This window comes from Lutjanus erythropterus, chromosome 13, assembly GCF_056507025.1.
Source record: "Lutjanus erythropterus isolate fLutEry1 chromosome 13, fLutEry1.hap2, whole genome shotgun sequence".
In the NCBI taxonomy this organism is placed as follows: domain Eukaryota; kingdom Metazoa; phylum Chordata; class Actinopteri; order Lutjaniformes; family Lutjanidae; genus Lutjanus; species Lutjanus erythropterus.
In genome coordinates, this window is record NC_139329.1 from 23,518,529 (window position 1) to 23,734,563 (window position 216,035).

The 216,035-nt window shown below is 39.5% G+C and overlaps 17 protein-coding genes across 29 annotated transcripts; 11 read left to right on the forward strand and 6 right to left on the reverse strand.

Moving 5' to 3' along the window:
- The first annotated feature begins 4,012 nt into the window (after positions 1-4,012).
- On the forward strand, positions 4,013-18,524 carry LOC146316589 (mucin-2-like). The gene is made up of 29 exons (XM_084734093.1): positions 4,013-4,593; positions 4,694-4,946; positions 5,061-5,175; positions 5,316-5,406; positions 5,500-5,633; positions 5,740-5,956; positions 6,250-6,375; positions 6,462-6,576; positions 6,671-6,821; positions 6,923-7,036; positions 7,132-7,201; positions 7,321-7,458; positions 8,799-8,960; positions 9,115-9,209; positions 9,294-9,420; positions 9,542-9,797; positions 9,933-9,985; positions 10,072-10,172; positions 10,732-10,883; positions 11,014-11,152; positions 11,920-12,030; positions 12,142-12,321; positions 12,708-12,947; positions 13,049-13,205; positions 13,735-13,863; positions 14,078-14,146; positions 14,864-15,539; positions 17,580-18,180; positions 18,447-18,524. The coding sequence occupies exons 1-29, from the start codon at positions 4,518-4,520 to the stop codon at positions 18,522-18,524; spliced, it is 4,926 nt and encodes a 1,641-aa protein (XP_084590219.1). The 5' UTR covers positions 4,013-4,517.
- A 998-nt stretch (positions 18,525-19,522) lies between these two features.
- On the forward strand, positions 19,523-21,656 carry LOC146316590 (uncharacterized). The gene is made up of 3 exons (XM_084734096.1): positions 19,523-19,533; positions 20,052-20,787; positions 21,570-21,656. Exons 1-3 carry the CDS (start codon positions 19,523-19,525, stop codon positions 21,654-21,656), a joined length of 834 nt encoding a protein of 277 aa, XP_084590222.1.
- A 436-nt stretch (positions 21,657-22,092) lies between these two features.
- LOC146316591 (intestinal mucin-like protein) lies at positions 22,093-27,973 on the forward strand. The gene is made up of 17 exons (XM_084734043.1): positions 22,093-22,258; positions 22,366-22,613; positions 22,792-22,975; positions 23,108-23,309; positions 23,501-23,676; positions 23,845-23,914; positions 24,839-24,939; positions 25,946-25,977; positions 26,075-26,252; positions 26,373-26,477; positions 26,581-26,621; positions 26,736-26,858; positions 26,952-27,054; positions 27,148-27,272; positions 27,397-27,436; positions 27,521-27,638; positions 27,766-27,973. The coding sequence occupies exons 1-17, from the start codon at positions 22,102-22,104 to the stop codon at positions 27,971-27,973; spliced, it is 2,211 nt and encodes a 736-aa protein (XP_084590169.1). The 5' UTR covers positions 22,093-22,101.
- Positions 27,974-33,231: 5,258 nt separating this feature from the next.
- Positions 33,232-48,804, forward strand: LOC146316592 (mucin-2-like). Its single transcript, XM_084734097.1, has 29 exons — positions 33,232-33,295; positions 33,632-33,893; positions 33,993-34,107; positions 34,943-35,033; positions 35,114-35,226; positions 35,311-35,521; positions 35,634-35,759; positions 36,518-36,635; positions 36,729-36,867; positions 37,015-37,119; positions 37,228-37,297; positions 37,403-37,540; positions 37,630-37,791; positions 38,349-38,443; positions 38,569-38,695; positions 38,786-39,041; positions 39,759-39,808; positions 39,916-40,016; positions 40,108-40,259; positions 40,655-40,793; positions 40,871-40,978; positions 41,174-41,353; positions 41,438-41,677; positions 41,812-41,968; positions 42,104-42,232; positions 42,428-42,578; positions 44,585-44,628; positions 47,034-48,102; positions 48,483-48,804. The coding sequence occupies exons 1-29, from the start codon at positions 33,232-33,234 to the stop codon at positions 48,802-48,804; spliced, it is 5,034 nt and encodes a 1,677-aa protein (XP_084590223.1).
- A 2,728-nt stretch (positions 48,805-51,532) lies between these two features.
- LOC146316593 (uncharacterized) lies at positions 51,533-57,753 on the forward strand. The gene is made up of 2 exons (XM_084734098.1): positions 51,533-52,953; positions 57,276-57,753. Exons 1-2 carry the CDS (start codon positions 51,545-51,547, stop codon positions 57,751-57,753), a joined length of 1,887 nt encoding a protein of 628 aa, XP_084590224.1. The 5' UTR covers positions 51,533-51,544.
- Positions 57,754-59,848: 2,095 nt separating this feature from the next.
- On the forward strand, positions 59,849-65,734 carry LOC146316594 (intestinal mucin-like protein). Its single transcript, XM_084734042.1, has 10 exons — positions 59,849-59,978; positions 61,393-61,634; positions 62,972-63,143; positions 63,277-63,521; positions 63,617-63,800; positions 63,984-64,185; positions 64,285-64,463; positions 64,561-64,630; positions 65,327-65,466; positions 65,558-65,734. The coding sequence occupies exons 2-10, from the start codon at positions 61,401-61,403 to the stop codon at positions 65,611-65,613; spliced, it is 1,482 nt and encodes a 493-aa protein (XP_084590168.1). The 5' UTR covers positions 59,849-59,978; positions 61,393-61,400; the 3' UTR covers positions 65,614-65,734.
- Positions 65,735-71,166: 5,432 nt separating this feature from the next.
- Positions 71,167-79,111, forward strand: gtf2h1 (general transcription factor IIH, polypeptide 1). Of its 2 annotated transcripts, none has more exons than XM_084733489.1 (15): positions 71,167-71,491; positions 71,768-71,936; positions 72,032-72,224; positions 73,773-73,938; positions 74,067-74,160; positions 74,465-74,614; positions 74,777-74,856; positions 74,983-75,116; positions 75,189-75,276; positions 75,376-75,464; positions 76,162-76,279; positions 77,367-77,457; positions 77,632-77,747; positions 78,180-78,272; positions 78,357-79,111. In XM_084733489.1, exons 2-15 carry the CDS (start codon positions 71,783-71,785, stop codon positions 78,441-78,443), a joined length of 1,653 nt encoding a protein of 550 aa, XP_084589615.1. In that variant the 5' UTR covers positions 71,167-71,491; positions 71,768-71,782; the 3' UTR covers positions 78,444-79,111. The 2 variants fall into 2 exon arrangements, with proteins under 2 accessions (XP_084589615.1, XP_084589614.1); XM_084733488.1 differs by having other exon boundaries at positions 71,167-71,330.
- Positions 79,112-79,954: 843 nt separating this feature from the next.
- On the forward strand, positions 79,955-96,598 carry hps5 (HPS5 biogenesis of lysosomal organelles complex 2 subunit 2). Its single transcript, XM_084733491.1, has 23 exons — positions 79,955-80,117; positions 82,762-82,891; positions 83,277-83,387; positions 83,953-84,017; positions 84,188-84,380; positions 85,549-85,679; positions 86,528-86,746; positions 86,843-86,914; positions 87,048-87,136; positions 87,331-87,509; positions 88,531-88,689; positions 89,200-89,359; positions 90,606-90,723; positions 91,205-91,342; positions 92,521-92,589; positions 92,723-93,309; positions 93,576-93,696; positions 93,829-93,978; positions 94,058-94,177; positions 94,344-94,457; positions 94,594-94,700; positions 95,188-95,479; positions 96,124-96,598. Exons 2-23 carry the CDS (start codon positions 82,784-82,786, stop codon positions 96,182-96,184), a joined length of 3,363 nt encoding a protein of 1,120 aa, XP_084589617.1. The 5' UTR covers positions 79,955-80,117; positions 82,762-82,783; the 3' UTR covers positions 96,185-96,598.
- Positions 96,599-97,376: 778 nt separating this feature from the next.
- On the forward strand, positions 97,377-108,860 carry epx (eosinophil peroxidase). Its single transcript, XM_084734993.1, has 17 exons — positions 97,377-98,378; positions 98,480-98,567; positions 98,646-98,742; positions 99,453-99,628; positions 99,927-100,059; positions 100,157-100,286; positions 101,032-101,238; positions 102,665-103,031; positions 103,108-103,268; positions 103,340-103,598; positions 103,674-103,844; positions 105,819-106,056; positions 106,135-106,346; positions 106,439-106,603; positions 107,125-107,208; positions 107,327-107,423; positions 107,627-108,860. Exons 1-17 carry the CDS (start codon positions 98,361-98,363, stop codon positions 107,682-107,684), a joined length of 2,661 nt encoding a protein of 886 aa, XP_084591119.1. The 5' UTR covers positions 97,377-98,360; the 3' UTR covers positions 107,685-108,860.
- On the reverse strand, positions 108,490-120,951 carry rab3il1 (RAB3A interacting protein (rabin3)-like 1). Of its 4 annotated transcripts, XM_084734994.1 has the most exons (12): positions 120,634-120,951; positions 115,057-115,240; positions 114,838-114,933; positions 114,036-114,113; positions 113,568-113,804; positions 113,226-113,345; positions 111,576-111,704; positions 111,379-111,491; positions 111,121-111,144; positions 110,651-110,750; positions 110,496-110,562; positions 108,490-110,334 (listed from the first exon to the last, which is right to left on the reverse strand). In XM_084734994.1, the coding sequence occupies exons 1-12, from the start codon at positions 120,840-120,842 to the stop codon at positions 110,249-110,251; spliced, it is 1,443 nt and encodes a 480-aa protein (XP_084591120.1). In that variant the 5' UTR covers positions 120,843-120,951; the 3' UTR covers positions 108,490-110,248. The 4 variants fall into 4 exon arrangements, with proteins under 4 accessions (XP_084591120.1, XP_084591121.1, XP_084591122.1 ...); XM_084734995.1 differs by lacking the exon at positions 111,121-111,144; XM_084734996.1 differs by lacking the exon at positions 113,226-113,345 and having other exon boundaries at positions 120,634-120,944.
- A 1,186-nt stretch (positions 120,952-122,137) lies between these two features.
- best1 (bestrophin 1) lies at positions 122,138-129,125 on the forward strand. 2 transcript variants are annotated; one of them, XM_084734998.1, is made up of 9 exons: positions 122,138-122,411; positions 124,208-124,302; positions 124,418-124,651; positions 125,453-125,607; positions 125,731-125,808; positions 126,096-126,248; positions 126,360-126,440; positions 127,013-127,164; positions 127,664-129,125. In XM_084734998.1, exons 1-9 carry the CDS (start codon positions 122,260-122,262, stop codon positions 128,730-128,732), a joined length of 2,169 nt encoding a protein of 722 aa, XP_084591124.1. In that variant the 5' UTR covers positions 122,138-122,259; the 3' UTR covers positions 128,733-129,125. The 2 variants fall into 2 exon arrangements, with proteins under 2 accessions (XP_084591124.1, XP_084591126.1); XM_084735000.1 differs by lacking the exon at positions 125,731-125,808.
- Positions 129,126-130,212: 1,087 nt separating this feature from the next.
- Positions 130,213-133,928, reverse strand: fth1b (ferritin, heavy polypeptide 1b). 3 transcript variants are annotated; one of them, XM_084734614.1, is made up of 5 exons: positions 133,701-133,928; positions 131,857-131,960; positions 131,602-131,748; positions 131,196-131,321; positions 130,213-130,775 (listed from the first exon to the last, which is right to left on the reverse strand). In XM_084734614.1, exons 2-5 carry the CDS (start codon positions 131,956-131,958, stop codon positions 130,605-130,607), a joined length of 546 nt encoding a protein of 181 aa, XP_084590740.1. In that variant the 5' UTR covers positions 131,959-131,960; positions 133,701-133,928; the 3' UTR covers positions 130,213-130,604. The 3 variants fall into 3 exon arrangements, with proteins under 3 accessions (XP_084590740.1, XP_084590741.1, XP_084590742.1); XM_084734615.1 differs by lacking the exon at positions 133,701-133,928 and adding an exon at positions 133,547-133,600; XM_084734616.1 differs by lacking the exon at positions 133,701-133,928 and adding an exon at positions 133,048-133,283.
- A 1,488-nt stretch (positions 133,929-135,416) lies between these two features.
- incenp (inner centromere protein) lies at positions 135,417-147,549 on the reverse strand. The gene is made up of 21 exons (XM_084734508.1): positions 147,385-147,549; positions 145,733-145,881; positions 145,497-145,607; positions 144,777-145,381; positions 144,621-144,663; positions 143,754-143,823; positions 143,519-143,642; positions 143,380-143,413; positions 143,129-143,216; positions 142,875-143,015; positions 142,178-142,195; positions 140,428-140,537; positions 140,219-140,339; positions 140,019-140,129; positions 139,427-139,590; positions 139,185-139,320; positions 138,182-138,247; positions 137,809-137,844; positions 137,610-137,672; positions 137,351-137,501; positions 135,417-135,986 (listed from the first exon to the last, which is right to left on the reverse strand). Exons 2-21 carry the CDS (start codon positions 145,870-145,872, stop codon positions 135,811-135,813), a joined length of 2,508 nt encoding a protein of 835 aa, XP_084590634.1. The 5' UTR covers positions 145,873-145,881; positions 147,385-147,549; the 3' UTR covers positions 135,417-135,810.
- Positions 147,550-149,284: 1,735 nt separating this feature from the next.
- Positions 149,285-156,434, reverse strand: pgghg (protein-glucosylgalactosylhydroxylysine glucosidase). Of its 2 annotated transcripts, XM_084734753.1 has the most exons (14): positions 156,196-156,434; positions 154,786-155,107; positions 154,473-154,683; positions 153,880-154,315; positions 153,676-153,795; positions 152,387-152,518; positions 152,211-152,322; positions 151,983-152,055; positions 151,767-151,903; positions 151,551-151,684; positions 150,346-150,441; positions 150,160-150,257; positions 149,860-150,077; positions 149,285-149,569 (listed from the first exon to the last, which is right to left on the reverse strand). In XM_084734753.1, the coding sequence occupies exons 2-14, from the start codon at positions 155,027-155,029 to the stop codon at positions 149,493-149,495; spliced, it is 2,088 nt and encodes a 695-aa protein (XP_084590879.1). In that variant the 5' UTR covers positions 155,030-155,107; positions 156,196-156,434; the 3' UTR covers positions 149,285-149,492. The 2 variants fall into 2 exon arrangements, with proteins under 2 accessions (XP_084590879.1, XP_084590880.1); XM_084734754.1 differs by lacking the exons at positions 149,285-149,569; positions 150,160-150,257; positions 156,196-156,434 and having other exon boundaries at positions 149,885-150,077; positions 154,786-155,234.
- Positions 156,435-163,126: 6,692 nt separating this feature from the next.
- Positions 163,127-187,317, reverse strand: LOC146316603 (protein phosphatase 1 regulatory subunit 12A). Of its 5 annotated transcripts, none has more exons than XM_084733511.1 (25): positions 186,831-187,316; positions 178,938-179,068; positions 178,614-178,732; positions 177,197-177,353; positions 176,911-177,055; positions 176,741-176,815; positions 176,551-176,630; positions 174,648-174,853; positions 174,431-174,537; positions 171,996-172,190; positions 170,979-171,061; positions 170,791-170,880; positions 170,517-170,615; positions 170,328-170,429; positions 169,213-169,303; positions 168,974-169,102; positions 168,779-168,881; positions 168,574-168,677; positions 168,383-168,442; positions 168,270-168,292; positions 168,113-168,176; positions 167,807-167,911; positions 165,899-165,949; positions 165,644-165,694; positions 163,127-163,471 (listed from the first exon to the last, which is right to left on the reverse strand). In XM_084733511.1, exons 1-25 carry the CDS (start codon positions 187,107-187,109, stop codon positions 163,385-163,387), a joined length of 2,736 nt encoding a protein of 911 aa, XP_084589637.1. In that variant the 5' UTR covers positions 187,110-187,316; the 3' UTR covers positions 163,127-163,384. The 5 variants fall into 5 exon arrangements, with proteins under 5 accessions (XP_084589637.1, XP_084589638.1, XP_084589636.1 ...); XM_084733512.1 differs by having other exon boundaries at positions 171,996-172,193; positions 174,648-174,829; positions 186,831-187,315; XM_084733510.1 differs by having other exon boundaries at positions 171,996-172,193; positions 186,831-187,314.
- Positions 187,318-190,812: 3,495 nt separating this feature from the next.
- Positions 190,813-200,461, reverse strand: pnpla2 (patatin-like phospholipase domain containing 2). Its single transcript, XM_084734168.1, has 9 exons — positions 199,957-200,461; positions 198,266-198,498; positions 197,122-197,187; positions 195,355-195,564; positions 195,145-195,205; positions 194,441-194,662; positions 192,860-192,992; positions 192,509-192,631; positions 190,813-191,829 (listed from the first exon to the last, which is right to left on the reverse strand). The coding sequence occupies exons 1-9, from the start codon at positions 200,141-200,143 to the stop codon at positions 191,523-191,525; spliced, it is 1,542 nt and encodes a 513-aa protein (XP_084590294.1). The 5' UTR covers positions 200,144-200,461; the 3' UTR covers positions 190,813-191,522.
- A 3,250-nt stretch (positions 200,462-203,711) lies between these two features.
- On the forward strand, positions 203,712-213,817 carry pidd1 (p53-induced death domain protein 1). The gene is given in 16 exon segments (XM_084734961.1): positions 203,712-204,637; positions 205,566-205,979; positions 206,129-206,281; positions 206,379-206,430; positions 206,533-206,734; positions 206,823-206,972; positions 207,095-207,268; positions 207,357-207,504; positions 208,054-208,189; positions 208,700-208,850; positions 208,932-209,055; positions 209,218-209,333; positions 210,845-210,952; positions 211,250-211,446; positions 212,954-213,179; positions 213,182-213,817. Coding segments are annotated over 16 exon segments (3,009 nt in total). The 5' UTR covers positions 203,712-204,015; the 3' UTR covers positions 213,218-213,817.
- The last annotated feature ends 2,218 nt before the right edge of the window (positions 213,818-216,035 follow it).

Consider the following 216,035-nt stretch of genomic DNA (forward strand, 5'->3'; position numbering starts at 1 on the left):
AAATCAATGTCAGTTGCTATATAGGTGCAACAAAACTTCTCTTCTTCTTCTGTGAGTCTGAGACCTTTGAGCCCCTATATCACTCCTGTAACACAAACAGTGATTTTACCTGGCTGAAATCAATATCAGTTTAAGTGTACACAATATTTAGAATGTTTTCACAGCTTCATTTTGCTGTCAGATAGTCTTTGCCGACAGGGGACTGAAGCTGCTGTCTGTGCTTTCTTCACAGCCACAAAACTTTGCCAGGGAAAAAAAAAAACAGTAATTTTCCCCCGCAGGACCTGCTTGTCTACTGCTGCCTGCATTGACGATGTTGATTTTTTTAATTAGGTAGTCCTCTGTTTAGATAGCTGAAATATGTTCTGCTGCTGCTGCACTACAACAGGACATTACTTCTGTGTTTGGACACCTGAGGGAGCTGCCAATCAAATGTGATCTGCCAAGCCCAAACACAGAAACTGCAAAATGAGCTGTTTTTGATTTTTTTTATTTTCACTCAGATCTTTGTGGATGTTTAATGACACTAAACTTTCATATCACATGCAATTTTATTCATGAAGGTTTGTTTCCAGAGGCTTTAAAACTGAAAGTCAAATCAAATTGTTTATTTGGAGAGTCTGGACATCCCCATCCCCATCTCCCATCTCAACTCATTAAAATGCTTTTTGCCAAAGTCTGTTAACTCATTGCTTTACTTGGGATTCTTGGAAACTTAAGTGCAATATACAGTTACTTTGTCACCCACATTAACTCGTGCTTCATATGGTTAAATAGCTACTCACAAAGTAGCTCCTCCATGGGCAAACATGGCTTATAACTACAGGAGCAGGACAGCTGTATGACAAGGAAGACAGACATTCTCTGTGACAACATGCATTGTGTTGATTCAGGGAGGATATCTAACGCAACAAATTACCCTGAACCAGTTTTGATTAGAGTCGGGACTGTTCATGGTGTTGTAATAAGTATTGACATAATACTATTTAACTTAAACACTTGTTACCATTGCACAAACAAACCGAAATGTCACTGAGGTTATTTATATAAAGCAGTGTGTCAGACTACTGTACAGGCTTTAATGTAGTGCTGTCCCTGGAGTGCTTTGACCAGGCCAGTGATGGTTAGGTCCTCCAGGGCATCACTTAGTCCAGGTTGTCCTAATAGTCAAAAATATTTCTCAAACTGTTCGAGAAAACAACAGGGTTCAATGCAGATCAGCGTACTTTTGTGTAAAAAGAAACCAGTGGCTATACCGTGGAAGAGCTCAAAGAGTACAAGTCTATCTTTTATACTCTGGGACGCTCCACCTCGTGTGGAGCTTAATTTTTTATTCAAACATCAGGTATTTTCCACCATTAGCTCCTAAATCTCCCAAACTAATTTAACTCAAATGAAACTAGTAATGGATAATACTAAATCGACACTCTTAATAGGGCGTGTCCCTCACAGCGCCTGGCCTCCTCTCTTGCTGTGCTGCCTGCTCTGCAAGTCTGCAACAGACCTGACTGACATGGCACTTAGTTTACTCTGTGAACATGCACAACACAAATTAATGATTGGACTAAACAGTCTAACTGTTAAGAGTCAAAGCATTCTGTTTGATGTACCTTTCCGTTTGTATAAACACTGCATGAGTTGTTACAACATGCAAAACACACTAATTGAACATGCAACAACTCAACTACTGATTACCATACCTGGTCATTTAAGACAGTGTGACTCATGCTTGTGAGGATTGTTCCTTATATTTGCTTTTTATCTTAAAAAAGTGAATTATTTTGAATATGAATAAACCACATTCATCTAAAAGCCAGTGATCTGTCTGTTTTGCACACAGGGCACACAACTTGTGTTTGATTGTCACCCCTCAAATTTGGGCCAAACCTCTCTTAATTAGCTAACATTGAACTAAAACAGGATATGGTATAATCCAGGTTCAACAGCGATATGGACAAAACGTGTAATTTGGTTTAGACTTTAGCTGAAAAAACCTTCTGAACTGAAACAAAGGTGGGGATCTGGACACTGTAATGGACAATATTCATGAAATCCTGTCATCATGAAATAACAACTTGGTCCTCTCTCCAAATAAAATTCATTCAAGAAGTTTGAGCTAGCTAGCAGTTTTAGTTGGTCAGCCATCTGATAGTTGGTAGTTATTTGTGTTTGTTTGTTCTGTTCATGGTTTTACTTGGTTAAAGGCAACATTTGATGACAGAAAACTGTGTATCTGGAGAAAAAACTGAAAAGCTAAGGATGAGTGAGGAGGAGAGAGACATACTTTCCACAGGTGGAAGTACTATCATTACTTACAGACTGGGTGTTAACAGCTCACTGGATCAGCACAACATGGCCACCAACAAAGTACAAAAGTAATATAGTAATATAAAGAGTAATGTACTTTTGATACTGAGTAATAATTAGAATTAATTAATTAATGCTAAGAGCTCTGTGACTACTGAACTAAACTTAAACTTCAGACACTTTTCCAGCTGTAAGCCGACATATGACATGCTTGCTAAAGTAAGATTACATCTATTTAGTAGTAATTCATTTTATTTATAGGGGGCTTTTCTAAACACTCAAAAGAAGCTTTACACGACAAATTAGGTTCGTTTAAATTATTTATTTCTGTTTTTATCAACCAGCTACAAGCCATTAAGTTTGCTACTCGTAAGTTCACCCACATCACACACAAACAAATGCAGAAAAACTAGAAAACACTGGCCCTAATGAGTAAATGTTTAATTGGGTATGATCTTGGAACACAATTAACTGTTCAGTTGTACTGGAATAATAAAGTGATTTTTAAGTTTAGAGTTCGTGACTACACGGTGAATTGGCTCCTGATGATTAGACCAGCACCTTGATGAAAACACCTGCATCATTGATGTGTGGGTGTCACTGTGAACTGCTTGGTCTTACAAGTAAATAGTTGAATCGCCTGCTGTCATTATACACACAGCACAGACAATAGAGCCATTGTCATGTAATTTTCTCAGTGAGACACTGGTGGCATTTTAAGTTGACACTGTAGGCAGACGATGACAGCAATCAAGGATGTAGTCTTACATGCACATCCTGGGCTATTCATAACCCCAAATGAAACACACAACACATTCAAACCAACAGTAACCTGAAACACAACATAATATAATTTCTCATCCGTTTCTTCGATATTATGGCCATTATTATTGGTTGCATGAGATATTTGCCTTTGCCAAATGGGTCACGCTTAATACAAAACAGAACAAAATACCTTCTAAAGAAATAAGACACAACAAAATTTATCAACCAAAATTGTCCAAAATACATAACAATTTGTAGGTTTTGAAAATTTCTGACTATACTCTTAAAAAAGAGACTGCAGGCAGCATATACTGCTTGTCTATTAAGTTGTCAAAGTCTTTTTGTATAATTGATTGTACTTCAAACAAGTACTTGTAACATTATAAGATGCCCAATAGCATGGTCAATAATTAATCAACTATTAAATGAATTGCCAAGTATTTTGATAATCGAAGAATTGTTTTGAGTAATTTTTAACAAAAAATGTCCAAGTTCTTTAATTTTAGCTTCTCAAAGTTGAATATTTTGTGGTTTCTTGAGTCCTCTAAGACATTAAACTGAATATCTTTGTGTGGTGGACAAACCAAGACAATTGAGGACAGCACCTTGGAAGATTTCTGGGTGTTAACAGCTCACTGGATCAGCACAACATGGCCACCAACAAAGTACAAAAGTAATATAGTAATATAAAGAGTAATGTACTTTTGATACCGAGTAATAATTAGGGTAATGTTATTACTTTTTAAAGAAGTAAGAAGCAAATGTAACATATTACACTACCAGACTCGTTTAACTTCTGCATCTGTTTTTCTCATGGCAAAGCTTAACTGCAGTAAACTGTTGCACCGCATCAGTCTACGGTTTGTTTGCATCTGCTTCCACATGAGATCACATGAAATTGTCTCCCATGAAATCCAGCAAGATGATCTCACGAGACTGTGTTCCCCCGTTCATAATCTTAATATAAACATATAATAAGGTCTGGCTGTCACCTGGAGGAATTTGGAGAAAATTTAAAGAGTAATGAATATTTAATAGTCAGTATTTTATTATAAGAAAAGTTGCAAAAATGTTTGGGAATTCTGTTAGTTATAGTTTTTAGTTTTTTATTAGAAATTTCCTCCAAAAATTATTACTTGTCACAGAAAAAGCCTGGAACAACACAATGTCAACAAAACAGCATAAATCCCACAAATTTCTCTAGAAATGTCTCCCAGAGTTGCTTGTTTAATCAAGAGATACGGTAGACATAGAGAATACAACATCACTTACATTTCTGAAAAGCATCAAATGACCTTTCAGACCAAGTGTATCATGTCTTGGCAAAAGCATGCATTACTTCTCAAAAAGGGTGGGAGCAAAAAAAAAAAAAAAAAAAAGAGCAATGTTAATATAAAGGGCTGTCGAGCGTTGTCTGATTATTACCTGCTTTGGTGGCCGCAACAATGAAGTGGAGATTTGTGTGGTTGTGTTTTCTTGCTTTGTCTGTTGCCAGTGTCGCTGATATCCAAGCCAGACAGGGTAAGACTAAACATTTTAGATTTATATTAGATCATATTATATTTATGCTCATGTGAGGAAATTTTAATAATGCTTTTCCTTTTCTCATTTGCCTCCCCAGTTCGCAACCATGTCAACAGGATCTGCAGCACATGGGGCAGAGAGCACTTCAAGACGTTTGATGGTGATGTGTACCAGTTCCCTGGTATGTGCGAATACAACCTGGTCTCCGACTGCCACAAGTCTTACCAGGATTTCGCAGTACATTTTAAAAGGAAAAAGCATGACGGAAACCTGACAATCAGTTATGTGGCAGTCACCATCAATACAGTATTCAAACTCACCAAGGGCTTGGTCACTGTGGATGGCCGTCAGTGAGTAAAAACCTACACTGAGTAGAAGTTTATTTTGTCCCCAAAATAGAAAAGTTTGTCACTCTGCTCTGATATTTGTGCATTATAATTAATATAGCATTTTCTTTTTGCCAGCGTCAAAATGCCATACAACAAGGCAGGAGTACAAGTAGAAGAAAATGGTGCATACATTAAGCTCCAGTCCAAAATTGGCATTGTCGTCAGGTGGAATGGTGATGATGCCGTCATGGTAAATATTTTATGTAGATATTTCTTATAAAGAGATTTCTCTATAATCTTGCACACATCAGAATACTACTGCTTCATGGATATGTGGTACTCACTGCACAATTAAAAACATATTTTAACCCTTCGTATTGTCTGTTGTAGGTGGAACTTGATGAAAAATATGCTAATCGTACTTGTGGACTTTGTGGAGACTTCAATGGTGTTTCTGTCCACAATGAGTTCATTCAGAGTGGTATATATCATTCTTTACTTTATGTATTAATACTGTTCAACAACCAACCAATTTATCTTTGACATTTGACACTATAATTGCAATCACATGCAGGTCGTAAAATCAGCCCCATTGAGTTTGGCAACAAATATAAAGTCCATCGTCCAAATGATGACTGTGAGGACCCGTATGAAGAGGAAGATGAATCACCGGAGGCTGTGACTGAGTCAGATTCATGCAAGAAGTTTGTGAGTTCATTATCCATATAGTTGCAGCAGTAGAGATGTCATGATAAGTTGTAAGTGTAGCATTCTGTAACTTTGGTCTCTATCATTTGTCTCTTCTCCCTTTCAGCGACCCAAATGTAACCAGATGTTGCGTTCAAAGTCTTGGAGCTCCTGCACCAAACAGATCGACCCTAAACCTTACATCCAGGCCTGCGTGCAGGACATGTGTGGCTGCACCAACAGTACAAAAGACTTCTGTGTCTGCAGCACGCTGTCTGAGTTCTCTCGCCAGTGTTCCCATGCAGGAGGGCAGCCTCCCAACTGGAGGAGACCTGATTTCTGTGGTAATGTCCTCTTTTCTGTTTTGTCTTTTATTATATCTATATATTTTATATGATAAGGGGTGGAGAGAGCACTAAAGAACAGTGGAGTTCTGTGGCAAGGCTACAGAGGATCCACACACATTTTAACTTGATATATTCGTTATTGGTTTAAGTGTTTCAGGGGAACTGGTCCAAATAACCAAAACAAAAGTATGCCTTGGTGGGAAATAAATGAGAGCCTGTGATAATATGACACGACTCACAGTAATCCCCATGTCCATCTGTTTCTTTAAAACTGTGCCATATCTTCACAGCTAAGACGTGCCCCTTCAACATGGTTTATGAAGAGAGCGGCTCCCCTTGCATGGACACATGCAGACTCCCAGATACAAGTTCACTGTGTGAGGACCACAAAATGGATGGTTGCTTCTGTCCTCCTGGTTGGTGCTGTTTTAAATCTAACATTTCACTTTCAGATGTCATCTATCAAGTCTGTGAATGTTCATGTTGCTTGTGTCTCCTTCAGGAACTGTGTTTGATGATATTTCTGAGAGAGGATGCATTGCTCAATCTGAATGTCAGTGCAAGCACAACAACATCTACAACTCTGGTGAGGTTTACCGACAGGGCAGAGAGGAATGGTATGTCACATGCACCTTTTTTGTTGGGGGGAGTTGTTTTGTTTGTTTTTTTTTTGTTTTTTTTTGTTAACTTAAATTATTTGTATTGTTTCAGTACATGTTTTGAGGGGAGATGGGATTGTAAGAGTCTTCCAACACCAGCTACATGTGCAGTTGAGGAGGGTTCACATGTAACTACCTTTGATGGAAAAACCTACACCTTCCATGGAGACTGTTACTACACTCTAGCTAAGGTGGAACGCAAGGTGAATGAGTCAGTGCTTTTACTATTTAATTTTTAAAACCATATATGCTGAAGAAAAAAGACTGATTATTTATTTAATTGCACTCACACTATATATTTCAGATTGCTGCAAGTCCAAGTTTTACCATCCAGGCAGAGTTGGTACCATGTAAAAAGCAAGAGTTTGACACTTGTCTGAAGACTGTTAAAATCATGCTGAATAATGACAGAAACCATGTGAGTTAAAACTGGTCAGTTAAGAAGACTGTAAACATCAATAAATTCACACTGATATCTTCAACACTCGAATGATCACTTCTGTTTATATTCAGGTATTAATGTTCACTTCTGATGGCAAAGTAAAGCAGAATATGCAGACCATCAGTTTGCCGTACCACTCAGGTGAGTCACACCACAAGAAACAATAAGAAACTCTGAATGAAACTGAGATATTGTCATATTTCATTCATGCTATAACATCAGTAAATTATCTGACTTTTTGTATTTCTCCTCATTCAAAGGTGACATCAACATATTCCACGCTTCATCCTTTCACATCTTGCTTCAGACCAGTTTTGGGTTACAAATTCAGATCCAGCATGTGCCTATCATGCAAGTCTACGTCAGGCTGGACCAGAGTTACAAAGCAAAGACTCGAGGTAAGTTTTTCATTTGTCTGAAGCACTGGCATTATAACAAGTATACCAGCATACATTTACAATAAAGTATTACTCACTGTAGACATGCATACTGCAGTCTGATGGGGATGACAACAGTTATGTTGATTTATTAGTGTAATATGAAACAATGTTTGCCATAAAAAAAACTGTCAATACTGTATTTATTAATGACACCCCCACAATATATGTTGGGCAAGTAGTGCAGAACAAATGGACATAAATTTGTTTAATATATTTGGCTATAATCTCATCTAGTAGTTGTTATACATTATTTTTATATATTCCCTGAAATACTATTTTGATATCCAAGGCTGTTGCCCCCCTCTTCTTCATTCCACCCCTGAATCCTTGCAAAAACCAAAAAAATATGACAAACCAAAAAACAGTAAAGTAAATTAAGATAGATAAAGTAGTAGATAAATGCATGATTAAGTCATATAGTGGGTGGATTTTGCTTTAAATATACATTCCTTATATCTCCTACCTTCTTCTTCCCCATCTACATGAATAAATATTAGGAATCTTTCAGTTGTAGTGTAGTGTTATATTTTTTTATCATGATGTTCATCCAGCATATGTCATTCAGTACTGCTGCAGTGTTTTGTTTGGTGCTTTCCAGAGTGGTTGTAATGAAGGGCTTGACAGCAATATTTATCACCTAGGTACTTACTGGTACTTTCCCAGCATTCAGGCTAGCATTCAGCAATCAGACTAGCATTCAGATATCAGGCCGCCATCTAGGCTAGCTATCAGGTCAGCTATCTTATCTATTGAAATAATAAATCTTTTTGTCTTTTAATTAATTTTTAAAAAAATATAAGAATAAATCATATGAATCTAAGGGAAGCAGCAATTTTCTAGAATATGAATGACATTAAGGCCCGATAAGACAATATTTGATCCACGAATATGTTTGAACGTAAGCCAAAATGTTAAAAGTGGGAGGAGGCTCCTAGATCCTCCAAAATGGTATATAATAGGGTGTGATGAACCTCTTTCTTCAGTCTAAGCCCGAGTTTGACTCACGCTTCTTGATTTTTCTACACCAAGAGAGATCAATAAACTTCGTATGGCAGAACTTGTTGCTCCTCCAGTGATTCTTCCAGACTCTCCTGATTTTTCCTGAATAATGATGGCTTGAACTTTGAAAATACAAGTGATAACAGTGTTTTTTTTAATGAAGGTTGTTAAGGTGTTGTGGCTCTAAGCCCGGACCTCACTGGCCTATTTTTCTGAGACTTTTTGTCACAACAGTAGGTTATCTACATTTAAGTGCTGATGAAATTCAAATTCAATCATAAAATATTTGGTTTCCTCAGGTTTATGTGGGAACTACAACATGGCGCTGTCTGATGACATGAAGACTCCTCAGGGCATTGTGGAGGGAACAGCAGCAACTTTTTGTAACTCTTGGAAAACAAACATGTGTCAAAACAGAGAGGAAAGACCTGATGACCCCTGTGCCCTCAGTGTGGAAAATGGTAACATGCAGTGGTTGATTATTCTACTGTTTATCTTTACTGTTTTTTATTTGTGTATTTTTTTTTATTCTCAGATTGTTTGTTGTCTGCAAGTATGTCATGTTAAAGTAGACGGTTGAACAGAATTTTAGATTAATTGTTTCTCCATTCTCAGAGTGGTACGCCAAACACTGGTGCGCCTTGCTATTAAAGAAAAACAGCACCTTTGCACAGTGTCATTCAGCGGTGGATCCAGAGCTGTACCACAAGGTACAGCAAAACCTTTCTCTGTGTCTTTCATGTAATTCAGGTTGAATGGGACTGTAATTTTCTTAAAGTGTCTGTCTTTTGCAGCGATGCATTTATGCAAGCTGTAACTGTGAGAAGAGTGAGGCCTGCCTCTGTGCCGTCTTCTCCTCCTATGCACGAGCTTGTTCATCAAAGGACGTGTTCTTGACAGACTGGAGACAGAACGTGTGTGGTAAGAATTTCTTTTATTATGCTGAGGCAACGCTAAATGATGAGTTTATGATCACTGTCCCTTTCATAAGTTGGTCGTAAAACTATGCTAAGTAACCAGCATTACATTGTGCACTAAACAGATAAATACACAAGGAGCTGCCCAGAATCTCAGACCTTCTCATACAAGATTCAGAGATGCCAGTTAACTTGCAGATCACTGGGCTCAAAGCAGCAGAGCTGCACTTCTGACTTCTTGCCTGTGGATGGCTGCTCTTGTGCTGAGGGTCTCTACTTAAATGAAAATGGCATCTGTGTCCCCATGGCAAAATGTTCCTGCTACCATAATGAACACTACATTGAACCAGGAAAGTCTATCAACATCAATGACGAACACTGGTGAGTCAGTTGTTTCCAATTTGGCAACACTGGACTTCACATCACTTATCTTATAAGGATTATAATATGATTATAATACTTGCAGTGTAGGAGATTTACAGAAATGTAACTTTGTGATGCAATATATTTTTCCAGTGTCTGTTCCAATGGAACACTTCATTGCCATTCTTGGAGATCTCAATCATCAAGTGAGTTTTTTTTGTTTATTTCTCTAGCACAGCACAAACATTTGCTTGATGCATTGTATAATAATTGATTTTTACATCTATTGTAGCATGCCGCCCTCCAAAAGTATTCTTCAACTGCTCCACTGCGAGGACAGGAGAGCTTGGACTGCAGTGTGCTCAGACTTGTTTAAATCTGGACAATACTTGTGTAAGCTGTTTTTGCTGCTGTGCCTCATACAACTTAATCTAATGTATTTCCTGAATTTAATGGTGGACTCTACAGTCCCTTTTACACAGCCTGTCAGAGGTGGGAATGTGGCACCTTTATTCTGTCTCGTTGTCTGTATAAAAGTTACAGAGTTAGAATGGGGGGGGGGGGGGTGCATTTTTTGTTCTGCCTCCGACCTGCCAAGGAAGGTAGTAACAGAGCTGTAATACAGCCAGATTGACGTCTGAGGATAAGCTGGAACAGCAGGACAGGACACTGTTGAGTTCACTTACATGTGCTTGTCTTTAAATTACATATTTATTCAATATATTTTTCAGCTGTGTTTAAGCAGAGACAGGCAGGAGGAGAGAAATCCTCCCCATTATGTAAGGCAAACTTGCAGCGCTATTGTGGGATCTCTGTGTAAACAGGGCTTATGTTACATTGGAAATGTTACACACTGTGTATAGTTAGAGTAGCTTTTACAGTAATTTCTAGGGACATTTACACAGTATCAGTATTCCCTTTTTCTATCACAGTGATGTTTTTATCTTCCCAGGACTCCACAGAGTGTAAATCAGGCTGTCAGTGTCCACGTGGCCTCCTTGATGATGGCAAAGGTTCCTGTGTGAAAGAACATCAATGTCCATGTCTGCATGGTGGGCGTCATCATGCCCCTGGACAAACAATCCATCACCAGTGCAACAAATGGTATGACCTTGTTTTTAATCATACATATCCCATGAACAAATACTATCATATCATCCTGTATGTTGTACTTAATTGCAGCATTAAATATACTGCTTTTCTTTGTATTTTCAACCATTTCTGATACATCTAGTACCTGCAAAAGTGGAATTTGGGAGTGCACAGAAAAAAAATGTCCTGGAACATGCATTATTTATGGGAGTGGCCACTACAATACATTTGATAAGAAAACATATGGGTTTCAAGGAGACTGTGAATATGTTGCTGTCAAGGTAAACAAAGCATGTCAAAGTCATTCAAATAACAGGCTGTGTCTGAAATCACTCCTGTGTTCACTGATTGACTTATCCCTGTATAGTGGACACTCAATTGTTTACTTATTAGTGAGCAGTAAAATGAGAATGAACTTACTTTTGCATCATCACTAACAGCTATTGAGTTGTAGTTGTAAATCTTGATCAATAAAATGTGGAGCATTGCTGTGTACGATTGTCAGCAGAAAGTAGTATACATGCCATCAACGCTACTTTTTGTACTGTATAATAGATAAATATTTACATTCAATATTCACTCAACAGCCAAATAAAATGAGTGTAAATGAGATTAAATGTGTTACAGTGCACGATACAGTAAATAGGGATTGATTTTGGACACAGCCAACTGTTATTTTTAATATATTATGTCCACACAGGCTTCATGTCAGAAATCCATTGATATGATGTTATAATTCTACATTATTGCTTAACTTGAACACCAGGCTTCAGAGACAGTCATTATTTAATGTTTGCATCAACTATTGTATGTTCATATCCATTGACTTTAAGATGAATGCTTGTCATAATAAGAATTATAAATGAAAAATATAGATAACTAGATGATCTTGTTGGGGATGAATTACAGCTTTGTTTTATGTTCTAGCTTTTTTATCGCTCTTAAAGTAGTGTGGACTAGTGAAGGGCAAGTTGAAGTTAAATTTGATCAGTTTCTGTCTCCTGTGAAGTAAAGATACTTAATTTTAAATGGTTCTCTCTCTTTTAAGAACAAATGTGGCAATAAAACAGCACAGAACAACTTTGGAGTTATCACAGAAAATGTGGAATGTGGAACTACAGGCACCAGATGCTCCAAATCTGTCAGAATCCAACTGGGGGTAAGACCCAATACCAGAATCTGATATGTATTCTGTGCCTAAAACATGCATGAATCAGACAGCATTTTTTACATTACAAGGAATGCAACGGAAATCTCCTTAATATTACAGCGAAAGCAAGTCAAGCTGTCAAAGGGAAAATATGAAGAGGAGGACCTGGGACATGGCACTCATATTTCATACAGAATAAGGAGGGTTGGCTTGTATCTGGTGATTGAATCTGAGATTGGTCTGGCAGTCATGTGGGATCGCAAAACAGCTGTTCGCATCCTCCTGGAGCCACAGCACAACGTGAGTCACAGGAATTGTTTTAGTGATGATCACTGAAATCTCTTACATCTCTTAAGTATTTAGAACTTTATTTAGAGAAACTTTAACATGGTGTGCCATCTTTTTAAATCTGCACTTTAGCTATCTTTGCCAACTGTTTTCTTAAACCACTTAAAAAGCTTTATAGGACAACAATAGTATTGATATATTAAGATTACTGAAAAAATCCATGAGGCACTTATTACAATATTCCAAATAAATGCAGTAAAGAGGATATCCTGTTTGTCGACATGATACAAGTATATTAATTCCTGGAACGTACTTGTTCCTTGTAATGTCAGAGTACTAATTTTGCATATTGTCCTCATGTAAATGAAGTCACTTACCCCTTCTGTCTGGCTGCACAGGGGGCAGTATGTGGCCTTTGTGGAAATTTTGATGGTGATGCACAGAACGACTTCACCACTCAGAGTCAGATGGTAGTGAGCAATCTGTTAGAATTTGCAAACAGCTGGAAAGTGTCAAGCAGCTGCTCAGATGTGGAAGGGAATCCTGACCCTTGTGATGCAAAACCCAATCGACATCCCTGGGCAAAAATGATGTGCAGCATTATAACCGGAGATACTTTCAAAGAGTGTCACAGAAAGGTAATGACAGATTTGTCTCTATTTTATCATGATTTACTTCCCCATGGTTGAAAGAATGCAATACATTTTAAAGAAACCGATCATATATTTTATGATAACAGGTAGATTACCATCCATTTTATGAAAACTGTGTGAAAGACTCATGTGCCTGTGACACTGGAGGAGACTGTGAGTGTTTCTGCACAGCAGTTTCAGCTTATGCTCAAGCTTGCAATGAGGAGGGTGTCTGTGTTGCATGGAGAACTCCAGAAATCTGTCGTAAGTAAACATTTTATTCTCATATTAAGCTAAAGTTTATGAGTCTCTTCAGTCCAAAGTCCTGTTTACAGGTCCACAAATACTTATGATCCCTGAATTTAATGATCTTTTAAGATGTGTGTATGAGCATGGCTTCTTTTCTTTATAAATAGGATATAATATAAAAGACTGCTATGATATGTGTAAATAACGCCTTTAGATTAATGAATATTTGATGTAGTATAACTTAAGATACAATGTATTATTCAATTCATTTTTAATTGTCTTGAAGTTCGTTATTCAAAAATAAGCTTTGCCCTTTATCATTATCCATGGTAGTTTTCTGTCATTCTGAGTCAAAGATAGCTTCCTGAATTTATTTAAAACTAAATGGAATCTGGAAGCTCTCAAAGAAATACAATTTGAACATGTATTAGGTGGAATTTAAGTTTGAGTTCTCTTTCACTGAGTCAAGCTTTATAAGAGATTAATCCACTTATTTGAATCAATTCCCTTTATCAAAATCATAACATATATCTTTTCCTTCTAGCTGTCTTTTGTGATTACTATAACAGCCCAGGCAACTGCACGTGGCACTACAGCCCTTGTCACACACCATGCTACAAGACCTGTTTAAATCCACAAGGAGTTTGTAGCAACCCTATACCCAACCTGGAAGGTAAGAGGGGAACTCACAATGTGTCATGGTACATCTAATCAATGTGTTAAATTCCTAATGTTGAACAATTCCAATTTGTGAAACAGTAAAGAATGGATATTATAGACCATCTGGCTGCTCCAATGTCAAAGAATAAAAGATAATGTAAACACAATGATTTTACTGTCAAAAAAATAATGTATATTAATGATGTTGTATGCTGTTTTTCTTACAGGCTGTTACCCTGTATGCCCGGAAGATACTCCTATATTTGATGAGAAGAAGCAGGAGTGTGTGAAGGACTGTCTCTATTCTACTACTACAACAACTGAATCGCCAACTACCACCACAAAATCTACGACCCCACCAACTGAATCTACTACGACAACTGAATCGCCAACTACCACCACAAGATCTACGACCCCACCAACTGAATCTACTACTACAACTGAATCACCTACAACCACCACAAGATTTACAACCCCACCAACTCAATCTACTACTACAACTGAATCATCAACGACCACCACAAGATCTACAACCCCACCAACTGAATCTACTACTACAAGTGAATCACCTACAACCACCACAAGATCTACAACCCCACCAACTGAATCTACTACTACTACAACTGAATCGCCAACTACCACCACAAGATCTACGACCCCACCAACTGAATCTACTACTACAACTGAATCGCCTACAACCACCACAAGATCTACGACCCCACCAACTGAATCTACTACTACAACTGAATCACCAACTACCACCACAAGATCTACGACCCCGCCAACTGAATCTACTACTACTACAACTGAATCGCCAACTACCACCACAAGATCTACGACCCCACCAACTGAATCTACTACTACAACTGAATCGCCTACAACCACCACAAGATCTACAACCCCACCAACTGAATCTACTAGTACAAGTCGATCACCAACTACCACCACAAGATCTACAACCCCACCAACTGAATCTACTACTACAACAACTACAACTGCTGCCACTACACCAGTATGTGAATGGTCAGAGTGGTATGATAACCCAGTAGAGGACAACAGTGACTGGGAAACATATGAAAACATAACAAATAGGGGTAGACATATATGTGAAAACCCTTATAAAATCGATTGTAGATCTGCAGACAATCCTGACATGGATTTCACTAAATATGTAAGTGAGAGTAAACAAGTTGTCACTTGTGATGAGGACATAGGTTTAATATGTAGACAGCAGGACCAGACAAGCCGTCCATTTAAATGCTTTAACTATGAAATCAGAGTATGTTGTCGTACATCTGTAACAACTACCACCACAAGATCTACGACCCCCTCAACTGCATCTACCACTACGACTGAATCACCAACAACCACCACAAGATTTACGACCCCACCAACTGAATCTACTACTACAACTGAATCACCTACAACCACCACAAGATCTACAACCCCACCAACTGAATCTACTACTACAACTGAATCACCAACGATCACCACAAGGTCTACGACCCCATCAACTGCACCTACTACTACAACTGAATCGCCAACTACCACCACAAGATCTACGACCCCACCAACTGAATCTACTACTACAACTGAATCACCTACAACCACCACAAGATCTACAACCCCACCAACTGAATCTACTACTACAACAACTACAACTGCTGCCACTACACCAGTATGTGAATGGTCAGAGTGGTATGATAACCCAGTAGAGGACAACAGTGACTGGGAAACATATGAAAACATAACAAATAGGGGTAGACATATATGTGAAAACCCTTATAAAATCGATTGTAGATCTGCAGACAATCCTGACATGGAATTCACTAAATATGTAAGTGAGAGTAAACAAGTTGTCACTTGTGATGAGGACAGAGGTTTAATATGTAGACAGCAGGACCAGACAAGCCGTCCATTTAAATGCTTTAACTATGAAATCAGAGTATGTTGTCGTACATCTGTAACAACTACCATCACAAGATCTACGACCCCCTCAACTGCATCTACCACTACAACTGAATCACCAACAACCACCACAAGATTTACGACCCCACCAACTGAATCTACTACTACAACTGAATCACCTACAACCACCACAAGATCTACAACCCCACCAACTGAATCTACTACTACAAGTCGATCACCAACTACCACCACAAGATCTACAACCCTACCAACTGAATCTACTACTACAACTGAATCACCAACGATCACCACAAGGTCTACAACCCCATCAACTGCACCTACTACTACAACTGAATCGCCAACTACCACCACAAGATCTACGACCCCACCAACTGAATCTACCACTACAACTGAATCACCTACAACCACCACAAGATCTACAACCCCACCAACTGAATCTACTACTACAACAACTACAACTGCTGCCACTACACCAGAATGTGAATGGTCAGAGTGGTATGATAACCCAGTAGAGGACAACAGTGACTGGGAAACATATGAAAACATAACAAATAGGGGTAGACACATATGTGAAAACCCTTATAAAATCGATTGTAGATCTGCAGACAATCCTGACATGGATTTCACTAAATATGTAAGTGAGAGTAAACAAGTTGTCACTTGTGATGAGGACATAGGTTTAATATGTAGACAGCAGGACCAGACAAGCCGTCCATTTAAATGCTTTAACTATGAAATCAGAGTATGTTGTCGTACATCTGTAACAACTACCACCACAAGATCTACGACCCCCTCAACTGCATCTACCACTACAACTGAATCACCAACAACCACCACAAGATTTACGACCCCACCAACTGAATCTACTACTACAACTGAATCACCTACAACCACCACAAGATCTACAACCCCACCAACTGAATCTACTACTACAAGTCGATCACCAACTACCACCACAAGATCTACAACCCTACCAACTGAATCTACTACTACAACTGAATCACCAACGATCACCACAAGGTCTACGACCCCATCAACTGCACCTACTACTACAACTGAATCGCCAACTACCACCACAAGATCTACGACCCCACCAACTGAATCTACTACTACAACTGAATCACCTACAACCACCACAAGATCTACAACCCTACCAACTGAATCTACTACTACAACTGAATCACCAACGATCACCACAAGGTCTACGACCCCATCAACTGCACCTACTACTACAACTGAATCGCCAACTACCACCACAAGATCTACAACCCTACCAACTGAATCTACTACTACAACTGAATCACCAACGATCACCACAAGGTCTATGACCCCATCAACTGCACCTACTACTACAACTGAATCGCCAACTACCACCACAAGATCTACGACCCCACCAACTGAATCTACTACTACAACTGAATCACCTACAACCACCACAAGATCTACAACCCTACCAACTGAATCTACTACTACAACTGAATCACCAACGATCACCACAAGGTCTACGACCCCATCAACTGCACCTACTACTACAACTGAATCGCCAACTACCACCACAAGATCTACAACCCTACCAACTGAATCTACTACTACAACTGAATCAGCAACGATCACCACAAGGTCTACGACCCCATCAACTGCACCTACTACTACAACTGAATTGCCAACTACCACCACAAGATCTACGACCCCACCAACTGAATCTACTACTACAACTGAATCACCTACAACCACCACAAGATCTACAACCCTACCAACTGAATCTACTACTACAACTGAATCACCAACGATCACCACAAGGTCTACGACCCCATCAACTGCACCTACTACTACAACTGAATCGCCAACTACCACCACAAGATCTACAACCCTACCAACTGAATCTACTACTACAACTGAATCACCAACGATCACCACAAGGTCTACGACCCCATCAACTGCACCTACTACTACAACTGAATTGCCAACTACCACCACAAGATCTACGACCCCACCAACTGAATCTACTACTACAACTGAATCACCTACAACCACCACAAGATCTACAACCCTACCAACTGAATCTACTACTACAACTGAATCACCAACGATCACCACAAGGTCTACGACCCCATCAACTGCACCTACTACTACAACTGAATCGCCAACTACCACCACAAGATCTACAACCCTACCAACTGAATCTACTACTACAACTGAATCACCAACGATCACCACAAGGTCTACGACCCCATCAACTGCACCTACTACTACAACTGAATCGCCAACTACCACCACAAGATCTACGACTCCACCAACTGAATCTACTACTACAACTGAATCACCTACAACCACCACAAGATCTACAACCCCACCAACTGAATCTCCTACTACAACAACCACAACTGCTGCCACTACACCAGTATGTAAATGGTCAGAGTGGTATGATAACCCAGTAGAGGACAACAGTGACTGGGAAACATATGAAAACATAACAAATAGGGGTAGACACATATGTGAAAACCCTTATGAAATCGATTGTAGATCTGCAGACAATCCTGACATGGATTTCACTAAATATGTAAGTGAGAGTAAACAAGTTGTCACTTGTGATGAGGACATAGGTTTAATATGTAGACAGCAGGACCAGACAAGCCGTCCATTTAAATGCTTTAACTATGAAATCAGAGTATGTTGTCGTACATCTGTAACAACTACCACCACAAGATCTACGACCCCCTCAACTGCATCTACCACTACAACTGAATCACCAACAACCACCACAAGATTAACGACCCCACCAACTGAATCTACTACTACAACTGAATCACCTACAACCACCACAAGATCTACAACCCCACCAACTGAATCTACTACTACAAGTCGATCACCAACTACCACCACAAGATCTACAACCCTACCAACTGAATCTACTACTACAACTGAATCACCAACGATCACCACAAGGTCTACGACCCCATCAACTGCACCTACTACTACAACTGAATTGCCAACTACCACCACAAGATTTACGACCCCACCAACTGAATCTACTACTACAACTGAATCACCTACAACCACCACAAGATCTACAACCCCACCAACTGAATCTACTACTACAAGTCGATCACCAACTACCACCACAAGATCTACAACCCTACCAACTGAATCTACTACTACAACTGAATCACCAACGATCACCACAAGGTCTACGACCCCATCAACTGCACCTACTACTACAACTGAATCGCCAACTACCACCACAAGATCTACAACCCTACCAACTGAATCTACTACTACAACTGAATCACCAACGATCACCACAAGGTCTATGACCCCATCAACTGCACCTACTACTACAACTGAATCGCCAACTACCACCACAAGATCTACGACCCCACCAACTGAATCTACTACTACAACTGAATCACCTACAACCACCATAAGATCTACAACCCCACCAACTGAATCTACTACTACAACAACTACAACTGCTGCCACTACACCAGTATGTGAATGGTCAGAGTGGTATGATAACCCAGTAGAGGACAACAGTGACTGGGAAACATATGAAAACATAACAAATAGGGGTAGACATATATGTGAAAACCCTTATAAAATCGATTGTAGATCTGCAGACAATCCTGACATGGATTTCACTAAATATGTAAGTGAGAGTAAACAAGTTGTCACTTGTGATGAGGACATAGGTTTAATATGTAGACAGCAGGACCAGACAAGCCGCCCATTTAAATGCTTTAACTATGAAATCAGAGTATGTTGTCGTACATCTGTAACAACTACCACCACAAGATCTACGACCCCCTCAACTGCATCTACCACTACAACTGAATCACCAACAACCACCACAAGATTTACGACCCCACCAACTGAATCTACTACTACAACTGAATCTACTACAACCACCACAAGATCTACAACCCCACCAACTGAATCTACTACTACAAGTCGATCACCAACTACCACCACAAGATCTACAACCCTACCAACTGAATCTACTACGACAACTGAATCACCAACGATCACCACAAGGTCTACGACCCCATCAACTGCACCTACTACTACAACTGAATTACCAACTACCACCACAAGATCTACAACCCCACCAACTGAATCTACTACTACAACTGAATCACCAACAATCACCACAAGATCTACGACGCCCTCAAATGCATCTGCCACCCCACCTGAATCACTAACAATCACCACAAGATCTACAACCCTACAAACTGAATCTACTACTGCAACTGAATCACCAACTACCACCACAAGATCTACGACCCCACCAACTGAATCCACAACTACAACTGAATCGCCAACTACCACCACAAGATCTACGACCCCACCAACTTCATATACCACTACAACTGAGTTGCCAATGACCACCACAAGATCTACGACTCGGTCAACTGAATCTACTTCTACAACTGAATCACCAACAATCACCACTAGGTCTACGACCCCATCAACTGCATCTACCACTACAACTGAATCACCAATGACCACCACAAGATCTACAACCTTGCCAACTGAATCTACTACTACAACGGAATCGCCATCTCCCACCGCAAGATCTACGACCCCCTCAACGGCATCTACCACTACAGCTGAATCGCCAACGACCACCACAACATCTACAACCCTTCCAACTGAATCTACTACTACAACTGAATCACCAAAGACGACCACAAGATCTACGACCCCACCAACTTCATCTACCACTACAACTGAGTTGCCAACGACCACCACAAGATCTATGACCCTACCAACTGAATTTACTACTACAACTGAATCACCAACTACCACCACGAGATCTACAACCCTACCAACTGCATCTACTGCTACAACTGAATCACCAACGATAACCACAAGATCTACGACCCCACCAACTTCATCTACCACTACAACTGAATCACCAACGACCACCACAAGATCTACGACCCGGTCAACTGAATCTACTACTACAACTAAATCACCAACAACCACAAGGTCTACGACCCCCTCAACTGCATATACTACTACAACTGAATCACCTACAACCACCACAAGATCTACAACCTTACCAACTGAATCTACTACTACAACTGAATCACCAGCGATCACCACAAGGTCTACGACCCCATCAACTGCACCTACTACTACAACTGAATCGCCAACTACCACCACAAGATCTACAACCCTACCAACTGAATCTGCTACTACAAATGGAAAAGAAATTACTGCAAGTCCATTCTCAAAGACCACCACAAGAGGTATAACCAAACCACAAGTAAACAGTACTTCAAGTCAATCACCAATAACCACCACAAGGTCTACGACCCCATCAACTGAATCTACTACTACAACTGTATCGCCAACAACCACCACAAGGTCTACGACCCCACCCACTTCATCTACTACTACAACTGAATCATCATCTACCATCACAAGATCTACAACCCCCTCAACTGCATCTACCACTACAACTGAATCACCAACCACCACCAGAAGACCTACAACCCTACCAACTGAATCTACTGCTACAACTGAATCAGCAACGATCACCACAAGGTCTACGACCCCGCCAACTGAATCTACTACTACAACTGAATCGCCATCTACCACCACAAGATCTACGACCCCCTCAACTGCATCTACCACTACAACTGAATCACCAACGACCACCACAAGATTTACAACCCAATCAACTGAATCTACTACAACAAGTGAATCACCAACCACCACCAGAAGATCTACAACCCTACCAACTGAATCTCCTACTACAACTGAATCATCAATGATCACCACAAGATCTACAACCCCATCAACTGCATATACTACTACAACTGTATTGCCAACAAACACCACAAGGTCTACGACCCCACCAACTTCATCTAGTACTACAACTGAATCACCATCTACCACCACAAGATCTACGACCCCACCAACTAAATCTACTACTACAACTGAATCACCAACGATCACCACAAGGTCTACGACCCCATCAACTGCATCTACCACTACAACTGAATCACCAACAATCACCACAAGATTTACAACCCCGCCAACTGAATCTGCTACTACTACAACTGTATCACCAACCACCACCACAACATTTGCAACCCCACCAACTGAATCTACAACCCCCAACCCACCACCTTGCCTTAATTGGGGTGCATTGGTGAGACCATTTAACATATCTTGCACATAAAAACATCTTTTACATTGTAATGAAATTGAATACTTTGGCATTTGTACCTTGTTTTTCTTTTTTCTTTTTTTGACATATTGAATTCTGCCCCTCCCCTTTTTTTCTTCACATCAGCCAAATGAAATATTTTATATGTGCAACTGCACCATGGCCAGATGTATTGGGAATAATACAGTTGAAATATTTCCTTATGAATGTCCACCAATTAAGAACATCACATGTGCCAATAAAAAGACTCCAGTTCTTGTGGACGATGAGTACCACTGCTGCAAACATTACGCTTGTGACTGTAAGTTTTTCAGTGGTTAAAAGAACATGTTGCAATGTAAAGTCATTAACTTTTTTTAATGCAACTTTTAGATGAGAACTCACCAAATGTTTTGGGTTTTTTTTCAGGTGTATGTGAAGGCTGGGGAGATCCCCATTACATCACTTTTGATGGGCTCTACTACAGTTATCAGGGAAACTGTACTTATGTCTTGATGGAAGAGATTTCAGCAAAATATAACTTGAAGATTTACATTGACAATATTTTTTGTGATCGCACTCAACCTGTTTCCTGCCCTCGATCTATAATTGTATCCTATCTCTCACATGTTTTCAGACTAAAGAGTCATAACCTCATTGGAGCTGCAAAGTTAGAGGTATACATGATGGGGCTGTGTGACAGCCTATTTCAGTGTTTCAAAAAACTTCTTTAATAAACTACAGTAGATTATTAAGTGTGGGCCACATTTCCGTAGAATTATTGAATTTGACTATGTTGATTTACAGCATTATATTATTCTCTTGTCATATTGTATATTAATTTTTTCCCTGTAGGCACTTAAAGATGGAGCGCCTTTGAAACTACCTTATTCACAACCACGTGTTAAGATTTTAAATTCTGGCTTGAACTTGATTTTGGAGATCCCTCATCTAAATGTGGTCATTACATTTGGAATAACTGGCTATAGTGTCACCCTTCCATTTCAACACTTTGGCAAAAACACACAGGGTCATTGTGGTAAGAACATCTCTCTCTCTCTCTCTCTCTCTCTCTCTCTCTCTCTCTCTCTCTCTCTCTCATGGCAGTATTGGTAAAACATTTATTTGGGGTTAGACTATAATGTTAATCATTTTGTGACTCTGCTATCAGGAACATGCAATAACAACCAGGCTGATGACTGCATGTTGCCTGGAGGCAAGCAGGTGGAAAGTTGTGCCGTGATGGCTGACTATTGGCTGGTAGAAGACAATTACAAACCTCGATGCCAGCTAAAACCGCCCACTAATAAACTTGAACCTCCACCAAGCACTCCATGCAGACCAGACTCTGTATGTCGTCTGCTTAACAGCAGGTAGAGATTATCTATTTCACTTGAGTATTTCACATTTATTCCCATAACCCTAATATATAACAGTAAAAATACAGTAATTTCACAATTTTGTCAAAAAATGAACAGTGTTGTCTTTTAAAATCCAATTTAGATATAACTGATTTGTTCTATGTTTTTTTTGTTTTTGTTTGTTTGTTTCTTTTTGTGTTTAGTGTCTTCGCAGAGTGCCATCCTTTTGTTGATCCTGACAAATTCTACCAAGGTTGTATTTTTGATAGCTGCTATGTTCACAACCCAGAAGTGGAGTGCACAAGCTTACAGGTTTACGCTGCTGCCTGTGCACAAGCTGGGGTTTGCCTTAACTGGAGGAATCACACCACACTGTGTGGTAAGCAGGCATTCATTATTTTACATTAAATGTTGGAATCAGTAGAATTAGGAGGACACATTTTTAAGCACACTGAACAGGCTACTGTACACTTATTATATGGATTATGTAGGCAGCACGTATGTTAAATTCTAACAATTATATTGACTTTTGCTTCTTCTCTAATAGCCAGCGACTGCCAAAACAACAAAGTTTATAAGCCCTGTGGTCCTGCTGAACAACCAACCTGTGAAGACAAGTAAGTTGTAATGAAAAGGAATCATACCAATCGAAAGTTTTATTTGTGTACACAAGCATTTTCCAAGACTTATGAGAGTAATCTAATTAACATAACTTATTATGAAAAATAAAGTGTAGTGATTCTTGTAGATACAGTTTATTAGTTTGTTTGCTCTAAAAGTTCTCTTTGCTTCTCATGTGTCCCTGCTTAAGTAATAATATCTGTACAGACACTGCTAATGGGATCTGGCAACGATCTGCCAGTTTACAAAATTTAAAAAAACCTCTGTATTAGTGATAGCTTGTTTACTTTATGTTTATGTGTTTGGGTTGTCCATCCATCCATCTGTACATCTGTACGTCCATCCCATTATTGTGAAGGCAATGTCTCAAGAAAGCCTTGGTGGAATATCTTCAAAGTTAGCTCAAACGTCCACTTGGACTCGAGCATGAACTAATTGGTAGCCAAAGGTCAAGGTCACTGTCACATTTTTGGCTATAGCTCAAGAACTCATGAAGTAATTATGACAAAATTTCACACAAATGTCTACTTGGATGAAATGGTGAAATGATGACATTTTACATCCGCAAGGTCAAAGTTCAGCATCACTGTGGCATCATAATGTTCATCTCTCCACCAGTCCTCTGTACTCCTCTTTTAAAATAGTGTGAAAACATAATGTTTTTTTTTATTATCCACTGGAATTATACATGTTATTATAGTGATCACTTCTATTTTGGACAAACATGGATATAAACTGCATCTTGAGCTGTTTGTGGAGACATAGAACAACAAGTAGTTTACCTCACAGTTGGTTTTCTATGTAATTGTTTTTATGCTGTTGTTTTCATATGTGCATCAACTGCAGACTTACCTCTGAGTGCGGCCCTCTTTTCTTGATATTTTCTTGAAAATATTAATAACTGTTATTAAATATTACAGTCCTAACGAACTCACCATGAACTTCACTACTGAGGGCTGCTTTTGTCCTGATGGAATGAAACTCTTCAACAAAGAGTCTGGCATATGTGTTGAAAAATGCGGTAAGTAGAAAGCAGTGGTTGTCTGGATCTCAATGGTCAAAGCTGCCATAAAGAGACTGCCACGCATCATAGTATTTGTGGTTCCAGCCTTTGCTTCTCTCGTCTACCTGTCAAAGTGTTCTTGAGCAAGACATTCAGCTCCAAATAGCTTGTGATCCAGGTGTAGGGGGAAAAATGTGAGTCTTTGAACTCTGAACAGAAGGCTAGACAAATCTATTCCCTGTATTTTCTCACCATGCTGTCTGTCTCTATAGGGATGAACTGTTCCATCATACACATACTGCTCCCAAAATCATTGTTGTTCCAACCTTCAGCCTTTCTAATCTTAATAACAGAGCCTTCACTTGCGTGGCATTCACTATAGCCCATAACCACGGACCCTGCCCACAATCCACTTTTCACTCTACTCCTATCTGGCTGCAAATATGTGATACTTGAATGAAAAAGATCAAAAAGCATTTTTCAGTGGTGAGGTGAAGTTTTGTCCCCCATCCAGATATCAAATTAATGTAATACTTAGTCCTTCAACTATTCCATAAAGTTTTTTTTATTCATTTCCATAAAGTCTTCCATCTAAAATGTTCTCTGACAGCAAAGGAGAGACTTTCACTATTATTTCATGTGTTTCAAATTATTTATTCAGTGTGATTACAGTATAGAACATCATGGATTACAAGTTTGTTGATTTAATAACCTTCCAAAAAGTCTAAAAACTACAGTCAGCACTTTGACATCAACTCTGAGAAGGTCAGACAAAAGTTGTGTGCTAATGTTATTTTTTTGTCTGCGAGCCACAGTTATAACCAGTTTTGGTCTTGTGTCTATAGAATTAAAAACACACACACATACACACACACACACTAATCAGCTTCTAGTAATCCAAACAGGCAGTGAAACTATATAACTAGTGAGTAATGGTGGCATTTGTAGAGAGTGCAACACATTTAGCAGCCAGCAGCTTGGTCAGTATGAAGTCAGTCATAAAATAATAATTGTGTTCCAACAGGATGTCTTGATCCTGAGGGCAATTCTCGTGAGGTGAGCGAAGTCTTCTCTTCATGTTCAGTTAAAATCCTAACTTGTGTTTTTAACTTGCAAAACACAATTAAGTCCCTACTGTGGTTTATTTTTGCAGTTTAATGAGACGTTTAAGTACAAATGCCAAAACTGCATCTGTGAGGAGTCCACCAAGACTGTGACCTGCAAGCCAAAGGTGTGCCCAGCACCACCTCTAACAAACTGCACTGGTCCAGGGTTTGTCCTTGTCAACGAAACTAATCCATCGGACCCATGCTGTTCTACCCCTGTTTGCCGTAAGTCACCTAACATCAATGCACATTTGCCTTCTGGAGTTTTCAGAATTCTGTATGTTGATAACGATTGTTCAGGATGCCTGTTAACTATGTACCATCACTGTTTTATCATGTCCACAGAATGTCATAGACACGTTTGTCCAGTCACCAGTATCAACTGTTCAGTTGGATATTTGCCAGCTGTCAGTGTTCCTGACGGAAAATGCTGTCTGGAATATAAGTGTGGTGAGTTTATTTTCATTGACTGTATTCATGTGAAAAATAATGAGCGCAGTGACATTTTTTTCTTGATTTCCATCATTATGGGTCATGTCTTACTCCTTCCTAGAGCCTAAAAGAGTTTGTGTCCACAAAGACATTGAATACCAGGTAAAGAAGAGATTGGACTGTGTAGACAACTTAAACTCCTTACTTTTATGATTTCTGCTGCCCTTATGAATGGCTAAAGCATGAATAAGAACACGTCCTCTTTGCATTTACCAGCCCGGTTCTTCAGTCTCCGGGAGTGTCTGTGAGAACTGTACCTGTACCAGAGAGGTGGACCCCAGTTCTAAACTATTAAAAATAGTTTGTGGGATTCAGCAATGTGAAAAAAAATGTCAAAAGGTGAGCATTATTACACACAATACATAAAGTGCAAGCTCTTATCATCAGAATATGTCTTCTGGGCAGGTGACCTTAATTCCCCTCTTCTCTCAGGGATATGAATATGTGAAAACTGACTCAGATGAATGCTGTGGGAAGTGTGTACAGACTCACTGTGTCCTCAGTATCAATGGTACCAAGAAGCTCTTGATGGTAAGTTGGATGATCTCTTTTTCTGTTCATATGTAATAGTCTAAACTATATTAGTTTTGTGGGTGTCTGTACATTCATGTCATTTCTCTCCAGGCAGAACAATCCTGGTCACCACATGAAAATAAGTGTAAGAATTTCCAGTGTGTTAAGAGTGGTGAGACCTTCACAGTCTTCAGTTCACACATTGTCTGTCCACTATTCCAGCAGAGCAACTGCCAACCTGCAAGTATCACTTCTTAGTGAAAGAATCAGAATTGACTAAACAAATGCTGTTGAAATCATTTTTTAGCAAAATGCATAATCACTTTTGAAAGTAGTTTGAAATGTGGTACATTTTCCTTCTTAGGATACAGTTCAGACTGCAGCAAATGGCTGTTGTGAAATTTGTAAGTACATTTGACATTTTGTTTTACTTTTAGGCCAAAGGCACTTAAAAGAAAAGAAGCTCATTGTTTGTCTCTTTTGAAAAGGTGTGGAGAGGGAGAAGGCCTGCAAGAGAGTATCCATGAAAACCACTGTTCAGCACAACGGCTGTCACCAGGAGGTCGACATGCCATATTGTGAAGGATCCTGCAACACTTTCACCAAGTAAGAGAGATGTTACTAATATTTCTCAGTCCTCTGTAAAGTCACAATGTGTAAAATGAACAATGTTAAAGGTATAGTTTGTGCAGATTTTGAGTGTTTTAATGAATCACTTCTTTGCTTCCATCAGGTACTCTGAAACAGCAGCTACTATGCAGCATTCTTGCTCTTGCTGTAAGGAGGCTCGCTCCAGCAATCGCACTGTTAACTTGCACTGCTCGGATGGAAAAATGGTTCCCTACACATACATCTATGTGGAGGAGTGTAGCTGTGGTAAGACAAAGTGCACCGAAGCGTCTGCACCTGCTCGCAGGAGGCGAAGATTCACTCTGGTGTAACACTGCATCAACGGATGTGAGATGTTAAAGTTTTTTTCCTATATTTACAATCACTACTTCTCTTACAAAGCAATTGCCATTGTAGAGCAATTACTGATCAATTCATCAAATAAAAATATGCAACTCTGATAACGTCTCATCTCTTCTATTGTCTTGTTTGTGCCACTTTAATATGTATTACTGTGGTAAGGCATTTACTGTTATTGTTTTTTGCTATTATTGATAGTTATAATAATTAGTAACAAAACAAACTATATATAGCTATTAATAATTTATTTCATGAGGTTGCAGGCTTTGCCTTTTATTGTTTTACTGTATTTTGTTTAAAAGTTTTTATAAGAAATGGTTTATATTACATCAACAGTGTACAAAGCTGTCATCAAAGCAAAACTGGCTACTTTGAAGAATCTAAAATATCAAAAAGCAAAAAAGGTTTGTATACTTGTAATCAGGTGCATAGAAGACCATAGCCCGACAATAAAAAACAGCATTATTAAATCTTTGCAAGTGCAGAAGACAGTGTCTCATATTTTAGATTTTTAACATATTCCAGTAACAACATATTTCATCATGTTGATCTCGCCAGTATTAAAAACCAATAAAAATAAAGAAAAAGCACTGAGAAGAACTAAACTTTTGACTGGTACTTTATATACCACCATTAGCAAAACAATACATTTTTTTTTGTGGTTCTTCACCAGGAAAAAGTAAACTAATATTTTGTATTAAATGAGGAGTGTAGAGGGCCTGTAAAGCCGGACAGTTAATAGAATAGGATGAGTTAAGATATTACTTAATCCAATTCAGTCAGACTTTTATGTGTCTAAAATTCTCAGTATACATAGTACAGTACATGTGAATATTTACACAGTATATAGAGTATACACTACAAATTGTACATACTAACAGTAACGGTAGAAAAAATAGTTTACGGTGAGGTGCAAAGTTCAAATGATGAGATTAATGTAAATTACAAGCACAGAAATGTAGTTTTAAAAGTGTAATTTCCTCTGCAAATTGCAGATGTAATAAAAACAAGAGAGGAGATAAATGGGGAGATGAAGATGCTCCTGTGTTCATCTAGAGCGGGGGTCAGCAGCCTGTCGCTCTGGAGCCGCATGTCGCTCTGTTGCCCCTTTCCAGTGGCTCCCTGCAGCTCTAACAATAAAAAATGTCAATGTCAGTTATTTTTTAACATTTAAATTTTCATTTAGAATTTTTGTTGGCCTATTTTCTTCAACTGTAAAAATGTGTAGCCTATATGTCAAATAACAATAATAATAATAAAAGTTACAAATTATTTCGTCAACCAAAATAGCCCATACTTACCAACCTTGAGACCACAAAAACAGGGAACATTTGTAAAGCAACACAGGGTAGAAAATTTGAGTTTCATATACTTTGTTCCGGTGACTTTTTAAGAATGAAAATATCATAATTAACATATATATATTTTGAATGCAGATGCCTGCAGACTTGAATGAATGAATGACAATTATTATTTGGAATACACAATGGGACAACAGCATTTAGCTTAGTAGTCCAATTCATAATTGATTACAATAATACAATATATTAATATGTTACAAATGTTTTTCTAAGGCTGTATTAATTTTAGGTTTTCCATAAGAAAAAACATGTGAGAAAATGTGTCATAAATTGGAAGAAATACAGGAGAGTCTCCTGGGAAAAAATTGGGTTGGTTGGCAAATATGTCATAGCCAGTGGCTGCGGCTCAGCGCCTTTTCCCCTATATTTTGTCGGTGGCTAGTTTTAAGGCTCCCCAGGCTAGCTATGGATGCCAAATCCAAAATACAAGTCTCAATGGAAAACAGAGACTTTAATAGTTGCAGCTCCAGACCAATTTTCTTTTTTACTTTTTGTCCAAAAATGTCTCTTTTGATTGTAAAGGTTGCAGACCCCTGATCTAGACACATGAAGGGGGGGCATGAGGCTCTAGAGTCTGAGCAGTATCTCTCTCTTTCTGCTGCCTGTGACCCTGTTGGTGAATAAAAAATAATAAAATAGAATAGAATTCTGGCGATTACAGACTGCCCCTGACACATTTCGAGCACTGTTAATATGCAGTACTCCACTCAGTTTGTGGATTTGGCAGCTGTGTTTTAGTTAGGTGTTATGCACAGGACAAGGAAGAATTCCCTTTGCACTTGACAGCATTAGCTCATTAATCACACCCTGCAGTTACTTTCCTGGCTCAATATGAAATGCAAAGTCATCTTCAAGTGCCTCCTCCTTACTTGGAATAACATTTACTTTTTATTAGATCGGTACACAGTAGGTTTAGTATCATGTAAACCTAATCGTAAAAATGTAATAGAGTTTGGTATCTATCGTATCAGCAAGTAATTATTTTTCTCATTTAGTGTTGGTGGAAGTTTATTAACACAGGTAGTTTATTATTTTGCAACTTTTAAAAGCCTTATATGTTTGTCACATATGACGTAATAAAGCACCATGTCTCAAACATTTTTTTCAAACAAGTATTAAAACTAGGCCAACATGTAATTTGAATTTAATTTGGGGTCGTTTGCATGTACTTTGTAGGCACTGGCACACCAGTGGCTGTACTGTGGACTGCTGGTTCTCTCTTCTCTCCCGGTGCACCTGCTCTTTTGTCACTACCATGTCAACACCAAACAACTGCCTCTACAAGGACTGTTTCTACAGTATGTTTACTGTCTAAGCACCTACAGTGGTAAAGTTCTGTATCTACAAATTCTACATCTACAGTATTACCGGTTTTATTGATTGGGTTGACACACCGCATCATAGATGACTCTACAGCTTTGGTCTATGTTCTTCTCAGCTGACAATGAACTGAAATCATCCCTATATTACACAAGAGTGCGATTTTCTTTTCTATTGGTTCCTTTTAAACAGCTAAGCCTGACCTGCTTATTATCATTTAGTGAAATTAGTTCGATTGTCTCATTCGTTCTTTGTTTGTTTTTGTTTTTTTTGAAAAATGATTTATCCTGTACCTTGTTTTGTTTTTTTTTGTTACATTTTTGTTTGCTCAGTGTCCCAGTCAGAGTCAGCTCTCATCACCTTTTAGAAGCTGCAGGTGACAGATTTCCTGGTGAAACCATGAGAGCGTGCAGTACAGTATATGGAGACAGCAGGGTCCGACCAAAGTAGGCTTCTTGTGAAAGTAGTCTATTTTACATTAACACCTGCAAAAAGCAATACCATACATGAACTGGAAATGTCATGCAGACATGTAACTTGTTATGTTTTACACTGAAGCACCTTGACATTTGTGTTGTATTTTTTAATTCATTATTATCATCATCATTATCGTGCATCCACTGGCTGCACTTCAATCCAGTTGAACATCAGTCCGAGCTGGATTGAGATGCAACTTTGCAGCCAATCTGGGAAAGCTTGCAGATGCAGTTGTTTACCATCGAGCTCCTGCATCTGGAAGGAGCAAATTGAATCAGACAGCGTCTCTGGAGTATAACAGAAAAATTATGCACGGTTATCCAGCGTGTGCATCGACCAGCATCAGCCTCTGACAGAAATAAACATTACCTTTTTTTTCCACGGGTTTGGCCGGTGTCTTGGTCACATATAACCTGTTCATTTTGCACAGATCATTATTGTTTAAACTTTGTTTTTGCTGATCCCAATAAACATTACAGACTGCACCAGCTGTCATGTGACTGATTTGTTAAAGACGATTTGACAGCTGTGATCCCGTCCCATAAAAATAATTTTAGACACACACACACACACACACACACACACACACACACACACACCTCCCGCCCATGGGTGCACAGAAGAGTAAACTTGCTGTCTTGCAAAAATAGCAACTGCTCCAATGTAAAATAACAATGCACCAGTGGCACCATCTGCTTTGCACTGGGTGTAAGATAGAGATAGATCTGAGTTAATGTAAAAAACAAAGAACAAAGAACTCAATTTTTTATTCATTGAGTCAACAATTTAATTACAATCTACGCCTCCCCTGGGTTGAATTGCAACCCACGCTAACAATATATGGTAATTCAATTTATGAAAAAACTTTACTGAAAAATAAAGAACAAACAGTTCTGAGTAAAAAAGAAAAAGGAAGTTATGTGTGTGTGTTGACTGTATTCCTGAATGTGCATGTGTCATGTAAGGGTTCACACACTGTCACAGTTGACAGACAAATGACATCATGATCAAACTGACAGTGTTACAACTAAACCAGTGTCACAACAGTCCCTGGTCCTCTCTAATGCAGCACATTATATCCATATTCACAGGTTCTCTTGGTTTCTCTCTCTTCTGCTCTGCATCACACTTTTTTCATAATGCCCGTTTTTAGTGGGCGCTTTACCCTTTTATCTCAGAGGTTTAGTTGTTTTCCCTTCTCTATGCTCTGCTGTTCCTCTACTCGTCCGGAGTCACAGACTTTTAAATCAGTCGCTCTTCTTTTTTTAAGACTCTGTGCCTGTACTGTATCTCGCACTCTGATGTTTACATTTAGTTCAAATTGCTGAGCCATTGTTTTGTTGCACTTCTGCTGTGCTGTATATAGTTATATGGATAAACGATGCAAAGAATTGTTGTGATGAGGGCTGAGCAGTGGAGGATCTGTCAGCTCTCAGTCTCACTGTGTAAGCAACACACAGCTACAACACACAGCACCGGTGTAAAGGTTAATGTAAAACATGATCTAACCAGATATTTTGTGTGTCCTGGGCCCTTAGAGGTTCTGGGCTTCTGGGAAATCACCTGGTTGCCCTGATGGTTAATCCGGCCCAAGGAGACACAACCCACAAGGCACACAATTCCTTCTTAAATATATATATGCACTGATCTTCCTCTCATAAAAATAGGACCTGAATAAAGATTTCCATAAAGGGTATTGTGCAATGATTCATCAGCTGCAGCTGTATGGTAGTTTAATTTAAAATATTTTGTTTACTTATAGGATATATACTGTATGGTAATTTTTTACCAAAGATTGTCATAAAAAGCATAACAGAGTGGTTGATAGGATGTATCATGACACACAGAGATTAACTGATGTAAGAGAGCGAGAGAGATGTGTTGGTATAAGCAGCGTCTTCGTGGGTGTGATCGTAATGGAGAAAAAACCACAAGGGTTGACACCCTAAATGTATCTTTTACCCCTCCTTAACTGTAAACAACAAATGAATTATATTACATGACATTAACAGTGTGAGACCAGTTGGCTTAATCCTCCCTCTCAGGAATCAGTCAGCATGAGAACAGCCAGGATGCTACTTGAATGGGTGATACCATGGCTCACCCTCTGCCTCGGACTATCTGCAGCAAAGACCGGTATGTATACTTTATGGGATACAAAGAGAGATATTAAATCCAAGCTTACTGTCCTGCATTGTTTATGAAGTGTAAAGGACCCTGTTCTGAGAAGAAAAATTATGAAATTAACTTTTTTGATGTTTGCACTGGAATACAAATGTAACGGTCTGCTTTTCTTTGACATGATTGACAATGTGAACCTTCTTCCTGTTTTTTAGTGATGGTTCATACAATGACCAAAATGCCAGTAATCACAGGTAATTTGTCCTTATTTTTCAAAGACGAAAAGATAAACCAACAATGCAATGTACAACTTGAACTACAGTGTGATGTGTTTTTTTCTCTGCAACCTAGAAGGGAAACCCTCTCACAACCACCAGTTCTGCAGTACATGGGGAAACTATCATTTTAAGACTTTCGATGGAGATTTCTTCCAGCTTCCCTACACTTGCAACTACATCCTTGCGTCCCAGTGTAAGGGCAGCTATGAGAATTTCAATATTCAGCTCCAGCGGCAGGACATAAATGGGGTCACCACCATAAAGAAGATTACTATGAAACTGGAGGGCGTGGTTGTAGAATTAACCAACACCTCTGTCAAAGTTGATGATAAACTGTAAGTCCGTCAGGATGATGTGACATTTCATTATCAGCTCATCAGAGTACTCCTGTCAGTGCGCTTATCTTACTGGGAGGATTTTTTTGTCCCCTCTAGTGTCACTATACCATTCAGCAAGGTTGGCATTTCAATTGGAAGAACTGTCTCTTATGTGAAAATCGAGGCAAAGCTGGGTTTGGTCATCATGTGGAACGAAGAAGACTCCCTCTGGGTATGTGCATTAATTCATTATAATAATTCATTAAAAGTCATTATACTTAATTGTGCTAAATTATACTGTATGTGATATTGATTTTTATTATTTTGATAACATGCTGAAAAGCACAGCTCTGAGCATTGAAGATAAACTACATTTAGTTTTACTCCTATTCAAAAGATTAGAGAACTGACTTGAATTAAATGGAAGCGATTGTGGGGATTTAGTGTCTTCATCAGTACTTTTCAATATTTATTCTGTTAATGACTAAACTGAACTTGACATTTTGTGTTTATAAAAAAGTATATAAAGTAAGCAAATACTGCCAAAGTTAAAAGTACCAGCACTGCTGTTAAAAGTGATTTTTGCATGCATTAAAAATGTTAAGTTAATTCAGTAAATTCTTTGAAACAGTAGCTGTCAAAAATATCCACTTAAGGCCTGTTTATTTTTGATCAAATCAGACAGTCCTAATCAGAGTTGGTGTTGTTGACTTTCTGTTCTTGTCTGATATGGTTGGTAAAGACAGGCATCATATTACGCCGTAAATGTAAACATTGTCCATTAAATTGAATTGTGCCTTTAACTTAATTTATAGTAGTCTTGTAATTTTAATCGCTTACGTTGAGTTTCCAGTACTTCTGCCCATACATGTTTTATTCTTAAATCTTTACTTGTTTTTTCTGAGTAAGCTGGTGGCAGTAATTTGACACAGTTAGATTCTTTTACTTTTTTTTTTAAGTTAACTGTTAGAATTTACAGTGTAATATGCAAAAAGACTGCTAGCAGTTAAGAGATGTCCTCTTCTTTGCTACACTTTTTTCAAATCTAATTTTCACCTGATTTTAAGGTTGAGCTGGATGCAAAATTCAAGAATCAGACATGTGGCCTGTGTGGTGACTTCAACGGAGTCCAGCTTTATGATGAGTTCATCAAAAGAGGTAAATACTAAATACTAAAGCTTAAAACAAACTGCTCAAAATCAGCCTCTATGTTTGTTAAAACCTCTTTTTTCCTTTAGACACAGGGGAGTCTGTAACTCCTGAAATGTATGGGGAGGCCTGGAAAGTTGATGGTCCTACTGAAAACTGTGAAGAAATCTCCTCTACGGCCACACATGCCTGTACAAACCAGGTATGTAAAAATGGATTGTCTCCAAACAACTGTATATATAACATTTAGGTACAAATTAAATACAACATATTTTGTGACCCACAGACAGACCTCTGTAAGAACCTGCTGTCAGGACCCGCATTCCTCAGCTGTCAAGACCTGATTGATCCTGATCCCTTCATCAAAGCCTGTGTGAAAGACCTGTGTAGCTGTAACAGCAGCACTTCATGTTTGTGTTCAACCGTATCAGAGTACTCCCATCAATGCGCTCATGCGGGCGGGAAACCACAGCAATGGAAGACTAAACAACTGTGTGGTAAGACCCGCAATCAAAACATTTACTGTACATATTTGAGCTTTGACGTTTTTAATGTATTTGTATCAGAACTGCTTTTTCTAACTTGCACATTTTTTTGTGTGTTGAACAGCAAAAACATGCCCTTTCAACATGGAGTATGATGAATGTGGTAGCCCATGTACTGACACCTGCAGCAACCCCCAGAGAAGCCAAGTGTGTGATGATCACTGTGTAGATGGATGCTTCTGTCCATCTGGTAAGTCTCCAGATTTTAAAGCCAGCTCAGATGACAATTGTACGGAGAGTCCAGTAAATGTCAAAGTTTTGTTTTGTTTTTCTTTTGTTCACACAAATTAGTATTTTATGCTCTTAAATTACTTCATTTGTGCTGTTGTATTACTGTCAAGTTGTTATAACAATGGATGCTGAAGTCATAGTTTTAGCAGCATGCAAGCGCCTGTGTTTTGGTATTTAGTTGCACACAAAAATGAAAATAATTTCTTCATGTTAATTTAGCTAAGTTGTTAAATTTATTACATTTGCTCTCTTTGTTTTGCAAGTTCACTTTTGTTTGTTTGTTTTTTCATTGTTATTTGTTTTGTTTTTTATGTCTACATAATGACATTATACTAAAGGGTGTGCATTATTTATGTTTTTGTATTTATTTTATTTTGAGATGGAAAATTACTTTTGACTCAATTAAAATAATTAAAGGCTTAGAATAATTGTTCATCTAGTAGAGACAGAGTCCTGCTGTGAATGCAGACGATGTCTGACATCTAAAAGAATTCAAACAACATATAAAATAAAACTTAGGTAATATTACTTGATACTGCAACAGAACTGGGGTTACTTTGAGTTGTGCTTTTGTTTGAGATAAACTGGTGGTAAAATAATTGTTAAAAATGATTTTTCAGTACCCATACATGTATGTGTGGCTCTTACAGGATTTGTATTGTGTAGAGCAGTTTACCATTGCCCTGTCGCTGATTATGTCATTTTTTTTCTCCTAAGGGACTGTATTTGATGACATCAAACAAAGTGGATGTGTTGCTCGTGATCAGTGCTCCTGCTTACACAACGGCAAGCCATACAAACCAGGAGAATCCTACTCGAGGCCATGTAAAAAATGGTAATCACTTCAGTATCTTCAATAAAATGCTTGCATTTACAATGTGTATTTAGGGTGGTCAGTCCAGTTGAAGTGACTGAACTCTGTTCACAGCACCTGTACCAAGGGTCAGTGGATCTGCAAGGACATGGACTGTCCCGGTATCTGCTCTGTACTGGGAGGCTCCCACATCTCCACTTATGATGATAAAACATATACTTTCCATGGAGAATGCTCTTATATTCTGTCCAAGGTGAGGTATTCAAACTTAAACTAATTCATTCTTTGATTCACAAACATTATTATTATCATTGTTGTTGTTGTTGTTGTTGTTGTTGTTGTTAATTTGTAAATAAGTGAACAGTTTGGATTTAATTTCATTCTATCTTTTTGACTTTAGGAAACTAATGGGACTTTCACTGTCCTTGGTAACCTGGTCAAATGTGAAAAATCAGATAAATCAACTTGCCTGACTACAGTCACTTTACTACTGCCTAAAAAAACGGTAAAACTACAGTGTATTATGGGTTTCTCCTAATGACTTATTTGTAGGATTCTCTCTATTTCATATCAGTTGGAAAGGTATTCATATTGCCCCTTTTTCCCACTGCAGATGATTGTCGTTAAAGCCAACGGACAGGTTTTTTATGGAAAAATGGTCTCTGAATTGCCTCTCTTCATGGGTGAGTGGTTGGTTCTTTTTGGTTTTCATTTTCCAATGACAAAACAAGATTAAATAAATTAAATCTGTCCCTTTATTGAATGTGAAAATGTTTTTTTCCCTGCAGATGATATCACAGTCTTCAGCCCATCAACATTCTTCATTGTAATCCACACCACCTATGGACTTCATCTTGAGATTCAGCTCACACCAATTATGCAGGTGTACATCAAAGCCAGTGTTTCCAATAAAGGAAAACTCAAAGGTGTGTTTTACTTCGTGGCCTCTTGATAATAGTTTAAATATGCTAAGTATTTTGTTAAGTACGAGGTCAAAGTCATTCTCTTCGTCCAGGCCTTTGTGGAGACTTTAATGATGTGGAGGCTGATGACTTCAAAACAAATGGATTGATTGAGGGAACGGCTGGGACATTTGTCAACACATGGAAGACCAGAATAAGTTGCCCGGATGTGACAAACATACTGAAGGACCCCTGCACTCTGAGCATAGACAATGGTAGGCCTCAGACTTCATGCTCCATATTTTAATACCATTTTTCCAGTGGTGGATAGTCTACTAAATACTGTACTGATCTGTACTCAAGTACAGGTACTGTTACATTACTAAAATATCATTCGATTACTATTGAAAGTGCTGGCGTTAGAAAAATACTTATGTAGAAGAATAAAGTCTTCTTGTCAAAAACTACTCAGAGTATTAGTTACTTTTAAACTGTTGATTAAATATTATTTAATACATTTTTAATTGACTAAATTCTGCTGCAGCGTTTTTTCCCCCATGTATGTCATGGCTTTAATTGGTCTCTTTGTGATCAGATTTTGCCTTTTTGGCCACAAAAAATATGAAAGGTTTGAATATCAATTCAAATTGTACACAGTGCTCAATTATTATTTCTAAAGCAACTAAAACGATTAGAAAGTGTAATGCATACTTAAGTACAAATAAAAGTACTTGAGAATCTACTCATAAAAGTACAGTTAAGTATCAAAAAAACTTGCCACTACATTTTTTCACAATACTCTTCTAATAAACATGTTTATTTGTCTTTGTAGAGAAATATGCCAAACACTGGTGCTCCTTGCTGTCAGACCCAAAAGGAATTTTCTCAAAGTGTCATTCTGAAATAAACCCAGAAGACTATGAAGCTGTAAGCAGTGATTTCTTTTTGTATGCAGTCTAACTTATATGTGTGTATATTTATGTATTTGTGTACTTATTTAACAGCTGCACATTTCAACTATGAATTGAGCTTGTTGCTGTTTCTCTCTACAGTCCTGTATTTATGACACCTGCACATGTGAAAACAGTGAGGAGTGCATGTGTGCTGCCTTATCCTCCTATGTCCATGCATGTGCCGCTGAAGGTGTCTTACTGAATGGATGGAGGGACACTGCATGCAGTAAGTTAAGCCAAAACTATCATATTTGAAATAAGTCAATATCTATTTATAAATTTTAATCACTAAAATGAACCTCTTTCCTTTCAAAAGAGAAATACTCAACTGGCTGCCCTTCTACCTTTGTGTACGGCTACCAAATGACAAGCTGTGGTCGCACCTGTCGCTCCCTCAGTCAGTCGGACTCAACATGTGAGGTTAAGTTTACCCCACTTGATGGTTGCGGCTGTGCTCAAGGAACTTACCTAAATGAAAACGGCAAGTGTGTGTCAGCCTCACAATGTCCGTGTCACGTGGGAGATACGATGGTACGTCCCAGGCAGAGCGTCAAGGTCCGTGGACAAACTTGGTGAGGATTTCCATACTTACAGCAGGGCAATTTCTTAATGATTATTTTTTGGCCATTTTATGATTTTATTAGTCAGCTGACAGAGAGATAACAGAAAATGAGAGGAGAGAGACATGCAACAAGTCTCAGATTGAGTATTTATTTGTAACTGAACAAAACAATCCTCAATTAGTAGGTCCAGAGTTATAGGTCATATCCCTGGAGTGAATAGTGGGTCAACTTTGTCAACTTTTAAAGTGTAGTGTGTATCCAGCACAGTGTTTTATGTTTATTCTGAGGTACCTTGTGTACCTTACTGCAGAGTGAGAAGCAGCATTACAGGGGATAGTTCACCCAGAAATGAAAATTCAGTCATAATCTGATCACCCTCATGCCGACCAAAGGTCAGGTTAAGTTTTTTTAGTCCAGTCAATTCTGCTGGAGTTTCACAGGAAAACAGCAGAATCTCACAAACAATTTAAGTGAATGATAATCAGTTTACAAATGTAAAATGACAACCAAGAAAATGCCTTAATCTTGCTGTCCCTTGTAATGTTCAGGCATCCTGTGTGCAGCTAACATTAGATTTTCTTTTTCTTTTTATGTATTTTCTTAAGTTGTTTTTTGGCATTTGAAAACAGGTTGCCATTAAAATAAATTGTTTGGAAGATTCTGCAGCACTGTTTGCATTGCATTTCTGTTCTTTATCCTCCTTGCCTGTCTTTCTATGCATTTCAGCACCTGCCAGGGTGGAAAACTAAGATGTGTAGGAGTCCCCTTAAGTGAATGTAGGTACAAAGCACTCATTATAGATATTCTGTCTATATTAAAATACAGTATAAGCAACACCATGTGTACAGTAGTATCCTGTGTAACACACTATTACTATCATTAGCATGCACCAGTCCAATGGTTTTCTTCAACTGCTCAAGTGCAAAGCCAGGTGTCAAAGGATCAGAGTGCCAAAAAAGCTGCCGGACACTGGACGAGGACTGTGTAAGATTGGGACACTGGGTCATTGCTCTTGAATATTCTACACATGTATACTAAAGCAGCAGGATGACATGTTAAATACGTTGCTGTATAGGTCAGTACACAGTGTGTCTCAGGCTGTGTATGTCCCGCTGGCCTGCTGTCAGATGGCAAAGGAGGCTGTGTTGAGGAGAAGGACTGTCCCTGCACATACAATGGAGAATCCTATAAACCTGGACGGACTGTCACTGTAGACTGCAACACCTGGTGAGCCCTTTAATCTTTTCCACATGATGTAGTGCTGTGTTAGTTCTCTGTTGTGTTTTTTTTATTGGAGATATACAGTATCACCTGACATTACTTCAGGCACTGTTATGGTCTGCTGATTCTGTTGACTCATTTAAAAGGCAGCTAAAGACTTACCTGTTTAGACAGGTGTTTGAGTAACCTGTATCCCACAAGGTCTTAATATGCATTTGCATTGTATATTGTGTCTTCTACCTTATGTTTGTGTTTTAATCTATGCACTTTTTAGATTTGTCTTTTGTTATTTAATGTTGTGTAAAACACTTTGTGACTCAGATCTGTGAAAAGATCTATACAAATAAATTTCTTAATCTTTTCTTCTTCTTCTCCTTCTTCATCATCTATTTTAATTATAGCACTTGCAAAAGCAGAAAATGGGAATGTACAAAGAATCAGTGTTATGGAACCTGCACCATATATGGAGAAGGCCATTACATCACTTTTGATGACAAGAAATTCTCCTTTAATGGGGACTGTGGCTACGTCTTCACTCAGGTATAGCACGAACTTATGTTTAATCTTTGTGATTTGTCAAAAGTCTGTTTTGTGATACTGACATCAGTATTTTTAAGGATTACTGTGGGGATGATATGAACGGCACCTTCAGGGTCGTGACTGAGAGAATCCCATGTGGAACAACTGAAAGCATCTGCTCTACTGTTATCAAGCTCTACTTAGGGGTAAATAACATTATTGTATGCATATAAAGTCCACCTCCAGTCTATTTTAAATAATATAAAATGTTATGGCTCCTGGTATGTCTCATAACACATGAAAAACACCACATGGTTAAAAAAATTTACTGGTGGGGGTCTTTAAAATATCTTTTAAATGCTGAAATTAACTTTTAAATGAGTGTGTTCTGTTTCTTTCAGAAAAATGAAATTGTTCTTTCAGAGGAAAATATCAGACTTATCAAACAAAGCAAAGGGGAGGACATACCCTACCACGTCAACACTATGGGTATATATCTTGTCATTGAGGCAAAGAATGGTCTTGTTCTAATTTGGAATAAGAAGACCACGCTCATGATCAAACTCAGCTCCGCATTCAAGGTAGGTGAGCAGATGCACAGGTATTCGGGTAAATGTTAATAAAGTTGTCATTTTGCAAACTAACTATATCTCATTTTATTCCAGGGAAAGGTATGTGGTCTGTGTGGGAATTACGATGGGAATATCAAGAATGATTTTACCACCAGAAACAAAGAAGTTGTGGTCGAAGCCCTTAAGTTTGGAAACAGCTGGAAAGTGTTACCTACCTGTCCCAACGCAAATGCACTAAAAAATCCTTGCAGTCTGTACTCACACAGGCAGGCATGGGCACTCAAACACTGTAGCATTATCAGAAGTAAAGTATTTGCTGGTTGCCATCCAAAGGTAAGAAAACAACACAGCGATGTCACAAAGTCATTGTGTTTAGTTAACTGTCTACCTGCATCATTTGCTAGGAGAATATAATACATCCTCTTCTTAAATTTACAATGGATTTTATTTTTTTTTTTCACAAAAAGGTGGATCCACAAAACTATCATGATGCCTGTGTGAGGGACACATGTAGCTGCAATACAGGGGGAGATTGTGAGTGCTTCTGCTCTGCTGTAGCTGCCTACGCAGCAGCTTGTAACGAGGCCGGAGCATGTGTGAAATGGAGAACTCCCACAATCTGCCGTGAGTGTTGTGTTTGTGTTCCTGTGAGGAGATATATATATGGTCATTTTTTAAATAATTTTTATGAAAATTGTATACATGATTAAGTGATGTTTTCTTGTATCTTGTTAATGTTACTTTCTTTTGTTTCAATAGCTCTATTCTGTGATTTTTACAACCTTGATGGAGAGTGTGAATGGCACTATGAGGCTTGTGGAAAACCATGCATGAAGACGTGCAGGAATCCCTCAGGAAAGTGCTACAATCAAATTCCAGCATTAGAAGGTACAGATGACATGAAAGTAATATATGCATTTTTATGATTAGAATTGTTTTGGGAGAGATGATTAAGCATCCGTGCTTATTTCTAGTGAAGCCCATCTGTCATATTAATGACTTCTCATTTGTTTAGGCTAAACTTCCTGTCTGTACCTGGTCTGTGCTAATTTGGCAATTTACAGTAATATTTAACTTTTTAAGGCTGCTATCCAAGTTGCCCACCTGAACGATCTTATTTGGAAGAAGTTACCATGAAGTGTGTGCCAAAGGAGCAATGTGGCTGCTATGATGACGAAGGGAACCATTATAAAGAAGGCGAGGTCATGACACCAAAAGGAAACTGTCTCGAATGGTAGGACACTTACCATCTCATTAATGCTGCAGTTCATGCAAGAGTTCATAATAATCTTTATATTGCTTTCTATAAAAGCTGATATAATTAAATAATATCTTAAAATCCTGTTATTTAGGTATATTATAAAGAAAAAACTACTTTATTGTCGCACTGGAAATCCTTATAGAGAATATATGCTGTATATTACAGTATATGGTAAATAAATAAAGGTGACTGAAAATGATTTCAAATATCACAGTAATGTACTGCAAGGTAGTTAAGGCTCAATTTCCGTGGGCTCTAGGGCGCGTTTGCATACAGGGTAGAATTAGAAACAATATACTGTATTACTATACATTATAGGTGGACTCGTTAGAATCATATTAGTTGTTTTCATCTCCTTTAATCACAGGGCTCTCCACATCAAGTTGGCGAATGTTTTGGAAAATTTTCCTTGGGGGAAACATACTGTTATCTGGACACTGCAGACTTTCAAATATGAATACATTTTAATATACGTGACTCCATTTAAGTTAAATACATATTTCTGGACACATTGAATATCCCATCACCATATTTACCATGCATAATACTACTTAATTTTATTTGCTATATATTATGTTATGTTTTTTACATGCTTAAAAATTGCTTACAATATGGCAGAGAAAAGAGTTGCTTAAATTTCATATTGCAACATCAAAGTAATCCTCGTGATAACCCATGAATAAATTATGATATTTATGTTTTTTATCATGTTTACCATCACAGCCTCATGTCTGCCTGTTGAACTTTTTCAACAATAACCCATGCAGTTGTTTCACCGGATACCCTGTGTTTTGGTTTGGCGGACTAGTAATAATGGAGAGTCCTCTTTTAATGGCTCCCACAGGCCTGTTGATTTACATTGTGAAAACCGTGTAGGAGAATTCTTTATAGGGCAACTCTGATGTGCCGATAAGCACATAGGTTTCTGTGTTGCATCTGCCATCTGTAATTGTCTCATAAAAATGTGCAGCATCACTCCAATTAGACAGAGTAACTAGTGTGCAGCTAAAGAAAGTCTTTGATTTTACTTTCTCTCTCTCTCTCTCAACCAGGTGGCCTAATCATGTATCAGCCTGTTGAAGGATGTAGAATTAAAGTTAATATGAGCAAAACTTGGGAAAGGGGAATTTAGTTTGTATGAGGGTGCCTTCACCAAATAAAGTGACCAAAATGTTATGGAATACAAGTGTGCTGAGCCCTGAGACAGGAGGTTAATTACACAAGATGCACTCATTTTTGGTACTGAAAATCACCACACCCTATACCGTGCCTTCCCTCTTAGGTTATTATGTTGAACTAAACCTATAAACTAAAACTACATGTGAAAACAGTTTAGTTAACAAATATGAAAATAAAAACTACACTTTAAAAAAGAAAACTAACTGTAAAAGATGTTGTGTCCTCAGAGAGGTAACTAAAATAATAAATAAGTACTTTAGTTTTAGTCTTTGTCAATTTGGTGAAATTTGTGAACACAACATGCGTGAGGAATCATTGATGCATACGTTTACTGAGACTGGGATGACATGAATGTGAGCCAACTGTCCTCATAAAATGTTGTGTTTCTAATATAATATGTTTTCTGAATTTCTTGCACCTGAAAAATAACTTCCATATTATAATTAGAAAAACTAAAAGGACTATTGACACTATAAAAAACTAAACATTTCAAAACATTTTGAACAATAAACAACTCTCTACAGAAAATAAACTGACTTCAGAGAATATATAAAACTAAAATAGAAATTAAAAACTACTGAAAAATTCTTAACTGTAACTAGTCTACTGCCCTCCCATTGAGGTTCACAATATGTTACACACATACGAACCGGCACAGTAGAGGAAATGACCTCAGAGCACCCTGGAAAAATACCAGTTTCCTAGTGCAATGCTCTGTACCATGCACCAACACCACCAACAGGATAGCCTACATGTTAATAAATTACCTTTTAACTTTTCTTCCATCTTTTAACTTTTAGTAAGTGTTCTTCGACGAAGATGGACTGCAGCTATAATGTCCGAGGTGAGTATGGTTATGACTACAACTGGGAGTGACTGTTCGATTCTATCATAAAATTACACTTAATTGAAAAGTCAGTAGTATGTTTCTCTTGAAATGAACAAGAGTCATATCATTTCTTTGGCAGCATGTACTTGTTTCTATAAAGGACGTACATACAAGTATGGAGATATTATCTATGAAACACATGATGGTGATGGAACATGTTTCACTGGTGTTTGTGGAGTAAATGGAAATATTACCAGAAGTGTGGAGGTTTGCTCTACAACGGCACCCACCAAAACCACGACAACGGCCTTTGTTTTTGACACAGGTAGGAATGAGAGTATTTAACAGACACAGGATAAGTGTGGAAGATTTCTTATGGTGAATTTTATCCCTTTTAAGACTAACTTGATGATATAATCTTTAATTTATTGTTTTTTCTCTTTTAAAAAACTCAGAAAAATCCACACCAACTACAGAAATACCAACCACCACTTCAAAAACAGAAAAACAAACAACAACTACTGCCAAAACTACAGAAAAACCCACCACAACTACCACAATCACAGTAAGGCCCACCACAACAGCTGCTGATTGCTTTGTTTGTGAGTGGTCAGATTGGATCAGCAATTCGTACCCTGACCAGACCCCAGATGGTAAAGAATATGAACTGATTGAAAAAATTACTAATCCAGATCTGAGTGCTTGCACAAAGCCTCTGGAGATAGAATGCAGAGCAAAGCAACTTAAAGATGTACCTTTGAATGAAATAGGTCAAAAAGTAACATGTGATCCAGCCGTTGGACTGAAGTGTGAGAACAAAGACCAAGGTGTACCTCCAGTTTGTTATGACTATGAAATACGTGTAAAATGTTGCATTAACAACTGTAAACCTTCAACCACAACTACACCCTCGACACCACCAGCCCCAGAAAGTTCCACCACAACCTCAGCAACAACCACAGTGACTGAAAAACCCACGACAACCACAGGGACAGAGAAACCCACCACAACCACCACCATCACAGAAAAACCTACTACAATACCCACAGAAAAACCCACTACCACAGGAACAACAGAAAAACCCATCACCACAACAACCTCCAAATCAACAACAGTTACAGAAAAGCCCACGACTGCTGCCACAACTACAGAAAAGCCCACCACAACCACCACCATCACAGAAAAACCTACTACAATACCCACAGAAAAACCCACTACCACAGGAACAACAGAAAAACCCATCACCACAACAACCTCCAAATCAACAACAGTTACAGAAAAGCCTACTACTGTCATATCGACCACAATTAAATCCACAACAACAGCAGTCACAGAAAAATCCACCACAATCTCCACAGAAAAGCCCACGACTGCTGCCACAACTACAGAAAAGCCCACCACAACTACCACAATCACAGTAAGGCCCACCACAGTACCCACAGTCCCACCCAGCACTACTGCAGCCACAACCACAGAAAAACCTACTACAACAGCTGCTGATTGCTTTGTCTGTGAGTGGTCAGATTGGATCAGCAATTCGTACCCTGACCAGACCCCAGATGGTAAAGAATATGAACTGATTGAAAAAATTATTAATCCAGATCTGAGTGCTTGCACAAAGCGTCTGGAGATAGAATGCAGAGCAAAGCAACTCAAAGATGTACCTTTGAATGAAATAGGTCAAAAAGTAACATGTGATCCAGCCGTTGGACTGAAGTGTGAAAACAAAGACCAAGGCGTACCTCCAGTTTGTTATGACTATGAAATACGTGTAAAATGTTGCATTAACAATTGTAAACCTTCAACCACAACTACACCCTCGACACCACCAGCCCCAGAAAGTTCCACCACAACCTCAGCAACAACCACAGTGACTGAAAAACCCACGACAACCACAGTGACAGAGAAACCCACCACAACCACCACCATCACAGAAAAACCTACTACAATACCCACAGAAAAACCCACTACCACAGGAACAACAGAAAAACCCATCACCACAACAACCTCCAAATCAACAACAGTTACAGAAAAGCCTACTGTCATATCAACCACTTCAAAACCCACAACAACCACAGTAATGGAAAAACCCACAACAACCACAGTAACAGAAAAATCCACAACAATTACAGTCACAGAAAAACCCACCACAACAACCGCAATTACAGAAGAACACAGCACAACAACACCAGAAGTTGTTACCAATCCATTGGTTACAACAGCAAAAACAGCAAAACCTTTGGTTAGTATTGCAACAACCACCACAGAGAAACCCACTACAAAGGGCACAGAAAAGCCCACCACCAAAGCTGCCACAACCACAGAAACACCTACAGTGACAGAAAAATCAACAACCACAGTCACAGAAAAACCGACAACAACAACCAAAATCACAGAAAAATCCACCACAATCTCCACAGAGAAGCCCACGACTGCTGCCACAACTACAGAAAAGCCCACCACAACTACCACAATCACAGTAAGGCCCACCACAATACCCACAGTCCCACCCAGCACTGCTGCTGCCACAACCACAGAAAAACCCACCACAACAGCTGCTGATTGCTTTGTTTGTGAGTGGTCAGATTGGATCAGCAATTCGTACCCTGACCAGACCCCAGATGGTAAAGAATATGAACTGATTGAAAAAATTACTAATCCAGATCTGAGTGCTTGCACAAAGCCTCTGGAGATAGAATGCAGAGCAAAGCAACTTAAAGATGTACCTTTGAATGAAATAGGTCAAAAAGTAACATGTGATCCAGCCGTTGGACTGAAGTGTGAGAACAAAGACCAAGGTGTACCTCCAGTTTGTTATGACTATGAAATACGTGTAAAATGTTGCATTAACAACTGTAAACCTTCAACCACAACTACACCTGCGACACCACCAGCCCCAGAAAGTTCCACCACAACCTCAGCAACAACCACAGTGACTGAAAAACCCACGACAACCACAGTGACAGAGAAACCCACCACAACCACCACCATCACAGAAAAACCTACTACAATACCCACAGAAAAACCCACTACCACAGGAACAACAGAAAAACCCATCACCACAACAACCTCCAAATCAACAACAGTTACAGAAAAGCCCACGACTGCTGCCACAACTACAGAAAAGCCCACCACAACCACCACCATCACAGAAAAACCTACTACAATACCCACAGAAAAACCCACTACCACAGGAACAACAGAAAAACCCATCACCACAACAACCTCCAAATCAACAACAGTTACAGAAAAGCCTACTACTGTCATATCGACCACAATTAAATCCACAACAACAGCAGTCACAGAAAAATCCACCACAATCTCCACAGAAAAGCCCACGACTGCTGCCACAACTACAGAAAAGCCCACCACAACTACCACAATCACAGTAAGGCCCACCACAGTACCCACAGTCCCACCCAGCACTACTGCTGCCACAACCACAGAAAAACCCACCACAACAGCTGCTGATTGCTTTGTTTGTGAGTGGTCAGATTGGATCAGCAATTCGTACCCTGACCAGACCCCAGATGGTAAAGAATATGAACTGATTGAAAAAATTACTAATCCAGATTTGAGTGCTTGCACAAAGCCTCTGGAAATAGAATGCAGAGCAAAGCAACTCAAAGATGTACCTATGAATGAAATAGGTCAAAAAGTAACATGTGATCGAGCCATTGGACTGAAGTGTGAGAACAAAGACCAAGGTGTACCTCCAGTTTGTTATGACTATGAAATACGTGTAAAATGTTGCATTAACAATTGTAAACCTTCAACCACAACTACACCCTCGACACCACCAGCCCCAGAAAGTTCCACCACAACCTCAGCAACAACCACAGTGACTGAAAAACCCACGACAACCACAGTGACAGAGAAACCCACCACAACCACCACCATCACAGAAAAACCTACTACAATACCCACAGAAAAACCCACTACCACAGGAACAACAGAAAAACCCATCACCACAACAACCTCCAAATCAACAACAGTTACAGAAAAGCCCACGACTGCTGCCACAACTACAGAAAAGCCCACCACAACCACCACCATCACAGAAAAACCTACTACAATACCCACAGAAAAACCCACTACCACAGGAACAACAGAAAAACCCATCACCACAACAACCTCCAAATCAACAACAGTTACAGAAAAGCCTACTACTGTCATATCGACCACAATTAAATCCACAACAACAGCAGTCACAGAAAAATCCACCACAATCTCCACAGAAAAGCCCACGACTGCTGCCACAACTACAGAAAAGCCCACCACAACTACCACAATCACAGTAAGGCCCACCACAGTACCCACAGTCCCACCCAGCACTACTGCAGCCACAACCACAGAAAAACCCACCACAACAGCTGCTGATTGCTTTGTTTGTGAGTGGTCAGATTGGATCAGCAATTCGTACCCTGACCAGACCCCAGATGGTAAAGAATATGAACTGATTGAAAAAATTACTAATCCAGATTTGAGTGCTTGCACAAAGCCTCTGGAAATAGAATGCAGAGCAAAGCAACTCAAAGATGTACCTATGAATGAAATAGGTCAAAAAGTAACATGTGATCCAGCCATTGGACTGAAGTGTGAGAACAAAGACCAAGGTGTACCTCCAGTTTGTTATGACTATGAAATACGTGTAAAATGTTGCATTAACAATTGTAAACCTTCAACCACAACTACACCCTCGACACCACCAGCCCCAGAAAGTTCCACCACAACCTCAGCAACAACCACAGTGACTGAAAAACCCACGACAACCACAGTGACAGAGAAACCCACCACAACCACCACCATCACAGAAAAACCTACTACAATACCCACAGAAAAACCCACTACCACAGGAACAACAGAAAAACCCATCACCACAACAACCTCCAAATCAACAACAGTTACAGAAAAGCCTACTGTCATATCAACCACTTCAAAACCCACAACAACCACAGTAATGGAAAAACCCACAACAACCACAGTAACAGAAAAATCCACAACAATTACAGTCACAGAAAAACCCACCACAACAACCGCAATTACAGAAGAACACAGCACAACAACACCAGAAGTTGTTACCAATCCATTGGTTACAACAGCAAAAACAGCAAAACCTTTGGTTAGTATTGCAACAACCACCACAGAGAAACCCACTACAAAAGGCACAGAAAAGCCCACCACCAAAGCTGCCACAACCACAGAAACACCTACAGTGACAGAAAAATCAACAACCACAGTCACAGAAAAACCGACAACAACAACCAAAATCACAGAAAAATCCACCACAATCTCCACAGAGAAGCCCACGACTGCTGCCACAACTACAGAAAAGCCCACCACAACTACCACAATCACAGTAAGGCCCACCACAGTACCCAGAGTCCCACCCAGCACTACTGCTGCCACAACCACAGAAAAACCCACCACAACAGCTGCTGATTGCTTTGTTTGTGAGTGGTCAGATTGGATCAGCAATTCGTACCCTGACCAGACCCCAGATGGTAAAGAATATGAACTGATTGAAAAAATTACTAATCCAGATCTGAGTGCTTGCACAAAGCCTCTGGAGATAGAATGCAGAGCAAAGCAACTTAAAGATGTACCTTTGAATGAAATAGGTCAAAAAGTAACATGTGATCCAGCCGTTGGACTGAAGTGTGAGAACAAAGACCAAGGTGTACCTCCAGTTTGTTATGACTATGAAATACGTGTAAAATGTTGCATTAACAACTGTAAACCTTCAACCACAACTACACCCTCGACACCACCAGCCCCAGAAAGTTCCACCACAACCTCAGCAACAACCACAGTGACTGAAAAACCCACGACAACCACAGGGACAGAGAAACCCACCACAACCACCACCATCACAGAAAAACCTACTACAATACCCACAGAAAAACCCACTACCACAGGAACAACAGAAAAACCCATCACCACAACAACCTCCAAATCAACAACAGTTACAGAAAAGCCCACGACTGCTGCCACAACTACAGAAAAGCCCACCACAACCACCACCATCACAGAAAAACCTACTACAATACCCACAGAAAAACCCACTACCACAGGAACAACAGAAAAACCCATCACCACAACAACCTCCAAATCAACAACAGTTACAGAAAAGCCTACTACTGTCATATCGACCACAATTAAATCCACAACAACAGCAGTCACAGAAAAATCCACCACAATCTCCACAGAAAAGCCCACGACTGCTGCCACAACTACAGAAAAGCCCACCACAACTACCACAATCACAGTAAGGCCCACCACAGTACCCACAGTCCCACCCAGCACTACTGCAGCCACAACCACAGAAAAACCTACTACAACAGCTGCTGATTGCTTTGTCTGTGAGTGGTCAGATTGGATCAGCAATTCGTACCCTGACCAGACCCCAGATGGTAAAGAATATGAACTGATTGAAAAAATTATTAATCCAGATCTGAGTGCTTGCACAAAGCGTCTGGAGATAGAATGCAGAGCAAAGCAACTCAAAGATGTACCTTTGAATGAAATAGGTCAAAAAGTAACATGTGATCCAGCCGTTGGACTGAAGTGTGAGAACAAAGACCAAGGCGTACCTCCAGTTTGTTATGACTATGAAATACGTGTAAAATGTTGCATTAACAATTGTAAACCTTCAACCACAACTACACCCTCGACACCACCAGCCCCAGAAAGTTCCACCACAACCTCAGCAACAACCACAGTGACTGAAAAACCCACGACAACCACAGTGACAGAGAAACCCACCACAACCACCACCATCACAGAAAAACCTACTACAATACCCACAGAAAAACCCACTACCACAGGAACAACAGAAAAACCCATCACCACAACAACCTCCAAATCAACAACAGTTACAGAAAAGCCTACTGTCATATCAACCACTTCAAAACCCACAACAACCACAGTAATGGAAAAACCCACAACAACCACAGTAACAGAAAAATCCACAACAATTACAGTCACAGAAAAACCCACCACAACAACCGCAATTACAGAAGAACACAGCACAACAACACCAGAAGTTGTTACCAATCCATTGGTTACAACAGCAAAAACAGCAAAACCTTTGGTTAGTATTGCAACAACCACCACAGAGAAACCCACTACAAAAGGCACAGAAAAGCCCACCACCAAAGCTGCCACAACCACAGAAACACCTACAGTGACAGAAAAATCAACAACCACAGTCACAGAAAAACCGACAACAACAACCAAAATCACAGAAAAATCCACCACAATCTCCACAGAGAAGCCCACGACTGCTGCCACAACTACAGAAAAGCCCACCACAACTACCACAATCACAGTAAGGCCCACCACAGTACCCAGAGTCCCACCCAGCACTACTGCTGCCACAACCACAGAAAAACCCACCACAACAGCTGCTGATTGCTTTGTTTGTGAGTGGTCAGATTGGATCAGCAATTCGTACCCTGACCAGACCCCAGATGGTAAAGAATATGAACTGATTGAAAAAATTACTAATCCAGATCTGAGTGCTTGCACAAAGCCTCTGGAGATAGAATGCAGAGCAAAGCAACTTAAAGATGTACCTTTGAATGAAATAGGTCAAAAAGTAACATGTGATCCAGCCGTTGGACTGAAGTGTGAGAACAAAGACCAAGGTGTACCTCCAGTTTGTTATGACTATGAAATACGTGTAAAATGTTGCATTAACAACTGTAAACCTTCAACCACAACTACACCCTCGACACCACCAGCCCCAGAAAGTTCCACCACAACCTCAGCAACAACCACAGTGACTGAAAAACCCACGACAACCACAGGGACAGAGAAACCCACCACAACCACCACCATCACAGAAAAACCTACTACAATACCCACAGAAAAACCCACTACCACAGGAACAACAGAAAAACCCATCACCACAACAACCTCCAAATCAACAACAGTTACAGAAAAGCCCACGACTGCTGCCACAACTACAGAAAAGCCCACCACAACCACCACCATCACAGAAAAACCTACTACAATACCCACAGAAAAACCCACTACCACAGGAACAACAGAAAAACCCATCACCACAACAACCTCCAAATCAACAACAGTTACAGAAAAGCCTACTACTGTCATATCGACCACAATTAAATCCACAACAACAGCAGTCACAGAAAAATCCACCACAATCTCCACAGAAAAGCCCACGACTGCTGCCACAACTACAGAAAAGCCCACCACAACTACCACAATCACAGTAAGGCCCACCACAGTACCCACAGTCCCACCCAGCACTACTGCAGCCACAACCACAGAAAAACCTACTACAACAGCTGCTGATTGCTTTGTCTGTGAGTGGTCAGATTGGATCAGCAATTCGTACCCTGACCAGACCCCAGATGGTAAAGAATATGAACTGATTGAAAAAATTATTAATCCAGATCTGAGTGCTTGCACAAAGCGTCTGGAGATAGAATGCAGAGCAAAGCAACTCAAAGATGTACCTTTGAATGAAATAGGTCAAAAAGTAACATGTGATCCAGCCGTTGGACTGAAGTGTGAGAACAAAGACCAAGGCGTACCTCCAGTTTGTTATGACTATGAAATACGTGTAAAATGTTGCATTAACAATTGTAAACCTTCAACCACAACTACACCCTCGACACCACCAGCCCCAGAAAGTTCCACCACAACCTCAGCAACAACCACAGTGACTGAAAAACCCACGACAACCACAGTGACAGAGAAACCCACCACAACCACCACCATCACAGAAAAACCTACTACAATACCCACAGAAAAACCCACTACCACAGGAACAACAGAAAAACCCATCACCACAACAACCTCCAAATCAACAACAGTTACAGAAAAGCCTACTGTCATATCAACCACTTCAAAACCCACAACAACCACAGTAATGGAAAAACCCACAACAACCACAGTAACAGAAAAATCCACAACAATTACAGTCACAGAAAAACCCACCACAACAACCGCAATTACAGAAGAACACAGCACAACAACACCAGAAGTTGTTACCAATCCATTGGTTACAACAGCAAAAACAGCAAAACCTTTGGTTAGTATTGCAACAACCACCACAGAGAAACCCACTACAAAGGGCACAGAAAAGCCCACCACCAAAGCTGCCACAACCACAGAAACACCTACAGTGACAGAAAAATCAACAACCACAGTCACAGAAAAACCGACAACAACAACCAAAATCACAGAAAAATCCACCACAATCTCCACAGAGAAGCCCACGACTGCTGCCACAACTACAGAAAAGCCCACCACAACTACCACAATCACAGTAAGGCCCACCACAATACCCACAGTCCCACCCAGCACTGCTGCTGCCACAACCACAGAAAAACCCACCACAACAGCTGCTGATTGCTTTGTTTGTGAGTGGTCAGATTGGATCAGCAATTCGTACCCTGACCAGACCCCAGATGGTAAAGAATATGAACTGATTGAAAAAATTACTAATCCAGATTTGAGTGCTTGCACAAAGCCTCTGGAAATAGAATGCAGAGCAAAGCAACTCAAAGATGTACCTATGAATGAAATAGGTCAAAAAGTAACATGTGATCGAGCCATTGGACTGAAGTGTGAGAACAAAGACCAAGGTGTACCTCCAGTTTGTTATGACTATGAAATACGTGTAAAATGTTGCATTAACAATTGTAAACCTTCAACCACAACTACACCCTCGACACCACCAGCCCCAGAAAGTTCCACCACAACCTCAGCAACAACCACAGTGACTGAAAAACCCACGACAACCACAGTGACAGAGAAACCCACCACAACCACCACCATCACAGAAAAACCTACTACAATACCCACAGAAAAACCCACTACCACAGGAACAACAGAAAAACCCATCACCACAACAACCTCCAAATCAACAACAGTTACAGAAAAGCCCACGACTGCTGCCACAACTACAGAAAAGCCCACCACAACCACCACCATCACAGAAAAACCTACTACAATACCCACAGAAAAACCCACTACCACAGGAACAACAGAAAAACCCATCACCACAACAACCTCCAAATCAACAACAGTTACAGAAAAGCCTACTACTGTCATATCGACCACAATTAAATCCACAACAACAGCAGTCACAGAAAAATCCACCACAATCTCCACAGAAAAGCCCACGACTGCTGCCACAACTACAGAAAAGCCCACCACAACTACCACAATCACAGTAAGGCCCACCACAGTACCCACAGTCCCACCCAGCACTACTGCAGCCACAACCACAGAAAAACCCACCACAACAGCTGCTGATTGCTTTGTTTGTGAGTGGTCAGATTGGATCAGCAATTCGTACCCTGACCAGACCCCAGATGGTAAAGAATATGAACTGATTGAAAAAATTACTAATCCAGATTTGAGTGCTTGCACAAAGCCTCTGGAAATAGAATGCAGAGCAAAGCAACTCAAAGATGTACCTATGAATGAAATAGGTCAAAAAGTAACATGTGATCCAGCCATTGGACTGAAGTGTGAGAACAAAGACCAAGGTGTACCTCCAGTTTGTTATGACTATGAAATACGTGTAAAATGTTGCATTAACAATTGTAAACCTTCAACCACAACTACACCCTCGACACCACCAGCCCCAGAAAGTTCCACCACAACCTCAGCAACAACCACAGTGACTGAAAAACCCACGACAACCACAGTGACAGAGAAACCCACCACAACCACCACCATCACAGAAAAACCTACTACAATACCCACAGAAAAACCCACTACCACAGGAACAACAGAAAAACCCATCACCACAACAACCTCCAAATCAACAACAGTTACAGAAAAGCCTACTGTCATATCAACCACTTCAAAACCCACAACAACCACAGTAATGGAAAAACCCACAACAACCACAGTAACAGAAAAATCCACAACAATTACAGTCACAGAAAAACCCACCACAACAACCGCAATTACAGAAGAACACAGCACAACAACACCAGAAGTTGTTACCAATCCATTGGTTACAACAGCAAAAACAGCAAAACCTTTGGTTAGTATTGCAACAACCACCACAGAGAAACCCACTACAAAAGGCACAGAAAAGCCCACCACCAAAGCTGCCACAACCACAGAAACACCTACAGTGACAGAAAAATCAACAACCACAGTCACAGAAAAACCGACAACAACAACCAAAATCACAGAAAAATCCACCACAATCTCCACAGAGAAGCCCACGACTGCTGCCACAACTACAGAAAAGCCCACCACAACTACCACAATCACAGTAAGGCCCACCACAGTACCCAGAGTCCCACCCAGCACTACTGCTGCCACAACCACAGAAAAACCCACCACAACAGCTGCTGATTGCTTTGTTTGTGAGTGGTCAGATTGGATCAGCAATTCGTATCCTGACCAGACCCCAGATGGTAAAGAATATGAACTGATTGAAAAAATTACTAATCCAGATCTGAGTGCTTGCACAAAGCCTCTGGAGATAGAATGCAGAGCAAAGCAACTCAAAGATGTACCTTTGAATGAAATAGGTCAAAAAGTAACATGTGATCCAGCCGTTGGACTGAAGTGTGAGAACAAAGACCAAGGTGTACCTCCAGTTTGTTATGACTATGAAATACGTGTAAAATGTTGCATTAACAACTGTAAACCTTCAACCACAACTACACCCTCGACACCACCAGCCCCAGAAAGTTCCACCACAACCTCAGCAACAACCACAGTGACTGAAAAACCCACGACAACCACAGTGACAGAGAAACCCACCACAACCACCACCATCACAGAAAAACCTACTACAATACCCACAGAAAAACCCACTACCACAGGAACAACAGAAAAACCCATCACCACAACAACCTCCAAATCAACAACAGTTACAGAAAAGCCCACGACTGCTGCCACAACTACAGAAAAGCCCACCACAACCACCACCATCACAGAAAAACCTACTACAATACCCACAGAAAAACCCACTACCACAGGAACAACAGAAAAACCCATCACCACAACAACCTCCAAATCAACAACAGTTACAGAAAAGCCTACTACTGTCATATCGACCACAATTAAATCCACAACAACAGCAGTCACAGAAAAATCCACCACAATCTCCACAGAAAAGCCCACGACTGCTGCCACAACTACAGAAAAGCCCACCACAACTACCACAATCACAGTAAGGCCCACCACAGTACCCACAGTCCCACCCAGCACTACTGCTGCCACAACCACAGAAAAACCTACTACAACACGTGCTGATTGCTTTGTCTGTGAGTGGTCAGATTGGATCAGCAATTCGTACCCTGACCAGACCCCAGATGGTAAAGAATATGAACTGATTGAAAAAATTACTAATCCAGATCTGAGTGCTTGCACAAAGCGTCTGGAGATAGAATGCAGAGCAAAGCAACTCAAAGATGTACCTTTGAATGAAATAGGTCAAAAAGTAACATGTGATCCAGCCGTTGGACTGAAGTGTGAGAACAAAGACCAAGGTGTACCTCCAGTTTGTTATGACTATGAAATACGTGTAAAATGTTGCATTAACAACTGTAAACCTTCAACCACAACTACACCCTCGACACCACCAGCCCCAGAAAGTTCCACCACAACCTCAGCAACAACCACAGTGACTGAAAAACCCACGACAACCACAGTGACAGAGAAACCCACCACAACCACCACCATCACAGAAAAACCTACTACAATACCCACAGAAAAACCCACTACCACAGGAACAACAGAAAAACCCATCACCACAACAACCTCCAAATCAACAACAGTTACAGAAAAGCCCACGACTGCTGCCACAACTACAGAAAAGCCCACCACAACCACCACCATCACAGAAAAACCTACTACAATACCCACAGAAAAACCCACTACCACAGGAACAACAGAAAAACCCATCACCACAACAACCTCCAAATCAACAACAGTTACAGAAAAGCCCACGACTGCTGCCACAACTACAGAAAAGCCCACCACAACCACCACCATCACAGAAAAACCTACTACAATACCCACAGAAAAACCCACTACCACAGGAACAACAGAAAAACCCATCACCACAACAACCTCCAAATCAACAACAGTTACAGAAAAGCCTACTACTGTCATATCGACCACAATTAAATCCACAACAACAGCAGTCACAGAAAAATCCACCACAATCTCCACAGAAAAGCCCACGACTGCTGCCACAACTACAGAAAAGCCCACCACAACTACCACAATCACAGTAAGGCCCACCACAGTACCCACAGTCCCACCCAGCACTACTGCTGCCACAACCACAGAAAAACCTACTACAACAGCTGCTGATTGCTTTGTCTGTGAGTGGTCAGATTGGATCAGCAATTCGTACCCTGACCAGACCCCAGATGGTAAAGAATATGAACTGATTGAAAAAATTACTAATCCAGATCTGAGTGCTTGCACAAAGCGTCTGGAGATAGAATGCAGAGCAAAGCAACTCAAAGATGTACCTTTGAATGAAATAGGTCAAAAAGTAACATGTGATCCAGCCGTTGGACTGAAGTGTGAGAACAAAGACCAAGGTGTACCTCCAGTTTGTTATGACTATGAAATACGTGTAAAATGTTGCATTAACAACTGTAAACCTTCAACCACAACTACACCCTCGACACCACCAGCCCCAGAAAGTTCCACCACAACCTCAGCAACAACCACAGTGACTGAAAAACCCACGACAACCACAGTGACAGAGAAACCCACCACAACCACCACCATCACAGAAAAACCTACTACAATACCCACAGAAAAACCCACTACCACAGGAACAACAGAAAAACCCATCACCACAACAACCTCCAAATCAACAACAGTTACAGAAAAACCTACTACTGTCATATCAACCACTTCAAAACCCACAACAACCACAGTAATGGAAAAACCCACAACAACCACAGTAACAGAAAAATCCACAACAATTACAGTCACAGAAAAACCCACCACAACAACCGCAATTACAGAAGAACACAGCACAACAACACCAGAAGTTGTTACCAATCCATTGGTTACAACAGCAAAAACAGCAAAACCTTTGGTTAGTATTGCAACAACCACCACAGAGAAACCCACTACAAAAGGCACAGAAAAGCCCACCACCAAAGCTGCCACAACCACAGAAACACCTACAGTGACAGAAAAATCAACAACCACAGTCACAGAAAAACCGACAACAACAACAGCAGTCACAGAAAAATCCACCACAATCTCCACAGAGAAGCCCACGACTGCTGCCACAACTACAGAAAAGCCCACCACAACTACCACAATCACAGTAAGGCCCACCACAATACCCACAGTCCCACCCAGCACTACTGCTGCCACAACCACAGAAAAACCCACCACAACAGCTGCTGATTGCTTTGTTTGTGAGTGGTCAGATTGGATCAGCAATTCGTACCCTGACCAGACCCCAGATGGTAAAGAATATGAACTGATTGAAAAAATTACTAATCCAGATCTGAGTGCTTGCACAAAGCGTCTGGAGATAGAATGCAGAGCAAAGCAACTCAAAGATGTACCTTTGAATGAAATAGGTCAAAAAGTAACATGTGATCCAGCCGTTGGACTGAAGTGTGAGAACAAAGACCAAGGTGTACCTCCAGTTTGTTATGACTATGAAATACGTGTAAAATGTTGCATTAACAATTGTAAACCTTCAACCACAACTACACCCTCGACACCACCAGCCCCAGAAACAACAACAAAAGTGACAGAGAAATCCACACTAACCACCACCATCACAGAAAAACCTACTACAATACCCACAGAAAAACCCACTACCACAGGAACAACAGAAAAACCCATCACCACAACAACCTCCAAATCAACAACAGTTACAGAAAAGCCTACTACTGTCATATTAACCACCCCAAAAGCCACAACAACAACAGTCAGTGAGAAACCCACAACAACCACAGTCACTGAAAAACCCACAACTACAGTCACAGAAAAACCCACCACATCAACCACAATTAAAGAACACAGCACAACAACACCAGAAGTCGTTACCAATACAGTTGTTACAACTGCACAATCAACACAACCTTTGGTTACTATTACAACAACCACCACAGGAAAACCAACTACAAAAGCTGCCACAACCACAGAAAAACCCACAGCCACCAATAAGCCAACCACAGAAAAGCCAACCGAAACCACTGAATCGATTGCTACAACGACATCAGTGACAGAGAAACCTACTACACCAGCAGCATCCACAGGAACAACCCCTTCTGAAACTGTAACAACTTCACGTCTTCCATCTTCAGCACCAGGCAGAACAACATTATGTTTTTGCAAGTACAAGGATCAAATTTTCTCTCCCGGTAAGCAATGGAGTATTATCTTCAGTTATTGCTCATTTTATCATGTTTTGGTCATAATTATACCTCTCCTTACATTGAAATGTGATAAACCAGCAGGTTGGGCTGAACAATTTTTAAAAAATATCTAATTGTGATTTTTTTGTGATTGTGATTGTGCAGTATAAAAGGGAATTATTTTCTACATCATTATTCTTATTTTGAATTGAAAATATATTAAATTTATCACAATATGATTTTTGAATGAATTCCTTGTTGAACAAAGAGGATTTCTTCAGTTTCTGGAGTTTAATGTGTCAGCCAGGACATGTCTGCTGCATGACAATCTTTAATTTCAAATGGTATTTTGGCACACAATTCAACTTTAACAAATTTTGTGACTCCTGCGATTTCAAAATTGCAGTAGTCCGTGTTACAGTTTCAATAAAATTTTGATAAATTGTTCAGCCCTACTGGCAGGCCATCTAAACTGTAGGCTGTTTATGGTCTGAGGTCAAATTCAGTTTGCTTTGGAATCTATTATCAGAATCCAAATTTTGAGTTGGCCTGCATTCCCTCCATATTTTGGAAACACTTCACCAAAATGTGGTACAATTATGTGTATATTAGCCATTCATGCATTCCAAAAAAAAAACAATTGGCTTTATTCTGTTCACAAAAGATGTTTTTTTTATCTTTGTCCATGCAAGAGTGACTCCTACACATTTAGCAAGTTTGGAAACAACCACATCCCTACTGGCACCTATATCCAAAAGAAAAGTGAAAACTTGACCTATATTTATCCAGGACCTCTTGTCAGAGAAAACATTTGGAAAATAACTGGAGCCCAACTGACTACAACTGGAGATTTACTTGCTTTTAACTATGCATTCGCATACGCACCCCTAGGCCGTACATATCATGAAGGCGTCACACATGCTGCGTCTATTTGTAGCAATGTTTGTGCACGTCCTCAGAAATGCTTACATGCGCAAATGAAAACATGTTGTTAAAAAGCAAGTGTATCTCTGGCCTAAGGTGACAAAGTGGGTATCTAAATGTTGATTCAGTAAAACTGTGTCATCTTGGTCGGTTGTGCTCCAGTATGTTTAGACCTGTTTTGTAAATGTTTCCTTTGCAAGACTATCCTGCCCTTGAGAGCACTATACAGGCCTGCAGTTCCTTGTGAGTTGGTTGAAGTACATTTGAAGTCTTCCTCCTTCTTATTCAGGAACTATTTATGATACTGTAGTGTAAATTTAAATCTGACGAAAGACCCTGACATAGACTTTATATGTAAATATCAATTTAGAAAACATTAATGTGGTCATACTTGTATTCACAAAAGTTGCTTTGGCAACTTTAAACCTAGCTTTTGTCTCATCGTCTGCTCATCACTAATTGTTTTGATCTAACTCCCTTGGTTTTATTTTCATAGGTAGCATCATGTACAATAAGACGGATGGAGAGGGCTGGTGTTTTACTGCATATTGCAATTTGACATGCAGTGTTGAGAAGCTTGCTAGACCATGTCACTCTACTACTCCACCAACTCCTACCACCACTACCTCCTCAAGCTATAGCACTACAACGCAAAGTGGTTCAACAGCAGCCAGTACAATTACACTCTCCACAGTGAAGCCACCCAAAGACTGTTCATATCTCAAGCCTCCGAGAAAGGTATTTGGATGTAGTTATATAAACGTGTACATAAAAGGAACAGGTCATCTTAAAGGAGCAGTGTGGCATCTAGTTACAAGCTTGCAGATCACAAACACCTCACTTCGACCTCCCCTTCCAAACGTGTAGGAGAGCCGTAAAACAAGAGAAAAACGTGTGACCCTATTAAAAGACAGGTTTTGGTTCTTTCTTTACTCTTTGATTCCACTTTAATGAATGAACACCTGATGTTGGGACAAGGAACATGGTGTTATTGGGAATTAATTATGTTAATTTACAATTCTCTTGAACATGTACTCAAATATGCACAGGTGGATAATTTACACAGTTATCTGAGACCATGGTATGAAAAAAGGAAGGGAAAGTTCAGATGAGAACAGGAAAATGTTCTTGCATGAGGCCCAATTTAGGTGTGTCAACAGTCAAGTGCAACAACCCTCAATAAATTCAACATTCAATTACTGATTAATCTGAAATTACTTCAGTTTCTCCATATTATGCTTGTTTGATTATTTTTGCAACGTTGTACTTCCATGTAAAAGTAGGATCAAATGAAAATCTTTTATATCATCAGAATTTGTCTCTCAGGAGTTGCAAAATATTGGAATTTGGATAAAATGGTTTAATCATGTAGCTCTTATAAACTTATCAAATGCTGTTGGACTGAATGGATGAAATCCCAGTATTGAAACAGCAGGGTTGTGATGCTCAAAGGAAAAACTCTTTTTGGGCCCACTGTACATCATGTAATGTCACTACACAGTTTAGGCCACTACGTCAAATTACTTTCAAAGCCCCACACACTTCCTTGGGGTTTGGACAGGCTGCCATTATTCCCTGCTGAATGCATGAGCTAGAACCAACCACTGCTGCACATCACACCAAATCTATGTTTTTGTCAGTACTCTCTGGCTGCAAAAAAACGAGACAGTGACCCCCATAATGCCAAAGTGGCGTCAAAGCAGTATTGCACAAACCAGTGGGTGATGTCATGGTTGGTTCACACTTGATTGAACACACTGTAACACCAACTCACAACATCCAAAAAGCAGAAAAACTTTAAGATATATATCAATACATAAACAAAAAGGTTTATGTCCATAAGTCCATAAATAACGTAATTAAGAGGTAAGAAATAACATTGAAGCATTTCATCTGCCTAATACTCATTTGCTAATGTCATTTTAGCATTATATCTACATATGTTTATCTATCTAAAATCCTATCTTGTTTTCTGGATTACAGAAATCATAGATGTACTATACATTACATGTTGTGTGTGTGTTTGCTATTTTACTGGCAGTAGATTGGTAAAACTACTACTTTGACCTTTACAGGATGGCGACTCCTGGAGTTCAAACAACTGCACCACAGAAAAATGTGTCAGTGGACAAGTAATAAAAGAAAAAGTGCCATGTAAAACAGCGACCAAGCCTGTGTGTGAAAATGGGTATGAACCAGTTCAGGTGTATGATGAGGCAGGCTGTTGCTTCCACTATGAATGCAAATGTAAGTTAGAAAAATGAAAGCATTTGAAATTTCACATTAAAGCAACATCTTAAAACTACTCCACATACAGGCTAACTACAATACATGCTGTTTTTCTTTGATGTAACAGTCAGTGTAACCTTAATATTTGCAGGTATTTGCACTGGCTGGGGAGATCCTCATTATGTGACATTTGATGGCCAGTATTACAGCTTCCAGAAAAACTGCACATATGTCCTGGTCAAAGAGGTCATCCCTCGGCACAATTTTACAGTTCTTATCGACAACGAAAACTGTGATGCCTCTGGAACTGTGACCTGTGCAAAATCCTTGAGGGTGTATTACAAAAACTACGAAGTTATTCTTGACTTGCAGAGAATCCCAAAGACCATGAACCTGGTAAATTTTCCCACAACAAACTGTCTTGACTTATTGTGTTTGCTAACATATAAATGATATGCAATGATAATGATGATAAAAAATGTTTCACCTAGGTGTACGTCAATGGTAAGCGGGTATTCCCAGCCTACTCAAATGATGACTTCATCATAACAAGCACAGGAATTGAGGTGCTTTTGAGAATCCCAGCAATTGAAGCAGTTGTGATTTTCAAAGGGCTTTTATTCAGCGTTGAATTGCCCTTTAACCTTTTCCACAACAACACAGAGGGACACTGTGGTAAGATGATAATCAATTTACAGTTGGAATAAACATGTTTAATAGCAAACAGGCCTGCATGTAACGTTCATAGATGAAATTGTATAACCAGTTCTAGATTTTATATGAAAGTGCCAATGGATGTACCAAATGTGATAATATGTTGGTTGTAATATCTGTCACATTAATCTTTACTTTCACAAGGGGTCTGTGACAATAACAAGAAGAATGACTGTAGATTACCAAATGGCAAGATTCACCCCTTGTGCTCTGAGGTGGGACATCACTGGCATGTACCAGATAAGAAAAAGCCATATTGTGAGAAGCCGCCTCCTCCTCTTCCATCAAAACCGACACCTACAGGACAACCCTGCAAACCTGCCATTTGTGAAATTTTGATCAGCAAGTAAGAGTTTACTGAACAAACATAAACATATGCCAATTAATTCTGGAGGAGGCTATCACTCGGACTAATGGGCTACATTCCTTTAATTTGTTCATTTAGGGTGTTTGAGAAATGCCACAAAGTAATCCCACCACAACCCTTTTATGAGGCCTGTAAATTTGATGTTTGCCACATGGATAATTCCACCATCGGCTGCTCCAGTATGGAGACATATGCAGTGATGTGTGCTCGAGCATCTATCTGTGTAGACTGGAGAAATTCTACAAACGGACAGTGTGGTAAGAGGATTTGATTTAAGAAGAAAGCAAACAATGTTATTTTCACACGACCTTTTCTCCTCATTTTGATTTTTAAATCAACCTTCTCTTCTTATAGAATATAAATGTCCAGGAAAACAAGTCTACAAGCCTTGTGAACCAATTGTTGTACCAACCTGCAATGCAAGGTATCACTAAGTTGTGTTTAGCAGTATCATAAATGACATAATGTCAGCATCTTGTAATTTAACAAGCCATGCTAGCAGCTCTGAGAGGCTGTATTTAGGCCCAACCACATGTGATGTCAACATGCTAACATGTTAAGCAGTAATATTTACCATGACCACATCTTAGTTCAGGGGGTTAACATGCTGACGTTTGCTTATCAGCACTAAGCACAAAGTACAGTGGGGGCTTGCTGGAATGTTGTTAGTTGTACAAGTATTTTGGTACCTTAGTACAAGTATTGGACAAATGCAAATTTTGTCTTGATAACAACAGATGAAAAATCAATACCTTTATCCTGAGGGGGGCATAAATTTCTATCATAAGCTATTATGATCCATCTGATAGTTTTTTAAAGACATTTCATCTAAAACTGCAAAATGTCAACCTCATGGTGGCGTGTTAGGATTCGTTCTTTTGGGATCATGAATGCATGTACAAAACTTCATGATAATCAATCAAGTCGTTGTTAAGATATTTCATCCTGGACTAGTGGGGTGGACCAACAGACCAGCCTTGCTATCTAGAGCCTTACATGGCTACAAAAAATAAATAAAATCAACACCATACTGGTATGCAACAACATGTATAATTTATGAAATGATTAATTATAAATGATAAATGTGACTTTTTCCATGACAATTTGTCTTCATATTTAGATACAATGAGAAGTATGTACAGCCATGCCAGGGGAAAAAAGCCAAGCAGAACAAAGACTGTGATAAATTCATAGAGGGATGTTTCTGCCCAGAAGGGACGACTTTGTTCAGCACAAAGTCTGACATCTGTGTTGCTGCCTGTAAGAGCACTTTGTGTTGTGAAGAAAAATTTTTTTAAAAATTGTGAATGATTTAATGTACAATGTAAACTGATTATTTTTATTGTTTAAGGTTGCACTGGATCTAACGGGCAACCCGTGCCGGTAAATGCCACAATGCATGACTAATTCTCATTATTCACAGTGCATTCACTGCTGGTACAACTTTAACTCTGTTCCATCTGTCAAACAGATTGGTGAGCCTTGGCAGAGTGGCTGTCAGCAGTGTGTCTGTGATAAGGACAGTCTGACTGTGGAGTGTGAGCCCCTCACATGTCCCTCTTCAGTACCAATAACTTGTACCAAGGAGGGTGAAGTGTTGGTGAACCGCACAGTGGACTGCTGTGAGAGACTGACATGCGGTGAGTGATTCAAAGTACCACACTGACATCTGCTGACATAAGCTTTAACTGACACAAATCTCTTTTTCACAATGTTACACACACTTACAAATCAGTTTACTAATCAGCTTGTGAAAACAGCTGCATAATATCTTCTTTCTTCTTCTGAATAATATCTTTCTAAAGCAGGAAAAAATGTACTCAGTTGCCAGTTTATTAGGCACACCTGTAGATAAAATTAATGCAGTCTGCCCTGCAACAAATCTTACCTTCATGAAAGATCTAATGTTCAGTTTTATTGAAAACTGCTGTTGAATTGCATCACATTATACAATGAGCTGTTAACCTAGCTCTTGTGTTATAAATGTGATGGATAAAATAATAGAAACTGAGTGTGTATCATAATGCAGTTCAACAGCACCATGAACTGCAGCCTCCAAACTAATCATATTTAACAATTCATCTCCTATTTGTACTCACCATTTTTGCTGTTTTTATGTGTTACACTCATCAACCCTGGAAATGTCTTTCCTTTCAACAAACAGAATGTGATAGGAGCCGCTGTTCACCAGCACCAAAGTGCAAACTGGGATTTGAGTTGGAGACCCACTTCTCAAATGACAGTTGCTGCGATATTCACCTCTGTGGTAAGCTGTGCATTTAGGTTTCCATTGCAGGTAGTTTACTTTCATTTTATTTTGTGAAAGACTGAAAACTAAACTAAGTATAAGCCTTTAATGTGATCATATTTATTACCATTTTTTTATCTAGTACCCAAAGGTGTCTGTGTCTTCAATGATACTGAGTACAAGGTAAGGAGTAATATATTGTACATATTTGGAATATGTTATCTCAAGAGTATACTTGTTACTAAAACTCTGCAGTCTTTAAGTATAGTATGAAATAAATACAGTCTAAAGAATAATATATAAGTTAAATATAGTTCACTATTTTTATTTGTTTTGCTGACTTTTATATGAAACTAGTTCAAACTTCATGTTTTATTGTTTACAGCCTGGGAAGGAGTTTTCCAAAAGCCCATGTGAAACGTGCAACTGTACTGAAAATCTGGATCCCAACAAGTTGAACATCATTGAATGTCATGTGATGAAATGTTCCGTACTTTGCTCAGAGGTACTTTGCATACAAGTTAGAGTATTGCAGTTTTTAATCATTTGAATTTGAAGCTAGTAAAGTTATATATTGTACCATATTGTTTAACATGAAACCACACACTAAATCTAGGATTACTCGTTCATATGCTTTACAAATCTCCAAGAGGTTTTATCAATTAAATAATGACCCATAAAGTTATGAAAACAATACTTTTTTAAACAAACACTTAATTATAATTTCACAAAATATTCTGCCCCAACAGACACAAAACTTGATACAAATTTGATTTCATTTTGAATAAAACTAGTAGGAGAATAGTAGAATTTATTACTGTACATAAGCAAAAGTACATGGTATGATAGCCATTGAGTTTAATACCAAAGTATACTATGATTTTGGTATCTTAAACCTTTGCATGTCAGAATGGTGAGATACTACTTAGGGTAAGTGAGCAATTAGTTTTGTAATTTCAAAACTGTATAATAATAATGTAATTTTGAAACTATCCAAAGGGGTGAAAGTAAGTAAAAACTACAAATTTTATGTATAAAGCTGCAAACAATATTGACTTGTGCATTTTTAGGGCTATGTGTACGAAGACGTACCTGGACAATGTTGTGGAAGATGTAAAAAGACAAGCTGTGTTATTGACATCCCAGGATTCACTTCTCCGATAGTTATTCCAGTAAGTACAGTCTAATGAAGACACCTTCAGAATAAGTGTCCTGTAACCTTGAGGTCATTATGGTTTATGTTCACTAATCGACCTCCTCAACATTTCTGACAGCCCTCTCAGTCTTGGTCACCACCAAATGACAACTGCACCAAGTATGATTGCCAGAAGGTGAAGGACGACTTTATAACCTCTAAAAACCAAACAACATGTCCTGAATTTGATCCCAAGAACTGCGTTCCTGTGAGTATAATCCAGTCTTGAAAGAAGCAAATATTCTTATTTCTGGCAGCAACATATTTTTTTTATTAACATATTTATTTATATTTTATATCACAATCAATATTTTCTGTATTACAGGGAACTGAACAAACTGACATGAACGGTTGTTGCAAAACTTGTAAGTATGAATGGATAATAAAAATTCAGATTACACAATGTTGCACTATATCTTTTGAAAATGCCATTACACATAAATATAGACCTTCATAACTCTCAGTCACAAATGTATAAGTAACTTTGCTTTGTATTGATAAATATAAGCTGCTGTCTGTGGTGTTAAAGCAGTGGACAGATTTGTAATTGTGCCCTTTTCTCCCAGCCCTTCTGTCAGTTTTCGTCTTGGATCTATAATCTCTAAACCACATGTGTTAGACTCAAGGCTCAGACCAAATCCAGCTCAGCACCTAATTTTATGTGGCCTGCAACTTATGAAGAATATGCAATACAGTGTCTATAAACTACATGTCCCAGAATGCATCTCAGTTTTGTTACCAGCACACTGAAGATGTGTAGCCATTGGATATCACTAGCAACCAAGCAAATGCTTTTATTTCTATTTTAAGATAATATATATATTGAATTTGAAATCTTGCTTGCAGGCTATTCAAACTGAAACAATATTGTTATTTTAACTTAATTACTAAGACAACTTTGTACATTTCATAATAGTTGTACACTTAATTGTCTGTTTGCCATTATTTCTATATTATTTCTCTCTATATCCATTTATTTATATATATATATCAAGTCTTCTCATCACAGTCAACATGTTAAAAATTAAGAAATTGCCTACTGGTGATATAAGACACTATAACACAGCCTGACCAGCATCATTTTGTAACAATTTGAAGGCTAAAACTCCACATATTTGGTTGTTTTATTTTATTTTGCCACTGAAATAATAACATGTTGTCATTTTGGCAGCAAGATGACAAAGATGCTCATATATGATTCACAGGTACTCCTCTCCACAACTGTAAAATGAAGAAGAACACCACCTATCTACAGACAAAGAACTGCAAGTCTGTTGTGCCAGTGGAAATCACAGCCTGTGAGGGATCCTGTGGAGCGTCCTCATCAATGTTAGTATCTGAGGGATATACAGTACAAATTACTTACCTAGTCATGCTAAAACCACCTGCTCAGTTTTCATGTGATGAGTATTTCTAAGATAAATGTTTGTTGACACTGAACAGCAGGTGACTTTCTGAAACTCTATTTACAGGTACTCTGCAGAGAGCAACAGTATGATGCATTCGTGCTCTTGCTGTCAGGAAATGGCCACCAGTAAGAAGGAGGTGGAGATGAGGTGCTCTGATGGCAGCAGCAAAAAGCACTCCTACATCTCAGTTGACAAGTGCGGTTGCCAAGTCGCTGAATGTCCTAAGACCACCACAGGCCAATGAGAAAACTTTTGAATGACAACAGAAGACTAAGTTTACTAAGCTGGGTTTATCAAATGGAAAATCTGACTAATGTACCTTTAAAAGCTTTAAGAATTCCTCTCCAAAATCTATCAGAGAATCAAGACTCAATATGTGAAGACCGATAAATACACACTCATGTGTATTCACAGAAATAAGAGCAAATGAGTTAAACCTTAGCAGAGATGTTGTGATCGTACATCTCTGGCAATTGTCTCTATGTACGCTGACAATACTTGTCATCACTTTCTCATTTATTGTCAGAGAGGCCAGTCCACATAGTGACATGTGATGACAGCACATGTTTGTGTCAGGGTGTCTCTTTCAGCTTTTGGAGAGGCTGTTGCTTTTTACCATCTATATAATGCGGTGTTTTCTGAGGGAGCATTTTCTTCCGTTTATTGTAAATTACTTGAGGGATAAAAAACACGAGATTGGCTTCAGATATTCAGCACACTACAGAGAAAATAGATTATATTTGTGGTGAAACATGAAAGGTGTTCTCACAACCCAGTTATAACCTACCAACCCAGAGTATAAACAATTTTTGTCCAACATCCGATGTGTCAAACTGTGATCTGAATGTCTTCAGTGTCATTGAAACTCATAGGTTTTCTGATGATCATGTGCACTTGTTTTTTTTTTGTTTTTTTTTTCTGGCTTATATTTTTTGTGATTTGTCTGCATGTTTTTGCATGATGCATGGTTGGAAGTGAAACGAATCTCTTCATTTCAATAAAAAAAAAAGTATACTTTTTGCCTCTGGCAGTGCATACATCGAGTCTGAGTCTATTTTCAGTAATTAATAATTTGTAAAAAACAATAAAATAAACTTTTAAATTTTAAAATCTTATCTGTTCCACGATAGACAGCAAGCAAAACACTGTTTGTACTTACAGCATAATGAACAAATGTCTGTAGTCTTAGCCATTCAGTAGGCGTTAATCTGAGTTTTAGGAATTTATGTCTTGGCTGAATTAACAAGGTGCAGGATTACTCTGTCAGACAGCCCTGTGGGGGAAAAGATGCCACTTTGTTCCAATTAATTCAAATAAGCACAACTTAATTGGGGAAATGCACCATGTGAGCCCAAAATAAATTAAAATAATAATGATAAAACTAGATTTTTGACACAGCACCCATTTCAAAAGACAGCAGTTACCTACATTACCATAAAAAAAGCACTTTGCTTAGCTTTATTTGTCTGTGGGACAATAAATGGAGCAAAGAAATTTGTGAAACTGGGAGCATTTTAGATTGTTTGATGAGTAGGTTTTTTTAATACCATCAAAATAGGTTTTGAGCTGCTTGTCTTATATATGGAGGGTGTTTGTTTCAGTATTTGGTGCATAACAACAGAGAGCTGCGCCACGTTATTTTTTTCTGAGTCATTTTTGGGACATTTAACAAGTCTGCTGAGTAAACCCAAGTAAAAGTATTTACATTCCAGCACTGCTCACCCCTTCGGAAGCTAAATAAATAAATAAATAAAATAATTTGTAAATACACAATAAATAAATAAACGTTTTACTTAATGCATTTGTTGTCTTCTATCATAGTATGAAATGTGCGTTTTTTGATTTAATATTAATAAATGTTAATATCGATGTTTGCATTAAATAAACGGAATTATATTGCGCCATTTTTTCATACAATTTGCTATTTTCAGAAATTTTAATATCATCATCAATAATACTCTCATTAGTGGTGGCAGATGTGTTTCTGTGGTTTAACTGTACTGTAAATATTAAGGAACATGCAGTATGTAAAGAGTTGAGCCAGCTCTGACCGGAACTGATTCTTTAACGCCGTATCCAGCCGGACCGTTTTTAATGTAACACACCGCTGGGCAGTCATGTCGGCGCTGAAGTCAGGACGCTCACTGTTAGAGTAGTCAAAATTCACTTTAAAATAACTCATTCTATAATTTTTGTACTTAAGAATACATCAGTTTGAGATTATGTGTTGAAGGAAGGCGACGTATTGGTTACAGTATCGATTTATTTTGAGGTAAAATAAGTTTATTGGCGACTTCTCCCTCAGGCTTTCTCTCTTCTCCACTGTCAACGTTAGCTAACGTTAACGCTGGTTAGCTAAGTTGATATGATAAAACCGTCAACACAACAGTGGCTTGCCTGTGTTTGGATCGCCTAGCAGAGATTAAAGGCGTGGTAGGAAAGATATTATTTATTCAGGACTTTGTAATGCAGTCACCTAAAATAGTTCGTGCTTGTGCCTCACACAAAGTGCTCAATATCTTAACGTTAGTGCATGTACTTGCTTTACTATTGACGCCGTTAATGTCGCTAATGTTCAGTGTGTAATTGCAGGTCAAGTCTAGGTGGTCGGTTCTAGTGTCCTGTTCATCGTTTTGTCTTTGAGATTGTATCAGTACTGCTGTGTTTGATTGTTAATGACGATCAGTGACCGTTTATGTGGTTCCTCAGTTGTTTGTTTGAGCCATGGCATCACTATCGGAGGAGGTGCTGCTGGTGGTGAAAAAGGTTCGCCAGAGGAAGCAGGATGGCACCCTTTATCTGATGGCTGAACGTATAGCCTGGGGTCCAGAGGGCAAAGACCGCTTCACAGTCAGCCACCTGTATGCAGATATTCGCTGTGAGTACTTGGTTGATGCCACCAAATTACAAGTATTGTTAAAACAATGATGATGTGTCAGTGCAGTTGTTAAGGTGTACTTTATTTGTTTACAGGTCAGAAGATCAGCCCAGATGGTAAAGCCAAAATTCAGCTCCAGCTGGTCCTTCACACTGGCGAGAGCACCACATTCCACTTTTCCAATGAGAGCAGTGCACTCAAAGACAGAGATGCTGCCAAAGAACTGCTGCAGCAGCTACTGCCCAAGTTCAAGAAGAAAGCCAACAAAGAACTGGAGGAGAAAAACAGGTGAGACTCTGTGAAACAACTGTTTTTGCAAGTCTTGTAACATTCTGTGTTTTATTTCTTAAACAAGTATTGTCTGTGTAAGCCTAATATAGCTTATTCCTCTGTGCCATACACAGAGGAGTGTAAAGTTGTAAAGTTTGAGAAATCAACAAGTAAGATAGATTTGAAAGTATCTAAATGCAGTCCCACCCCATCTCTTCAGGCCTCACTCCAAAATCACTCCCCCAAAACATAAGAACACAAACTGCCTGAAGTACACAAGAGAGCGCTGGGGAAGAGGAACACGGCACATGATTGCTAACCGTATCCGACTGGTTCATGTCTCATTCACATGACAGAGTACAACAAATATTATCATAATCAGTGTAAACAATAAATATGACTATTGTTAGTACTCACAGCTGTCAAGCTAGCATGTTAATTCTGGAAAAATTTGGCTGCACTCTCTGCTATTCTTGTATGACTAGCTTGCTGTTGGCAGTACACCTGCCCAGTCTTGCGGGAGACTTCAGACATGTTCACTGACTACATGAGCAGAGGGTGTCGGGGTAAACAGGCAGGTAGGCTTGGATGGGCTTTTTACAGGCCTGCAACAGCTGCAGATACATTTATCTTTTGTCAGAGTACTTGATTTATTGATTGCAGTCAGAATGTAAAGAAAATTTCAACAAAAAAAATGCCCCTGAAAGACGTATCGTACTAGCTTTAAAAACACACCAGTGAGCTCAGGGTACCCATGGGGTCTTTAGATTTGTTTTCAGTGAGATATTGAGTTAATTTCAGAGCCATCAGAAACTTCACCATTGCTGCTCAAGAAACAACATGTACTTATATTAAAAATAGGGCTGCACAATATCATAAAAAACGTCATATTGCAATCATTTTGACTGAAATTATGATTGCGATATGCAATACAATTAGCAGGAATAATAATTTTTGCATCACAATTTTACTTTTTACTGGAAAAAAAAGATTAAAATCATGATAAAATGGCATTTGTTGGGGTCTGTACCAAACAAACATTAAGATTTTTAGGTCATGGCATGTATGCAGCACTTCAGTACTCCATTTGGTTCTGGTTCTGCTATTTGGACATGGCAGTTGGCCATATTGTGATTTTGATAACCTTGTGATTCATTGTGCAGTCCTGATTTTAAATAGTAGCCTATTTCAGGTAATATGAATGTGAGTATTACAATGATTTGCTAGATTCACATACTTGGTAAATAATTGTTTGATTAAAATCCATGCTGAGTTTCCATTATATCTTTACTATATTTGTCAGTGTGGTTGTGAAACTTGCATTAAATGTAATTCTAAGTGGTATTAAAAAGGTCTTAAAAAGTCTTAATATTTACTTGGAGAGCTCTGGAGGTACACTGGAGCCACACCATTGAACTGGGTCTGAGTCAATCCCACCAACACACACATTTCTAGTGTATACAGAAACCACGGGCACACTTAATCCATCAAAAACAAAAATACACTTCGCTCCTGTTTGAGTAATGTGAAATTCTTAAAATGGCGGTCTTTTATTCTTTCCAATAGGATGCTTCAAGAAGATCCGGTGCTTTTTCAGTTATATAAGGATCTCGTGGTAAGCCAGGTGATCAGTGCTGATGAATTCTGGGCCAACCGGTTAGGAGACATAAACAACTCAGACCCTACAGTATACAACAACAAACAGGAAGTCGGAATATCTGGAGCTTTTCTGGTGAGTTTTTAAAAAAAAAAAAAAACAATCTAATCTTAAATTTCATAATTCATTGAAGCATTCTTCAGAACGTCAGCATTAAAAACATACTGTTGAACGCTAACAGACTTTATTTTCATGCTTTACAGGCAGACATTAGACCTCAGACAGATGGCTGCAATGGTTTGAGATATAATCTGACCGCTGACATTATTGAATCCATCTTCAGAACATACCCTGCAGGTAAACAGTTAAATCGCAACTTCTGTTAATCAATTATAACAGTAATAACAGATTAGGAAAAGGCTGCTCTAAACTCAGATTTTCATTTCACCTAAAGACACTGACAGAGATTTTAATGATTAACTCACTGTCAGCCAGAGAGGAAGACTTGCTTTGAAAAGTAGCTGGTAAATCTTTAGATAGACAGTGTGTTGCATTCCTGTTCTCCTCAGTGACTGATATTAAATGTGCAACTGGTGTTCTTTACTGAGCACATAAAAGATTGGACTAACTATATTTATATTAACTTCCATTGTACTTGCAGTGAAGCAGAAGTATAGTGAAAACGTGCCTCATAACCTGACGGAGAAGGAGTTCTGGACCCGCTTTTTCCAGTCCCATTATTTTCACAGAGACCGCATCAACACAGGAACACAGGATATCTTCTCAGAGTGTGCCAAGCAGGATGAAAAAGGTATGAGCTGAAGTATTTTTAGGTGCAAACCTCACATATAAATGTACAGATAATTATAGATGTCAGAACATGTGTTCTTTCCACATTTATTTAATTCCTGCAGCCTGCTTCGAGCCACAAATCTGTTTTCATGCGTAAAAGTTTTAAATCTGTCTCATGCAGGGTTAAAGTCTATGGTGGGTCAAGGAGTGAAGAATCCTTTGGTCGACCTCCTGTCATTAGAGGATAAAACATTAGATGAGGTGAGATTTAATAAACCAGTCACAGCCACATCATACTGCTCAAAAATCATTTACACGTACAGCTTTTTGTGTCATGTCTGTCGTTCAGCCTCAAGACATGTTTTGCTGGTATTTTCTGTGACACAGGGTTATGGAGTTTGCACAGCACCACCCTCAACTTCCAGTGCAAACAAGACGGTGAAGGAGAGCAGCAATGCTGCCATTATAAAACGATTCAACCATCACAGCGCCATGGTTCTCGCAGCAGGCTCACGCAAAGGGTAAAGAAGTTGCTTTTTGCAAAAAATATGACTTGTTCAGTGTTGTTTGCTAACTGTGTCATATTTTTAAAGGGAAACACCAACTGACCAAGCCAGTGAGACGAGCAGCACAGATGGAAACTCGAGGGATTCTGACTTCTTTCAGCCTCCTGTAAAGAAGGTATGATGTCTCTGTTTGTCTTTAACAGACCGTCTCCAAAATATTGTTGTTAGTCTTAAACTTACTGAGTCACTTTTTTGTGTTGGTAAACTTCCTTAGGTTAAATTACAAGAAGCCATTGAATATGAAGATCTGCAAACGGAAAACAGACCAAAAACAGTTGCATTAAATCTCAAGAAGTCTGACAGGTACAGTTTGTCCACATTTTATTTATTTATCTTTTTCAGTAACTTTACGTGTTGCTAACTCCAAGTGGCAGAGATCAGTGAAAGTTTTTTTGAGATAATTTTCTCCCACACCTCAAAATAATACACAAACAGGTGGGTGATGTTATGAAATTCCTTATTCTGTTTGTCAAAACTCAACATTATCGTGATTAGTATTATTATAATAATAATTATCAAAGTCAAACTTTGTTATTCATTCATTTCCATCAACTTTAAATTAAATAATCAGTTGATTATTTGTGTCACTCTAGCAAAGTCTACATTACTTAAAGAATTTTGGGCTTCTGTAGCCAGAAATCAGCTTTACAGAATTTAGGAAGAGGCTCATCTGTTCTGGGCGAATCTCACTTCCTCTGGACAGAGTACAGAGGAAGTTTAGAGTTCTGTATAGATTTATGTATTTTATTTTACAACCCAGATTGATTTCTTTCACTGTGTTAAAGTTCCTGCCTGTGGTCATAACCAAACACCCCAGAGTGAATGCATGAAAACTCAGGGAGAGAGAAAAGATGCTCCTCTGATTTGAATAAAGGCACTTTATGCTGTCGACTGATAAAACTTGTCCAGGAATAAAGTATATTTTTTATTGATGAGTGCTTGGTTGACTTTACAGTGACATGTTTATTATTATGTTTCTTACTCCCTCTTTATTTATAAGGTATGCTCATGGTCCTGTGCCACTTCAGTCTCAGCACTATACAACAAGCCAAGATATCATCAACTCTGTCAGCTACATCCGGCATGAGATGGTCAATTACAAACCCAACCTCACTCAGGTTAGATCATATACACTATGGAACACACCACGTCTGTTGTGATTCAATAATCATTGACCTTTGGACAAAGATTAATGATTATTATTTATTATTTGTAGTTTGATCCATTCATACACAGCTCACATGTCCAATAACAACATATTCTCAGATTACGATCAGATAGCACACATTTAGGTTTGCCCACTTTTTGTGAGCATTACACATCCTCTATAAGCACTGTGGGTAGTCAGTCAGCCTGAGGCAGTCCTGTCATCTACTGAACAAAACTTTTCAGGCCTCACTTGTGTCTGTACCTTTATATGTGAGAAACCATTCTTAGTGAAGATGCCAGAGCAGATGTTAGCACCTTTTACACTGCCTTTTCAAGGTGGGAATATTGCGCCTTTATTCTGCCTCGTCGTCTGTGTAAAAGATATGCAGGAAGAAACGGGTCAGTTTGGTTCCATCTCTGATCCATCAAGAGCCATAACAGAGCAGTCAGCGCGTAGCTGACTGAGATCAATCTAAACACTCCACTGAATTTATAGCTACAGTTAACACTGCATGTAACAGTTTAAATGACAACAAAATGTTTGACTGTAACCACATGAATCAGCATAGAAATATCATCAATTTCACGTCATCAGCACTGGATGGAACACATTCTGTATTTCACTTTATTTGTTCTTTGGTCAGAAGATTTAAACCAGGACAAATTAGGATCTGCTGACAAATATAACAAACTATAATTAAATCTCTATAAGATAAAAATGTGAATTCAGATCATGTACACCTAATCGTGGTGTTCACATATTTTAAAGTGACTTAAAAAATAACTTTCAATTTTCCTGAAAAGTCATGAATGTGCAACTTGTTAAAACCATGAATGGTGTCTTCAGAGTGATTCATCACAGTTAGAGTTACAGCAGTAAACCAGTATCTCGGTATACTGAGGTATGTATGTATGTATTACAAGTTTATATCAGTTTCATGTGTGGGATAATAATAATTGTGTAAAACCATGAAACTGTGATATTTTCTGAGGCGGTTTTCGTACCGTGAAAATCTCATACTATTGCAAACCTAATCACTGTAATCCTTTTTGCAGGTGTTGTCCAGCACGGCTGCTACTTCTGCCATTGCAGCACTTTCTCCAGGTGGCGTCCTCATGCAGGCAGGAGCACAGCAAGCCATAAATCGTAAGTCTACTGTACAATTGCTAAATAATCTTACTCATTGTGAATAGTGTGATGGCACATCTGTACTGTGTGAGGTACTGACGTGCCACAGAGCCACAGAGCAACATACTAAACATACTAAACTACTAAATACTTAAATGTTTTTTCTTTCCAATCTTTGTTTTTTTTTTCCAGAGATGGTACCTACTGAGGTTCAGGGAGAGCTGAAGCATCTTTACGCAGCTGCTGGAGAGTTGTTGAGACATTTCTGGTCCTGTTTTCCTGTAAACACACCATTTTTGGAGGAGAAGGTGACTAATATTCACTGTGCTGAAAGAAGGTCAAATTGTTATTGTCACACCCTATTTCCTGTCTTTCTGCTGACACCCAGGATTTTGGCAACAAAAAAAATGGTGCTTTTAATACTTGTCTAATAATAATGTGAGATTCAAAATCGAATATAAACCACTTAAGAGTGTACCTAACAGAGGATAACATATTTTGTGCATAATGAGCACAATGCAGATAAAATTATTCATCTTTTTTATTCTTGATCAGAGCCAAAAATCATAATTCCATCTACTTTTAAATTAAACTGGCTGTCCATAAGATACGAACTTTCAGTAGTCAGTATACAGCTGATACAAAATAATCTCTATCACTAACATCTCCGTTACAGGTGGCAGTCGAGCTTCATAAAGCAGTAATTTGTTTTTTTATTTTCCTAATGTTTTTTCTTGTAGGTGATGAAAATGAAGTCAAATCTCGAGAGATTTCAGATGACCAAGCTTTGTCCTTTTAAGGAGAAGATTCAGCGTCAGTACTTGAGTACGAATGTAAGTCTCCACACTATTAATAATTAGACATATGTGGCTTATAGCAGGTGGCACTTGTATTAAATCTCTTTGATGTTCCCGCAGCTCACTGGGCATTTGGAGGAGATGCTGCAGACAGCCTATAGCAAGTTCCACATCTGGCAGACCCGTCGCATGATGAGGAAAACCTGAGGTCTGATGGTTTGCCAAAGAGGGGACAAGGAAGACATTAAAGTGTATGGACAAATGGCCTGCGAAGGTTCTCCAGACTGCTGTGAAGAGACCACAGATCACACCCTGATGGGACGTGGTTCACACAGGGGCTTAATGAGGATTTTAATGGATGCTGCTACAGCTGTTCAACAGAGACTAACTGCATCTCAGTCACAAATAACTGTAATTAGTTTCTTTCTCTTTTGTTTGTGTTTTCTCAATGGTTGAGAGATTGGTGCCGGTAATGGTTAAATGGAACTTTTAAAAATGGTGTAACATGACCAAATTTCAGATGGAAAATCAGAAAGGCACTCAGGACAACAGGCTGAGGTGTGAGATGCAAGCAGAGGACTGCCAACATGTGTTTGATCAGTGCACAGAGCAGAGAAAGACAGTTTGGACATACAAGGAAGCCACTCTGAGCACTGGGTCAAGTTGTGGAACAAAGTTCCAGAAAATCTGACGCTTAAGGCGAAGTGAATATAGCAATACTGTAAAGACATTTCACACTCGAGTGCACTAGTGTGTGTGACTCAAATCACACTGTCACTGGTTTGTTATGTCTGTACCCTCTGTCTGCACTGAAGACAAAATAATGTAACTCTGAATTAAAGTGAGGCATAAAGCTTTTGTTCATGCCACTGAAACTGCAGTATTTCATGAAGTCCATGCACCTTAACTCACTTATGTTTTTGATATTTATCTCAGTTTTACAGCATCTGGAGCTGTAAGATGTTTGTCACTTTTCCTCTTAGATAAAATGGAGATGGTTTCATTTTTTATTCATGAAATCTACGACTGCTAGGAGACTATGCCGTTGCTTTCAGGAAGCCTTTTGTCTCTTTATTTCAAACTGTCAACACATACATAGTGTCAAAGAGTCAGAGTCATTACACAAACAGATTAACCAATGAAAAATGCAAAGCAGAGGGCAGTATCTCAGAAAAAGACAACAGAAATAACAAAAGTCTAACAAAATAAAGTAGAAATAAAAAAAAATGAATGACCAACAGTTCAAAGCTACTACATATATTCACTGTTTTAATAACTTTTTTGTGAGGAAGAAATCATTGTCACATTGTTCCATTCCTTCTTAAATACAAAGATTTAAGTTGGTTTTTGCATTAACATTTTTTCACTATTATAGCAACCAAATATTTCTATCGTAAAGAACATATATACAAATTCTATAAATTGGAGCAGGATTTAGCATGTAAATCACAGAAAGAGCAACTTACATGTATGTTTCTCGGTCAAATACTACTTTCAAAGAAGCTATTTCTTACCCAGGATGGCAAAGTTATGTCCCGCCCGACTCTGACTCTGATTGGTCAGTACTCGTTGCCTCCTTTGGTTTGGATTGGTGAGATTTAGGCATGAGGAGTGCAATTGGGTAGATGTAGGGTAAAGAATATCAGGATAAACCAATCAGAGGCAGAGTAGGGCGGGTCATATCTTTACCATCCTGGGGGAAAGTATTGTATTCAGGAAGCGTCCCCACAATCAGCTGAGTGAAGCTCTGACAGGACGGCTGGCTGCCCGTCACGGTGGCGTGACTCTGATCCGCTGACTTTCTCTCTAAAATAAAGTGGACAAAACGAGATGTGAGAGTGATTTGGAGCGGATTTGTGGGGAAGTCACGTCGACCGTTTGGCGAGTTTACCTGACAAAACGGTGAGTGAATGGGAACATCACTGTCTCAGCTAGCTAGCATGTTTGCTAACTTGTTATTGCAAATTTAGTGACACTGATTTAAGTTGGCACACTGAACAGAGTCTTCACATTCATTTTAACATAATAAGCCGAAATAGACATTTAGCTAGCGTAGCCCTGTCCTGCTAATATGTCTGTTTTTAAGACTTTCAGGGTTGCATTAGTTTTGATAGAAACGTTAGCATCAGTGTCAGCAGACGGGTCTCGTGATGCAGACTGCCATGATCGGCCGATTGATTCGCCCCTTTTTGTTTGCAGCGCAGCAACTTGATCAACATACTCAGTTTACTGTTTACAAACCATGTGAACTTTGACCAAAAACAGCCGACCAGTTAAAGCGACTGACATAAACCTGGAAAGACTGAGCAGGGCCATTTACATCAGGGTCTTCTTCAGCTGCTGCACTTAACTCAAGGACTGTACGGGACAGTGTGAAAACACAGGTGCTTTCCTCGGGTATTTCCTTTTCATATCGCTTTATACTCCACTAAAGTTCTGCATTTAATCGACAGCTTCATTGACTTTAAACAGGATTTTACATACAGCTTTTAAAATCTGATTTATGTCCCAGCAGTATATTAATGAAAAATTAGCCACACTTTGACCAGTTACAGCAGTGAAATTCTACTGACAAATCAATGCATTAGTAATAATGATTAGCAAGTAATTGATGAATCAATTATTATCGACAGTTAAATTAATCAACAACTACTTTGATCATCGATGAATCGTTTTGAGTCATTTATTAATAAAATCAATTCTTGTTCTCTGACTTCAGCTTCTCAGATGTGAATATTTTCTGGATTCTTTACTCCACTCTGTCAGTAAACTGAATATCTTTGAGTTATGCACAAAACAAGACATTTGAGGACATCATCATGGATTTAAGGAAAGAAGGACCAGCAGTTTTCACAATTTTCTGACATTTTTTGGACCGAACAACTAATCGCTTAATTGAGAAAATAAAAGACAGATGAATCGATCATGAAAATAATCACTAGTCACAGCCCTAATAATTTCTTAATATAAAATAAAGCTTGCTGGAAGACCATTCCTGCCATGCGATGAAAAAAGAAAAATATCACTATATTGTGAAACATTCTCTAAGTAATATTTCAAAAAAATTACTTAGTATCTAAGTTATTATTTTGATCAAAATTTCTCATTATTTTTAGATGCTAGGTTTCTATTTTGAGATATGTTGTTATTATGTTATGGTAATTATAGGGGCCAATTTACATTTACATTTTTCCCCAGGTCTCAAATTTGTACACATCCTCATCCCTAAATATATTTCTGTTGCAGCAGTAGAGTGCCAACAGAGACAGAGTTAGAGTTGACTCACACTTCTCACCTTCTTTTGACATTCCTGTGTCAACTTCTTTATGCTTAGGAGCAATCATGTTCTATTATTTAAGACAAAAACATGTTTGTATTCACACTGATGACTGATTTCCTAACAGTATCTGATTAGCTGCAGCTTTAGTTTTACTTCTGCTTCCTCAAAAACTCACTTAAAACCACAGCAAGTAAATTAAAGCCAAAGTACATTGTGTTGTGCTTCATTTTGAGCCTGATGGTCCTGTTACAGTGGAATTTCTGGCAATTTTACCCCAGTGCCTGTAAAAGAGACATTTGAACCACACTTATACTACACTGAAGATGATAACAAGGTGTTCCCCCTAAAAATAATCTCCATAACTATTGGCTGAACTGTCCTGTCTTGCTAAAAACCTGGAATCATTAGTTAATAATAAACTCAAATACTTCCTGTGATGTGTAATTTTTAGGAAATGGTCATTCTGTGTTTTTACCGCTGTCAAAGGGTGTACCACAAAGTTCAATTCTGGGTCTGTTCTTATTTGTGATCAACAATATCACATCCTCTATAACTAATTGAAAATCCCATTTATACATGGATGATACAGGTCTGTATTGTTTTCCTAAGACTGCACACGCAGCCATTCAGATCCTTCAACAACCCTTTGATAAATTTTAATATGTACTGTAAATGAGACCAAGCACATGTTCTCCAGAGCCACTGATATCACCAATAATGGTTTGCATTTTACAACTCTAGAGGGACACAGTGTTTAGAGGGTATCAGAATACAAATAGCTTGATATCTGGCTGGACCAAAAACTTAAATTTAAATTTCAAATTGACTTGAATAGATTTTTTTGTTGTCTTGTTGTCTTTTTCAGTTCAACCTATACTCTCCTCAAGATTGAACAGAAGTTGAATGAATGAATTTACACAATGTTTCATCTTTTTTCATTAAGTTACAGCAGGGTCTTCTTCATGTTTATAATCACTCGAAACGTCAGTAAAACTTGCTGAATTATAGAAGTATTGTTAATTGTAGCTTTGTTTGCCATTTGAGTTAGACAGTTAGACACATTCATTAGACACGCTCTTATGAGAGGATTTACCAGCTGCAGATGGTGTAAAGTGGAGTCACAACTGGTCAATTTGAGAGCCTGTACACTGCTGGAAGTCACAGATGCCACACAGCAGTGAGTAGCGACTCTTGAAGTCTCTCACGTTTTTCTCATACTTTGCGGACTGTCTCGTTTTCTCTCATTTGTAGAGGATCACCAGTGAAGATGCCTCTGATACCAGTTGTGCCGGAGAACCACAGTCACGTGCTGGCAGAGTTTGACTGCCTCGATCCACTTCTGTCTGCTCTCCGATTAGACTCAGGCCGGCTCAAGGTAGGTTTTACCATAAGATGTCTGAGTCAGTTTCATAATGAAGGTGATTTATAGTTGCGGAATATTTAATGTTGATTACAAACCTAACAGCTACAGTGGACTTTAAAGGAAGAAAAATGGCTTGCCAGTTAAAACATAGAGTCTAGAGTCTTCTAGTCTGAGTCTAGAAGTGGGTAACTTTATCATAGTAATAGAATACTTCTGCTGCTCTTTGGCTTAATTATACAGTTTTTCAGTTGTTTTGTACTGTCATTGTTAGGCGTTGAATATAATATTGAATTCAGGAGTCGTCAGTTTATTTGATGGATGTGATGATAGAAAAGGGAAAAATCTTGGGGGGGGGGGGGAGTAACATATTTCTAAATGTGATCCGATTGTGTTTCAGTGCTCCTGTTTGGCTGTGTCGAGGAAGTGGCTCGCATTAGGAACATCAGCAGGAGGGTTACATCTGATCCAGAGGGAGGGCTGGAAACAGAGGCTCATCCTCACCCACAAGGTAAAATGTTGTGGGTAAAATGTACATATTGTGTAGAAATACAGAGTTGACTTTTTTGCAAAGCCGGAGTATTTCACACTTAAGATTCAAATAGGACATTTGTTCCAGTATTTTTCAATGTCTTTGGTGGCATGTTTCAGAGAAAAAGTCAATCGTTCCATATCTTCTGATTATTACTTTTTTCTGCCTGCTAGTAATACTATCTATTATATATCTGGCCCGTTTTTTTCCAGCCCAGTTGGCACGTTTCCCAAATGTATATAATACTGAAATGAAAATCAAGCTCTGGGCTGATTATTGACCTGATCTTTGTTGCCACATCTACTCAATAAGAAGAAACAGTAGGGTGATCTGGTACCTCATTTGGTAGAGCGTTCACCTCATGTATTGATACTGTGAGTCCGCTCCAGTGACTGCAGGTTCAACCTCTGCCTACGTCCCTTTGCTTTGTTACAAAAGCGTAACTGTGTTGCTCTATAATAAGCAAGTTCTCCCCCCTTATTATTTAGATAAGATTTATTTTAATTTTATGTTGGCCTCTAACCCATCGTGCACTTTTTTTCAGGAGGGTTGTATCACTCAGGTGGCATGTTGCCCTCATGATGAAGACTTTATCGCCGTTGCAACAAGGTGAGTCTCTCTATGATGTAAAGAAATGCTTCATACTCAACTAACCTCAGACAAAAGTCACCCCTTGTCATCTGGTGCCACCTTCCTCATCTTCTCCCCTCTCCTACATACTGTATCTGTGTGTATAGTTGTCTTGCCTGTATTGTTCACAGTGTTTTTCTCTGTTCCAGTCAGGGTCTGGTGGTGGTGTGGGAACTGCAGCTGGAGCGGCGTGGTCGTCCAGAGAGGGTCAGTGTGTCCTGGGAGCACCGAGGTCAGGCCATCACTGCCATCTGCTGGGACACCAGCATGCTCAGAGTTTTTGTCGGGGACTCGGGAGGCAAAGTGTCCTTTCTCCGTGCAGGATCCTCCAAGCTGGGCAAGGTAGTGACTTCTGATAACAATCAATTGTTTGTTTCCTCAATAGTTATGTATAAAGAGGAAGCATGGCTTTTGAAGTTTTTTTGTTATTGTGTAGAAACTAGCTGTTTTGCATGGTTTCAGAACTTAGTCGAATCAGCAGGCCTTAATTTAATGAATTCTCTGTCCCTGTTCGTCTCTTTTACAGCTCACAATCATTTTAAAGCAGCTGACTAAGGATCTAAATATAAAGATAATTGACTGTTACTTAGCAAATTTAATAAAGGAAGCTTTTCTAATTCAGTCCCAGACTTGAATCTTCTTTGTCTTCTTTGTCTTTTGGCTGCTCCCGTCCTCCCAACCCAGCAATATTAATATAAATTCCAAGGTCTTTGCCAGTTTAAAGGCATAAATTAAGAAAACCACATTACTTTTGAGCTATTAGGAGCCCAAATCCTCTGTGATGTATTTCTGTCAATTTTTAAGTCACTGTTTTGCTGTTTTAATCATCTGTCCACTCAGGCGTTATGGTAAACTAATAACATTAACATGCATGAAAATGACACTAGTCTTCTCTATTTGGCACTGGCATGTTAAAAATGCTTGTTTTCATCCAAATTGCAGCGTGGTCAAAGGAAGTGACGTATGGTGGCTTTTGTCCGTCTGCTTATTTGATTATGGCTTAGTTTTTTACACCTGATGTCCTGATGCAACCTTCCCCATTAATCCGAGTTTTGGACGGGCATTTTGCCTGGGGACACTTTGACAAGTGGTGATTGAACTGCAAAGTCTGTGATGAAAATTGGTAGTTCCATCTCAAACATTCATTATGTTCAAGCACTGCGAGAGGGAACTGTCAAGCAAAAACTGAAGAAAATGTCAGTTTGCTGCAGGTGACCTTTGAAGGCTGTGGTTTCTGAGTAGCAGATGTTATCATCAAGTACTGAATGACAGTGTGCTCAGATGTCGGTGCATCATGTCACATTTGCAGTTTGTTTCTGTTTGAAGTTAAACATTTTGCAGTAATGTAAAAAGTGAGAAGATTGTATTTTTGTTATTAGCTGTTTTCATATATAGTAGATGTGTAAAATGAAACCCCCTTGCTGTGTTCCCGCCCTCTTTTCTTATACATCCTTCTCCACATCCACACCTTAAATGATTATATATTTGATATTGTTTTCTTCATGTCTAGGGGTCGGCATTTGTTATCTTCCCTGTTCAGACCGTCACTACTGTTGACTCCAGAGTGGTGCAACTTGGGTACCAAGATGGCCGCCTGCTGGTGTCTTCCCTGAGCCGCTGCTACCTCTGTGACACGGAGAGGTGAGTACCTGCAAGGCAAATAAATTGAACTCAGCAAATAAATTGCACTTCATTATTATGTCAACGTCATTGTGTTTGACTGCATTTCAGATAATAAAATAGTTCAGAATTTTCAAAATGAAGCCTATCATCATTAATTTAATGATGTATTATTACCTACCGTCAGGTGTGTGGGATGTATGTCTTCTTAAGCAGGATTATGAAATCAGTCCAGGCGACCATCTTCCATCATAATTGTCATAATCCCAGTGCTACATGGCCTATTATGATGCTTTCTGTCCTCTGTCCTTTGATACTTCACTTTGACCTCCTCCTCCTCCTGTCGCCAGTCCTTGTTGATCTTGCTGCGGCAAGATGTTTTTTAAGGTCACTTTCATATTAAGACATTTCTTCTTGATTTCAGTGACAGTCTCCCCGTTCCTAGGCTTTAGCAGGTCCCTTGATTTCATCGTTGATGCTGTTCAAATTATAGATTTTTCTTTATGGATCTCTGAAAGCAGGGCTTCAACCTCCGAAATCATTCTTCTCTTTGATGCCATTTTCATGAATGAACGTTTCCTGACTTATGGGACAGGAAGTGTAGCCTTATATGGTATAATTGGGGCATCGATTACGCTAATTTACAAGTCTCATTCTCTCAAATATGCACAAGTGTATCATTCACACAGTTATCTGAACTTTCAAGCTTTTGTTGAATCTGTGTTCAGCTGTGTGTGTACAAGCTAATTGTATGAAAAAAGTAAGGAAAACGTAGGATAAGAATTCAGAGATGTTTTTACTTGAGGCCCAGTGTTCTTCGTGGTGATCGTATAGCAGTGGTGTTTTTTTCTGTTTTTACCTGCATACAGGGAGAAGTTCTGGCGCGTTGGAAATAAGGAGCGTGACGGGGAGTATGGAGCTTGTTTTTTCCCTCAGAACAGAGGATTATTGGTTGGTCAGCCCCCCCTTCTGTACTGTGCCCGGCCAGGGTCCCGGATATGGGAGGCCAGTTTTAATGGCGAGGTTCTGAGCACCCATCAGTTCAAACAGCTTCTGGCCTGTCCTCCTCTACCTCTCATTACTTACAGGTACGGATTGATTCTGCCTTTAAGCCTTCTTTTAAAGGAAAAACTCTACTAATAAAAACTAAACAAATTTGTCTTTTGTTCCTGTTTTTCCTGCAGAAATGAGCCATGTTACAACCTTGCTCAGAAGAACCCCCAGTCAGTCGCCTTCCCTAAACTGCTTTATTTTGGGTAATGTTAGATATCATTTATTTGTTTTATTATCAGAATGGTCAGGCTGTTGTTGCTAAATGCACCTTATTGAATACCTGGCAAATAATATAAATTACATCAGACTAACTGTGCACTTAATTTATTTGTGTAGAGACCAAAACTTGCTGACCTGGACTGATTCAGCCATTTATATCTTCACCCCTCAGAATGGACAAGTGCTTTTATGGACTGAAGTTAAAGGTGTGTCTGTTGCTTTAAATACCACCAGCAATCCTTCAGAGTTATTAAACACCTTTCATAAATGCACACACACTGTAACAAGCACTCATCTTGACATGATTAGGACCACTAGTCATTAATCATGTAGCATTCATCATCCAGGCATTTTGTTCCTGATTGATTTTCTGTAAACGTATTGTTTTCTGGTTTTGTAGACGTGGTCGATATTGCAGTCTACCGCAGTGAGCTCTTCTGTCTCCACGGCAGTGGACGTCTGTCTCACCTCTCCCTGTTACCTGCTGAGCGCTGTGTTGAGCGTCTGCTGCGGCGGGAGTCCTGGCCTCTAGCTGCTGTTGTTAGCTGTATGTTCCAGCATACAATCACCACAGGCAGGGTAAGATGGCTGCCACTGCCATGTTCATGTCTCTGTTTACCCTCCAGATTCTGGTCTTATCTGGGCTAAGCTGTTCATGTGACTTTCTGATTTTCTGTGTTCCTAAGGATAAAGCATAGAATATACCTGTTCACCTGAGATGTCTCACCATTAAAGGCCTGACGATAAAAATAAAGAAAAATGTGCAGGTGCCAGATATGACAATATTATACTTTTGATTAGGGCTGCCCCAACAAAGCCCCTTTAACAGTGGACAAAAAAAACTCACCACCACCCACTAACATCTGGCTTTTTTCTTCAATGGGAAAGGATACAATTGGCATTCAGTCCCAGGTCAAATGACTTTGCAGGTATTTATCAGCTCCAGCTCCAGTCAGCAATATTGTAAACACTACACCCAGGTGGACGTTCTATTTTCACCCCTCTTTGGCGGAGGCAATGTAGTGTTTATGCTTCTTTTCCTGCTTTTGTTATCTAAAAGCTTTCATTATGAAGCAGCACAATCAGGAAATGTTGGATTTTCATGAGCAGTAACTTAACACAACTCCTCTGCAGCTGAAAGCAAACACGAGACACACAAACAGTGACACAGGAGAGAAACTAAACATCAGACCACAGAGATTCATTCATAATGAAACGTACTGAGAGCTGAGCAGCATTTCTTTCTCTCTGTTCTCCTGCACACGTGCTGAGTCTTGATGCACATCGGAAAAAACACAAAGGAGCGGCACGTAGGTCTACTGGCACTGAGAAAAAGGCCAGTTTTTAGTGGGTTTATCTGCATTTAACAACCCACATATACACAGACATATATATAATTTTAGTGCAAAAACAGCAGAAGACCCTTGACACATGGGGCGCAGCCATACTGTGAAATGCACAGGCTGCAGTTGAAAATAAATTTTAGAAATCAAGTATCTTAACCAGATTTCTCCTGATCTGAATAAGAGCTCACTGGTGGAGTGTTCTATTGAAGTGTTGCATTCATGAAAGCCATGTCCATCATTCCTGTTTGATTCAGGCCAGGAAATCGATTCCCATCGACCGCCTCGAACATCTCAGGTCCCAGCTCAGCGCCACCACACACCTGGAGCTCTCTGGCCAGCTGGAGGAAGTCATCACTAAACTAGAGCCTCTGGACTCCGCCTCCAGCAGCCGGAGAAGCAGCATCTCCTCACATGTAAGTGAAAGTAACTTTCTGTAGATGATTAATCTTTATAAACAATTTTCTGAGTAATGGCAACCATCATAACTGTAGACAATGAGCACCCCTCTTAAATTTAATTTAATTTTCATTGAATCCTGTTGCTGTGGATACCAGTCAGTGTCTCTGTTTGTTTGGTGAGGATTAGCAGTTCAACAGTGGAATTAAACTTGTATGTATAAATTCAGCTAAAATCACCCAGTTAAATATCTCCACTGTGACTTGTTTTGGTCACATGACTTGTCTCGATGTCCGAGAGCTGTGATGCATGCAGAATAATTCTATATAAAACAACAAATTCATCACAGTTTTTATATTTTCTCTTCTGTGTTTTACATGTAAACAGAGCAAACAGGAATGTCCATTCAGTACATGTTAAACTCTGTGACACAACTGTAACTGAAGCATTCAGTTTCTGTAAATCTGTATACACATGTAGCACATGAGTGCATTTATATTGATCACGTTGATTATGTCATTATCCAGGAGAGCTTCAACGTCCTGGACTGTGGAATCTACCGTGTGATCAGCCGCAGAGGGAGTCAGTCAGATGAGGAGACGAGTTCCCTCATCAATCAGTCCATGTCGGAGGAGGAGCGGCTCAAAGAGTTCAGTTTTGTGCAGGAGGATGATCAGGTGGATCATGGTAAGAGATCTTTGGCTACAAAATGAACAGATGCTGTCAATATAAATCACCACCAGTACTTCAAGTAATGTACAGTCAGTTTCAGGGTTTTTATGGCAACACTGCGTCCTTAGGACAATCTAATTTTAATTTTAAGAATAAACAGGTTGTGCTCAAATGTTAATTTAATCATTACAACTAATAATACTTATTATATAGTAATATTATAATTACCAGTTCAGTACAGGGGGATAATTGCTTGCAGTTTATTTTTATTTTTGTAACCAACACACTGCAAAAAATGTAGACTTGTAATGATACATTTTTGAATACAAAACAATTTACCCTAACAATTCAATAATAACAATAATAATACTAATAATAATAATAATAATAATAATAATAATAATAATAATAATAATCAACACCTGTCTTGTACTGTCCTCTTCTTAAAACCCTTTCTTTTTTACATTATTTTTGTTTAATCTGCACCCTCTGTCAAAATATGGCTGAGGACAGACTGGAAAATTCCCCAGAGTGAAAGTTTATATATACCAGTTGTGAGTATATATAAGCAGTGCAAAAAAAAAAAAAAAAATCTGTCCACACTAATGCTAAAAATGACCACAGCACACTAGAAACAAGAAACTTATTCACATTCTTTGTCGTTTCTTTCTTCACTCCTTCCTTTTCTCTGCTTTCACTCTGTTTCTCTTAGCAGGAACAAACTCATTTTCTGCCTCTTCAATGTGAAAAGAGAGTGAAATTATTTTCAGTTTTGCATTCACCACTTTATTAAAATAACTGAATGATACAAAACAAAACAGCTGCTGAAATATTTTTCAATAAAAACGTGATGTGATAATAATTTTACTCTTTGACTTTTTTGTCATAAGAATCATATGTACGTGTTTGCAGCTAAAATTAATTTGCTTCTGATTTGATTTGAACAATAACTTAAATCATTTAATCAATACTGTTGCTCTGCTGAACCACTGGATTTGCTGTGAGAGCTGAATGATCACTCTGATGGCTGACATGCTTTACAATGATAATATCAAATTTCTTGTCTGTTTCATTGTATCACACATATATCACCTTTTTGGTTCTTTTGCATTGTGCAGTGTTTAATTTACGTCGTCTCTATAGTGGTGTCAGCCACCTTTGCTCCATCTGCTTGCATTATGTCCTCTGCCTCTCATCATTCCCCTCCAGTACTCCATCCATCTGTGTTTTTCCTCTGGCTCTTGCCCCCATCTTTGTTCAGATCCACAGAGCAGTGAGCGTTTGGAGGCTGAGCGATCTGAGCAAGGCCTGCAGTTCCACCTCCCCCTCTCATTCCGCCCTAAACCCCCTCGCATCGCACTGCAGGCCGTCAAAGACAGGTGAACATCCAGAGGAACAAAGGACAGACATGCCACACAAGCATTAAGCTGTAATATGTAGCTTTGAGTTTTAGAGTTAAAAGGGACTGTTTAAAGGGATAATTCTTCACAGTTTACCAGATTTTGGGTTGAATTGTTCCTTTAACACAGATTAAATTATTCATGGGTTGTACTTCTTTCATTTTTTTTTTTCTTATGAGGCTTGAAACTTAAACAGTAACCTATTTTTCAAGCACAGCTGGGCTTTAAGACAGCTTACTTCTCCTTTCCACTGAAGACTAACATCTAGTTCTATAAATTCCTTTTAATCAGTGTGGGAGCATGTGGCAGGTTTCATTTCCAAACATCACATTCAGTCATTTGTCAGATTAAACTGTCCACTGGTTGTGGTTCTGTTTGCCTCTCTGGTTGTCAGATTGTAAACCCGTTTTACATATAATCTATGAAAGATTGTTTTATTGTTTTATTATCTTTTTCTCAGTGTTTCTAGTTTTGTTAAAAAGACAACAGAGAAGATCAACACCCTGCAGATGAACTCTGAGCTCTGGCAGAGACCTGAATTCAGAGAGGGCGGACAGGCTGACAGCACAGTTCTGTACTCAGAGGAAATGGACAATGAGTAAGTACGGGTCCATAAAAGTGGACTGGAACCAATTTCTGCCAAGAACAGATGTGTCGTGTTATAAAAGAAACAGAGAAATCAGTCCGTGATTATTTCTTTCTTTGACTTTAATATGCACCTTTGTTTTACCAAGTTTTACCACGTAATGCTGTATAACAATAATCATACTAGATCACAGTAGAAAGTATTTTATAATGACTTGTAAGGTCAAGTAGCATAATACTAGTAGTCACTGGTCACTCACTGACACTATTTTGCCAACGATCATAGTGTATCGTAATTCTTATAGTTGGAATACATTATAATCACTGTTATAATGCATCATTAAGTGATTATAATGTTTTATATAATGATTGTTATGCATTACAATTATGGTATATTGGGAGAACATTATAGAATATTAGTCAAATGTGAATGCCTCTTATTCAGTTCATCATCAGAATGTTTCAAATTGGAATACTAAATTGATTTCACAAAGTTTTGTGTGTTGTTGTAGCATAAATATAATTATATATTTTTTTGCTTAAAGCACATAATGACCACTTAAAGTGACTTTATTACCAGCTCGAACATGCCTTATATGTGCCTGACCTCAGGAATTTCATTACTTTACCGAAAGCACCTGATGACCACTTACAGTAACTTATAATTACATTATAAAGAATTTTAATATTGATTATAATGTATTACAAATATTAGAATTATTTATTCTTTGTAAGCTTTTGTTTGTTTTATTTTTATTTATTTCTACTGACATTATACAGTGTTGTCTTTTTATCTTTCTGTTCTTTTGTTTCTAAGTATAAAAAGAAATAATAGTTTTACTGCTCTTATTATTCTTTTCTCTTTTATCGATCTGTCTCATTTCTTCTATGTTCTGATGCTTGTGTTATAATTTTACTCTGCAAACATTGTTTTTACAGGTGCTATGTAAATAAAGTTATTATCTTTGGCTAAAAAATGTCAGTAAGTGACCAGCAATTAAAAAGTATATTATTCTTGACCTACAAGTCATTATAAAATGCCTTATAATGTGTTATGATAATTGTTATAAAGCCTTAGTGCTATCATTATACATTGCTATAAGCACAGTATAACATATTATAACTATGTTTATGTTGCATTGTAATAAAAATAAATCAGATAAATCCATGGAATAATATTTGTCATCGCAGAGTTTATGATGAAATGCCGAACACAGAGTCTGACATGCAGGAACTTCGGGCAGCAACAGAGCAAGCTCTGTAAGTACTGCACACCTGCACTTTGTGAGAATATTTGACAACCTTTTCCCCCAGTTTTAACCCTAAAAACTGAGCGTATGTACTTTGTACATGTACTGCATGTACTTTATTTTTTTTATTTTTCTAACGTCAGCTCCCAGATTCAGGATCCTTTGGTGTTACTGGATCCCGTCTGCCTGAGAGAAACTCTGCTGGAGTGGCTGCCGGTGCTCGAGCGAATACTCGGACCTGAAGAGCTCGGCTCAGCAGCTGCAGGTGACTCAAAGATGGATGGACCAGGAGAAGAGCGGTGGGAGAGGGATTATCTAAGCCCCTGCTCGGAGCAACAAGAGGAGTCTTCCTGCTCTCCAGGAGAACCAGCAGAGAGCGTTACAGAGCAGGAGAGGAAGGAGGAGTCTCCTGAGCTCGGGGAAAAAGAGGACCAGTGTGACTCCACTGAGAAGGAGCCTGAAATTTTGAATGAAAGTCGTCCAGAGCCTGTTCGAGTGGCGTCTCCCAAACCCGTACCATCAGATCTCCTGACTAATCTCACCCAGTTGGCAACGCTGTATACAGAACTGAGCTGCTTCAGAAACCAGGAGGACGAACAAGCATTAGGGTGCACAGCTTTCCTGCGGCGCTACTTCTTTCTGCTGGACAAAGAGCGTGTGAGAAGGATGTGTCTGCTGTGTTATCGGGAGCAGCCGGAGGTGCAGAGCTCCTTCACTGAGGCCATGTTAGGTCAGAAGCTTCTCCTTAAAGCATGTCAGACCCATTCTGATTTAATGTGTTGCATTTTCAGATTTCACAAATAAGAAAGTGCTGTAGGGCTGAAAAATATGTAAATAAAAAGTGTAAAAGATATTGCAGATTAATTTTCCAGGTCTGGAGAAGTATGGAAAATGATCCAGTCCCTCATTTCCCTCATTTCTCGACATTAATCACTGATTCTCTAGTAGTTTAATCTTAAATGATTTGGAAAATGAACTTTCTGTCGTCCTCTGTAGAGCTCACTCAGACCAGTAAGGCGGTGGATGTTATTCAGAGAGGTGATTTACTGAGATCACTGCGCAGTCTGAGAGAGCTGCAGCCCTGGAGTGCACCTCCTCTCCTCGCCCACTTACACAGGTCAGTAAACGTATTTCTGTCACTGTCAGCTCATACTTTCACTAAAGAGATTTTTATATTACATAATTATATACAATATAATATTTATATTACATTACAGTTCTGATTGATGTTGATGATGTTGTTATCCAGGCTGTATGAGAAGCACGGGGAGGCAGCCGTACGATCATTCTCTCAGTTCTATCCCACAATAACTCCTGCTGATGTCATGACCATGGCTCAGAAAAGCCACTTCCTGGCATACCTGGATAATCTTGTACAGTCACGAACTGAGGGACACAGGTACGTCTTCAGTTTCATCTTTTTGTCAAAGAAAAGAACTCAACTTGTTGCTGAATTTTACATTCATTCCTTCCTCTAGGTTGCCATTTTTGCAGTCACTTCTTGAACCAGAGTCACTGAGACAGGATTGGCTTGAGCTGGCACTTACCCATGATGCTCCTCAACGCTGTGATACCCTGACCTCTGATGGACAGCCTAGGTCTGTTTCTGTTAGTGTGTGAAATTAGCATTTATGTGCCTGTAGTTAATTTTAAACACTTAATTAAATATCCAGGAGGTTTAAGGCTAGAAATCGACCAAACTACACTTAAAATAATAAAGTTAAGAGGAAGTGTAACCATGTATTCATGTGACTCCTGCTGCAGGTGGCACGCTCACTGTTTCACTTGGGGTTATGGACGCCTCCTGTCTCTCCTGATTCGTCTTCCTGCAGACCTGTCCTCCAAACAGAAGATGGCAGACACTTGCCGCAGTCACGGGTACTTCATATTTTCTCGACTCAACAGGCCAAGTCATTTTTTTTTATACATTTTTGTGACTTTACTGATTTATATTGTCATATGTAACCTTTTGTATAATGTGTGTGTGTATGTGTGTGTGTGCGTGTGCTTGCAGGTATTGGACAGGCTACCTCTACCTATGCTGTGAGCTGCAGCGTCGCACAGAAGCTTTTTCCACCATCTGTCAGCTGGATGACCTCAGTCTGCTGGAGGAACCTGAGGGTAAAACCAAAATCTTTTTCTTTCACACTCTCAGGCACAAGCAGAAATATAATCTCTTATGAACTGAGAGGAAAGTTCAGAACAGCAGCATTTTTGAAAAATAGATGCTAAAATCATGACAGTATCTCATTAATTTTTACAGATTTTAGAAAATTAATTTTTGAAAAATCTTTGAAATTGTTATCAGCAAACTTATAGATTAACTCAACAGGTTATCAAGTACCTGTGATAATATTCAAGTTGCTCATATTATATTTATACAACAGTAGCATATATTTATGTATACTTAATAGTTGCTCATATTAAATGTACAATGTTGTTAAGAATAGTTAATTGAGTAAGTATTACACGATGATTAGAAGGCTTCAAATACACCTCATAATCGCTGATCATTGTCAGCTGATACTGGTTACTGAACCCAAAAATCCTGATCAGGCTGCCCCTATATTAACAGTTGCTATGATACACACTCCCTGTAATTTTCCAGGTGTTGAGCCCCAGACCTTGGATGAGTGGAAGCTCCTGGTCCAGTTATCCCAGCAGCGCAGCAGTGTGGGAGACTCGGAGCAGGTCACTGGTGTGAACGGGAGCAGCTGGTCCAACGGCTCAGCAGACTGCGGTGGAAAGATCAGCCCGGAGAGCCTGACCCTGATGCTGGCTCGGACAGCCGGGCCCGACCGCGCCATGGCCGTCCTGGAGGAGTGTGGCGTGCAGCTGGTCCTCTCACCGCACTCCGAACTGGTCTGTGAGCTGCTGAGAGTCGCTGAGAAGAGGCAGAGGTGGGTCAGCTTACCGATTAGCCAACAAATCCAACTTTTTGGGAGTGATAGCACTGTTTTCAAATATGTTTTTAGGTGTAGAAAACAATAAAAATCTGCTAAACATTAGCTGTATACATATTTAGTTCTGTTCTTGTTTTGTAACGTGAGTCTTGCTTTTTAGCTCCATCAACTAGATAATTATGGTTAGACATTTGTTTATGCTGCTGAAAAATGAAAAAATGTGTGTACCATTGTGCACTATATCAAAACATTAACCTGCAATAAAAATATTCTTAATAAAAAAAAAAAAATCATCCAAACCTAGACACAAAATTCTCCATCAGATGTTCTTTTAGCTCCTGACTATTGAGGGGATTTTCTGACCTGATGGAATTTGAAGGCATGTAAAATTTTTTCATACATCCTATTTGATCCATCAACTTAAATATGTCAGAATAAACCTTTTGAGAGTTTTCGCAGTAGCATGGAGACTGTGACTTTTATCTTATGTCACAGCTGAAAATCCCTTTTTAATAAGTAGATATTTAGCCAAACTGTGGGAATGAAGTCTAGACAACTAGAATAAAAGAGAATCAGTGTATTTTGAATGGACCTATTTTTTGTGGAACTCACAGTACTGTTCCTTTTATTTTCTGTTTCAGAGCGATGATCCAGACGATGCTGGAGCGCTGCGATCGCTTCCTGTGGTCTCAGCATGCCTAACTAAAGATCCCTGCTGTGTGGAGAGCATCTCTCTGCAACATAACTAACACTGTATGTACTAAATCTCCACAGTAACTGCTGCTGAAGCTGTAACTTAATTTATGTAATATTTATCAAACCTTTTCAGTTTGAACAAAACTACTTATCCTGCCAGTGAAAACAGTATTATCCTTTTAAATTTTACTTCACATCTTTTTTGCACAGATCTTTCTGGTATTATCTTCTTCATTCCATTTGCATGCCAAATTTATCAATATTCAGGTGTATGTTCAGGGGTATCATTACACTATGCTTTTTTAAATTATTCAGGTTTTTTGCATGTACAGGTTATCAAATACCTCTATGACAAAAAAATACCATGTTATGAAATGTTCTAACCAGGTAATATGTTGAATAAAAGCTGTCTAAATGAAACCTCTTTTGTTATTTCCATTGTTTTTTTGTTTTTCTTTTTAAGAACAAAAGGTTTCATTCAACATGATAATCACCACGGCTGATTATGTTTTTTTTTTTTTTGGCTCATGCATGTCAGGAACTTTGGGGAAGTCCACATAAAGAGCAGAGGAAAAACACACATGACACTGTAATTCACTTTGCGGATGAATTAATAATTTTGTGCTTTCCAAAAGCATAGAAAATTCAGCTCAAAGTTTCCATCTTTTTCTTTAAAGCTACCACAAGGAACTTTAACATTTTGTTTTTTGAAACCCCCTGTGGACAAAATCAGTAGTGTTTTCACTGTAATAACCACAAAATATAACATCAAAAGTAAAACTATCGCAATAAAAATCTCCTCCTGCTTCTTTTTCACTGGCTAACGTACACTTTGCTGTAACTGTCTGGGAAAATGTTAACACAGGCTTGTTTCATTTCATTTCCAGGAGAATCTGACCCCGTGGCAGGCATTAAGAGTAAATATACAGAAATTCTCAGGTATGGTCTCATTATTAACTTATGTAGGTCATATAGAGACATCAGTATTAAATTGAGAATTGAGTTATATAGTGAGTGAAAAACTTGCAATAGCTTTAACGGTACTAAAAGGAGCCTGATAACTACTTTTGCCCACAAGGGCCTCCAAAATCAACAAAATAGAAATGTTCCTTATAGTAGCCTTAAAGAGTATTTTTATTAAAATCACAAAATAAAGTCCAGCTTATGGTCATGGCCATGGTTTTGTGAGGTTGAACCAAAACAAGCACCTAAAATGATCTAAAAACAACCGGAGACTGTTGTGTTGCAAAAGACCGTCAGCTGACTCACAAAAAATTCCTACATTTGAAATCTAGAACATCAACAGCAGCTACAGTGGATGATGGGTAATGTGGGACAACAGAGATAATATTAATAACAACGTAATGAAATGGCACTCATGACTCACTTGATGGTATCACACACCTGGAGCATCAAAGAGACGAAGCGGGCAGAGAGAGGTCCTTCACATTTGAGTTTTGAAGGCTCATACCGGACACGGCCAGATGAGCCATGTCCTCTACAATGATTTAACTGAATCCTTTCTGTCTGATTATTGATGCTCCGTAATGTTATGTATCATTTCCCAGAATCCTCTTCACTTTCCTCATCTTCCAGCTCACCCACCTGTGTGTGTCACTGGCACAGGGACGATCAGATTGAAGCTTTTGGCCAGTGGCGAAGACACGGACGCAAAATGCAAAATGATCCACAAAAAAATGAACGTTATGTGTCGTTGTGAAATCCCATTTGGCTACTCAGTAAGAGTAAATCTGCAGCTCAAGTTTCTTGGACAGTATTTGAAGATATACGTCCTTAGGGGATGGGTAGAATTGTTTAATTTAATTGAAATGATCCAAATATGACAGAGGGTTTTCATCATGGCTGAGTGGACAGAAGTAAATTTGATTTGAAAGCTTCTTTGCTCGAGGCAGCGCTGAGTCCAGTGTTTGATGTTGCGTTCCTGTCACCAGGAGGACAGATAAGGGGATTCTGCACATACCTGTTGGCCCTGCTGCCAGTGTATAAATGCCACAAACTACGCTCTGAGCTGAACACACACACACACTCACACTCACACTCACACCGGTTGGCTCTCAAGATGAGTCACGGTCAGCGCAGTGGTAAGATGCTATGAGCGGGATTAGTTTTCTGAAACTAAAGTAAATCTTTTCTGCACATACTGAACTGTTTGACATTCTAGATGGACACAGCACTGATGGTGAGTTTCTGTTTTTTTACTTCTCGTTTATTTTTAATTAGTTTGACAGAATAAAGTGCCACATTTCTTGAGATATTCAGTTGGATGTGTGCTGGTTTCAGGTGTCCGTCTCTTTGCTTGGACTGACTCTTGTCCTGCTCTCCGTCCCTGAGCATGCTTCACTGAGCAGAGAATTTGACAACACCTCAGGTAGGATTTCTGCTAGATTATTACTGATGAGACTCAGTACTGAGGAGCCTTTATAACTGAAGTTTTTCTTTGTGGTAGTTTCAGGGACTGTGTATTTGGGGTCTGTGTTTGTGAAGGAGGCTCTACAGAGGGCGATTGAGCTGACCGATGCTGCATACGCACGCACAAGTGAAAGGTAAAAATTTCTGGGGCAATACCCATCAGAGCTATTCAGAGCCTTTTTAAAGGGCAGGTGTTGAACATTAGCACTGAGGAAGAGTTGTGCAATTTCTGCATCAATCTGTTCTTTAATTAATCATAATTTAGAACTCTCGCACCTAATCATAAAAATCCACCCTAGGTAATGACAGAAAACTATAGCAACTAATACACGGCAATATAGTGTCTATTGTTGTGTTGTTGTTTATAATTGAATACCTTTGCATTGCAGACAACTCATATGTGTTATTCTTACCTTTTGTGTTCTTTAAAACTCAGCTGGTCAAGCATTCATTGCCTTTGGTGGCCTCATGCAGCATTTCTTTTCCTTTTTTTTGTTTTAACCTCCTCTCTATACAAGGCATCGTTGCAGTGCATCATAAAAATCCTGATTAATTAAAGGAAATATGATGAACATAAAAACAATTAATAATGCAATTAAAACTGTGTAAATTACAAAGCAAACTATCAATGGCCCAAAGCATGAATAGCTTTAAATCAGAATTCTAGCTTTAGTAAAATCTGCCTGATATTGCATGCTGTTAAGTGCTTAAAGAAGTTGTAGGGCTATTTTTTCTCAAATATAGTTCTGTCTTCTATTAAGATGGCAAAATAGACGGACCTGTTAAAAAGGGGAACGATAGAGCAACGTGATGGCTTTAAAGACAAAGCTACTAATGTTTCCAGGGTGAAGAAGTCTCTGTCTGAAGGCGCCCTGAGACCCAGTGACCTGCTGGCTCAGTTTAAACAGACTGAAGCCAAAACCAGGACTCAGATCTGGGCTGCAGAGCTGCTGGACAACACTGTGGAGCTGATCAGAGAGATGGTCTACACTCACACCATGGTGCAGCCCAGCCCTCATGGTACTGAACAGCAGCGTGATACTACATGCTTCTCATTATATCCTCTGGATCTCAGATCTCAGTTAGCAGCACACATAATACCACAATGGAAAGTCCACAATACAATCTGATTTGTGTAACATTTTTAAAATTCCTTTTTGTGTTTCTGCTTTATGCCTTCAATAAAATAAGACAACAGTAGCCAGCCGTGACCTAAACGTGCAGATAAGAGGTTAAAGCCAGCTAGGGGTTTTCATTGTGAATATGTAAGTTACTCTTTGTCTGATCTAGGTGTTGTGTTTGCTGTATGTTCCCAAAGAGCTGCTGAGCGAAGGTGATGTGGAGAATCTGCTGCAGGCGACGGGCTGCTCCGCCGAGCTGCAGAGACCCAGCTGTGACTCCGGCTGTCTGTCTGAGCGCTACAGATCCATCACAGGAGAATGCAACAACAAGTCAGTGATCGCACTGCTGTCTCAAATAGAGTTTCATGTTGTTTTTTGTTTTGTTTTTGTGATAACGGTGTGTCTGTCATGGTCTCATCCTGTTCAGACAGCATCCCAGGTGGGGGGCTGCAAACATCCCGTATTCCCGCTGGCTGCCTCCAGAATACGAGGATGTGTGGGGGACACCCAGAGGCTGGGACCCAGAGCACACCTACCATAACGCCACTCTGCCACCAGTAAGAGTCCTGCAGAATAGTACTGTAACACTCAAGAATGGGCTCAAGATTTTACTCTGCATTTTACTTGCCCTGGGCAAGGGGAAAGTCCTTATTTTGAGGTTTGAGCCTTTTGCTCGAGACTTTTTGAATTTTGAAGTCTGACATCTAAAGACAAGATCAAAAAGCTTCAAAAGGGGAGTTTGAGTGAGCTGGACTGAATGGCTCAAGCAGTAATACAGCTGGTGAGAAGTTTAGAGGTTGTGGGTTCAATCCTTTAGCAATATGTTGAGTTTTGAAGTCCAACACCAAAGACACAAACTGTAGACTTAAAAGTGCTGAGAGAAGGTGTCCCAGTGCGAGCTTGGGAGCTTGGACTGTACTAAGTGTTTTAGAGTACACCTGGACAGTCCATTAGTTCAGGGAGCTCATCAGAAACATCTTTCTACACCTTTTTGTACTTTAGGTACACGTGAATCACATGTAGAACAAAGAATGATTACTTATAGTTGATACAAAAAATACATATTACATGTAGAGTGTGCATTCAAAATACATATTTACATATTAAATACATACAAACAGAAAGTCACATAGAGGTTATGTGTACATATATATTATTATATATCATTATACACACATTTTTATCCAAAGTGTCTGGTCTCGGTCATGAATTGGTCTCAGTTTAGGTCGTCTTGACTACAACTACTGCTGCAGCACTTTCTTCTCTGTCCTGTCAGCTGCTGTCACTGTGTGTGTTATCCAGGTGCGTCTGGTGTCTCAGGAGGTGCTCTTCACTCACAATGACAACATCTCTCTGGACTCCACGCTGTCCCACCTGATGGTGGAGTGGGGTCAGTGGATCGACCACGATGTGGTGCTGACGCCTCAGAGCCCCAGTACAGCCGCCTTCAGGACGGGAGCTGACTGCACCCACACCTGCAGCCGGGACACGCCCTGCTTCCCCATACAGGTGAATCTTACTATGAACTGCTTCTCAGGGTTTTTCTGTCCCTCCTTGAGTAGTTCTTCATTCAACATCCTATACGCTACAACTCTGTTATCTAATTTTAGTGGCGTGTTTTTAAATTTCAAATATGACACAATATTTACAATTAAAATATGTAAAACCTACAAGTTATGTAAGCAGATGCTAAAGACATTACATGCAAATGTCTACTTGTGACCCATTTTCTTTGGTTGTATATTGTCTTTGGGCTATGACCAGTTAACACAAAGATTTTTCTTTCCTTTTAGAAGATTAAGAACCAAAGTTATCCTTTCTGAAAAAAAAACTATTACTACTATTCTAAACTTTTTTTTCCTTACAGTGTGCTTGGTCTTGCTTTCATATAGCTTACATAGTAGGCAAATAAAAAATAAAGTTGACATACTGTTAAATCTGCTAAATAAAGGAAATTGAATAGATGAAAATAGTGTTCCTTCATCACCATCTTAACTAGGGTCTTGTTTTTGGCTCAGTGACCAAACATCTTTAGTTTTATAAAATAGAATTTTATCTTGGAGGAAATGTTTTTGCCCAAAACACTAGATATACATAAAATAAAATAAAAGAAATACATAAAACAAACCAGAAACAGTACTGTACATATTTTAAATTAAATAAAATATACATACATACATAGTAAAATAAAATAAAGTAAAACTAGAAAAAAGGAAAGCAAAAAAATAAAGGGGCCATAAAGACATATTGTATTGTGGGCCTTTCACACACAGACATTCTCCTTTCAAACACATATATTATCATTTTATACTGTTACATACTTGACACTCACATATGTTTATTTAGTCTCATCTTTTTTTGGTATCCAGCACATGGGAGAAGCTAGCCATCAGGGCTTTCTGCCAGAATGCCTTTCTAACATGTCCATGTCCGATGGTCCATTTTAACCCAAACCTTAATCTTTTCTTGAACCTAACCAAGTAGTTTTGTTGTAACTAAACCGCGACAGAACAGACACACCAGTAAGAGGTACAAAAAACAGTGGAGATTAAGTTAAGTTAACTTTTTTGTCTTAACAGCTGAATCCAAAGCTAACTTTAGTGTTGTGTAACTCTTGCACATGTGCTTCCTGGTTTTTAGAGTGACTTCCTGCTTAAGAAGGAACTTCCTGTGTCAGTGAAAGTAACGGATACCAAAAAAGGATGAGACAAAACACATGCATATAAAAATACATGTGTGGAAGGGCGCATATGTGTACGTGGGAGTAAAAATAAATTTATGTGTTTAAAAGTGTACATATATTTGAGTAGAAATACATGCATGTGAAAAGATGTATGTGCGCGTGAGTGAAAAGGGTCAGAATGAATTATAGCCTTTACATCCCTTCATATTTGACAATAAATTGACTATATAACCATCAAACCTGTCTTCTCAGATCCCTCTGTCAGATCCTCGTAATGGCGTGCAGAGTTGCATGCCTTTCTTCCGCTCTGCTCCCAGCTGTGTCGCAGGCGTCCCATCTCACCGCCACAGAGAGCAGCTCAATGCCATCACCTCCTTTGTAGACGCCAGCATGGTGTATGGCAGCTCCACCAGTCTGGCCTCAGCTCTGAGAAACCTCTCCTCTCCTCTGGGCACCATGGCCCTCAACTCCCAGCATTCAGATCAGGAGCTGGCCTACATGCCGTTCCTGCCACGCCTGCAGGCTCACCTGGACCCCTGCGGCCCCCGCAACTCCACCACTTCAGGGGTGTCGGACAGATCCAAGCACCAAGAGAACACCACGTCCTGCTTTCAGGCTGGTGAGTGAGTTCATGTGGCGAGATGTCTGTTCTGCAGGCTTCAGTGGAGCTGGCGTTCATGATACATGTTTCACAGGTGATTCAAGAGCCAATGAACATCTGGGAATGATCGCGCTGCACACACTCTTTCTGAGAGAGCACAACCGGCTGGTCAGAGAGCTGCACCTGCTCAACCCTCACTGGAGTCCCGACACCCTCTATCAGGAGGCCCGCAAGATCATAGGAGCCATCCATCAGGTATCACTGGCAGCTTCAGACAGACATCTATTCACTTCCACCTACTCTGACCTGCTTCCTTTACCTTCCAGATCCTCACATGGGAGCACTACCTGCCACGGGTCCTCGGTGAGGGTGCCATGTCTCGTCTGATGCCTCCCTACAAGGGTTACGACCCTGATGTGGATCCCAGCATCGCCAATGTCTTTGCAGCTGCTGCGTTTCGCTTTGCCCACGTCACCGTGCAGCCGGTTGTGAGCAGGCTGGGGTCAGGATACACCACGAACTCCCAGCATCCCCCGCTGCCTCTGCACCATTCACTGTTTGCCTCATGGAGAATTGTGCAGGAAGGTAAAAGACGATGCTGTCATCCATTAAACACAAATGACGTGTGATTTACTGATGCTTTCTGTTTCTGTGTGTCAGGTGGTATCGACCCTGTGCTGCGCGGTCTGTTACTGTCTCCGGCCAAGCTGCAGACTCCAGGTCAGATGATGGTGGAGGAGCTGACAGAAAGGTTATTTCAGGCACAAGGCGGGATGCCTTTGGACCTCGGGGCCCTTAACCTCCAAAGGGGCCGTGATCACGGCCTGCCAGGTGAGCAACATTATGTCAGATTTGAGATTTCTTGCAATTTGGCAGCCCTACAGTTTAGAGCGCAAGTCACTTATACACCGCATACAAAGGCACAAAGGCAATTGTTATGATGAATTATGATTAAAAAAAACTAGCAAGCTGACAACTTTGCTAGCAGCCAAAGATCAAACAAGTCCTACAACACAAGACAGAGCAAGCCAGCTAATGTCACTTAGCAGTCAAATAGCATGAAGTCCAGCTCAGTGTCAGCAGCCTTTTGTTTCACAAAGCTCTTGGCAGAGACTAAAATCCAATCCAGCATTTACTCTTATCCAGCAGCCTGTTGCTTAGTCACTCTCTTTACCTTCTCTTATCTTCCTCCTTCAACGTCGTCTTCGGTTTCTTCGCAGTCTTTCTTTGCAGTGTTACCGTGGAATATGGCCAAGCTAACAACCTAACAGCAGCTAAGTTTAGCAGCAGTTTACTTTACCCTCCATTAAGAAACTCTGTAAAACACAGAGAGCTGAGGCAGAGTTAGAAGACATCAGAGGGGAAACCTGAAAACATTTTCTCCATAAAATATGATCTAGTTTAACCCAAATCAGTGACATAGCTGGTGGTGTGTGACAAAGTGCCATAAAGTGTCACACACTTCGTGCCCAGGACACCAAAGTAGCGTAGTGTGAAAACCCTTCACCGTTCACCCCAGTACAAGTCAATGTAACATCAAAAAGATTTTGAAGCTGTTTAGGCAGAATAGTTGAAGAATGTTGCTTTAAGTACACTAAAAAAAAATTCTGGATGTGGATTTCTATGCTTGATTTGTGCTTCTGATGCACATTTTTGTCTAACCATGCAATTCTTCTCACAGCTGCAAAACATTTGGTGGGAGAGTTACAGAAAAATGTAAAAAAAAAAAAAAAAAACACCTTTAATCTTTGGAAAATCATTGTCCTTTCTCTTAGGAAAGCTTTGATTGGCAGTGACACTGCATACTGTATACATTAGTGTGAAAGTCAACATGCACAATACCAACCCTCTGGAACTTTCACAACAAAACAAATGCAGTAATTAGCCACACTTGTGTTTTTGAATGTCTGCTGTGAGGAAAGTCTGTTGATTCAAGAACCAGTTCCAGATGTAGGAATGTGTGGTCATTAGCACTCAAGATGCCCACAAGAGTAAACATCACCTGTCAGTCAGGACAAAAGTTTACTGATTTAGAGTCAACATTAGGCTAGAAATGAGTGGAGATAAAAGTTTACCTTTGACAGAAATGTGTCCTGAAACATTAAATAAATTCAATTTAGTTGGTAGATGATGGCTTCAACAAAAGCCACACTTAATAAAGGCCCTGCACACCCACACAGATGTTTTCAGTTTTTCTGGCTGATTAGACCTCTGCTCAGGTTGAAGCCGGGTGGAGCTCTGCTGGGAATTATGTGAGGTCATTTACCAGTAACAATAGTGGCACTCCCAACACACAACTGGTACAGAGGGCGTGGTTTCCACTCTTCCTCATACTATAAATCACATTGCATGTAGCGGCTTAATCAAAAAAGTCCACTGCTGTCTTTGCCAACATTTATGCCAACGTGACCGTAGTATTAGGAAGATACCTGCTCACACTGTCCTGAGAAGAAATATCATCAGGCAAACTAAATCAAAACATTGTTTACATGCACCATAGATAAATGTCCCAAAAGGTCGATGCTTTCTTTCACTGAAGTGTTTTAATTTATTCTAATGTTTAGTAGAGGTGCGCTTTGTTTCAAGTAATTGGAAACCTATATTTAAAGGGATGGTGGATAGTTGGATTTTTTTCAAGTGGGGTTGTATAAAGTACCTATCCATAGTCAGTGTATTTGCTACAGTGCTCAGCTCAACTCAGCAGACCACCATACAACTCCACTTAAAAAAATAATAACAATCCCTTTAATGCTCTCCCTTCAGTATCTTTAAACTCCTGCCATCTGACCCCTCTCTTCTTGTCAGGTTACGGATCGTGGAGACGATTCTGCAGCCTCTCAGTTCCAAACACGACATCAGAACTGGCTGAAATTCTGAGTAACTTCACTTTGGCTCACAAATTTCAGCTCCTGTACGGGACGCCGCACAACATAGATTTGTGGGTGGGGGCCATCTCTGAGCCTGCTCTGCCCGGGGGTCGAGTCGGACCGCTCCTGTCCTGCCTGCTGGCAAGACAGTTTAAAGCGCTGAGAGACGGGGACAAGTAAAACTACATCCTGATGTAAAATTATAACCATCATGATGCAAGAACATCAATCTAAATCTGTCTTTTTATGTTTAGGTTTTGGTGGGAGCGGGAAGGAGTGTTCACAAGCATCCAGAGGAGACATCTCCATGGCGTCTCGCTGTCCCGCATCATTTGTGACAACACCCACATCACTCATGTCCCTGCTGACCCGTTCTCACGCACTGAGAGGCCGGAGGACATGCTGGCCTGTTCACACCCACTCATCTCCCACCTCGACCTCAGCCCATGGAAAGAAGTGGACACAGGTGAGGAAGAGGAAAAGAAGACTCTGTCATTTCACCTTTGTCTGTTGTGTCTTTACGTCTTCCTACTTGGACATGCCTGTCCTCTCTCCCAGATCCCAGCTGTGGACCGATACCCAGGATTCAATCTGGCTACTCGCTGCTCTGCGACTCTGTGATTCTGTATCAGTGTCACTCTGGCTTCAAGCTGCTGGGATCTTCATCGCTCAGCTGTGATCCAAGCAGTCAGCAGTGGAGCCCCACACCCCCAACATGTCAAGGTATGAAGCCTCCATCAGTCAGTTTAACACAAAAAAATTCAGAAAATAGCGTCCAGATTTAAAAATATTGAAGTTACCATTTAAGTACTTCTTGTCCCCAGCATGCTGTCTTGAAGCTTGAGATATAAAGTTAATTCTTGACCTTGGAGACAGTAGTCAACAAGTGAGGTTTCAATCTTAACTTAAACATCAAAAGTGCTTGAAAAATAGAATAGAAATTTGAACATCTAAATTTCCACATCTGCAAAAAAATACTGAGGAAGACCATGTGGTGCCATCAAAAGCTCCAGAGGAGCTACTAAATAGACCTTTAGGTGAAGTTGCTCTGTAAACTATCCCTGAAAGTCTTACCTGTTGTTTGTTTTTCATCAGTTGAGAAAAAACTTGTGTGTCGTGACACTACAATATCCCCACATCATATGATTTTACTGAAAGATGAACAGTAGGTGTGAATAACTGACCCATCCCATTAGATACAATATGTCTAATTGATTTCTGATGTTTTTGACTGATTGTTGCAGATATTAACGAATGTGAGGAACAAATTACTGTCTGCCCGCAAAACCTGGAGTGTCTCAACATACCGGGTTCCTTTATTTGCTCAGGTTGGTCCTTTTATTGTGAAGTACTTTGTAAGTTTTTTTTTTATTAATCTTCCCTTACTTACAATGCTGAGAAATTTAAACATGTATAAGATATAAGCATCTTTGGCTTTTGATCCAGAATCATCCTCGCCATCTGCAGTCTCAGTTGTCACTGCGGTGATAGTAGTGATTGGTGGTGTGTCTGCGCTGCTGCTGCTGATGTTCTGTTATCGAAGGTAAGTCACTGAAGGCAGATAACAATTTAATAGACAAATCTGGGCCATATTTTGTTATTTTCTGAAAAAAAAAAGAAAAATACTACAGGACTATTGACTAGGGTCCCTATAAAGTCTATAGATGACCCAGTCACATCACATAAACACTTAATAAAACAGTACTTTTAAAATTAAATATAATTAAGTAAATGTCTCTTTTGCAGATATTTCCCCAAGAAAGAAGAGTTGGTCAATGCTGGATGTTGCCAGGGGAAAAGTTAAAAAAAAAAAAAAAAAAAAAAAAAAAAGTCTGTTCAGTTTTTGTTCTAATATTCCTGTATTTTATATGAAAATTATCTTACTGTTCAATACATTTGCGATGTAAAACAATTATCTGTTGACCTTATGGACTTGTGTTTAACTGTATATTGTGGTAGAATATTTTGTCTTGTTAATTTTGTTTTGTTAATTTATTATAGTCAGTATCCAAGCGTCCATTGTTGACCAGCTCATATGATGACATGTTTTGTCCTCTGACAACACATTATGTCACTGACCAGACTGACTGTGCACGCTCATTAACTCCAAGTCAAACTGTGTATTAAGGTTCATTATTAAGGTGGTAATCTGTACGATGAGGTCATGAAAACAGAATAACAATCTTACAAAAGTCCTCTCAATCCGGAAACTAAAACCTTACTGGAATGTCTGCTCCAAAACCAGATTTTCCTACCGTAAAGCCCCTCTGAGCGGGATATGGTCTTAGTATCCCTGTGCCTGATTCCTGCTCACAAACCTGTTAGGCAACTGTGTGTGTGTATGTGTGTGTGTTTCAGGGCGTTTTGTATCGGGGGAACCAGGCTGTTCCTGGCAATGGCCTTAATCTACAGCTAGCACAGTGTCGTGCTGAGAGAAATAGGTCTCTGTGTCATCTGGTGGTAAAAGAATTACAGTGATGAATCATCTTTCTTAAGCTTAAGTCTTAACTTTTACAAAAGGCCACAAAGACCCGACATCAAAGTCAAACCAGCTAATCCATTTACCTGCTCAGATTTTGACCTATAAATCACACACAGTAGGAAGGTGATGTAATCAGGCTACAATGCCTCATCTTTAATGGAGTGTTTACACTGGAAGACACAGTTACAGATCAGTACACTGAGGTTAGAAACCTCAAAGCCCTAATGAAGGCTAAGAAGCAGTTATTGCACTTTCTGACACAATATTCTTCATTTTTACCTTCTAAAGACCACTTTCTGTAAAAATTAACAATAATAAATTTATACTATGAGGTACAACCAATATACATTGCATAATATGGCTATGTACTACATTCATGCAAAGTCATGTATGGCTTTTACTGTATGTACATACTGTTCATTGCAGACATGCAACACTACAGTTGCAACAGTTTGTGCATATTTTAATCACTTGTATTAAAGCTTTAGAATTTTCTGACTATAATGTAAAACTGTCACTATTTTGAGCATGGATGAAACTAATTCATTAAAGGGATAGTAAAGATTATGTTAAGTGGGGTTGTATAAGGTATTTATCCACAGTTAGTGTATTACCTACAGTAGATGGCGTTCGGCACGCCTGCAGTTTGGAGAGGCAACAGTGTAGGAAGCTAAACAATGTACTGCTGTGGACATTGTCAGCAGCAAGACATATTTTAGCCACTTAAAATAGGCCTATCTGAAAAATATATAATATATATGTTTAAGTGTATGCTATATTTAGAATATTTTCAACCTTCGATCGAGGCATGGGTAGACCTCAACTCCTGTGTCTGCCCAGATAAAACTACTGATGCGGTTTCCCATTAAAAAAGGCTGTCTGACAGGAAGATAAAACTATGGAAATCTTCTAAATATAGGGTACACTTTGACTGATAATGATTTTTTTTAGGTGGACCACTTTTTTTAGGTGGCTAACGTACCTTTTGCTGCTGAGACTGTCCTCAGCAGTACATTGCTTAGCCTCCTACTAGGTACACCTGTGGCTTCTCCTAAAGGGGGTTACCGATCACTATCTACGGTAGGTAAAACACTGACTATGGATAGGTATCTCTTAAAACTTCAAAAAGTCCAAACTATCCCTTTAACAATATATCTAATTATTAAGTACAGGGCAGGCTGACATTAAACTGTTTCCTTTGTGTTTCTATATGAGGCTTCCAGAACAGGTAGTGCAACAAAATTAAGGCCATGCTGTGACGAAAGTCACTGTGGTGTTTGAACTCGTAACTGAAAGTAACTCAGATGCTAGTGAGCATTGTATTTATGTAAAAATAAACAAAAACAACCCAAATAATAGTTCTGGTGAAACTACGTGAATATTGTCAATCTCAGAGCTACTACATTACATAGTTACATAAGTATGTAATACTTGAGGTAAAAGACCAGCTAAACTCTCGACTGCTTTCATTTTGTGTTCTTCTGTTCAACACAGCCTGAAACGTGATACATAGAATCTATTGTGTTGTCGTAAGAAGTTTTGTGTACTCCACCTGGGAGGTTCAGAAACAGAAACAATTCTCCTCACTAGTGGACTACTGGAGGCCTGCAGTGTAACTGAAAAATATATCTTATATATCTGGGAATAACACTCTTATCTTTCTTTCTAGCTGTGCTGGTTCAGTTATTTATCTTATTGCATAAAAGTGGCACATGAACAGTTTCTGCTTCCCTTGTTGATTGACCTCTGCTGCAGCACAATATCTGCTACTGAAAGTGATCCATGACCTGTTTGTTACCACAGTTTAACCCTGACTAGAACCTTGAATGATCCAGGTCCTGGGATTGCGCCGTCCTGCCGTGTGTTTCAGTGGACTGTCTGGTGCTCTAGCCCTGGTCAGTGAGGTAGAAACCTAACTTGGCCACAGTCATCTCTCTACGGAGACGCATCACCTCCCAGAACATCTGCTCCGCTGGACAAACAGACAACAACAACAGATACAAGACGTCAGTTCACTGAATAAAACCTTTGTTGGCAAAGCAAGAATCAAAGCTGGCAAAACAAAGCCAGTCGAAGACTTACATAAAAAATACATGATATTTAAAATTCAAACACATTTTAGTGTTAACTTACCATCATGTCTCACCAGGCCCTGCTGGATGTAGCGGATATAAGTAAAAAAGTTGCAAACAGCTGTGATCTAGAAAGATGAAATAAGGTCATATATTAACAGTTGTAGCAGCAGTGTATCTGTCTAATGAGGGTTACAGAGATGAAGTGATATTTACCCGTGCTCGGCTGGAAGGAGAGATGTAATAGTAGCTCCCCTTGTCACCAAGCTTAATGCGATGTCGGCAGAGCCGTGACATACCGCTTAATGCACATTTTCTACAAATACAGAAGATCAATTGTCAGACAAGTACAGCTACAAGACATGGATACACACACAGTGTTTTATCACAGCAAACTCTCAACATGAGTTATATCCCATAAGGTATTATTAATTAAACCTACAGTAGGTATCCTATCTTTGAATAACAACAAAAAGTGAGAACACACAAAATAGTGCACAATCAGAGAAAGTTAGTCACTGGAAGAGGAAAAGGTTCAAGGTTTCCTTAATATACACATGCAGATAATTCATGTACAGATTTGTTCACATATTTTCATACGTCCGGACAGGCAGACTTCATTTCATGCTAGAGTAATTTGTGTTAGTGTGAAGCTGAACAACTGATTGGTTTCTGCGAGGACTTACGTCTCTATTGCTGCCCTAAAGCCACTGGAAGAAAAAGATTTTTAAATCAGACAGTGATTAGAAATGTGCCCATTGATTAAACCCCTGTCAGATATGTGGTGAAGACAGTGAAAAACCTCCAGCTATGACCATTACTCATCAGGGAAGAAACCAAAACCAAATAAGAGTGAATTTTCAGTGTTGACTAAGCAATTGTTGAGCAGTGAATGGTGAAATAGAGAACAGGATAAGAACTGATATGTAGGTCTGATAACTCACTTAGGACCACCACACTCTACAGCTGAGGCTTTAACCATCGGTAACGCTGACATGGCCACAGGTTCGATAGTCAAAGAGTTGTTTTCCACTGCACTCTGCACCAGCTGTGACAGCTGTGGAGAACAGTCATCAATAATATTAACATAACTTGAAACACTGAAATATAACACATGCAGTGGTGTAGGTGAGATTCAGACCTCAGATCTGGTGAAGGAGAGGCAGGGTCCGATGTCTTCTCTGTAGATGCGGCTCAAGAAGGCAGAGGAGCGCTCCAGACTGGGATTTTCCTTCCACATCAGAAACTCTGCATACAGAACGGAGTCCATCTGCAAAAAGTAAACCATCACACTCAATTATTATTAAACTACATGTCTAATGTGTCATTTACATGCAGCTACAGTTAATACCCCCACCCCCAAAATACAAGATTTGTTTGCTTTTTAGCTTGAGGTTGATGGGTTTTCACTTTGCCTGCGTCCAGACCTTTGAATCTGCCCACTCAAGTGGCCGTCAATCAATCCAATGACCGCCACTGGGGTACTAAAGATTAGCCAGTCAGTGCCACGGGTGACATTAGAATGACATTAGATTCAGACAGATATGTTTGTCTCTAGTGATTGGTTATAGAAACTCGAATCCCCTCCTCCCCCACAGAAACTGGTTAGAGTGGAGACAATGTCAGACTAAAGATGGAAAGAGAGTGCAATGGATTGTCTGATATCAGGCAAGGTTTTAAAGAGCTTTAACAGTTGAAAAGTCTCGTAACATGAAAGCCATAATCCCCAGCACCTTTCCAAATTATCATTAAATCATTCATAGTGATCAACACACCTATAAAACATCAGCTGACAAAATGATTTATACAGTACAGTAGAACCATTCAGATCCAAAATGTCTGCCTTCACCACTCAATGCATAAATTTCAAACAAAAACTTTAAACTTTAAACAAATTCTTGTACAATTAAAGACCTTAAACTTTTGACCTGATGGTAACACTGAAGGAAAAATTAAGAGATTGCCAAAGTTGTTATAATTTATCCTGAAGAGGAGCCTGAATTTCTGTACCAAAATCATGGCAATCCACCAAGTAGATGTTGATATATTTCACTGGATAATTGAAAACTTTTACCTGCTGATGGCACTAGAAAAAGACAGCTAAACCCTCTGGGCACCATGAAAATAAGCACCTAATTTCTTAGCATCCTTGTGATGGCTGTTAAGATATTTCATTTTGGACTGTAGTTGTAGACAGACAGACAGACCAACATTGCTATTTCTTGAGCCATCGCACGAGCATTTCTAAAAATCATTAGACAGTTTAGTTATTGAAAGTGGCATAAACAGGTTATGTCTGCTGCATACTTTCAGCTGTTTAAATAACTGTGCCAACATTGCTACTCTCCGGTAAAGCTGTCTCATATTAGAAGAACCAACTCTTTCCCAAACCAGACAGAAGACACTGTTTTGACAACAGTAAACATTGTGTTCCACTGAAAAATACTTTTGAAAGAGACGACTGACAAGGTCAAACGTTAAAATCAAGTCTTATCTTGAGGGCTGTGACAAAAAGACCGTCTTAAAACATCAGGTCCATGTCTATCTCACAGCAACACTGAAAACAGAGACAACACATTTAGCTCATGTGTTTCAGAAGGACACTGGAGTTCAACTAGACAATGATACGTTTTCCCCAGAGATAAAGTGTATTGTTCTCACTTTGTGCTCTGGGGCAGAGAAATTGCCTATTGTCCCATAAAAGGACACAACTACAGAAAACTGATACATCTGCCAGCAGCTAAATCTGACAGACTTCGGTCGTCAGGCCCAGTCAAAGGGATGCAGTTACCTGTCTGCTGTCAGTGCCCAGCCCCTCCCCCCGCTCCTGCCAGTAAGGGTCAAAGGCCACACTGACAGACTGGCCAGGGACCAGGCAGAGTATCAGAGAGAGGAGAGCAGGAACAGCAGGCTGAGAAGCAGGAAGAGACACCAGAGACAGAGAAGAAGAACAAGTCAGGGAGAGGTTAGTACTGAGAGAAAAGAAAAGGCAAAGAGAACTTGTCTCAAGGTCAGTGATGCAAGTGTCTGGAAACAGGGCTGAAGGATGGAAACAGAGACATGCAAAGTCTAAAGTTGCAAAAACATCTTTCAAGGAGAACAGAGGCAAATGTACAGACTTCATCCAGATTACCTCTCGGTCCTCTTTGGCTGCAGGCTGAATGGAAACTGAGGAAGGTTCTGGTTTTCCGTGTGAAGGTGGAAAGGCAGCGCTTGCGCTCTTGTTGCGGATGTGGCCCCCGACGTGTTTGTATGCTCCCCTGGTTCCTGGAGATTGCAGCTGTGGATGCAGCTGGCGGTTTGGTGAAGAAGGTGTGGATGTCAACACCAGAGTCTTGAGCGCCGTTACCTCAGCTTGCAGAACATCAATCTGGGAGTCAGACACAGAAAAAGCACAGAAAACAGTGATGAGTATCAATAACTTTGACAAAACGCTATTTAGTTGACATCAAATGTATCTAAAAATAAACAACTGAGAATAGCAAGAGAAATCAGAGTGCAATTCAAAAAGAGTTTATGTTCTATGAAGGAATTTTAATGGGACAAAGGGTCATGAAAGTCACAGAGTTCATGACAAACTCCAGAGAACAGCTTCACACACCTTTCCCTGAGCCTCCTTCAGCTGCTTCTCTGCTGCTGCTTGTTTGACGTTTGCTTCATGCACCATCTTGTGAGCTTCCTGTTTTGATGAAGATTGAAAGGTAAATGAAAGGTTAAAACTCTCAGTAGTTGATCATTACTGTTGTCTATTTATACTGTGGTTTTAAAAAAGGGGGTGAGAAGTTGTTCTTGATTATTCATCAATGGTTTATAGTAAATCTGTTTTTGAAAAGTAAAATAAGTACTTTTGGCACCAAACAAGCTATTTTTTCTTTTTTAAATTTATTTAGTAGTAGCCTTTCTCTGCCTTATTATTTTTTAGTTCGTTTAATTAAATAAATATTTTTTTAATGTTCATCTTGCCTAACCCTCCAGCACAAGCTTTATTTATTTAAAAAAAAAACTGTACAACTGAATATAAGTCGGCAAAGTGTGTTTGTATACAAGTACATGTGAATGTCTTTGTGTTTATATCATATCTTTTAATAAATATAAGATGTCTACTCTGTAGGACAGACTATGTAAAGCTGAATGTAAACAAGAATACTATAGCTTCCATTTTCATGTTAACAGGTTAGAAGGACTACTGTATTTTATAGAATGACGGAAAAATCCAGAATATTTTGTTAATGTAAACATAATCATTGTTAATTGAGTATATCTGAGTTTTAGACAATCAGACAAAACTAGTCAGTGAAGACTTCGAATGAATCACAGCATCACATCACTTCCCTCATCATCAGTGTCAAAGATATGTATCAAAATTACAGTGCACTCAGCAGAGAGTAATGATTACTGCTGACCTCAAACAGACTGGCAGTCAGCTCCTCCAGCTCCTGCTCCAGCTGATTCCTGACCTGTGCCAGACGTTCACACTCCTTGTCCTTCAGTTTCAGTTCCTGAGATGCGCAGGGGAAACTGTCACAACCACATTTAACAAGGAAGTATATTTGCATTGTCAACTTTTTTTTAGGTCACGCAATGATGCTTTGTGTGTGTCAGCATAAAGTAGGTTGCAACACCTTCTTTGCAGCATCCAACTGTTCCCTCAGGATCTCCGACCCCTTTTCTCTGATTTCTTTTTCTCTGATCTCCAACGAGGAGCTGCGGAGCCGGGAGAGGTTGCCATGATCTCTGCCTGAGGTGGGCCCGGCCTGGCCTCCTCCCTCCACTCTGGACTCTGGCTCTGGATCCAGATCTACCAACCTTAACATGAACAGAAATATAGTCAATATTGATTTCATATCTACTCCTTAAACTGGCTTGCAATAAAGACAGTTTAGGATATGGGGTGAATTTAATTATCTTGATTTGCCTGTCCTGTCTTTGTGGCATACACCATTTTATGTGTGTTTTAGTTGTGACTGCGAAGGAGCTGCAGATGCTAGCTTTTAAGATAACTCTGATACAAAACAATAAATGACAAAATTTAGATGTAAAATATACACAGCCCCTTACAAATAAAACTGTTTTAATGTGACAGTTTTTCATGGATTCATAAAGGGATACACAGCAAGTTACCCTAATGACAAGCATGAAAGTCAGCATTCTCATCGACTTCAGAGACGCACTGATTGTGAAACTCTGGGCTGATACCAGTGTTTAAAATACCAATTTTGCTGATGCAGATACAAATGTTGTTTTGTGGTTGTTGTTTTTTCTTATTTATTCCCCCTTTTCTGCTTTGCCGCTGTTGTCTAAGTCCAACTGCAAATTGCCAACACAACATTTAATCAGTGCAAGACTGATGCAGCACTACAGATATCGTCTATCAGCCACTGCCATGGGGAAGCAGTGGCTCAGTCTGTAGGGGGGACTGAAGATGACATCTTTGAATGTCTTGTTTCACTCACAACCCAGAGATATTCACTTTACTGTCACAGAGGAGCAAAGAAAACAAAAACAATTCAACATTTAAGAAGCTGAAATCAGAGAATTTTGACTTTTTTTCTCAAGTACTCAAACTGATTAATCAGTTATCAAAATAATTGGTAAATAGTTTAATAACTGATTAACTGTTGCAGCTATAGTCGAGACTGCATTAACTGTAGCTAGCTGTACCTAATAAACTGGCAACAAAGTGTATATTATTAACAAGTTAGCTTTATATCAAGGTTTAGATTAGGGTGCAAACTCTGCTAAATACACATTTTAAATGAACTGGCATTTCAATATTAAACTAATTTAAATGTTTTCAGACAATATTTGCTTATCATCCATTTAGACGGGAGGATAGTGTCTGTCAGCATCAAAGCACTCTCTGTCCATGATAGACATTTTCTCACTGAGTTACAGCTCAGTTGTAGTGTGTGAAGTCACTGGAGTTGCAGACCCTGGGGGGATCCCGGGCCACAGTTTTAAACCCTCTGCTACTGCATTAACAATCGTTTCTCCACAAAGTTAAGTTCATGGTCAAAGCAGCTAATTACCTACAAACATTAACCAGGACTTTTAGACTTTTAGCGATGCGGTCAGTTAGCTAGCAGTTAGCTAACATTACAACTTTTTAATGTCAGGAGGTTTCCCCACAGTATCCGCCCTTACCCTGTCAATGTCCAGCAGATAAACCTCCCAGTCTGTCTCTGTGTCTGTCAGCTTGTCCCCTCCAGTGTCCTCCAGTTGTTGTTGCTGTAGTTTAATTGACAGATACTGCACAAACTGAGCTAACGTTAGCTGTTTCACTCACACCGATCAGAGCCGTTTAAATCACGGCCAGCGGAGGAATGCGGACGATGACGAAGACGACCGACAAAAACCGACACGAGCAGCAGCAAACTGCAGCAGCAAAACTATAAAATATAAAGTTTAACTGTACAGACGACTTGGTTTACACTCTTCCAGCCATGACATTCACTTCTTTTCTTCTCATCTCCCCGTTCTTGTTTTTCCAGGCAGGAAAACGAGCGTGTCTCCTCAGTTTCTGCCTCTTTCTCACACAGAAGGTCACATGACAGCGCATCCACTCCCAACGCCCAAAAACCCTGTCCGGACAGCCGGGGACACAGCCGGGGACACAGCCGGGGACACAGCCACAGTCAAGGCAGCCTCTACTCCTGTTTATCTGAGCTTTTACTTTGATCAAAGTAGAAATTACACAGTGCAAGAATACTCTGTTACATGTGAAAGCCTATCTTGCCGGTGAAAATATACCCAATGATAAGTCGTAATTATGAGATATGATGATGATGATGATACTACTACTACTACTACTACTACTACTAATAATAATAATAATAATAATAATTTCCACATTTTGGCACATAATTATGAGTGTTATCTCATAATTTCCACTTTTTATTACATATTTATGACTTTTTTAAAAATCTCATAATGTCAAATAATTATGACTTTTATCTCATAATTTCCACTTTTCTTCTCGTGATTTCTTTTGTCTCCTAATTTTGACTTTTTATTGCAGAATTATGACTTTTTAATCTCATATTTATTACTTACACCCTTCTATCTCATGTTAACTTCTTATCTCATTTCATCTCAAATGTCTCATCATTTTTACCTTTTGTGTCCCACACTGAAACTTATTCAGGTAAAAGTACAAAAGTATAAGCAACAAATACTTTAAGCACCAAACATAAAATTACTCATGAATACTGAGTACTCAGAATGGCCCATTTCACAACAACAACAACAACAACAACAACAACAATAATAATAATAATAATAATAATAACAATAATATTTTTTTTATTTATTTAGCACTTTTCAAAACAAAATCACAAAGTGATTCACAGGAATAAATAAAAATGGTGACAAAGACTGATAAAAAAAAAAACTTTTAAAAACAGTATAAAAGTTATACCACACTAAGCAAAAGTAGTTAAATGGCAAAGACTAACGTAACTAATATAAAATTATTAAAATAAACAATACTCAATGAGGAAGAATGCATATGTATAAAAATAAGTTCAGGTTTTAAGGACACTTCTCTCCAAAATCAAAAATACGCATTTGCCCCCCGGTCTGTGGTGCAGTTCATCTAGATTGTTTTTGTGTGAGTTGCCAAGTTTTGCAGTTATCGGGTATACAGATGTCTGCCTTGCCCTGTCATTATCAAAGCACAAAAAGTACGTTTGACAAATTCAAAACCAGTGTCTCTTTCCAAAAACCATGACCCAGTTAATACACAGACCTTGTGAGCAGTTTCATGCGGGACCTACTTTCTGTCAGCAGTAGAATCAACTGGTTCTATTCTAAAATTTACTGTATCTCTTTGTAATAGGCAGAAGCATTTCAAAGCTTTTAAGAGAGATAACAAGAGTAAAAGAAGGTGTTAGAATAATAAAGAAAACTGGTAATCATGAATCTACTAACCAATTGTTAGTATCTGCACCTCAACATTTTTAGATATCATTTTTTTAAAAAAAACAACAGAAATACTCTTTTGGAATAAAAGCCCTCATGTCTATATTCAACATTTTTTTAATTAAGAGAAGGAAATTATAACCATATACAGATATGTTTCAGTTTTGGGAGCTAAATTATGGAATGAACTAAGTGATGAGCTGCAACTGTGTAACTCTCGGTTTCAAATCAGCCTTGAAATGGAAAATAATTAAGGATTACAATGTAAAATTATTAATATGTAAAATAATTAAGGATTATAATTTAAAGGAAACTTTCTGTTTCTTTCTGTCTCTCTTTCGTTTTTTGTATTTCTTACATTCTTCTTATTATTATAAGAGCCTTGGATTTCAGCCTATTGCTTTTTTGGTTGTGAATTTTATTGTGTGAAATAGTTCATTTTAATTGAAATAAACTATTCATTCATTCATCCATAAAGCAGATAATTAGTTCAAGATATGTATTGGCCCCTGTGTTGAATAAATTAAATGAAACTGAAGTGCAGAAATTCGAAAGAAATGCTGGAGGTTCTTCAAAAACAGCTTCTAATTACATAGTTTGTCCAGCAGAGAGCAGTGACAACATTCTTATGCTGTTCAGTACATATCTTGATCACAATTATTTCAAAAATACACTGAAGGGGCATTTTAAGGGGCAGCTTTTCAGGTATGTCACCATCAGTCAGGCTCTAATCACACAAAGAGTGTCAGTGCAAACTCCAGGGCTCCTACACCTTTTTCTTTCTTCTTTTTAAGCATTTTCAAGGTGCATTTTCAAGCTTTTCCAGCTTTTCTGCCAATATGAATGTCCTGACACATTATAAACTGTTATCTTACTATTCTGTGTTTCAAGAGTATCCAAACTAAGGACATGTTGAGGACTGTCACTCTGTTGCAGACTGTCCACCACCTGTAACTCTTGGAAAATATTGTTGTTTTCTGTTACATTTTTATAGTATAATTCATAAAAACTATGATGTAATCTGGATGATCATAATCCAATATGGAATCAGATCGTCCACAAACAACAAAAAATCATTTTCACAATAGCTCTCTACAGAAGGGTAGTATTTTAAAAATGTGTCACCTATCTGTAAGTAAATTTGGCATCACCTGGCTGAGTCGACATAAAACCATCACTGTCACTGTTCTGTCAGATATTATGTAAGCAATACAATTAAAATTTCAAGCAGATTCAAGCACTTTATCCAAAAGCTGAGTACTTTTCAAATGTTGAAAAGACCACATTAAAATTAAAGCATTGTAAAGGGAACCCTGAAATTAAGTAATTTATCCCCCTTCTCATTCTACAAATACACTTTAGAGACCTTAAAATAATTGCCATAAAAAGCACATCAGTGGGCACCCTTGGCAAGGGACCTTTGTTGCATAATCCTACCCCCTCATCTCTCTCTTTGTTCCCTCATTTCCTGTCAGCTCTCCTCTGTATTCTCTAATAAAGGCAGACATCAAAACCAAAACAAGTCCTGATCTGACCCTGCAGACTCAAAACATGCCTGAATGTGCTGTGCTGTCTGTGAATATATAGATGAAGTCCCTCTGCTTTGGACGCTTTTTACAACATTTGTCTGATGGCTGTTCAGCGGAATAAGACTTTACGAGCAAACTATGCAAAACATAGCAATATCCTGCATTGTTACCTGCACGTACCTGCTGCCTTAATGTGACAGTGGTGAAAAAAAATCACCAATTTTAAAGGAAACATTCCTCACCTCTATGGGTAGAATTTGTGACAGAGTGACTTTAATAGATTTGCTTAAAACTGGAGTTGGATTGAACAGAGTGACCAGTGGAACCACATCTGAGACGGTGCTTGCTGTTTGATAATTGTGCAAAATTAACTGCTGGTGCCAAAATGGTCTACTGTGAAGCATTTAAGGAATAAAGTAATTCTTTTATATTTTGTTTTCGAAAGGTGCTGTACAAATAAAGTTAACTAATTAATTAATTTCATATGCTGCCATTGTGGTAACCTTTAGGGGGGTTAATTGGGCTGCATAATCAACTGAAATGTCATCAAAATTGCAATATGGCCAAGTTAAAAAAGTTTCATCATAATTAAATGCTGCTGCAGAGATGCCCTGGCCTTCAAATCTTGTTCTCCAGATGTAAGACAACATGTTTGCTCGGACATCAAACGTCATATGATTCTGATTGTAATAGTTTTTTCTTTAATGAAAATTAATATTGTGATGCAACGATTTAGGTATTGACTCTTACCGTCCAACAACACATCCCTCCTCTCCAGGTTCCCTGCTGGACTTGTGTCTGGCTCCCAGGACATCAGGTGTGCTGAAGAATACTGTTGAGGAATATACTGCTATTCCAGATCTCCCAGCTTTCAGGACCTCATAACCTGGACTGGCTTTTGTTGACGTCGGCGGAGAAGAGGAAATCCGGACACTGTGAATTCCCTCAAAAGCATCCATGTCTGTTTCATGCAGTGCAGAGATTCATCAGAAATAGGTCTCCATTGAAGTTGCATTCAGTTTGGTAAATGATCCTGATTCTTGTGGGTGTCATGCATCTAAAATGCAGAAAAGAAAGAGTTACATGCTGCAAGTTAATAGCCCATGAAAAGTTTCACCCGACGAAGTCCAGGTCTGTCAGTCGTCAGTGGACGAGCTGTGACCTCTACAGTGTTTAAACTGTAACTTCTTCCCTCTCTGATTACTGCAGAGTTTGGCTTTTCTTTGCAGATTGTCATGCAAAAGGAATCTGTTTCTTTGAGATATCCAGTGTAAACATAACTTCAACTTCAAGTAAAGAAACAGAGGCACACATACACTCATCCAAGATAACTTATGGTTGAGAAAATACAGAGAATATACTCACCAAAGTGCTCAAAACTGATCCCTAGCTGTCGCCTGTGCATCAAAAACAGTATAAACTGATGAATAGTGCCTTGATAATCTGAGGATTGAGAGTTCAGCAGGTTGAATTCAGTGTGCACTTCGCCCTGCTGTTGGTCTCCTGGTTAGACAGGAAGGGTTAATCACTAACACCTTCTGGCCAGTTAGAGCCCGACTGGACACATTTCTTCCAGCAGAGGGGGTCTCACACACACAGTCTCACCTGATCAACAGTTTTCCATCACCAAATATTGAATGATGCTTTAAATGGAAAATAGTTAACTTTTCCTCCAGTAGTTTACTGAAAACAATAAATTAGAATGTGTTTAAAAGGTGTGTGTTTGTGATTTCAGCTACAGGCAGAGAAAATGTACTAAAATTTGAAGAAAATGGTTAGATAAGTTGCTGAAATTGGTCATGTTTCCAAAATCTAAGCACAAGAACTCAGTGCTCATGCCTTTGACCAACCTATTTGTGGCAGTGTGGGTGCTTCAGATTAACAGGACCTGGCCTCACAATGCAGCTTTGTTGGAGAAACAGATTAACACATCAAGTGACCGGAGGTGTAGGAGTCCCCTGCTCTCTTTTTCTTTCCTGCTTCCCTTTCTACAACATTCTCCGCGGACGCTGACGCCACGCATCTCGAACCACAGCGAGAACCATGGCCAGACGTTTTCAGACTGTGTGGTAAGTAACCACAACTTCACAGCCTTGTGTTTGAGTGGGGAAATTGACCTTTTGGGACTCTCACATGTTGTATTTGTAAAATACTGTAAAATCAGTGTAATTTAGGATCATAAAAACTCTACTTTCTATATAAATCCAAACAAGTAACACCATTGTTTTTATTCTTCTTTATCATTGTAGATATGTGACCAAATTGGCCTTATGAGATCCAGGTTGGTCAGACGAACCCCAGAGAACAACATCACACTGGTTTCCTTCATGTCACGCCACAGTCAACCAGCAAGTTGGCCAAAAAGCAGCAGCAGCAATGACAGTAACGTACTCTCGCAGGGTTGCTGATGCAGGTCTGGGGACCTTCTTTAACCTGCTTCTGCGATGGAAGGGCAGCATCTATAAACTGCTCTACAGAGAGCTCATCATCTTTACTCTTCTCTACTACTTCTTCAGTATTGTTTATAGGTACTTCCTCAGAGGAAACACTGTGAGCTACATTAGTCATGTTTAATGTCCTTCAGCCTGGTCCATATTGGATTTTTGAGGCTGGTACAGATATTTCAGAGTTGTAAAAATATGATAGTGATATTTATTTTTGTTAAAGATCACTTCAGTTTAGTTACTGAGGAATTGTGACAAAGGTTTATTCCACACAAGATATTCTGCAGTTGAAAAACAAACATGTTAGTGCTCTCTGGTGGAGAAACTATGAAATAGAGACACTTTCTCTAAATTACCTCAAACATTTCTTTTGCATTTCTCCGCTCCAGTATCATGTTACTTATTGGCTGACATTTATACAGATACTTATCTATCTTTGATAAGTCAGTATTGGACAATATTAGGCACAGAAGGATTTATCAGCTCTAATTATATAAGGTTTATGAGCATATAAGTATGTTTTCATTGGTGTATAATCACCTGAAAATAAGAATTATTGTGTTTTTATCACCTTAGAATGAGATGTTTATATCTATAGAGGGAACGGTTCCCCTCCCACAGAGGCCACCATGTTTCTACAGTAGCCCAGAACAGACAAACCAAACACTGGCTTTAGATACAGGCTTTTGTGCTTTGAGCAACTTTCATAGGCATTGTAAATTCTCCTGCATGCTTTAGTTTACAGTGACATGAGGTGCAGTCTGCAAACTCACTGCTAGATGCCACTAAATCCTGCACACTGGTCCTTTAAGAGTATTTATTTCCTCAACAAACTTAGCAAGGTTTAGAGCTGGAATCTGGGGGCCACTGTAGGTCTTTGAGGGGCCTTCAGGGGATCCATAGTTTAGGGATTGTAAATTTAACTTTAATTTTTGTTCCTAGAAGTTTTGCCAATAAAACACGTAAACATAACTATAGTAACAAGATAATATCACTGTATCAGTACACCACTTGCAGTTATCTACCCATATGATGAAGTCAAATTTAGGGGTCCTTTACATGAAAAAGTTTCTGAACACCAGGTTTAGTTAGTTACGTATTGCTGGCACCATGACACATGGTTTTCTCAGTTCCTTTTTTATAACAAAAAATGTTGTCATTTTAACAAGATTAATTTCATGTTTAACAAGATTTTGTTCATATATGGTCATATACATATCTGTTTACTCCTAAACACACCTACCAATTTATTTGTCAAGACACAACATTTTTCTTATTTCAGCAACACGTGGAATTTTCTTGTTGGAACAACAGACCAACTTATCTTATAATGAGAAAAAGTTGCTATGTTGTTATTGCAATAAATGTTTCGTGTTTTATGTCAAATCAAGTTAATTTTATTTGCATAGTGCCAAATCATAACAGGACGGTGCTCAGGGCACTTCTCATATAAGGCTGGTCTAGACCGTACTCTTTATATTGTTATTTACAGACACCCACCAAGCACTTGGCAACAGTGGCGAGGAAAACCTTCCTTTTAACAGACAGAAACCTCGAGTAAAACCAGGGCAGGAGGGCATCTGGCCAGTTTTAAAGAGAACTTAGATACTTATATAAATTTTGGCATGTTATAAAAATCAGAAACAAAATATGTGTTAATAACTTGAAAAATAGTGTCTTATAAGGTCAAAAGGATAATCTCAAAACAAGAAACTTTTCACATTATAACATCAAACTGAGCAGATATTATTTTGTAATGGTGAGAGCGATATGTTGCCATATATCCTAAAGCAAAGGTTATGTTAGACCAGAGTCCTTTTCCCGGGGCTTCCCTCCTCGTGTTTTAGTTGTAATTAACTAATGAATATTTCCTTCACCAGGTTTATGTTAAATGATGATCAGAAGAGGCTGTTTGAGAAGCTGGCAATATACTGTGACCGCTATGCAGAGCTCATCCCTGTGTCATTTGTGCTAGGTGAGTTGAGGCTTATTGTTTTTAGATTTCAAGGCTATTGCATCTAAAATTAAATTGTGTCCTTGGAAAACATCACAAGAGGTTGAAATCCAATTCTTGTTCATTTCTTTGCCAGGTTTCTATGTCACACTGGTTGTGTCCCGCTGGTGGGGCCAGTTTGAGAACGTCCCCTGGCCAGACCGCTTGGCAGCATTAGTGGGCGGTCACGTTCGTGGAGCTGACGAGGCCTCCAGGCTGACTCGACGAACCCTGATGCGATACGCCAACCTCTCTGGTGTGCTCATCTACCGCTCTGTCAGCACTGCTGTGTACAAGAGGTTTCCAACCATGGAGCATCTGGTGCAGGCAGGTACGACGTGGCGATGAAACCACCAAAATTCAAGCTGCCACTCATATCACATACATCCACATCCAAAGCTGCTGGCTCTGTTTGCACTATTTAAGGGGTAACTTGGATATTTTTCAACCTGGACCCTATTTTACCATGTTTTTGTATCAAAGTGATGAATGGGGACAACAATTTTTGAAACTGGTCCACTATTGAGCGAAAGCGCTGCAGCTGAAATGAGCTGCAATATAATCCTGAAGGGCAATTGTGCACTGTCAATGTACGTCCTCACATCTGGAGTTTGTATTGCCACTGACAGGCTCAGATTGTCATTTTAAGTGTTTCACAGCATGATGGAAAGGATCCCTACAGTGACAGACCTTTTTGTAAAAGACGAAGATCTTTGTGTAACCAGAAACCGCCAATTTATTGTTCTTGTCAAAGTCACCAGACTCCATTTACAGAAGCAGTACATTTTATTATTGTAAACCACAACTGTCTTGGTTTGTCTTTTTTACTGCTCCAGCAATCACCAACTCTGGTTTGGTCAAAATAAACCCTTAATTCATTGCATTAGATGTGAAAATCTTGGGAGAGGACTGAGAGGGAGGTCAGAGATCAGAGAAGCAGCGGGGAGAAACAGCATGGTGGAACAGTTTCAAAAATTGTTGTTCCCATTAGTCATTTAGACACAAAAACATGAGAAAATAGGGTTCAGTTTGAAAAATATTGAAGTTCCCCTTTAAAAGTCCTGAAGAAACTGTATCAAGGGAATCAACACATCATCATTTATCCTTTCCATGCTGTGTTTGTGCTTCTCAGGTTTAATGACGTCTGAGGAGTTGAGGCACCTGGAGGACTTACCCTCTCCTCACAACAAGTTCTGGGTTCCCTGCATGTGGTTCGTCAGCCTGGCTCTGAGGGCTCGCACCGAAGGTCGAATCAACAACGACGTGGCCCTGACAGCCATTCTCACTGTAGGTCTTCATGTATTATCAGTCTGCAGGACTTAAGAGCCTGAACATCTTCACTTTGTGGCAATTTTTAGAAGCATTTTTAATAAACTGGTTTTGCCTGTCCTGCTTTTTTTCTCTGTTCAGGAGTTGAATAGTTTACGGGCAAAGTGTATGAAGCTGTACGGTTATGACTGGATCAGCCTGCCTCTTGTCTATACTCAGGTTTTGTTGATATGCTGCGCTGGAACTGAAATATAGTAGATGTCTTGATGGTAGCATAAATAACACTACCAATGACAGTGACACTGAGCTAATATTAGGCTACTGGTAATCTGTAAAGACGCAATAATCGTGTACCTGAAAATTATTAACTCAGTTTGATTTCAAGTAGCAGTCTGGCCAAACAAAACGCAATCCAATCACAAAAAAGCAATGCAAACACTTCAGGTCACATTTTCTCAGAAGTAGTTGTAAAACACTTCCTGATTTGACTGATCTCTTTCAACTAGGTGGCGACAGTAGCAGTTTACAGCTTCTTCCTGGCTTGTCTGATTGGTCGTCAGTTCTTGGATCCAGCTCAGGGGTACCCTGGTCATGATATTGACTTCTACCTGCCTGTCTTCACCCTGTTGCAGTTTTTCTTCTATGTTGGTTGGTTGAAGGTGAGGAACAGCAGATTTACTCTGGTCAAACTGATGCTGTTATTAAAATTACACTCATTTTGATCAATTTCTGAGCTGTACCGTGGCTGTCCTTTCTGTTCCTGGTCTCAGGTGGCTGAACAACTCATCAATCCTTTTGGTGAAGATGATGACGACTTTGAAACAAACTGGCTCGTTGATCGTAATTTACAGGTTTGGATCATTGACATATGGACGACATAACAGCTCCCAAATGTTGAAACCATCGTTATCACCCTTTGTTGGCTGGTTGCAGTGTAGGTCATAAGCCCTACCTCCTCTATGTTAGCACAGGGACATATTAGCAGAGGGACATGTGCCAATTAAAAAAAAATCAAAGTATGCTTCAAAAAAACACAACAACAACTCCCTCCCTCCCTCCCCAACTCCTCACAACTCTGCTGTGTGTTCCAGTCTATAAAAAAGTATGAATGCACAAATACTCATACTAGTATTGGATATTGTTCCAGTACTGTGCTCATGTACTCATAAAGACGATGCAGAGTTCAAGGAGTTCCCGTCTAGACACGACCGCTTCCATCTTTGATCACTACTGCTCAGAGTCTGGCTCCAAATGACGCCACCAGGACAAGATAGCAGTGTGTGTATCTGAGATATCATTACTTCATTTTTGTACACAGGGAGGTTGAGACCATTTACATTCAGTGGTTTGGATTCAAACCAAGCCATCAACCGCAGACTGAGACGGTCTTGTTCTGCTTGCTGTGGTTTCTGTTGTCTTCCAGGTGTCCTTGCTGTCTGTGGATGAGATGTACGACAGCCTGCCACTGGTTGAGAGGGATATGTACTGGAATGAGTCTGAACCTCAGCCTCCCTACACTGCTGCCAGTGCTGAACACCGCAAACCCTCCTTCCTGGGCTCAGCTCTGGATATCAGGTTCAGTAATTCCTAAATACGCTAGCTACCCATCCCATAACCATCTAATGCCTTGTCCATCTTGGTAGAGAGATTAGCTTTTATTGGTATCACTGGAACCTCTCTTGCTTCTTTTTAGACTCAGTTTGTCCAGCTTTTTGGAAATTTTAGATTTCTTTAGCTCTTGCTCATATTTTTAGGGGATGTGGAATCCAATTTCATTACTATGCAGATGACAGCCTACTTCCATTCTCCTGCTCACTTCTTTTTCCAAATTCAGTCTTTGTTCTCACACAAATTACTCTCTTGACTTCACTCTTGCCACCTTGAAATCCTGTCTTAAAACACACCTTTCTGAACTGCCATTTTCAGTCTGATTCGATCTCAACCAGAGTTACTGCATAAAAGTATTATTGTATATTTCTGGTATGTTGCTTTTACAATGCCTTGATACTGAGTGCTGAGTGCTTTGAAAAGTGACAATGAATGAAATGCATTATCATTATTTTACCTAAATTAGTGTTCCTAAGGAGGAAATGGAGTTTCAGTCCAATCTGGAGCAAATCAAAGAGCACGAAGAAGCCAACTACTCTACCCCACTGATTGGAGGGCTAGGTCGTCTTCTTGGTGTCCACTCCCCTAACTTTCCTCGCTCCTCACGGGTCCCTCTGCTGCGCCGTCGTCCTGGTGCTCCACTAAGCCGCTTCCCTCTGTACCTGCATCCAGAAGCATCAACTCCGAGTCAAACCCGCCAGCCTTTGAACCCAGAGCGAGATCCAGACTTCTTTACCATGCCCTTGTATGAGAGACCGGGTTTCTACAGCTGCCCACAAACACCCATCCACTGTGTGCCCCCGGCCGTGCCCCGTCCTCGACCTGCACGACGAGTTCAGAATGAGTGGGACCGCAGCTGCAGCTCCCTCGCTCCTCCAATGGTGGGCTCACAGGTGCTGCCACCCGACACCCCCAACCACATCCCCCCACCGCCGTCCTCTGCTTTCCCCTGGCTGAGTGAGGACAGTGAGGGGCAGAGTACCCCAACCTTCTCCTTCCCTGACCCTCCACCTGAACTCTGCCCGATATCTAAACTCAGACCTGGACAGGGCCTGCTGTCCCGCCGCCCTCTACCTCCCCGCCTTACTCTGGACACCCTCCCATCAGCTGACAGCCAGCCCGGACCCCCGAGTGCTCGGGCGGCAGGAAGCGGAGGAGAAAGGGTGTTCTCGTTCACTCCCCCAACTCGCACAGCGGCAGCAAATCCCAGTAATCCCAACAGCAGCTCTACCAGCATTAATGCAACAAGCACCAACAGCGCTAGCACGACGGGAAGTCTCTGCAACGGTACGAGTCACAGTAATTTTAGTAACCATGGGAACTTCAGTGCCAACATGAGGGCAAGCAATGGGGGAACCAACGGCGGGCTGAGCAATAATATGAACACAGTTTCCACTTCAGCATCATCGCAGCAAGAAACCAATCAGCAAAACTCGCCCAACGATTCAGGAATCTCATTGGCTGAAGGGGACCTGCTGGGCGTTTTGGTGGATGGTGGGGTGAACAAGGCAGCAGGAGGGCGGGAGCAGGACTGAGAAAATAAGGTGTGACAGACTGTTTTTGTATCACATCGAAATACTTCATACAAACAGGTACTGATCTATGTTACATCTCCTCTGGAGCCCAACACACAACAGCAAAGTATTTGTTGCAAACACTGAGTTAATCTCCACTTCCTGATAAGCTCTTATAGAACAATTAACCTACTTGTAATGCAAAAAGCACCTTATGAGATTTAACCGTCAACGTGTGAAGGAAAAGTAAAAAATACTCCCTAGCTTCTTCCGTAACTCAGAAAAGATGCCAAAATGTGTCTAAAACAAACTAGTATTTTTTTTAGCATTGTTCCCATCAGTGTACTCTTTCATAAATATTAAATATCATATGTTATGTTTCTTTTGTCATTTTCAATAAAAAACTAAACTTGATTGTTTGTTCATTACTATTTTATTATAGAAGGAAACAATATGTACAATTACAGATACTCATAAGTCATACAGCAGCGAGAAGCAATCTGTACCCCAAAGAAAACACTGATTTAACATTTTCATTCATTTTGACCTGCTTATCCCCATGAGTATGTTCAGATAACATGAAATTTAATTTATAGCAGCTACTGTACAGTAAGCTTATACAGCAACCATGTGCAGTTAATCCATAAATACATGAGCAATGCAACACAAAGCTGATGTGGAAAATATTCAATAAATATATGAAGTAATGTGTGTTGTAATTATGATCTCAGTAGACAATAATCAGATATGTTCTTTTTTTTTTAGAAAATATAGATTAATAAGAACTAATAAGAAAAATGGACAGTGGTAATTTTTTCAATAAAAAATGTAAGAGTATTTGTTAATGAAATATTAATGGAAAATAATGACAGCAAATATTGTCTCTTGACTATAGATTGCAAATAAATGAGGGATCAGTGTGTCTAAAATCAGACAAAGGCTCTGCACACTACATCGATAGTTCCCAGCTATCTATTCCAGTGTGGGAGCTATCAATGCAGTGTGTAGATCCTTTGACTGATTTTTGCCTTCAGGTTGTTTTTTTGATCCAGCACCTGTAAAAGCCTTTTGGATGTACATACCCCACTGCTATTTTTTTTCCTTAGGACAAATGAGTCTATCATTTGTCACTTGGCTTGCTCTTTAAAGTTATATTTCATGTGCAGATTAATTCAAATACTTTGTTCTTTCAAGATGGAAAATTAAGTAAGTTCAATGCAAGCATGGACATGGACAGGTACTAAAATGATGGACAACCTGAATGTTCAGGTTTGAGGACTTTGGTCTCTTTAAACAGCCTCAGGGACAACATCTTCGCAGGAACCATATAGTGTAGAAAAACATGAAAATTTTAGAATAGAAAAAAGAAAGATGGTCAATCAGAAGACAAAGGATCATACTGCATTTGAAAGATGTGGAATGCAATACAACACTCAGAAAATCTGAAAGTATTTTGCAAATTCATATATAAGAATATTACAAACTGAATTCCACATCACTGTATTATAAAAGCCTTTAAGAATTCGATTAGCACAGTCAAACTCCAATACACTTATTGCTCAAAGAGAAGCAAATATTTGAAAAAAAAGAAAAAAAAAAGTATTTCAAATTTCAACTCAGACATTAAACTGTAGTGTTTTAGCCACCATCATTTGAAACACTGAAACATCAGTAAAATATCAAGAAGCACAAACTATAAATTAAAGGTCTGCTCAGACTTTATTTCTAGAAAACATCTCTCAGAGGTCCAGTGCTGTCTATGGCTTTTGCAAAAGTTGCCTTTGATTGTCTGCTAACAAACATAAATAAAGCAGCGATATGTGTGTTACATGCAGTACATGTGTGGGACATAGGTGGGCCGACATGCAGCAGTGAGGAGGATGGTCATCAGCATCACAGTGTAGCTGAACTGCCCTCCTCAGCCATGGTGTGTTTGTCAAACAGGTACTCTGCCATGCCATTCTGAGGGGCTCCCATGTGACGCAAGTTGGAAATCCAGTCAGCAAGCTGCTTGATAGATCTGACCTGCTCATCCAGATAATGTGTTTCTATGAAGTCACACATCTGTGGATAAAAAGGACAGAATGTTATTCTTATTAGACTGTCGGATCCTCCAAATGTCTTTTTTTTCCCTCGTAAGCTGAATGTGCACAACATTCAGCTGCACTCCGGCTCAGTCGTAGCTCTGTCAACATTTCAGTGTCTGTTGGAAACATTTTTTTTAGCAGCCAAGTTTCTAATATAGTCCAGAGTTATTTTTAAACATTTTTTCATGTGCAGTTTGCCGCTCATTTAAAAGACACTGTAGGTGATTCTGGAGAAAGATGAAATGCAGGATTAAAATTAATTTAAAGTTAAATGCAAATAAAGATGGGTTTGCTAGCACTGGCTAGAAGGGCAGCAGATTGTCTCCAGCAGCCATGATGGAGCCGCAGCATGACACAGCCGAATGCTGTGTACATCGGCCTGAAGTCTGTTGCTTACATGTGGGTCATTGTGTTCAGTGGCCATTTTCTGCAGATCCAGCAGGGATTGGTTTACACTTTTCTCCAGCTGCAGGGAACACTCCAAAGCCTCAAGGCCGCTCCCCCACTCATCTCTATCAGGTTTCTATGACAGACATAAATAATTCATGACCATTCATACATATGTACAGATATTATACTTATTTTAGGAAAATAACAGACAAATGAATTCACAATGGCATCATGAATTGGTAGTTGCAGCCCAACTGGTGAACTTAAAAAGTATCATCAAAAGGTCTTTATGGAAGAAGATTTACTTTGTGAATCTCCATAGAAAACAGGTATTGGTCATATTAACTGCCCAAAATTATACTGTTGCACACTGTAACTGTATTAGTTGAGCATTAAAAAATATCCGTACATACCCTGATGTCCTGTAGAAAGATTCTGCCTCCCCGCTTGTTCTGCAGACTCATCAGCTTCTCTGCATGCTCTCGCTCCTCTTTGGATTGAGCGTTAAAGAACTTTGCAAAATTTGGTAGGGCTTTATCATCCCTTTCAAAATAGTATGCCTAAAAAACAACACAAATAAAAAAGAGAAACCCATTTTGTCAAAGAGTTTCAAAGATACAAACAGCACTGAGCTACACACACTGAAAAGATGCAATGCATTTTCTTACCATAGAGAGATAAACATAAGAGGCATAGAGCTCCAGGTTTATCTGTCTGTTGATGGCAGCCTCACAGTCCTGGTGGAAGTTTTGTCTGATTTGTGAACTCATTTCTGTGTAAATTATAATAAAGAATAAAGATACATTTCCATGACATTGTTCTGCAGGTCACATGTAAGGCTGTTTATTATCAGCATGACGCATTATGCAAGTAGCCTATAATAAGAAAAAAACCTTACAGACTTAATAATATGGTTACTTGAACCGAGCTGATGCAGTCTGCGTTGCATCAACCCCATGATCATCTTCCTGGCCACCAGCAAAGGTATATGCACTTTAAAACACAGCTGACACTCTCTGATGATACTTTACCCTACACTATCCCTGCCAGCATCACCTGCCAGCGTGGGAAATTAGCACCAGCCATCAGCCAAATACTGCTAAAATGTTAGATTTCAAACACAATTATTACTATTGAGCGGCTGGTGAAATTGAGCAGATCTGTCAGTGTCTAGTAGATGCTCATTATATTCTATTCTTCTCACAAAATATCAACTTATCATTGAGAAGCATGTTTAACTGAATGCATGGATTTCCAAAAGACAGCACCTTTATGCAAGACATGCAGACCAGTGAATTAAACCAGCGTCCAACACTCAAAGTGTTGGTTCACATAAATCCCCAAAATGCAATTCCTCCCTCTAGTTGTATCCATCCATTCATGTAGTTGAGATTTCTGGCTTGACCCAGATACAATGGAGGTGAATAGAATTTAAAAATAACATTTAACTATTTCAGTTACATGCAACAGCTTCTCTTTTCTTTCAAACAAACAAATTTAGGGCTGCAACTAACAATTATTTTCATTGTCAATTAATCTGGTGATTATTTTCTAGATTAACTGATTCATCCACAACCAAACGATATTCATTTACTGTCACAGAGGAGTCAGGAAACCAGAAAATATTAACATTTAAGAACCTGGAGTCCTTTTGACTTTTTTTTCTTTTGAAAAAACTCTCAAACCGATTAAGAAATTATCAGAATAGTTGTAAATTAATTTGGGACTTGACAACTAGCCTAATCAAGTAAGGTATGGTAAGTTAATTATTCGTTATTGTCCCACTGAGAAATTTGTTTTGGACTAAAATTAATCGGCTCTGAACAAGCTCTAAACAAACTGCCCCGGTACAAACTTACTCCGAGATCTGTGGATTATCCTGATTTTGGGTGCACTGACCCTTTTCAAGACATACCCGCATTCATATCGATCCAGACAACCTGACCTTCACAATGACAACTTCAAACTCACAAAACGTGTTTTTAAGAAACCACTTTTAGCCAAGCCAAATAAAGACCCTTAACTTTTGTCTCCCATTTGCACAGCTAGTTACTAATAGCTAACATCATATGTTACAAAGGCATGGTTAATGGCATGAAGTAGCTGGGTTTCAACTAACGCCTGTTTCTCAATCTAGCGCCAGATGGCTGCGACTGTGACAAACACATTAAGACACATATGATCATTGTTTAGCTAGTTAGCATACATGCTCATGAAAAGAAATGTTAGTTAGATAATAAAATATAGCTAAATTATAAGAAAGCTTGTTAACATGGTGGCAAAACGTAAAATTAAAGGGGCCAGTGGCATTGATTGATAATAATAATGATTTACTTGAAGAAGCCTGTAGGTACTCACCTGGCTAACAAGTTAATTTACGTTACCAACGACCCCTAACGTTGCTACGCGCTGCTAGCAACCAGATCAGCATCAGTTCACCTCAGACACTTCAACGCGGCAGGTGACAGTTTATAAACTGGTGAGCATCAAGCTGTTATGTAACTAAACGTACCTGGTTTGTCGATTTCGGACCTTTCTTAAAAGTATTTAGTTGTGCAGCAGACCAGTATTGACGACGTTAAATTCCCAACGACTTAAGTTAGCGGACTGGCTTACGTTACTTGCTGTCACAGCAAATGCGCACTCTCTGCCAGTCTCACGCTACAGCGGTCGTACCTAGAAGGGACCTCCAGACTTGCGACAGTTCTCGCGAGAGTGATACCTTTAACCCAAACCATGACATTTCCCCATCCCTAACCAAGTGATGTGTTCCCTTAAACTCAAGTAGATCTTAAAAAACGTTGTCACATCATAACCAATAATGGATTTACATAGCGTGCACGATGAAGAAGTAACGTGAAAATCTCGCGAGAGACCCGCATATCAAGGGTTCCACTTGGACACGGCCGGTTAAAGGGGTGGGATAAAATTAACCTTGTTAAACAGACACGTGCTCAGTGCCTTATTTTTGTCCCTTATTATGATCATAAGCAGAGTGTAAAATATTCGGTGCTATCCGGAGGTCCCTCTGCCTTGTGCCCCTGTATTATGCTAAAGTCTTACACAGATTTGATCAATAATATACATTTTAGTCTGTATTTGTTTAACTATAAAACCATGATGCAGAAGCAGGAAAAAAAAAAATCCACTGCTTTTGAGGTTGTTTTCTAAACTATACAACATTTGGACCATTTGCAGCAGCGCCATCCATGAAAGAAGTCTTTATCAGAAATAACCCAGTATTCAATGGCGGTATACGAAGTAACTCCTCAATATGTTGGTATTCACATTTTTGAATTTGCAATTTGGATACTGAACACTGGGCATAGTAAGCTTTTAAAAATATGTTTTCGTGGTAAGAGATGTAATTTTTAAAAAATAAAAAAATCGAGAGACCCCACAAAATGTTGCCCCCCCCCCCCCCCCCCATATTTCACACCATCATAATATTTATATAGTTAATCAGAGATAAGTACTTCTATTGGAAATGACTACACTACACTAAACACAAACCTTTATTCTTCCAGTTTTACCACAGATGTTAAGAAGTAAAGTTAATTCTTGACCTTAGAAACAGGTCACAAAACAATCTTCTGATGTTTAAATTTCCATTTTCCGGAGCTCTTGGTATTCATGCTGGTAAATGACTGCTGGGTGACTTAGGATCATCTTAAAGCAGCTTCACATGCCACAGCAGGAAAAGCACAGGTATAAATAATATCAATGGCCACATTCTACTCAAGTGTCACAGATCAAGGGATTAGTGTATGCTGCCTCTATGTTACGGCTTGCTGATATAGCTAAATGGGACTCAGCTATGATTAATGTTGGCTCAGTATGTTTTTTTTTTTAAATGGCAAGTCAAAATGTCTGACATGAAAAAACCCTACTGGTATATGAAGACATGATGAACACAAGTTGGTTAGAATAAATTAATTTGAGTTAGGTTTTTTCAAAGGCCATGCACACCCATGCTGCATCCACATGTGACTTTGTTTTTGACTCATTGGTGTTGCCCAGTGACATAATAGTTCTCATCAAAGCTCCACCACCTTAAACCTGAGCAGAGGTCAAATCTGCCAACATAACTGAAAACTGTGTGCAGGGCACATACATTGCCCCTGCAGGCCGGAGTTGTTGCTGGCTGACTTCAGGCTACAACAAGCATTCATTTTTCTTAGATATCACATTTTATCAAATCCAATCAAGAGTTGCAACCTACACAATATTCTGGCAAAATCACCCACTTTAATGTACTTGAATAAATCCCAAACATGGGAATTCTACTATCATTTACAGTCAGTACACACATTTATACAAATGAAAGTTATTTACTGATCATTTAGCAAAAACTTTCACGTCCCACTGGGTTAAAACACATACCCATTTCAAGTTCAAGCATGAAGCATCAATTCCATCACTTATGTATCACTTAAAACCATGATATTTTACAAACTAGTAACAATATATCTAAAAGGATGCCTAAAACCATAAACAAATTTAATATTGGGGGAAAAACATCAAGAAAAGACAAGTTACTTTATTGGAAACAGACTTTAAAACAAACAAACAAAAAAAAAGAACTTTATACAGTAATGTATATCTGTATCAGTGTACAGACTTTACTTGAATCCACCTGGTGGCGAGTGCCACACAGCAGAGCTGGTGCGCTTAAAATAGCGAGGCTTGCTCTTGTAAAAGATGTTCTCCAGTTTGAGTGGTTCAATTTTTCCAAAGAATGAATCCAAATCAGGAGGCTTGAAGTACTGCTTCTGAATGTGCTTCTGCAGATTGTGACCTGGGAGAGGGATATAATTAAACACAACATTTTCATTTAAGACCACACAACATAAGAAATCATACTGAGATACTAGGGAAACCCCAAACAGGTCTGGTAAAACTAACAGGCATGTAACATTCAAAATTATGTATATGGGATGTTTAATTTGGAATAAATCACAATATTACAACTGACTGTTTACTAAACTCTGTACCCCTTTATTTACTATTGCTACAGTCACCAAGCTTTCTGTTATCACCAACTGTCACTTCACCCATCTGAAATGACAACTGTTGGTGTAAGATTTTATCAGCTAGCTATCAACTAGCTAGGTAAAACTGCTTCTGCAAGGAACTTTGATATAATGTTGATTTGGGTGAAGCCTGTGGACAAAAGCAGTAGTCCTGCTATCATACCCATAAAATATAATGGCAAAAATAAGAAAAAAACTCCTCCTGTTTCTTTTTAACTTGCTACTGTACTACTCGCTGTAATTTTGCCAGGAAAAATGTAAACATAGGCTCTCTTGGTCTGCATGGTGTACACCGCATCATGTGATTTCAAATAGAATTAGAAGAAGTATTTAGAAATAGCCACTTCTTTTTGATGCTTGTTTGCTTATGAAAAAGTCTTAATCTAATACAGATGCTTCTATACAAACTACATAAACTACAAAATCCATTTTATTATGTTTAAGCTTGCTCCACAAATTTATTGAAAAGCTGTTCTGAGTTGACTATTAATGTTTACAGCTGATTCAGTTTAAAACTTGAATATGTGCTTGATGGCTACATACATGATGTCCTGCTAAAATGACAGAGCTAAAGAAAGCTACATGCCCCCAACAAAAACTCAACATTCTCACTGTTTTATAATCCATCAAGATGTGGAAATAAGGAAGTGTTGTTTTTGTATTATAGTGTAGAGCTAGTTAGTCCTAGTATAAGTAACCTAAGGAAAAAAGGAAGGATCACTGTATAGCTAACAAACCTGATTATATTTTGAACAGTGTTTTCACTGTTAATGTTACGACAGAAAAGTATTTCAGGATGAAGACTAACGGTGAACTATCGCTTTAAGCCTTACTCATCACACTTGTGGTCCCGTGTTTTTTCTTGCAGAAAGGCTAAAATAAACCGCTGTACTACTGTCCCATGTACATCACTTCTGCAAGTGGAGAAATCCTAACATCTGCACACGTGTTGTCACTAGTTCTGGTTGCTGAGCTATGATTGGCAAACAGTCAATTTTAACCTTGTGCTATTATGAAAAACAAATTACTGAGTTGGATTCAGACAAACAGTAACATTAAAGCAGTTCAGGTATACTGAAAAGACTGAATGTCACCACAATAAATGATAACAATAGGAAATCATGCTCACCCTCGGCCCAGGACGGAATAGGTTTCCTCGGTGCAGACTCATCATCAGTAGAGTCGTCACTGTTTTGGTCCATCCCATAATCTTCAGCACTCTTGGGCAATAAAGGTTTGTTTCCACCCTTTGGAGTGAGTGCGTATGACTGTGGTGATTGCTGCGGAGAACAATAAAACTCATTATAAAGCTTTCCTTTGATGAGAAATTATTTCTGTTTTAAGATAAAAATTGGTTAAATATGCCAGAAAGCTTTATTTAAATTTACCTCAATATCCACCGTCACATTGAGGCCACCACCTTTTCCTACAGGTGTGTTCATTACAGAGCGCTGCAAAGAATAAGAAGCAAATGGTAAATATGTGTTTCACCACTGCTTAAAGGTGTGTAAATGACCAAAAAACAGGTCACAAACCATAAAAAAAAAAAAAAAACGATTTTCAGAGCGACAATGTTGAGATTCTTACCTCCATATCTATAGTCACATTCAGGGCAGGAACAGCCTTGGGGAAGTAAAGACATATATTTAGCTCCACAAAGTCAGTTGTTACACTGTTGTGCACTCTAAAGAGTCAATCCACCCAAATGTTGATCGACAGAAAACACTAACAACATCTTTAGAGGGACTATTTTAAAGTGTTCAAGAGCAAAGTCTGTGAATAATATAGCTAAATAAACAAACCCTGAACTATCTGCATGACTATATAAAAGTGATGAAATATTTTTTTTAATTTAGGTGACCCTCCCCTTTAAACTAAGATTAATTCAAATCAACTTTTGCTCATACTCAACTACGCAAAGTGTACCTTAACTAAGTATGATTTACCCCTGCTGGTTTACCTGTTTCTGAGCAGCCTGTTTGGCAGCAGCCTCCCTCTCCTTTGCAGCTAATCTCTGCTGCTCCTCCTGGTGGGAGAAAAAGCACATGAATGACCGGAAAGAAATCCTAATGTATTCACTTTATAACAAGAGAGCACTACTTATCCAAAGACTTGTTCCATGGAGCTAAACATGGACATGGTGACAGTTATATAGAGGTCATTGGAGAAAAAAAAAAGTTAAAACTGGATCACAGTTTAAATTAGAGGTAAATAAATAAATAGAGGTCATTGGGAAATTTATTCAAACTACTTTCCTTAAACTGTAAAAGCTCTGGTTATTTAACAGGATTTCTGCAGGATTCACCAAGTTGAATTAAAGACATTATTAATACCATATTAACCAATGAACAATTTATGTTTTTACTAAAAGCAGCACTTTCCCTTATTAGACAGTGAGTTTCCTAGCTACTGCATCAGCAGTAGGAACAGTGTTTGTTGCAGGTCTCATGGTGATGACTCAAACTCCACCAAAAAAGGGGGTTAAACAGCATCCAGCACAATTTACACTCACAACAATCCCACTCTCACTTTATAGGTGTGTAACGTCATCCAAGAGCCCACAATCAGGTACAAAAACATTTTACAACTAACAATTATTGCCTAAGAGAATACATTAAAGACTTTTGTCATTTAAATACCTTCTTAAGACATTCTGGAAGAAACTGAATGCAGTGGTTTAAAACTTTCTATGACCTGCAGATAACCTAAATTAAGTCTTTTTTGCTGTGTTTTCCCCCCTTTTTAAAGCCCTTTATCATCTACAACAGCTGCGGTCTCAGCATCATCTTTTGCGTAACATCTAAATACATGTCATGTTTTTTCTAGGAGACCTGTTGGTTCGTTGGTGGTTGACAGCACAATTTTGAGTAACTGTTTTGTCCTGATCTGTGTACACTACACACAGTGTTCTAACCATCTAGAAATCTGTCATACCATTTTGATTCCAAATTTTGATTTCTTACCAGTTTTCTTTTTTCCTCAAGAGCCTTTCTCCTCTCCTCAAGCTCTCTCCTCTCTTGCTCTCTCCTCTCTTTCTCTCTTGCAGCTCTCTCCACTTCACGCTGCAGAGCGAGAGCTTTTTCTTTTTCCACTCGCATCCTGAAAAGACACCAGTCAGTAAACTAACATTTTCTCCTCGCCTTCATTAATTTAATACATATTTGTACAATTATTCTGCTTTGTTCATAAAGTAATCATTACTGACCTTTCAGCAGCAGCTAGTCGTTCTTTCTCCAGCTCTCTCTCTCTCTCACGTTCCTGCTCTCTCTTCAGCTCCAGCGCTCTGCGAGCTTCAGCCAGCTTACGAGCTCGCTCCTCCTCCTCAGCCTTCTTCTTGGCCAGTAACTCCTGCTGCCGCTTCTCTTCCTCCTTAAGTTCAAAACAAAACAATGTAAGAAAAGCCTGATAGCAACATGTAATTAAGTCACTAAAACCTTTTTTCTACATGACACGAGATGAAAAATTTGGATGTTGGCGATATAGCACCGATGAACAGAATTATTGGAAGAAATGTGTGTAAAAATGACTCGTCAGTTGGTCAGATTACATTAAACATGGAAACCCTTAAAAGAACTTTGCTGTACTTGTTTAAAGTTTAAGGCTCTAAGTTCTTGAGGAAATGTGTAATGGCTTATCAGAGTTATTGTGCACAATGAATGAATGGAGAGTACTCTGGAATAGTCTGTAATCAGCAGAACAGTTCTTTGCAGCGGCAGAGAATTGATACATGTAATTAAGGCTGTAAACTAAGCTCAGCAACAGGAATGACTACATACAATAAAAGAGCATCATCTTACTTGTTGTTGAATCTTCTTCCTTTTAGCTTCTTCCTCCAGCTTCTTTTTCAGCTCCAGCTCCTCCTGGCGTTTAATGGCAACCTTCTTCTTGGCCTTCTCCTCTGCCAGACGCTGCAGGAAGAGGCACAACATCAAAGATGAGACAAAAAGGGGTGAGTCTGTTTTTAAGTGAACATACAGATTCAGAGTGTGTTAAATACCTTATCGTTTTTCTCCTCAATCTGAGCCATTTTTTGCTCAATCTTCTTTTTCTTTTCTTCCTCCTTCTGCTCTTCTTTTACTTTGGCTTCAAACACTCTTCTTAGCCTCTCATCCCTCTTCCTGGAACAAAGTTTAAAAGTTAGAAAGGAAAGAAAAAATAAATTACTAAACTGTACAGTTAGAGTGTGTAAAGAGGCCGTGTGTTAACCTTTTAAGTTCGTCCTGTTTCTTTTTCTTCTCCTCCTCCATTTTCTTCATTCGTTCCTCCTCTTGCTCCTGCTTCTTTTTAAGTGCTTCCAGTTTGACACGCTCTTTTGTCTGAGAAAAGAAAAAAGAAATGAAGGATTTAGGAAACTTATGGTGTCATTTATCAGCCAAGTCTAACACATTACAATAGGTGGCAAAAATCAAAAGCACCCAAAGTAGCAGGTGGAGTGTATTCACATGGAAAAAGATCACCATATTCAGACAGATGAAGCAAAAATCCACCCTTACAGACTTTTGTATTTCCATCAAATTTGTTCTCACACTGCTGAACTATAGATGTGGACAACTTCAACAGACTGTGTGAGTGCAGAGACTGACATTGCTGGAAGCCAAAAAGCTTCTGCTAAAATACAACAAAACTATAAACTTACAGCCAGTTTTCAGGCTTCACCTCTCAAAAATGAAAAGCAATAAAATAGATCTAGTCTCTCCTCAAATATCAGATATCACCCAGCAAAACCTGGCTCCTGTCATGTCTAAAGCATCTAATGTTTAAATAATTTATCCAACAGACACAAAACGAGAAATAGTCAACCAGAAGATCACTACGAACAACAAGAGTAGCTGAATGCCATTTGGTTAAAAGAACAAGTTGCTCTTAAACACAATACAGAATCCAAAGAGGGGACAACAAAAACACTAGTGTAATCTCCTCAACCTGTAAATCTTAATCCACTGACACACTGACCAGTTTTATGCACAATGTAAATAGTGACATGGCTTCTGGTTAAGATGGATTTTTACTTCAAATTCTTCTTCTGATCAAGTTATGTTTCAAAGGCAACAAACAGTGAGTTTGGGTTACCAAAGCCATTTTAGGTGGTGTGAAGGAATGTTAGATTAAAGGATTGCAAAGGATGAGCATTAGTGAAAACTGTGGGATGAGAGACACCATCAACTAACTAGTGCAGTTTGGGATGCTGAAATACAGTAGCCCATTTCACCAGCTGACCCTGTAAAACTTGAGGGCTCAATTATCTTGATAAGGTTTTGGTCATTTAGATGCATGTCTGTATCTGCCTTAAACAACATTAGAGCCGTAGCCCAGTATGGCACTATAGGGAATATACTGGTATCCATGCATATGTTTACAGATATGAACTGATATGAAAACTATTTATAAAACATACAATACAGAAAACAATACTTGTGGTCATTTAGATTCAGCATAATGGGGAACATTTATGAGGATAAGTGAAGCTCCAAGGCAGGTGTAAATACTGAGAAGCTGCTTCTCGTTTTACAACCTGCCCCTAATGAACTGACAATATTCACATTTTCAGCAATTGACTGATACTGGACAGTACTGACATTTATTTAGCAATTAATATATATTTATTCTTTTCTCTGTGTACCATTCTATAATTGTTTGGCATATGTATTTGTTACAATTTTAACATGTTAAATGAAATTAAATGTATAATAGTCGAGAATAAAATTATTTGGTTAAGAAAATGGCCTTCTGAGGTACCTTTCCAATGTCATTTAGATGCACAATCCACATAAAAGTCTTTTATTCTAGCTCAAAGATATATCAGCTGCCATATCAGTAATCTGTGAAATGGAAGTATGAAAGGGACTTGTCTAAGGTGTGCGGCAGATAAGAAGGCATTTAATCATGCTGCTAAATGGGATATTAGACACCACCAAATGCCCACAAACAACATACAGTGCTTCAGCAACACACTTACCACTATACCAGTGCTCAACTGGGGAGGGGAGAAAAAAAAAACATCTAAATAAGAGAACCACATAATTTTGATAGCTCAACAAAAACGTGAGCAACAGCACTGTTTAAAATTTAAGGACATGCACTCCTCACTCTCAAAGAATCTGGTTTTAGAGATGTACACAACAGCAATAACTCTCATGAAGAGTTGTGCAGATAGTTACAACACTGTTTACTTTGAATTCACTGCAATGTCAATTTTGGACCAGTGGAGTTTAAAACCTAATTACAAATGTCTCATGCTGATCCATTTTTAAATGGGCCGTATCATCTAAAATGAAGCAGATTAGACCCTGTCAGGGTGCCCCTATAGCTCAGGTGGTAGAGTGTGCACCCCATGTACTGAGGTTATCAGCCCCCTGAAGTGGCCACTGGCCCGTCTCCTGACTGTGGCCCATTTGCTGCGTGTCATCTCCTCTCTCCCTCCCTCTCCCCACTTTTCCTGTCATATCTTAAGCTGTCACTGTCAAAATAAAGGCAAAAGCCCAAAAAATAATCTTAAAACAAACAAATCAACATCAGACCCTTTCTTTATGGCCCTCTGCAATGTTTTCTCTACTTCAGCCTGCTGTGCTTCATCACAGTCAGGCTCTACAGTGTGAACATTTCACAGCATGACAATGTTGTTGTTTTCCAGTAAGTCCAAGTGTACAACTTACCTTAGGGTCAATCCTCAGAGGAGTGGTGTGTTTAATGAAAGACTTGATAACCCCGGTCCGGCCAAGGGTATTTGGAGTCATCATCAGCATCTGATTCTTCTGCACAGTGTGGAGGAAAGATTTCATGTGGGGTTTGATTGCCTATTCATAACAAAGGAGAATAAATTTATTTAGAAACCCATTCATTGTTGTTATTCATACATGCCCCTACTTTCCATTTCTCAAAACGTTTCTTAAAGATTTTTGTGTCTTACACTTTTACTTTTCTTTGGAGAAGAGAACCTCTTTGTGGGACTTTCCTCTACAGCATCTGGTGCTTTGCGTTTGGTACTCTGGCGCGACCTAAAGACACAGAAATAAGATTTTTTTTTTTAATGATACAACACAGAGTTTAATGAACAGTCTTAACAAGTTTAATAGGTCCTTTAATGTCATAGCAGGCATCAAAATGTTCAGCAACCTCCCATCTGTCATTTAAGGCAACACACATGCAGCAAGCACTCACCTCCGAGCTGACTGGGAAGTCTGTTGCTTCTCAACTAAAACACAAGCACAAGCATGTATTTAGCACCTACAAGTGGCATTTTGGCACAAAACAGTTTACAGTCAAGAAGAAATAGTGACTAAAATCTTAGTTCTTATACCCGTTTTCTTGTTGGGAGTGCTCATTTTTTGCTCAGTGGAATACAGTGACGGGGGCGCCAGTGTGGGAGAGTGTGCAGCCACAGATCGAGTAACACGTCCAATAGATGGATGTACACGCTGGATCTGCATTTATTTGATAGACACAATAGAAATAAAAACATCAGCTGATCAATGACCTAACTACAAACTCTAATTTCAGGTTGTCACTTTTAATTAACAAAGATGTGTTCATACCTCTGGAGTTTCCATAATTTCTTCAGCTGAAACATTATCTTCTGTGTCAGCGGCTGCAGCTTCTGGCACACTGTAGCAGTGAATACATTAATGTGGGTGAAAAAAACACTTGAGGGGACTGTAAAGCAACAAGACGTGTTCGTTTGTCACACAACACAAACATGTCACACAACTAAGCATATAAAATCAAGTCTCAACATCATGCAAAAAGTTGGCAGTTTTCTCTGCTCTGAAACACTGAGGGTGTGTCTGCTCCGCTGCTTCAGTGTGAAACAACACGACTACCTGAAAACGACCTAGCAGATTTACTGAACATGTCCAGACATGTTTGAGCTCGAGGACACTGACAGCATCCTATTTTTTTTCCTTCTGTGTTGGGTTGTTGGAACTGAAATAAGCTGAAGTGAACTGCTGAAACTGATTTTGACTGAGAGTCGCTGAATTACATTCATAACTGAACATTAGGGAAGGGAAGGCAGTGTCATTTCTGTGTTTGTTTTGGGTCTTATATAGTATTGGGGGCCTTGGCTCTGGCACATCACCAAGCTATGTTTCAGGTCCACCCAAAAAATCCTGAACAACAGTTTAATGGTCTAATTACACAGTTCAGTACTGCATAGTTCTCAGTGTTTTCACATAATTTCAGCAACTATTTTCCAACATGTATAATATGTTTAGAAGAAAAACTCCCCTTTTCCTTTACACAGACTTTAAAATAAGGAACTCTAAATTCATGTCCAGTCAGATGTGGCTAAATGTAAGTTCTGTAGACAAATCTAAATTCTACATCCAAACATTACATTTCTCTTTGCCATTAAGACATTAACATATTCATCAACACAAAAAAACATTTTAGTCATTACTCACTTCTCTTTCTCCTCTTCTTCTAAAGAGTCCATGCAAGAGTCTTCTATAATCAGAAAAAAAAAAACAGACAAATATAATATACAGATTAATGAGGAACAAAGTGTGGATATATTTTGCATTTTATGTAAGTATGAATTAAAAAGTTTAATTTCTCACCATCAGTGTTGTTAGTCATGCGTGCAGCCTTCCTCTTAAGCATGGAGCGGCGTGAGGCGCGGCGAACAGACTCCTGTGTCATGCTGTGCCGCAGACCAGCCAGTGAGTGACGTAGCTTGAGGGAGCACCGCACAGAGCTCCGCCGTGGGCCTTGAGCTGCACCAGCTATTGCGATCTTAGCAGCTGTTCGACCAGGAGAAGGCTCTGGTTTTTGAGCAAGCTCAGCAGACAGGCGGTCCACTTCAGAGATGCTGACAACAACTTCAGGTGAGGGTATCTTCGGTAGTGACTGCACAGTGCTACACGTATCGTCCGGCTTGACTTCTGCATTGTCCACCATGTTATTTTTGTCTATCTCTTGCTCCTCCACCAGCTCTGGCTTCTTGTTCTCCACCTCCTCAGTTTCACAGCTGTCCTGAGGTAACTGGCTCACATCCTCTGCCACCTCAGCCTTGGTTTGTTTGTTTTTGCGGGTGGTGCGTTTAGGCTGTGTGGTGGTGCTGGCTTCAGAAACAGGAGCCTCTGGAATGGTCTCCTCTTCAGTGATGAAGTTCAGCGATTGGACGGAGGAGCCATGAAGGTTGCTACGCTTTCCCTTTGAAAATCTGGTGAGGAAAGAAAATTTTACTTAGATTTACAAAATACACATGTTTAAATTGCTCACTGTTGAAGAAATTAGAAAATTTAGACTTTGCTAAATTAGTCATGAAGGCAACAAACCTTCGCCTGGCTTGATTTTCTTCCTGACGCCCCAAAGACACACGCTTCCTGCGACTATTCTTTTTTTGTGATGGTGTTTTTGGCATCAATTCTGGTTCAGTGTTAAAATCCCTGAAATATAAAAAATCATTAGTATGTAGTAGACAATTCTAGAGAAGGGCCCCAGAAAAATGTGTGAAAGGAACAAGAGAGAAGATTTACTAAAAACTGTGTTTATGACACTTCTTCGAGTTTACCTTGAGAACATGCGGTTAGCTTCTTGTTGGATCTCCTCAAGCCAAACCATGTGCACATTATCAATGTCATTGATGAATTCTTGTGCTTTGGCATCGAACATTTGCATGAGGGATCGCACAGATGACCGTACGGAGTTCATCTTGGCGACCTGAAGGAAAGATTGCACTGTTAAAATCAGGCCAAGCTGGAAGATGGGAAGAAATAAACTGCTGACCATCAATCTGGAAAATACATCAATAACTAACAGGCATGTAAATCAAGTTTCATCATGATATGACATAATGATACAAGACAATATCATCTGCTCATTTAACACAATTAATTACAAAATATGCTGCCAGTCCTTTTTTCTAATTTTGGTCACAAGGGGAAAAAAAACACATAAATAATTACCAGTCATTGTAACTGATTAACTCTAGTAATGTTTACTTTAAATTCACTCTGCCAACACATAAGAAAAATGCTTAACAAGCAACACATTTTACAAAGGTGTAAAACATTTCATAGAAATATATGTGCCATGAGAAAATAAGGGCATATCTTAAAGATGATGATAAGGATCACTGTTTTCACTTTGCATAAATGATACTGGATAACTGAATTTATATATCAATAGATCATTACACCACGAATAACTGAAAACTTTGATTCCAGCAGGTATTCTACCACCATGACTGCACTCCATACACAAAACCTTGACTACTGTAGCCATTGCTGACAAGGCAAAAGGCATCTACCAGGACAAATTTGCGGGGGAAAAGCTTGTTTTTTAATCTGAATCACCAAAACAGTATGTTTACTATTAATCCTTTACATATATGAAAGCTGTATCTATCATTATAGCCACACTGTACAAATTTTATCTAATATAACATCACATTGTCACAGTCAGTTGACCTATACACATATGGACCCTTTGTATAAGCCACATCCCTTTAAAGGTTAAGTGTAACGAAATTAACCATGCTACAACATCACTCTCACATACAAACTCCCAATAAGTCACACCCAATTCAAAATTAAATGTTGCCTTAACCCTTTTTATATTTCACCTTGTGAAGGGAGCCATCTGCCTGTGTAGAACTCTTACCATCACCACAAACAACAAACTAACCAGTAATGTTTTTATCTTATTTTTAGTCTTGTATTGCCAGATTCAGGTTCATGTCATTGTCTTAGGAAGTATGATCAGTGCATGCGCAGTGCGTTTAATTTTCGCGGACGGATTGCTGCTGTGGGATGTACAGTGGCTATTTAATAACAATGTGGTCGACAACAACATAACGTTAGTCGTTTTCATCTCACAGAAGCACTGGCACATTATGTAACACTAAAAACAGAGTGCATCAAAATCAATCTTACATAGAGACAAGGCTTAACAACATTAACTAACGTTACCCAGGAAACACGTTAGCTTAGCTCAAATGCTGTCGACAAACATGCGGCACCAAACAATCAAATAAATAAATAAAGTACTACCACTAAACTGTGATATATGCTATTTAGGATACGATAATTAACTTGACAGAGATGTCGATAACGTTTTACCAATAACTGCTCTTATTTTGATGTCGTAGGATTATGCTAGTCAGCTAACGTTTATTTAGCTAACGTTTATATTGTTTTTAACGTCAAAAATAATTAGCCTTACCTTTGTTATCCGTTTCTAAAATAGGAATCCGATGCTCGTTACTCCGCTAATTTTAAAAGCTAGCCTAAATCAATCGCATATTAAAAAAATAAAGATGTCCCACTTTCCTTTACATCTCATATGTAAACTCTTTCCAGAGTGAATGATCCGGGACGGTAACTGCAAACCTCCCCGCTGAAACCGTTTAACTTGTTCAAAATTTCAGCAGCCAATCCCGACGCGAGGCTTAGTGACGTTACAGAAGAGTTGTTTGATTTGGTTTATGGGAAGATCCGCATGGGCGGACTCCGCCTTTTAATAGCGTAGAGTGCGAAACCTGTCGTCAAGTGAATACAAATCGAGCACCACCAACGGAAGCTCAGGGCGGAGTTACAGCGGTTCCCAGATTTAAATCAACCAATTGATGTTTGGCAGGATTTCCTTCTCCTCCGCCCCGCCCACCATGGGTTACAAACACATGCATGTTCAACAATGGTTTTATCTTTGCTCTCCTTAAGTAAGTGTGCTATAAAACACGACTAAATATATCATACAAATCATACACTTATATATAGGCACAATAGACCAAGTAGGAAAATAGTTATTTTGAGCAGTGACCTCTTCCTGTCCTTCCTCCTGCTCTCTCCTGCAGACTGCAAGACCGTTGATGCCTCTGCAGGACTCAAAGAATCACAGGATATTTGAAGCCATCAATCACACAACAAAGGCTGTGGTGGTCCAGCTCACCAAGGTAAGGTGAACACTTTGAAACTGAATTCTTTACCTCTTATTTCAAATTCATGAAGAGGCTGGAAACAAAGGGGGGGGGGGATTATGCTTTGAACACAATGTAAGGAGTTTTAGTTGAACATATTTTATTTACAATACAGTATGCACATCATAAAGCATTTTCTCCTTCTTTTGAACACATTGCAAATGCTTTGACACATTCATGCAAATGATTATGCATAATTGTCTGTTTCCTATTTTATAAATTGCTTATGTCATGTTGATCAAAATGCATTATACCAGCTCTCTGTTGAATGGGCGCATTCCCCAAAACATAAAGACATCAGTCCATAAGTCATTACAGGCATAATGGTGGAACCAGCGGTCACAATCTGTCATATTTTCTATAAATTTGTGTTGGACTTTTCTGTAAATGTTTTCCTGAATTGATGAGTGGCTCTCTGTTGTGATTTGGATCTGTGGTCTGACAAACAGGAACGTCAAGAGGTACATAAAGACTGCATTGTCATTCCACCACCTCCTTAAGATGTGTTTCTTACGTTTAGCTGTCAGATTCTGTATTTATTTTCTTTGTGCTATACGGTGCTGTTAAGCAGTCATGTTTTTTTATTTTCTGCATCACAATGACATGGTATTTAAACAATAAAAGTGTGAATCCTGTCCGATCTCTTGTAATCTATCACCCACATACAGTAACGAATAGTTAAAATTGTTATATGCTCTACAGAACGAGTGCAACCTTGTGTATTTTCATTGAGTATGCTGTTATATTGACAACATGGCTATGCCATTTGACCATCTTGTTCACATGCAGTGTCACAAGGACTTGTCATTCTGATGGCACTGACACGTTCATAAATATTTACTTTTGTAAGATAAACTATGAATTTTAAGGAGTTTGTGGGCTTTTGCAGCTAATCTATTGTGTGGTTCTGTGTGTCCAAATTGTTTTGAGAAATGCATTTACACTGTTTTGCAAATGTTAAGGCTGGTTAGAGAAATGTACCAAAACAAGTGAGGAGAAACTGAAAAATGAGCCTTTATGACACTCTATAAAATGAAGATAAGAGCAGGCTCCACATTTTATCTTCATATAAAATTTCATTTGGTGCTTGATGGTGTTACCAGTCAGAGCCAAGAGCCATTAAGTTAACAAATCAGCAGGACAAGCTCTTGGAAAAATTCCTTTATTTAATCAATACAGACAATCCTTCTATATTTCATTTGCAGTCCAACTGTGTTGCCCGGCTATAGAATTAACATGCACTCAGATGAATGGCACCATACAACTTAACAGTAGTTTAGATATTAAAAAAACTTGTTCAACATATGTCTTATTGTGGGTAAATGTGATGATTAGTCATTGATCATGTTTAGTTTCAGAAAGGCCAACAGGAAGACACTGACGCCACTTTACAAACACATCCAGGCTCTCGAGGAAAAGTCACTGGATTTCCTGAAAATACAGACAAGTAAATTAATTAGAATCTGTCACAACATCAGTGTCTTTAAAATATAAAATTGAACTGCTGCTTCTCCAAACTAGGGGTATGCTGTCCGCCATCTACACTAAGATACATTAAGTGCATCATACAACCCTGCTTCAAGTAAGACAAACTACCCCTTTAATGTGCTCTTCTCTATTATTAATGTGCAATCTTTCATTGTATTGATAAACTTTTTTCTGAATAAAAAAAAAAAACAGAAATGGGTTGCCATCACTGCAAGTCTTGGCTTGTGTGTTACCTGGTGTGAGAGGGATTTTAGTGCCTGATGCCTTCAGGACAACCTGTAGATCGTGGGACTTTCCAGCACTGCCTTCTTGTTCCCTCAGTATGATACAAACATCTTCTTTCCTCAGCAGCCAGTCCATCTGACTGCCCAGATAGTTCACGCCGCGAATGCAGAGCTCAGAGATTTCATTGGGAAGAAGAGGGGAAAAGACCAGGCAGCCCTTCTGAACTCTAGAAGAAAAACACAGTATGTTAACCTTATTTATTAGTGGTGTTTGTTTCATTGTGCGTGGCGAGAGGATTGATAACAGACCTAAAGCCAGTAAAACCAAACAGCACAGCTTGCAGGAATCCTCCCATGCCCGTGAGAAAGTTGACTGCACCAGAGCCATCTGATGATTCACTCCATACCTGTGAGCAGATGTAATCACACATTCACTGGATATCGAGTTAAGAGGCATGTATTAGTACAAAGTGAGTGTTTGAGTCAGAGGGATACCTGAAACGGCCCCTGGATGTTCTTGAAGCACTTCTCAAGTAAAAGGTGAGCTTTCTCTGCCTCCCCGAGCTCCAGCCAGCCGATTGCAAACATACCCTGACGATGGAAAGTCAAAGCATTAGTGCAAACATACACTAATTAATAAAGAAGTAATACACTGAAGACATTGCAGCACTTTACCAAAGGACTGTGGAGCATCATGGAGGGTGGTGTATGTGTGCATGTTTATTTGTGCTGAGAAAATAAGCACTGTGAAACCATCAGAAAGTAATGTTTTATTTCTCTGATTCACCAGCTATTTTTCCACCGCTCTCTCTCTCCCTATTTGCTATTTTGCAGATTAAGCTGCAAACTAGACCCAGACGTTGAGGCTGGATACACAAAATGAAACCAACCAGCTGTGGGTTTCTTCATTCAGAGCTATTTCAAGCTGACTGTAGAGAGTCTAAACGCCAGCTCATGACTGGCCACCGTGGCGTGACATTGGGTTGCACTTTCTCCACGTCACGCTGCTGGCTTTTTTTTTCTGGCATCCCCACCACCAAAACCTAAACAGACTACTCAAATTCAAAATGAACTGCATTTCCACCACAGTGCCTAATTCTGCCCAAATGTGACCTTATGGTGCAAATTTAGCGCTCATTTCAAGTCATGACGATGAATGGTAGTTTTATATTGATTCTCTTTTAGCTGTTTTTAGTCACTACCAACTCCAGAGAGAAATATCTGGCTCTTTAACTTTCTCCAACTCTCTCACTAATTATTTTCACTTCTGTTAACAATGCAAGACAGGGTAATTAGTCTTGGCAGAAGTCTGCACTCTCTGAATGCCCTTCTAGTTAAGTCTGAGTTTGTCACTATGAAAAACTCCTTTTATGTGCGCATACTCATTTGATCCTTTGTTAAAATAAAATATTGATTACTGCAGCTTAGACTCTGAATGCAAGACTTGTATTTCTTACATTGTTGAACTGCTACTTTTACTTTAGCAACGGATATGAATACTCAAATATCTTGTATATCAATAAAATATATTTTTTAAAGCTTTGTTTCCTTTTTTGCTACTCACAAAAACAACACTGTAAACAAACATTATACACAATAGATTGGTTGAATGAATAATAAGTCATAGAAATAAAAATAAAACAAGTATCAAGTATAACAGTATCAATTATGTCCTGACCGTACAACACGCTGTGTCTCACCCATGTCATGGCTGGACCGTTAGGGTCTGTGACTGGCTCGTACGCTTCAAGATCATTTCTCCTGACCTCTGGGGACATTGGTAATCCAAGAGGATAGCTCAGCATCACTGTGTCTGCCTGCTTCACTGGATGACCTGTGAGACATCCAAAACACATTCTCACATCATGTTCTAGACACTAGATTTACTCATGTGGAATAAAAGTACAAAAATTCACCTTTAACATAGCCGTCAAACTCAGGATGGTACTGGGACTCTTCATCAAAAGGTATTTTGAGGTGTTCAGCCACTTCTTGCCATTCCTTTGGTGCAGGATGTTGGAGAAGTGCAGCCAATTCCACAGCGAACTGGAGACTGACAAATGAGAAACTTTGTGTTTTGCTGGTGCTCACAAGTTAATATGCACTGCAGGGAAATATTCAAAGATAAGTACCTGAGTTTGGCCACTGTGTTTGTGTACACAGAGTTGTTGACATTGTAATAATACTCATCAGGTGGCATGACACCTAAAACGGCACAGAGGGGAAATGCCTCATAATATTTGAATGAAAATATTCATTCAGATGTCTTTATATAGCGTTTATTGAAGACTTTGCATGATAACCATGAAAAAGCTCAATAAATTCAGTATAAATTTGATCTCTCTAACAATGGTCTTTACCTAAGAGATGGTACTTCTGGTCCTCTGGGTTCCATCTGACTCTAGAAACCCAGTAATCAGCCACACCGTAAATCACCTCACTGCCATGACCCTCAGTGAACATGGACAGATCCTGTAATCAAGAGCTCAGTTAATATCACACAGGCTGAGACAATAATGGTGATAAAGGAGTATACCTCAGTGAGGTAGAGATAGTGCTGGAAGGCCAGGGTGACATCTCCATTTATGTGAATCTCCTGTTGTCCATAAATGTCCTCTGGACACACCTCCCTGCCTGACACAGCGCTCTCCCATGGGAACTTTATTCCCTGTAAAGACAACACCTTTTCTTTAGAGGGCTCACACACAGTTATTGTTAAAATGTAGAACAAGACGAATACAAAGGCACACTGTATCAGCACTATTCAGCACTGCTAGTATTGTGCTACCAGTAGCTGGTTTCAGTTGAACAGTACTTTTTAGGAGGAACCGCTGCTGTCACACAACATTCACTCCCAGCTAGGGCTGGGCAAGGTAGACTATCAATATTATGGCGATATCGTGATATGAGACTAAATATTGTCTTCAATTTTGGATATCATTATATCAATTTATTGGTATTGACTTTTACTGTTTTTACAGTCTACATTACAGTAAAGTGATATAATTTTCTGATGTTACCAGATGTTCCAGCTGTTCAATTATTCACTAAAAACAAAAAATGCAAGGTGCACAGGTTTGTTAGCGGTCCTTCTTGCTGTCATTCAAGCAACTATTTTGCATTTAGAAATCCCCAGACGACTGCTAAGTGGCAAGATCTCTCGTCGTTGGTTGCAATCTACAGCTTCGCAGCTAAATCACTAAATCCTACACGCTGGTCTTTTTCAAGGAATAGTTAAGCATTTTGGGAATTCTGCTTATTCGCTTTCTCACCAAGATTTAGATCAGAAGTTCAATACCACTCTCATGTCTATGCTAAATAAGGAGACGGAGTTACAAGTCAGTGGGTATAGCTTGGGGAAAAAAGGCTTGACTCTGTCCAAAGGTAAGAAAATGTATGTAGGAGGATCTACAGTTCACTGACTGACATGCTGTATCTTGTTTGGTTAATCTGATTACAGACAGAAATACAAAATATGACAAATTGCAGGTTCATACGAGACAGTGGGTGTAGAAACTTGTTTGCCAGCAGCTTCCTGGAATCTCTGCTGGTGATACAACCTCACAGGTACGACAGCTAAAAGTATCTAAAACCACAGATTATTGTTTTTATATTTATGTATATGTACAGATTAATCAAATGAGATATAAATTGTTTATCAGTGAGCGGGGTAGGCTTTTGGTCTAACTTTGTTTATTATATCACATCTTTTCTTCTGATTTGACTGGGGGTTGTCATGTTTTATCCAACAGTGTTCCAAACTAACTCTTGGTCTTGGGAGCGTGTTAAGCACACTGCATACTTAGATCCCACTGATCATCGTACCTTGAAGCCCTGCTTTTGGGCGTTGTCTTTTGCACCATCCACAGTCCCTACCCTGTACTCCAGCACAGCTCGGGCAAGCTTCGGATAGAAAAGGGCTATGCCAGGATACATCCAAATGTCCTATCACAAGAAGGTATGGTCATTGTGTGATACATCATACAACCCAATAAAACAACATGCAAATAACAAATCTAGTAGCCATACCTGGTCCCAGAAAACATGGCCCCAGTAGTCCTGACCATCCCCACCATTAGACAGCCCACCTGGACTGACCCCACCAAAAGAGCTGGAGGTGTCATGTATGGAAGGGAAGGCACTGAGGAGGTAGAAAATACAGCCAATCAAAGCCTTGCAGAGGCTCTCTGACCCCGTTGCCTCCACCTTGCTCTGCAGCCACAGTTCTTTCCAGGCCTTCTCGTGAGATGGACGTAGGTTACCCGAAGCCATCAGATTCAGGCCCTCATCAAAACTGGCCTGAACAGCGTCTAAACTGTTGGCCACTACCAGGATGAATCCCCAGCGACCTTGGCTCTGTTCTGGAGCCAAAGTCAGAGTGGTGGGTATTGGGGTCCAGATAAGGTGCACTGTGGGACAGGAACCTCCTGGGAACTCAGCACTCTTCGTCTTTCCTTGGATGTGCCTAAGAGACACAGGAATGCAGACTGTCTAAGAAATCATTCTTGTAATAAACCACCTACATACTTAGCAACCAACTAACTGACCTACCAACTATATAGTCAACCAACCAACCAACTATACCGACTATGTAGTCAGAAATGTGTTTTTGTGAACCTCACCTTCCTCCTTTGTAATCAGGACCCGATTCGAAGACGATGTCTTTGCTCTGAGGTGTGAATGAACTGAGCAGGTTCACATTGATTGGCTCCTCTGAAGTCACCTGACGCACCAGCAGAACTTCCATCACCATCAGGTTGGAGTAGTATCGGTGTGAATAGAAAGACTGTGAGACGGTCACACTTGCTGAGCTCAGAGTGTGTGCAAAAACACCTGGATGAGAGCAACAGACAGCGATAATTCTTCACAGCATGAAATGAGATCAGCACCAACACAAGTTCTGGCAACCAGACGGTCAAACGCTGCAGATGCTACCTGTGTGGGTGTCAAGGCTGTAGGTGTGCTGGGCTGGTTCATCTGTCTGCACCTCTACAGCTAGAGGACAGGGGACATCTGCTCGGTGACACTGTCCACCTTCCCCATTATACACACCACCCATGTGCATGATATTATTGTACACCCTCCATCCCAGAAGCCCGTTGGCCAGTGGAGGGAGGAAGCGGCGGTCAGTGGGCAGGGTGTCGGTGGAAAAGATGTAAGGGTCTGAGTCACAGGACATGGCAAGGAGGCAATCTTAACCTGCACCAAGAAGTCTGGTTTCTTAATGCAGTCAGGATTCGTTGAGTTGATCCCAGCTCTTAAACAATGAAACATTATTTCATTTACAAGTTACCATGGCTTGAAAACATCTGTATTTCGACACTGAGTCTTAATTTGAACACCAAATTAGGAGATTATAATGGTTATCGCTGTCATTATGCAACCCTGATTCCAAAAATGTTGAGATAAAGTTGTGTAAAACGTAATTGTTCATCCTGTTGCTGTCTGGAAAGAGATAAAGAAGTATCCACTGCCATACCACCAGACTACAGTACAACTTCTTCCCTCAGGCTGTTAGATGGCTTAATTCATCTTCCGCACTCCTCTGTGTTTGTTTTATTTTTATCTCTTCAATCTACTGTATTGAATTTTAAATTTTGTCTTCCATGATTAGCAAAGAGGGAATTACATCTAAATCTCAGTATACAGCCCTATTATATTATGATGAACAAATCTATCTTGTGTTTCGTCAAAACAGAATGCAGTCAAATTCAGAATGAGTGCATGTTTACCAAAAATAAAGTTTATCAGTTTGAACATTACATATATCTTGTCTTTTTACTGTATTCAATGGAATATATGTTGGTGTTAAAGGATTTGTAAAGTATTGCATTCTGTTTTGATTTACTTTTTACACACCATCACAATTTTTGTTTTGAGTTGGGCGTATAAAATATAAGTTGACCAAAGGGTTGGAGACTTTACTGGAAATTTTCACTGTCGAACAACACACACACACACACACACACACACACACACACACCCACACACACACTTCACAGGTTCCTGTCAGTAAAGGCTATTTGTAGGTTGTGTACTTTGACACGTCTGTGTCACAAGACATTTCCAAATGTCATCATAAGACATTTTAATGCAAATAGGTGAACAAAAATGAGGCATTCACTGAACAAAACGCACACAGTAAAGGGTTAATCACAGGGCAAACACTTTCTCAATCAATTAAGCATGCTGGAAAATCTGAATTACTTTTAAGGCATTAATTGGAAGGAAATAATGAACAGTCTCAGTAATTAGGCTGACAGTTAGGCAGAATTTCTGCAGTCAAAAGGCTGTACAAACATCCAGCAACACATTACTACTACAGTGGGAATGTTTCAGTCTCACGTGAACAGGAAGAAGCATCTGTTTCTGCAACAAAGAGAAAAGTTGGAGAGAAAAAACAAAGAAAAAGTTCCCAAGTCGCTTGTTCTTTGCAGTTTAACAGCAAGAAAAACAGATCACGTGCTCTGTTCCCTTTCAGAGTTTATGTCTGGTGAAAACAAATAAGTCCAATAAATGAGGATGATAACACAAGTTAGTAGTTTCGAGTCTCTCTGGTAGGAGGAGACCATGGGGCAGCTGTGTGCTGCACACAAAACCTGGACATGGCTCTCTGTGCGTCTGCTGGAAAACATGGCATGGACTTTACGTGGGCGGATAAGTCAGAGTATGTCAACACCAACGACATACAGTGTGTTGGAAGTGGACAGGATCACAGCTCTCCTAAAGTGAAGCCAAAGGATCTCTGTCGCTGCCTGGTGGAAGGCTGCAGAACACATCAAAAATCCTGCCTCTCAGTGTTAATAGAGGGCGCAGGGGCCAAACTATAATGTCAACATGTACGTCCAATAAATTTTTTTACCAAAGATGGTTTCCATCATTTTAAGTAGTTCTCATCACACTGATGTTTGTTCAGTTTTTTTCTGGTCAGTTTGTACTCAAATAGTTATTTGATGAAATAGTGCAGAAGTCACTTCAACTATAGTCCTTTGATCCTGGTTGAATTGTGCCAAGAATCACACATATGTTTGTCAATTTAAAAGATATTTTTCAAGTCAAGACAGATGCAGTTTGTTGTAACATGTGGAAAGATTACACACCTAGGGGTTGCGTCAATGACATCGTGATTTTCTTCCTCCAAAAAGTTAACAATGGCCCGCTGAAGTGACGATGCCTGTGTGTTGTCTCGAAAACTACAACAAACTTGCCACAATTTGAGCCTTTCTTGACTTGTAAAATTCTGTTTTAAATTGACAAACAACATATGTGTAATTAGTGGCACAGTTCAAACGGCATCAAATAATAATTTGACTATTTTTTCAGAATTTATGACCCAATACTGGTCACTACTGCGCAGATTCACGACATCTCCAGCACAGGATGGCAGCACTCATATCCGGGATGGAAGTGGCGAGTTGTCGTCATCTTTATTTACTGTCATTGGTCTGAACTCAGCTGTACAGTGGATCAATAGGTAGGATTACATACTGAACATGCTCATTAGTTAGCAGTTTTCAGTAGTTTTAGAGCTCACCACAGCACAAAGATAGCCACAATCTAGAAACTTGGGTTGGTCTTAAGGGAACTGCCCTACGACTGTGATGCTCATACATATCCAATACAGTCTTTTGAGTTGTTTAAATAAATGCCAGTCCCTTTGTTGCTATTATGCAGATGATACATGGCTTTATGTTCCTCTACAATCCAGTAACTTCAGTAGGTTAGATAATTTCCTTGCCAGCCTCAGTGATGTCAAATGCCGGATGTCCCAGAACATTTTAAAACTGAATGATGACAAATCTGAGGTCTTAATCTTTGGTAAAACACATTCCACCAGCCTGCTACACAGAAAGCTTGGTTCCCTGAATTAAAATATTATGCAGACTGGTAATGTTGGAGCAAACTGAGATTCAGATCTCTGTTTTTGGATGTTAAGAATTTTGTCCAGTCTTGCTTCATCCAGCTTATGAAAATTTCCAGAATCTTCTCCGTCCCCTACTGACTTGCACAAAGTTTAGAACCTTGCTAAAAACTGCTATATTAATAAAAACATAATAACCACTGTGTATGTCAACTCCCAGCATTACAAAAAGGATCTTAATATTAATATACAGCTGTTACAGTTGGACAGTTTGTCTTGTTACAACCACTGTGTGCGTACATTTTGTATTTACAATTAACACAGCAGGACGACTTGGCTGAGACAGTAAAAATACTCTCCAGGTCACAGTGAGAGTGTTTACATTTTCATCCTATCTTAGAGGTATCACGTCACTCTCTCCAAACTAAATCATGTCGTCTCTACTCCATGTACCAGGCACTCTAAATTCCCCTTTTTACCTTTTTTGCTGCTAGCTCGTTTTATTTCCACAGCCGCGAATAGTTTCTATCTGTTGCTATTTTACTGAAATCTGTCCTTTGTTCTGTTGTGTGAAGCACTTTGTAGCTTGGATTTTGAAAAGTGCTCCCCAAATTATTTAACTAAGATTGGGGTTGTAGGCAGGGGTACCCGTCTCTTTATAGGGGCCGTGGGTGGAAGTTGTTTAATGCAGCCACACAATCACTACCAGCATTTCTTAAGTTAACATTGTGCACAAAAATGAGATCAAATTGGTGCCCTAGGACATTGGTTTTCAAACTGGTGTGCTGGAACCAACAGAGATCCACAACTGTGAATCAATTGTTGAGTTCTTGACACAAAAAAGTTTGTAAACCCCTGATCTAGGGGTTAAGGTGCGGCATAAAATTCAAGCCCTCCAATAAAAAGCATTCAATTAAAGTCAAAGAAATGCTCAGAAATAAAAATGGTGATGTGAGGCCCCTATTGAGGGTCCCTCCAAAACACACACAAGCAGCAGTACTCCTCTGCTGGAAAACCCCTGGTTTGTAGTGTGTCAGTTTTTGTGATAATTTCACGACATAAGAAGTTTTGTCATCATGGAAATTATTACTCAACCTGTAAAACATCTGTAGAATGTATAATCAGTAAAACATCTGTATGATATATGATGTTCTGGATAAGCTTTCTGATGTCAAATAAATCTGCTGATGTCAGGCTTCAGATTCTTCACCGAAAGCCTGCATTACAGAATAGGAGTGTAGAATTCAGGACATTTAACAGGTAAGGAAGGTTTAATAAAAGACAATGTAATTGCATTGATGAGATTTGACTCATTTTTCAGGCTTCAGTAGGGACTAAAATTCAGGATATGTCCACTTCTGCAGCTTTGATCATTTTTAAATTTGTTTGTGAGTCTCTTAATAGCAACATAATAACAAATAAATGGAGCACCCCTTTAAAGATATGCACCATGTGCAATAAGCATAATATCAACAGAAATATTCTAACCAAATATTTGACACTGGTCAAGGGCACAGATCTTATTATAGTTTGGTAGGTTTGTCCCTTCTGTCTCCCTGGGATCTGCACCCAAGACGCACCTATAATATGGAAGCCCATTTCAGCCAATGGGATTGAAAAATAGTATAATGTATAATATATAATATAATGAGAAATTTTCTCAGGATAATGACTTAGTATCTCAAAATAATGAGAAGCTTTCACCAATACTAAGATACTCAGTCGTTATTTTTAGAAAGTTTCTCTTTATAATGACATACAGGATCTTTTTTCTCCATCACATTGGCAGCCGTAGCATATTACCAAACACATTTCTGATTAATGGCAACATTTTTGGCACACAAACAAACCAGTGCCTTTCCCAGCACCTGAGGGTCTGGGACAGTCGCCCACCTGGTTGATAATCCAACTTTAGGAAGGAGTATTGTCTGGGGTTTTTTTGGTACATTATTTTTAATTTATTGAAGTGGTTCTAGGAAACTAAGCAGTCAAAACTGTGGAAAAAGAACCCTCAGCTCAACTGTGGCATTTCACTAGTTGCACCACTTGGTGGCGCTGAGGAGCTGTTTGTGCAGCGTCTGGCATCATGCCGGGGGTCAGAGCCACAAACCCTGGGAAAAGCAGTGCTTTGTCCATATAAGGCTGCAATCCATCCGCTTCCCTCTTCCTCCCCAGCTCCCTTCCTCTGTCTTTCTCAGACCTGAGGGATATTTACAGAGAGAGCGCCTCGGCCAGCCTGCCCTTCCTTATTAGGAGCTCAGCTTGTTGTCAGTACTCCTTCCCTGCAGGACAGTGGTCCATCTCCCTGCTCTCAGATGAGACAAACAGATGGATGACTGCTGTTAACTACACGTTAATGCAAATGGACGGGAGCTCAAAAGACAACAGGACTCGTGCAGCTTTTACCCAGACGTCCACTGAACACTCACTCATGACACTCTTTTCTATCATGTCAGTCATGATGTAGTGTCCACCTGGGAGCAGCTGTATATGGATGTAACAGTCCAAACATGCTGTAAATACATCTAATGCTCGCTGGCTGTGTGTGAGCGCTGCAGTGTTGCAGCTGTTCCTCTTTCTGTCTCCCCAGTGATATAAGACATCTGGCTACCAGAAAACAGAACTGTACGCACGGATGATACTGTACAATTATAGTGTGGGTGAAGCAGCAAAAATCCAAAACAATCAGGTGACCACAAATCCCTAAAGTGAGCCATTTGATGACTCCATCATCGGCCACAGCACGTCACTGAGATACCAGAAATCCAAGTGAGATTCAGTGTTATGGATGCATTCCTCTCAGAGTTACAAAATATTTTACTTGAATAAACCAGAACTGCAAGGTTTAGTCGATCAAAAGAAATCGAGTTGTCGACTGTTTTGATAATTATTAAACATTCGTCATTTAACAAGCAAGAAAGTCAAACATTTCCTAGTTCCAGCTTCTTAAATGTGAGAATTTTCTGCTTTTCTTCGTCATTTATGACAGCAAATGAAGAGTCTTTGGGTTTTGGACAAAATAAGCAATTTAAAGACGTCACTTTGGGTTCTGGGAAACTGTGATGAGCATTTTTCATAATTTTATTTACATTTTATAGACTAATCGTTAATCATGAAACTAACCAGCAGATTAATGTATAATGGAAAACAATCACTTTTGTCAATGAACTGATGGAGCTGGACACAAACTCTCAGTGTCCACAATAACCAGGCAGTTGCTACAAACACACTTTTTTTTTATTAGGGTGCAGACATCCATTCAATATATTAGAAAACCAACATGTGAAGAAAGGCTAAATGGAATTTTACTTCAAAAGGGTATTATTCAAGACTAATATTTATACACATATAATATACATAACCATGCTCCCTTGCAAGAGAGGAATTGACAATGAAACACTATGAAAATAAGATCCTTATCAATGGTAATAATTAAAACCATTCTTAGAATAATAGGCATTGACAGAACAGCAATTTCTAGAATTGTGCAATGACCTCTGACCTTCAGCTATGGGTAACTTTCCCTCCACTTACTAAGTGAGAAGGTGCTGCTCTGAAATGAGTTTGTCTGGAGGACGGGCAAAGCCTCGCAGATCTTTCGTTGCTTTGCTGAGAGTAAAGTGCTGTGGTCGACTGACCTGGTTCTGCGGTCATTTTTTTTAAGAGCATGGAGTGTGTCTGTGGTCACAAAAATAAAACATGTATGTGGGGAAGTGCATAGGTGGAGAGGTAGGTGGGTTCAAACACTTGCATGTGGAAACAAAACAACCCAACAGAGCTTCATGGACTTCCCTCCCCGTCGTCAGGACGATGCTGAATGTAAAGACAGAGCCTGATTTCAGAGCTGGGTTTTTAAAGGGAAAATTTGGATTATTTGATGCGGAGTTGTATGAGGTACTTATCAATAGTCCATGTATTACTTAAAGTAGATGGTGGTCAGCACACTCCAGGGTTAGGAGAGGCAGAGAGGGGTACCAGCACAGAAGCTAAGTAATGAATTGTTGTGAAGAGCCCTGTCTCACTCCCATCTCGTCAAATACCAACGTTTTGTCACTGCCCCCTGGCAACTCATGCAGACCATGGTGCCTGTTTGCAGTTGTACAAGATGAACCGGGATTTCAATATAATATAAAGAGGAAGAAAAACCGCATATGGAGGAGATGTGGTGGATGGACAGCTCAAACAAACACAAGCTTTCCACCAAGGAGGCCAGGGTTTGTGTCCCTTTTGATAATCAAAATGTCATTAAAAGTTGGAAGGTATATAAACTAACGAGTCACATGAGGTGATGGTCTAACCCTAAACCTGCCTAAGTAGTTTCTGTGCCAAAACCTACCACAACTGCAACTGTTTCACAACATGAACCTCATGTTAAAAGGCTTTCTGGCAGCATCTCCTGCAACTGCAAAAGGATACTTTGTGCTACAGTATAAGACTTATGACAAAATGCCGGTATGTGACTGTTAGTGTGGATGGGGTTGGCAACAAAAGCTGTTTTTGCCACAAAAAGTCAATATCAGTTCAAATGTATGCTATATTTAGAATGTTTTCACAGCTTTAGTTTGCCATCCCTTTTCTGGTGGGAAACCACCATTACATAAGCCAAATATAATTCTTTACAAGCCAACCAAACTCCATGGGTGAAATCAGTCATTTTACCTCCCAGAACACTTCTTTGTGTTACTGTGTGACTGCAGTGTTTTCAAAAGCTGGTTCGGATTCACAGAAGACACATAATAACACAAACAAACTAACAATCCGAGGCAGCTGTAGACCAGCAACTCCCATATTCTGCAAGGTGAAATTACTAGGTTCACCTATGTAGTTTGGTTGGTTGGAAAGAGTCACATTTGGCTCATATAACAGCAGTTTCTTGTTAGAAAAGGCTGCCTGACAGCAAAGTAAAGTGCTGAAAGTATCCTACATGTAGCACATACTTTAACTGATATTGATTTTTTTAGGTGAACCTTTTTTTTTTTTAGCTTCCGTGCAGATACTTCACACCGTTTCTCCAAACTGGGAGCTACTGTTGGTAAAACACTGACTATATAGATAAGTACTTCATCAACCCACATCACATAATCCAAACTACCCCTTTAAAGAACTACACTAAAACCATTACTGCTTGACAACATTTGAACTGTGAGTGGGGTAAATTTGTGAATGTGTGACGTGAGAGTGTTCACAAAAAAAAATAAATAGTAAAGTGGGAGCTTTAAGGCCCAAGCTGCCTTGTGCGCTCGTGGAATGTGCATCAAGGAAGTATGTGATGCACGCATAGGAATGTGTGTGCATGTTAGAGTTCCCCTGATGCACAGTCGTAAGTAGATGTCGTGTTTTGTGTGTCGCACCAGCCGTGGACATTCTGGCTGTTGTCAAGTCTCATGTTGCTACTGTGGGAGCCTCTGACCATCGCCACAGGCCTTCATGCCAGAGGTCTTCCTGTGACAAACGGGCTTTAAAGGCACACAAAAGCCACTCCAGCTGTTCATAGAGAGGCGTCACAATCCAAGTCAAGCTGTGGTGTTCATGTACGTAGGACATTCTGCTGCTTCTCTCCCCCTCTCTCGCTCTTTGGCACCAGGAGGAATGTGTGGAAGAAGGGAGGGTTGGATGGATGGAGGGGAGGAGGGAGGGGGTTCCCTGCTCATCGTGTCTCTTTTCTCTCTGTGTCTATTTGGAGAGTTTGCTGATGACACGGATCAGTGCTCCATTTTCATCTTTAAGACGCTGGTTGTCTGCTCTCAGGTCAACCAGAACCTGGTGGTAGAAAATTAGCTCACATTAAAAACAAATTAAAATATGAAACTCTTCTGAATTTCATTACATGACTTAATTGCTTGTTTTCACATTACTAGATTATGAGTTGTTAAGATGATATGTTATGTGCAGTTTTCGCAGCAGGGTCTGACTCGCTGTGGCAGGAGAAGCACAAGTGTAACTAATAACATTATGGCTGTTTAATCTAAATGTTAGCTGTGACTGTGTGTCAGTGAGTTAGCATACACATTACCAGGAACCTGCAACTTAGTGTTCTTTTTATGCACTGTGGCACGCTAAAATGTCTGAAAAGGCCTATTAAACAACTCCAGAAAGGTTCAACCTTTAAATCAAAGGTCCAGTGTCTAAGATTCAGGGGGATCTATTGGCAAACCACATCGTTTCTCCTACATATTTGAGTGACACAAGATGTTTGCAATCTGCAGTTTACAGCCAGATGACACCAAATCCTAGACACCAGTTCTTTAATTAATATTGTATATTGGATACAAAGAGAAAGACTGTTGGGTAATGTTTAGGTTGTTTAGGTGACACAAACATTTGTTCTGATGAGGGATGAAGAGTAGAAGTTCAGTTGAAATGTGGACAAAGCACATGGATCATATTTCAGTTCATGTTCATGCTGCAGAGCCTCAAAAACAGGAATATCTTGCTCTTGCTTGTTATAGAAGCTGAACTAAAAATCAGATGCCTACATTTTGGAAGTTGTTGTTATTCACTGTACTATACATCACCTCATTAGTAGTAATGCAAACGGGTCATGTTTGAATCCTCTGTGGGATACAGTGAGGTCTCAAAAGAAAGGAGGAGCTAAAATCGTCTGGTAGGAGAGAACTACAAATAACAGCAAAAAGAATCCTTTTGAAATACATTTAAGAGAGGGCATTTTACATTTATTAAAAACATATCAATATGAAGCAAAAATTATTTTTTCTTTGTTATTAAAAAACTGAAGGAATAGTTTGATATTTTTACTTTGATTATTTGCTTTGTTGTTGAGAGTTAGAAGCTATAACCATAAAATGAAATGACTAGCCTGACTCTGTATGAAGGTGACAAAATCGGCCTTCCAGGTCACTAATTAACACGTGATAGCTTGTCAGTGTAATCCACCCAAAAACCAAAGTGTAAAAACAACAACTTTGTTTTACAAGGGGTTGTGAGCTGGACAATATGTTTTTAACATTTAAAGTTGCATGTTTTTTTTTGTTGTTGTATTCATTAAAACTCCACAAGTGCATTTTCATACAGTGAAAAACTTGTCCTGGCTTCCCTCTAATCAACATAAACATTGAATACAGTCATTCTAGCACATGCAGAGTTTCATACAGTGTTATAGTATTATCAATAATCAAAAATCTATCCTCCCCTGTGTCCTGAAGACTGTTGAAAAGCCTTATTGCCTGAGGATAAAAGCTGTCTTTAAAACAAATTATGTGGACCTACAAGAGTGTTGTCTCTCATGACGGTTTGTTCTCTTTTCCTGCACCTAGTATCGTATGTCTCATCTAGGTATAAGGGTCATTATTTTGGAGGCCTGCATTATTATTTGGCCAGCAGTGACTCCAGTTCAAAGACTGAAGCTCCCTTAAGACAGAGTCAGGCTAGCTGTTCCCTGTTTCCAGTCTTCATGCTAACCTAAGCTAACCAGCTGCTGGCGGTAGATTTATGAGCACCGTTAAGACAAGAGAGCAATATTAATCTTCTCATCTACAGTAACTCTTGGCAAGATACCAAATAAGCATATTTCCCAAAATGGTAAAGTATTCCTTTAAAGAAAGGGACTTACATTCTTTTTCTATTCATTCTGTATTTCTGGATGCATCAGACAATTTATAAATGAACCATTGTGTCATTTCACATCCAAAATGAGAAGAGCACAGAGATCAGATGAGTAAAAATACCCGAATTACGTAGTTGTTGGGTCGACAAACAAAACATCCATTCATGTTGGGAAACAACCAAATGAATCCATCACACGTCACAGAAGCAAATATCATGCTTCCTGAAAACAGGGTGAGACAAGGTGTACTGTATGAAACAACTCTTCAGTGTACCTCCACACCACTGCTGGTCTGCACAAGCTAAAGCCAAGCTAATCAAGCAGAAGCATGCAAAGTGTCTGTGGCCATGATAAGAATGTGTCCTCACCTTTAGCTCCTCCTCCAGCTCTGCCATTCGCCACTCCAACATCCTCCGGTCCTGACGCCAAGGAGACGTGACAGAGAGTGAGGGAGAGAGAAAGTGGTGTAGAGAAGGAGAAGGTAAGTGAGAACGGGTGAGAAAGTGTTCAGGTGGGGGGAAGAGAGGAGAGAGTGTCAACAGACAGCAGGGGTGGCGGTCGTGAGGCAGTTGAAGCTAAAACAACATCAGGTCACATCATGAGCAGCGGAGATGCATTGTTACCTTTCTCTCCAGCTCCAGCAAGGCTGAACAGTCACTGAAGCGCTCCTGTCTCTGTGGAATACGACAAGACAACAACATCAACACCATCATCATCAATGTTTGCTAACATCAGTAAGCATCAGCTGCCAATAGCTACTGGTCATACCAGATCAATAAGGCTGTAGAGTCAAAAAAACCTGAGTGTATTGAATTGAGGCTGGTGTGTCTATTGTGTGTTAATAAAGCTTTTTTATTGGGGGAAAAAAAAGTTATTTCTTGTTTGCAAAAGTTACAAATTTTCAAGTCAGCTGCTTTAAAGACGACTTCTTCAGATGATTCGACTGAGTAAAAACGAAAAACACAGCTGTGTATAAATTCAGTACCTATTTGCTGCACATTATAAAGTGAATTCTACTCGCAGGCAAAATACAAAATAATCTGAACACAACTCAGGCCATTCTTTCATCTGGCAGCTGTTTAAATGTTCCTTTTTTGTCCATGCCTGTGCAATGCATTATGGTTGTTAGCTCTCTGTTACGGGCCACTGACAGCAAACTATTTTTATGATGTTCTATATGTATATATGCTGTGGGGTAATTTACAGCATAAATACTGAACAACAATTCCCACTAGACCACACAAAAATGCTAAACACACACTATACAAAAGGTTTCTGCAAGTTTAAAAATGTGAAAATAAGCCTTTTTAAGTCCATGGTGAATGTAGTTCAAGAGACAGCCATACTGACAAAAAAGTACACGCACATTTTGCATTAGTGTTTATTCGTTCAATGTTGGTTTCACTTTATAATTATTACAGCATGATCAGTACAATTTTTCCCCAAAACACATTTAACATCAAGACTCAAGTTAAATTCATTGTGTTAATTGTTCATTTCATAATTAAAATTTTTACAGATCTGTCAAAATCATATTAAGACATTTAAAGGTCTAAAATTCAAATGATTGGCTCTTAGGGTTTTTAAGGACATGCAGAAACCCTGTACACAGTGAACAGTGAGTCATTTCTGTGAATGATGTTTCCTGCTGAGGTACAACATGTTTACTTGTTGTTTTCCTTTCATGATAAAACTCCTGATGTTTATGCGACGTCTTTAATTGTGGCTGAACAGGAGCGCAAGTAGAAATGAGTCATTATGGACTGATTCAGTTGTGTCATTTACACAGCAATATCTGGCTAACATTACATTACATTATTATAAAAGAATAAGTGAGGCTCTAGACTGTGTGCCAACATAGGGAGCGACATTACATACAAGACATAACTGAGGGCTGCACAGGAAAAGAAATCCATGAACTGCTGTTGGTCTCATGATGGCGTTTAACATTACATTCTTTAAGACCTGAATTCATCTGTTAGCAGATAAAGCAGATCCCTTGTGTCCCCTGTGGTCTGACAAAGTAAGAGTCCATCCTTTTCTCTTCAACCATACAGCGTTTTTTTCTGTGATGACTTTTCGATCTTACTTCCACATTAAATTTTTATCCATCAAACTACAGCTCGAACACTGATTACAGTAGCTTTCTACAAGTTTAGTTTAGTTTATTTAATTATTGAAATATGGTGCATGCATTTCATGTGATGTTTGGGGTTACACAAAATGTTTCTGAGGGCAGCCATTAGCCTGTGGGCCACACTTTGAGAACGGCTGCTGTAGAGGTAATAACTTGTATTTTTTGCAAGCTGGTGACATCATTTATTTTATTTTTAAGAATCAAATCTTTTTTTTTAAGGTTTTTTACATTGATTTGTTTTTCCACACAAAGCATGAAACAATGGAAACCTATTAAGCATCATGTTTCTATCTTTAATCAGTTAAAGATATTGGTATTCAGAATAAACAGAGTAAGATGTAAAGATGTATGTGTGTGTGTGTGTGTGTGTGTGTGTGTGTGTGTGTCTCATCACCTGCGTGGCCTTTTCCAAGTCCAGCCTGGTCTGAGTGACAATCCTCTGGGTGTCCTGCAGCTGAGACTGGAGCTGACTGTTTTCTCTGGAGACCTCTTCAAACAACTGACACACACACACACACACACACACACACACACACACACACACACACACAAACACACACACACACACAACACACACACACACACACACACACACACACACACACACACACACACACACACACACACACAGAGCTGTAAATAACAGGGACAAATAAGAAAAACTCATGCAGTGACCTAAATATCATTTCTGTCTGCTGACCTTCTTAAAGTCCTTGGTGTCGGAGCCTCCTCCCTGGGTGCAGTCGTTACAGGAGACGTCCGACCTGAGTGGATGAGCAGAAGTCAGAGGTCAGAGATGTTGCTATTAGAGACTGTGCTGACTGAATGAAGAAAGAGGGAAAAGGCTGAATTCATACCTGGAGCTCAAGTTTCTGACCGTCTGTAAACAGAGAAGACAAGAAGTTATGGTCGAGGTCTTAGGTCACACTCCACTGAGACACACACACAAAAAAAAAACAGACACACACACCTGTGGATCCAGCCCACTGCCTGAGAACTCTTCCTCTCCACTCGGATCATTATCATCACTCTGCACATAACACAGACAGCACAAAAACATGAAAGTCAAGTTAAAACATTATAATCCGTTTACACTTTCTTCTGAATTTGTCTTTCATGGTTTTCTATCCATCCAGATGAGAAGATGTCTGCAGTGTTTACCTCCCCGGTCCTCTGTGCCTTCCTCCTGGCCCGAGCTTGTCTCCTCTCCCTGCGCTCACGGGCCCATCGCTCTGTCTCGCTCTCCCCTGTGCTGGCCTCCACATCTGGAACAAAGCCAGACAGCAGTCGTTTAAGAGAAAATCAAATATTTCACCAAGCACACTGTCATGCTCTAGGCTACAAAAAGGGAAGAGGTGATGCGTACCTCTCCTGTCAGCTGTCTGAGGCCGTGGAGCGCCAGTGGGCTGCGTGAGGCCCAGCAGGTCAGACTTCTGCAGGCTGGCAATGCGAGACCTCCAGCTCACTTCCTGTAAACACAGTATCCCCCAGTATGTGACGTCACATAATTTTATAGAGGCACAGCCAACGCAGGCCTATAACTTTGAAATATGTCTCTCACCCCTTCCTCTCCCTTCTTTGCCTTTGTTTCCTTCTCTTTCTCCTTCTCTTCTTCCTCCTTCTTTTCTCTCCCTTTGTTGTCCGTCTTCATCGTCTTCTCGGCCTCCTGCAGGTCTGTTAGCGTCACCCCCTGACACAGAGAAGAGATAATGCTGTCTCATTGGCCACACTGACACACACAACGTCTGAAGTTCATGAAAAAGAATCTGCAGTAAACATGTGAGCAGGTGAAATTCGTACCTGGGTGGAGCGACGGGACTGACGTGCATGCCGGGATCGAGCCTTCCTCTGGGCCTCTGCCTCCTCATCCCGCACTGGTGTCAGATACGATCTACACAAGTCAGAAACACTTAGGGCTTAGAGCAAAAAGCATTTTTAGAACTTTATTAACCCCGGCCTAACACAGTTTCCTAACTGGAAGAGATGCAAATGAGTGAGCAAGCATCAGATTATTTTTTCTAGTTTTTCCTAATGAAGATGTCCTAACTTGCTCTGTGCGTCGCTTGTTTATGAAAACACCCACCCTGATTCAATTCAGTTTCACGCACTTCCGTAACCATTATCTTTGGTCAAAATTAACGTTGATGTCCGCGGCATTTCTGTTTACCCTAATCAGAACAGTCAACGGGGACAAGAGAATAATTAATGAGGCTGAGAAGCAGCACATCTTTTATGATCCACAGCACCCTTTTTATGGGAACATTCAAAAAAGGGGGAGCTGTTGGGAGTTAATTATATAGAAAAAAGGCAGACTTAAGAAAATTACTTTAGTTATGAATAAATAACTCACTTGAAGAGGGAGAAATCACAAGCGGCATCGCTGTATTTATCGCTCGTACTATATCTGGACAATTTTTTGCCCTCCATCTGCTCAGGTTCCCAACTCATTCTAAAGTAGGCTAACCTTGAGTTTAGCCTGAGGCTGGCTGGGCCTACTCTGGAGCAGGGTTAAGGTCTTTACACACCAACAGCAGCACAAACAAATGACACGAAATTGCGAATATTTTGAAGGTGAAATTTCGAACCACCTGACATGATTTTGCGAACAAACTATTAAGTTTGCAGGCTCATCCCCTGAAACTCCAGAGTGCCGGAGTGAAACTGGTCTAAACGCCGTTCAAGACTAGTCACACGTTATTCTAAAATGTAAACATTAGTCACTGTTCCAACAAACTTTTAACAAACAGCCTGTACAGCAGAAGTGCAGTGTGAAGCCCTGGGCTGCAGTTAACCCTGGGTTAACGATGTGTGTGTGAAAAGGGTTATCCCAGCATTAACACTCTTAGCCTAATGCTAAGTTAGAGGCCATGCAGCACCATCAGGCCCAGCACTATCTCACACAGTCTTTGACTCACTTGCGCCTCTGCTTGGTCTCCTGCTCGCCTGTGGTTGAGCCTTGTGAGTTGGAGGTGGTGACAGCAGGCTGATCCTTCTTTTCTGTCTGTTCCTGAGAAAGTCTTCAGGAGAAAGATAAGAGTGTGACCATCAGATCGTTCAGATAAGTGAGGAAAATAAACTGGAAAATGATTATAAAAATGAAGTACCTCTGGGCTGAGACATTATTAAGGCGGCTGAGTCCAGCAGTTGTTCCTGTGTTAGCTGAGGTCACGTTGGGGTCATCCAGTCTCTTTCCATAAGATGAGCTACGAGAGACAAAGCCCATTGAAAACACAAAGACATCTTTCACAGCCACAGCCACACACACAAATTAGCATTCACTGCTGGGGGAATGTAATAAGCTGTGACACAGCAAAAACAATCACAAACAAAACAGGAGAGCAAACAAATATGAGTGGGGCAGTGAGCAGCATGACTGACCTGTGAAGCAAAGAGGGGGTGGAACTAGCGAGCTCATTCCCTGATTGACTATGAAGGCGCCGGGTGTAAGAGGAGCTACGACTTAGCCAACTGAGAGAGAGACAGGGTGACAAGGGCACATATGCAGTGACTCAGAAAAACAGATACTGGTTTCACGAGCGCAGGAGCACATGAGAGCGCCGGCCCACCTGTTGGAGTTGTCAGGGCTGCTGTCCGGAATACTGAAGAGTCTCCGTGTCGGGATGGGTGGTACCCGGGCGAGCCTCGGCTCCTGAGAACCAGGGGTGAAATCAGTTTATAATATGACTCAGCAATAAGAAGCTGTTAAAAAAAAGCTTTTATCAGGAGTCAAGTTAGATAATAAATAATAGCTGGTTTCATGGGTGTGTAATTCCCTGTGTGAGGTTGCATAAAACCACTAAGGTTTCCCTTAAATTTTCATCGAAGGATGCTTTGGGGAAAAAAAAATGAGTTGCATAAAACTGTCTTGCCTTGATCTCTGAGTGTTTGCCCTTAGCTAGATAAGTAGAAGGTCCTTAGAGATTGTTTTCCTCAGAAAATCTTTAAGGGACACATATCAGTCCCTTCAAAGTGAAATAATTTAATAAGACAGTACAAGGAAAACCCACCGGACACAACTTGTTAGAGAGTAAAGATCTGATATGAGCGCTATCAACTTTAATAAAGCATTTAGCAAAAAATTAACATTACTCCGTCTCATACATTAGCCATCGGCTCCTAACAATGTCTGTCTATCTCCTTTCTTTCTGTCACAGTAATATTGTCATATTTCTTCATGACTTCATCTTCGTTTCATTTTTCAGCAAGCTTTCTTGCATTGATTTTGTCAGTAAAGCTAGCTTACTTCTTGCCCTACCTTCTGCTTGTGTGTATTTGTTATGGCTAGGTTAAATTTACTTTGGATTATGTGATAGTGCTTTTTATATTTGTCAAGGCATTCTCGTCGTCTTCTTCTTTTTGTTTTCTCTTTGTGGTCCACTTTGAAGAAGCTGCCTAGAACAGGCTAATTAAATGTGTTACCTAAGCTTCTAACAACTAAAAACAATGCTGTCTAGTAACATTAAAGAATAATGAAAGTGAAGCATAACCATGGTTGTATTATGACTGCACCGCATTATGAAAATGTTTTACTCAAGGGACAAACTAAGAGTTTAAAACTTAAGGTAGTGTCTGTGTTAGGGTACCTTGGTGTCGGCCTCAGAGCTGAGCCGGGGACTGGAGGCAGAGCGGGTCATGCCCAGGCCGGTCTCTGCAGGTCTGCTGGGGTCCTGGCTGGAGTCAGACAGTCCAGCTGAGCCCAGAGTCACCGAGCTGCCCGCCTTCCTCAGAGACGTTCTCCAGGATCCAGGGGCCTCAGTGGTTGGGGGCTTGCTTGGGTCCTGCTACAAAATACGTAAAAGTCATCATCTTATTATTCATTATTACATGGCTTTGTTAAATACTTGACTCTGATTGGCCAATTATGGCATTTTAAGGCGTGTAACTTGCTATGAATAACAGACTGTTGCTATGGATGCAGTACTGATAATAGACTCTGGAGGAGCAATAAAATCATGTTTAAATAAATAAAATAAGTTTTTAATTAATAATTTAATTAATAAACCTCTCTGGGAACCATCACCTTATCTATAGGAAAGGTTTGTGTGTCCCTATGAACCTGGGAGCTGTGTTGTCTGGAGTCTAGTGCTCCTTGGCAAATTTGTCTCAGACGAGGGTCCAAACTAAGAATGGTTCAAATACCCCATGATAGAATGAGGAAGAAGCAGAGTGACCCTGCCTGAAGGAAGCCTGAGGCCCCCATCTGGAGCCAGGCCTGAAAGGGGGGCCCAACAGTGAGCACCTGGTGGCCGGGCACGCCACAGAGCCCTGGGTTGCAGTGAAGGAATGGGGTCTCGATGGACTGGACCCGGGTGGCAGAGAATGGCCAAAGGTCAATGATTGGTTTTCTCATCGTATCATCTGATTTGACGCCATATGTATTGGACACTCAAATGAAGAGAGGGGCTGAGCTGTCAACTGATCACCATCAGGTAGTGAGTTGGGTCAGGTGGTGGGGGAACCCTCTGGACAGACCTGGCAAGCCCAAATGTGTAGTGCGGGTGAGCTGGGAATGTTTGGAGGAGGCCTCTGTCTGGGAGACTCCCATCTCCAGCAGAGCTTTTCTAGCATCCCTGTGGAGGTAGGAGACATTGAACTGGAGCGGTCGATGTTCAAAATGTCCATTGCTGAGGCTGCAGCCGAGAGCTGTGGTCTTAACGTCATAGGTGCCTCAAGGGGTCAAGTCAAGTCACTGAGGTAGTCAAACAACTCCACAGCGGCAAAGCCCCAGGGATTGATGAGATCTGCCCAGAAATGCTGAAAGCTTTGGGTGTTGAGGGGCTGTCGTGGATGACATGTCTCTTCAACATTGCGTGGAAGTCTGGGACAGTGCCTAAGGAGTGGCAGACCGGGGTGGTGGTTCCCCTTTTCAAAAAAGGGGTCCAGAGGGTATGTGCCAATTACAGAGGCATCACATTACTCACCCTCCCTGGGAAAGTTTACTCTAAGGTGCTGGAAAGGAGGGTCAGGCCAATAGTTGAACCTCAGATTGAAGAGGAACAATGCGGGTTCCGTCCCGGTAGTGGAACGACAGACAGTAACAGTTTAGTGACCTGAGGATTGCAAAGCTGCTTTTTGCAGATGATGTGGTTCTGATGGCATCATCGGTCTGTGACCTCCAGCACTCACTGGACCGGTTTGCATCCGAGTATGAAGCAGCTGGGATGAGGATCAGTACCTCTAAGTCTGAGGCCATGGCTCTCAGCAGGAAACCGGTGAATTGTCTACTCCGAGTAGGGTCCTTACCCCAAGTGAGGGAGTTCCAGTATCTTGGGGTCTTGTTCTCAAGTGAGGGAACAATGGAGCGTGAGATGGGCCGGAGAATCGGAGCAGTGGGAGTGGTATTGCGCTATCTATACAGTACCATTGTGACGAAAAGAGAGCTTAGCCAGAAGGCGAAGCTCTTGATCTACTGGTCAATCTTCGTTCCTACTCTCACCTATGGTCATGAAGGGTGGGTCATGACCGAAAGAACAAGATTGCGGATACAAACGGCCGAAATGGGTTTTCTCAGGAGTGTGGCTGGCATCTCCCTTAGGGATAGTGTGAGAAGTTCAGTCATCTGTGAGGAACTCGGAATATAGCCCCTATTCCTTTGAGTAGGAAAGAGCCAGTTGATGTGGTTCGAGCATCTGGTAAGGGTGCCACCGAGTGCCCTCCCTAGGAGGTGTTCCAGGCACGTCCAGCTGGGAGGAGGCCACGGGGCAGACCAAGGACTAGGTGGAGGGATTATCTCTCTGCCCTGGCCTGGGAACGCCTCAGGATCACCCAGTCAGAGCTGACTAATGTAGCCAGGGAAAGGGATGTCTGGGGTCTCCTGCTGGAAGTGTTACCTCTGCAACCCAATTTCGGATAAGCGGTTGAAGATGGATGGATGCATGGATGGATGGATATTTTGTAATAGAAAATAAAGAAATGATTGATATGATATTAATATGAAATGATTTTAAGTAAGTAATAAGCAGGATAATGTCCAGTGAGTTCATACAAAATGACACTTGATGTTCTTCATGCATTTTACCTTTTTCACTTGGCTTGCAGCAGTACTCATTGTGGAGGTAGGAAGCAGGCTGGCAGCGTTGCGTTTGTTGTTCAAGTTGTTTATGATCTCTCGGTTTTTCGCTTTCTCTGCAGCCGTGCAAAGGTCAGACATTAATAAATCAGTAACTCAATAAAATCTTTAAATAGTCATAACACCCAACTAATACACCAACTTCTCTCTCAGCAGCTTCTCTTACCTGACTCTGCATCACTCTCCGATTCACTCTCCTCTTCTGAGCTAGAGCTGCTGGAGGCCTTGCCCTGGCTCTGAGTCTGGCTCTGTCCCGTTTGGCCTTCCTCCTCCTCCTCCTCGGCTGGGCTACTTGGCAGGGCAGGAGGCGGGTGCTTCTCACGCTCGTGCAGGCAGATCTTCTCCTTGCTGCTCATACGAGAGATAGAAGTCCTGCAGGGGCGGGGCCAAGGTGGGGTGGAACAACAGGTGGCATGCAGGGAGCTGATCAGTGAGGGCAGTCATTCCATGTGCAGCCAATTAGAGCGAGCATGCAACACATCGGTGGGTGGGACAGTGGGTCACTTCCTGTGATGCCATGTGCAGCATTGCTGTCTTATCACTGGATACATCATCTTGATGGCCATAGTACAGCTGTTTACTTAATTATTAATTTGTTTTACACATTTTATAATAGTTCCTCAATATATGATGATGCAAACTTTCCACAAGCCCACAGGGATAAAATAGCAACAGAGGCTCCACACAAATGACAAAACAATGTGTGTCCCAACCACATACTGTATACTACACATATGCTTTTACTAATTACATCAATTACTGTGTTGACTTTTAGTGTGCAATAAATTAACTTATATTGTGCTTAAGGTTCTGAACTACTGCCAGTATAAAATTTAAAAACTTTAGAGATACTAACATTGGGCAACATTTGTATAGGATGAGACGATATAAATGTGTCAGGTCACAGAATTATCCAGATAGTTAATGCAGAAGTGATGAGGTATCTCATGGGGTGGCTTGATATCCAGCTCCTCCAGAGAGTGTTGAAGTGCCACTGTGCAAGACACTGAACCTGTAACTGCTCCGCAGCCTGTGCCATCATCATTTGAACATTGAACATGTGTTGTACAGCACCTTAAGTGGTTGGTGGACTGGGGTAAGCGGACCAACAGAGGTCTTTAGAACAAGGGAATAAATAGGGTTGGCTGTTTTGATTGATTGTAAATTATAGTGATCCTAAAATGACTCAGTGGGGATTTCTTAAGATAAAATCCTCTAAAATCCAGGGTCTGTGGTCTAATGTTCAGTGTCTTGCTCAAGGGCACTTCAACACTCCCTGGAGGAGCTGGATATCAAGCCGCCCCACAAGATACCTCATAACCTCTGCATTAACTATCCTTTATTTTAACCATAAACAGTTTTGCAATGGATTTTCCAGACATGATGATAAACATCAATATAGTGAATTGAAATACACTTCAAAGGAGGATTTTATACATATTGCACATCCAGAAGAGCTAGTTAGAAATGCTCTTTCCAAAGAAATTAGTTCATCATTTCATTTTATTTTTATTACTTTGATTTTTTCTTTTATTGTCCTTTGTGATGACAGATACTTTAATAAGACAGTTAAGGCAGTGTTTTTCAAATTTTTTGTGCCCAAGGCACACTAAAGGGCGAGCCAAAATCTCAACGCACACCTGTATTCGTACCCATGCAAAATTGCCTCCATAACCAACCTAACCGACAGAGGCTACAAGTACTAGTCAATAAGAGTGCGAATGGGAAAAAAATATCTCAAAATCCCTCAGTAGATAAATTGCCTCAGTGGGCTGTTTTAAGTTTCAATATATTTTGTCATTTCTCCTATATATTCACATACTGAAAGCATTTAGTACTCAGTATGAAGCTGTGACACAGACTGTCACTGACTGCTAAATCCATCCAGTGTAAATGTCAGTGGATAGAGGTAGCATCGTTCAAGGAATGCCGGGACTGTTAACATCATACCTGCATGCAAACTGCCGATACTGGGATTACTGGGAGTCAGCTGAGGAACAGCATAGCGGGTGCCCACATACGCACACACACACAAACACATGCCCACACATCTAAACACTGGCACTGACCTGCGTGTGCGGACTGGTACCATGGAGATTGGTTGGCTGGTCTCAATAACAGGAGGCTGTTTCTCCTTCTCGCTGCGTAACTGAAGAGGAATATAAACACACATAAACACAGAGGACATTCACCGCTGTAACGCTATCAATCACATCAGGTTTATCTAACGGAGTGAGATAGTCATGGAGGCGGACTCACGGCGTTCTGTTTCTTCTGTAGCTCCTCCAGAGCATCTGCGAGGTTCTCATCTGCAACATCTAGAGGTGTTTGGCCCTACAAGGACATTCACAGGCATGGTCAGTCACGGCATGAGCAGAGGCTTCAATCACAGTTTATGCCAAGTTAAATGTTGTTTGTCTCGCGCTCACCACGTTGTTGACAGCACCCATATCGCACATGTTGTCAGCGAGCAGGGTGCACACCTCCTCCTGCCCCCAGTGAGCTGCTGCATGTAGGGGCGTCCACCCATCGATGTCCCTGCCGTCCACGTCCACACCGCACTGTAACAGAACCCTGAACGAGGCAAGGAAGAAGGGAGGGAGACAAACACGAGGGAGAGATGTTGAGAGGAATATCCAGGAGGAAAAATGTCTGACTTGGTGTGATGTTGTTAACAAGTTGTCACTGCTCTCATGTGTGTGAACTGATGCTCACTTCAGGACTTCAATGTAGCCTTTGGCAGCAGCAACATGCAGAGCAGTTGCCTTGGTGTTTGGGTGAGGTGTGAGAGTGCCGCCTCCTGCCAGCACCGCCATGGCGTCCTGCAGCATGATCCTCTCCTCTTCTTTCCTGGCCTTGTCCACGTCTATTCCTGTGACGCACACATGGATGACCAGAAATAATTGAAAATACAAACACACAGATCTGATGTTAGACCTTTAAAAACAGGGAAAACGGAAACAGAAAACAGGTTATTCTAGAACAAAAACTGTAAGCTGCAGACAAAACACAAAATATTCAATTTCATACTCATTTATCTTATATTTGTCATCTGTGACTTCAGTTACATGATGGATCTCTACAATGTGTGTATCTGACAGTGATAAAGTTATAAGCCTGGAGCCTCAGTATGAAGGTCACAGAACATTTGGTACACAGTGACTCTGTCCTCATTTCCTTGTCTATTTTTGTCGACTTTGAGCGGGTTGACTGCTTTAAACGTGGCCGCTTGTAAAAACAGGACAAAAATGCAAAACACATTTTGGGGCCTGTACATTTATGAGGATAATTTTAGAGATTTCCATCCCCAGTTTTTCACTCAGTGTAGCCTGAGCTGTGTATGGTGTCACTTTGATTCATTCATTTTTAGATGGAAAACAAATTGATTGATGCCAGAGCTGCAAAGAATCATTCATTCAAACCATCAATGAAAAGACTAACTTTGTACTGGCATACTGGCAACATTGCAACATATTCATAGCTCCACAGTAAGGATTGCCCTCTTGCCTAAGGCAAATAAAAGGCCATGTTGGGCTTGTAAATCTAGCCACTCAATAAAGAATTAAACACGTCCTTTCACAGTTAACACGTTTATCTCTGGGTAGAACAAGGAACTGTCACATCCTTTTTAATGTGCAATAATGTTTGTTGCTTTGCCTCCATGACACACTGTGTCCTCGTTCTGATTCATTTACTTAAAGATTAAACAAGTCAGTTAACTTAAGTTTCTGGTGTTATTTGGACAAACCATACCCTGGCAAGGTGTTTGGAGTGTTTTGCAAATTTCGCAGCCACTGTAGGTTCTCCCACATGCTTGAAAGGGGAAGGAGACATAAGATGTCTGCAATCCGCAAGCTCGCCGCAAAATGCCACCAAAACCTACACACTGGTCCTTTAATTGTTTCAGCCCTTATAATAAATGACTGTGGTTGAAATAAAAAAAAAAATCAATTTAGCTGTGATTATGCACCCTTGCCTGCTGTCAAATTCTCATATTAAATCTCTTAAATCTGATGATGACATAAACATGTCACATACATATTGTAGTAATCATATGAAGATTACTTTATATGCATCCACTCCACATGAGTTGAAGCGGCTGTGTTCATGCTGGTACAGAGTGATTTCTCACCTTGTTTCTTGATTTCCCCTTTGAGAAGTCTCTCCATGGCGTCCTCTGTGGCCACGTCCAGAGGAAGCTCTCCCTCACTGTTCACCGCCCCAACATGAGCGCCATGCTCTATCAGGTATCTTCAAAGAAAAAAACAAAAACGTAAAGTAACACTAAAACCAGAATGAGTTTAATGTGTATTACCTGACACAATTGACAATATCCTGTATAATGTCTACCTCCAAACTGACTAAAATTCAATGTGGGCCTAGATTTTCCAAATACTCAGGACTATTTATATCCTAATGGCCGTGACGTGTCAGTGTGGTGATGGCCAACACTCACTTAGCGATCTGGATGAAGCCGCAGGAAGCTGCAGCATGCAGAGGAGTCCATCCCTCGTTGTCCCCTCTGTTGACATCACTCCCGCTCTCCACCAGAAACTGCACCATCTCAGCATTTTCATCAATGCAGGCCTGCCAGAGGACACACAGCCACATGATGGATTGCTGCACAAGTGTTTATTGTTTGTCGTTTATTATGAGAATCCCCACTACACGCTTAAAAAACAGAAACCAGACTGCACACGTCAGTCAGAGTCCAGTGTCGGGACAGTAGAGAAGGCCTTTGACCCACTTCATGTTGGTTTGTTGTGAAAGGCAAAACTGTAGTCACTTCCAAAATCTATTAAATTCACCTAAAGCACTGGGACTAAAACAATGACTACTGTGTCTACTCGCTGTAATGACTTTCTGTTAAGTGGGCTGCTAAAAGCCCTCAAGTACTTTCCAAAACAGTGACTCTGTGAGTGAAACAGCGAATCTATTTAGCAGCTTTTCCTGAGGCCAGGTCTAGCTACCATCCCAATGTGATCCAACACAAGTCCCAAGATGAATCCCATGAGGACCTCATGGTGTTATGTTATGTTGCTTTAATTCCAGACAATATTTATGAGAAAAAAAAACCTCAGACGGTAGGATCTGTGTATGGCCTACTTTTTCTGCCTAATGCTTTCATACGGCTCCAGTTATTGACTCTTTAAATTAATTTTTAAAACAAGTCAAAAAAAAAACTTGCCAGTGTAGGTGAGATTTTAAATATAAATATATTTCAAGAATTTTCTAGAGTTAAGACAGAATGAGGCACTCTGCACTAATATCAAGGTAAGCTGAATTGTTCTAGAAAAAAATGATACTGAATGATAATCTTCCAACAATGTCATTCTTTCCCACCATTTTAAAAAGAAAATATGTGTTCTGCACTTCAATTTTTGACAAAAATTGACTTGAAAGAGATTTTTTGCAGTGTACTTTAGCAATTACCTGTAAAATAGACAAAGTTCAGCCTAAACTGAAAGAATATCAGGCTTCCCTAATAAGAAGTAAAAAAAAAAAATGTCACAGCGATGGTATAAAGATTAGGCCGGTATTAACACTAATACTAACTACTATAATGATGCAACTAACTCTTATTTCAATTATCGATGAATCTTTTGTTAATTTTTTCAATTAATCAATTGATTATTTACTTTATAAAACAGTGTAAACGAATGTGACAGCTCATAACGTTTTCCAAGAGCACAAGGTAACTTCATGTCATTGCTTACTTTGTCTAGTTAAAGTGGAAACAGACAACTTTTCAGCCCTCTAGCATTTCCATGTAGAGTTTGCTTCCTTCACAATACTTTGTGTATGACTGATAGCAAGTACTGATCTGATAGGAGTGCATTACAAAAATATCTAATAATTTTTCTAAAACATTTTGATATTACTAACCTGTACTACTAACAGATGTAATATGATTCTATAAATGCTGCATAGACACATCATCTGCACTCACAGAAACAAATACCAGCATTTTAGGCTGCATATGCGGCATTTTTCGATACTGGATCAGAACAACCCTATTTCCATGTGGTATTATTGATGTGCTGCTGTGAGAAACACAACATGTGTTGTGTCAGAGGGCATTTCTACAGGAAACACAGCCTGACAGGGAAACACCACAAGATCACTCTCTGTTTCTTGAGAGCCTGGCTCTGTGTAGAAATGATCAACACCACTTTGGAAATAAGAGAGAAGAAAGAAGCAAATTCACAGAAGAGGTAAACTGAGATTGTCACAATCTTATATTGAATTAGGGAACAGGCATTGGGCAAACTATTGAAATAATGTGAATGGCATACTTATTATTATGTAATAACAGAGAGTAATGTTAGCCTGTAGCTTTGCACAAACAAGTAACTGCAGCAGGGGTTGTTCATTCTTTTATTCTATAATAGAGAGGTAATTTTCCTGAGAAAAAATATGCTTGGCTAGCCTGGGTCTTGAGAGGTTTCAATAAAAACCACAGCAGTCAAGCTCATGGTGGTGGTACAATAAAGAAGAGTTAAGGGATCACCACAGACAGAAGGATTCATTCTCTGGGGAACCTGAATGTCTGTACAAAACTTCATCCAAATATTTGCCGAGATATTTCAGTCTGGACCAATATTTCCATCCCTAGAGAGTAAATGTACTTGAGAAGATTTAGCAGTGAACACCAGCAGGTGCAATATCACCAAAACAGATATAAATCAGCCTGAATTTAGTATTAATAATAAAGATATTAATAATTCTCTACTGATGTACACAACAGATTACTTGTGTAAGGAAAGGACAGGTATATAACTTATTCTTAATCTTGACTGGGACAAAAAAAAAAAAATCAAATCAACCTTTATGTATTCTTTTCCATCACATATTGTTTCTATGTCAGATTTCATCTGTTACAGCTGATGAGATCTGCTCAGAACAAGACTGCACTCCCTGAAGTGACGGAGTTTCCAGCCATTCATTAACACCGCAGTTACTCTCACGGCAGCAAGTGTCTGTTGCCGCACAGAACCTCGTCCATCAGGCCGCCTTAAGCCACTGAATGTAAGAGGCTTTGCTTTTGGGCTAAATCAACTAATCACAAAGCTGCTACAAGTCTCCTGCCTCGGTCATAATGTAAGATAATTAGTTTGGTAGTAAGGATGGAAGACACATAAAGATGCGGTGATTTTAAGGCTTGTAGTTCAAAGCAGAGGCAGAACCTGGCAAGTCAAAAGCAGCGTTCACTGGCAGCAGAGGGGGAGCCCTCTGAACAAGTGGGTGCTCCAAGCTGAATGAATGAACAGAGGGCACTTCTTGCACCCAGCGCGTTACGAGGGTGCACACACAGCCTCCCAGCAGACTCCCTCACTGGGTCATCAAGTGACTCATTGTGGAAATCGCCTTTTGACAACAGCAGCTTGTGCTGTTTGAGGAATGTTTTCCATTTCTTCATCCGAAATCCCTAAAGTCCCCACCATGGGGAATTGGCAAAGGGAAGGAGGAGAAAGAGAAAGAGAGACACAGGGAGAAGAGGGGGAGGAGGAGAAGGAGGAGGAGGGAGACAAAGGAGAGTGAAAGCATAGTGGAGAAGACAGAAAGGCTTTGGATGGAGAGGATGGAAAGTTTGGAGAGTGTGGGCCTATATTTAATTCTGGTTGCCAGGCGACCGATGAGCAACAGAGGAGAAAGGGATGGAGGGACCACACTGGGTGACGGTCCCACGTGTGGATCGGTTAAAGGAGAACACATTCACCCATCATCCAGGCAGGACCACTGCCGTTTCGTCATGTGAACAGGTCATGGGAAGTCAGCATCATCAAATATTACATTAGGGGGGAAAACACCAATCAACTTTCAGCATGACATCACTCAGAGCACACAGGCCAGCTGAGCTACAACTCAGCTCCAGTGGGCAGGAAATTTAAAAAGCAACACATTTATTATGTTGACGAGCATGCTTTAAATATTAAAGTCAAATCCATGTGACTGTGAGTTCGCCGTATGTGAAGAGACAGCAATGTGTTTATGACACGCGCTATCATAAAAGCAGAGGAAATACTGCATCACTGAGAGCTTGTGTGACAGTGATGTTGTCCAGACGGCTCCGCTGTGTTATGACTGAAGTGGAGGGGAGGGAGGGACGTGCATTAAGACTGGAACATGCTCAGAAGAAGAAGTGCAGCCAATTTGGGACATGCAAAAGCAACAAGCCTCAAACTGCAAATTAAAAAATGAAGGTTAAAGTCCCCCTCCACTCAGAAATATGTTTGTTTTATGTTCCTAAAGTTGGATGTTTGAGCTTCCCTGTGCACAATGATGTATGTGCACAGTTTTACACAAGAAGAATGTTTTCACATTCATCTGCTTGAAATGAAAAGTTTCTGTGTGCTCACTAAACATCTGATTTCAAGGGGTGGGCCTATGAGCATAATGCGTGACATCACAACTAGTTTGGAAGTCAATTCTGGTCCAGTTGACCCTTCCTAAGTCCCGCCCCTTTCTGTTCTGTGCTCCAATTACAGTTGAGCAAACTTTGTAACCTCAACACAACTGTCTCCTTATCCCGTAAAAACAAAATAGAGGGTCATAACTTGAGTTAGCTAATGTTAGCAAAACATTAGCTAATAGGGTTTGATAATAGGTTAAAATTTTCAACCAGCCCCCATTAGACCATCAGCTGACAGTTTCTGATTTATTCGTTAACCAATTGTGAAACACACTTCATGTGTGTCTGGCTCTGCAGGCCATGTATGTATATCTTAATGCATGTCTGGAGAGGATCTTTAAATAATCCTCTTTTGATTCCAGGGTTTTCCCCAGTGAACTGCAGGCCCGGTGGCCCACAGGGTCTAAGTCCCCCCACACCCCCCCACTGGGCCTAAGCATCAAGGAATTTTATTTTCAAGGGATGTATTTTTAAGATGTTTTTTAAGTAACAGTTACAGTGGGGGTGGAAAGAGATATACTGGACAGCAATATCTGCTGGTTAAAACGTGAATGCAGTGCGCTAAGAGAGGCAAAGTCCCTCCCCTTCCAGTGCCCCCCCCCCCCCCATAGGACTGGATTCCAGAAGAAATGTAAATGGTAGTCAACAGTGAGAGACAAGTAATTTTTTCATCCTGTTTGATGCCATGAAATACACATACCATGTTTGTATATTTAAAAGATCATTTTACAAGTCAAGAAAATAATTTAGTTTGCATTCCAAGACTATACTTTGTCAGATTCTTTGAAAAACTGTACTATAGTTGCTGATTTTTTTTTAAAAAAAATGTGTGTTAAGAATAGTCCTAACCCTAACCCTACAAAATCTGGGCTATGGCCTTTTTTCTCGATCGACCCTTCCTAAGTCCAGACCCTTTTTGTTCTGTGCTCCAATATCAGTTAAGATAGCTTGGCACCTCTGTCAACTTTCTTCTTCCCCTCTTTCATTGCTTACATATGCTGTACCAAACAAACACGTTTTCTTTTATCTGGACAACGAGATTGGCTGGTCTTTTAGCATCTCTGCAGCAGTGGAATACTTCGTTTTAATGCTGTTTTCTCACACATTTTTCCTTTTTCAAATAACTGCAATTTGTTTCTGGTTTTGCGATTTGTATATTGCACTTGGCCACATTATAATTATGATAATATTGCAACTTGCTAGCTAGTTAGCTACTGTTTTGCTATGTCACTTTACTGGAAAGAAAGTTGAACACAGAGTGAAGAGGGGCAGGACTTAGTGAGGGTCAATTCCATGATTCCAGCCCTGATTATGTTATCAGAGAAACTACAAGGCCCCACTTTATGCTACCATCAGTCAGTACAGCTGGGGCCCCTTCAAAAACTTCCCACTGGGCCTAACAACTTTGCTGGGGGAAACTCTGGATTCTACTACAGATAATCTGTTACTACTGGCAGTCTTCTGGCAGTTTTTACCAACAGGCTTCCATCATGAGAAAAAAACATAGCCTTCTTAAGACCTGTTGATCAGATGATGAAAACTTCTCTGAATTCAATGACCTACTATTTTACTGAGACTCCAGCAAGGACACAAGCTGACCAGTCAGTGCCTATTAGTGTCTAAAAATGATCCCACAGGCTCTGAGCTGAACGGTTTTTACTGTCTCTCCTCATATCCTCACATTGTATGCTAGAAAAAGAAGCCTATCACTTACCGAAGGTATGAATGGCCCAGCCTACAAACAGGCTAATAAACTAAATGTGCCCAGTGGTGGAATGTTAACGATGTATATTTCCTCAAGTATTGTACTTAAGCAACCTACACATTTGAAGGCAACTGTCCCTTACGTAAGTCTTTACTTTTCATCCTACTTTCTACTTCTACTCCACAACATGTCAGATAAAAGCTATGTTCAGTTTATAAAATATGTTTGTTATAAGCTAAACTACCCAACAGTTTATACAAGTACAGATGAAATGGTTAGTCCATTAATAATAAGTCGAGTGACAGAAAATTGACTAGCAACTATTCTGATAACCACTGAAGTCATTTTTCATGTGAAAATTCTGAACTGACAAAACAAGCACTGTAGAGGTGTCACGTTGGGCTGTGGGTGATTGTGATGGCATTTCTAACTATTTTCATAACTTTTCCAAACTAAACAATCAGTCGATTAATGGAGGAAATAATCATCAGATGAATCCGTGATAACGAAACCATCATTAGTTACTGTCTGATAGGAAATAGTTCAAAATGAGCTCCACTTTAACCAACTGCAGCAGTAAAATCCTAATTTTTATGCATGAGTAATAATAATCTAATCAGGGCCTGACCAATACTGGATTTTTGAAACCGATGCCAACACTAGGGAGTACAAAGAGTCTGATATTGATATGATATTTTACAGTCAAACAATAAACTTTATCGTCCAAAATGACATGAGATCATTGAAATAGTAATAATTATATAAATGAAAAAAACCCCACAAATATTAAATTTTAACTAAAAAAAGGGTCAAATATATGTAAGTGCTGTCTATAAAACTAAATAATACAAAATAAAAATAAGACCAATCTGTATTATTTGCTGTCAAACACAACAAAAACACTTTGGACAACATATACGCTGATACCAATATAGCCTCATACAAGGATGAAACGATAACTGGTTTTACAATAAACCACATTAAAGTACAGATTATTGTAACTGTTTCTAATTTTAATCATGATTAAAACCATCGTTGAGAAACTCACAAGTATTACTGTCCAGCCATCAAAGTTAGCAACAGTCTCCCAGACGCAGGCGCAGCAGCATCATGGGTTTGTTTAGCGACAGTGCAAAGGACATGATGCCATGTCAAACTGCTGAGAAGTTTTCAATATAAAACTTGGTGACATGATTTATCAGTACTTTTTGAACATTTCAGCACATTTTAACAATACAGTGATATTACTGCTAAAAGGATTATGTTTGGTCACTTTAAATGTGACATGAAATTTTCTATGGCTGCAACTGACGATTATTTTAATAATCGATTAATCAATTGAGTGTTTTCTTGATTAACTGATTATTAATCAATTAGTCGTTTGGTCTGTAAAATTTCAGAAAATGGTGAAAAATGCTTATCACAGTTTTCCAAAGCCCAAGATGACACTCTCAAATGTAAACCAGGAGATATTTACATTTGAGAAATTGAAATCAGAGAATTTGGAAATTTTCATAAAAAAAAAAAAGAATCCAAACAACTAATCAATAACTTTAATAGTTGCTGATTAATTCAATAATCAATTAATCATTGCAGCTCTAAAATGTTCATATTCTCATCTCTAGACCGCTATAGCTGTGGCAAGCCAGTATCGGTCAAATTATATATCTGTCTGACTCTAAATCTAGCTTATGATTTCATGTATAAAAGTATACAGTAACAATCACGAGAGACATTTTTCTGCATTGAATACTTGTACTTTTAATACTTGAAGAACATTTTCCTGATTACTCTTACATACTATACTTGAGTAACATTTCCAATTCAGGCCTTTTATTTATAACGGAGTATTTTAAAGTGTGGTGTTAGTACTTTTATTGAAGGATGTGAATCCTCCCTCCATCATTGCCTGTCTGTCTATAAAGGCCAGAAACGCTCCTGCTGGGAAAATAAATACAGATGACAAATTGATAATGAGTTGAATTTAAGCTAATGTTACTATAGCTGCCTGCCACGCTGAAAAACAACGTTTAGATTAACGCTGATTACACTTTTTTGCCTCTTTACTTCACCGTAAGTTACCATGAACGCGTCTTCGCGGCGAGGATCGTGAAGTTAACGGATAAATATTAAACTGTGGCCGTCAGTTGAGCGACTTTAAGCCGCAGCCTATAACTCATAAACACATTAAAATAAACACAGTTGTTCAGAGTTGAAGTGAACTTTCCTACCTGATGCAGCGCTGTCAGTCCGTCTATGTTGGCGTGGTTGATGTCAGCTCCCTGCCGGAGCAGCGCTGCCACCTCCTCCCGGTCTCCAGCGGAGCAGGCGGCCATAAACACGGCTCCCTGCGCGAATCGAACCTTCGCCCGCCGCGTCCCGACCGAACCGCTCGAGGTCTCCCGGGCCTCCGATCCCGTCCGGTCCGTCTCCGAGCCCAGCCATCGCTGCAGCTGATCCTGCCGTCGCTGTTTGGCAGCTTCGGACCGGGAATGGTCAGTGGCCGCCATCTTCCCTGGTCTGTCCCGGACAGATTCAGCTCATGGTACGAGGAGGAGGAGAAGGAGAAGCGGAGTGGATGGGTTGGATTGAGCCTCCCCCCTGGCTGTGCCCCCCCTGGTGGACACACGCTGGAAACGAAACCGTGAACTTCAGGACGAACTTCTGACTGAGTGGCAGTCCTGTGCTGCATTCATGCATACTCGGAAAGTCCTTTATCAGAGAGAGGGACAACATTTTAATTGAACTTTATTTGTTTATTGCCTATTCATTCATACATTTTACTCTGTTTTATTAGTTTGTATAATATTTTTTATTTGTATATGTTTATTATTATTATTAACTTTTTAATTTATCTTTTATTTTCTGGATTGTTTTATTTTTAGTTCCCTACCTTTTGTTTTGGTTTTACTCGCTTCATTATATTTTCTCTTCCTTAGTATTTTATCTTGTACTCTTTACCTTGCTTTTACTTTTTACCTATTCTTTTCAATTTTGTAATACTTATTTATTGATTGGTTAACTGTAATTAATGTACCTATTTTTAGTTTTTTATCCTACTTCTGGTGATATGATAGTGTATCCTCAATTCCTGTTTTTAATGAGTGCCAGCGGTATACAAATAAGGTCTGATTGATGGATTGATTGGTTGCTTTTCTTTTGTTTTCTTTATAACAGTTTAACACAAATGGAAAACAGATATTAACACTAGTGTCACTTTCTCATAAACCTACAAACTTTTCTGGCTGGATTTAAAAATAACAAAATAATAACAGCAAAAGGTTAAAAGCCTACACACAGCCTGTAAGAGCGCAAACAAACAATCCTAATAAATGATTCATGTTTATTTTTTTCAGTACTATGGTATAGTATGTTTTATTTTAGGTGACACATGTACTATACTATTTTAACCCAAATTCTCATTATATTTTTCCTACTTTTAAACTAAAGTTTAAATTTAAATTGATTTTATTGTGCGTTTTTTAAATTTTGCTTAACATAATGTGCTTGTGTGTCATGTGTTATCTTGTCTTTTGTTTACTGTTACATGACCAATTATCCTTTGGGGACAAATGAAGCAATTAATTGATTGACTGATTGATCATTTTGAAGACAGACTTGATAAAAAACATAATACAGGTAAAATGACAAGTCATCATTTATTATTTAGATCATAATCTTCATTGTCACCAGTTCAATATGGGTTTAGTGTGCCTAGATGAGAATCACAATCGAGCAGGTTGAGTGTCAGAAAATTCATAGAAAACAAAAGAATAAAATTATAAATATAATTAAGGAATGTGCTATTAACATAAATGCCAGTATGATATATAATACATATTCCATGCTTTCCAATGTAAAATTTCACAGGCGCAGGTACTGTAATAGAGTTAGTATCCATTTTTCCGACATCACTTGAAGGCATTGTCACTTATATGGACCATATCATACGTAAACATCTCTGTAAAAAACAGTTCAACAAATATTTTGTCTTTGTAACGAACTAGTTTGAAACCAGGAATCTCAGAGCTTCTCGACAATACCAAACAGCTTTTGTATGCAACAGATCCCAACTAATAAAACTGCACATGATGAGTTTTGTTATGATTTGTAAGCAGGGTGACCGAACTGCTGAGGGGATTCCCAATGCGCCTCTAGTGCTGGTAATACGGTACATCCACTGTGGCCTGTCTGGTCTCCAGTAAATCCTCTTTGTTATATGATGACACCATTTATTTTTGATACCATCTGTTCACTTTTGAGTTATTAAGTAAAGTTGGTATTGTTTATTTAAGAGAGGAATATGAAGCACAGTTTAAGGGGTTGGAAATGGGGAACAAAAACTTAAATAAAGAATATACCCACTTTGACAGTTTTTTGTCTATAGACTTTGTAACATATGTCTTAATATCTAAACTACTCTAGAGGCCTGTTTTTTAATTTATATATCAGTAAGAGTAAAGCCTACAGATCTGACTCTACACCACAAATAAATTACTCTAAAATTCCAAATATTAAGTGTTGAAAGGGATCGGATACATCTTCCCAATACCTTTTACTATATTCACAAAATAACAACTTTCTGGTTATTATAACAGATTTTTTAGATTTTAATTATGACATCTCCTAATTTTTCCAATATGGATTTTCTGAATAAAAATAAATTCAAATTCATGGGCATATAGCAGCTAAATGAACCAGGAACTCTTGTGTTTGTTTGTTACGCCCTTAGCTACTATCAGACTGTACCCTGTAGTACATTCAAGAGCTACAGTATTTCTGTGAATCAACTGTGATTATTTGTCATTTTACTGGGATCACCTGGAAGCCTCCCAAGAAGCCCTTTGCTGTTTGGTTAATGTTAGTGATGTGTACTGTTCCCTGCTCTGTGTGCACTTTTCACTGTGACTCAGAGCTTTTTCTGGGTAATGTGAGGAACACTGTTATTCAACTGATCTCTAAGTATTCACAGCAATGAGAAAACACTCATAACCCACAGTTAATGTCAAACAATCTAAGTTTATTTAATAATCACTTAAATATTATTCCCTGCAACATTTTGACAATGTGTTAAATTCATTTGGCAATTATTTGATTGAACTTTAAGGCACAACTTGGGGCTTGATCACACAGTTTCTTGTAGTACACAGCGTAAAGAGAAATATTTAAACAGGTAGGTTATTACCTAAGAAACTCATCTGATGTCATACAGTGACATCAAATGACAAAGTGCAACTCAGATTTAACTGATTCATTGATGAATTTAAACAAAACCACATTGTTTTTTGATTTACTGTACATGCATTAAAATGTAAATTTTATAAAATAAGATCAAAATCATTGCTCAAAGATTTTTTAAAGGAGAAATTCAATACAAAGTAGATTTAAAATTAAATCTAAGAGTAAAATCAATGATAGAAACTATTTCTATGATTGTGAAAACAGAGCAAAGCAGTTTTATATTTTTCATATAAATAATTGTAAAGACATAAGACTTTGACATTCATACAAACCTAAAAACATAAAGACAATGTATTGTAATGACTCACAATACTGCATTGAAACTTGCATGAAATAAATGGAGTAACTACCTGTAACAAACACATTAGTTCATCCACTGTTCTCCCTCCTCCAGTCAGTCTCTTCTACCAGAAGTAATTTGGAGCTCATAACCGGATGCAGTAGCAGGAACACTGTGCTTAACTACTGGTCTGACTACATTCCACTAAAAACATAAACACTTGCCTATTTTAACTGCGCTGCTTCAAGTGCGCATTTTTGTTTGTAACGTCCTGTAATTCAAGTTTGTACACGACTGTCTGAGCACATGTGCTATGTTTAAATGCACTTCTGTAGACCTACAGACACACTGTGTCTATAGGGTTTCCTGATTGTATCTAAAGACATATGTCAGTGTCGGGCATTAGTCAAAAATACTTAAAAACTTAGAAACTTGAGTACTTTTCATCCTGGACCAAATTTTCCCAGGTTTTTGCATCTAATTGACTAATGGGGACAGTGCTGACTGAGCTGGACGGTAATCTTGACAGATTTTAATAACATTATGGAAACTATCTCAACAGAGATGGACCTTGTTTAAAAAGCAGTGTTGTTTACCCAGAAACAGATGCTATATCTCTGATCAAAGCTCCTAGACTCCGTTCACCAAAATGGTAATTTTACTTCTCTGATCCACTGCTGCATCAATCGGTTAGTGATCTTGTGTGACTTTGGTGTTTTTGTTTCTGTTATTGTGTGATATTGTTTTTTGCTTGTTTGTCCATGTTATTGTGTGACTTCTGTTATTTTAATGGGTTAAAACGAGATGGAGGTAGTGGTAGACGACAGAGGTAAAATTACTGTTATTGTCAATGGAGTCTGGTTGCTTTAAACAGAGAGAGATACAGTTACTGTTGCTGTTTAAAAACAACAAAAACAAGGCTCTCCCTTTTTTAAAAAGGTCATCTCTGTAGGGATCCTTCTCATAATGCTGTCAGACACTTATAATATTGATCTGAGCCTATCAAAACAAGCGCTTTGAATGGGTTTACTTTGACAGGAGGGATTAAACTGCATCTCAGTTTCGCTTTTCCCAGCTGCAGCGCTCTCACTCTACATGAGATAAGTTTAAAAAATTGTTGTCCCCATTAGTCACTTAGACAAAAAACACATGAAAATGGTGTCCAGGCTGAAAAATACCAATAATATACAGTACGTGTTAATATGGTAAATTATGATTATTTCTAACCCCTACACAAAAGGGTTTATTAGACTACAAATGTCTTCTCTGGCAGCGTAAGAATGTAAACAGATATTAAAGTTAGATTCTTTTCAAATGTTCCTGGATTCTTTTAAAATGTTCCTGAAACTATAATAAGCACATCTTAACCTTAGTATCTGCAGCAGAACCCGGTCAGAAGCTCTTAAGAGCTGCTGATGGTTTCTCCAGAGTCGGCTGCAGGTGGAATAATGTGCATCGTGAGGCCCTCTGAGGAGAGGAGAGATGCAGAGCTCTCATCTGGTGACATCTGGTTAGTTTTGAAGGAGCCCTGCAGGTCCATGTTGATGCACAGCACTCCAGACAGCAGCTGCCTCTTGTACTGGTCGAGACGCATGAAGACATCCAGGACCGAGGAGCTGCCGTCGTTCACCCAGGTGGGGAACAGGCTGGTGGAGCTGATCTGGGATGGGAGGGACTGGTAGTGGTGCAGCTCCAGCTGACAGGAAAACCTGGAGGAAACATTAGCAGCAGGCAGAAGTGTGAAGGATGAGACAGCTGTAACTGTTTCACTCACTGTTATTAAAGCAACTATAACCAATATTTTTCTACCCAAGTATCAGAACACCTAAGTGAAAAGAGAGAATAATCTGTAATGATGAACTGCAGAGAATTATCACCTGAATCTGCAGTTTATAGGAGGTTTTAGCTCCTTGTTTAGCTGTCTAGCCCACAACTTTACTGTCTTAGTTCAATCTCACTGTACTCATAGCATTGTTTTGAGATGCAGTGGGCAGCTTTTCAAAGAAAAAACCCTAAAAACCCACTGTAGAGTACCCACTCAACACCAAATGGCCAGATATTTCTCTCAGGTGTTGGTAGAGACCAAAAAAAGAGCTAATGCAAAGTGAATAAGCATCTGTTGGCTAACAAGCTCAATTTAACACCTTTAAATGTGACGACATGTCAATGCTGTGTTCACAACTTGTTTCTGCCTCCCCCAAGTGGCCCAAAAAAACAGTCATTGCAGGTTTAGCCGGGTTAAATTACAGGCATGTTCACACACTACAGATAACAGCTAGATGGCTTTTAATGTATTTTGGACTGACTGGATGCTAAAAGTTTCAGTAAAAAGATTATAAACCATAGAACCTGTCAGTTGTATGTCTGTGTACTTGAGCAGTCACCTACCTGGCAGATACATGCTGGGAAATGCTTTTGGAGGCCTGACGAAGAACATGCTGCAGGACTTTTGATACCTGCTCTCGAATCCACCCCACATCATCTTGCACATCTGGCAGCCACTCGAGAAGTCTACACATGGGATACACTGATATTAGTCCATCAGCACAGAATGCCAGTCCAGTTTTTGAATGTTTTTAGGGCAAACAGTGTTACTATTACAGGATAATCAGCTCCACTATTCAAAATACAAGACCTGAGTAGACATACAGCTGTAGTACTGTACTGTACTGTACTGTAATACTATTTTGAGTGAAACTAGGAGGAAACGGGACCAAATGTAATTAAGTCCTACAGTACCTGAGAGTCAAGGACATGGCAGACTCCAGAGGGAGTGTGTAAGGGAGCATCATGGCCGAGGCCATCCTGACAGGAAGCAGGTTGCCTAGCGACTGCATCAGGCTCCTCCTCTCCATGCAGGCCTCAACTAGAGCTGCAGAGGGAGGCAGAGAGGATCTCAACATTTATACCCCAAACTGTTCACAGAATTAACCTCCTTTATCCTTTACTAATTATGAGCTAAACAGGAGACACGTTCCAACACATGTATCCAAGTTAAATTTTCAGCACAGTGAACATAGGAATCTTAGAAATACTATCAAACAGAAGGTGGGACAACAACAACAAATCATTTTTATGCATTACCTCAGGGGATGATACTTTACATTAGAATTAATCATTATCCCTTTTAGTGTCCTGAATATTTAGCACATTTATCCTATAATCCAGGCAGCCACCGGTTCTGGTTTGGAATAAAAATACACTTGGAGAATCTTGATATGTCCTTGAATAAGTCTGTGACGATTAATCTTCTTCACTCAGACAGAATTCTCTTCAACTTCTTATCTACTCTTCAGCCACGGAAATGACGATGCAGGTTCTGTTTTAGAGGTTCTTTAAATAATGTATGAATAGAAAATATGGAGACTTGTTTCTACCTCTGTAGACTCTCTAGATATTACGCTTTAAAAGTCAGTTGACTGGGTCCTTTTTGAATCATATTCATTTTATTATTACTTATTTGTTTACAGTCATCTTTTTTTCTTTTAGTTGCATTTTTCCCTTATTTCATTTCCCCTTAACGTGTGTTTTGTTTTGTCGTGTTTTGTTTGTTACCTGCAGTTGAGGCAGGTGCAGGTGCAGGAGTGCAGGTTAAAAAAAAGTGAGCATTGTGCTTTTGCATTTCTCTTTTTTGTACCTGTTTATTTCACACTGCTGATGCTCAGAAACAAAAATAAGCAAAAAAAAGAAATGATGATGTTGAAAAATCTTTAACAAATGCTTCATGATTCATTTAAAAAAGGCTTCCCAGTGTCTAATGAGGTTTCATGTGTTCATGTTAACGGTGTTTTAGCATTAATCACATTAAACACTGTGTATTTAATGACTGTTACAAAATTAACATTATCTTTTCAGATTAACCTGCACTTTTTAATGCATGTATACATGTGTGAACAAACAGATATGATGTCTAACTTAGTACAGTACACAAAGGTACTGTAGACAAACAATATCTGGTTAGACTTTCTTTGAAGGTCATGTCTACAATGCATTATAAGCACTTTCATAAGACATTATAATGCATCTGTAAGGCTTTACAAAACTCTTTATAACGGTTTATAATATTTTTTTCATTTTTTAAATAAACTAAAAGACAAGCTGTTCTTTATCAGGTGACAATATTCTCCTACCTCTCAAGATAAATACTCATTAGAAAACCACTGGATTATCTGAAAAGTGCATTTTCACAAAGTTAGCATTGGCTGTTTTTTGTAGTCCATGAGAAGTTGACATTTTGGAGACAGTAGCAAAAGGCGAAATCTGAAGCTAAGATTAAATATTCCTTCTTGTTGCAGTATATGTTCAATAATGTTATGCTACCTTTGTGCAGGGTTGGTGGAAGGTGTTCGATGAAATGCTCCTCTGTTGAAGAACTGCAATAAACCACCGCTGCTCCCTCTTCCACATTTGGCTTTTCCTCCTCTTCGTCGCTTTTGTTGTCCTCCTCCTCCTCCTCCTCCACGTCATCGTTATAATCCTCGTTATCTTCGCCATTAGCCAGCAGTGGCCTGTCTCTGTGAGGTCCGTTGAAATTAAGCAATCCTGAAAATAGATGCGAATGAGAAAGCATTATTTTTTGAACCTGTGGTCAATGGTTAGGTACATTTTTAATGACTTCAGTTATTCAATTAGCTTATATTAATCAACATACTTGTTCATTTTGATTCTGTGCTTACAAATCACTAAATAAATAAATGTAATTAAATAAACCAGGGTTGCAACTAATGATTATGTTCTTGATAAATTTGTTTTGTCCATAAAATATTCTAAAATTGTGAAAAATTAGTGTTCTCCAAATCCCAATATGACGTCCTCAAATGTCTTGTTTTGTTCACAATTCAAAGATATTCAGTTTACTGTCTAAGAGGACTAAAAAACAAGAAAATATCAAGAAAATATGCATGTTTGAGAAGCTGAAATGATTAATTGATACTCAAAATAATTTAATAGTTGGCAACTAATTGATTAATCATTGCAGAAGCATTGGATAAGATTAGAAAATAAAGTAAACCACAGTTTCTTACCATTCCTCTTTAAAAAGTGTAGAGCATCTTTATATCCCTGCTTACACATGGCTTTCATAACCTGCGCTCAAAACAAACACACACATTCATCTCTCATGAGTCAAAGAAGTGCACTGAGTTCACTCCTGGTCATCTGAGGCAATCAATTTATCTGCAGACGTGTTTGTGTGTTTGCGTTTGGATCTGGAGGGCTGTAATGAAGTGACCTACCATCGGGTCTGGAGGGAAAAGAGCCCTGGAGACTCTGTACAGGTTGGTGAGGGTGAACTGGATGCTCGTGTTGGTGAACCGCAGCTCATGTATGTTGGTCGAAGTGTCTCGGGGGCAGATGTCGCTCTCTCCAGAGAACGGTGACACGGTGATGGTGTTTTTCAGCTCATACTGCGGCAGGTTGTCGGAGATGCCTCCGTCCACATATCGCTGAGTGATAGAAGACAAATATCAGCATCAGAACAAGCAGAATTTATACAAAGTATTTTCGAGACCAACGTTTTTCATGCCATCCTACATGGTGACATAATGAGCCATCCCTGTGTGCGCTCCTCCTCCCAACCCTTTTTGCTGTTTCACAGGTATTAAAGCTAATGTTGTTTGTTTGAAATCATTGGAGTTCACCTATTCACACTGAAATTAATATGGCACATCATAATTCTATATTATGCTCAATGTGAACCACCTCGTCCTTCACATATTGATTATTCAGGCATCTACAGTCATATTTCATAATAAACACATCACCCAGTCAGCGACTCTTTTACCGGCCTCTGATGTTTCTGCTATAGCACTGCTCACAGATCAGAGCTCAACAAAAAGGCTTTCCTAGGGCAAGTAAAGTAAGTACGTAATCGATAGCATGATAGTAATTTTTCATGCAAAAATACTGAAAAAAAATCTGCTTTCAGCATCTCAAAATTGGAGATTTCATGATTTTCTCTGTTTATTATGATATTAAACTGAATATCTTTGAATTTTAGATTGACAAAATGGGAATCGAATTGAAACAGTGTATTATTATGCCTACTACGACTATTAAGTATATTACTGATTCAAAATAAAGGAGTTAAATTCAACCTTTTTCTCCTGGCCTTTATTAAAAATAGGTCATTACCAATAACTATCAATATTGGCTGAAATGAAACATTTTATTGCCCAGCCCAACTCCCCAGTTTTTCAAAATATTCACTGTAAATCCCTTGTGGTGCTCTGAGGGGTATCTGGCCTCAGAGCAATCATTACATCTGATAATAGTGACATCATATCCTGTGTATTGATTCATGTTTGTTTTGATTGAAGCTGCAAGTGAACTTTTAAACTCACAGCACGTGTCAACAAGAACAGAGTGACAACAGTTTTGTGAATTTGAGCCGCGGAGGGTAGGAGAGGACAGAACAACCTTAAAGCCTGCGCCAACATGGTCACATCTGGCTCTGCCACTCTCAAAGTTTGATCACGAGTCCTGCATACACACAACAAGCACATGTAAGCTCTTAAAACCCATCACAGAGGCCACAGAGGGAGGAGGATGGCATTGCTCAATAATGTTTCCCAGAGAACCTTTGTGCTAGAAACATGTCCAGAAAAAAAAAAATACAAGTTATACTTTCCCCTTTAAGCGTGAGACCTCTAACAAACACTGACTCCTGAGGAATTTTATAATCATTGTTTCCACACACGTGCCATTCAGAGCAAAAACATTCTTGAGGAAGGGAGGGAGGGCTCTGATGGGGGCACTTACAGTTGAAAAAAGAGCCAAAAGTAACAACAACAAAACACAATGAGAGGAAATACAGTACATGGTCCAAGCAAAGCAGCAAGGTAGACCGCTCATTATTACACCTCTGCAGCTACAATACTGTACCCAACAGGCAGCTCTTAATCTAAAATCAATGACGATTACGAAGCTAATTTCCTTTCATTAGATCAAATATAGGATTTTGGCAACATGAGGACAAGGCACACCTGCTGAAGTCTACTCACCACTCCTTGCAGTGTGGGAGGAATGATGCCGCAGTACACTGGGATATACGCACTGCAGACACACGCCTGTTAACAAAAGAGAACATAAGAAATATGACCAATTGATGGAGGTACAATTAACTTGGAAAAAAACCCCAAAAACTGTACACTATAACTGAAAATCTTACAGTTAGGGTGATTAAGGTTGTTAAGACTTTTCATACCAGTTTCAGAAATGCCTCCAATATCACATAATTTATTAGCCCCTGCACCTTCGTAGGAAGCACAACACAGAGATATTCAGTTTACTGTTATAGAGAAGTGAAGATACCAGAAAATATTCTCATTTGTGAAGGTGGAATCAGAGAGTTTTGACTTTTTTTTTGACTAAAATCAAAGAATTATGGGGTTTTTTCTTTTAAAAAAACAACCTCAAAATCATTAATTAACAAATTATGAAAATAGTTGGTGATTAGTATAATATTTGCCAACTAACCCATTCATCAACTAATTGTTGTAGCTCTATAAGCCATACAACAATGACAGCAATCATATCACATCCATACAGGCTCAGTTGTTCACAGCTATATGTATTTATTTAACACACTGGTATCAGGTTTTATTACTACTTTACTACTTAATTACTACTACTAAATGTAACTAGAGTTTAAGTACATTTTCTTATAATAATAATTATTACTTTTTGGATTTATTGATAAATTGTTTTTCCAATTAAATGTCAGAAAATGCTGAAAATATATAGTTATAATTTTCCAGAATGCAAAGTGGCATCTTCAAATGTTTTCCTTTGTCCAACGAACAGTCCAACACGCAAATATACTATAGTATAAAACATATAAAATCAATAACCTCACACTGAGAAACTGAAACCAGAGATTTTTTTTTTTGCATTGTCTCTAATAATTGATCAAATGTTTCAGCTATAAAATAAACAATCATTTCCAAATGACTAATGATCAGTTCTCAAAATGTTTGTCTACGTAAATGGCTAAATCTGAAAGCACCCATGGGCTAAACCCCGAGAACACTGTCACATTATCAGTAATGATGTATTAAAGTGACTGTATCTCAACATCCAATTTCATTAATACCAACAAACTCTACTTAAAATAAAGAGAAAAATATTCTCAGACTTGATGCACACCTGCACCACCTCCTCCTTGTTGTTGAAGTGTGACACTAGGACGTTTTCTCCATCTGTCACTCGGGTCAGAGAGATTCCTAACCGCCCGTTGGCCTGATGGTGGGAGTCAGCTGGTAGAGTACGCCGCAGCATGAAACGCACAATCTTTACCAGGTTAAAGGAAGGATGCATGGGTCCGAGGAAGCGCTTCCTCGCCTCTTTGGCAACATCGATGATGCTTGCACCGGCCTCACCTATGAAGACATTCAGACATTGTTACTGTATATGATTGGACACAGAGGAGACAGAACTTTGTTCATTTTAGGATGAATAAAGTTCTTCGTTCAGCTGTACTTTGTGTATACAAAATTAGGAGCAAAATTAGCAGCTTCAATTAAGTAGACTTTTAATCAAATATATCAAATATATTTGGTAAAGCAGGAATTGCAGAAAAGTCTTCAGTGATTCTGTTATAATTAAAAGACTAAAACCTTTTTACACGTGGTAAGGTGATCTTTAAGAATGTATTCTCATTAGAAAAAAGACGGCTATCACTTTGAAAAGCACCACTGACCTGGAAAGGGCTCAGTTGGTATGGCATATTCATTGTAAAATGGTTATGAGTAGGACGCCAGTTTTGATTCTTTGACAGTAGTTTCTGTAACAACCAGTGGTGCAAAATAACTAAGTTTTGAGGTACTTTACTTGAGTTTTTCCATTTATGCAACTTTATCATTTTACTCAGCTACAATTCAGAAGCTTGAACTTGTTCTTTTACTCAGTTACTTTTAGCAGCAACTGCTAATTATTTTGCAGATGAACACAAAACAGCTCAGTTTGAGTCTAATTATTAATTAACAAAAAAGTATGGATTATGTTTCCCAGCAGTATAAAGTAGTTAAAATTAGCTGCATCTTTACCAGCTACAAGATTAATGCACCAATAATTGAGTGAAATAGGCTGTTCTGCAGAATGAGCAGTTTTGCTTTTGATACTTAAAATATATTTGATGCAAATACTTTTACATATATTGTATGTATTATTTAAGTTTAAGTTTTTTTTTAAGTAAAATTTTAAATTCTGGACCTTTCATTGTAACAGAGTATTTATACACTGTGTTATTGCTACTTTTACTTAAGTAAGAGATCTTTACTGAAATGGAGTAGGGCAACATAATTTACTGATATATTATCAAAACTGCAATATGTCTAAGTGCAATACCCAAATAAATACCCTGTAACATTAAAGTTATGCCTCCACATAAATGCACCAGAAATCCAGTCATATAATATATAGATGATTCTGAAATGGTCCATTCTGCAGAATGCAGAATACCTTTACATTTGGTAGTTATTTGGTGCTAATGCTTATGTACTGTCCCATTAATACAATTCTGGATGCAGATGTAAAGTATCTGAGTACTTCTTCCACCATTTAATGCTGCATATGTTAATGCAACAGAAATACTCCATTGCTTTACACCATTGTAAAAGGGTAATAGGCCTACTCATGTTAACTTTATTAGAGTTTAAAGTTAATGAAGGACTTTTACGTTGATCTTCAGCCACTGGTTATTACAAAGACATGTCTTCAGAAAAAGCTAAATTTGTACTTCTACTTGAACAAGTTACCGCACAAGCTATTTAAACTTAATACCTGAGTTTAGTGCCCTAGTAGTCTTTTTTAGTGTAATATGTAAAAAAGTTTCTTACCTAGACAGACTCCAGTAACCAGCGCAGTGGCAGTGAGAGCTCCAGCTGATGCTCCATAGATGTGCCGGGCGTTTTGCACCAGAAACGGAGCCTGTTCCAGCAGACAGCTGGCAACGCCAACATGGTAGATACCGAGGAAACCACAGCCTGCAAACGAGATGCTCCACGGCGAGTCTAAAGGAAACATGCCGGTGACCTCCGCGGCGGTGTTCACAGGCTGTGAAAAACTAAAAGTCTGTTGCTGAAGCTGAACTTTAATTTTTATTAATGATGCCTCTTTACATGCTGTCTCTAGACTTCTGCTAACTGTTTTTAGCTTTCAAGCTAACGGTACAAAGTCACTTTTTTCGTCGCTAAATTGACATTGTTTGACGATACAATAAATACCACATGCTGTTGCTAACCCCTGTTAGTAGTCCTAATTGATCACAGTCCTGATCTAGTTAAATAGCTACGTGGTGAACCACGGGGAGTTGTTGTCATTTCACCTACTTGGATCGTTTTTATTGAAAAGAGGACACAGAGTACCATGGTTAGTCCAATCACAATTGACTCCGTAAAAGAAAGTGGCCAATAAAAATTACTACAGTTGATGCAATGGCCAATCAGAGACCTCACCGCTGAAACACCCGTGAAGTCATCGAGCGGGCACGCTGACTGTCGTTTCTAGAAGGGAACCCCAGAACCGCAAAATATCTCGCGAGAGTGATAATTTTAGCTGAAACAATTACCTTTCCCTAGCCTTGGCCAAGTCATTTTTCCGCAAACATACCCAAATATCAATCACAGTGTTGTTACAGTATAGAACATAAATCTATTTGTTCGATGGGGAAAATTAAACAACAGTGCTTACAAGGCTCGCGAGAATTCAGCAAATGCGCAGAAAGGGTTCCTCTCTACAGACGACCCTCTCTGACAGCTGTCATATTCCCCAGGCAGAGCATCGCGTTTTGTTTTGTTCTTTCTAAATGTATCTGTTTGTCTGTTTGTTGGTGCTCACATTTTTGGTCACATACTAAAACATACTAAGCTGAGCCTTATAGGCACTTTTCATGATAGGTGTTATAACAAGGATGGATGTGTATTTGCTTGATTAACCTATTGTTTACAGGTCCTTACCAAAGCAAACCTGCCTTAATGCGCACCGATAGTTGTCTGCCTTGTTTATTTGTTTTGCAGTAGTGGTTATTTTAGAAATGACAAACCATTTCAGTGTTTTTCAAGAAAGTGTCTGAACATTTTAGGTTCGAGAAATCTTTGTTCAGCAAGAAAAAATAGACTGTCCTAAAAATAAGAACGTACAAATTCTCTTTGGCTTGTTTGCAATGTCCTTGTTACAAATAGTAAACAGTAGTAGGGTTTCACAAGACATTGTAATGAAATCACAAATCTCTTGCATCTGAGGCACATTCACCAATAACAATAAGAGATTTTTCTGGAACACTTCCTCGAATACACTATTCACAGAATTAGAGAGACAGCGAGACCCTTCAGTGGCACTGGGGAAGTGAGCTGCAAATAGTCCATTTTTTTATGGGCACAGATCCAGGTTCTGTTTAGGAGAACATTTCTTATTGTGAAATGACCATCAGCCAGGGTTCATTGTGAATCCCTACTTTATTAAATGTTTATTGTTGACAAACAATCAAAGCAGGGGTGCCAAGTGCCACCTGCCTCATGCAGGGCTACAGAAGTTGAGGTTTATAGGACTATTTTGTACTACCAAAGTACAGTATCAACCAAAGCAGGCCCTGTATTATTGCCAACGTTTTGTATTGTGAACAAGCTAACACACAGAAAACCTGTTGGCAGGTTGCATAATCTTTGTTTGGATTCCACAATTACCCTCCACAAAGTGGTCAATAATCTTCTACGGTCCACACAAGAACAACAATAATAATAAAAGAAAACTATTTTAAATCACACTGTATCAATAAGACAGTAAAATTCAATATAAGCCCCAAATTAAGATCAGAAAATAAATGAAATGACTCCACATGTGAAGCAAAAAAAATACTAACCTAAAGTAAATTAAAGTATAGTAAACAAAAACAAAAGTGTCACAAAAGCACTAAAAAATTCATACATCAATTTTTGTTTTAGTGAGTTTTTGGAGGTGCATTATTCAAGATGACAAAATGTTTTATTTGTGACAATATTTCCAAATAACATTAGGGTATACACTTAATGCACGGGGGGAGGTTGGGTGGGTAATGGGAGCAGTTTTTCCCAGAGACAACCAAATAGGTTAATTCTGTTTGCTGGCATCAACAATGACAAACGTCATTAAGGTTATGAAAATTATTTAGATTAATTCATTTTTTAGTTAATGTTTTTAAATGTTAAAAATAGCACATTCGTATTATTGTAAGAACACTTTTTAAATGCAGTGAACTTAAAAAAAAAAATAAAAGATTTAAAAATTGTGTTTATGTACAAGGACTCACTTGGATTTCACCAGAGGTGAAGTCATTCAGGCTGATCTCCAAGAAAAGTGACTTAGCAGATGATTTGTGTCTGACCGGATGATGACAGCCGTACTGGGAGGTTTTCTGAGGAGAATTTTGTTATTGTACCCAAATAACTAAATGAAGCACTGTGTCCTGTTGGCACTGCAGTGTATCTGTATGGAACAAATTCTTTTTTACATAAGTAAATGGTTTCCACAACAGAGATGAACTTTTGACACACTTTCTTGGTACTGATGGGTCACGAATGGGCCAAGCGATAAAAACAAGATGTGTTATACTTACAAAGAAGAGTGATAATTAAGACAAACTTTTAAACTTACTTGATTAAAATTTGCAGAGTTTCCACAGCTGGTATATTTTTTAATTAAATTTTTATTTTTATCTTACTTTTCAACAAATTGAAAATTCAACAAGTTATTCTCATTTTTTTCAAGACTGAAAAAAAAAAAAAAATCATATTCTGTTTTTAAATGATGAATTTTAAATGTATTTTTAAAAGGAATCACAGTATTAATTCTTGAAATACTTATAAAATTCAAATTGTAGCTTAACTCATGATAAATAGACCCATGGTTAATTGCCCCCCACCTCCAAAATCATGGAAAATCACGGGTCTACATAATCTGAAGGACAGAAAATGATATAAGCATGAATAAATAAATAAATGAACAAGTAATAAATAAATAAATAAAGACATGTAAATATGTTTAAATGAATGATTAAATAGGGCTACATGTAGAAAGACATAATTAAATAATGTAAAAATAGAGAAATATCCCCCCCTCCTTTTTTAACTAAAATGTCTTAAATTTGCATTTATTTATTTATGCTTGTGTCGTTTTTTGTGTCCTTCATAACATGAAACACCACAACCCAGTGGTCGAGCAGACTAAACAGCGCCACCCGCTGGCCGGGCAGGTAATGACAGCCAGTGCACACGTTGACACCACTGTCCCGCCCCGAATTGAAACTTTGGCGGCGCCAGCATCGAGGCGCTCGGTGTGAAACACAGCCGCAACCGGGGAGGCGGGGCTCTCTATTTTTGGACCGATACATCTGATTAGTCTCCTCCCGTCGTCCGTCGGTGCACCCTGTACAGAAAAACGAACGAGCAACTGATATTTCAAAACATTGGACATAAGGAAGTAAAAGTAAACGGAGTGGGACCGAGAGAAAGCAGCTAGGAGAAAGAATTAGCGAGAGACTAATATTACGCATTATTTAATAAAGTATATTTACCGATAAATAAGTAACATTAGATACGGAACACATTTGTAGCTGCAGATTTGTAAATACTAAGATAACATTAATGTGAATGTCATACCGCTGCAGTAGTAGTGGTTAGCCAATAGCTAACATTACTTTAACTGTTACAGCCTCAGTCAGCAAATATGTCTGGGAAAATAGTCCTCGTCGCTGTTCATGGCAGTCATTAAGCTGTATCTGGCTTTAATGACAATGACTGTGTCTGGTCGTATCATGAGTTATATTACAGACACATCATGCAGAAAGAAAACCTCGGAGCAGCATAGGACTAGCTAGTTGTAAACTGTTAGCTACCTGTCTGGTGTTATAAACAGTGGCTTCAATGGAGAGAAGCAGCGAGGAAGAGGCTGCTGGTCCTGATGAAGATGAAGACCAAGTAGCTGGTGGGATTAAGAAGCCAGGCAGTTCGGAGGCTGAAGAAGTGGAGCTGACACCTGCATCCAGAGGTGGAGTAGAAGACCTTTCTATAGACATGCTGGCTCTGAGGCTGTACAGAGGACTTGTGCACCAGGATCAAGAGCCTGGACCAACAGGTGGTGTGATACCTGATGGCCAAGCAGAAGATGTGGAGCCTGAGAGGGATTCTCCCTCCAGCCTCATGGACACCTGTGCCCCTTCCATATCAAGCCTCTCCTCCTCTTACACCTCCACCCATCGTCCTCATCCCAGTGTGTCTTCATCCTCGTCCTCCTCTTCCTCTGCCTTGTGTCTGACACCACCCTTGCCTCCCTCTGTGGAGCTCCCAGCTGTGTTGACTGATACAAGGCTGACCCTAGATGTGTACCAGGGAGGAGCAGCTGTGCTGCCGCTACTGTGGGGCTCCCTTCCAGGGCAGCTGAAGAGCCTCCAGTACTTGAGACTGGGCTCTGAGGATAAACCAGGCCTGGATGGTGCACTGGATGTCCTACCACATCTGGCAGAGCTGCGCTCGCTGGCTATTCGTGGTACTTCTCTGATTAATACCATGTAGTATCAGCTGCTTGTGAGCATAGATGATTAAATGGCTTTATGCACATTGTTTCAATGTTGTTTTAAGCTTGGACAAACTCTTACACACAAAATAAATGAAGTAATTACTAGAACTGAACAATTAATCTTTTTTTTTTTTTTTTTTTTCAAAATTGCAGTATGGTCTGCAGCCAATATCAGCTGTTGCAGAGCTGATATTGGTTGCTACATTGATTTATTATCAGTATTGGTGTATATGCTGTCTGATATAAAGACTAACATAGATACATTTTGAAACAGAACACAATTTTTTAGGTTTATAGTGTATTTAATTTTTTATTTGTCATTATTAAAAATAAAAAAGTTGTCATTTTTGATTTTATCTCAATTTTATTGTTATAACACCTTTCAAAGCATGGTTACAAAGTGCTTCATAACAGCAAAATAAATACAGAATCCAAGAAAACTGTTAAATAAAATAACATACAATATATATCAATATCAGAATTTTTACTCCCTGAGATATTCTGGCTTACACATAATATACTGCAGCCTTTAGAAAATCTGTCTTTGGTAATATTGCAAATCATATTGTAATTAAAATATAATAGAAATAATTGCCTTTTTGTTTTTTTTTGTTTTTTAAATCATGCGGCCCTAGTAAATGTTAGGGCTGTGTATTGGTGGCTAGAATCTGGCAATACAATACGTTTTTAGGGGTTATGGTTTAATATATTGTTATATTTTGAAATACTGTAAGAAAATTGATATATTGCTATTTTTTAAATCAATTTTTTTTCATATTTTCTTACAGCCCTAGTCAATACCATGTTAATACATTTTAATTTAAGTGTTGTTCTCTTTTTTCCCTTGCTTTGCTCCAATTTTTCTGCTTCTAACTGTGCTTTTCTTTCTTAATTCAAGGACACTGTTTTTATGACATGCAAGGTGACCCGCTGCCCGGCCTCCTCATCACGCTGCCCACATCTGTTTCCTCCCTTTCTCATCTGGTGCACCTGGATCTCTCCTTCAACCAGCTCTCCTGTCTGCCTCCCTGCCTTCTCAGCTTGCCTGCGTTGTCCTCTTTGCTCCTCAGTCACAACCACATCTCAGCTCTGCCTCCTGATTTAGGCCGGCTGTCTTCCCTCACCTACCTCTCCCTCCTTGGGAATGAGCTGGTCTCTCTTCCCACAAGTGTGGGACAGCTGAAAGCACTCCAGACACTGGATGTTTCTCATAACCTCCTCCGGCAGGTACCAGATGAAATTGGTTCTCTGGAGGAGCTTGTTAAGCTGGAATTGTCCCACAACAAACTGAAGCAGCTACCAGAGAGCATGGGTAAGGGTGTGAGGGTAGGTGGGTGTTTTAGTGAAAGATTGTTACTGTGATTAACTGGAATGCTCATTTTGTTTCATGTAAGTTAAATTCATGAATGCAGAGATTTAAAAAAAGTAAGTGAAGTAAGCCTTGTTTTCATTGTTTCCCAGGCTCCCTCCTCTCCCTCAGGGAGCTTGTCATCTACAGCAATGACCTCCGCGTGCTCCCACCCTGTCTGAACAAACTGCCTCTGCTGAAAATAGGTGTGCGTGACAATCCTTTGGGACGACCCCCAACCCCTCCTCCTCTCCCTCCTACACCTGGTGAGCAGAGGGGAAAAAAAGAGCTTCAGATTGATCGTTTTGACTATATTCTATATGTCCGCATATTCACTCTGTAGCATCACTGTTTTCCTATCAGATCGACCAGAAACAAAGATCCCAGAGTTGCACCTTGGATTTAATCAGCACAGGTACAGTGTCCCTCATTTCCTCCATCTCTGCAGCAATATTTTCAATTAAGGTGTTTCTGACTGGATTACGATTAAAGATGTCATGCTCCTTTTGCTCCTCAGTTTCTGTGTTTCGTCTGCTGGGTGTCATGTGTTTCTCCCAGGGGGGGCTGAGCTGCTGTTCCCCCCGGGGTGCCTGGTGAAAACCACAAAGCTGGAATGGGTGGAGAAAAGGCCAGAAAAGAAGTGGGTGTGGTTGGAGGAGCATGACATCTTACTGAGTCGTCCATTGGAGCTTCGTCCTCATGGAATTACCTTTCTAAAGGTACTAAAAGGATTTATCAAACATAATTACCACATTTATGTATATATATGATATGATACAAATGTACTTCATTTTGAACTCCTTGCAGTCTGTGGAGGTGTGTGTGCCTTATCATCGGACAAAAAGAAGGGAGGTGGTGGTGCGGAGGTTTGATGGACAGTCATGGAGCACACTGCCCACTGTTCTGAGGAGAGGAAGCGAAGGCCATAGCAGTCACCCTGGTGGACGTCCAGCCAGGGTAAAGTTAAACCTCCCACTGCTAAAGAGTTTTATTACAGTTGTATTTAAGCTTTTTTGTTGATAATACAAATTGTAATATTAGTGTTGGAAAAAGAAAATGACCTCTTGGTGTACCTGTAGCTGGCCTGCTGTGCAGTGAGCCAGTTCTCCTGGTTTATGGCGGTGTCCCATCCAGTAAAGGACACTTGCTCTGTCACACCAGCTGGAGCTCTGCTGGTGTCCAGCTCTGACCCTGGAATCAAGCTCCAATTCCCTCCAGACTCCACCCTGCAGACCCGCAGTATAACTCTACAGGTAACACCACAGTTTATGGATATTTTTATCAGTTTGTTATTGAGGTATCTGAGGTTTGACAGTCTTTAGTTTGTCTCTGTCTGTGTAGGTACTGCAGGTGTCTGTGTCAGAGGTGCAGACACTGTGTGGTGATCCTCAGGCTACCGTCAGCCCTCTTCTCTGCCTCTCCCAGACTCCCAGCACACATTTCCTGCAGCCAATCAAAGTTCAGATCCCTCTGCCATCTGGAGTCACAGGTACAATATGCCACGTACCTATACCTTCATTCTAACGGATGAAGTGTTAATTTTGACGGCAATTCTTAATCTTGTTTTATTCATATTGCTTTAACTAAAATGCTGTTTAGTATTAGTCGTATTTTAGTGATCTGAATTGCTTTAGTTTTAGTCTAGTTTTAGTTGGCTTAATATAATTTTAGTTGTCTACATCTAGCCAGTTAAGTTAAAGTGTAATGAGATTAAATGTTTCTAAACATCTAAACATCTATGAACCTGTTATTTACAATAACATTAAGTATATTATATTTCAGCTCCTTTCTCTCATCATATGCCTAATATTAAGTATAGTTCTTCCGAACTCATCCCTCACTAACATTGATGTCTTGTTTTTGTTGGTTGACTGAAGTGTCAGTTTCATCATAGTTTTTTGTCATCATAAATTCCTTTTTATTTATTAATCATCTTGTTTTCTTCAGTGAAAAATAGTGTTGAAAATTAATAGTCAACTAAATTAACACTGCATAGATGTTTGTATTAGCATGTATTGACACTGTGGTGCTTCTGCAGGCCACACAGTAGATATGTCCTGTTTGCATCTGCTGCATGGAGACCCCACTGCCCAAACCTGGACTGACATTACGTCACAAGTGTCTCTCTACGTCACCCATTTGTATGCCATTTTCTACATCACACATTTCTCCTGGTAAGCTTATGTATACGTTTAGAGAATATGCACTGAACACACACCCTCAGTCAGACTGAGTGGCAAATAATCCTGTACTCTGGCTGCTATTAGTAGAGGAAACTGTGAAATCTCGGGTAAAATAAATGATTATCTGAAAATTAAAGGCAGTTCATGGACATTGGCATGTGACCAAGCATTGGGTTTCCGATTCCTGGTCACATGCCAGCATATAAAAGCCTGGATGCTTGGTTGTAATGTTACTTCAAGGTGGGATTTATTGGCCAAATTAAAGTGAAAAGGACACGATGCGATGTACAGTTGTAGAACAAAAGGCTTGATTAAATAAAATTTGCTAAATATGTAAATGATCAGTAATATTAATAAATGCAGTACATAAATTAAGGTATGATTTTACCCAAAATCATACCTGAAACCAAATAGCAACTGGAACTCCACGTTACTGTGAATTGCAGTGATCCAATGTATTTACATTGTGGTTATAATACAGTTTTGTGTCCCCCATCACAGGTACTGGCTCTGGTACACCACCACACGCTGTGTCAGCGGGGTGGTCAGGAAGGTCTATCAAAGGCTAAAACAGTTCAAAGTCCAGTTTCTCGTCCTCCAGCGGAAGACTGACCCCTCACAGGTCATGCTACAGTGTTTACCCTCTAACAAGGTTTGTAACTCTCAGGGTGTGAATTAAATCGTAACATTTATGCATAAATGCTAGACAGTGTTTGTGATGCTTCTTGCCCAGGTGGACGGCAGAGTGCAGTCTTTGTCAGAGCAATATGACGGACCTCAGCCCTCAGATCTGTGTGAAATGCTGGAGGGAGAGCAGTTCTTCGCTGGCTTTGAGAGGGGCTTAGATATCAGCACAGGTCTGAAGTCCTCTTTGAGGATCTATCTTATGTAAACATCTTTTTTTTTTTTTCTCCTGCTCCCTTTCCTCCCAAGATCTTATGATGTGTTGTTATGTAATAATTGTCCTGAAACAAGTATTTGTAAGAAGTCTTGAGATGGTATTTTCCTGTTTTCTCCAGAGAGACCAGACTGTGTCGGGGGAAGACTGCGTTTTGAGTTTTACTCCAGCCTGAAGAATCTGAAGGAAGTGTACATCTGTCCAGCTCAGGGTCAGAAGGGTCCAGTGAGGGGACAAGTAAGACAGACATCATGTTCAACAGATAACACAGTGCACTGACTGGAATAATGATTTCTGCTCTGTTTTCTGTTTGCACACATAGAAACACAGACCCATTTCCACCGTACATGGCGGTGCAAGGACTACATGACCTCACTGACATTATAGTTGAACAAACAATCAGTAACAGATTGTACACCTACATGCATTACAGTACATTCCACATTGAAGGCCAATACACATGACGTTAACATTACAGGGAGGGGGAAAACAAAATATTCACTGTACTCCTCTGTAACTGAACTCATCTTTCCGGATGGTGTTTTGACCTTTGGAAAATTACAGGGTGTGGTTGATAATAGACATGAGATATAAGGGAAATCCCAAAGTCTCCCCAGGGGGCAACAAGCAAGTGAATTTGAGTCAAAACTCATAGTCCTAACCCCCTTTGAGTGATAACTCAGTCAAATCTAATTCATTGTTATCACTCAGAGTGACTTATGCTCCCTGAGGATATCATTATCTCTGGTGTCCATCAAGGATGAACATCTGTAAATCCACATAAATATCAAAGAAAAAAGATGTTTCAGAACTTGCCTGAGAATGATCACATTGTTTCAAAGTAATCCAGAAATAGTTGTCAGTACATCTGTGGGTACGTTACAAACAGGAACTGCTAATAGCTAATTTGGGATACATTTAATGGTACCAACTTGCCAAAATGAAAAACACTGCCAACCTGTAGTTGCTATTACATCAGCCTGGGTCTCCAAATCCACGATTTTTTTTTTTTTCAGCGCTGATGACTATGCCATTGTTGGACTATCGAGCCCAGTTTGATGGAAGTTGGCCTTGTGAATGACTGGTCCTGCTTTTCATTTTGATTATTGAAACTGAAAGCTCATTTCACTTTCAATTAGAAATTGAAACTGAAACCCCTACCATAGCTAACAGTTATGGGGTTTGTTCTCCTGATAGCCATTTTTTTTCAGTCATAGCGGTACCCAAATAATCCTTTATGTTGATTTTAGCATCAGCATCACAAAAGTCAAAGCACTCAGAGCTGATAAGAAAAACAAAACAGATTTGTGGGTTTTTTCATCGAAAATCCACTTTAAAATACATGGGGGTTTCTCTCTATGCTCTCTAATGAGCTTTTAATTTCAGTAATTTAACTCAAGAGCAGATTTGGCAATTTCTCTAGTGTATATATTTTTTTCTTTCCACACTGGCCTACTTGAGTGCAACACAGCATATCTTATTGGCCATTATCCATCCATCCATCCATCCATCCATCACACTTGATACCATAAAGACTTGTTAAAGAAGATTTTAAATATGTAAATTACAGTTGTCAGGGCATAAAATCAGTGATCTGTTGACCTTTACAAATGAAGACACAATAGACTAACACTAGCATAGCAACAGCGTCTGTGCTAAGAAAAGAATGTTTAAAGTGAAAATCAATAATTTTGTTGGTTGAACAGGTGCAGATAGTGACGTTTCTGTGCACCTCTGCTCTTTTACAGGTGTCTTTTTATAGAGGGGAGATTCCTGACAGTCTGCCAGAGGAAGTGGTGAGGAAGAGGAAAGGACCTGACAACCAGTGGCTTGCAACTTTACCACTAAGACTTCCTGTCAGTTGGAGTGACAATTTTTTTTTCCTTATTTCATAAGATAATGATATTTTTGTATTTCTGGATAGTAAACGAATCACAATGAACCTTATATCCTTATATATATCCTTATAATGTGATATTATATTATTCTTATTGGATAGCAAGAAAAGTAAAATAAGACAAAATATGTGTCCATCTCATACACATAAGTATTTAACATCCAAACTAAATGTGTATTTCTTCCAACTGAAGTAGGAATAAGATCATAGCCTGAGGGAAACACTACACATTTATCTCCTCTCTGTTTCGTCGCAGGCTCTAAACTCAGAAAATAATTTCATCATGGAAGAGCTCCAATATCCTCCTCTGAACCTGGGTGACCCTGAGAGCGGCTACCTCACAGAAGCCAACTTGCTGTCCATCTCTCTTCAGATAGGACAGGACTGGCGTGTTATTGGCATCAATCTTGGCTTAAGCTACCAGGACTTGGACAGAATACAGTACAAGCACAGGTAGGGATGAAGAACTGCAGCTTGTTCTGTCAAAACTTCTGAACTGATCTCAACAGCATTTGTAATTCACATTAATGTGAAAGCAGAACTCAGTTATAATAGGGAAATAAAAATAAACTTATTAAAGAATTCCGACATCAATCTTACCTTTTAATCTAGATCTTTTGTTAAATATAGAGAAAACCGTGTAAAACTGCAGGAGATAAACGTGCACGTTTAAAGCACCTCTGCAGGAGTGGATGATGTAAGCAGTGCGTGCACACGTGTGTTAACACAGCCAGAGCCTCGAGGGGAAGATGGAGTGAGATGTAATGTGACTGAAGGAGAACCGCAGTGGGAGAGAAATGGTAGAGAATTTTGATTGTTTTAATCTGCACTGTCAGCCATCACTAAGCCATCTGGGACACTGCAGGAGATTACACACAGACTGGTGCTCATCTGTCCCTCCCCCCTACTCCTCATGCTCAGAAAACCTCTCATGACGCATCCTGGAGGAGCAGAAAAAGTGCATTATGGAAAAACCACACATACATGTATAGATGGTTTTCTGTCTACGTTTTCTTTTATGGGGAGTCATTAACATGTGATTTTATTGATTGTGTATTTGATGGAAGTTGCCCAAGGAATGTTTTCCTTCAGAAAACAGGTGGAACATATCGCCTAAATCTAAGACTTGATACAAAAATATCTACAAATGGTCTACCTTCCAACTGCATGGAGAACTTACTACCACACACGAATAGACACATGGTGCACATAATGTATTATAAGTTCGGCATTCACAATGCTTTAAAACTCCACACCAGAGTGATACACGATTGCTAATAACCTTATAAAGTGCTGTCACTTTACTTAAAGGTAGAATCAGTAGGATTTGTTTAAGCTGTTCATAAATGAACCAGAAAGATAGTTTACTGTTGAGTCTCATTCCCAGGACATCAAATACCACGAGGAGCTTTGAATTTATAATCTGTTATGATACTTTAGAGGAGGTCTCTAGGTGTCTTTATAACTGGCTAAAGGTATGGCAGTTCTAATGTTATAATAAACCATACGTTGTCATGCATGATTATAAACATTTATAAAAAGTTTTATACATTTTTATGAATGTGCTTGTAGTGCCTGATAGACATTACCTTCAGAAACTGTTACCAATGATTTATTCCTACAGTGAAAATAAAACATACAGGACTGCTCGACGCCATAGATCATAGATCTTCAACAGGGGTTTCATGACCCCTAGGGCGTCCTCAGAGTGACTTCCACCAAATTAACATTTGCTCCTTGCTCCGTCCCTCTCAGTAAAGGGTTCAGTGGCCTTGAAAATGACCCCTGCCATATTTGGTTATTCCAATTAAAGAATATAATCCTGCAGGGATATGAGAACCACCAATATTTTAAATATTATCTGTCTATCTATATGTTTACATCAGTTATTTTTTAATCCTTATGTAGGTCGCTGTAGTTGATGTAAAGTGTCTTGCGTATGTTCTGTGTTCCTCACCAGAGACAACCTGGGAGGTTTGGTGCTGGACATGCTGTTCCACTGGGCCCGGGGACAGAGGAATGCAGGACCAGGGGCGGTTTCGAGGCTTGTGGCTGCGATGATAGAGAGCGGCAGGAGGGACCTGGCAGATGAGATTGAGGACATTGTCAGTATTGGAAGGAGAAAGTACTCAGAGTCACTGAGGAGAGTGGGTCTGGAAGCAGAGAGCTCCTCCCTCAGTGAAGCACAGCAGTAGATAAACTCACGCTGAGTCCAGATGGCTGACTTACACTCGAGTAACCTGTTTGTTTACAATGTGCCCCCATCATCTCATCCTGCTGTCTAAACAACTGTCCTGGAGGACAAAAAAAATCTCCCTTTTTTACAGTCATGACAGCCAACTAACAGCTGGTGGCACCTTTCACAAGACCTACAGAAAACAGGTGAAACGGACAAACTGAAGATGATTGTCTGTGGCTTGTTTACTCCACCTTTTAAAAACTGTCAGTAAGCAAGGCAGTGTGGCAGCTTCTTAAATCTGATTATTTTCTAGTTTCTTTGCTTCTCTGTGATAGTAATGGAATATCCTGTGGACAAAGCAAGACATGTGAGGACATCATATTGGGTTTTTGGAAACACTGAGAGACATTTTTAACCATTTTGTGACATTTTATATACAAAACTAATTGATTAATTGGGAAAATAATTGACATATTAATTGACAATGAAAATAATCCATATTTGCAGCCCCAATAAAAAGTCATATATGGTATAAAATAATAAATATTAAATTTACTAAAATTATAACTTCATTTTTTTACTTCATATTTAATGTATTTGACTCACTACCTCATAATATTGCATAATGGCACTAACACACTCATAATTCTGTTGTGTTGTTTTGATTTAGTATTTCATAATTTTGACTCAGTGTCTCATTAGTTTGACCCAGCAGTAGGGCTGCAACTCATGATTATCTTCATTATGCTGATTATTTTCACAGTTCATCTATTGATTTTTAAGTCTATAAAATGTCAAAAAGTTGTTAAAAATCCTCATCACAATGTCTCAGAGCCCAGTGGAACATCTTCAAATTGTTTATGTTGTCCAACCAACAGTCCAATCCTCAAGACTCTTCATTTATTATCATAAATGTCAAAGAAAGACAGCAAATTCTTAATTTAACAGGCTGGAACCAGCAATTGTCAATTATCAAAATCTCATCTCAGTATCTTATTATTGCGACTTACCGTGAGTATTTTTTTTTTTATCAGCTTTTCATATCTTTTATATCAGTTTCTTGGCATGAAGGTAACCGTGAATTCTGTGAACTCTTATCTGTTCAGGTCAGAGTTAAGAGACAGTGCAAACACTGGGAGCCGTTGGACCTTCTCAAAGTGCAAGAGGAGGCCGTTTTTATGGTTGATTAAATTTCTTCCTTGTGTGCCTTTGGTCACCTAGAAACCAGTTCAACTGCAGCACAATCTCAGTGACATGTCAGGACCTTAAAGGTGGAATATGCAGGATTGTTTGTAAATGCACCATTCAAAGTTGCCCCTCCTTCCCGGCTCAACTAATGAGAGTGAGGAGAGAAACATAAAAATAAATTAAAGGAGAGAATGCTGTTAGCAAGAACAAAGCAGTGAAGCAGAGAAATAAAACACTATTTTCTGATTGTTTCACAATGGTTACATTCTAAAGCACAAATGCTGGATGTTGTGAACATACAGCGTTTCTCAGTCTTCTCCGCCCGTCTGTGCCTGTATGTTTATCTCTCTGCATCTCTAACAGACAGAGCAGAGGAGGGAGGCGGCGACAACGGTGTACCTATTGGTTGCATTGCGTTTTTAGAGTCCTGACCCCAACTGAACAGAGTTTCTGTCTAAAAAGTGAAGCCAATGTGGAAATGTCTTAAAACCTGCATTCTTACTCATTGTCAGCAGGGGGCAGCTCCGCTGATTGCAAAAAGAAGTCCACCTGCATGGAGTCTTATGAGAAATTTTTTGCAATTTCTCATTTGATTTATGACCTTAGTAAACAGTTTCCTAATTAGTTTATGGTGTCAATCCCTAGTTTTACTACTACTACTACTACTACTACACTGCATACATTTTTTTAAGTTTTAAAGGTTTTTAGAAACATAATTTAGTGTACTGTTTAGCTGTAAAACAAAAAAGATCATGATTAGGTGTAACCTGACACACCAGATGGTTTGTTACACAACTATCTGGGAAGTCATCCTTAGAAACTGTTTGGAAAAGGACAATCACTTACAAGAAACTCTTTGGATGAGCATTCTGTCAACCAGTCAGATCAAACTCTTGCCAAAGGCAGACGGAAAAAGCGCGAACACATCTTTTCCATTGAGAAAAGCTTTCAGTGCCGTGCTTTACTCTTCTTTCAATGAAGAAATATTTTCCAGTTCTGATATGACTGATGCTATCGTAGTATCTAGGTTAACCACTTCAGGAGCCACCAGTGTTTGTTTGAGACAAGTCGCTTCTATGGACGCTTCTCGCTGTCATCACACCTAAAACCACCCGCAGCATGCGCATGCTCTGGTTTCAAAAACCCAAGACAGCAACCCCCACAAGGTTTCGTAAAGGTGCTCCACAAACTAACAGACAGGGTGCCATTTATTAGGCCAGAAACAGGCACCTGGAGCAGTTGGGGGTTCGATGCCTTGCGCACCTTGACCAGGATGTGACCTGGTATCTCTACAGATACCAGTCCACTCCATACTTTTCGGTCCATACTGGACTTGAACCACCTACCCTCTGGTCTTCTTATCAACTGAGCTACTTCTGCCCCCACAACATGTGAGGTCACAGTGACTCTGTCCATGTATTCCACTTATTCTGCCGTTATGGTCCTGATGTTAAAACCTGTGCGCTGTGTTGGCTGGGGGCTGCACACCACTGCCAAACAAGCTGAAGATCAGAAACACAGCAAAATATGACAAGAAAATGCAAACACAGAGCAGGGACCGCACCACTACACACCACTAGAAGGTCAAGTCGTGACTGTGAGTGTTGATTTTCATATGGTCTATACATTTTCATTTTTAGGAAAATCCTGCCTATATATATATTTAATGTATGTA

Bases quoted from the DNA above. Each gene is read 5' to 3' on its own strand.
- LOC146316589 (XM_084734093.1), top strand. From the start codon at position 4,518: ATGAAGTGGAGATTTGTGTGGTTGTGTTTTCTTGCTTTGTCTGTTGCC. The intron at 9,986-10,071 runs GTGAGTTTTTTT...CATCTATTGTAG, and splicing joins TTGGAGATCTCAATCATCAA to CATGCCGCCCTCCAAAAGTA. The intron at 11,153-11,919 runs GTAAACAAAGCA...CTCTCTTTTAAG, and splicing joins GTGAATATGTTGCTGTCAAG to AACAAATGTGGCAATAAAAC.
- LOC146316590 (XM_084734096.1), top strand. The intron at 20,788-21,569 runs GCATATACTACT...GATCACCACAAG, and splicing joins GGTCTACGACCCCCTCAACT to ATCTACAACCCCATCAACTG.
- LOC146316591 (XM_084734043.1), top strand. From the start codon at position 22,102: ATGTGCAACTGCACCATGGCCAGATGTATTGGGAATAATACAGTTGAA. The intron at 23,310-23,500 runs GTAGAGATTATC...TTTTGTGTTTAG, and splicing joins TGTCGTCTGCTTAACAGCAG to TGTCTTCGCAGAGTGCCATC. The intron at 26,859-26,951 runs GTGAGCATTATT...CTCTTCTCTCAG, and splicing joins GTGAAAAAAAATGTCAAAAG to GGATATGAATATGTGAAAAC.
- LOC146316592 (XM_084734097.1), top strand. From the start codon at position 33,232: ATGCTACTTGAATGGGTGATACCATGGCTCACCCTCTGCCTCGGACTA. The intron at 33,296-33,631 runs GTATGTATACTT...TCTGCAACCTAG, and splicing joins ACTATCTGCAGCAAAGACCG to AAGGGAAACCCTCTCACAAC. The intron at 37,792-38,348 runs GTAGGCCTCAGA...TTGTCTTTGTAG, and splicing joins CACTCTGAGCATAGACAATG to AGAAATATGCCAAACACTGG.
- LOC146316593 (XM_084734098.1), top strand. From the start codon at position 51,545: ATGGAAAAACCCACAACAACCACAGTAACAGAAAAATCCACAACAATT. The intron at 52,954-57,275 runs GTCAGATTGGAT...CGACAACCACAG, and splicing joins GATTGCTTTGTCTGTGAGTG to TGACAGAGAAACCCACCACA.
- LOC146316594 (XM_084734042.1), top strand. From the start codon at position 61,401: ATGTACAATAAGACGGATGGAGAGGGCTGGTGTTTTACTGCATATTGC. The intron at 63,144-63,276 runs GTAAGTTAGAAA...TAATATTTGCAG, and splicing joins CTTCCACTATGAATGCAAAT to GTATTTGCACTGGCTGGGGA. The intron at 65,467-65,557 runs GTAAGAGCACTT...TTATTGTTTAAG, and splicing joins TGACATCTGTGTTGCTGCCT to GTTGCACTGGATCTAACGGG.
- gtf2h1 (XM_084733489.1), top strand. From the start codon at position 71,783: ATGGCATCACTATCGGAGGAGGTGCTGCTGGTGGTGAAAAAGGTTCGC. The intron at 73,939-74,066 runs GTGAGTTTTTAA...CATGCTTTACAG, and splicing joins GAATATCTGGAGCTTTTCTG to GCAGACATTAGACCTCAGAC. The intron at 75,465-76,161 runs GTACAGTTTGTC...TTTATTTATAAG, and splicing joins AATCTCAAGAAGTCTGACAG to GTATGCTCATGGTCCTGTGC.
- hps5 (XM_084733491.1), top strand. From the start codon at position 82,784: ATGCCTCTGATACCAGTTGTGCCGGAGAACCACAGTCACGTGCTGGCA. The intron at 86,915-87,047 runs GTAATGTTAGAT...TTATTTGTGTAG, and splicing joins CCTAAACTGCTTTATTTTGG to AGACCAAAACTTGCTGACCT. The intron at 93,979-94,057 runs GTACGTCTTCAG...TCCTTCCTCTAG, and splicing joins TCACGAACTGAGGGACACAG to GTTGCCATTTTTGCAGTCAC.
- epx (XM_084734993.1), top strand. The intron at 100,060-100,156 runs GTCAGTGATCGC...CATCCTGTTCAG, and splicing joins ACAGGAGAATGCAACAACAA to ACAGCATCCCAGGTGGGGGG. The intron at 103,269-103,339 runs GTATCACTGGCA...TTTACCTTCCAG, and splicing joins TCATAGGAGCCATCCATCAG to ATCCTCACATGGGAGCACTA.
- rab3il1 (XM_084734994.1), bottom strand. From the start codon at position 120,842: ATGGATGCTTTTGAGGGAATTCACAGTGTCCGGATTTCCTCTTCTCCG. The intron at 113,346-113,567 runs GTAATCTGGATG...CCTGCTTCTCAG, and splicing joins CAGCCAAAGAGGACCGAGAG to CCTGCTGTTCCTGCTCTCCT. The intron at 110,563-110,650 runs GTAAATATCACT...TCATCTTTCTAG, and splicing joins CTCCTTCCAGCCGAGCACGG to ATCACAGCTGTTTGCAACTT.
- best1 (XM_084734998.1), top strand. From the start codon at position 122,260: ATGACAGTAACGTACTCTCGCAGGGTTGCTGATGCAGGTCTGGGGACC. The intron at 122,412-124,207 runs GTACTTCCTCAG...TTCCTTCACCAG, and splicing joins TTCTTCAGTATTGTTTATAG to GTTTATGTTAAATGATGATC. The intron at 126,441-127,012 runs GTTTGGATCATT...GTTGTCTTCCAG, and splicing joins TCGTTGATCGTAATTTACAG to GTGTCCTTGCTGTCTGTGGA.
- fth1b (XM_084734614.1), bottom strand. From the start codon at position 131,958: ATGAGTTCACAAATCAGACAAAACTTCCACCAGGACTGTGAGGCTGCC. The intron at 131,749-131,856 runs GTAAGAAAATGC...GTTGTTTTTTAG, and splicing joins CTTATGTTTATCTCTCTATG to GCATACTATTTTGAAAGGGA. The intron at 130,776-131,195 runs GTAAGCAACAGA...TTTTATCCACAG, and splicing joins CTGAACACAATGACCCACAT to ATGTGTGACTTCATAGAAAC.
- incenp (XM_084734508.1), bottom strand. From the start codon at position 145,872: ATGAACTCCGTACGGTCATCTGTGCGATCCCTCATGCAAATGTTCGAT. The intron at 144,664-144,776 runs GTGAGAAATTAA...TTCTGATTATAG, and splicing joins CATGACTAACAACACTGATG to AAGACTCTTGCATGGACTCT. The intron at 137,502-137,609 runs GTAAATTTAAAT...TGTTCTCCGCAG, and splicing joins ATGTGACGGTGGATATTGAG to CAATCACCACAGTCATACGC.
- pgghg (XM_084734753.1), bottom strand. From the start codon at position 155,029: ATGTCCTGTGACTCAGACCCTTACATCTTTTCCACCGACACCCTGCCC. The intron at 154,684-154,785 runs GTAGCATCTGCA...GCTCTCATCCAG, and splicing joins CAGCCTTGACACCCACACAG to GTGTTTTTGCACACACTCTG. The intron at 150,442-151,550 runs GTGAGACACAGC...TTCCATCGTCAG, and splicing joins ACGGTCCAGCCATGACATGG to GGTATGTTTGCAATCGGCTG.
- LOC146316603 (XM_084733510.1), bottom strand. From the start codon at position 187,109: ATGGCGGCCACTGACCATTCCCGGTCCGAAGCTGCCAAACAGCGACGG. The intron at 168,678-168,778 runs GTACGCATCACC...GCTTTGTTCCAG, and splicing joins TCAGACAGCTGACAGGAGAG to ATGTGGAGGCCAGCACAGGG. The intron at 165,695-165,898 runs GTAACAATGCAT...CCTTGGCGTCAG, and splicing joins TGCTGGAGCTGGAGAGAAAG to GACCGGAGGATGTTGGAGTG.
- pnpla2 (XM_084734168.1), bottom strand. From the start codon at position 200,143: ATGTTTCCTTTAGACTCGCCGTGGAGCATCTCGTTTGCAGGCTGTGGT. The intron at 192,993-194,440 runs GTAGCATAACAT...CTCCCTCTGCAG, and splicing joins TCCACCAACCCTGCACAAAG to CTCTAGTTGAGGCCTGCATG. The intron at 192,632-192,859 runs GTACTGTAGGAC...TCCCATGTGTAG, and splicing joins GCCATGTCCTTGACTCTCAG to ACTTCTCGAGTGGCTGCCAG.